Source organism: Jaculus jaculus, chromosome 1 (genome assembly GCF_020740685.1).
Source record: "Jaculus jaculus isolate mJacJac1 chromosome 1, mJacJac1.mat.Y.cur, whole genome shotgun sequence".
Classification (NCBI taxonomy): Eukaryota; Metazoa; Chordata; class Mammalia; order Rodentia; family Dipodidae; genus Jaculus; species Jaculus jaculus.
In genome coordinates, this window is record NC_059102.1 from 224,237,583 (window position 1) to 224,495,426 (window position 257,844).

The 257,844-nt window shown below is 49.6% G+C and overlaps 6 protein-coding genes and 1 non-coding gene across 16 annotated transcripts; 3 read left to right on the forward strand and 4 right to left on the reverse strand.

The window, feature by feature from the left end:
- Window positions 1-12,112: 12,112 nt before the first annotated feature.
- Window positions 12,113-78,449, forward strand: Unc13a (unc-13 homolog A). Of its 7 annotated transcripts, none has more exons than XM_045139763.1 (45): window positions 12,113-12,235; window positions 18,970-18,999; window positions 19,556-19,655; window positions 21,304-21,421; window positions 23,112-23,235; window positions 23,497-23,570; window positions 24,066-24,120; window positions 25,915-25,947; window positions 28,683-28,890; window positions 34,862-35,333; window positions 35,364-35,395; window positions 35,542-35,641; window positions 40,817-40,863; window positions 42,726-42,804; window positions 42,940-42,945; window positions 43,333-43,404; window positions 43,542-43,761; window positions 44,118-44,345; window positions 44,697-44,838; window positions 44,961-45,130; window positions 45,280-45,395; window positions 46,600-46,763; window positions 47,415-47,565; window positions 48,528-48,596; window positions 48,798-48,887; window positions 49,647-49,781; window positions 54,449-54,582; window positions 55,819-55,904; window positions 56,020-56,146; window positions 57,148-57,244; window positions 57,888-58,031; window positions 59,381-59,464; window positions 61,443-61,520; window positions 61,672-61,760; window positions 62,003-62,155; window positions 64,560-64,683; window positions 65,055-65,060; window positions 66,336-66,374; window positions 67,904-67,933; window positions 69,264-69,320; window positions 69,627-69,707; window positions 69,913-70,060; window positions 73,598-73,690; window positions 76,327-76,486; window positions 78,149-78,449. In XM_045139763.1, the coding sequence occupies exons 1-45, from the start codon at window positions 12,214-12,216 to the stop codon at window positions 78,447-78,449; spliced, it is 5,088 nt and encodes a 1,695-aa protein (XP_044995698.1). In that variant the 5' UTR covers window positions 12,113-12,213. The 7 variants fall into 7 exon arrangements, with proteins under 7 accessions (XP_044995698.1, XP_044995683.1, XP_044995691.1 ...); XM_045139783.1 differs by lacking the exon at window positions 12,113-12,235 and adding exons at window positions 17,180-17,294; window positions 20,812-20,985 and having other exon boundaries at window positions 34,862-35,395; XM_045139748.1 differs by having other exon boundaries at window positions 34,862-35,395.
- Window positions 78,450-83,981: 5,532 nt separating this feature from the next.
- On the reverse strand, window positions 83,982-106,258 carry Colgalt1 (collagen beta(1-O)galactosyltransferase 1). Its single transcript, XM_004666034.3, has 12 exons — window positions 105,915-106,258; window positions 104,894-105,004; window positions 103,952-104,069; window positions 97,391-97,525; window positions 96,183-96,387; window positions 93,052-93,171; window positions 90,217-90,293; window positions 90,024-90,130; window positions 89,672-89,804; window positions 88,816-88,943; window positions 85,650-85,856; window positions 83,982-85,478 (listed from the first exon to the last, which is right to left on the reverse strand). Exons 1-12 carry the CDS (start codon window positions 106,241-106,243, stop codon window positions 85,211-85,213), a joined length of 1,938 nt encoding a protein of 645 aa, XP_004666091.1. The 5' UTR covers window positions 106,244-106,258; the 3' UTR covers window positions 83,982-85,210.
- A 5,107-nt stretch (window positions 106,259-111,365) lies between these two features.
- On the reverse strand, window positions 111,366-124,876 carry Niban3 (niban apoptosis regulator 3). The gene is made up of 15 exons (XM_045160637.1): window positions 124,822-124,876; window positions 123,371-123,501; window positions 122,912-123,037; window positions 121,344-121,458; window positions 120,033-120,200; window positions 119,612-119,727; window positions 119,391-119,516; window positions 119,174-119,336; window positions 118,329-118,519; window positions 118,070-118,228; window positions 116,755-116,871; window positions 116,563-116,670; window positions 114,935-115,046; window positions 113,257-113,335; window positions 111,366-111,524 (listed from the first exon to the last, which is right to left on the reverse strand). Exons 1-15 carry the CDS (start codon window positions 124,874-124,876, stop codon window positions 111,497-111,499), a joined length of 1,794 nt encoding a protein of 597 aa, XP_045016572.1. The 3' UTR covers window positions 111,366-111,496.
- A 1,388-nt stretch (window positions 124,877-126,264) lies between these two features.
- Pgls (6-phosphogluconolactonase) lies at window positions 126,265-131,646 on the reverse strand. 2 transcript variants are annotated; one of them, XM_004666035.2, is made up of 5 exons: window positions 131,333-131,646; window positions 129,206-129,313; window positions 128,425-128,526; window positions 127,243-127,383; window positions 126,265-126,794 (listed from the first exon to the last, which is right to left on the reverse strand). In XM_004666035.2, exons 1-5 carry the CDS (start codon window positions 131,618-131,620, stop codon window positions 126,657-126,659), a joined length of 777 nt encoding a protein of 258 aa, XP_004666092.1. In that variant the 5' UTR covers window positions 131,621-131,646; the 3' UTR covers window positions 126,265-126,656. The 2 variants fall into 2 exon arrangements, with proteins under 2 accessions (XP_004666092.1, XP_045016939.1); XM_045161004.1 differs by lacking the exon at window positions 131,333-131,646 and adding an exon at window positions 130,579-130,733.
- A 20,190-nt stretch (window positions 131,647-151,836) lies between these two features.
- Slc27a1 (solute carrier family 27 member 1) lies at window positions 151,837-181,105 on the reverse strand. Of its 3 annotated transcripts, none has more exons than XM_045141509.1 (13): window positions 180,937-181,105; window positions 179,370-179,537; window positions 165,038-165,432; window positions 164,770-164,931; window positions 164,617-164,686; window positions 163,845-163,936; window positions 163,667-163,776; window positions 157,819-158,028; window positions 157,278-157,404; window positions 157,053-157,190; window positions 156,812-156,976; window positions 156,175-156,321; window positions 151,837-152,436 (listed from the first exon to the last, which is right to left on the reverse strand). In XM_045141509.1, the coding sequence occupies exons 2-13, from the start codon at window positions 179,534-179,536 to the stop codon at window positions 152,279-152,281; spliced, it is 1,941 nt and encodes a 646-aa protein (XP_044997444.1). In that variant the 5' UTR covers window position 179,537; window positions 180,937-181,105; the 3' UTR covers window positions 151,837-152,278. The 3 variants fall into 3 exon arrangements, with proteins under 3 accessions (XP_044997444.1, XP_044997443.1, XP_004666093.1); XM_045141508.1 differs by lacking the exon at window positions 180,937-181,105 and adding an exon at window positions 179,760-180,075; XM_004666036.3 differs by lacking the exon at window positions 180,937-181,105 and adding an exon at window positions 179,933-180,071.
- Window positions 168,451-168,552, forward strand: LOC123458308. The gene has a single exon (XR_006635595.1). It is a non-coding gene; the product is annotated as a U6 spliceosomal RNA (small nuclear RNA).
- A 3,940-nt stretch (window positions 181,106-185,045) lies between the features above and the next one.
- On the forward strand, window positions 185,046-192,606 carry Nxnl1 (nucleoredoxin like 1). Its single transcript, XM_045142496.1, has 2 exons — window positions 185,046-185,371; window positions 192,285-192,606. The coding sequence occupies exons 1-2, from the start codon at window positions 185,046-185,048 to the stop codon at window positions 192,604-192,606; spliced, it is 648 nt and encodes a 215-aa protein (XP_044998431.1).
- The last annotated feature ends 65,238 nt before the right edge of the window (window positions 192,607-257,844 follow it).

Below are 257,844 nucleotides of genomic sequence, written 5' to 3' on the forward strand. Positions count from 1 at the left end.
AAGGAGAGAGCTCACTGAGCATTCTTCTCTCTGCTTCCTGACCACACAGATTGTGAATGTTCCTGCCTGCTTCAAGCTCCTGCTGCCACCATGCCTTCCCCCCTAGGATGGTCAGTAACTTTGAACTAAAAACCACAATCAACCCCTTCTTTCAGGGAGCTGCATGTGCTCAGATGTGTGGCCACAGCAACCAGGAGAGCACCTCCGAGGAAAATGGCTGAGACAAGCTGTCTTTTCCGTCAATGGATTTAAAAAATGAGCTGAGCTGGACATGGTGGTTCACACCTTTAATCCCAGCGCTTGGGAGGCAGAGGTAGGAGGATCGCCATGAGTTTGAGGCCACCCTGAGACTACATAGTGAATTCCAGGTCATCCTGGGCTAGAGCGAGTCCCTACCTTGAAAAAGCAAAACGAACAACAACAAAAAAAGATGGAGAAACTCAATTCTGGAAGATGCCATTTTGTGGAAAGCCCCCTGCCTGAGTGGGATTAAAGCCATGAACCACTATGCCCAGCTTTTATTTATGTATTGATTTTTGTTTGTATGTGTGCACATGTTCATATGTGTGTGAGTGTGTGAGCATGTGTGCAGGTCAGAGGACAGCTTTCAGGCTGGCCCTCGCCTGTCCACCTCATATGAGTCAGGGTTTCTTGCTTTGCTGTTCTTGGCGGCACTTGGCTCTGGCTTAAGGAAGTTCTCCCGCCTCCATCTAACTATCTTGCTGTCAGCAGCAGTGTGTTGGGATGATAGAGGCTGCCATGGCTTCCAGGTGTTTTCTTTTCTTTTTTCTTTTTTCAAGGTAGGGTGTCACTCTATCCCAGGCTGACCTGGAATTCACTATGTAGTCTCAGGGTGGCCTTGAAGTCAGGGTGATCTTCCTACCTCTGCCTCCAGGGTGCTGGGATTAAAGGCATGCACCACTATGCTCAACTCCAGGTGTTTTCTTTAAAACCTGAACCTGGGGGTGAAGCTTGGATTTCTCAGGCCTGAGCTGCAAGGGATTTACCTCTGAGCCCTCTCCCCAGCCCTGTGATAGGTTTTCTTTTATCTTCCTTTGGTTTTTCGAGGTAGGGTCTTGCTGTAGCCCAGACTGACATGGAATTCACTATGTAGTCTCAGGGTGGCCTCAAACTCACAGTGATCCTCCTACTTCTGCCTCCTGAGCGCTGGGATTAAAGGCGTGCGCCACCACATCCAGCTGTGATGGGTTTTCTTATTCACATTCATTTCTAATAAAACTTAAGTTCAAATGTTGCTATAGTAACAGTCCAACAACAGTAACTAATGAAATAGAAATCCAGTGCAGTAAGTAGCATGTGCCTGGGATCCCAGCACTCCAGAAGATGAGGCAGGAGCATTACAGTGAGTGGCAGGACAACCTGTGCTACAAAATGAGACCTTGACTCAAAAATTACAAATACAAGCTGGGTGTGGTGGTGCACATTTTTAATCCCAGCACTCAGGAGGCAGAAGTAGCTGGATTGCCATGAGTTTGAGGCCATTCAGGTCAGCCTGAGCTAGAGTGAGAAACTGCCTCGAAAAAACAAACAAACAAAAGACTCATGTTCGACTCTCCAGGTCCCACGTAAGATAGATGCAAAAGGTGACACATGTGTCTGTAGTTCATTTGCAGTTGGCTGGAGGTCCTGGGGCACCTATTCTCTCTCTCTCTGCCTCTTTCTCTGTCTCTCAAATAAATAAATGAATGAATAAATAAATATTACAAATACAACTGCAATCTGAAATTTTCAATATTTTTTCTTTCTTTTTAAATTATTTTGTTTATTTTATTTATTTGAGAGCAACAGAGAGAGAGAGAGAAAGGGAGAGAGAGAGAGAGAGAGAGAGAATGGGCACGCCAGGGCTTCCAGCCACTGCAAATGAACTCCATATGCATGTGCCCCCTTGTGCGTCTGGCTAACATGGGTCCTGGGGAATTGAGCCTCGAACTGGGGTCCTTAGGCTTCACAGGCAAATGCTTAACCACTAAGCAATCTCTCCAGTCCTTAATTTTTTTTTTTTTTAATTTGAGGCAGACAGAGAGAGAGAGAGAGGGAGGGAGAGGGAGGGAGGGAGACAGTGGGTATGCCAGGGCCTCTAACCACTGCAAATAATTCCAGACACATGTGCCACCTTGTGCATCTGGCTTACATGGGACCTGGAGAAGTGAACCTAGGTCCTTAGGCTTCACAGGCAAGTGCCTTAACTGCTAAGCCATCTCTCCAGCCCATGGAATTTTTAATTTTTTTTTAAAATTTTATTTATTTATTTATTTAGTTATTTGAGAGCATCAGACACAGAGAGAAAGACAGAGAGAGAGAGAGAGAATGGGCGCGCCAGGGCCTCCAGCCTCTGCAAACGAACTCCAGACGCGTGCGCCCCCTTGTGCATCTGGCTAATGTGGGACCTGGGGAACCAAGCCTGGAACCGGGGTCCTTAGGCTTCACAGGCAAGCGCTTAACCGCTAAGTCATCTCTCCAGACCAGAATTTTTAATATTTTTAGATCATGGTTGACCCTTAGGTAACCAAGTTTATAGATAAGGAGAACTTGTATTTCCACTTGGAATCTGTTTATTTATTTATTCATTCAATGAATAATGATGTACTGGGTATGGAACATAGGGTCTTATGGATCTCTAAGGTACCCTACCCTTGAGCCTCATCCCTAGCCATGTGGGTGTCTTGGATGCATCACACATTCCCAGGGCCTTTTCGCCTTTTATCTTGCTAGTGGTTCTGCTTCCCACCACTGTCAGGTGTCCCTTCCTGGTTCACTCTTTCCAGCGTCTTTCCTCCTCAGCGGTGCTTCCCAGCAGCAGACCTGGGCCTTCCGGCTGCCTTCCTACAAGCCCTCAGTCTTCCCCGTGCACACAGCCCTGGTCCTTCCAGCCACCCACCCAAGGACGCTACCTCTGCAGCCCTGGGGAGGGGGGCGGTCATTCTTCCTTTAGTGACAGTGTCACCATGTAGCCCAGGCTGGCCTGCAAATCTCAGTTCTCCTGCCTCAGCTTCCTGAATCCTGGCATGTTCCAACATGCCCCCATGGTTCCACTCTCACACACAGTGTGAGCGTGTGAGTGTGTGTCTGGTGGCCACCTCCTGTTGTGCAAGAGAGGATATGGAGGTGGAGAGACATGTTCTGGGTGTCCCCTTGGGGTTGGGCTAGAGCCCATCTTCTGCCAGACAGACTAATGATGCCTCCTTGTAGTGCCACCCTCTGTTTGGATCTATCTCTAGTTGGTTAACTTCACACCCTTCCCTGTACTCCCCCACCCATCCTTCCTAGCTCTTCCCATTTCCTCCTTTTTTGTCTGTCATCTTTTAAATTTTTTTTTCTTCAGTTTTTTTGAGGTAGGGTCTCACTCTAGCTCAGGCTGACCTGGAATTCACTATGTAGTCTCAGAGTGGCCTCGAACTCTCGGCATTCCTCCTACCTGTGCCTCCCAACTGCTGGGATTAAAGGCGTGCGCCTCCACGCCAGGCTTACTCTCACCTTTTTGTCTTATTCTCACCTTTCACCACTCATTGCCCCAGTCACCAGCATCCTCAGTTCTCTCATTATCTAGGTGTGTCCCACCACAGGGCTTCCCAAGTCTCCTCTCCAGCTCTCCTACAGGGTTTTCCAGGGTCTGTCCTGTCTCAACTACTATGGTGGCTCCCCCCCCCCCATCTCTCCTCTGTTTCCTCCTCGTTTCCTGTGTGTGCTTATCTGCTTCCAATTCCTGTGCCAGGGACCTAATCATGTGGCAGAGTTTGGTGACATACTTTGTTCTATATCCAGATGGTGCCAACAAATGTTTGCTGAGCAACTTGATTGACATCTTACTTCTATCTTTCCCCAGGGAGGAGCTTCCAGCTGAGCCAGGACCATGGTGCCCTGTCAGGCCTGGAAAGGTATGAAAGGACAAAGCACTGGTTCAGGATGGCTAGAGAAAAGTCTGCTCCTCCCACTGGAAACTCCATGACTGTGCCCTGGGAAGGCTGAGGCAGGAGGACTGTAAATTGCAGGTCAGCCTGGGCTACAGAGTGAGACCTGTGGGAACAAAAACAAAACAACCAAAGGAATACACCAGTTGTGGAGGCACACACCTGTCATCCTAGCACTTGGCAGGTAGAGGCTGGAGGATCTGGAATCCAAGGCTACATAGTGAGTTCAAGGCCAGCTTGGGCTATGGCCCTGTTTTTCAAAAAAACAAGCCTGGAGAGATGGCTTAGTAGTTTAGCAGGCTTCGCTTGTCTGCGGAGCCTAAGGGCCCAGATTTGATTCCCACTTAAGCCAGATGCACAAACTGGCCTATGTGTCTGGAGTAAGTTTGCAGTGGCTAGAGGCCCTGGCACTCCCATTCTCTCTCTCTCTGCCCTCTTTCTCTCTAAAAAAAAAAAAAAAAAAAAAAAAAAGCCAGGCATTGGGCTGGAGAGATGGCTTAGCAGTTGAGCGCTTGCCCGTGAAGCTTAAGGACCCTGGTTCAAGGCTCGATTCCCCAGGACCCACGTTAGCCAGATGCACAAGGGGGCACACGCGTCTGGAGTTCGTTTTCAGTGGCTGGAAGCCCTGGCGTGCCCATTCTCTCTCTCTCTCTCTCTCACTCTCTCTCTCTCTCTCTCTCTCTCCTCCTCCTCTTCCTCTTTGTCTGTCACTCTCAAATAAATAAAAGTAAACAAAAAATTTTTAAAAATCCAGGCATGATAACTCATGTCTTCACGTCCCAACATTAGGGAGGCAGAGGTAGGAGGAGTGCCATGAGTTCAAGGTTAACCTGAGACTATATAGTGAATTCCAGGTCAACCTGGGCTAGAGCGAGACCCTACCTTGGAAAACCAAATAATAATAGTAATACTAATAAAGTCACAAAGTGGGGACATAGCTCCATGGTCAAGTACTTGTCTTGCAAACATGGGAACTAGAGTTCATCCCTAGCATCCATGTAAAATGTCCAGCATGGTGGCTTACCTGTGATCCCAGCATGGGGGAGGCACAGACAAGAGAGTCTCTGAGGCTTGCAGGCCAGCCAGTCTAGCCTAATTGGAGAGTAAGCGCAGCATTCACTGAAAGACCCTGTCTCAAAAAGAGATGGGTGGTCCTAGAGGAAGGACAACTGAGGCTGTCTCCTAACTTCACAGGACACACATGTGCACCTACATAAACACACATGGGCACACCCGACCCAACAAAGTGGGAAACAATCACAACAAGAAAACAAAAGCGAGAAGAAAAATTAAAACCAGGGCCAGGCGTGGTGGTGCACACCTGTAATCCCAGCACTCAAGGGAGGCAGAGGTAGGAGGACCACCATGAGTTCAAGGCCACCCTGAGACTACAGTGAATTCCAGGTCAGCCTTGGCTAAAGTGAGACCCTACCTTGAAAAACAAAGTGGGGGGGATTTCACTAGGGCAAAAACATTGGGTTACAGGCCCATGTGTTTCCTCAGATGTGCGTGTAAATGACTTCCCCTCAAATTTTTCTGTTTCCATCATCTCTTTTTCTTGCATTTTTTTTTGGGGGGGGTGGATTTTTTTCTTAAGGCAGGGTCTCACTCTAGTCCAGGCTGACCTGGAACTCACTCTGTAGCTCCAGGCTGGCCTCAAACTCATGTCAATTCCCCTATCTCAGCCTCCTTAATGTGAGGATTAAAGACATATGCAACCATGCCTAACTCTAATTTTTTTTTTTTTTTTTCTTGGTTTTACGAGGTAGGGTTTTGCTGTAACCCAGGCTGATCTGGAATTCACTATGTAGTCTCAGGGTAGCCTTGAACTCACACCGATCCTCCTACCTCTGCCTCCTCTCCCCTGAGTGCTGGGATTAAAGGCGTGCGCCACCATGCCTGGCCTAGATTTCTTTTTTTTTTAATTTATAAGCAGAGAGAGAAAGGGAGAAAGAGAGAGAGGGTGATTGGGTGTGCCGGAATCTCTTGCCATTGGAAACAAACTCTAGACACAAGGACTACTTTATGCATCTGGTTTTAAGTGGTTATTGGGGAATTAAACCTGGTCTGTCAGGCTTTGTAAGCAATACCTTTAACCACTGAGCCATCTCCCAGTCACCCCCACCTTTTTTTTTTTTTTTTTTTTTTGAGGCAGGGTTTCACTCTAGCTCAGGCTGACCTGGAATTCACTATGTAGTCTCAGGGTGGCCTAGAACTCACGGCGATCCTCCTACCTCTGCCTCCCGAGTTCTGGGATTAAAGTCGTGCTCCACCACACCCGGCCTAGTCCCCCCCTTTTAAAAAATATTTATTTATTTGAGTGAGAAAGCAGAGAGAGGGAGAGAAAGGGCACACTAGGGCCTCCAGCCACTGCCAACAAACTCTAGACACATGTACTACCTTGGGCATCTGGCTTACGTGGGTCCTTAGACTTAGCAGGCCAGTACCTTAACCGTTAAGCCATCTCTCCAGCCCAACCCCCCCTCTTCTTTTGAGTCGGGGTCTCATGTTTCCCAGACTGGTCTCCAACTCCTTATAGCCAAAGATGACCTTAAGCACCCAATTCTCCTGCCTCAGCTTCTCAAGCGTGGGCATGAATGTCATGTATCTCCACTCCTGACCCATCGAATCTGTTCAAGGGTTCCCCCCACCTTTTTTTTTTTTGAGGTAGGGTCTCACTCTAGCCCAGGCTTACCTGGAATTCACTATGGAGTCTCTGGGTGGCATTGAACTCACAGCAATCCTCCTACCTCTGCCTCCTGAGTGCTGGGATTAAAGGCGTGCACCACCACACCTGGTTTCCCCCACCCCTTTTGAGACAGCATCACACTACCAACTCACCTAGACTGACCTGGGAATCATTATGTAGCTCAGGATGGCCTTGAACTCATGGTGATCCTTCTACCACAGCCTCCCCAGTACTGGAATTACACCCAGCTTATGTGAAAAATATTTCTGCTTGTGTGTTTCCCAAGGTGGCAGCGGGACAGCCAGACATCAGAAATTGAGAGACAAGAGCTGGAGAGGGAGCGTCTGGAAGCTGCAGAATTCGCAAATGCATGGGAGCAGCCTTCCGAGGGGGAAGAGCGGGAGCCTGGAGGAGAAGGGAGCAGACTGATCCAATCAATAGCTGTGGAAGCAGCTGGGCTGCTGGTGGTGCTGAAACGAGGCACCAGGGCTTAAAAATTAATTGGATTCAAGTGCTCAGTGGTGGATGTAGAAATGTTCTTTGTATGCATGGGAACAAGAGCAGCATGGTGTGACCAAACAGCCTGGGCATGTGCTGAAGGAAAAAGAAAAAGTTCCAGGGGCTGCCAAGGGAGGCCTGCAGTGTTTGTGTTTTCTCAAGACACCCTGGAAAACAGCGGCTGCTACCCAAGAGTGTTCAAGTGATGACTGGACTTACGGAAGGATGACAAAGCTTGCTAGAAGCCAAGGGAGGGGGCAGCACAGTGGCAGAGCTCTGACCAAAAATTACACATGAACAGGTGGGGGGCGTGGCTAGGAGGTAGAGCCCAGCCTAGAATCTTGGTGAGGGAGGGGCTGGGTGCTCTGGGGTACAGTTCCTGTCTATAATGTGTAAGGCCCTAGATTACATCAACTAGCACTATATAAAGATAGATAAATGAAAATAATAAATAGGAGTTGGAGACATGACTTAGTGGTTAAGGTGCTTGCTTGAGAAGCCTAAGGATCTAGGTTGGATTCCCCAGTACCCACATAAGCCAAATGCACAAGATGGCACAGGTGTCTGGAGTTCATTTGCAATGGCTAGAGACCCTGGCATGCCCATTCTTGCTCTCTCTCCTTCTCTCTATTTCTATGGCTAGAGGCCCTGGCATGCTCATTCACTCTCCCCACACCCCTGCCTCTTTCTCTCTCTCTCTCAAATAAGATATATATAATTTTTTAAGGCTGGAGAGATGGCTTAGCAGTTAAGGCACTTGCCTGTGCAGCCTAAGGACCCAGGTTCATTTTTCTCTCTGTCTGTAATAAATAAATAAGAAAAAAATTTAAAAATTTAAATAAATCAATGGGGTTGGAGAAATGGCTTAGCAGTTAAGGTGCTTGCTAGCAAAGACAAATGACCCAGGTTCAATTCCCCAGTATCCACGTAAAGCCAGATGCACAAGGTGGTGCATATGTCTGGCGTTCATTTGCAGAAAGGCTACAGGCCCTGGTGTGACCATTTTCTCTCCCTATCTATCTCTTTCTCTCTCTCTCAAATAAATAAATAATCAGTCACTAAACTAAAATAAAATGACGTTTGTGATAACTTGAGCTCTGTATGTTTAATTGCAATTTTTTTTTTTTTCTGAGGTAGGGTTTCACTGTAGCCCAGACTGACCTGGAATTCACTATGTAAACTCAGGGTGACCTCAAACTTGGGGCAATCTTCCTAATTCTGCCTCCCAAGTGCTGGATTAAAGGCATGTGACACCACACATGGTTTTAATTGCAATTTTTATTTTTATTTTTTATTTTAGAGAGAGTGAGAGAAACAGAGGGAGAGGGGGTTGGCGTGCCAGTGCCTCAGCCACTGTAGTTGAACTCCAGATGCTCTACTACGTAGTGAGCATGTGTGACCTTGCGCTTGCCTCACCTTTGTGCATCTGGCTAATGTGGGATCTGGAGAGTCAAACATGGGTCCTTGGGCTTTGCAGGCAAGTGCCTTAACTGGTAAGCCATCTCTCCAGCCCTAATTGCAAGTTTTTGTTTTTGTTTTTTGAGGCAGGGTCTCACTCTAGCTCAGGCTGACCTGGAATTCACTATGTAGTCTCACAGTAGCCTTGAACTTGCTGCAATCCTCATAACTCTGCCTCCCAAGAGCTGGGATTAAAGACATGTGCCACCAATCCGGCTGATATATATATTGGTTTTCTAGGTTTTCTTGCTCAGTCTAGCCCAGGCTGACCTGGAATTCATTATGTAGTCACAGGCAAGCACCTTAACCACTAAGCCATCTCTCCAGCCCTCTTTTTCAAAAACAATTAATTTTTTTAAACATATATGTATATGTATATATGTCTTTTAATCCCAGGATTTGGGAGGTAGAAGAATCAGTGTGAGTTCAAGCCACCCTGAGACTACATAGTGAATTCCAGGCCAGCCTGGACTAGAGTGAGACCCTAACTCAGAGAAAAGAAACAAACAAAACAAAATACTTTTTTTTAAAGGTGAGGTCTGGGGCTTGAGCAGTTAAGGCATTTGCCTGCAAGGCCAAAGGACCCAGGTTTGATTCCCTAGGACCCATGTTAGCTAGGTGCACAAGGGGGTGCACATGTCTGGGGTTCCTTTGCAGTGGCTGAAGGACATGGCACACCCATCCTCTCACACTCTCTCCTTCTTTTTCTGTCAAATAAATTAATTAATTAAAATAAAATATGGGGGGAAAAAGGTGAGGCCAGTTGGGCATGGTGGCACATGCCTTTAATCCGAGCATTGGAAAGCTGAGGTAGGAAGATCTCTGTGACTTCCAGGTTAGCCTGGAGCTACAGAGTGAGTTCCAGGTCAGACTGGGCTAGTGAGACCCTAGCTGGAAAAACAAACAAAAATCAATTTGCCCTCCAGTCCCCATTATAACCTATGTAAGTCACATGAGCCTCGTATTCCTTAGTTTCCTTGAGAGATAAGAAGCTTCAAGTTCATGGTTGCAAACATAGTATGAGTCAAAACTTGGGAATGCTGGATTCCTTTCCTTACAATGTTTGGGCTTTCATTAACGATCAGTTAGTTGTAAGTAAAGATAAACCTGGGTTAAAGTGGAAGTTCCAGGCTGGAGGATGGCTTAGCAGTTAAGGAGTTTGTCTGCAAAGCCAAAGCACCCAGATTTGATTCCCCAGAACCCATGTTAGCCAAGAGGGCGCACATGTCTAGAGTTCGTTTGCAGTGGCTGGAGGCCCTGGCATATGCCCATTCTCTCTCTCTCCCCCTCTTTCTCTGTCAAATAAATAAAAATAAATTTAAAAAGTAGAAGTTCCACAGTGGAACACTCAGGTCATTCTGTATCTCTCCATGGCTCCTCTCAGAACAGCCCAAATTTCTAATTTCTCTGCTTTTCCTTCTACATGCTTGTCGGCAGCTGTTGCCAAGTTGGGTCTGTTTCTGAACTTTAATTGGAATCAAATGTGCAAAATCTAGTCTTTTCTGTTTCCCCTTCTGATTGGAATCAAATTACTGGGTCCAGCTGGAGTGAGGATCTGCAAATTCTTCATGGAAATTCTTTTTAAAATGTGCAATCAGTGGAGGAGATGGCTCAGCATTAAGGGCACTCCCTTGCAAAGCCCAAGGGTGTGGGTTAAGTTCCCCAGTACCCAAGGAAAGCTAGACAGTGTGGCACATGCATACAGATTTTGGTTGTGGTGTTTCAGAAAGTGTCTTTTGGGAAGAAGATCCTAAACAGAGGTGACTGGGCCTTACTGTAGAAACATCTAGAGGGCCAGGTATAGTGGCACAAGCTTTTGATCCCAGGATTCAGGAGGCAGAGGTAGGAGGATCACTGTGAGTTCAAGGCCATCCTGAAACTACATAGTGAATTCCATGTCAACCTGGGCTAGTGGGAGATCCTACCTCAAAAAACAAAACAAACATGCAGAAGTAAATTTATCACAAATGTCGTTTTATTTTATTGATTGATTTTATTTATCTTTATATAGTGCTAGTTGATGTAACCTAGGGCCTTACACATTCTAGATAGGCACTGTATCCCAGAGCCCCCAGACCCTCACTAGGATTCTAGGCAAATGATTTTTACCACCCTTTCAAAGCCCTAGGCCAGGCACACTCTGCATTGATGACCTTCCTTGGGTTGCTGGTGACAGGGCACTCTGTGCTCATCCTGGTGACACATACACAGATTTGCAGAGCCAGGGCCCAGTTGATTTGCCAGGCTAAATTGTATGAACGGACAGTGATCATAGCTGGGTTGGGATCAGGGTTGAGCCAGAAGGAAAGGGCTTGGGGAATCAGAAAGCTGGAGCCAAGACAGTTGTAAAGTGAGGTGTGGTGGGGCAAGTTTGTGATCCTCGTCACTCAGGAGGCTGAGACAGGAAGAGCACATGTTCAAGGCTCGCCTGTGCAATTTAGGAGATCCTTAAATGAAAACAAAGTCAACAACAAAAAAGAAAATCAGAGCCACATATGGTGGCACATGCCTTTAATCCCAGCACCCGGGAGGCAAAGATAGGAGGGCTGCTATGAGTTCAAGACCAGCCTGAGACTAACATAGTGAATTCCAGGTCTGCCTGGGCTAGAGTGAGACCCTACCTTGAAAAAAAGAAGAAGAAGAAGAAGGAAGAAGGAAGGAGGAGGAGGAGAAGAAAAGCCGGGTGTGGTGGCGCATGGTCAGGGAAGATGGGAGCCTTTCACCATGCAGATAGGGAGTCTAGACCTGAAGGTCAGTGAACCACACACTACTGTGGAGCTTTCTCCGCATGCAGTGTCCATAATCAGCATCCACATGCCAAAGGGTAGTCACTGGCCAGTTCCAAGGCTGGGGTTTTGTTCAGCTCTTTAGTAAGGAACACGCCAAGCCACTAAAATTCCGTGCACCGTCAAGTTCTGTGGGAAGCTGGATTCACCTGGGTGAACAAGGCTCACCACAAAGACCTGCGTGTCGGGGCTAACATTTTAAAAGACCTTTAGGATCATCTTGCAAACCACCAAGACCATGCGGAACCCGGACAGTCATGGCTCAGCCGCTGGACGACTTTTGGCAGCCCAGAACCCCTCTCCCAAGCTGACTGTCCCCAGAATCTGCTCTCAATCCGCTGGCCTATGTACACATATGAGCATTTATGCCCATGCCCTCAGTGCTGGGAAATCTGGGTAGACTTCCTGAAGCTGGGGACGTGAGAACTGGGTAAGGATCCAGTTGCACAGAAAATAAAGGATTCGAGACCCACAGGCTGCGTGTGTAAGAAACAGAAGAGAGACACGCACATGTCACCGCGGTAACAGACTCGCGCGCGCGTGTGGTGACTACTGAGCCCGGCAGCGGGAGAGTACCTGCGCGGGGCGGCCTCCGGTAGCCGTGGATCCCCGCCCGCCCCGGGGCCCTTTAACGCCCCCCCAGCCCGCAGCGCCCCCGCCCCATCAGGCGTCCGCGGCCCCGCCCGCCGGCGCGCAGCATCAGCACCGCGTCAGGAGCTGTCCGCGGCCGCGGTGCTGAACCAAGATGGCAGGTGGCGGCGGACCGGCCCGGCAGTGAGCCCAGCGCCAGCGCCTCGCGGCGGGGATGCTCGGAGCCGGCGGCCACTGAGCCCACCGCACCGCAGCCGGCGACATGTCTCTGCTCTGCGTGGGAGGTAGGAGGCTGCGGACACGTAGGGGGCGGTTGAGCTGCAGGGAGCCCCGCGCAGCTGGTCGCAGTCGCGGGGTCCGAGTCGGTCTAGACTGGGGCGTCGTAGACAGGTCACTGGGGGGTCGTCGGGGCTGTGCCGCGCCGGGAGGGTCCACCGCCGCCTGTACCCAGCGTGGGCAGCAGGCCTGGCTGTCAAGACCACGGCGACTTGTAGAAAGCCTGCCCCTCTGACCGCGGGGAGGGAGTGCGAGGGGACAGGGCCCGGAGACCCTCGGACTGTCCCCAAAGGACCGGGTCCGGTGCTTGGGGCGCCTCGGTCCTTCCTAGGGGAGCCTGGACCCCCAACTCGACGCCGCAGGCTCGCAGCCCCTCCCCACCCCACCTTGGGCTGGAGGGAGGGAAGGAGCGAGGGGGGGGGCAGCTATTTTGGGGCCAGAACGCCATCTGCACCAGGGCCCACGCCCAGGCCCCCGCTCCAAGTGGGGTGTGGGGAGGAACGGAAACCCGAGAGGTGTGACCCCGTCCTCCACCTCTGGAAGCCTGGGGCTTCGGCGCAGCCCATCCCACCAGGGCTCCGGTGTGCAGGCATTCTCGGCTAGAATCCAGGCTGCGGGGAAATCCTCGGGCAGACCGGGTGGGACGCGTGGAATCTAAGGCCTGGGGTCCATCCCCACTTGCCCCTCTCCATTTCTAGTCGGTCCACATGGGGAGAAAGAGTGAGCTCTAACAGGCCCAATATCAGGCTAAGGAAGACCTTAGGCGGCGGGAAAACTTAGGCTGCGGGAGACCTTGGACGACGGGCGTGTTGGAGCGTGTGTGTCGAACTCCTGGACCCGCCCCCGCCGCCCTTCCCCCGCCCCGCCGCCCCTCCCCAGCCTCCCGCTTCATTCACAAACGCGGCCCCTCCCGCCCGCTCCCCGCCGCGCGCCAACGGGCCAGGCCGGGCCAGCCTGGACGCGGGTGTTCTTAAAGGGCCAGGTGCCCCTTTTTGGTGACTCCTCAGCAGTTCACTTTCTTAGCCCTGCCTGGCCTCTAGGTCCGTGGAGTCAGTAGAGCTCTCTGTACCCCACGCCCACCAGTAATTCCAATTCCTCCAAGCTGGGTTGTTCTGGAAGGCTTCCGGAGTGTGTGTGTGTGTGTGTGTGTGTGTGTGTGTGTGTGTGTGTGCGCGCGTGCGTGTGTGTGTGTGTGTATGCGTTGGGGGGGCACACACACCACCCTGAACTCTGACGCAAATGGAAGGCTCGGCTGCGGAGGTGGTGTGAGTGTGGGGGGGATAAGGTGAGGAAGGAGGTTTCCAGAAACCCTAGGCGAGGACTCTGGGGTGGGCGGATGGAAATGGGAGGGGACTGGGCAGTAGCTGAGCTGAGCTGGGAGGGGTCTCCTGGGGTCTGAACTTGGCCTTGCCATTCAGAGAACACATTTCCACCTAGCAGGAGCCCACCCAAGACTGCCCACTGGTGCCGGCTCATGTGGGTAGGTCTGGGACTACACACAAGTGAGGGCTCATGCACATGTGTGTATATGGGTCCCCGTCTGCCCAGACACCTGAGGCATGCATGTTTCAGATGTGCATCTAGAGGGTGTGTGTCTACACTGCACACCTCCAGAGGCTGAGGATGTCACCCAGTGGTTAGAGCACCTGCCTAGCATACAAAAAGCTGTGGATTTGATCCCAGCTTCACAAGCAGCAGGCATGGTGGTCCATACCTGTCATTCTAGTACTTGGGAGGTGGAGGCAGGAGGATCAAAAGTTTAAGATTGTGCTGGAGAGATGGTTTAGTGGTTAAGGCACATGCCTGTGAAGAGTAAGGACTCAGGTTCAATTTCTCAGTACCCAAGTAAGCCAGATACACAAGGGGCACATACATCTGGAGATCGTTTGCAGTGTCTGGAGGCTCTGGTGCACCCATTCTCTCTCTGTCTTTCTCTCAAAGAAAATTTTTAAAAATTGTTGGGTGTGGTGGTACACACCTTTAATCCCGGCACTCAGACTGCTATGAATTTGAGGCTACCCTGAGACTACATAGTGAATTCCAGGTCAGCCTGGGCTAAAGTGAGATCCTACCTTGAAAAACAAACAAAAATTTTATTTGGGCCAGGTGTGGTGGCGCATGCCTTTAATCCCAGCACTAGGAGACAGAGGTAGGAGGATCATCATGAGTTCAAGGCCAACCTCAGACCACATAGTGAATTCCAGGTCACCCTGGACTAGAGTGAGACTGTACCTCAAAAAACCAAACAAAAAAAAGGGGGGGAGGTGGCTGGAGAGATGGCTTAGCCGTTAAGGCGTTTGTCTGCAAAGCCAAAGGATCCTAGCTCAACTCTCCAGGACCCATGTAAGCCAGATGCACAAGGGGGTGCATGCATCTGGAGTTTGTTTGCAGTGGCTGGAGGCCCTGGCACAGCCAATCTCTCCCTCCCGTTTTTTCTCTCCCTCCCTTTCTCTCTCTCCCTCTTTCTCTCTCTCAAATAAATAAATAAAATATTTTTAAAATTTTTATTTGGTTTTTTAAGGTCTCACCCTAGTCCATGCTGACTGGAATTCACTATGTAGTCTCAGGCTGAGTTTGAACTCACAGTAGTCCTACCTCTGCCTTCCAAATGCTGGGACTGAAGGCATGTGCCACCACATCCAGCTAAAAAAAATTAATAATAAAAAAAACTTGGGGGCTGGAGGGATAGCTTAGCAGTTAAGGCATTTTCTTGAAAAACCAAAGGACCCAGGTTCGATTCCTCAGGACCCACATTAGCCAGATGCACAAGGGGGCGCATGTAATTGGAGTTGGTTTGCAGTGGCTGGAGGCCCTGGCATGCCCATTCTCTCTCGCTCCCTCTCTTTCTCTGTCAAGTAAATAAAAATAAATATTTAAAAAAGTTTAAGACTATCCTTGGCTATATAGAGAATTTGAGTCCAGCCTGGGCTACATGAGACCCTGTCTTAAAAGTAAGTTAGGAAGGAGGGAAAAGAAAGAAATGAAAAAAATATACACACTTCATGGAAATCCCTTACCATACTGACAGATGCATACTTGAATATGCCTAATACACTCATAATCTTCTGCCATGCCCTGCAGATATAGACACACTCAGCAAGACCATACATATGAGAACCCATGGCCATCCTTGCACAACACCCCACACACTTTGGTTTATAGGTGCTGGGTATGCAAACACACCACTGCATATAACTGCACTGCATGCACCAGTGTGACTGACACTGTCTGCCCAGGCCCTCCCTCCCTCCCTCTTTCTGTAGGGTCTCATGTAGCCTAGGCTGGCCTTGAACTTCCTATATAGTTGAAGCCTCCCCTTTGGCATGTGGAGTGACAGGTACCACCACACCTTCCCCTGTGTCTCAGGCTACACTGCACAAGGCACTGGGTGTTTGGAAATGAATGTGATGGCTCGATCAGGGCTGTCCAGGGTGAATCTGCCCTATAACTCAGCATAACATCAGCCTCACAGAACAGCATGTGGCAGGTGCTGTGTGCAGGGCTTTTATACCCATTACCTCCTTCTTCATCATAGCATCCCCATTTTACTGGTGAGGAAAACTGAGGCCCAGAGAGGTTCAGGCACTTGGCTGGGGTCACAGAGGGGTTGTGAGGGTGTTTGGTTCTCAGCTGACCTCCCCGGAGATGGCCAGAGTTCCTTTGCTGAGGTGAGAATGTGACCTTTTCCCCTCCCTTTCCCAAAAGACTTCTTTCTTTCTTTCTTTTTTTCTTTCTTTTTGTGTGTGTTTTGTTTTTTTTCGAGGAAGGGTCTTTTTCTAGCCCAGGCTGACCTGAAATTCACTTTGTAGTTCCAGGCTGACCTGAAACTCACAGTGATCCTCCTACCTCTGTCTCCCGATTAAAGGCTTGAGCCACCATGCCTGGCTGGCTGGTCCCATTTCTGCCATCACCTGGCTGGCATCTAGATTTTTGGTAGCTTCCCGAGTTGCCCCCTGCCACATGAAAAGCCACAGTCCACATCCTACCATCATCCATCCTCCCCTGCGGCAGGATCTGCCAGCCACACCCCACACACGCTTGCTCGCTCAATCACAGATCCAAGAATCTATTCGTGGAGCTCCACGGGGCACCCTCCCCTGCAGCCAAGCCGGCTAGAGTTGAAGTCAAGTGTGCTAGGACACCTGGTTGGCTTCCAGACGCCTCCTTGATGGCTGCTTCTCCCCCACAATCTTCCCAGGGGGTTGTGGATCACTCTGGCCCTGGTCAGAAAGTCCCAGAATGCAACCCAGTGTCACAGCTAAAACCCATTCGAGGACTAAAAATAGTGCAAGTGACACTGTAATGACGAGGATGGGGGAGGGGAGCAGAGCCGGATAGGGAAGCTGAGGCCAGAGCTGCAGTACGGGTGCCAGGCAGGAACCACTGGGCTGTGCCCTAATGTGTGCGCTGGAACTACACAGCTGGGTCAGCGCCCACATCTGAGCCACACTATGTTATAAATAGCTCTTCCGCCCTGATGACCCCGTGGGCTTGGAGATGAAGGGCTGGGAATGTGAGCTGTGACTTGGAAGACCGGTTAGCCTGGGGAAGATCAAGGACAGACCAGCTGCTGCTGGCAGCCCAACTCCCCAAACCCATCCATGCCTACACCCCAAGGCCTCCCAGAACCCCAGACCCCTTCCCCTGCTATATCCCCAACCTCTCTCCCCTCCCCAAATCCTCAGGTCCTCGATCCCTCTCCTCTCCCAAAACCCTGAGTTCTACTCCATGTTCCAGGAACCCAAGACCACCACCCATCCCAGAACCAGAGACTACCCTCCTGTTTCATACACTCTAGACCTGCTCCACTCCCAGACACCCCAAGCCCTCGTATTACAGATTGTTTTCCTGGCCCTTTCTCCCCAGGACCCTTTCCCATCCCAGTTCCTCCCCCTCCCCACTGTGAGACACCGCTCCCCACACCCCCCCCCAGTCTTTGCTTTCTCCCAAAGGTGCTGATGGTGGATGCCTGAAGGCAGACAGGCAGGTCTGCTGATGGGGGATGAGGCTGAGGGAGAAGGGGAAGATACTGGAGAGCTGGTGGAAAGGGAAAAGAAACCAGTAGAGGTGAGGGGCTGGGAGATGGCTCAACGGTTAAAGGCAATTGCTTGCAAAGCCTGCTAGCCAGGGTTCAGTTCCCCAGTACCCATGTAAAGCCAAATGCACAAATGGTACATGCCTCTGGAGTTCATTTGCAGAGGCAAGAGGCCATGGTTCATTCATCCTCATATTCTCTCTCTCTCTCAAATAAATAAAGATATTTTTTAAAAGGCAGGAATCTGGGCATGGTTGACACACACCTTTAATCCCAGCAATTGGAAGGCAGAGCTAGGAGGAACACTGTAAGTTCAAGGCCAACCTGAGACTACAGAGTGAGTTCCAGGTTAGATTGGGCTAGAGCTAGAACCTACCTTGGAGGGGGAAAAAAAAAAAGGAGTAAGAAGGAAATGACCCATTTGGAGAAAAGAGGAGGGAAACTAGGCAGGAGGGGAGACCTCCTGAGAATAGAAGAAAGGGGAGGAGAGAGGGAAGGAGAAGGGAGGGGAGGAAAGAAGGGAGGGGAATCAGAAGATCTAGAAAAACAAAGAAAGAATGAGACCAAGGTGGAGGCTGAGGGATGCTCACCAGCCAGAGCCACAGCACTGGGGTCTGACCTAGCTAGTTCTTTCTGACTCCATGCTGAACCTGAGTCACCCCAGGGTCCCATTAAGGGCTCAGTCCATGTTCATTCCCCAGCCCCAAGTGCGGGCAGGATGTCTGATTCATGTGCACATAGTCTGGGCTTTCTCAATACGGAGGTTGGCACTAGTGCGGGGCTCACTTGGGAAACCTGAAGAGTCAGCACTGAGGAACTGGGCTTGCATAGGACTGTCACCTGGGCTGTCCCTAGAGTCACTAGGATGTGGTTGTGTTAGTTGCATCCCAGAGCAAGTGTGTGTGTGTGGGGGGGGAGGGGCTGCTGGGGAAGAGAAGAGAGAATCTCAAGGCCACCGACTTCAGTTGGTGTGGTCCGGGACAGGTTTGGGGTGGAGACAGAAAGCAGAATGAAGAGAAACAAGAGGAGATGGTGACCCAGGTGGGATAACCTGAGGCCCACTGGGCCTGGGGCACTGACACATGTTGGGTGGGACAACTCATAATGAGTGCTGGCAAACAGCAGTGCAGCCTGTTCTGACCTGTGTCACTAGTCTGCCCTGCTTTGGAGTCTTGGGCCTCACTATTAGGTACATTTGGTCTGAGCCAGCCTAGGCAGAGATCTCCCTACCTGGCAGGGCCACTGGGGACTGTCTTTCTCATTACTTACACTCCTCCTCCCTCATGGCAATCCCAACGGCTTCTGGGGACCCCATCCTGTGCTCATGCCCTCTATTTGGGTCTTGTTCATTTGGGGTGAAGGTACTGTGTGTGTGGGGGTCTTAGGGGTGATGGGGGACTGCGCCCATGGTTGAGACTGCTCTCTACTCCAGGTCTGTCTGATTGCCTCTCCTCTCTCCTCCCTGCCTCTCTTCCTCCTCCTGTCTGCCTGCTTTTCCTGATACACCTCCTCCCTGTTTGTGTTCTTTTCTCTCTTGTCTTCCTGTGCATTTCCTGTCTTTATCTCTGTGCTGTCTCTGATTCTTCCTTTTCTACCTGTCTTTTCCCGGTCTCTACCTGTCTCTTGCCCGCCCCCCGCCCATGTCTTTCCCTGTCTCTGTCTCTGCTCCCCATATCTCTCCCTCTCCCTCCCTCTCTTTCTCCGCAGTCAAAAAAGCCAAGTTTGACGGTGCTCAAGGTAAGCGGGCTCTCCTCCCGCGCTGTCTGTCTGTCGTCTGTCCTTTCAGCCTGGACCTCGGCTGCGCATGCGGGAAGGGGGGGGGAGGCCAGGCAGTGCGTGCGGGCCCGCCCTGCAAGTGGCCCTGGGAGGGGGGCAGAGGCCGAGGCTGAGACCCAAGGGGTGACTATGGTCCGGAACAGAGCGGGGGGGGGGGTGTCTTGGTTTGGTGGTTTTGTTGTACTGGCCCAACCCCAGCGCTCCAGTGACTTTGCATTTTGAGGCATCTGGCCTGGGACTCACCATCCCCCTGCCTCAGCCTTCCGAGGGCTGGGGTGACTGGCATGCCACCGCGCCCCACGCAGAGACGTTCTCGGTCTCCGTTCGGTCCTCTTTGGGACTCAGTCTTCCCCGCTCCCCCTCCGCCCCGCACCCGTCCCGTCCGGTCCACTCAGGACCGTCATCCAGATGCTGGACAGGCCTGGCGCCGACTCCGCCCGGGGGACCCGCAGGGCCCAGAGCCGGGGACGGGGCATAGACAGCCACGGCCTGGGCTGAACCCGCTCTTCCACCGCAGAGAAATTCAACACGTACGTGACGCTGAAGGTGCAGAACGTGAAGAGCACCACCATAGCGGTGCGCGGCAGCCAGCCCAGCTGGGAGCAGGACTTCATGTTGTGAGTCTGCGCGGCCCCGCCCCCAGCCGAGCGCCCCCATCCCACCTCCTCAAATATACCCCCACCAGGCCCTCAGCCCTTTTCCTTCCCCACTACTCTCACAGCCCACCATTGCTCTGGCCCTGCCCCGGGTCCTCGCTCTGCTCCCACCAGGCCCCACACACACCACGCCAAGCCCCTGCTCCAGCCCCGGCCCCATCGCGGCTGCCAAGCCCCTCCCCTCCACACCAGGCCCCGCCCCCTCGCCTCCTAATGGCCCCTCCCCCGCCAGGTCCCGCCTCCCTCCGATTCCTTGCAGATCTCCTCGCTCCGCCTGCGGCCTGGCCACACCTTCCCTTCCTTTGGTACCCCCAGGCGCAACCTGAGTCCAATAGCTGGCTTCCCTCAAGCTCTGCAGCCGCCCGCCTAGACCTTCTGTCGCCTCAGCCTCCCAGTCTGTTCTCCTCCAGGCAGCCCCAGGGATATTTTTAAAATTGCAAATCACATCCCTTCACTCACATCCCCTATTAGCCTGGGCTTCTCTCCCCACACACCCGCACCTCCCTCCATCTCTTCTCCCACCCTTCTCAGCCTTCTCCCTCCAGCAAGCCCAGGGCCTTTGCCCCTGCCTTCCCCTCCCAGTCCTCCTGCCCCAGCAGGGAGCTTCCCTGACTTCTGTGCCAGCTGCAATACGGAATCACCCTGTGTTTCCTGGCTTCTCTACCAGAGTATTAAAGTCATTCTGTGTTTTTTCACGTTTCTGGCCTCTGCTGTGTGACTTGGGGCCGGCTGGTTTCTGTCCCCATTGGCGCTCCCTGACCACTTGTGCCTCTGACAGATGTTCAGCTACACTGCCTGATGAGTGAATGACCTGGAGTTCCCTAGGGCCACACATATCCCCATTTATAAAACCATGTCTAGCCTTTATTCGTTTTTGCTTTATTTTAATTTAATTTATTAATTTCTTTTGGAGACAGGATCTTATGTAGTCCAGTTTGGCTTTGAACTCAAATGTAGATGAGGATGACTTTGAACTTGTGGTCCTTCTGCCTCAGCCTCCCGGGGCCTGGGATGACAGGTGTGTGCCACCATCCAGGCCTTGCTGTGTCTATCCTTTGATTAAACCAACTGTGTCTACAATCCTGAGAGGGGTGGTGTTATATGCCCCATTTTACAGATGAAGAAATGGAGGCCACACAGCATGGCCACAGCTGGAAAGTGGATGTGCAGGCATTTGCCAACCTCTAAGTTATCCCCCCAAAGGAGTCAGGCTGGAGACGTCAATAGACGTCTTCTCATGGATTCGACACTGCCAGGACACATCCTGGCAGGCAGAGCCCAGCAAGTGGAGGTACAGCTCCCACTGCTCCCCCACACTGGACTCTGGTTCTCCTGTGTGACTAAGCTAGTTGCCTACCTTCTTGGTCTCCGTTTCTTCTCTTTAAAATGAAAACCAGTGTGTTACTGCATTCCCTTAGGCCTGGGTTTTTTTTTTTGTTTTGTTTTTGTTTCTTCAAGGTAGTATCTTGCTCAAGCCCAGGCTGACCTGGAATTTGGGCCTGCTTTTGAATTGCAGTATGCTGTGTGTCCTTAGGCCAGTAGCCCAACTTCTCTGAGCCTCTCTTTTATCCTTCCTGTTGCCCTGTCATCTCATGTCCTCTTTCTACAGTGAGATTAACCGCCTGGATTTGGGACTGACTGTGGAAGTATGGAACAAGGGTCTCATTTGGGACACGATGGTGGGCACCGTGTGGATCCCTCTGCGGACTATCCGCCAATCCAACGAGGTGAGTGGTGGGTGGACTGAGGGTGAAAAAGGAGGGGGGCCTGGGAGAGGCCCATGGATCTGAGGCCTAAACAAAGTAAACATTTTCCCTTCACCCCTGACAACATCCAGGGAGACATCCGGGGTTGCAGAACAGTTCCAAAGTCACTAAGGTTTAAGCTACTTCCTCTTTGTTGTACTCCCTCTCCTCATGGACCAATGTGGCTGCAGGAGGCTCTCTGTTGCAGCTGAATCCCAGCCAAGGAAAAATGTAAAAGAAAAAAAAAAAAAAGATTCAACCCTCTAAGTTAAGAGCCTGACCTGATTGTGCTCACCATACTTGTCCCCAATCCTTGTGGCCTGTCCCTGACTTCATGGAGGTGGGAGGACTGCTGTCTGGTCAGTCTCCCTGGACTATGGGCTGACTGTGGGGCCAGATGAATGACTTGGGCACCTTCACACCATCCATCATGATGCAGACTATGACACAGCAAGGGGCTTGTTTGTTTTTGAATCAATGAGTGAAGTAAACAGGGAGGGAGGAAATGAATGCAGTACCCCAGGGAAGCAAGTCTCAAAAGAAACTTAGAAGGTGATTCTCAACTTCCTCCATGGCTCCCCACAAAAACAGGGGCTGAGGCTGCCAGTGGTGGGTAGAGTGCTTGCCTAGCATGAATCAAGTCCCAGTTGGGTTCCAGCACCACATGTCAGGTGTAGTGGCCCACACCTTTAATCCCAGCACTCAGGAGGCAGAAGTAGGAGAAATAGTAGAAGAATTTATGATCATAACGTGAACTCAAGGCCAACCTGGGCTACGTGAGACCCTGTCTAAAAGAAAAGAAAAAGAGGGTTAAGGAGATAGCTAAGCTGCTAAAGACCTGTAAAGCCTGCCGGCCTGGGTTCAACTCCCCAGTACTCACATAAAGCCTGATGCACAAAGTGGCACATGCATCTGGAGTGTGTTTGCAGTGGCAGGAGGCTTTGGCGTGAGAGACACACACCTCTCTCTGTCTCAAGTAAATAATAAAATATTTTTATTTATTTATTTATTTATTTTTATGAACATAAAGTTTATTAATCATTTTGGTCGAACTGTAGGTGATGAGCCAGCTCTCAGATGTTCAGGCTGATCTTGACATATGACGCTCTGGCTCACAGCCCAATGTAGACAGCAATGTTTATCTGCCACCACAGTTAATAGGCCCAGCACAACTTCAGATGAACCCTTGTACCTGCAGACTCCTGAAATGTAATGCAAGGAACACATACCAGAACTCAGACAGCAAGGATGGGAAGGTGGGCAGGCAGGTGAGATGCTACACAGGATAGAGTGGATCAGGCGGTTTCAAAGATCCTCAGAGAAGAGCTCAGAGACTCTAGTCCAACCGGAGTCATCATTACCTAAAATATTTTTTAAAAAAGAAAAGAGGAAGCAGAGGTAGGATGATTGCTGGGAGTTCAAGGCTAGCCTGAGACTACATAGTGATTCCAGGTCTGCCTGGGCTAGAAGGAGACCATAGCTCTGGGGGAAAAAATACAGAAAAAGAAAAAAGAAACAGATGTGTTTTGGGCACTTCGCCCTGCATGGTGGAGTATGGGACTTCTGTCAGGGCCTGAGCCCCAAGACCTCTGGTCTGTAAAGTGGAGACCTGAGCTTCACTGTCTGGGGAGCCCTGGCCTATGGCTGACCACATCTGCTCCCCTGCACCCAGGAGGGCCCCGGAGAGTGGCTCACACTGGATTCACAGGTGATCATGGCCGATAGTGAGATCTGCGGCACCAAGGACCCCACGTTCCACCGCATCCTCTTAGACACGCGCTTCGAGCTGCCACTGGGTGAGTCCCCAGTCAAGGACCGAGGCCCCATGTCAGACTTGAGCAGTTACTACACACCCAGTGTCCCTGGCTTCCTGTCCCCTGTCCTTCATTCCTGGGGTGTGAGGATTCCCCCAGAATAAACCCACCACCCAGGCTTTTCCCAAGAGCCCAGCAACCAGGGCCTGAGGTAGGTGTGGGGCCTGAGGGGCCTGGGAGGTCAAAGTCTGAGCCAGTCATGGGTCCTGGGAGACTCGGGGGTCACAGTGGATCTGCTTGCAGACATCCCAGAGGAGGAGGCACGCTACTGGGCCAGGAAACTGGAGCAGCTGAACGCCATGCGCGACCAGGATGAGGTGCATGTCACCAGCCAGCTTGTCTTTCCCTGCATCACACTGGGTTTCTTGAAGCCCTGATGGACAGTGTCAAAGCAGCTAAGCGAGCTGGCCTGCCCAGGCCCTCTCAGCCCAGAATCTTCTGGAAAGTACTCTCCCACGAGGCTGGTTCCTGGGCCTCTCTCTCTCTGCCACTTCTGCTTGGCTTGCCTCACTTAGGGCCAGACCCCATGTGGTCCCCAGCCAGTGTTGGGACATCTGAGGGATGGGGCCGCCAAAAGGATGGCATGCAGACCCCAGCCCATACCCCAGACCCCTCACTCTCACTCTTGCTGGCCCTGTCTCTCCCTGCCCACTTCTCTGTGCATCTCTTTCTCCATGTCTTTGTGTCTGTTTCTCATCATGACTCTCCATGCCCTGTGTCTCCACCCTGCCCCATGGCCCCCAGGGGCTGATAGGGTGAGCATAGGGCTCCTTCCCTCTCCGCTGGTGCTGAGCATCTCTCTGCCTCCACAGTTCCCTTTCCAGGATGAGCCTGACAAGCCATTGCCAGTGCCGGGAAGCCAGTGCTGTGAGTACCCTCCTGCCCCACCACTCTGTGACAACGTCCTTCCCCAGAACCAACCTGAGGGTGCACCCACAGGTGGACCCACATGCAGAAATAAAGCTGCAGTCTTACTATACAGTGGGCCACCTGACAGCCCCTAAATCTTTTTTTTTTTTCATTTTTAAAAATATTTTATTTATTTATTTGAGAGAAAAAGGCAAGTGATAGATAGAGAGAATGGGTGTGCCAGGGTCTGTAGCCACTGCAAATGAACTCAAGATGCATGTGCCATCTTGTACATCTGGTTTACATGGGTACTGGGGAATAAACCTGGGTCCTTAGGCTTCACAGGCAAGTACCTTAACTGCTAAGCCATCTCTCTAGCCCAAAACCCCCAATTGTTAGAGGCTGTGGGGGAGACAGGGTTGCAGAGGCAGGAAAACCACTTTGTGGACTCTGGATAAGAACCTGGAACTCGTTTGGCAAGCTGTTCATGGGCCACACATGCCTCAGGCAGCCTGTGTCCAGATGGCACAGTTGTCAACCCCAGCACCTGTCTGCCCAGGGACTGTCCATCTAATCAATTGTTTTCTTAGATAAAAGAAAATTTGTACTCTAGGAAGAGAAGTGACATGCCCAGGGCCACGCATGTGTCATGTGGCAGAGCCAGGCATTGAATCCACAACTGTGGACCTCACTACAACCACAGGGTCTCCTAGTATGTCCCAGGCTGACCTTGAACTCCTGAGCTCAGGTGATCCTCCTGCCTCAGCCTCCCCAGTAGCTGGGACCACAGGACACTGTTTCTGCCAATTATGGAGGTGATTTTTCCCTCAGGGCTGGAGTTTTCAATGTAGCTCAAATCCCTCCCTCCCTCTAGTTACCCAGGTGTGTGCCCCCAAACAAATCCTTGTACCCCTCTTTGTGCCCTCTGGGTCCTGTGGAGCAAGGACAAAGTGATAAACCTAGGACCCTAGGACAGAACTCCCCCACCCCCTGCGTGGCCCTCACTTCACTCTTAGCCCCCTCCATCTGCTCCCCCTCCCGTCCTCAGTGTGCCCTATACCCGTGTCTTCCCCCCACGTGCCCAGGAGGGTGGGGACAAGCATGGGAGTGAGTGAGTGCAGGGCCTGTAGCTGGAGGATGGGCCTGTTCCCATACTAACTTGAGGTGTGACATTTTTCTGTCATCTCTAGCCAGTGCAAGGCCACCACTTCCCAGAAAGGGATGACAGTCATGGAGCCATTAAGCCATTGATGGCTGTATTGGGGTCGGACTGGGCAGGAGTGGGGAACAGAGGACACCTTGGTGGGTCAATGGAAGGGAGATGTGCGTTCAGAATGACACATGGACCTCTTGAGTGACCCTGGGGGTGTTGTGTGACCCTGCTTTATGGAGGAGCAGCCAAGGATGCCGGAAGAATGTGACTGTCTGTCCTGATGCTCAGAGGCTGTGTGACTTTGGGCTGCTAACTTACCTTTTCTGATTCTTGTTTTTTAAATGAGCAGAATGATAAAAACCACCCCACAGAGATGTTTCAAATCATAGTGTTTCCAGGTGCATGTGATTTTTTATTTTTAATCCATGGCCTAGGTGGGGGGAAGGGAGGGGGGCAGTGGCCACAGACTTTTTAAGTCCAAACACCCTGGGCCTGGAGTAACCCCTTTGTGGCTTCCTTGCTAGGCTAATAGGGCAGCCAGAAGTGGAGACACTTTGTCTTTCTCCCAAGGTGGCAAGGGGTCCTGGGGTTCTGGGGCTGGGGAGTGCGAGGGGATGGGGAGCCCCGCCCCTGCGTCACCTCTGCCCTTCTCTTTGTAGGCAACTGGAATTATTTTGGCTGGGGTGAACAAAGTAAGTAGCTCACCTTTGGGAGGCCACTGGGGAGACTGGGCATCTTGGGGACCCCCCAGCTCTCCACCTTGCCTCACAGGGAACAAGGGAGCCTGTGGCAGGCATTTTGGGATCAGAGGGCTGACAACCACTGTGTCCATTTACATTAGTCTTGGAGATCCTGCTGTCTGGTGGGGAGCAGGCAGGGTCATGGAGGGGGGCATTGACAAGGGGACATGTCTGTCTCCTACTGGGCACTGGGACCCCTCACCTGCCCCCATGTATAATTTCATCTCATCCCCTTTGTCTCTCTGTCTCCCTCCTCGTCCTTCAAGTGGCCTGATGTCAGCCAGGTATAGTGGAGGGCAGGAACTAGTCACTGACAGCCACCAGGCAGGGATCCTCTGGGATGGGTCAGTGGGGGACTTCAGCACCCCACATTATTATCCACTTGTCCTCTGGGACAGGAAAGCTACTACCCGCCCCCTCCAACCTGAGGCCTCTTTTTTTCTCCATATGCAATGTTTCTGTTCGGCGAGTCCTTGGGTTCCCGGAAGAATCCGTCCTCAGGCTGGGCAATGTGGCTCAATTGTTCTGTGCATGTGCAAGGCCAGAGTTCCATCCTCAGTGGTGCAGAGCAGAGACATTTTTTTGTTAACATCAGTATGGCTAAAGCTAAGCATTGGGTCAAGGGAGGTAACTAAGCCCAAAGCAAATGGCTTTGTCTAAATCAGTGTGTCTAGATGTGACATGGCTGGATGTGCTCAACATGGTCCAAAGCTGTTTGGTAAAAAGCAAGACCATGCAAAAGCAAATAATCCATTGACAATGATTTGTCCCTCAAAAACAGATAATTGATCAGAAAATAAATAATTTGGAAAGCACACACAGCCTGTACTAGACACCTGTCAACCCGGTCAAGGACAATTTGGTAAAAAGAGGGTCAATTTCTGCAGTCTAATATTCCAGATGAATGGATGAAAAAATAATAAAAGGGTATCCAGGACAAATTAGGTGTCCTTCAGGACAAATGTGAGGGCAGACATTGCCACAAAAACCCTCTCTGGTAAACAAGATGGACCTCTCATGCATGATCCAAAGAGATGAGTCCAAGTCCGAATTTTCATTACATGGTAGGACTTCACCCTACAGCCTGGGACTCTAGGTCCAATTTGACCCACATGAGGCTATGTAGAGTTCTAAAGCCTTGTATCAGTTCCCTTCTCCTTGCTGGGACAAAAGATGTGACCAGAAGCAGTTTCAGGAAGAAAAGAGTTTAATTCACCTGACAGTTCCAGATGGTGGAGTCCAGATGGTGGGGGAGGCATGGCAGGAGCAAGAAGCTGGTGTCATATCTTCATGTCAGCATGGAGGAAGTAGAGAGCAGTGGGTGCTGGTACTGAGCTAGCTTTATGGTTTAAAAAAATACATTTGAGCCAGGCATGGTGACACACATCTTTAATCCCAGAACAGAGGTAGGAGGATCGCCATGGGCTCATAGCCACCCTAAGACTCCACAGTTAATTTCAAGTCAGCCTGGGGTAGAGCTAGATCCTACCTCAAGAAGAAAAATAAATAAATAAAAATCCAGGCATGATGGCACAAATTTAATCCCAGCACTTGGTAGGCTGAGGTAGGAGGCCTGGAGGATGCCTTTCTGAGTCACAGGGGGGGTTGTTTGGGACAAAAGGTTTCTAGATTTGGCTGTGGTAACCAGAGATTAGGGACTGAATTAGTATGAGGATCCAAGGTCTTCAATGTCATTGGTGAGTTTTCCTGGGCATGGTGTTACACGCCTTTAATCCCAGCACTTGAGAAGCAGAGGTAAGAGGATCAACGTGAGTGAGACCCTACTTTGAAAAAAAAAAAAAAAGCAAAAAATATTGTATTTATTTATTTGAGAGAGAGAAGACAATGAGATAGAGATAGACAGGATACATATGTATGGGCACACCAGGGCCTCCAGCCACTGCAGATGAACTCCAGATGCATGCCCCACTTTGTACAACTGGCTTTATATGGGTACTGGGAAATTGAACCTGGGTTCTTAGGCTTTTGCAAGCAAGTTCCTTAAACCACCGATCCATCTCTCCAGCCTAGCTTTATGACTTTTATACAGTTCAGGAACCATGGAATGGCACAACCCACAGTTAGAACGGGTCCTCCCACCACAGTTAACCTAATTCCAAGAGATTTGTTTTCATAGTGATTCTGAATTCTGTCATGTTGACACCAGAGATTAATCACCACAAGCCTAGACTTTTGCTAATATGACTATGGTGGTTTGGATCAGATGTCCCCCATAAACTCATGTGTTTTGAATGCTTGGTCCCCAGCTAGTGACAATTTGGAAGAGGTGTGTTACTGGGGGCTGTGTTAGGGATATTATAGTCAGCTCTCCCTTGCCATAGATCAAATCACTCTCCTGCTACTGTTTTCCACCTGCTGTGGCAGAGGTGATGTCCAGCCTCTGCTCTTGCCATGCTTTCCCCTCCCATCACAAAGCTTCCCCTTGAGACTGTAAGCCAAGATAAACCCCTTCCTCCCATCAGCTGCTTTTGATTGGGTGTTTTGTCCCAGCAACAAGAAGTTAACTGAAAACAGTGACCCACGATTCTTTATCCATGCTGATAAAAATTCCTCTTTCTGGGTGAGCAAACAGTAAAGATTCCCTTCCCTCAAAGTCAGGGAGGCTATTTGGCCCCATGGTGTGCTCTCCCCTTCTCCCCTTCACTCCCTCCCCACCCCTGTCTCAGACGATGACCCTGACAGCGCTGTGGATGACCGGGACAGTGACTACCGCAGTGAGACCAGCAACAGCATCCCGCCACCCTACTACACGACATCGCAGCCTAACGCCTCCGTCCACCAGTACTCTGTGCGCCCACCCCCTCTGGGGTCCCGGGAATCCTACAGCGACTCCATGCACAGCTATGAGGAGTTCTCTGAGCCGCGGGCCCTCAGGTATCTGCTTGGAGTGGAAATGTGTGGTGGAGACAAGGGTGTGGGGCTGAGCAGATCTCATAGAACAGAACTGAACTGATGACTTCTTGTAGGAATAGAGTCCTTTTTTAAGACACCCAAACACTGGTAAGAACACTTCTAGAAGCTTCATAAAAGGGGACTTGCTCTGGCTAAAATGACAGTGACACATGGGCCCTTGGGAGGTCCCCTGGATGTGAGACCTTCACAGCATTCCCCTTTGATATCCCTGGACAGAGGCAAGATGGGCAAGGGAAAAATGAGATTTAGTGGCAGGAAATGGACCCAATGCTATGGTCTCACAGTGGGATGGCTTCATGAGTTTCCTAGTAATCAAGTCTAGCCATTCACCCCCAGAAAAAGGAAAAGTGAAGCCAGGCATGGTGGCGTATGCCTGTCATCCCAGCACTTGGGAGGTGGAGGTAGAAGGATTGGGAGTTAAAGGTCATTTCTCAGCTACATTTGGGAGTTTGAGGCCAGCCTGGGCTACATGAGACCCTGTCTTAAAACCAAGATATGGAGAAACAGAGGGCTTCTGGAAGTTGGGAACCAGCCCCTTGAAGGTCTGGGCAGGGGACAGTGCTGCTGAGGGCTGAAGGGCAGTGGGTAGACCATGCAGGAAGACCCTCCGGTGGCTGGTTCAAGGTCAAGGACTAGGGGTGGCACCCCAGTGTACTTGATAAAGAATGTCAGATCCCGAGTATGGGGGGTGGGCTTGGTGCCACCGAGTCCCAACCCTGAGCATGAGCAGAAGACGCAAGGCTGCAACAGTTCCTCAGGTGCCCAAGGATGGGTGTGACCCAAGTCCTAAGCTGTTCCTAGAAAAGAGGGTCCCCAGCAGTGTCTAAGACAGGGAATGATAATGTTTGTTTAATGACTGAATGATTAGTTACAGAATTTTTTTTTTTTTTTTTTTGGCTTGTTGAGGTAGGGTCTCACTCTAGCACAGACTGACCTGAAATTCACTATGTAGTCTCAGGGTGGCCTTGAACTTACAGTGATCCTCCTACCTCTGCCTCCCAAGTGCTTGGATTAAAGGCACGTGCCATCATGCCCAGCTAATTTTATTTTTTCTTTATTGACAACTTCCATAATTATAGACAATAAACCATGGTAATTCCCTTCCCCCACCCCAATTCCCTTTGCAACTCCACTCTCCATCGTATCCCCTCCCTCTCCCAAATCAGTCTCTTATTTATTTATATTTTGGTTTTCTGAGGTAGGGTCTTGCTGTAGCTCAGGCTGACCTGGAATTCACTATGTAGTCTCAGGGTGGCCTTGAACTCATGGCGATCCTCCTACCTCTGCCTCCAGAGTGCTGGGGTTAAAGGAGTGCGCCACCACACCTGGATTATTTTCTTTTTTATGTCATCATCTTTTCCTCCTATTATGATGGTCTTGTGTAGGTTGTCAGGCACTGCAAGGTCATGGATATTCAGGCCATTTTGTGTCCAGAAGAGTGCATTGTAAGGAGTCCTACCTTTTTTTTTTTTTTGGCTCTTGCATTCTTTCTGCCACCTCTTCTGTAATGGACCCTGAGCCTTGGAAGGTGTGATAGAGATATTTCATTGCTGAGCACACCTCTGTCACTTCGTCTCAACACCATGGTGCCTTCTGAGTCATTCCAAGGTCACTTCCATCTGTAAAGAGAAGCTTCTCTAACCAAAAGTGAAAGTAGCATTGATATATGGGTATGAGCATTATGAGGAGAGCTTACTGGACAGTTTGGTGAGCATAATATATATATTTAGGTAGACACCAGCAGATGTTACACCCCTAGGACTCATGACTTCCACCACCATAGGTTTTTAGTATCAGGCATGTATTCCCTTCCATGGAGCAGGCCTCTAGTCCAATTAGAGAGCAGTTGGTTTCCCCCATAACAAACATGCCACTATTGTACCCACTGGCTCATTTGGCCTGGATGGCCAAATTAAAGGCTTGCAGTGTCCACTGTTGTTTATTTCCATTGGTGAATTCTCTTTCTCTCAAGGAGCTGCATGCACTGTAGTTTTTTTTCCAGCTTTCTGTCAACTGGTCTACAGGGAGGAGCTTTTCAGCTGAGCTCCAGCAGGAATTCTCAGTGACCTTGCAGCCCAAGCATGTGGAGTCTTCAGCAATAGGGTCTTACCATCTATTTCTGGTGGGAAACCAAGAGCTTTGGCAATGGCCTGTAATGTTTGGGGGGCATCAGTGATCTCCCTGGCCAACAACTTACTGAAAGATATTCCATCCCTGACACTGAAAATTTTCTAGCAACAATCTATGGCTTCTGGATGTACCATTGTACAAGTAAGTAGATTTTCATATGAGTTATTCATACCCTCTTAGATTTTTGTCTAACCCACCCCCTGCACTTTTCCAGATTTAAAAATTTTATTTATTTATTTATTGGAGAGAGAGAGAGAGAGAGAGAGAGAGAGAGAGAGAGAGGAAGAGGCAGATAGAGAGAGAGAATGGGTGTGTCAGGGCCTGTAGCCACTGCGAACAAACTTCAGATGCATGTGCCACCTTGTGCATCTGGCTTATGTGGGTGCTGGGATTCTAACCTGGGCCTTTAATTCCAGCACTCGGGAAGCAAAGATAAGAGGATTACAGTGAGTTCAAGGCTCCTCTGAGACTAGATAATGAATTCCAGGTCAGCCTGAGCTAGAGTGAGACCCTACCTCGAAAAATCAACCAACCAACCAAACAAACAAACCAAAAAAACAAACAAACAAACAAACAAACCACTTTTATTTATTTAATTTATTTGAGAGAAAGAGAATGAGTATGGGATGGGTGAGTCAGGGCTTCTGACCACTGCAATGAAACTCCAGACACATGTGCCACTTTGTGCATCTGGCTTTATATGAATACTGGGAAATAGAACCCCAGGTGGCAGGGTTTAGACACAAGTGCCTTTAAGTGATATCCCCAGCCTTTTCTTTTTTTAAATTTAATTACTTTTTTTATTAGCAACTTCTATGATTATAAACAATATCCCATGGTAATTCCCTTCCTCCTCCCATTTTCCCCTTTGAAACTCCATTCTCCATCATATCCCCTCCTCCTGTCAATCAGTCTCTCTTTTATTTTGATGTCATGATCTTTTCCCCCTATTTTGATGGTCCTGTGTAGGTAGTGTCAAACACTGAGGTCATGGATGTCTAGGCCATTTTGTGTCTGGAGGAGCATGTTGTAAGGAGGCCTACCCTTCCTGTTACATTCTTTCTGCCACCTCTTCCACAATGGACCCTGAGCCTTGGAAGGTGTGATAGAGATATTGCAGTGCTGAGCATTTGTCACTTCTTCCCAGCACCATGATGCCTTCTGAGTCATCCCAAGGTCACTGCCATCTGAAAAGAGAAGGTTCTCTACCAAAAGTGAGAGTAGCATCAATATATAGGTATGAACATTATGAGAAGTGCTTACTGGGCAATTTGATGAGCATAGTATATACATTTATCCAGGCAACTACGCCCCTAGGGCTCATGACTACCCCTGTTGTAGGTTTTCAGTATCAGGGATGCATTCCTACTCATGGAGTGGGCCTCTAGTCCAACTAGAGGGCAGTTGGTTTCTACCATGACAGATGTACCACTATTGCACCCGTTGGCTCATTTGGCTTGGCTGGCAAAATATAAGGCTTGCAGTGTCCACTGTTGAGTCCACTGGTGATTTCTCTCTCTCCCATTGAACTGCATGCAGAATGGCTTCTTCCAGTTTTCTGTCAGCTAGTCTACATGGAGGAGCTTCTCAGCTCAGTTCCAGCAGGATTTTTCAGTGGCCTTGCAGCCCAAGTATGTGGAGTCTTCAGCAATATTCCCCAACACTTTCAAAAAATATTTTATTTGGGTCTGGAGAGATGGCTTAGCAGTTAAGCCACTTGCCTGTGAAGCCTAAGGACCCAGGTTTGATTCCCCAGTACTTACATAAGCCAGGTCTGGAGTTTGTTTGCCATGGCTGGAGGTCTTGGCATGCCCATTCTCTCTCACCCCCTCCTCTCTCTGTCCCCCTCTCTCTAATAAATAAAAACAAAAATTTTAAAATATATTTTATTTATTCATTTGAGAGAGCTGGGATTAAAGGTGTGTGCCACCACACCCAACTAATAAAAGTATTTAAAAAATTATTTGGTGGGTATGGTGACACATGCCTTTAATCCCAGCTCTCAGAGGCAGAGATAGGAGGATCTCTGTGAGTTAGAGGCCAGCCTGGGTCTACAGTGTAAGATTCAGGTTGGCCTGGCCTAGAGGAGGACCCTTGAAAATCAAAAAAACAAAACAAAACAAAACAAACAAACAAACAAAAACAGCTATTTGGGATAGAGAGGTGGCTTAGTGGTTAAGGCACTTGCCTGTGAAGCCTCAGGACCCAGGTTCAATTCCTCAGTACCCACATAAGTCACATGCACAAGGTGGCACATTTCTGGAGTTTGTTTGCTGTGGCTCGAGGCCCTGGTGCACCCATTTTCTCTATCTCTCCCTCTCTCTGTCACATACAAATAAGTAAATAAATAACTAATTTTTTTCTAAATTTATTTATTTGCAAGCAGAAAGATAAGAGAGAATGGGGATGCCAGGGACTCTAGCCACTACAAATGAATTCCAGACACAGGTGTTAATTTGTGCATCTGACTTTATGTGAGTACTAAGAAATCAAACCCATGTCATTAGGCTTTGCAGACAAGTGCCTTAGCCACTAAGCTATCCTGCTCCCAAAGTATTTTTTATTTTTATTTTATTTTTAATCATTTATTTGAGAGAAGGAGTGAGTGAGAGAGAGAGAGAGAATGAGCATGCCAGGGCCTCCAGCTACTGCAAACGAACTCCAGATGTATGTGCCACCTTGTGCATCTGGCCTATGTAGGTCCTGGGGACTTGAGCCTAGGACCTTTGGCTTTGCAGGCAAGCACCTTAACTGCTAAGCCATCTCCCCAGCCCCAAAGCATTTTCTCCCTGCAAGTAAGTGCCATAACCACTGTGCCATCTCTCCACTGGACCCCCTCCACCCAAAGTTTCTTTTTTATTTGAGAGTGACAGAGAAAGAGGCAGAAGGATAGAGAGAGAATGGGCGCGCCAGGGCCTCCAGCCACTGCAAAGAAACTTCAGACACAAATGCCACCTTGTGCATCTGGCTTACGTGGGTTCTGGGGAATCGAGCCTTGAACTGAGGTCCTTAGGATTCACAGGCAAGTGCTTAACCACTAAGCCATCTCTCCAGCCCCAAAGTATTTTTTTTTTAAAGAAATGAATAGGAATTTGCTAGGTAAAGCAGGCAGGCAAGGGTGCTTCTGGCAGAAGCTACAAGTGCAAAGGTTCAGAAATGGGCACAATTTTAGGGTGTGGCAGGAACATGAAGGAAGGCAGTGTGGCTGAAGTTAGGTGGTGATGGGTAGAAAGGTAGGCAGGTGAAGGTACAGGGCACAGAGGCAGTTGCATAAGCTTTATTCCAGGGTGCTAAGGAGGCCTGGGGGAATTTGGGGCAAGAGAGGAGTGCTTGGCTGCTTTACAGTTTTGGAGCCCCCCTCTCTCGCTCCCAAGTATAGCAGGGAACAGAGCCTGGACCAGGGAGGATCTGTGTGTCTCAGGCAAGGCTGTGCTTCCTGGTACCTGGAATAAGAGTAAGCACACAGTGGGTGCTCAATCCACGCTGAATTTTGGGTGATGGGGCCCATGTTCCTTATGTTAAGAGCAAGCACACAAGTACTTAATCCAGGCTGTGCACATACCTGGGTAGTGAGGTGTGTGTTACTGACATCCAGAATAGAAGTGAGCACACAGTAGGTGCTCATTCCACGTTGAGTGAGTGTATGCTGGGGTGATGGGTTAATGTTCCCTATGTCTAGAGCTGGAACGGGCACACAGTAGGTGCTCAGTCAATGCTGAGGGACGGTATCTATGACTGGAGTGGTGACAGATTGGTGGCCGGCTGCACTCCCAGCCTGACCCCTCCTGTTGCTGTCACCCAGTCCCACAGGCAGCAGCCGTTATGCATCCTCAGGTGAGCTGAGCCAGGGCAGCTCCCAGCTAAGCGAGGACTTCGACCCCGATGAGCAGAGTCTGCAGGGTTCTGAGGATGAGCGTGACCGGGACTCCTACCACTCGTGCCATAGCTCGGTGAGCTACCACAAAGACTCGCCACGCTGGGACCAGGATGATGAGGAGCTGGATGAGGACCTGGAGGAGGACCTGGAGGAGGACCTGGAGGAGGAGCTGGAGGAGGAGCTGGAGGAGGAGGAGTTGCCTGAGGAGGAGGAAGAGGAAGAAGAGGAGGTGCCAGATGACTTGGGCAGCTACACCCAGCATGAAGATACCACTGTGGAGGAATCCAAAGAGTTCAAGCGCATCAGCCTTCCACCTCCTGCACCCGAGGAGGACAAGGCCCTAGCCATGCCCCCTGACACCCCGGACATGGCCAAGAGTGTCCCCAAGCCAGCTACACCTGAACAAGTGATGGGGGCTGAGCAGTCCCCTGAAGCTGAACCCCCAAAGGCTGAGGAGAGGTAAGCAGAGGAACTGAGGGTCTGAGGGGGTGGTCACCAGGGCTGGCGGGTCACAATGGCCCGAGGCTACTGAGGGGAGAAGAGCACCGGTGGAAGGTTGGGATCCTGTAGAGCAGGCCTAGTGGTTCACTGCTTTCCCTGGTCAGTTTCAGGCTAGGAGAGGATCAGGAGGGCCAGGACTCCATGTCCAGGGCCAAGGCCAACTGGCTGCGAGCATTCAACAAGGTGCGGATGCAGCTTCAGGAGGTGAGTGCGGGGTCCAGCTTCATGGGCCACACCTGGCACCCTGGCCACGCCCACTTCATGGACCACAGGCAAAGCCCTGGCCACACTCATTTACTAACACCCAGAACCACATCCACACCCACTTGGTCATATTCAACATCTTGTTCACAGTTTGGCCATGCCCAAAGCCCCACCCACATCAGCTTGGCCATGCCCAATACCACAGCCACCCACACGTGCCCTTGATCTCTTGCCTGGCCATGACATGTAACTACAGACAGGGGATGTAAGGATGGGATGGAGAGCAGACAAACACAGTGTCCAGAAACTCCAACCCTTTACTGACCCTGCCCCTGGTGCCATGTATCCTGGCCCACCCAGCCCCATCCCAGCCTCTCCCATGACAAGTCTGGGTTTTCCAAGTGTGAGGAGACTTGGAGCCTGAGCATGAAGTTAGTTGAAGTCACAGCCACAGCCACATCAGGAATCAAATTCAGGGACAAGGAGAGAGGTCAGAATCAGGGCTAGAATTGGTTTGGGACCAAAAGGGCAGTGCTTGGAGTCACACTGAATGTCAGTAAGTTCTGAGGTTGAGCCAGTTCGGAGAAAAAAATTCAGTGAGAGAAAGAACTTTGTTTTCACAATGACTGTATTTGGGCAGCATGATCAAGGACAGTGATTCCCCCCCCAAACTGGGACAGACTGGTAGGGGTCCTAAGCAGGCATTCTTACTTAGATCATCAAATATCAGAGCTTCAGAAATGCCAAACCAAATTTCTTACCTATTTTAAAATAGTTTGTTTTCTTTTATTTTTATCTATGTATTTATTTGAGGTGGGGAGAGAGAGAGGTAATGGGCATGTTAGGGCCTCCAGCCCTGTAAACAAATGCCAGATACATGTGCCACCTTGTGCGTCTGGCTTATGTGGGTCCTGGGGAACTAAACCTGGGTCCTTTGACTTTGCAGGTAAGTGCCTTAACTGCTAAGCCATCTCTCCAGCCCTAAAATAGACCATATATATATGTAATTTTTATGTTTTTTATTTTTTTATTTATTTGAGAGTGACAGAGAGAGAAGGAGGCAGATAGAAAGAGAGAGAATGGGTGTGCCAGGACCTGTAGCCACTGCAAATGAACTCCAGACACGTGTGCCCTTTTGTGCTTCTGGCTAACAAGGGTCCTTAGGCTTCACAGGCAAGTGCTTAACCGCTAAGCCATCTCTCCAGCCCTAAAAATATATATATTTTATTTATTTGTTTATTTTGTTTTCTCAAAGTAGGCTGTCCTGGAATTTACTATGTAGTCTCAGGGTGGCCTCCCATGTGCTGGAATTAAAGGTGTAAGCCACCATTCCCAGCAATGTTTTTTTCCAAAATTATGTATTTATTTATTTGCAAGCACACACACAGAGAGAGAGGGGCAGATATATAGAGAGAATGGACACAGTAGGGCCTCTAGCCACTGCAAATGAACTACAGATGCTTGCGCCACATTGTGCATATGGCTTTACATGGGTACTAGAGAACCAAGCTCAGGTCATTAGGCTTTGCAGGCAAGTGCCTTAACCACTGAGCCATATCTCCGGCTCCAAATAATAAATATATACATATACATACATACAAATATATTTATTTATTATTTAAGACAGGGTCTCATGCTGTAGCTGCCCAGGCTATCCTGAACTCACTATGTAGCCTGGGCTGGTCTTGAGTAAAAGTAGGATTTTTCTGGCTGGAGTGACAGCTCAATGATTAAGAGCTCTTGTTGCTTAATAATGAGGGCCACTTAGGTTGGAGACCACCAAGTTCCACTTCCTAGAACTCATGATAAAAGCTGGGTATGCAGAGCACTCAACACTAAATCAGATTGTCAATGGGCCTGCCATGGCTCAGCGAAGATTGCAGAAGAGGGGGTGGAAAGATTGTAAGAGCCACAGAGTGGGTAGGAGTATCCTAAGGTGCAGGGACTGACTGAGGCCTTCATGACCCCACAGTGAATACCATAACCCCACTGAGGAGAGCCCCAGGTAACGGCAGCAGGGGCAAGGGGATAAAAGAGTATAACCTGTTATAGCATTTATATACATATATAAATCTGGGCGTAGTGACACACACCTTTAATCCCAGCACTTGGGAAGCTGTGGTAAGAGGATTTCTGTGAGTTTGAAGCAACCTTAAGATTACATAGTTAGCCGGGCGTGGTGGCACTCGCCTTTAATCCCAGCACTCGGGAGGCAGAGGTAGGAGGATCGCCATGAGTTCGAGGCCACCCTGAGACTCCATAATGAATTCCAGGTCAGCCTGGGCTAGAGTGAGACCCTACCTCGAAAAACCAAAAAAAAAAAAAAAAAAGATTACATAGTGAATTCCAGGTCAGCCTGGGCTATAGTGAGACCCTACCTCAAGAAAAACAATAAAAAAGGGGGTGCTGGAGAGATGGCTTAGCAGTTAAAATGTTTGCCTGCAAAAAAACAAACAAACAAACAAAAAAACCTTAAAACAACCCCAAAACCTAAGTTTGATTCTTCAGGACCCACGTAAGCCAGATTCACAAGGTGACACAAGCATTTGGAGTTTGTTTACAGCAGCTGAAGACCCTGGTACGCCCATTCTCTCTCTTTCTCTCCATCTGCCTCTTTCTCTCTCAAATAAAATAAAATAAAAAGTTTAAAAAAATTTAAAAATTTTCACCAGTGCATTTACATAATCCTAAATTTTAAAAGTAGGAAGGAGGGCTGGAGAGATGGCTTAGAGGTTAAGGTGCTTGCCTGCAAAGTCTGAGAGCTCATGTTTGAATCTCTTGGTCCCACATGAGCCAGATGCAGTGACGCAAGCACACAATGTCACATATGCTCACAAGGGGATAGATACATCTGGAGCCTGTTTGCCGAAGCTAAAGATGTGCCCATTCTCTCACCCTCTCTCTGCCTTTCTTAAAATAAATAAATAAGAAAGAAAAAAAAAAAGAGGAAGGAGCCTGGCATGGTGGTGCACATCTTTAATCTCAGCACTCAGGAGGCAGAGGTAGGAGTATTGCCATGAATTCATGGCCACCCTGAGACTACATAGTGAATTCTAGGTTAGTCTGGGTTTGTGTGAGACCCTACCTTGAAAAACCAAAATAAATAAATAAATAAGTAGGAAGGAGTACACAGTAAAACTTTCTCTTCAGGTCTAGCCAAGGCTGACCTGGAATTTACTATGTAGTCTCAAGGTGGCATCCAATTCATAGTGATGGGATTAAAGGTGTGTGCCATGCTGGCCATAGTGGCACATGCCTTTAATCCCAGCACTTGGAAGGCAGAGGTAGGAGGATTGCCATGAATTCAAGGCCACCCTGAGACTACATAGTGAATTCCAGGTCAGCCTGAGCTAGAGTGAGACCCTACCTCAAAAAGCCAAAAAAAAAAGTGTGTGCCACTATGTCCAGCATAAAACTTTTCTAAAATATTTCCTTATTTGCAAGCAGAGAGAGATAGAGACAGAGAGAATGGACATGTCAGAGCCTCTAGCTATTGCAAATGAACTCCAGATGCATGTGCCACTTTGTGCATCTGGCTTTATGTGGGTACTGGGGAATCAACCTTGTGTCATTAGGTTCTGCAGGCAAGTGCCTTAACTGCTGAGTAATCTCTCCAGCCCCAGTAAAAAAAATTTTTAATGTTATTTTTTAATGCTTTTTATTGACAACTTCTATAATTACAGACAACAAACCATGATAATTTCTGCTCCTCCCCTACTTTCTCCTTCACAGATCCACTCTCTATCATATCACCTCCCTCTCTTCATTAATCTTTCTTTTATTTTGTTATTTTCTTTGTTCTGTTTTGTTTTTTTGAGGTAGGGTCTTGCTCTAGCCCAGGCTGACTTGGAATTCACTATTTGTCTCAGGGTGGCCTTAAACTCATGGCAATCCTCCTACCTATGCCTCCCAAGTGCTGGGATTAAAGGTGTGTACCACCACACCCAGCTATTTTTAAAAATATATTATTTCATTTATTTGAAAGAGAGAGAGAGAAGGAGAGAATGGGCATACCATGGCCTCTAGCCACCACAAACAAACTCCAGATGTGTGTGCCTACTTGTACATCTGGCTTATGTGGGTCCTGCAGAATTGAACCTGAGTCCTTTGGCTTTGCAGGGCCATCTCTCCAGCCCTCTCTCTTTTATTTTGATGTTACTATCTCTTCCTCCTATGATGAGAGTCTTGTCAGTAAAATGTTTTTAAAAAAAATATTTTCACAAAATCAAGAAGCTAAACAAAAACTCAGCCGGGACTATTGCCAATGGAACAAGTGATATGATATGACAAGAAAAATAAACGAAGTGGACTCTGGGTTTCACAGGATGTGAATCAATCAGGACAATTCCCTGCATTTAAGACTAGTGATGACAGGTACATGTGCATCCCTCCTCTCTCTCCCCTTTCTTTCTCTCTCTCTCCCTGGTCCCATCTCCCCACTTCTTTCTGTTCTTACAGTAAAGTCTTAGACTAAAAAGAAAAGCAAGCTGGGCATGGTGGCACACGCCTTTAATCCCAGCAATTGGGAGGCAGAGGTAGAAGGATTGCCATGAGTTTGAGGCCACCCTGAGACTACATAGTGAGTTCCAGGTCAGCCTGGGCTAGAGTAAGACCCTACCTCAAAAAACAACCTCCCCCCAAAAAAAAGAAAGAAAGAAAAGAAAAACAAGATTAGTGATATATTTCCCTGGGCATGGTAGCACATGCTAGAAATCTTAGAAATTGAGAGGCCAAACCAGGATGGTGAGCTCCAGGCCAATCCAGACTGCATAATAAGACCCTGTCTTTGAAAAGAAAAGAAAAGAAGAGAAGTGAAGAGAAGAGAAGAGAAGAGAAGAGAAGAGAAGAGAAGAGAAGAGAAGAGGAGGAAGGAAGGTTTTCAACCCCTGTGAGCCTCAGAGTGGTAGAGGACAAGCTCCTGTTGGAAGTGATGTTAACACCTCCCAGGAGTGAGAGGAGGTCTGAGAGAAGTGGGAGATTGAGAGGATACATGGACTTCCACTTTACTGTGGGGCAAACTAAGGCCCAGAGAAGTCTAGGGACTCCCAAAGGATGCACAGCCTGGCATAGGAGCCAGGATTCTTGACTCTTAGCACACAGAGGAGATACATGGGTATACATCTTGCCTGGGAGAGGAAGAGGTAACTACCCTGACCATGTCTGTCTGTTCTGCAGGCACGGGGAGAAGGAGAGATGTCCAAATCCCTGTGGTTCAAAGGCGGGTGAGTACCAGCACCGTGGGGGAAGGAGAGCTGCAAGCTCAGAGCTTTTGGTTCATTTTCACTCATACTAGTGAAGGTCAGGAAGGTTCCCCATAGCAAGGAGACAAATTTATTTTTTCAGGCAGGGTCTTGTCCAGGCTGGCCTTGAACTCCTGAGCTCCAGCAATCCTCCTGCCTCAGCCTTTTGAATAGCTGGGCCTCCAGTTATGGGTCTCCACCACACCTTGTAGAAGTCAACTTGAGCTAATGTAGATAGAAATGTATTCTGGGACTCCACCATAGTCCTGGGGCCTTTTCACTGCCTCAGTTTCCTCCATGGTTGCTGGCCCTTTATTCCAAGCAGGTCATCCTAGTGTCTCTGAAGTTTTCTAGTCTGCAGGACTGTGGGATGCTGTTGACACTCCTGTCTGGAAATAGAACAGGGTCCTGGCCTTCCCTCAAACATCCTTTTCTAGCAGAAGCTTCAAGATAACAGTTGTGATTCCAAAAATAGACCACAGAGGCTGGCCAGAGTCACCCCTTGCTGAGCCTGAGGGGGAGGTGGGGAAAACTCCTCACCATGGGGATTATGGAGAAAGTGCTCTCAGAAATTCCCAGAAGATTTTCAGGCAGGGGAAGTGGCCTTGCAAAGATGAGGTCCAATCTGGGTGTGGTGGTACATACCTGCCATCTGAGCATGTGGGAGGTTGCAATAGGAGAATCACGAGTTCCAGGCCAGTCTGGGCTACAGAGTGAGAGACCCTGTTGATAGCGCCACACTGCCTTAGAAGCTTCCTGTGTTCATCCCAAATCCTTGGCCATCTGCTGACTTGTGACTACGTCATGCAGGTCTCTGCCTTATTCTCTGTGTGGGACACCAGTCATGTTCTTTCATGGGTATTTGTGTGTGATGTGTGTGTACATGCGTATGTGTTGGTATGTACATGGACACGTGTGTGATGTGTGTGGAGGCCAGAGGTCAATGCTGTCACCTTCCACCTAATTCAAACAGGTCCTCTCACCTGAGCTCACTGATTCAGCTGGAGTAGCTGGATCCTCCTGTCTGCCTCTCCAGCACTGGGACTACAGGTGCACCCCACCATTCTTGGTGTTTTATGAGGATTCTGGGATTGAGCTCAGGTCCTCATGCTTGCAAGGCAAACACTTTGTCTCCCCAGGCATTTTGGATTCATCCATGTTAAAAAACTATGTAGGGCTGGAGAAATTGCTTAGTGGTTAAGGCACTTGCCTTTGAAACCTAAGGACCCAAGTTCAATTCTCCAGGTCCCACATAAGCCAGATGCACATGGTGGCACATGCGGCTAGAGGCCCTGGCACGCCCATTCTCACTCCCTCTCTCCCTCCCACCCCTCTTTGCCTTAATAAATAAAAAAAAAAAAATCTTAAAAAAAAAAGAATTATGAAGCTGGGCATGGTGGTGCATGCCTTTAATCCCAGCACTTGGGAGGCAGAGGTAGGAGAATCACCCTGAGTTTAAGGCCACCCTGAGACTACATAGTGAATTCCAGATCACCCTGGACTACAGTGAAACCCTACCTCAAAAAACTTAAAAAAAATAGTTAAAAAGAATTATGTGTATGAGTACCCCATTTCCAGGTAAGATGTAATCCTGAAGAACTGGAAATTAGAGCATCCATATATGTAGTTAGATATATATTTGTTTTCCAAGTAAAATAAAATTCTGAAGAATTGGAGATTAGATCTTCCACATATGTAGACATATGTTTATTTTCTGGGACAACCTTCAGCACCTAGGAGGCTCACAGATCTTGGCTAGACGGCAGGTTTTAGGGTTTTAGTTGTGTAAGGAGGCCAGGGCTCTCAGTGTGTCGCCTCCCCCCCCTCCCCCGTCTGTCTTGCAGCCCTGGGGGTGGTCTCATCATCATAGACAGCATGCCAGACATCCGGAAGAGGAAACCTATCCCGCTTGTGAGCGACCTGGTAAGCCTGTGTTTGTCCTCCCATGTGCCACCGGTACAACTACCCATGGTGGTCCTACGGCTGGGGGTGGCCCGGTACCTTCCTTGGGACTAACGTGGTCTGATTTCTACCCCCTGTGCTTCATGGACACTTCAGGCCATGGTGAGTGTTGGTGAGCTGTGTCCATTAGGGTCTCCTCTCTAACGTCTCCCCGGGGGTAACTTCCAGCTGTCCTGGGGGGACCCTCCCTTGTCCCATGGCTCATGGGTGGGAGACAGTAGGCTACTCCTCACCTCTAAGTTCCTTTGGCCCAAGGCACAGGTGGTGGCTTTGCCAGGTGCTTGGTGATCACTGTCAAGACTGACTCCCAAGTCTTCTCTTTGGGGTTGGGGACTGCTCCCCTCCCACAGTTGCTTCTAACCCAGAGCTTCTTTTCCCTTCCCAATTCATTACTGGGTCAATTATCACTGCTGGTTGTGACCTGTTTCCAACCGGCTATCATGGCTCGGAACTGTGGCTGGGATCATCTTGGTGACCTTCGCGCCCCAGTCCTTGGTGCAGTGCCGGAAAGCTGGCATCACCTCAGCCTTGGCCTCCAGCACGCTGAACAACGAGGAGCTGGTGCGTGGTCGGCCCAGTGGGGTGGGGGGGACCTGGAAGAGGAGGGGGACATCCTGCTGCACCAGGCAGGAGAAGAGGCTGGGGCTTCCGTGGCTCAGGACAGTGATGGCGCCCCCACGCCGCGCCCCCTTCCGCAGAAAAACCACGTTTACAAGAAAACCCTGCAAGCCTTAATTTACCCCATCTCCTGCACGACGCCGCACAACTTTGAGGTGTGGACGGCCACCACGCCCACCTACTGCTATGAGTGCGAGGGGCTGCTGTGGGGCATCGCCAGGCAGGGCATGCGCTGCACCGAGTGCGGGGTCAAGTGCCACGAGAAGTGCCAGGACCTACTCAACGCCGACTGCCTGCAGCGTAAGCCTAGGGAGCCCGCGGGGGCTGCGGGGTTGTGGGCGTGGTTTATGCTAGGGGCGGGGCCTCAGGAGGTGGGGCGGGCTGAGAAGGAATCTGGATGGGGCCTACTTGAGGGGGTGGGGTGCTGTGGGCGTGGCTCACTCTGTAGGCGTGGTTACATGAGGTGCGGGTCTGAGGAGGGGCGCCTCTGAATCTGCACAAGGGAAGGGCCACGTCAGAGGGGTGTGGTCTAGGGGCGGGGTTCCCCAGGAGGGATTTGGAGTCCGCAGCTGGCTTCTCGGGCTGGCACCTGAGCTCCTGGGCTGAGGACTCTGGAGCGGGGCTCTTTGGAGACCATGGCCGGCGTCTGTCCACAGGCGCCGCGGAGAAGAGCTCGAAGCACGGTGCAGAGGACCGCACACAGAACATCATCATGGTGCTGAAGGACCGCATGAAGATCCGTGAGCGAAACAAGCCCGAGATCTTCGAGCTCATCCAGGAGATCTTCGCAGTCACCAAGACGGCACACACGCAACAGATGAAGGCCGTCAAGCAAAGCGTACTGGACGGCACGTCCAAGTGGTCGGCCAAGATCAGCATCACTGGTGAGGCCGGGTGTCCCCTGAGGTGCGCATGCTCAGTGAGACCTTGGAAGAACCCTGACTTGCACACGGAGCTGCCTCCAGGGGGTGCTGCAGGGGCAGGGAGAGCGAGATACCCAGGGAAGGCTCCCTGTAAGGGCACCAATGAACAGGTGATGTCCGATCTGCTGGGGACCTAAGGGACACCACTTAGATAAACCATACATGCACGTGGTGGTGGTGGGAGCTTCTCATGCTACTGCCCGGGCTTCCTCCTTGTTAACTCCTTGGAGTAAGGCAGCGTGGGGCATGCGCAGTACCTGGCAGCTCCGGCTCCCCCCTTGAGTGCTGTCACACCTGTGCTGTGTCTTCTAGTGGTCTGTGCCCAGGGCTTGCAGGCAAAGGACAAGACAGGATCCAGCGATCCTTACGTCACTGTGCAGGTCGGGAAGACCAAGAAAAGGACAAAAACCATCTATGGGAACCTCAACCCCGTGTGGGAAGAGAATTTCCACTTGTGAGTGCCCTGCTGGTCCCTGGCTTGGCAATGGGCTCCCTGCCAGGGAGGTCAAAGAACGCTCCAAAGTCGAGCGAGAGCAGCTGCCTGACTACCGCCCTGGCCTCTTACTCCTTGCACAGCGAGTGTCACAACTCCTCTGACCGTATCAAGGTCCGCGTCTGGGATGAGGACGACGACATTAAGTCCCGAGTGAAGCAGAGGTTTAAGAGGGAGTCTGATGACTTCCTGGGGCAGACGATCATTGAGGTGCGGACGCTCAGCGGCGAGATGGACGTGTGGTACAACCTGGGTGAGCCAGGGCAGGGCTTGCAAAGGGGGAGGGAGGACCGAACTGAAGAGAGGAACACACTCAAGTTTGGAGGAGACTGGGAGGCTGCAGAGTTGCATAGACATCAAAGTCAACCCCCTTTGACATGCTGTTGTTCCTCTACCCTGCAGACAAGAGAACAGACAAATCGGCAGTATCTGGTGCCATCCGCCTTCACATCAGTGTGGAGATTAAAGGCGAAGAGAAGGTGGCCCCATACCACGTCCAGTACACCTGCCTGCATGAGGTGAGCGTCATGGTGACCAGAAGCTCAGGTGACATCTCTTTTTCAGCCACCTTGCTACACACTCTTGGGCTCACAGCTTGTTCCTTATGCATTTCCCTCTTCTCTGGAGACTTCTATGCATTCATCCAGGCCTGGCTCTACAAACCCCTCTTCTGGGAAGCCCTTCAGTCCTCCATGTCCTGCCCAGCACTGAGCACTCAGGGGTGGGCCATTTATGTATCAGTTTGTCTCTGCCCCCGCCAGGCTCCTGGAGGGAACTCTGTCCCCAGGATGGAGTTTTGTTGACTGAATGCTGGCCAGTGATTGAATGATTGAGTGGATGGGTACATAATGAACAGATTGTGGGATGAGTGAGAGAGAGGGGAACATGGGTGACTGCTGAGTTGGTAGGTAGATGATGGGTGGATGGAGAAAGTGAATATGTGGCTGAATGATTATGAGAAATATAGGTGAGTGGATGGGTTGATTCGGGGTAGTTGCATAGATGGTTGGAAGTAGAAAGATGAGTAGATGGATGGATGGGTGGATGGATGAGTAGATGAGTAGATGGGTGAATGGGAGGATGGATGGGTGGGTGGATGGATGGAAGAACAGATGGATGGGTAGGTAAGTGGGTGGATGGATAGATGGACACATGGACAGGTAGATGAATGAATGGATGAGTGGGTGAGTGGATGGACAGATGGATGGGTGAACAGATGGGCAGGTGGGCAGGTGGGTGGACAGATAGATAGGTAGATGGATGGGTTTATGGGCGGGTGGCTGGATGGGTGGGTGAGTAGATGGATGGGGGTGGTGGACAGACAGGTGCATGGGTGGATAGATGGATGGATGGGTAGGTGGATTGGTGGATGGATAGATAGATGAACGGGTGGACAGGTGGGTGGATGGATGGTTGGGTGGGTGGGTGGGTGAGTGGATGGATGGGTTGGTGGGTGGATGGATGGATGGGTAGGTAGGTAGATGGATGGGTTTATGGGTGGATGGAGGGGTTTGTAGTTGAATGGATGGATGTGTAGGTAGGTGGGTGAGTGGATGGCAGTCATGAATGCTCAGATGGATGCACACTTGTGTGGTTGAGGACAGGTGAGTCAGATGAGTCACCCATTGGATGTATGGGTGAGTGGAAGGAGGTAGATCAGTATGGTGGAGAGAGTTGCTCTGGCCCAGCCCTCACCTTTGCTCACTTCCCTGTGGCTTGCAGAACCTGTTCCACTTCGTGACAGATGTGCAGAACAATGGCGTGGTCAAGATCCCAGATGCCAAGGGTGATGATGCCTGGAAGGTGTACTACGATGAGACGGCCCAGGAAATTGTGGACGAGTTTGCCATGCGTTATGGCGTTGAATCCATCTACCAAGCCATGACGTGAGGCCACAGGCCCTTGGGTGGGCAGGTCCCCAGAAATAGTGGCAGTGGGTGGGCCAGATGGATGGGTCCCCAAGGACATTAGCAGGTCTAGAGTAGGCAGGGTCCTAGAAATAGCGCCACAATCTTGATAGATTAATGGGCTGCAGGTGGGGACCATGACAGAAAGCAGAACGAGAGGTAGAGAAAGGGCATCTGAGGTGAACAGAAGATGGAGCTGGGTCAGGTCATGTGGTACATACCTGTGACCCCAGCACTCAGGAGGCCAAGGCAAGAGTATCAAGACTTTCAGGCCAGTCACAACTCTGTCTTGAAAAGAAGAAAATTTCAAGTCAGGTGTGGTGCAGTGGCATAGGTCTGTCATTCCAGAGCTCCCGAGGTGGTAGCAGGAATGTCAGGAGTTCAAGATCATCCTTACATAGGAAGTTCGAGACTAGATTGGGCTACATGATACCCTGTCTCAAAAAAAAAAAAAAAAAATCAAAGCAAGGGAAGCAGGGAGACAGAAGTCACAGAAACTCAAAGGCAGTACTGAGCAAAGGAAAGAAGTGATTTGGGAATAGGGCTCGGTTCACCAATGCTTGTGTTGGAGTTCTGGGGGACATCAGTGGTATGAAACCCAGACCTAGTGCCTTCAACTTCTCCTGCCAGCCACTTTGCCTGCCTCTCCTCTAAATACATGTGCCCTGGGGTGCCCGCTGTCATGAGCACCCTGCTTGCCAACATCAATGCCTACTATGCACACACCACCGCCTCCACCAATGTGTCTGCCTCTGACCGCTTCGCTGCCTCCAACTTCGGGGTGAGTCACTCTTAAGGGCCAGGGTTAAATGATGAGAGAGTCCCAGTGTGACTCATGGGGCCTTAATCCAGACCTGACTTGCTGCCTGACTTTGCCCCAGTCACTGCCAGTCTTGGAGCTTGTTTGTGCCAAAAGAGAGCAGTGTGAGGATGTGATGGCACATGCCTGTCACCCTAGCCCTTGGGAGGCTTAGGCAGGAGGATAGTGAGTTACAGGCCACCCTGGGATGCACAATGAGACCCTGTCTTAGAAAGACAAAATGGGGGCTTAGTGGCTAAAGTGCTTGGCGTGGAAGCATGAGGACCTGAATTTGGAGACAGCACCCACATAAAAGCTTGGTGTCAAGGTGTATATCTGTAATGCCCACACCAAGGAGGCAGAGATAAGAGGATTTCTGGGGCTGGCTAGCTTATGTAGTAGAATCAGTGAGAGACTCTATCTCAAAAAATAAGGTGGAGGGCTGGAGAGATCTGGCTTAACAGTTAAGGTGCTTGCCTGTGAAGCCTAAGGACCCAGGTTCAATTCCCCAGTACCCACGTAAGCCAGACACAGTGATGCAAGTGCACAATGTCACACATGTGCACAAGGCGGCACATGCATTGAGTTCATTTGCAGTGGCTGAAGGCCCTGGCATGCCCATTCTCTCTGTCTTTGTCTTTGCCTCTTTTTCTCTTAAATAAATAAATAAGGTGGAGAACAATTGAGGAAGAGCTCTGACATTGACCTCCACCCTCCACACACGTGTACACGTGTGCAGGTGCACCCCCCCCACAGGAGTATACACAGATGTATGCACAGTACACATGCCAAAGAGAAAGTAAAGATACGGGAAACTCAGATTCCATGGAGAATGGCATGGGTTTTGTGGGTAGGAAGTGCTCAGCCAGTATGGCAGCCACTGTTTGATGGTCCCATGACCCCCAAACTCTGCCTCCATTCTGTCCCCCTCTCCCTGCCCTCAGAAAGAACGCTTTGTGAAACTCCTGGACCAGCTGCATAATTCTCTGCGCATTGACCTCTCCATGTACCGGGTGAGAAACGCATGTGCGAGTGCCTGTGTGGGACAGCCACTAAAAGGCACATGCAAGGGCAAGGAGACCCGTTTCAGCTGGCTTGTGGGCTTCTCTGAACCTACCCACATGCACTCGTCAGACACCCCCAGCTGAAGCTTGGGGACTATCATATCTCCACCTTCAAAACACTCCTGCTATCCCTCACCTCATTCCCAACAGAATAACTTCCCAGCCAGCAGCCCGGAGCGACTCCAGGACCTCAAGTCCACTGTGGATCTGCTCACCAGTATCACCTTCTTCCGGATGAAGGTAGAGACCCCTGGCTAGCTTGAGGTTAAAGCAGGCCCCTGTCCTCCTCTGTAGTGAGACCCTGTTTGTTGACCTGCTTTTAAGACTCTCCCTTCCTTCCTTCCTTCCTTCCTTCCTTCCTTCCTTCCTTCCTTCCTTTCTTTCTTTCTTTCTCTCTCTCTCTCTTTCTTCCTCCTTCCTTCCTTCCTTCCTTCCTTCCTTCCTTCCTTCCTTCCTTTCTTTCTTTCTTTCTTTCTTTCTTTCTTTCTCTCTTTCTTTCTTTATTAGAGAGAGAGAGGGAGAGAGAGAGAGAGAGAGAGAGAGAGAGAGACTGGGCACACCAGGGCCTCCAGCTACCACAGATGAACTCCAGATACATGCACCCCCTTGTGCATCTGGCTTATGTGGATCCTGAAGAGTCGAACCTGGATCCTTTGGCTTTGCATGCAAACACCTTAACTGCTAAGCCATCTCTCTAGCCCAAGACTTTTTATTTTAAATTGTTATTTATTTATTTTTATTTGCGAGAGAGAGAGAAAGCGATTGAGTATGGGCATGCCAGGTCCTCCTGCCACTGCAAATGAACTCCACTTTGTGCATTTGACTTTATGTGGGTACTGGGGAATTGAACCCAAGACATTAGGCTTTTCAAGCAAGTGCTTTTAATCACTAAGCCATTTCTCCAGCTCTTAAGACATTTATTATTTTGTTATTATTATTTTATACTGGGGATCAAGCCCAGCCCTGCCCACCCCAACCTCCCTCTGTCCCTGTCTTCAGGTCCAGGAACTCCAGAGCCCACCCAGGGCCAGCCAGGTGGTGAAGGACTGCGTGAAGGCCTGCCTCAACTCCACCTATGAGTACATCTTCAATAACTGTCATGAACTTTATAGCCGGGAGTACCAAACAGACCCGGTGAGGACCCTGGCTCAGGGGGATGGGAGGGTGGGCCCCTGTTCTGAGTTTCAGAATTTTAAAAAGTGTATTTATTTGCAAGGAGAGAGAGAATATGAGAAAAAGAGGAAAGAGGGAATGGGCATACAAAGGCCTCTGCCTCTGCAAAAGAACTCGAGAAACATGTGCTATCTTGGCTTGACGTGGGTACTGGGGAATTAAACCTGGGCATCAGGCTTTGCAAGCAAGGGCCTTTAACCACTGAGCCACCTCTCCATCCCTGAGCTTCTGCATTTTGTAATGGGAAATGACATCAAGAAGCACATGTCTGTGGACATGGTGGCGCATGCCTTTAATCCCAGCACTTGGGAGGCAGAGGTAGGAGAGGATCACTATGAGTTCGAGGCCACCCTGAGAGTACATAGTGAATTCCAGGTTAGCTTGGGCTAGAGTGAGACCCTATCTCAAAAAAAGAAAAAGAAGCACATGTCAGGGTTGGGTAAAGTTTTTGTGTGTGTTTGTGTGTGTGCAGGTGTTCATGTGTGTGGGGCACATTTGTGTGCATGTGGAGGCTAGAAGCTGACATTGATGTCTTCCTCAGTCACTCTCTATCCTTTGAGACAGGGTCACTGAACCTGGAGCGCACTGACCAGACTGGCCAATAAGTCCCAGGGATCTTCCTGTTTCCACCTCCCCAGTACTGGGATGACAGGCGGGCACAACAGTGCCTGTGGGTTCTGTGAATCTGAACTCAGGTTCTCATACTTGTATGACAGGCACTTTCACTACTGAGCCATCTCTCCAAACTCAGGGCCAGGGAAGTGTGTGTGTGTGTGTGTGTGTGTGTGTGTGTGTTTGAGTGTCCATGTGTGTGAGTGCACAAGCATGCCATGGTCAAGGATAATTTTGGTGTTGGTCCCTGACTTCCACCTTGTTCAAGGCAGGGTCTCCCTTTTATTCATCACGGTGTTCTGCAGGCTAGCACACCGGAGAGCTTCCAATTTTGTCTCCACCTCTCTTCCACTGGGATTACAGATACTAGTGCTACAGTGTCTGTCTTACAGGGGGAGGAAATTTTAATGAAATACAAATCAAACATTTAATAACATATACTGTAGCGTTTAGCACTGGATATACAGTAACAGTCAATGAACTTGGTTATTGTTGAGTTTGCCACCATTTAAGAAAGTTGGGTATGGTTGCACGTACTTGTCAGCCCAGCATCCTGGAGGATGGAGAGCTCAAAGCTGGCCTGTGAATTATACTGAATTTCTTTTGCTCTTTTTATTTTTTTAATATATTTTTATTTATATTATTTGCAAGCAGAGAGAGAGAGGAGAGACAGAGAGAGGGCTGGAGAGATGGCTTAGCGGTTAAGTGCTTGCCTGTGAAGCCTAAGGATCCCGGTTTGAGGCTTGATTCCCCAGGACCCACTTTAGCCAGATGCACAAGGGGCGCACGCATCTGGAGTTTGTTTGCAGTGGCTGGAGGCCCTGGAGGGCCCATCCCCCCTGCCTCTTTCTCTCTCTGTCTGTCACTGTCAAATAAATGAATAAAAATTTTAAAAAAAATACTGCACCATCCTGTATAACAGACTTGAACATCCACACATTAAAAAAAAGAGAGATAGGGCTGGAGAGATGGCTTAGCGGTTAAGCGCTTGCCTGTGAAGCCTAAAGGACCCTGGTTCAAGGCTCGCTTCCCCAGGACCCACGTTAGCCAGATGCACAAAAGGGTGACAGCGTCTGGAGTTCAGTTGCAGTGGCTGGAGGCCCTGGTGCGCCCATTCTCTCTCTCTCTCTCTGCCCCTTTCTCTGTCTGTCTCTGTAGCTCTCAAATAAGTAAATAAATAATTTAAAAAAAAAGAGAGAGAGAGAGAATAGGTGCACCAGGGCCTGTAGCCACTGCAAATGAACTTCAGATGCATGCGCCCCTTGTGCATCTGGCTTCTGTGGGTCCTGGGGAATGGAACCTGGGTCCTTTGTCTTCACAGGCAAATGTCTTAACCGCTAAGCCATCTCTCCAGCCCTTGTTTACCCTTTTAAAAAAATGTTTATTATTGTTATTAGTATTAACAACATGTTTCATATGGATACATCATGTGGTGGTACCCTCCTTTTCCTTATTCCTGTCCCCATTCCATTGGGGACACTCCTCAGTGGGGTTGCAGGTGTTCCCCCATGAAGTTGTGGTTTATGTGTTGTGGGAACAGCAGTAATTATTTTAGAGGGGAGGGAATGCCTCTGGGCATGTGTCTCAACCCGTGGCTCTTATAATCTTTCTACCACCCCTTCTGCAAAAGTCTCTGAGCTGTGGTGGGTGAGTGTTGCAGTCCGGTTCGCATTGCTGTTAGAAATCACCCAACCAAGAGCAGCTTCTGGGAAGAAGAGATTTATTTTGGCTTAGAGGCTCGAGGGGAAGCTCCACAATGGCAGGGAAAAACGATGGCATGAGCAGAGGGTGGACATCACCCCCTGGCCAACAGAAGATGGACCACAGCAACAGGAGGGTGTGCCAAACACTGGCATGGGGAAACTGGCTATAAAGCCCATAAGCCCACCCCCAACAATACACCCCTTCCAGGAGGCATTAATTCCCAAATCTCCATCAGCTGGGAACCTAGCGTTCAGAACACCTAAGTTTATGGGGGACACCTGAATCAAATCACCACAGTGAGCTTTAAGACTACTTCAGTGATGAGCTCTTAGGAGCCTCTGAATCTCTGCTTTGGTAGGTGTTGAGTATCTTCAGGGCCTGTCTCCTACACCCTAGTCCTGATTATCAGGTTCATCATGGAAACAGCTTTCTTAGTTATTTCCCCAGTTCCTCTGTGGATTCAGCTGCAGCTTGGCTGAAGTGCGAGGGGTGGTTTATCTCCTCTGGTCTTGTTACCTTTCTGTGTGGCACACACACTCTGGCGCAGGGTCTGCTCTTTTTTTTTTTTTTTTTTTTTTTTTGAGGTATGGTCTCTCTCTAGCCCAGGCTGACCTGGAGCTCACTCTGTAGTCCCAGACTGGTCTTGAACTCACAGCTATCCTCCTACCTCTGCCTCCTGAGTGCTGGGATTAAAGGTAGGTGCCACACACCTGGCTCATTCTATTTCTTTCTGTTTGGTTGATTGAAGTTAAAAAATGTTCTTGAAAAAAGCCGGGCATGGTGGCGCATGCCTTTAATCCAATTAATCTAACTCAGGAGGCAGAGGCAGGAGGACTGCTGTGAGTTTGAGGCCACCCTGAGACTACATAGTGAATTTCAGGTCAGTCTGAGTTGGAGTGAGACCCTACCACAAAAAAAAAAAAAAAAAATCTTAGGTGTGGAGAGATGGCTCAATGGGTAACGTGTTTGCCATGTAAGCATAACCACCTGAGTATGGGTTCCTACTGCTCATGTAAAAACTGGGTTTGGCAGTGTGGGCATGGAATCCAGTGCTGGAGAGGCAGAGGCAGAGGCAGAGGCAGAGGCAGAGGCAGGAGGATTCTTGGGGCTGGCTAGCTAATCTAGTCAAGTCAGTGAACTCTAGCTTTAGTAAGAGATCCAGGTCTCAAAGCATAAGAGAGACGTGGAGAGACACCAAGGAAGATTCTGCCTCTGGCCTCCATACACATCACAGGTGTATACCCGTGCCAAAAGGAAATGGTCTTAACTTCTTAGTGGGTAGACTGAGCTAAGTCCAGTCAGTGTCAGGACTTCTCCACTCCATTCATATACACTGGCCTTCCAGAGGTTGGACGAGACAGTCAGTTTCCCTTGCACAGAGCTGTCTGTGTCTGGCTCTTTGGATCTGTCCCACTCATCTCCACTGAGGAAGCCCTGATCACCAAAGGTCTTCGGATGGGTGGGGCCAGTGTGTGGAGCACTGAGGGCTGAGTTGGTGCTGTGGGGTTGGGTGTGGGTCAGTGCAGTTCCATACTTCTCTCCTGACTCTGCATCTTCAAAAGTGTGGAGTTGTATTCCTTCCATTCAGTGACATCTAACTCCATTCAGGGCCACTGGCTTCTGTCTGGAGACCAGTATCTGCCTCTTAGCTCAGTAAGTTTTATGTTGCCCTCTTTCCAGATAGAGCCCAGTGTGATGGCACAAGCCTTTAATCCCAGCACTTGGGAGGCAGAGGTGGTAGGATCGCTGTGAGTTCAAGACCAGCCTAAGATTAGTGGATTCCAGGTCAGCCTGGGTTAGAGTGAGACATACCTGGAAAACACAACAAAACAAACAATACGGAGCTGCAGTGGCATGGACGTAGTCTGGGCCAGTGTACATGGTGTGTTTCTTTTCTGCACCTTCTTGCCTGCCCACGTGTGCTGGCAGGAGCAGCCTCCACCAACCCCCTCAGTGCTGAGCTGACCAGCCACCCATCCCTAGTCTGCCCTTTTTGGGGGGAAATTTGAGACAGGGTCTGGCTTGTTTTCTTGGTTTTATTTTGTGTTTAAGGCAGGGTGCCACTCTGTATGTCACAGGAACTCATTTTATAGCTCAGGCTGCCTTCAAGCTAATGACAATCCTCCTGCCTCAGCTCCCTGAAGGCTGGGATGACAGGTGTATACTACCACACCTGTTTTGTGTGTGTGTGTGTGTGTGTGTGTGTGTGTGTGTGGCTGGGGATGGAACCCAGGGCCTTACCCATGCTATGCTAAGCAGTACCTCCGGTCTCCCTGGACCCTGTATGACCAATACCTCTACTACTCTTCCAGGCCAAAAAGGGGGAGGTGCCCCCAGAAGAGCAGGGCCCCAGCATCAAGAACCTCGACTTCTGGTCCAAGCTGATCACCCTCATTGTATCCATCATAGAGGAAGACAAGAACTCTTACACACCCTGCCTCAATCAGTGAGTGTGTACAGGTGGCAGCACGGGGGAACAGCATGTGTGCACACAGCTCTGTGACTTGTATACAAAGCCATCACATTCAGTTGAGCAAATGTGTGCACATCTGATTGTGCGAACTCTTTATATGGGGACAGATTCTCACTCTGTAGCCCATGCTGGCCAGGGACTCACTCTGTAGCCCAGGCTGACTTTCAACTTGTCATCCACCTGCCTTGGCCTTCCAAGTAGCTGGGATGACAGGCCTGCCCCATGGAATATTGAGTATCATTAGTTATATCAGTTTCTGTATTATGTATATAACTGTGGAATGAACCTTAATGTAGAATAGTATAGACAGACTCAGGGGTGTACATTTATGATCCCAGCTACTCAGGAATCGGAGGCAGGATTGCTTGAGTCCAGGAGTTCAAAGCCAGCCTAGGCAACATAAAGAGGTGCTATCTCAAAAATAGTGCCTTTAGGGCTGGAGAGATGGCTTAGCGGTTAAGTGCTTGCCTGTGAAGTCTAAGGACCCCGGTTCGAGGATCGGTTCCCCAGGTCCCACGTTAGCCAGATGCACAAGGGGGCGCATGCGTCTGGAGTTCGTTTGCAGAGGCTGGAAGCCCTGGCGCACCCATTCTCTCTCTCTCTCCCTCTATCTGTCTTTCTCTCTGTGTCTGTCACTCTCAAATAAAAAAAATAATAATAGCGCCTTTAATCCCAGCACTCGGGAGGTTGAGGCAGGAGAATTGCTATAAGTTTGATTCCAGCCTGGGGCTACCAAGTGAGTTCCAAGTCAGCCTGGTCTAGACTGAGACCTTACCTTGAACAAGCAAACCCAACCAACCAAACAAACAAAAACACCATTCAACAACATACGACAGTGTGAACATGTGGCGTTTCTCTTTGTGGGTCCATGTGTGTGAGGTATCAGAGGTATTTCTTTCTTTCCAAGGTCAGCAATAGGGAGACCCCTAAGCTTGTGGTTCTGGCCTCTCCTAGTTATTTAGATGTGGGGTCAAGGCCAGAGAGTCACATAGAGAGAAGAGGTGGATCTGATGGATGGGTGCATGGGGGAATGAGTGAGTGCTTGTATATGATGGGTGCAGGCTACAAGAGAAGCCAAGTGTTTGTGTTTTGCTCTGCAAGCCCTTGGCTTTAAGTGAAGTGCATGTAGGTCCACTTCCCTGGCTCCCAGCACTCTGGACATGCCCCCTGCACCTCTCTCATGGCTCCATGCTTCATGGCCTTTCCCAGGTTTCCCCAAGAGCTCAACGTGGGAAAAATCAGCGCAGAAGTCATGTGGAACCTCTTTGCCCAAGACATGAAGTACGCCATGGAGGGTGAGTCCCCCTCATGCCCAAAGCCACAGCTGCAGGGACCCCCTACCTGAGGGGTACTGACGATGGTCTGAGGGGTAGCCCGTGCCATGACAGTGAGCCACTGTTTCTTCCTCAGAGCATGACAAACACCGGCTGTGCAAGAGCGCCGACTACATGAACCTTCACTTCAAGGTCAAGTGGCTCTACAATGAATATGTGACTGAGCTGCCTGCCTTCAAGGAGCGCGTGCCTGAGTACCCCGCGTAAGTCCTCAGCTCTGCCCAAGCCCCAGCCAGGAGTGTAGGAAAAACAGCTACCTGAAGACTGGAGAGGAGGGGATCTCTGATGCGGACACGATCATGTCTTGTACACAGCCGGTCTGTGGGTGGCATCTGTTGTGTGGTCAGCCCTTGGTGTCCATGTTGTGTGGGTTTCGGAATCTACATGCACGTTGTGGCCGTCCAGTCCCTTTTCTACCATGCCACAGCATTGCAGAGAGTCTGCATACTGCCTCCTGTAGACTTCAGTTATCACTACTGACTCACAGCACTTCCTACAGTGTCAGTAAAGGGAACAGTTGATGTGCTCTGTTGTTACAGTAATAATAAAAAAAAAAAACTACAAGCTGGGCATGATGGCTCACCCCTTTAACCCCAGCTCTCAGGAGGCAGAGGTAGGAGGTGGACACTGGAGTGTGCCTGGGGTCCTCTGTCCAGCCTGTCAGTCTGGCCTCATTGGTGAGCTCCAGGTTCAGGAAGAGAGACAGGCTCAAACAAATGTGGTCATTTTCCTGAGGGTGGCATTTGAGACTGTCCTTTGGCTGCGACACACACACACACACACACACACACACACACATACACACACACACACACACACGGGGGGGAGAGAAAGAGAGAGGGGTCTACATTTTCAAATAGATGCAGTGTTTTGGAATATTGATTCGTGGATGGCTCAATCTGTACATGGGCAAACCACAGATATGGAGGGCTGGCTGCATAGGGAATATGGTCTTGGGAGTCAGCCTGCTCACCCTGCTTCCCACAGCAGCTGGTGGAGCCAGGAGATCTGAAGGCCTGGGCTGGGCTCTGGCCATGACCATAGGGTCATCACCAAGGCCCAGTGGGAGAGGGAAGAGGGCGTGAGAGGGGAGGACCCCCTGGCTCACAGGGTGAGTTTAGTGCCACCGTGCTGGAGGAGACTTGGGTGACCAGAGGGTGGGTGGGCAGGCACTGTGGCACCCCAGCCCCGCTGTTCCTTGCAGGTGGTTCGAGCCCTTTGTCATCCAGTGGTTGGATGAGAATGAGGAGGTGTCACGGGACTTCCTGCATGGTGCCCTGGAGCGGGACAAGAAGGATGGGGTGAGGAGCCTGCCCATGACCAAACTCCCTGCTGGCACATAGTGACCTTATCCCATTAGGGGTCCATGGAGATTCAATCACGAGACAAGCATGGCTCTCTGGTGGTGGCGCCATCCTCCGAGCACATCCACTGTCTTCTCTTGTTCATGGGCCTTAGGCCTGTGTGTGTGTGTGTGTGTGTGCACGCGCGCAGATGTGCACATGCCGCAGTGTGCATGTGGTGGGCAGAGGACACCTTGGGTGTTGGTTTTTGCTGTCTCCTTGTTTGAGTCAGGGTCATGGTGACCACCAAGCTAGCTGGCCCACAGTGTCCGGGGATTCTCATCTCCAACCCACATCTCACTGGCGAGCACTGCCATTCCAGCCACACCTTATTGTGTCAGCATTCCATGGGTGCTGGGGACCTGAAACCAGGTCCCCCTGCTTGTGCAAGTACTTTACCTGCTGAGCTGTGTCCCCATTCCACGTTTTAGTCTTCTGTTCATTGAGTAATGGGCATGTGAGATTGTCCCTTCCAACCCTTCCATGCCCCCCATGGCCTCTGCATCCGCCCCTCGTGGGTTCTTGTGGTCACCAAAGCTGTGTCCATGTCATCCGGGCTGCCGCTTCATGTGACCTCCATTTTTGACTGTTTGCCCTGCAGTTCCAGCAGACGTCGGAGCACGCTCTGTTCTCATGCTCCGTGGTGGACGTCTTCTCCCAGCTCAACCAGAGCTTTGAGATCATCAAAAAGCTAGAGTGTCCTGACCCCCAGATTGTGGGGCACTACATGCGGCGCTTCGCCAAGGTGGGGGCCTGGGTGGGGGAGCATGGGGGGACAGTATTGGGTACAGTGAAGATGGAATGGAGGCTGGTCGTGGCTGGAGATGGGGTCACAGTTGGTGCTGTGGCTGGGTGAGGGTTGGCTAGGGCATTGAGGGTGGGCAGTGCTCCTGAAGGGTGAAGTTGAGTTGCTTTCAGGGTTGAGGGTGAGGCTGGTGTGTGGGAGTTGGGGGCTGAGTTATAGTTTAGGGATAGCAAAGCTGACTACCATTCATGAAACCCTGCACCACAGAAAGAAAAAAAAAAAAAACAAAGAAAGAAAAAGAAAAGACTAGGTAAATGAAAAAAAGTTTCTCCAGGGGGGAGAAAAGTCTAAGGAGATATGAGTTTGGGAGACCAGGTTGTAGCTTACAGGTTCCATCCAGAACTACAAAAAGAAAAAAGGAAAGGAACAGGGGAGAAGAAAGGAAAAACAAGGAAAATGAAAAGGCGCAGGCCACCATTAACTCCAGAGAAAACAGAAAGCTGAAGAGGTGGAGCCAAGGACCAGGAGTGGAGCTCAGAGGTACAGCACTGGACACACAGGCAGGAGGCCCAGGATCCACCACCCACCCCTAGGAAAAGAAAAAAGCAAAGGAAAGACAGTGAATAGCTCCAGGGCGAACACACTCTGGGACATGATGGGGCACTCAGGCTACTTGGGCTGGAATTGGAGTTTAGAGTGTGGTTAAAATTGAGGTTCACAAGCCAGGCGTGGTAGCTCACACTTTTAATCCCAGCATGCTGGAGGCAGAGGTAGGTGGATCGCCATGAGTTTGAGGTCACCCTGAGACTACATAGTGACTTCCAGGTTAGCCTGGGCTACAGCGAGACCCTACCTCAAAAAAAATTTTTTTTGAGGTTCACAGTGGGCTGAACTAAGAAACCTCCCCAGTGGCGTCCCTCCTCTAGTGAGGCTCCACCAGCTGGGGACTAAGTAGAAAGCTTCATCACAAACACTTGAGGCCATTAGGGATATCTTACATTCAAACCACCATAGTCACCTCAAAGCAGAGCAGGTTACACTGGGCACAGTGGCACATGCATAGAACTCTAGCACTAGGGAGGCTGAGGCAGGAGAATTTGAGAGTTCAACACCAGCCTGGGATACACAGCAAGACCCTTACAAAAAAAAAAGAAAAAAGAAAAACAAGAGGAGCTAGGTGTATAGCAAGCAATTGTTTCATCTGGCAGGGTCTCCCCTGTGGTAATGGTCATCCCAGATGGAGACTCCATGAAGCCCAAAGGTCCACCTCACATGCTATACAGCTTGAGTCCCCAGGGTCCCCTCAGGCCCCTTTCCTGCCTCTCACCTACCCTCTGTGTCCTCCTCAGACTATCAGCAATGTGCTCCTCCAGTATGCTGACATCATCTCCAAGGACTTCGCCTCCTACTGCTCCAAGGAGAAAGAGAAAGTGGTGACCTGTCCCCACCTGTCCTGTCCCTACTGGGTCCCCACTCTGTCCTTGCCCTGCCCCTGTCAGCATCCCAGGGCTTCGTCCTTCCCCGGGCTGACATGGGTCATTGTCTGTCCAGCTGTGTGGGGTTTCTTGCTGCTGACAGGATGTGGAGAAGTGTGTGTGTGTGTGTGTGTGTGTGTGTGTGTGCGCGCTTGCGCGCTTGGTTGTGTTTCCAAGTGGGTATATGGGTCTTCAGGCATGTGTGTGCATGTCTGCTGTGTGTGGTGTGGCTGTTACATCACTGTATTCACACATATGTGATGTGTGTCTGTTTGTGTGGTTTTCTTTTTAATATTTCGTTTATTTATTTATTGAAGAGAGAAAGAGGCAGATAGAGAGAATGGTATGCCAGGTGCCTTCACTCAGTTTCAAATCAATTCTAAATACATGAGCCACTTTGTGCATCTGGCTTATGTGTGTACTGGGGAATTGAACCTGGTCCTTAGGCTTCACTTTGTTTTGTTTTGTCTTTCTATTTTTTATATTTATTTATTTATTTATTGCTCACTCATTTTTATTGCTGAGCAGTATTCCATGATCTATATACTCTGCTGGTTTTTCATCCACCTCAGTTATTCCTAGATTTTAAAAAAATTTTTAGTAGCATTTTCCATGATTATAAAAAAAAATCCCATGGTAATTCCCTCCCTCCCCTACCCCTCACACTTTCCCCTTTGAAATTCCATTCTCCATCATATTACCTCCCCATCTCAATCATTGTACTTACATATAAACAATACCAACCTATGCCGGGCGTGGTGGTGCACGCCTTTAATCCCAGCACTCGGGAGGCAGAGGTAGGAGGATCGCCATGAGTTCAAGGCCACCCTGAGACTTCATAGTTAATTCCAGGTCAGCCTGGGCTAGAGTGAGACCCTACCTCGAAAAACCAAAAAAAAAAAAAAAACCAATACCAACCTATTAAGTACCCTTCTCCCTTCCTTTCTCTTCTCTTTATGTCTCCTTTTTAACTTACTGGCCTCTGCTACTAAATATTTTCATTCTCACGCAGAAGCTCAATCATCTGTAGCTAGGATCCACATACTATTTTTTATTTTTATTTTTATTTTTATTTTTGAGGTAGGGTTTCACTCTAGCCAAGGCTGACCTGGAATTCATTACGTAGTCTCAGGCTGGCCTCAAACTCACAGTGATTTACCTACCTCTGCTTCCTGAGTGCTGGGATTAAAGGCATGCGCCACCACACCTGGTTTTTTAAAAAATTTTATTGACACCTTCCATACATATAGACAATATACCATGATCATAGTCCCCTCCCACCATCCTCCCTTCCCCCTTCTGAACCCCCTCCACTGAATCCCTTCTTCTTTCCAACTAGTCTCTCTTCTGTTTTGATGTCATCAGTTTTTCTTCCTATTCTGCAGATCTTGTGTAGGTAGTGTCAGCCACTGTGAGGCCATGAATTGCTTGGGGTTTTGAGGCAGGTTCTCAAGGAGCCCAGGCTGGCCTTGAAATCCTAGTCCTCTTCTCTCAGCCTCCCTAGTGCTGTGAGTACAGGCGCGTGCTATCACACCTGACCCTCTGGTTTATCTGGCTGTGTCAAGGAGTGTGAGTGTGTGTGGATTTGGTGTGTGAGAGTGCCTGGGGGTGTCTGGCAAGTTGTGTGGACAGGAGGGAATGAGGGCCCACACCTCCAGTTGTAATGAGTGGAGCCTTCAGGGTGTGTATGAGTGAGTAAAGCCAACATGAGCCGGTGACAAGGGTCCCTCTCTGCTCCTCCCAAATTTCCCACCAGGCCCCAGGGGACATTCCCAAAGCCCTCCTTCCCACCCCCCACTTCTATCCCAAGAGCACCCCTCTAGCACCCTGTGTCCTAAGTCCACGGGGCTATGACCCTGAGGAACCCCAGGCTCCCAAGGCCCCTGGTAGCTAGTGGGCCCCTGGCAAGGGCTGAGCTGTGCCTTCCTGTCCCCAGCCTTGCATCCTTATGAACAACACGCAGCAGCTCCGTGTGCAGTTGGAGAAGATGTTCGAGGCCATGGGAGGCAAGGAGGTGAGGCAGCCTGGGAAGGCTGGGCACCCAGGAGGCAACTGTCCAGAACAGCCTCACTGTGCCTCAGTTTCCTCTCCAGCCCCTTGGGTTCTTACCAGGGATGCAAGAGAAATAACAGGCGCTCTATTAACGTGGTATCCCTCTCCCTCAGCTGGATACGGAGGCCAGTGATATCCTGAAGGGACTTCAAGTGAAACTTAACAGTGTCTTGGATGAGCTCAGCCGGGTGTTTGCTACCAGGTGTGTGTGTGTGGGGGGGGATTTGCAGGGTGGGAGGCTGCTGGGTGGGATTTGTCTGTAAAGTACAAGTAGGATATTGAGACTGATGAAGCACCCACATAATGTAACAGTTCTGCTGTGACTGTCCCCTTCCCCCCATCTTGGTTCACACTGGCACCATTGCCCCTGGGTGTATTATTGTCTTGTGGCCTCACCCTTGGGAAGGCAGGGTTTGGGCTGAATGCTTACCCCTGTGTCCACAGCTTCCAGCCACACATTGAAGAGTGTGTCAAACAGATGGGTGACATTCTGAGTCAGGTGAAGGGTACAGGCAATGTGCCGGCCAGCGCATGCAGCAGTGTGGCCCAGGATGCGGACACCGTGCTGCAGCCCATAATGGACCTGCTGGACAGCAAGTGAGTGGGCAAGCGGGGGGCAGGAAGCCATGATGAAATGGTGTGGGGTGACTGAAGGGTGGCTGGTCCACTCCTGTAAATGCAGGAGCATGGATATACCAGTGAGGTAAGGGGTGGATGAAGGAATGGCTGAACAGAAAAACATTTAAAGAGAGATAAAGCTAAGTATGGTGGTACACATCTTTAATCCAAGTACTCGGCAGGTAGAGGTAGGAGGATCACTGTGAGTTCAAGGCCAGCCTCAAGCTACAGAATGAGTTCTAAGTCAGCATGGGCTGGTGTTGCAGTCCGGTCCGCATTGCTGGTAGAAATCACCCAACCAAGAGTAGCTTCTGGGAAAAAGAGGTTTATTTTGGCTTACAGGCTTGAGGGGAAGCTTCACGATGGCAGGGGGAAACGATGGCATGAGCAGAGGGTGGACATCACCCCCTGGCCAACATAAGATGGATCACAGTAACAGGAGGGTGTGCCAAACACTGGCATGGGGAAACTGGCTATAAAGCCCATAAGCCCACCCCCAACAATACACTCCCTGCAGGAGGCATTAATTCCCAAATATCCATCAGCTGGGAACCTAGCATTCAGAACACCTAAGTTTATGGGGGACACCTGAATCAAACCACCACACTGGAGTGAGACCCTGCCTTGAGAAAAAAAAAAAAAAAAAAGAGGATGGGGGCTGGAGAGATGGCTTAGCAGTTAAGGCACTTGCTTGCTAAGCCTAAGAACCCAGGTTGATTCCCCAGTGCCCACATAAGCCAGATGCACATGGTAGTGCATGTGTCTGGAGTTTGTTTGCAGTTGCTAGAGGCTCTGGCACACCCATTCTATCTGCTTCTGTCTGTCTCTCAAATTAAAAAAAAAAAAAACACATAAAAAATATCAAAAGGCTGGAGAGATGGCTTAGTAGTTAAGTGCTTGCTGCAAAGCCTAAGACCCAGGTTCGACTCCCCAGAACCTATGTAAGCCAGATGCACAAGGTGATGCATGTGTCTGGAGTTCATTTGCAGTGGCTAGAGGCCCTGGAGTGCCCATTCTGTCTCTCCCATGTTTCTCTCTCTCTAGTAAGTAAATAAAAATAACAAAAATATTTCAAAAAGAGGGCTGGAGAGATGGCTTAGCAGTTAAGTGCTTGCTCATAAAGCCTAAGGATCCCGGTTCGAGGCTCGATTTCCCAGTACCCATGTAAGCCAGATGCACAAAGTGGTGCATACATCTGGAGTTCATTTGCAGTGGCTAGATGCCCATTCTCTCTGTCTTTCTGCTTCTTTGTCTGTCTGTCACTCTCAAATAAATAAATAAAAATAAACAAAAATTTAAAAATATTTTAAAAAGAAGATATAGATATAGACATAGACATAGACATAGATATAGATATATATGAGGGATATAGGAAGATGCTGAGAAAAATACTGGACAGGAAATAGGACAATGGGTGGGTGATAGATGGTTGGGTAGATCAGTGGAAGGACAGATGGTTGAATGGATTTTGGTATATTTTCCTTTTTCCTTCAACATCCGTATTTTTTTGTTTCAAGGTAGAATCTCACGCTAGTCCAGGCTGACCTGGAACTCACTATGTAGTCTCGAGGTTATTTATTTATTTATTTATTTGGCAGAGAAAGAGGGAGAGGGAGTGAGAGAATGGGCACATGCCAGGGCCTCCAGCCACTGCAAAAAAACTCCAGATGCGTGTGCCCCCTTGTGCATCTGGCTAACGTGGGTCCTAGGGAGTCAAACCTGGGTCCTTTGGCTTTGCAGCAAAAGAGGGAGGGAGGGACAGAGAATGGGCACATGCCAGGACCTCCAGCCACTGCAAACCGCTAAGCCATCTTTAGCCCTAGTCTCGAGATTTTAAAAAATATTTTATTTATTTATCAGAGAGACAGGGAGGAAGAGAGGGAGAGAGAGAGACTTGGGGCGCAAAGGAACTCCAGATGCATGCACCACCTTGTACATATGGCTTACATGGGTACTGAGGAATCAAACCTAGGTCCCCAGACTTTGGAGGCAAGTGCTTTAACAGCTAAGCTATTTCTCCAGAGCCCCTCTTTTGTTTGTTTGTTTTGAACTAGGGTCTTGCTTTAGCCCAGGCTGACCTGGGCTAGAATTCACTATGTAGTCTCAGGCTGGCCTTGAACTCACAGTGACCTTCCTACTTCTGCTTCCCAAGTGCTGGGATTGAAGGTGTGCATGACTATGCCTGCTAACGCCCCTTTTGTCTGACATGTCCAAGCGCCATTCCCTTCTCCAACTGTGCTGCGCGATCACCCTGTCAGGCCAACCAGGGGCCCTGAGCAGGCCTTTGGTCATCTTCCCCATCCATGGCAACTGTGTGTGGAGGGAGAGGGGCTTGTAGGCTGCCCCACTAAGGCCCTCTCTCTGACACCCACCTCGCCCCCAGCCTCACCCTCTTCGCCAAGATCTGTGAGAAGACAGTCCTGAAACGCGTGCTGAAGGAGCTATGGAAGCTCGTCATGAACACCATGGAGAAGACCATCGTGCTGCCACCGCTCACTGACCAGACGGTGAGGCCCCGGGGAGCTCAGAGCGCAGGGCCAGGGAGGCCAAGCGAGGTCAGAGCTGTGCCTCCCTCTGGACCTTTCAGCACGTTCTGTACAGTGCAGCCTCAGCCACCATGCTCCTGGCCGGCAGAGCTGGGGGACCTGGGAGATCCTCAGGGATGTGGCTGGGGTGTGTTCCCCCAGAGGTCTCAGATGCCTGCAGAGGCAGAGGGGCCAGCTCAGGCCGCAGGCCACCCTGGGTGGTGGCAGAGGTCAGGGGGGGTGTAGGGTGGTGGGTCCACCCCTGGGTGTCCTCCCTGCTCATCCTTGACCCTTCAGGGACACTCACAGTAACTTATTCCCCCCTCCCTGCCCTGCCCCATCCCGGCTGACAGATGATCGTAAGTAGAGGCCCGTCTGTCCGTCTGTCTGTCCGTGTCCGCTGTGTGTCTGGACCCGGGCTACCCATGGCTGCCCCTCCCCCCAGTGCCCCTCCTTCCTCGCCGGCCCAACCTACTGTCCTGCCTCCGCCTAGATGTCTCTTGTGTGTCAGGGGCGGGGTGGGCTCAGGGAGGGGTGGGGCTGGGTGGGAGGCCACGCCCATAGCCTCACCCTCACAAACCCTGCACCCTGTGCGGAATATTCAAGTCTGTTCAGGCCCCTTGGGTGAAGCCACCAGGGCATCCCTTCTCACTCCCTAAAGCTAGAAAGAGATGCAGAGTTGTAGAAGGAACCTCTGCCCTCCCCTTGTGACTGGGAGATGGGGTGACCATGGTGTCACGTAGCCTTGAGGTCAAATTCTAGCCCAGGCACTCTGACCAGGGGAGAGCACTTCACCTCCTGACCTGCTTCCTTCCTTGGAAAGTGGGGTTCGTGGCAGTAGCAAAGGGGACAATGTCTTCTGCTGCTTACCCCAGAGACCTGCTGGCAGGCAGTGGTTGGACTTGCAGGCACAGATGAGGAAGGGGCATCACAGGAGAGCCACTTCAGATCCTGCTTTGGGGCAGGGCTAGGCTGTCAGGACACTTTACCCCAGAGGTCCTTGTAACCCTCTGGTGGCAGCACACCCAGTCCTGGGCAGTGTACTTGCAGGCACACAAGGGAAGGAATTCGCACTGCTGACAGGCCAGCGCATTGCTTGCAGGGGCTGTCTCACCTTCACCACAGCTTTCGAGTGAGGGGCTGTGGTCACTCTGGTCCATAGCGAAGGTTTAGAGCTGAGCTACTTGCTCTAGGCCATAACCATAAATGTGTGCCAGAGACCTGGGTCCCCTAGGTCGGCCTCCACGAGAGCCCAAGTGCTGTGCCACCCACTGGCACCCTGCGGCCTCCTGGGTACAGTAAGTGTAGATGGGTTATATGGACTTCTTTCTCTCAGGCTTTCTCTGTTTCTGTTTTTTCTCTTCCTTCTCCCCTCTTGATCTTCCTCCTCCACCTTCTGTTCCCCCCTTCCTTGTCCTCATCCTCCTCCTCTTCCTCCTTTCCTTCCTCTTTCTCTCCTCTCCCTTCCTCCTCCTCCAAGAGTAAGCCATTAAAGCCTGCCACACAGTCCCCATGCAGAGTACTTACTGTCCCCTTAGGCAGTAGAGACCCCCTCATCCCAAGAATGAAACTCCCGGGCCCCACTCTGCTTGGCCCAGTGGCTGGTTGATCACCCTGTGACATTGTCTCTGCAGGGCACCCTCTTGAGAAAACATGGCAAGGGACTAGAAAAGGTAATGAGGACCTTGGCTTGCGGAGGTCCCGAGTGTGTCTGGTGCACGCGTGTGTCTGTGGGTCCGTGTCGAGGACAGGAAGGCCAGTGGGGGTCCCAAGTAGGAGGCAGGGACAGGACAAGCAGGGCCGTGTGAGCAACAGTGTGTGCAGAGCTCCAGCACTCCCACAGCAGTGTCCAGCCCTGGGCTCCACTGACCTGTGTGACTTCTCAGGACAAGGTGCTGGATCCCTGCTGAGGCAGACTGAGTTGTTTTTTTTTTTTTTTTAAATGAGTGAGAGAGAGGGAGAGAATTGGTGTGCCAGGGCCTCCAGCCACTGAAATTGAAATCCAGACATGTGTCCCACCTTGTGTGCATGTGTGATCTTACATGCTTGTGTCACCTTGTGTGTATGGGTAATGTGGGATCTGGAGAGTCGAACGTGGGTTCTTAAGCTTTGCAGGCAAGCACCTTAGTGCTAAGCCATCTCTCCAACCCTAGACTGAGTTTTTATGCAGGTTTTTTTTTTGTTTTGAGGGGTTTGTTGTGAGATGAGAGCCGTGGGACCTGTGTGCTTGCTTTGCCTAGGGCCTGGCTTGTGTGTGAGAATGTGGGCAGAGGGCCCCCCACCCCACAGCCAGCCATGTAGAGCACACACTCCATGTGCAATGTGTGCATCTGTGTGTGGTTGAGGGTGTGTGTGGGGGAGGGGCATGTATGTGTGCATCTGTGTGGTCGAGGGTGTATATGTGAGGGCATGTGTCTGTGTGCATCTTTGTGGTTAAGTGTAAGTGTGTGTATTGTCATGCATGTGTGTATATCTGTGTGGTCAAGGATGTATGTGTGTGTGTAAGAGCATGCATCTGTATGCATCTGTGTGGTCGAGGGTGTATGTGTATGCATGTGTGTGCATCTGTGTGAGTCAAGAGTGTGAGTTGTATGTTTGTGTGTGTGTGGGTATGCATGTGTGTGCCACTGTGTGGTGAAGGGTGTGTGTGTGAGGGCATGTGTGTGTGTCTGTTCATGTGTGTGTGTGTGTGTGTGTGTGTGTGTGTGTGTGTGTGTGTATGTGAAGGCATGCATGCAACCATGTTGAGTCATGCATATGGAGTGTTGTGCTGTGTTGGGCTGCATGTATGTGTGTATGAGCTGTGTGCACAATGCTAGCATCCAGCCTGGCTGTGTCTGCGTGTGGACTTGTCAGTATGCATTCTGTAGAGTCAGGCCTGCCCATGAAGTGTTGGAAGTTGGGGAGAGACCTGGAGCCCTCTCTCCTCCCCTCTGCCCAGGTACCCAAGGCCGACTGTGGGATCAGGCACCTTCCTTCACAGTTATGGGCACCCCCAAATACTCTGCATTTAAGTCTGGGTGCAACTCCCCCCTGGGGAGGAAGGAAAGTGCCTTAGCTGGGAAGAGACCAGGATTAGCTACAAGAACTGGGAGGGGCTCATGGTGGGAGTGGGAGTGGAATTTGCCAGGGTAGGGAAGTCCCACCGAGTATCTTCCCAGCAGCCACCAGAACTCTGACCTCCGCCTGATTTTCTCCACAGGGCAGGGTGAAACTGCCAAGCCACTCAGACGTAAGATGGGCCTCGCTGTCTGTCTGGCTCCCACCCCTCACCCAATCCCACCCTTCCCACTCTGTGGTCTGTCCCGTCTGTCCGTCCTGGGGCGTCCTGTGGCCCTGTCTGTTATTTCTTCTTCCTTTGTCTGTCTGGCTTGCTCGTGGTGGGTGGGGATGGGTGGGGGATGCCCAGGAGGGCCCTTGCTCCCTGCAGAAACATGACTGGATACAGCAGGGGAAACTGAGGCCCAGACTGCTGGGCTCTGCATCAGCCTGACAGCCTCATAGGATCTGACAGCTTCCTAGGAGTTGAGGGTGTGGCACAGTGGCACAGCACTGGCTAAGTGTGCCCCACTGAGCACTCAAGACCTTGGGCTCCAAACCAGCCTCACAAAATGCGAGGGTACACACCACAGCACACACACCAAATTGATGTGAATAATGGTGACAGCCAATAAGGTAATAGGGTAATAGTGGTCAAATCTCCCAGATTGGCCTCCAAGGCAACTCCAGGTGTCCTTGGTCAGTACCTGCTCTCCTCGAGGCTGCTGTGATACTCCTGTTGGCCAAGGGGAGAGCATGGCTAGTGGGTAAGACCCCTGCCCTAGGTCCCCCAGCACAGGGATGGGAGCAGCCTGGACATGTGCTGTCAGGCTCTTGTGCTGTCGACATTGAGACCCAGTAAAGGTGACAGTGAACACAGCAAAATACATCATACCCCTTCAAAGCCACAGGGTGGGTATATACCCCTTTCCCATGTCTATGGGAAAACCAAGGCTCAGAGAGGTGTAGTCACTTGCCCAAGGACACACAGCAGACCCACCTGGCTTGTCAGAGCCACACTGGCCTTGGGTGGATATGCATTTGGGGGAGAAGAGGGTGCTTGTGGAGGTGTTTGGGAAGAAGCCTTTTTGAAGGTCAAAGAGAACTCTCCACAGAAGGTGATTGTGAGGGAGGGAGATGTTTCCCCATGTCCCGTCCTAAAACCCACCCCCACCATGCTCTTCCAACTCTCCCAAACTCCATTCCTACTAACATGTCCATCTGGGGTCCCACACCCTCTATGCCCCACTTCCTATCCAAGTCTATTCTCTTCTGTCCCCAAGTCATGGGGCCACTGTGGGAGTGAGAGGGTGGGCAGTGCCCTTTCAGAACTGGGAGATCAGGGACAACACACCCCCTCTCCGGGCTTCCTGGGGTCTCCAGACCTCAGGTCCCCGAGACAAGGCAAACTCTTGGAAGGAACCAAGATGGCATCCAAGGCGGGGGGGGGGGGGTGTCTCATGGCGGGGTTAGGGTTAGAGATGCATGCCCTCACGCCAGCTGTGCCTCCTTGTCATCCACAGGGAACACAGATGATATTCAACGCTGCCAAGGAGCTGGGTCAGCTGTCCAAGCTCAAGGTGAGGAGGCAGAAAGTGATGGGCAGAAGGTTTCCAGGGGCCCAGGGGGATGATGTGGTGACAATCCCATTTAGAGATTCGTGTTGGAAAGATGTGTTTGGACCAGCTGGCAGTTGAGGCCGAGGATCAGTGCATCAGCAAGTCTGTCAGGCAGTGCCTGTAGTGGCCCACGCTGGGCACTGGAATCAAAAGGCAGATGCATGTGTCCATCGACAGACCCTCAGGATTTAACAGGAGGGAGACACACACATAGAGTTGGAAAACGGGGTCTGTTTGGCTCACCGAGTCCTTCCCTTCACCCGGCAGGACCACATGGTACGAGAGGAAGCCAAGAGCTTAACCCCAAAGCAGTGCGCAGTGGTTGAACTCGCCCTGGACACTATCAAGGTGAGAAAGGAGTCCCAGAGCACTGTCAGGAAGTCAGCACTGAGGAATGCATGAGTTCACCCTCTCCATCAGTGGGTACCCTGAGTACAAAGGTCCTGAAGCAGACATGACCCCCAGGAAAACAAAAGGCTGGGAGGGGCATGAAGTTGGGTGCTGTGTAGAGAGCTGGGAGCCAACAGCACTCTGCCTTTCCCTCTGCCCACAGCAATACTTCCACGCGGGGGGCGTGGGCCTCAAAAAGACCTTCCTAGAGAAGAGCCCAGACCTGCAGTCCTTGCGCTATGCCTTGTCCTTGTACACCCAGGCCACCGACCTGCTGATCAAAACCTTCGTTCAGACGCAGTCAGCCCAGGGTAAGAAGGGCTGGGCAGCCATTGGCTCTGCCCTGGCTTTGCAGGGCAGTGAGCTATGGGCAGCACTGGGCATCAGAAGGTCCCAGAGGTCCTATTTAGAATAACCTGTGAGGCCCAGAGGCCAGGAGGTGATTGACCACTCCGGGGTGGGACCTCCTGGACACTAGGGAGCAGGAATTGGTGGTGTCCAGGGGCTGGCTCTCTAACAGATGGGTTATTGGCAATGCCTGGTCCATCAGGGAGTGCTTAGTGGCTCTGGGGTGGGGGAACCTCTGTGAAGTAGGGGTAGTAAGGATTGACAGCTAAAGATGGGTGGGACTTGGGATGTCCATATCCTTGGTATTGTTGACAGCTATCACGTCATGGACCCAGAGAGTGGCTCTACCCCAAGGGGAGGGGCCTCTCTTCTGCCAAGTCTAGAGGCTGAAGGATGATTGACAGCTTCAAGAGTCTGGGGCGGTGTGGGGATGGGACGGTGTCCCTGTCTTGGATTCTCTCTTTCTTTCTCTCTGTCTTGCTTCTGTCTGTGTCCTTCTCTGAGCTCACACAGCAGCTAGGATGGAGGGCTGGGTTCCAGGGTCCTCATGTGTCTCCCTGGAGTCCCCTTCCCCTTTCTCAGGCCAAGCCAGGCCAAAGACCCTTTCCTTTAAGTTAACTTTAGGCTGTGTCTGCTTGGTGGGCTGCGACAGGGGAGCTGGTCAGGGCCTCGGTTCGCTTCCAGTCCTTGCTGGTGTTCCCGGAGTGGGAGGCTGGCTGTCTGCCTGTCTGTCTGCAGCTGACGTTTCTCCCTCTCTTTCTCTCTTTTTCCTCCCGGTCACTTGCTGTCCTCTTTCTGGCCTCCCCCGCCCTGCCATACTCTTCCCCATCTTCCCTCACTCCTCCTCACGCCCCCTCTGCCCTGGTCAGTCCATGGTGGAAAGGGAACTAGGTTTACCCTTAGTGAAGACATTTATCCTGAAAAGGGTACGTGCCTGCGCCGCCCGCCACCCGCACGCGGTGCCCGGTGCCTGCGCCTCTCCCGGCTGCCCGGCCCGGCTAGTAAGACCCCGTCCTTCTGCCTCCCGGACCTGGGGCACCCCACCGGGCCGGGCGAGCATCCCTGGGTGAGGGGAAAGGACGGCTTGCTGGTTCCACATGGGGAAGGAGAAGGAATTTGAATCCCTTTCTCCCAAGATACAAGGCCCATCTGCCAGGGGCACCTGCAAGGTTGGTAGCTGGGCATGGCCTGGGCATGGCTTGCAGTGACACTGGCATTGCTCAGTGAAGCTCTGGGTCCCACCTGGCAAAACCAGCAGAGCTCAGCACTTCCTTGACAACAGGTCACCTCCCTTAACCTCTGTGTTCTCATCTGTAAAATGGGTATAGTCCAGCACCCTGCTTTCACCTAGACCTGGTGATACAGGCCTATTACCTCCATACTCCAGAGGATTGCAACTTCAAGCTCCTATGTATATATTTTTAATGTGTTCTCTCCAGCTACCACACAAAGGTGTCCTGCCTTCAGCACCTGAGTGTCAGGGAGGTTAATCCACTTGTCCAGAAAACCTTCTTCGCCTGTGGGGAGCCTGGGTCTTGGGGTGGGTGTGGTGTGGGACATGTGAAAGTCCCTTCCCTGTGGAGCCAGCAAAGGTGGAGTGGGGGCACCCCACACTGCCCCTCTCCCTTTCTTACTAGCTTCAGCCTTGGTCTGACCTCTCACCTGTCTAACTTCCCTGGCACCCTAAGTCTGGCCCGGATTGAGCTTGCTATGAAACATCACCCTGGGAGGATGAGCATGTGAGGTGGGGGGGGGGGTTGCTGAGATGACAAGGGCAGCGGCCTGGGGTGGGCATGTGTCCCTCTGCAGGGACATGAGGGGTCTCAGGCCCCTCTGCTCCCTAAGCCTCACTTTCCATCCAGTACAGGTAACCAGACCCACCCCTCACCTCCCACACTTCCCTTGTTCCTATCTCCATGCATGGGGTGCCCAGGATTGGGGGGCTGCCTGGGGGCTCAAGGAGGGGATTTTTGAGGTGCTGGCGGTCACAGGTCCCAAGCCCGGAAGATGCACTACTGAGTCACAGGGGGGTGTTTGGGACAGAATGTTTCTAGATTTGGCTGTGGTAATGAGCAATTAGGGACTGAGTTACTATCAGGATCAGCGGGATCCAGGGTCTCCAATGCCACTGGTCAGTTGTACTGGGCATGGTGTTACACGCCTTTAATTCCAGCATTTGGGAGGCAAAGGTAGGAGGATCGATCTGAGTTCAAGGCCACCCTGAGACTACATAGTGAATCCCAGGTCAGCCTGGGCTACAGTGAGACGCTACCTCGAAAAACAACAAAAAAGCAAAAAGAAAAAAAAAATTGGTCAGTTACTCTGTGGAGACCTCAACAGTCAGACTCTGTTCTTACTGGACTGAACAGTTTAGCTCCAAAAAGGGACTCTTGTCTTAAGAATTAGTCTAAACCCCAGGTCTGGCTCCAATTGGGCAGAAAATGTCACGTGACCATCCCGGAGCCAATCACAGTAGCCAGAGGCAGGGCGGGCTGAGACCTGATGGACAGGGGGTTGCGGTGAGAGGAAAGCATTCTGAGTGGGAATTTGAGGCAGGGTAGAGGAGGTGAAAGGAGGCCAAGCGCGAGGGTACTGGACTGAGGTAAAAGTACAGCAAGAGGGGGACTTGAGAAGGACCGGGCTAGGTGAGAACACCTTGGGAGAGGTGCTGTAGGTGACAAAGAAGATGAAGTATTTCAGAGCGCAGTGGGGAGCTGGCTGTGGTGGCTCATGCCTTTAATCCCAGACCTTTAATCCCGGGAGACTGATGTAGGAGGATTGCCATGAGTTCGAGGCCATCCTGAGACTACAGATTGAATTCCAGGTCAGCCTGGACTAGAGCAAGACCCTACCTCAAAAAACAAAACAGAGTGCAGTGGCAGCTATGGGAAGCTTCTGAGCAGAGGAAGACTAGATCTGATCCACCGGGTCTCTTCTGGCTCTTGCCTGGAGAGTAGCTGGGAAGGGAAATACAGTTAATGAATGAGGGGGATGGGCATGGGACCGGGCTGGGCTGGGTGAGAATCTGGATGCTTTGAAGGCTGAGCCAACATCACTATCCAATGCACCAATCCAGAGGAGGGGCTCAGGTGTGTAGTCAGCTCAAGGACTCGGAGGAGGAGAGGGAGACCAGTGAGGAGTAGCTAGCACACTTTACTCACATATGAAGAGCTAAGAAGCCAAGAGGAGAAGCAGGTGGAGGGAACCAGATGCTGTCCAGAGCATGAAGGTTTTGACAAAGCCACCTGGGAGAGGAGGAAACCGAAGGTAGATGCATTAGGCTCAGAGAAGTTAAGAGATCTGCCGCAGGTTACACAGCAAAGCAGTGCTCGGCCAGGACCCAGGATGTTTGGCTTCCCAAGAGCATTTGCTTAACTCAGTGCCTCCATGTCAGGGCCAGTGACCTGCTTCCGCCAGTACGGGTTGGGTGGGAGGTGGCTGAGGTCCATCCTGGGGGGTGGGAGAGAACTGAGCTCATATCAGGTATCTGGCCCACCCAGGCTCGGGGGTAGATGACCCTGTGGGTGAAGTGTCCGTCCATGTGGAGTTGTTCACGCATCCTGGAACTGGAGAGCAAAAAGTCACAGTGAAAGGTGAGTTGCGCGTGTCAGAAACCAAACAGAGTGGTGAACCCGAGAGGGGAATTGTGGCTTGTGTGATGCCTGTCTTGCTTCAGGCTGGGCTGCATCCAGGAATTCCACGACTGTCTCCATCCCTCAGCTGCGCTTCCCGCTGGTTAGCTTTAATTTTGTGTGCTAGAACACAATTTGGTTTGGTCTGCCCAAGGCCTGACCAAAGCATCACTCATGTCTGTGTCCTCTTGTCACCCTTGTGCTGTAACTCCTCCAGGGAACAGTTCCACGGAGCATTGAACCTTAAGCTAGGGTGGGGGTCAGAGCTTGCTTCCTGAAAATCACTTGAGCATGTTGCTTTCCCTCATAACTCATTGGTCAAAACTTAGTCACTGGCTGGAGAGATGGTCCAGTGGTTAAGGTGCTTGCCTGCAAAGCCTAATGACCCGAGTTTGATTCCAGCTTTAGACAGCTTCAGATTGCTGGGATGAACTTCTAGATCACACACAATTTTTTTAAGCAATTTTTTTTGGGGGGGGTTGAGGTAGGGTCTCACTGTAGCCCAGGCTGACCTTGAACTCACTATGTAGTCTCAGGGTGGCCTCGAACTCAAGGTGATCCACCTACCTCTGCCTCCCAAGTGCTGGGATTAAAGGCATGGGCAACCATGCCTGGCTTAGATCAGACACAATTTATAGAAGGAATAAAATTTATTTAAAGTTTATAGATTTAGAGGACATTGCATAATAGCAGAAGAAGCTGGCCCCCTTTCACAGGTCCTTGAAGAGAGAAATACTACCACTATCACCATAAGCAAGCACACTCCAGGGACCCCAGGCAGAACTGAGGCACTCTTTTGTCTGCAAACAGATCCACCCCAAAACACAAACTTGGCCCTAGATCCTAGGTTCCACCCAGTGACACCTCCTCCACCAGGCGGCTGGAGATCTAAGTTACAAGCTTGGATAAAACTCCTGTATCGGCTGAAGAGATGGCTTAGCAGTTCAGGTGCTTGCCTGTGAAGCCTAAGGACCCATGTTCCATTTCTCTTCAGATCCCACATAAGTCAGACACACAAAAGATGAGGCAAATGCAGGGTTGCACATGCCCACTAGGTCTGGAGTTTGATGTCAGTGGCTGAAGCCCTGGCACTCCAGTTCTCTCTCTCCCTGTCTCTCACATTCTTAAAAAAAAAAAAAACTCCTGCCAGGCCTGGTGGCACAAGCCTTTAATCCCAGCACTTGAAGAGCAGGGGTAGGATCACCATGAGACTATTACATAGTGAATTCCAGGTCAGCATGGGCTAGAGTGAAACCCTACCTCAAAAAATCAAACAACATTCTCTCTCTTTCTCTCTCTCCCTCCCTCTTTCTCTGTCAAATAAATAAACAAATAATAAAATATTTTTAAAAGTTAGAAAGGGCTGGAGGTATGGTTTAGCAGTTAAGGCGTTTGCCTGCAAAGCCAAAGAACCCCTATTTGATTTCCCAGGACCCACGTTAGCCAGATGCACAAGGGGGCACACACATCTGGAGTTCGTTTGCAGTGGTTGGAGGCCCTCGCACGCCCATTTTTTTCTCTCTCTCTCCCCCTCCTTTCTCTGTCAAATAAATAAACAAATAATAAAATATTAAAAAATAAAAGAAGCCAGGCATGGTGGTGCACGCCTTTAATCCCAGCACTCAGGAGGTGGAGGCAGGAGAATTGCTGGGAGTTCAAGGCCACCCCGACACTACGTTGTGAATTCCAGGTCAGCCTGAACTAGAGAGTAAGACTCTACCTTGCAAAAACAAAATAAATAAATAAAATAAAACTGTAATTATTGTGGGACATCCATTCAAATTACCACACTACATAAGGTCACGCATTTGGAGTTTGTTTTCAGTGGCTGGAAGCCCTGGCATGCCCATTCTCTCTGCCTTTTTCCCCCATCTTCTCTCTGTCAAATAAGTTAAAAAATATATATATTGTTAAAAAGCCTAGTGGGGGGGGGGCGCTGGAGAGATAGCTTAGCGGTTAAGGCATTTGCCTGAAAAGCCAAAGGACCCTGGTTTGATTCCCCAGTACCCACATAAGCCAGATGCACAAGGGGGCACATGTGTCTGGAGTTCATTTGCAGTGTCTACAGACCCTGGCTGTCTTCTCTCTATCTCTCTGGCTGTCTGCTTGCAAATAAACAAATAAAAATACAAAATTAAAAAAAAAGACTAGTTGGGGATTTACCATTAAGGCACTTGCCTGTGAAGTCTAAGGATTCAGATTTGATTCTCCAGAACCCATGTAAGCCAGATACACATGGTGGCACATGCATCTGGAGCTTGCAGTAGCTAGAGGCCCTGGCGTGCCCATTCTCTCTCCCCCTCTCCCTCTCCCTCTCCCTCTCCCTCTCCCTCTCCCTCTCCCTCTCCCTCTCCCTCTCCCGTGTGTGTGTGTGTGTGTGTGTGTGTGTGTGTGTGTGTGTGCGCGCGCACACACACACACACACACACACACACGAATGAATAAATAAATGAAGCCGCTGGGCTCTTCCCCTCCCTGTTAGAGGAGCATGCTGGGAAATGTAGTCTTGATTTCTGACGGGCTTGGAAACCCAGAGGCCTCTATTTCTGTCATACTTGGCAACACTGACTAGTCGTCCCCAATCTTTTCCCTAACAGTGGTGGCTGCCAATGACCTCAAGTGGCAGACTTCTGGCATCTTCCGGCCATTCATCGAGGTCAACATCATTGGGCCCCAACTGAGTGACAAGAAACGCAAGTTTGCCACCAAATCCAAGAACAACAGCTGGGCGCCCAAGTACAACGAGAGCTTCCAGTTGTGAGTAGTAGGGGTGCTGTGGGAGTGAGGTGGGGAGTGTCTGAGACCCTGAGGGCCAGCTGGACAGGGTACAGGCCTGGTACGCTAGTGGTACCCAGACATGGAGGTGTGGATGCTGGAAGGATGAATGGATATCAGAGTGAAGGTCGCCTCTGGCCTATGCAGATGCCAGGGGAGGCACTGTGCCAGGGAAGGGGCATAGGGATGAAGATGTACTCAAGAGGAGTAATGGACAGGGCCGTTTGGGGGGTGAGGACCGTTGGGGTTGAAACATGATGGTAGCAATGAGATGGAGGGGTCTGGGGACAGGACTGAGGTCACACAAGGATGGACCTACAGGACTCAAGAGTGAACCTTGTCAAGCCTCTAGAGTTGGTGGTCATTTGAAGTTGGTTCTAGGGATACAAGCAGAGTGTGGTCCAGGATGTGGCGGTGGCTGTCACACATGGCAAAGATAGGGTCCCATCTGAAAGTGTCAAAGGGTAGTCAGGAGCTAGGGGGTTTGGGACTGATGGGCCCAGAGCAGGGCTAACTGCAGCCGGGCTGCATGGGTGTTGTGGAACTTTTCTGAAAAGATCACTCCAGTGCCAGTATGCGTGAAAGAAGTTTATTTCTGGAAAACCGAAGTTGGAATCGCTCCCCAAAGTAACTTAGACATTAAGCTGAGATTTTACACCTATTTTATAGTGTTCATAGCAGAGGGGAGGGGTGCACGAGGAAGTGGGCAGCTGGCTTAACAGAAGCAGAAATGTGACAGTTAGCTTGTGCAGTCTGTATGAATCAAAACAATCTTTCAAAACATACATAAGAATCAACATGCATATGAATCATGTAGTCGGGTCGCCCTAACGAGCTCCAGCTTACTCTATTTTAGTCTAAACTGTCCTTCCCTCTTATCGTCCCTCTGGGGACCCCCCCCCCAGACAGTTGTTTTTGGGATTCCTTCAGCCGTTAACTCTTATAGTGACTTAGTGCATTAGTCTAGCTTTCAAATTTTTTCCACTACATGGGGACACCTGGGGCAGAGTTGGGGTCATGGAAGCAGGGTGGCTCACGGGTGATACTCCTGAGGTGGCATTGAGCCTGCTCTGGAGGGACAGTGCTGCAGGACTTGGCAGGACAGAACAGGTGAGGGCAGTCACTTGGGGTGTGCTGGAGTACTTCCAGATTAAGAGTGACAGTTGGGTGGGGCTGTGTGGGCGTGGCCATGGAGGAGGAGGGGAGGGGACGTGTGTGTGGCCATTGAAGAGGGAAAGGAGAAGTGTGGGTGTGACCATAGAAGAGGGGAGGTGTAGGCAGGGCCACAGAAGAGAGTTGGGGAGGTGTGGGCGTTGCCACCTGAGGGAAGGATGGGGTGGGAGTGGCCATAGAGGAGATGAGATGGTTTAGGCGGGACCAGAGGAGAGAAGAACGTGTGGGCAAGGCCATAGAGGAGAGGAGAAAGTTGGACAGCCATTAAGGTGGTGTGTGGGGGGGGGGGGGTAGTGGGGTGTGGGCGGGGCCGTAGCGGTGGTGTGAGCGGGGGGGGGGGGCAATGAAGAGGTGTGGCGGGCGCAGAGAGGAGGGAGGACCTGTGGGCGAGACCACAGAGGAGTTAAGGTGTGGGCGGGGATGCAGGGGAAGGTCAGGGCGACCGGGGACCTGACGCCGCCCTCCCCGCAGCACGCTGAGCGCCGACGCGGGGCCCGAGTGCTACGAGCTGCAGGTGTGCGTGAAGGACTACTGCTTCGCGCGCGAGGACCGCACGGTGGGGCTGGCCGTGTTGCAGCTGCGCGAGCTGGTCCAGCGCGGGAGCGCCGCGTGCTGGCTGCCGCTCGGCCGCCGCATCCACATGGACGACACGGGCCTCACGGTGCTGCGCATCCTGTCGCAGCGCAGCAACGACGAGGTGGCCAAGGAGTTCGTCAAGCTCAAGTCGGACACGCGCTCGGCCGAGGAGGGCGGAGCGGCGCCTGCGCCTTAGCGCGGGGAGGGCGGGACCTGCGCGGGAGGGCGGGGCCTGCGCGGAGGGTGCACTGCGCCTGCGTCGGGCGCGGGCAGTCCAGCTGGGAAACCAGAGAGCTGCCCGTCGTCTCTGGAAGAGTCGCCCCGCGGCTGAGGAAGAAGGAAGCAACGCCCCTTCTCGAGCCCCTTCCACCGAGGAGTTCGTGGAGCTGGGATGGGAGGTGGCCCCGCCCCTTGCCCCCTGAAAAGCCATAAGTCGACCCGATGCCCTGGGACCCAGAACCAGTTGTAAAGTGCGGACTGGGCTCCAGTGAGCTGGGGGCCGACGGTCGGTGGTAGAGTCACTTTTGATGTTTGTGCAAAAAAAAAAAAAGGTGGGGGTTGGGCTTATAAAAGCACATGCGCCCTTGGGCGCCCCAACGTCCGGCGGAGGGACGATCTCGAAGGCGCCAGCTCCCCCTGTAGATTCAGTCCCCAGAATTCAACAGAACCATTTGACAGAGTGGAAACAGACCCCCTGGGAGCTATGGGAGGTTTGGTGTGTGTGTGTGTGTGTGTGTGTGTGTGTGTGTGTGTGTGTGTGTGTGTGTGTGTGTGTGTTAGGGTGGGCTAGGATGGAGGGCCAACCCAGCTCCTCATTGCTGCTAACTCCCCCAATTCTTTAACACGAGGGGTGCTGGGCCAAAGACTCCACTGTGTCTGTCCTCCCTGTGGCTGCCAACCGTTTCCGGCCCTTCCACCTGGGACTCTGGGGGGGAGCACCCTGAGAACTGAAAGGCCCACCAAGGAGTCCAAGGACTTGGGGCCCCCTGGCAACCACAGTTCCCAAGCCTTTCTGTCCCTAAATTCTCCAGGCAGTAAAGAACAGAGACTAGGGCTGTGTGTGTGTGTGTGAGAGAGAGAGAGAGAGAGAGAGAGAGACAGAGACAGAGACAGAGACAGAGACAGAGACAGAGAGAGGGAGAGAAGTGATAGACATGCTGGGAACTTGCTTCCCAGAACCTGATTCATAGAGACACCGGTGTCAAGATGATACTAGCCCTCAGCGGGCACCCCAAAGGGATGACTACTGCAAAGGTGACTGAGCAAATCTGTAGCAAACCAGGTAGACTGTAGCACCCTGCCCTGAGAAGTTTTATTTTTATTTGACAGAGAGAGAGAAAGGGAGAGAGAATGGCGCACCAGGGCCTCCAGCAAACTAACTCTAGATGCATGCACCCCGTTGTACATCTGGATAATGTGGGTCCTGGGAAATCAAATCTGGGTCCTTTGGCTTTTCAGGCAAATGTCTTAACCACTAAACCATCCCTCCAGCCCTATTTTTATTTTTTAATATTTTTTTTTATTTGCAAGCATAGAATGAGTGAGATGAGTATAGGAGTGCCAGAGCTTCCAACTGCTGCAAAAGAATTCCAGATGCATGTGCCACCTTGTGCATCTGGTTTTATATGGGTACCTTTTTTTTTTTTTTTCCAGGCAAGCGCCTTAACCGCTGAGCCATCTCTCCAGCCCAAAAATTTTTATTTCAAAACTGTTGGAGAGCCCCTGGATGTCAATTTCAGGTTTCAGACAAGAGTTCTGGGGCTAGGTAAAGTGCTTGCCATGTAAGCATGAGGACCCGAGTTCGGCTCCCTAGTACCCACATAAAAGGCTAGGCATGGTGGTTCTGGGGAGGCCGAGATGGGGCCTCACTGTTGTGCTAGCCTAATTGAATTGGTGAGCCTAGTCTAGGTTCAGTGAGAGACCCTGTATCAATAAAATGGAGACTAAGGGAGTAAGAATCCTGACCTCAGATTCTGAGCCCACACATGCACAGAACAATCTGTAAATTTTGTCCTTAAAGGAGACCCAGGGAGCCTGGGTACAATTGTCACAGTTGGGAACTGCTCAGGATGTGGCATCTTTAAAGAGGCCACGTGCAAATCCTAGACCCTGATTGTTCTGTTTATCATGAAAGAAGGGGCCATTGTCTAACGGGATTGAAACTGTGTCCCTTGAAGTGAGGGATAGACTTTTCCATCCATAGCGTGGATTCACGCTGTCACAGGCTCCAGCCAGGCACGGGGAGCTTGGATACTTTACATCAAATTCTAGACCATGCTGGGATGGAGGGGTGCAGCGGAAGGGTGACTTGTGGCTGAGGGCACTAGATGTGGCCCAAGGGAGGGTGGCCTGGAAGATGTTTAATGTAACAACCAAGGAACAACCCAGAAAATTTCTTAGGAGTTTGGGGGTGGTGTGTGCGTGCGTGCGTGCGTGCGTGGTCTGTTCACCCAGCCCTGGCCCCAGACTGTAGTAGGAGCCACATGAGGGTGTTTATTGAGTGATATGTTGACTCTCAGTTTAGGACTGCTTAAGACATCCTCTTACTTTTACCCAGAGAACTACTCAGCCTTCAGGACCCATCACGAAACCCCTCCCGATACAAAGCCGTCCCTCAGGGCTTCCTGACCTCTTCCTTTCTGGGACTCCGCTTTCTTGTCCTGATGTTGAGGTTCCTGCCTTCGGCTATCCTCCACGGGGAGCCCTAGCCTCACCCAGCAGCTAGTTGCTCTGGCTTCCCCGGAGGAAGTGCAGAGCCGGGTGATGAAGGCCCCTTTGCATTTGAGTCCATCCCCAGGGGACGTAGGCCTGGCTCACAAGGACATTAAACCACAGGTTTCTGTTGTCAGGGGATGAAGGTGGATGAGGGTGGGAGGAGCCGGAGTTCGTCCCCCAGGCGTGGCCGGAACTCGACTCAACGTGAGATCGATGCTGGGGGCTGGGCTCGGGGTTACGAGGCGAGGCGGGGCGCGGCCTCGCACCTGCCCTGGGTTGCAGGCGTCCAGACTGAAAGGATTTCCATAAATGAGAAGGTGCCCTGCGCATCCCAGTGTCTGTCCATTTGTGTGCCCCTCCCCCATCAGAGATGCAAAAAACAAACCATCAGAAATCCTGGGGCTCTCCCCTACCCTCCACGTCGGGGCCGGGCCGGGGCCCGTACCCTTCCTAAGAATCGTTCAGGACCAAAGCCGTCTTCGCAGACGCCGCCTCGCTTTCTTTCCTCTGCCTTTGTTGTTGAAGACAGAAGTCAGACCCAGCCCCGCCCAGCCAAGCTGGCTCTGCACACGCAGGTGACAAGGGGTTCCCTTGCATCCCACCCCTGGCCACACGGGCGGGGGATTCGCCCCACCCTCGCCCGGTCCCGGACACCCCGAACTTGGCCATGCGGTCTAGGGAACCCCTCCACTCGCCTTTCTTAGCATGTGATTGCCAATGTGAAATCAAAACGTCGTTTTGTTTCGTTCTTTCAACTCCGCCCCGTCGGTCCTCGCGTGTGTGTGAACGTGTGACTTCGGGTCACGTGTTCAGAACGCCGAGAAGCGGTCATGAGTGCATGGTGTGGAGATGTTTTGCACTATTCTGACTTTTTGGGTCTCTGTAAAACTATTTTATTAACAGCAGACATTAAACAAAGAAAAAGCACAACCTGGGGTGCTGGCGCGGCTTGTGTGGATGGGTGGTGCCCCTGTCGGGCTGAGGCAGGAGGATGGCGGGCTCCGGGCCAGCCCGCGGGCTTCCTGGAAGTCCTGTCCAGTGTGCTCTGAGCCTAAAGTGCTCGCTTCAGATGCAAACCTGCAGGTCTTACAGGAGGGTGAACGCTTGGTGAGTGGGCCAAGACCTGTGATGCCAGCACTTGGCATACATAGCGAGTTCCGGGCCATCCAGGAACGTTGATCAGACCCTGTCTGAAAATAAAAATAAAGGGGCTGGGGGAATGGCTCAGTGGATACAGCACTCACCACTCAGGCTGGAGTCCCAGTCTTTAATCCCCAGACTCCCTGTAAACAGCTGGGAGCCACAATGGGCTTCTGTAATCGTCATATCCTGACAGGCCAGCAAAGAACAGCTGTATTCAGAGCCAGAAACTGCCTCAAGTGAGGTGGACAGACAAAAACTGACCAAAGGTGTCCTCTGCACTCTACAAGCACGTGGTAGCACACCCGTGTCTACACTCAGTTGAACACACACACAAATAACATTTAAGATTATTTATTACTCTTGAAGTATTTTTTTTAATTATTTATTTATTTGAGAGCGACAGTTAGAGGGAGAGAGAGAGAATGGGCGCGCCAGGGCTTCCAGCCTCTGCAAACGAACTCCAGACGCGTGCGCCCCCTTGTGCATCTGGCTAACGTGGGACCTGGGGAACCGAGCCTGGAACCGGGATCCTTAGGCTTCACAGGCAAGCGCTTAACCGCTAAGCCATCTCTCCAGCCCACTCTTGAAGTATTTTAAGAGCGAGGTGTGGTGGAGCACATCTTTAATCCCAGTACTCGGGAGGCAGAGATCGCTGTGAGTTCGAGGCCGCACTAAGAAAACAGTGAATTCCAGGTCAACTTGGGCTAGAGTGAGACCCTACCTTGAAAAGCAAAACAAACAACAACAACAAAAAAAAAAAAAAAATTGAGAGATAAAAAGGCAGAGAGAATGGGCACATCAAGGCCCCTAGCCACTGCCAATGAACTTCAGACCCATGTGCCACCTTGTGCATCTGCCTTATTCAACCTGGGTTCTTAGGCTTCACAGGCAAGTGCCTTAACCACTATCTTGTCAGCCCCCCAAAAGTTTTTAATATTATTAGCTGGGCGTGGGTTGTGCATGTCTTTAATCCCAGCACTCAGGAAGCAGAAGTAGGAGGATTGCTGTGAGTTTGAGGCCACCCTGAGACTACATACGGAATTCCAGGTCAGCCTGAGCTAGAGTGAGACCCTACCTCAAAAACCAAAAATAAATAAATAAAAACTTTTTTAAAGTCTCATGTAGTCCAGGTGGTGCCATCCCCAGTGTGTAGCTGTGGCCTTGCCATCCTGAGCAACAAAATGAGACCCTGTCTCAAGAAATAAAACATCCTGGGCTACAGACGTTTCTGGGAGGGCACCTGCAGGTCTGCAGATGCTGGGCCATAGAAGAGACCTGAGCATCTAGGCTGTTGTCAGGAGGGTCCAGGAACCCATCCCACCCACTCACCTGGGTGGCATCATGCAAATGGGGCTGTGTTGAGAACATATGGTCTAACTTTGCTTTGATGGCATGTCTTGTTGCACATTCTAATTTTGTTCTCAGTGAACTGCTGTCAGCTTATAAAAGCTGGGCACACTCATCCCTGAATATGGAGGGGGCCTTAGCTCTGAAACTGGTGTGCATGTGACCCAGAAAACCCAAACATGCTTGGGCACAGAACATACCAGTCTCCTTGTCCCCAGGATGTCTACTCACTGTCCCCCCTCCGCCCCGGAGGGGTTCCTGGGGTCACCTAAATCCTCATGGCATTTTCCATGGACCTAGACCATGATAGATTCTCATTTGAGCTTGTTTGGTCCTGTGGAGGGAGGGTCCTATGTGCTACATGCTTTGTGGGGTGGGTTGGGACACAGACCCCACAACATACTCCACACTCACTCCAACACCAGATGTCTCTACAACATGTGTCCTGCATACCCCACTTGCCCTCCAAATCACTGGCAGGGGTTAGGGATGAAGGAGGCATTTGGCAAGCAAGATCACAGACTTCGGTGAAAACCAAAAGGAACATTTAATTAAAAAAATAGAGCAAGCTATCCAAGACCTGACACAGAGAGCAGTCACCTCCAAGAAGGTGGTACCCCGTTTGCTGGCTGTGACGTTTGGTTTGACTTGAAGGCACAGTGATCCCTCTGGCCCCTACTGGAAATTTCATGTCCCACCCTGGCTAAGAGCAGCACCCCATAAATAGCTGCCCCTCCAAAACATGATCCCGCCCCAGGTTTGGCCAGAGAATCCTTGACCAGAGAAGCAGGCAGGGACTACCCCTGAGATGCAAAGGGGGTGTTCAAGCACATGGAATAGGTTTGGGCAAGGGAGGCCCAGCTCCCACCTGTGCCCCCTCTGGGGGGGTACCAATGTCCTTGAGGATGCTGGGACTTGGCATTTATCCCAGGTAAGAGAGCGCTGCCCTCCCTTCAGAGCTGTGGGAGGATGTTTTATGCACACAGATCAAATTGGGGGATGTCAGCCATTTTTCAACCCAACATGGGAACCCATGAGGCCTGGCACACAGACTGTGCTCAATGAATGCTTGTTCTATGAAGTTCATTTCAACCGAACACAGATGTAAATTATAATACTGACTGAACTGTCATATTGTTTGTACCCAGTGCTTTGAGCATAGGAGGTGTGCAATGCAAGAAACCCATTAGAGAAGCACCATGTTACTTTTCCCCAAGCACTTAGCTCAGCTCCTGACACAGTAGGCACTCATCAGTGTGCCACAAGTACCTGGCACACAGTAGGTGCTTGCTATGTTTGAATGAATCTAAATGTCTTATCTTGGTACTCCCTTGAATAGTGCCCACCACACATTAGACACTCAATAAATACTTAAATGGCCTTAAAAATGAGTATTTCCCTAATACCTGCTACTTAGTTTGATCAATAAATGATGATCAAATCAATCACTGATATAGGGAATCAGTGCCTTTCACTGCTGAAAGACAGAATCTTGCATACTGCAGGTCCTCAGTACATGTGGACATATGAACAGATAAAGACTTCTTTCTGCCCAATCCCCCAGTGCCACACCCTATTCCTGGCACACCATTAATGCTGCCTGCAATGTGAGTGGATGCTAAGCAAGAAGAGCTGGATAGACACCACCCTGCATGCAAAGCACTCTGCGGTCACCCCAGGTGTCTGCTGTCCCAGCCAGCGTGTGAAGGCTGGGCCTGCAATGCGTGTTTTGGCTTTTTGCCATCTCTCCCATCAGAGTTCATCACGGGCAGCACTGTCCAGCGGGGACTGGAGCACATCTGAGTTTTTAGCCTCCCGGCTCAGAGCTTGCTGCTCTCGCATCTTCTGAGACTTGGCACGATCCCAATCAGTCTTGACTTTATCATTATTCCACACAACTGAGGTCTCTGTGTCACTCACATAGCCATCGTCTCCTGTGTAGTGTGTGGGGTAGATAAGCAGGGGCTCCACAGAGAAGGCACGCAAGTTGCGGGGGGAGAAGTGGGCCTTGTACTCTGACCTGGGGGTCGGGAGAGGAAAAAGTGAGTGAGGACAGCAGTGGATCCAGTGGGAGGACATAGCTAGAGGGATAAGTGGGGGAAGGAGTACAGGCAGGAGAAGTGACTCTTCCCTGCAGTCAGCCAGTTCCATGCCCCCACCTTCCCAGGCCACCCGAGGAAGCAACTCTTACACTGGGTGCTTGTCGAACATGATAGGCAGGAACTCATCAACGGGCAGCATTTTGGTCAGTGGCCTAGCATCCAGCAGCTTGCGAGCACCTTGCAGGGAGATCACGTAGGCTAGTGTCCAGTAAGAGTAATCAGCCTCCACCAGGTTCCTCACGCGGGGCACAGCTTTCTCAGGATGCTCCACCTGCATGCGCTTCCGGCCCACATAGCTGAGGTGCAGAAGCAGCCCTCGTCACTCCCACCAGAAAGCACTGAACCAAGTCTCCACGGCAGGACCACAGGCGCAGTGTGTGGGAAGCAATGAGGCCAATGGGACTGAGCATGGTGAAGCTAGGACTTCAAGGTTGGGAGGAAGGCTGCAGGGAGGAGACCCAGCTGAGTTTTGTTTTGGTTTCAGTCTGTCTGTCTGTCTGCTTATATGTTTGTAGGGTGCTATATTCACCCTTGTGGGCACTCTACACACTTGTCCACAGCATGGATCTCTCACCTGTAGGGACTGAAGTGGAAACACTGGGTGTTCCACTCCATTGCTCTTCTACCTGGACTTGTTTTGAACCTAAGTATCTCTTTCTCTCTCACACTCTATCTATCATCTATCTATCTATCTATCTATCTATCTATCTATCTATCTATCTATCAATCAATCAATCATCTTAATTATTTGAGAAAGAAAAAAGAAAATGGGCAGGTCAGGGTCTCTAGTCACTGCAAATAAATTCCAGATGCATGAGCCCCTTGTGCATCTGGCTTATGTGGGTCCTGGGGAATTGAACCAGGATCCTTTGGTTTTGCAGGCAAACCATAAGCCATCTCTCCAGACTTTTTTTTTTTTTTTTTTTTTTTTTGGTTTTTCGAGGTAGGGTCTCACTCTGGCTCAGGCTGACCTGGAATTCACTATGTAGTCTCAGGGTGGCCTCGAACTCTCGGCGATCCTCCTACCTCCCAAGTGCTGGGATTAAAGGCGTGTGCCACCACACCCGGCTTTTTTTTTTTTTTTTTTTTTTTGAGGCAGGTTCTCATTCTAGTTAGTCCATGCTGGCTGGAATTCACTATGTAGTCTCAGGTGGTCTTGAACTCATGGCTGCCCCCCTACCTCTGCCTCCCAAGTGTTGGGATTAAAGGTTGGGCACCACCATGCTTAGCCTTGATCTCTGTCCCCCCTCCTTCACTAATTCTGGAGCTTGGAGCTCTGCTCACACACAGTTGTTTACATGGTATCAGGAGATTTGAGCACAGTGGCTTCAGGTTCCTCAGGCCCTCAGTACTCATGCAGGAAGCATCTTTTACCACTGAGGTGTTTCTCTAGCCTGTGTTTTATTTTATTTTATTTTATTTTTAAATATTTTTTTGTTCATTTTTTATTTATTTATTTGAGAGCAACAGATACAGGGAGAAAGACAGATAGAGGGAGAGAGAGAGAATGGGCACACCAGGGCTTCCAGCCACTGCAAACAAACTCCAGACGCGTGCACCCCCTATGCATCTGGCTAACGTGGGACCTGGGGAACCGAGGCTCAAACCGGGGTTCTTAGGCTTCACAGGCAAGCGCTTAACCGCTAAGCCATCTCTCCAGTCCTTATTTTATTTTTTTAAGAAAATAGTTGTGTTTTAATCTTGAGACAGAGAGGAGGATAGAGAGAATGGGTATGCCAGGGCCTCTAGCCACTGCAAATGAACTCCAGAGGCTTGCACCACCATGTGCATCTGGCTTTATGTGGGTTCTGAGGAACTGAATCTGAGTCCTAGGCTTTACAGGCACATGCCTTAACCACTAAGCAATCTCTCCAGCCCCAGCCCATGTCTTCATTTTAACATGTGTAGTATATGATTTATGCACATATAGTATGTGTACATGTATGTAGACATGCATGCCCTATGTGTATACATGTGGAGGCCAGAGGTAAGTCAGCAAACACCTGCACTGCTCTTCCAGAAGCATGTTTCCTGTTGACAGAATCTGAGAACCTGGACAGGTCACTGTTTTGGACATACCAGCTCAACTGTGAGCCCCAGCAAGTCCCCCATCTGTCCCCTACGGGACCTGGGTTATGTAAAGTGTAGCCATGCCCAGCTTATTACCTGAGTGCTGGGGATGGAACTCAGGCCTCACACTTGTGTGGCAAGTCCTCTCTCTTACCCGCTGCGCCATCTCCATGGCTCCTTATTTTGTTTTGTTTTTGACAGGGTCTCAATATGTATCCCAGGTTGGCTTTATACTTGCAGTGCCTCTCGTGCCTCTGTCTGAAGGATAGGGTTATAGGTGTGTACCATGACATTTAACTGTTTTTTTGTTTAAGACAGCGTCTGGCTATGTAGCCCTAGCAGACCTGGCACTATGTACATCAAACTGACCCCAAACTCACAGCAATTTTCCTGCCTCAACCTTCTGAGTGCCAGGATTATAGGCATGTACAACCACACCCGGCAAGACTTAAGTTTTCTTCCAAGGACACTAGGGAGCTATAGGATATACTAAGCAGGTTCACTCTAATATTCTCTGAAGCAAAAGTTGCTCTGAGTTCACAGATTTGTGAGCTATTGAGCTGAGAAAGGGGCCTCACAGGGTCAGGAATAAAGGGGAGCAGTTAGTTACAAGTAATAATCAAGATTAGGGCTGCTCTATGGGAGGAAAAGAGAAGAAGAGGGGAAGAGGAGCTGGGATGAAGGTCAAACCATCCCAACTGCATAAGATTCAAAAAGATGTGCAGTAAATATGCTGGTTATACATCCACCCCAGAGCTGGTTTGAGGTACAGGGCCATGCATTCGTTCATGCTCTATAATTCTCTAGAAGTACTTACAAGCCCTGACCACAACCCCAACTCACAGGTCAAATCTTAACTGCTCCTGACCCCCACAGGTCCCAAACATGTCTATAAACCCCACTGTGTCTATAGTCTTCTGCACAAACCCAAGGCTCTGGCCACACTGCTGTGAACAGTACAAGCCTGGGGAACCAATGAACCCTTTGGCTATACTTTGAACTTTGTCAACCCAGGCCACACCTATTGCCTGCCACATAACCTCAGACCTATAGGATCTGAGCTTTTGAACAGGTAGGCTGTGCCTCCAAGCTTCAGCCCCACCCAAGGCTGTGGCAACCCACAAGCTACAGATGCACTGTCCCTAAGTCCCAGGACCCAGCTCTAAGGCCCAGCTGGTCACTCACATGAGGTCCCAGCCCAGGCCTTCCTGCTCCACATCCCGCATGAGGTTCATCAGACGTCTCTTGAAGAAGATCTCAAAACGCAGGTCATCCTCGAACACCAGTGACTTCTGCAGCCCGCGGTCTACTACCTGAGGAAAGAAGCCCACCAGGTCACAAGAGACCTATCCAGATCCACTGTCCCCCTCCCCCAGCCTGTGGCTCCCCATGGCAGGGTCTTTGCTTGCACTGTGCCTCTGACACCCAGCATCCTCCCTCCTGGCAACCACAGCCCCTCACCATAACCATCAACCTTGCCTCACTGGCCTAGCCCTAGGCCACCCATGATCACTTTCAGAGAGGGAAGGTGATTCATGGAAGCACCTGTCATCTTGGACTCCCCAACATCTTTGTCCACAGCCCACACCCTGCGTCTAGACACCCCATCTGGCCTCGAGCCTGCAGGTCCCAAATCTGGTTCCTGGTCTGATATTGTGGTGCATCCCATTCTCCCGTCCCGACACAGGGTGGTCCATAGGGGTAACTGCTTCTAGTAAGGAACATTGTGTAGAGCCCAGACTAGGGGTGAGGAGTCTATGTCTATATTTGGGGATCCCAAGCCCTGGACCCCACCTGCTGTAGCCCCTTCCTCAACAGCCTGTTTCCATGTCTACACAATGGAAGGGCCCACTCAGACATATTGGGGCTAAAGTGATGCATTTCAAACACAACAATCAAAAAGCAGTGGCCACATGTCCTATTGCTGTTGGTAGTGGGGCCTGGGGGGCTATAATTCCCTGGCCAGGCCTTTGACCCTTCCTCAAATCTGTGAGAAGACCAAGGGTTGCAGTCCTGGCCTCTCCCACCCCAAGGCACAAACCTCCTTCCAGACGTTGTAGTGGCTGAGGAAGCAGCCCAGCTCGCCCTTGGTGAGGGGCCGCCCATGGTAAGGGTCTCGGTAGCCAGGCAGCATCTGTATGCCCAAAGCTTCCACCTGGCTGGTGTTCATGGCTCTGAAGAGGAGGGAGGAGGAAGAATCAGGAAGCCACACTCCCTCAGCTTGGTACCACCCTGAGTGTACTTGCCCTCGTTCCTGCCTAAGCATGGCAGGTTGGCCATCACACACCTACAGTGGTAGAAAGACCACCCTCCTGCTCGCCTGAGTTTGGACTCAATTCCCTGCCAGGTCTACTCTGGAATCCTCCTCCCGGGAGCCAGGAGGCCACACTCACTTGCCATCCACGGCGTCCACCAGGTGGCAGGCGATCTCTTGCTCCTGCAGGGCCCGCAGCATGCGCTCCCGCCGGTCCTGCCGCCGCCTCAGGTTGATCATAAAGACCTGTGGCCACAGCACCACTGGAACCCCAGGCTAGGCCAAGCCAGCTACCCACCCACCTTCCCTCCCTCCCACAAATCCCAGCCTACCTCGTCAAAACCCATCTTGTCCGAGGTCTTGGTGGGTGCCGAGACAAAGCGGGAGAGCTCCACGGGGGGATGCTTCACTGGGGGCACAAAAACCCTGGGGTCACAGGCCACCAATTCCTTCCTGCACACCTCCCCAACCCCTTCCAGGGTACAGACTGACCACGCGGCCCCAGCTCAGCACTGGTCTCGCCTGCCCCCAGACCCCACTGTTGCACATGCTGAGCTCTGGCCTGGCACAGTTTCTTCCCTCTTCACCCAACATCTCACCAGTGATGCCTCCAGGACATGCCGGGTGCCTCCAGGCTTCTCTAGCCCAAGTCAGGCACCTTTTAAAAATATTTCATTTATTTGTGAACAGTGAGAAAGAAAGAATGGGATGTGACAGGACCTCTTGCCACTGCAAACAAACTCCAGACACATGACACGTTGTGCATCTGGCTTTGTATGGGCACTGGGGAATTCAACCTAGGTTGTCAAGCTTTGCAAGTGCCCTAATGGCTGAGCCATTTTTCCAGACCCAGGGTAAGTTTTATTTATGTATTTATTTATTATTTTTGTCTGAGTTAGGGTGTTGCTCTCTAGCCCAAGCTGATCTGGAATTTACTATGTAGTCTCAGGGTGGCCTCGAACTCACAGCAATCCACCTATCTGTACCTCCTGAGTACTGAGATTAAAGGTGTGCGCCACCATGACCGGCTCCCAGGGTAAGTTTTTGAGTGAGATTATCACTATGTAGTCAGGCTGGCCAGGAGCTCCTAATCCTCATGCCTCAGTATCTGGTTTTGGTTTTTCAAGGTAGGGTCTCACTCTAGCTCAGGCTGACCTAGAATTCACTATATAGTCTCAGGGTGGCCGGGAATTCTTGGTGATCCTCCTACCTCTACCTCCCAAGTGCTAGAATTAAAGGCGTGTGCCACCATGCCCAGCTCCCAGGGTAAGTTTTTGAGTGAGAGTATCACTATGTATCCAGGCTTGCCAGGAGCTCTTAATCCTCCTGCCTTAGTGTCTAGAGTGCTAGGATCACAGGCCTGTGCCACCATGCATGACTCATGTCTGTTTTATCAGCATAGAGACACAGGCTAAGGTGGCAATGATAATGACAAGCAGAGCCCCACCGCCTGTGGATGCAGCTAGGGTGAGACCTTGGGCATCTGTATGTGACAGACCCTAGTGACTGGATGTAGGTAACAGGCTTGATGACTGCAGACTCTGAAATCTCAGAGGGAGGAGTGCCATTCCACATATTGCCAACAGGGGGCACCACAATAAAACACTCCAGCAACAGGAAAGATGGGGCAAACTGAGCTCCAGGGCCATGACCCCTTCAGGTTGGTCCTCATCTGTGTAGCTGGTCATCTGGTGGGTTTCCATGGGAGATATGACTGATGCAGAGTGAGGCTGGGAAAGGGCACCTCCTGGGAGAACCTCAAAGACTTGGCCTGGCAGCATCACATCCTTGGGCGTTGCTAGATTGATGGCTGCTCCCACCACATATAGAAATGACTGAAAGGACTGACCAACTAGCTGGGCGTGGTGGCGCATGCCTTTAATCCCAGCACTCAGGAGGCAGAGGTAGGAGGATCACCACGAGTTCGAGGCCACCCTGAGACTCCATAGTGAATTCCAGGTCAGCCTGGGCTAGAGTGAGACCCTACCTCGAAAAACCAAAAAAAAAGGACTGACCAACTGATTTAGCAGGGTGAGGACTGTCCCTGTACCCCTTGGTCTGTGGCATCCCCTGCTGACTGAAAATAGTCTGAGAAAAAATTGTGTCTGAGCCTGGCACGGTGGCACACACCTTTAATCCCAATACTTAGGAGGCAGAGGATAGCTATGAGTTCGAGGCCACCCTGAGCTACAGTGAAACCCTACCTCAAAAAGCAAAACAACAAAATGTGTCAGGAAGCTGGAGAGATGGTTTAGCGGTTAAATCCTTTGCCTGCAAAGCCCAAGGACCCCGGTTCAATTCTCCAAGGCCTACATTAGCCAGATGCACAAGAGGGCACATGTATCTGGAGTTTGTCTGCAGTGGCTGGAGAACCTGGTATGTCCATTCTCTCTCTTTCGCTCGCTCACTCACTCTCTAAACCCCTTTCCCTTTCAAATAAATAAAATAAAAATTGTGTCATATTTAACACACAGAGCTTTTCTTGTCAGTGTGACAGCATGGCTACTGCACTAGCACCGTGTCAGGTGTCCCGCTGCTGCCAGACCAGTTTGCGGAGGTCGTGCGCAGGAACCAGGCCACCAGTACTATAAGGCACAAGAGGGACCTGGACCTAGTCCCTTGGGGACAACAAAGGACAGCAGCACAAACTTGCAATGTTGGTTTACTTGTGCCTTACTCATCAGGTGTCTGTGTGAGAAAAATATTAAATAAGAGGGGTAAGCTTAGCTGGAGAGAGGTGGGAGAAATGGCCCAGCTGGACTCAGGCTGTGTCTCCCACCCAGTGAGGCCACCAGTGAGGGGCTCTTGGCTCCCATACCCTGTGCAACTCTCCACTGCCTCTGGGGAAGGCCTCTGTTCAGTTGGTGGTGTTTGCGCTCCCAGCCTATGTCTCTTGACCTTGGCAAATACTGCTATACTAGACACATTCCTCCTTGCTGCAAACTTCTATTCACCGGGCACCACACCACTTCCTCCAGAAAGCCTGTTCTAAAGGGTTCAAGGTCACTATATACAGCTAATATATATGCAAACTGGCGCTTGTGAGAGCAGGGATGCTGTCTATCAGAGTTTCTAACACAGACCCTTTCCCAGTGACACAGGGATTATCACCTGGTTCACAGGATGGAAACAAGATGGCTCAGGAAGGCACAAGGGTGTGTACTCACCCATGACCTCCAACTGCACATGCATGAAGCTCTCAGCCTCGTCTTGCAGGGTGCTGTGGGCGCGCAGTGGCACGGGCAGGAAGCCGTACACCTCCTTGTTGCACACGTACATCTGCACCTCTGGGAGGGTGGGCCAACAGAAAGTCAGGCAGGCCTGGGGATGCATACCTGACATATTTAGTTATGGGGAACCAAACACACAGCCTAGATGAATTCAGACCTGGGCTCCATAGCTCAGCCCCAGCCCCAATGTGTCTTTTATGTGTTTTTTTTCCCCCCAAGGTAGGGTCTTACTCTAGCCTACGCTGACCTGGAATGCACTATGTAGTCTCAGGATAGCCTTGAACCCATAGTGATCCTCTTCCAGAGTGCTGGGATTAAAGGTGGATTAAAGTTGTGTATCACCATGCCTGTCAAGTTTTATTTTATTTTATTTATTTGAGAGAGGGAAAGAGGGAGAGAGAGAAAGGGCATGCCAGGACTTCCAGCCACGCAAACAAACTCCAGATGTGTGTGCCACTTTGTGCACCTGGTTTACATGGGTCCTGAGGAATCAAACCAAGATCCTTTGGCTTTGCAGGCAAGTGCCTTAACCGCTAAGCCATCTCTCCAGCCCAAGTTTTCTTTTTGAGGCAGGGTCTCATTCTAGTGCAGGCTGGCCTCAACCTCATATGATGATCTTCCTACCTAAGTCTCCTAGCCAAGATTAAAGGCATATGCACTGCCATACTCAGCATATAATAAATATGAGTCTATTTTTTAAAGATATTTTGAGAGCTGGAGAGATGGCTTAGCGGTTAAGCGCTTGCCTGTGAAGCCAAAGGACCCTGGTTCGAGGCTTGATTCCCCAGGACCCACATTAGCCAGACGCACAAGGGGGCGCACGCGTCTGGAGTTCGTTTGCAGTGGCTGGAGGCCCTGGCGCGCCCATTCTCTCTCTATCTATCTGCCTCTTTCTCTCTCTCTGTTGCTCTCAAAGAAAAAAAGATATTTTGACTTTAAAAACAAATTAGTTTATTTATTTATTTGAAAGTGACAGAGAGAGCCTTGAACCAGGGTCCTTTGGCTTCACAGGCAAGCGCTTAACCACTAAGCCATCTCTCCAGCCCTAAGCCATCTCTCCAGCCCAAATATGAGTCTTTTTAAGTGAAAAAACTCAAGGATGGCCAGGCATGGTGACAAATACCTTTAATCCCAGCACTTGGGAGGCTGAAGTAGGAAGATTAGTGTGAGTTTGAGGCTAGCCTGGGACTACATAGTGAGTTCCAGGTCTGCCTGGACTAGATAGAGACCCTATCTTGAAAAAACAAAATAAAACTACAATAAATAAACAACAAAAAATGGAAGTGGAGCTTGAAAGATGCCTCAGTGGTTAAGGCACTTGCCTGAAAAGCCTAATGAACTGGGTTTGATTTCCCAGTACCCAAGTAAAGCTAGATGTACAAAGCTGTACATGCATCTAGAGTTCATTTGATGTGCAGGAGGCCCTGACATGACCATTCTCTGTCTCTTTCTCTCTCTCAGATAAATAAAATTAAAATACTTTAAAAAACTTTTAGGGCTGGAGAGATAGCTTAGCAGTTAAGGCGCTTGCTTACAAAGCCAAAGGACCCAAGTTTGATACCCCAGTACCCACATAAAGCAAGATGCACAAGGTGGCGCATGTATCTGGAGTTCATTTGCAGTGACTGAAGGCCCTAATGCACCCATTCTTTCGCTAGCTGCTGCTTTTTTTTCTTTCTCTCTCAAATAAATGAATAAAATATTTAAAAAAGAAAATAGTACATGAAACATTCCAGAAGGAAATAGTAAGTTTTTTCAGGGGGTGGAGGGTGGGAATTAAAGGTTGGGTCTCTCTCTAGCCTAGGCTGACCTAGAATTCACTATGTAGTCAGAATGGCCTCAAAATTACAGCAGTCCTACCTCTACCACCTGAGTGCTGGGATTAAAAGTGTCGGCACCACCACGCCTGTCAATTGATTTTTTTTTTCGAGGTAGGGTTTCACTCTAGTCTAGGCTGATCTGGAATTCACTATGTAATCTTAGGGTGGCCTCAAACTCACAGCGATCCTCCTATCCCTGCCTCCTGAGTGCTGGTATTAAAGGTGTACGCCAGCATGCCTAGCTTGTTTCTGGTTTGTTTTTTGTTGTTGGTCAGTTGTCTTATCATGCCTAAGTTTCAGCACAGGTACCATGAGGGGAGACTGCAGGGAGACAGTGTGCTCCCTCTGCACAGGGGTTGGGTTGACATGGGTCCTGGCTGCTGGTACCCACAACAATGACAATGGAAGGAGACAGGAAGCATTGGGATGGAGATAGACCCAATCAGCATGCCTCTTGTGGTGGTCTGTTTTGAAACAGGGTGTCACCATGTAGCCCAGGTTGGCCTCAAACTCATGATCATCCTGCCTCAACTTCCAATCCTGGGATTACAGTCATGAACTACCATACCTGTCAATCAAAAATTAAAGAAGTAGCCGGGTGTGGTGGCACACGCCTTTAATCCCAGCACTCGGGAGGCAGAGGTAGGAGGATCACCATGAGTTCCAGGGGACCCTGAGACTCCACAGTGAATCCCATGTCAGACTGAGCTAAAGTAAGACCCTGTCTTGAAAAACCAAAAAAACAAACAAACAAAAAAAAAAAAATTAAAGAAGTGGGAAGTGCTGGGCATGGTGGCACACAACTTTAATCCCAGAAATCAGGAGGCAGAAGTAGGAGGATCTCTGTGAGTTCGAGTCCAGACTGAGAATACATAGTGAATTACAGGTCAGCCTGGGCTAGAGCAAGACCCTACCTCGAAAAACAAAAAACAAAACAATAACAACAACAACAACAAATCCACACCCTTCCCCCATAAAAGAAAAGAAGTCGGAAGTGAATGATGAGATGTTATGTCCCAAGGATGGCACTTGAACACCTGGATACAGCCATGCCTGAAGCCTGTCTATACCACACCTGATACCATCATGTCTCAACCCTGTCTATACCACACCTGATACAGCAATGCCCATAGCCTATCCACACCACACCATGAGCTCTTGGTTCTTAGAGCATTCTAGTGCTGTTTGGACCTGCTCAAAGAGCCAACCTGGCAACCCCAGCAGATGCCGCCCCTGGTCCTCACTCACCTGCCTGCTTGCAGGAGAAGGCGAAGACAATGATGTCATCAAAGGACCAGGTGTAGTCGGGGTGGGGTGGGTAGAAGGCCAGGTTCCTGGATGCTGCCTTGCGCAGGTCTATCAGGAAGGTGGAGTGCACCATGGGCACAGCAAAGCAGCCCTTGCGGTCCCGCTTGCGGATGGGGATGTAGGCAGGTGTGCGCTTGTAGTAGCCCTGGAGGGTAGGGGACATGCTGTGTAGGCCAAGTGTGGCTGTGTCACAGCGAGGAGCACTAAGACCTTAGAACGCGAGCTCAGACACAGGATACCAAGCTGTAGTGACAGGGACATCCCTGAGAGCCATGCGGTGAACAGTGGCAGATGACCAGTGCAAAGGCCTCTCATTGACGAGGTTTTACATCTGGCTCAGAAAGCCAGCATCTGAAGGAAAATCTTGGGGCTTTGGTTTTTCATTGAGACAGTCTTCCTATGTAGCCCAGGCTGGCCTCAAACTCATGACAATTCTCCTGCCTCAGCTTCCCCCAGGTTTTGTCTGAGTACCTGCTGAGCATATGTGAGCCTGTGTGTTCTGTCCCAGGCCCTCCCCAGGGCACAGCCCAGGCCCCCACTCCTCCCATGTGCCCTCCCACAGCTTTGTGTGTAACCCCACACACATGCTTTGGGGATAAGACTTAGGTCCAGATCTGGCCAAACTGCTGTTATTTTCTTGCCTTCAGATATTGGTTGGAGCAGGAGGGGCCTAGCGATGGCCCTAGTTGGATGGACATGGTTAGATGCTGCTGAGACCACTGGCAGCAGGTTGAGAGAGTCAATGCCTGATCAAGCCATGCCTGAAAGCCTGTCCTAACACTTCCTAGTTGCTTGAGTTTGAGTGGCCACTTCCTTTTTCTTTTCTTTATTTTCTTTTTCTTTCTTTCTTTATTTTGGTTTTTTGAGGTAGGGTCTTACTGTAGCCCAGGCTGACCTGAAATTCACCACTATGTAGTCTCAGAGTGGCCTTAAACTCACAGTGATACCTCCTACACAGTGATCTGCCTCCTGAGTGCTGAGATTAAAGGCATGCGTCACCACGCCCAGCTTGCCACTTCCTTTTTCTGCTTCTGCCTTAGAAAAGAGTGGGGCTGGAGACCTATAGACCACCCTCCTGTTACTTGTCTGTGGAGTATGGTGATGGCGTCTATCAGGCTCATCAGCCCTCACCCACATGCATACTGTACCTGGGACGTCATTCCACACCAGAAGTTGGAGTAGGCGGCGCGGGAGTCCAGCATCGGTGCCACCACTGTCTTGTTCTCTGCAATGAGCAGGCTCAGCGTGTCAGGGTTAACGATCAGATTGTCAGCATCCACAAACTGCAAATGTTACACATATCATCAGCCTGGGCTGTGAAGTGACCAGGGTCCGACCACCTCCCAGAACCACACAGGCTTAGACCAGAGGCTAGGGGTGCAATAAGGACCCCCTCATACCCCACTTCCCTCCTAACACCTGGGCCCTTAAGAATAAGCTGTGACTGGGCATGGTGGTGCACACCTTTAATTAGGAAGCAGAGGTAGGAGGATCACTATGAGTTTGAGGGCAGTCTGAGACCACAGAGAGAATTCCAGGTCAGCCTGGGCTAAAGGAAGCCCCTAAAATGCACTTTTTTTTTTTTTTTTTTTTTTCTCAGGATAAGGTTTCACTCTACTCCAGGCTATCCTGGAATTCACTCTGTAGTCTCAGTCTGGCCCCAAACTCAATACAATCCTCCTACCTCTGCCTCCCAAGTGCTGAGATTAAAGGCACGTGTCACCACACCTGGCCTAAAGTCTATTCTTTCTTTCTCAATTTTTATTTATTTTTTATTTGAAGGATAAAGAGACAGAGAGGGAGAAAGAGGAAAGAGAGAATGGGTATGCCAGGGCATACAGCCACTGCAAATGAACTCCAGATGCATGTGCCACCTTGTGTAGCTGGCTTATGTGGGTCCTGGGGAATCATACCTGGGTTCTTTGGCTTTGCAGGCATGTGCCTTAACTGCTAAGCCATGTCTCCAGTCCTAAAATGTATTCTTAACAAACTACTACCTTTAAAAGCTAAGAATGTCACCATACAGCATCTGCAGCCTTTGAAAGATTTCCTCGTCTGCTGTAACCAACTGCCTGCCTAATACTTTCACCAGTGCTTTTGAAAATGTCTTGACTCTGTTTCTTCAAAAATTACCCCGGGGGATGAAGAGACGGCTTAGCAGTTAAAGGTGCTTGATTGCAAAGTTTGCTTGCCCAGGTTTGATTCCCCAGCCACCTACATAAAGCCAAATGCAAAAAATGTAGAGAGGACTGGAAAGATGGCTTAGTTGTTAAGGTACTTGTCTACAAAGCCAAAGGACCCAGGCTCGATTCCCCAGACTTATGTAAGCCAGCTACACAAGGTGTATGCATGCATCTGGGGTTCGTTTGCAGCTCGAGGCCATGGAGCATGCACATATGCGCTCTCTCTCTCTCTCTCTCTCTCAAATACACAAATAACTAAAAACTTTGGAAAGTGTCTGGCATTTGTCTGTAGTAACAAGACACCTTGAGACACACATATGTCCATGCATACACACGCAAATAAAATTAAAAACTTGGCCGGGTGTGGTAGTGCATGCTTTTAATCCCAGCACTCGAGAGGTAGAGGTAGGAGGATCACCGTGAGTTCGAGGCCACACTGAAAGTACATACTGAATTCCAGCTGGGCGTGGTAGTGCACACCTTTAATCCCAGAACTCGGGAGGCAGAGGTAGGAAGATCACTGAGAGTTCGAGCCCACCCTGAGACTACGTAGTGAATTCCAGGTCAGCCTGGGCTAGAGCAAGACCCTATCTCAAAAAACCAAAACACACACACACACACACAAACAAACAACACTATAATGGTGACCTCTTTGGAACATGGAATTTGAGATAACCTGAATCTGTATTCCCAAGCCATGGTCACTCATTCCCAGGGCTCTCTGAGGTAGGGGCCTTGTTTTGGAGGTGGTTAGCATGTCTACTGTAGACTGCAGACCTATAAGCAAGGTGTTGGGGGTGTTGGAGACAGTTTCATGTGGCTGGAATGAACATCCAAACCAGGCACAGTTTATGGGAGGAAGGAATTTATCTCATGCTTACAGATCCAGGGGGAGTTCCAGCAGCGGTGGAAGAAGCTGTTTCCACACACCCAAGCAGAAAGAAACCACCATGGGCACCCACTCCAAAAAGCAACAAGCACAAAACTGGCAACAAATGGCAGTGACCCCGCCAGAGCCCAAACTTTTGTGCATGCCTTTTGGCTGGAATTTAGAACTACCCAAACATACCTTAGGACCTCACCCCAGGATGTGACCCCCACTTACAAGCTTTAATAGAACACCTGAATCTATGGGGGTACACATTCAATCTACCACAGAAGGTGGTTAGCTCAGTAGGGCAGAGCCCTTAGTTTCCTCATGGCAAACACCACAAAGATGGCAAAACTGGCCAGGAGTGCTGAGGTGCTCTAGGAGCTCTTGACAAACACCAGACCTTGCTGGGTTCCACCCCCAGCATCAAAAAATTATATCAAGTTACTTCCAGATATGTGCATAGGAAACACAAAGTCTGCACAGATGTAGTTCCAAGATCCTGCACTGGAGATACCCAAGTGCCCCAAATCCCAACATTCAGACCAGTAAAACCCAGAACCTGTGCTAGGAGGACCAGGGACACCCAGAACATGAGCTAGAAAGACAGGGACAGCCTGTACTAGGAAGACCAGGGAGGTTCAGCATATACAAGCTTCTGGGCTGGCCTCTGTCCCACGCTATTTTTAGTGCTTAGAATCAACTCCATAACCACCAAAGCCTAGGACTGCCACCCTCCCTAAGATGGCCACCCTCCCTGAAATGAGAGCAGGATCTGACCAGCAGCCCTGGATGGTGTCTCTACCCCAACACAGGCAATGGGTCATGTTACAGCCCCACCCATCTCTGTGGACACCTGATTTGTGACCTTTGAATATATATGTAGCAGGGGCTGGGGAGCCTGGCAGCCCCCAGAAAGTTAAACACCGAGAGACAGAAACACATGACCTAGCATTTTCACTTCTGGGTGTAATCTTGGGAGAACAGAAAGCAGAGGGTCCAATATTTGCATACCCATGTCCACAACAGCAGTGTTCTCAAGAGCCAAAAGGTGGAAACCCGAGCTGGAGGAGATGGCTTAGTGGTTAAGCGCTTGCCTGTGAAGCATAAGGACCTGGTTCGAGGCTCAACTCCCCAGGACCCACGTTAGCCAGATGCACAAGGGGGTGCACGTATCTGGAGTTCATTTGCAGTGGCTGGAGGCCCTGGCGTGCCCATTCTCTCTGTCTTTCTCTCTCTCGCTCTGTTGCTCTCAAATAAAATAAATAAACAAAAGTTTAAAAAACACCAAAAGGTGGAAACCCTCAAAATGTTCACACCAGAGGTAGACACAATGGGGTTTGGACACTAGGGAACATCAGCTATGAAAAGCAACAGGAGTTTGGAATGGGGAGATGGCTCAGTGGTTAAAGGCACTTGCTTGCAAAGTGTGTCTCCCCAGGTTCAAGTCCCCAGCCACCCATGTGAGATGCAAAAAGTGGTACAAGCAGCAGCAAGAGACCTTAGTGTGCCTGATGTACACACTGGGTAAATAAGTAAATGTGATTTGGGCTGGAGAGATGGCTTAGTGGACGTGTGCCTGTGAAGCCTAAGGACCCATGTTCTACTCTCCAGATCCCTCCTTAGCCAGATAAACAAAGGTGAGGCAAGCACACACATGCCCACTAGGTGGCGCAAGTGTCTGAAGTTCGATTGCAGTGACTTGAGTCCCTGGCGTGCCAATTCTCTATTTCTCCTCTCTCTAAAATAAAAATGATTAATAAATAAATGCAGAAATGTGACTTCATGAAAAAATACAAGGAAAGACTGAAGAGCTGGCTTAGCAGTTAAGACATACACACACAAAGAGAGAGAGAGAAAAAATGGAACAATGATCTACACTAGGAAACATGATGCTGAGTGAATGAAGCTAGACACAGAGCCAGCAGAAGAGGCATTTCCACAGACAGGAAGCATCTGGGGGCTGCCAGGGACTTGGGGGAGGGAATGTTCTGGAATCAGAGGTGCTGGTTTACGCATAATGAACGAAGGGCCTTGTGCTGCACTGAGGTGGCTAAATTCTGGCAATCCAAAAGCCACCAAGTGGAGCTAATGAAGTGAGTTCTGCTGTCTTATTTTTTCCCAAATATCTTTTTTTTTAAACTGTATTATATTTTTTTTAATTTGTGTGTGAGAGAGTGAGAATGGGAAAAAGAAACAGACAAAGAGAGTGTGGGGGAGAGTGAGAGACAATGGGCATGCCAGAGCCTCCTGCCAACTGGAAACGAACTCCAGACACATGCACCCACCATTTGTGCATCTGGCTTTATGTGGGTACTGGGGAATCAAACTCATGCTGGCAGGCTTTGCAAGCAAGCACATTTAACGTGTCAGCCCTAACCCCCAAATTTGCTTTTTCTCTGCAATTTTCCCTGCAAACAACATCTGTGGCTTCTGCAGAAGGAAAAGCAAGGTGGTCCTTCTCATACTTCTGGCACCATCAGAAAAGAGGTGGCACACGAAGTCCCAGTTACCAAAAATACCACCGAGTGTCCAAAGCTCCTTTGAGCTTTTGGCTACCTGAGTCCCACCCAAGTTTGTGGAGGGCAAGTCAGGGGATGGTGTAAACAGCCCAGCCTCAAACTTCAAAAGCAAAACCAGGGAAGGAGGACAAGACAGCTATATCCAGAAGGCTCACAAAGTGCCAGCCCCACCCCTCTGCCAGAGGCATGTTCTGAGACCTCCTGAATTCATCTGCCCTTCTCCATCTACACCTTCCCAACCCATCTACAGTCGAAGTGCTGCCCTGGCCTTCAACCTTGGTCTCCGTGGCCACAGCAGCCCCTGGAACTCAGAACACAGCCCTCCACAGCTTCACATCATCTTCCAAGCTAAAACCAAGGCTTTTGCGGTCTGGCCTGGTTGCCCCCCTCCCTCACCTGCATCTGGTCTCACTCACTCCCTTCCTCCAGTGACTGCAATTTGTTCCCTTCTCTCCTGTCATCAGCCCAGGCATCAGCCTGTGGTCTGGCTGTACTCCAGCCGAGCATCCTGCTAAGGATATGGCTCAGTGGCAGAGTGCTTGCCTAACATGCACAGGTCCTGGGTTCAATCCCCAGCACCAAAAGCAGAAAGTGAAGTACAGAGGTGGGGAGATGGCCCAGTACCCATGAAAAAAGCCAGGCATGGCTGCTCATGCTGGAACCTAGTACTAAGGGAAGAGGAGACAGGAGGTCCAGCAAGACTCTCAGGGAAGTAAGGTGAATAGCAATGGAGGATCCTCATATTCTCCTCTGGCCTCGGCACATGCGTGCACACACTGCATGCACACACAAGACCCTGGAGTGAGAGGCCCCCCCTGCAGCCATTGTCAGGGTGACAGTATTGCAAACAACTCCACTATGAACCTGGCTCAGCCAGGGCACCCTCCTGTCTGTACCCACAGAGTGGATGACCCTGGGCTGCCCCCAGGACAAGGCCAAGTAGATAAGCTCCCAGATAGCATGGGACCTCTGGACATTTCTGCTGACATCATTAGTGTATTTAAATTTTTTTATTTAATTGATTTATTTATTTGACAGAGGGGGAGATAGAGAGAGAGAGAGAGGGAGGGAGGGAAGGAGAGAATGGGCACACCAGGGCCTCCAGCCACTGCAGATGAACTCCAGATGCATTCGCCACCTTGTGCATCTAGCTTATGTGGGTCCTGGGGAGTCAAACCAAGGTCCTTTGGCTTTGCGGTAAACGCCTTAACCACTAAGCCATCTCTCCAGCCCACTAGTGTATTTTTAAAACAATATTTATTTATCTGAGAGAGAGAGAGAGAGAATGGGCACACCAGGGCACACATTATTCACTGCAAATAAATTCCGGATGCATACCCCACCTAATGCATCTGGCTTTATGTAGGTACTAGGGAATCAAACCTGAGTCCTTTGGCTTTGCAAGCAAGCACCTTAGCCACTAAGCCATCTCTTCAGCCCTCTGGTGTATTTTTTGAGACAGCGTCCTGCTCTGTAGCAGAGGTTGGCTTGGAATGCCATCTTCCTGCCTCATCTTTTCTAGTGCTGGCTTATCTTGGTCTTAATACATTCAAGCTACAGCCATGCCCTCCCTCAGAGGCCACTTCAGGTCACTGAGGAGGAAGTGGAATCTAGCCTCAGTTGCTCAATGTCACCCATGTCACCCACCACATGACATTCTCCTTTTGCTTCTCAGCAAAATGTCATTGTAGGGTGTGCATGGGGTTCAGAACATAACCTAGTGTCCAACCATGAGGGACAGAAAGGCACATTTGTTCATTTGGGAGAAAGGGGGAAGGGATGGAAACCAGAGCTGGCTTCAAGTACACTCAGAGAACACTTACCCCTGGTCACACCTCAGCCCTTAGTTTTTCTGACACAAGGTCTCTCACTACATATCCCAGGCTGATCTTGAACTCCTGTTGCTCCAGCCTCTATATGACAAGCATGTGCCACCATGCTCAGCCTATACAATGAATGCCAGGGTTTGAACCCAAGGCCTCATGCATGCCAGACAAGCACACTACCCACTGAGCCACAACTCTAGGTCCCTCCCCTCTCCTTTCTGATCCTTGGTTTTCCCTTCATGTCCCACCCTCCATCAGGCTGGCCTGGCCTCCGTGAGGTCTGCAGCCCAGACTCAACCTCTCTCACCAGGATGTAATCGGCCCACATGTCCCGAGCTGACTTCAGGGCTGCCTGACGTAACTTCATGATGTGCTCATAGCGGGAATCAGACCAGTGTTTGGGACCCTCCTCATCCGGATAGGAGCTGCAAGGAGATGGCAGCTGTCATGTACGGAGCATAGGGTACTGTGGGAACACAGAGGGTCTGAGTTGCCTAGGAGGGGCCAGAAAAAGGCTTCCTGGAGGAGGAGGCTTATAATCAGACCTGAAGATTGCCAAAGGGGAAAGAAACAGGGCAAAGTGAGCCTCCTCCACACAGGGACACAGGAGGTAAAGGGTCCAGAAGTAGAAAGGGAGAAGAGCCCAACATGTCTGGAGAGGACTCAGTGACATCAGAGACACCCCTGAAAATGAAAGGGCTCACTAGACAAGAAGTAGAAGATGCTGACAGATCACTGGAACGCTGTCCTGCAGGATCCCAATCTGGTCAGAATAGCATGGTGGAGACATAAAGCACACCCAGGGACAGTGGTGCATGCCTGTGAAGCCAGTACTCAGGAGGCTGAGGCAGGAGGACTGCGAGCTCCAGGCCAGCTTAGACTACATAAGTGAGACAGGCTCATGAGAAAGCTAAGCTAAGAGTCGGTGTAGGCCCCAGCCAGGCCACAAAGCAGTAGGTGGTCACCAGAGGCTGCAGGAATTGCAAGGGGAGGTGTAGCTGGAATTTGTGTCCAAGATTGAACAATGGAGTCAGAGATAATGGGGACAAAGGTCTGTCAGGAGGATTGGGGCTTGTGTTGTGAAGCTAGGGGTCAGCCCAGAGGTTCAGAGCGTCCTGCTGCATGGTTAGGCTGGGGTGACTGGCCATGGCCTATGTGGTTTGTGTGAGGGAACAGGAAGCCATGGAAGGTGTTTGAGAAGAGGAGCTTATTGAGTCTAGGGTGCTCTGGGCAGGACCTGTGAGCTCACCTGGGTTCCTCTGCCGGCCTCCACTCCACAGAATGGTATAAGCCCTTCACAGCCACCAGCCACTCCCGCAGCACGGCAGAGGTATTGTCCGCATTGTGGTCTGTTGCCACCCTGTGGGCACAGGGGGCAGTTAGAACAACTGGGGAAACCAAGGCAAGACCAAGCAACAGTCAGACTACACTACACAGGCTTCACAAACTGGCTGAGACCCCTGGAACAAGACATATCCCTTTTCTGGGTGTCAATTTCCACACGCAGAAAGGGTGGGAAACAAGCGAATTTGGAAAACCAGATTAGTGTGAATTCTAGGCCAACCTGGGCTGCATAGCAAGACCCTGTCTCAAATAAAAAAATGAGGCAGGAGAGACCCCAGCCCCAGGTTTCCCACTTCCCCTCGGCTCCATGGGGTCCAGCGCACAGCAGGGGTATGACCACGCCCTGGAACTGAGTTGAGTTCCAAGACTACTGAGGGTCCAGTGGGGACCTGGGAGCTGCTGGTCCTGCAGAGGGAGTGGGGATGCGGGTTCAGGCACTGGTCAGGTATGGGTAAGGAAGTGTATTATGGTGACAAAGGCAGGGAAGAACTGACCAATGCCCAGCACAGGCTGAGAACTCAGGCCAGTCCTGAAGGGATCTGCAGTGGCGTGGAGTGGCAGCAAGTTCGGGTCGCGTGTGTTCCAATGTGTGACTACGGGCTGGAGTAATACATGCCCAAATGGGGAATCGCAGGCTGGAGCGACATGTGCCCAGTAAGGTACAGCCATGGTGACATATACTCCAGTGAGGAACCATGGAGAGTATACACACGGATCAGAAGAGAGTATGTGTGAACCCTCCCGGGTACTGAAGAGGATGTACATGGTCATCTGGTGGGATTGGGAATGGAACGTCATGGTCACTCCTGGGGATAACATAGGGCAGACGCATGGCCATCTCGTGGATTCGGGGAAAGGGAAGCGCAGTGGTCGCCCCGTGAATATAAGGAAAAGGGACGCGCGTGATCGTCCCGCGGCAGACTCACCACAGCGCCGTGCGCTCCCGCGGGTGACGAAGCCGCTCCAAGGCGCCTAGCGTGGCCGGCAGCGCGTGGGCCGCGTTTCGCGCTACGAGCGCGATGAGCACGCGCGGCGCCTGCAGAGGCGACTCGGGGTTCCAGCGCTCCTCGGGGAAGTAGGCGGCGGCGCCCCGCGGGCCGCCCAGCGGCAGGAGCAGCAGCAGCAGCAGCAGCTGCAGCGCGGGGCCCGGCAGTCCACACACGCGCGGGGGCGCCGCCATCGCGCCACGCGTCGCCTTTAAGCCGCTTTTCCGCCGGCAGACGCGGGCCGCGCCTAAAAGGGGGTCATCGGTCATCCGGGTTCCGCCCCTGACGCGCGCTTTAAAGGGGAGGAGCGCGCTTGGCGTGAGGAGAGCCCCGGGGGCCCACCAGCTCGGCCCCGCCCCCAAACTGCCCGAAAGAACTAGCTTACTTTTACCTCCGCTGGTGCGCGCCTGCCTCTCATGACGTCAGCCTTCAGGCGCGCTCCTGAAGCCCCGCCCCCAGTTCCTGTCATAAAGGCGCAGAGACGACTTTGCCTTGAATCGGCTATGCCCAGGTTCCTTTTCTGCCCTGTAGCATGTTTTCTATGCGGTTCAAATTCCATATGCATCACCAGGCAGATATGGCTAGACCCGAGAAGAGCTCAACATCATAGTTACTATGTTTTGTTTTTGTTACTTTTTTCTGAAATTTTTGACAGGGTCTTGCTAGATAGAGCTATGTAGCTCAAACTGGCCTGGAACTTACTGGGCATCTCAGTCCCCTTGCCTCAGCCTCTGGGTGCTGGGATGGCAGATATGTAGGACCAAGCAGGGTCTCAGTCTGGGTTTAGTGGTTCCTGACTGACCCCCAAGGTGTTGTTGAGCATTAAGGCTCCAGGGCATCCACAAACCTGCCTTCAAATCCAGACACCCTGCGTGGCTGGGGTTTCAGTTAGACACTGAGAGGCCCCAAGATGTGGCGTAAGTTCTCTGGATGCAAGGACAACGTTTCCATGGATACCCAGAAGAGTTTCAAATGCCCTTTTTGAGCGTGTGTGTGTGTGTGTGTGTGTGTGTGTGTGTGTGTGTTTCGAGGTAAGGTCTCACTCTAGCCGAGGCTGACCTGGAATTCACTATGTAGTCTCAAGGTGTCCTTGATCTCATGGAGATCCTCCTACCTCTGCCTCCCAAGTACTGGGATTAAAAGCATGCGCCAATACGCCTGGCATCTAAAGTTACATTTTCTAATTGCTCATGTTTGCGTCATTCCTAATAATGAACTTCTGGCTATGGAACATGCCTACAATCCTAGCAGGCTGGAGAAGGCCAGATGACCATGACTTCAAGATCAGCTTCAGCTACAAACCCAGTTTGACACCAGCCTCAATGAGATCCTGTCTAAAAATAAAAATTAAAAAAAATAGGGCTGAAGAGCTGGCATGGCAGTTCATTTCAATTCCCCAGTACTGGATGCAAAGTGGCACATCTCTGATCCCAACTGCTTCCATGACAATGGGAGGCAAAGCCAGGAGAATGCCAAGCTCGTGAGCCTGTTAGTCTGACAGCTAGTTTGCAGTCTGATGACTCCTTTGCAGCAACAAGAGACCCTGTCTCAATGAAGATATCTTGCAGTTCCCGCTGTTGTCCACGTGGTGAAATAGTATGCACACCACTCCCCCCGACAAATAAATAAAAACAAATTAGGGACTGGAGAGACTGCTCAGTGGTTAAGGTGCTTGCCATCAATGCCTAACAACCTGGGGTTCAATTCCCCAGTACCCACATAAACTCAGATACACAAAGTGGCACATACATCTAGGCTTCATTTGCAGTGTCTAGAGGCCCTGATGCATGCACACTCTCCCTCTCTCTTACTCCTTGGAAATAAATATTTTTAAAATTAAATAGGTAAATGACTTTTTAGTCTGGTGTGGCGGTACGCTCCATAATCGCAGCCCTAGGGATGGCTCAGGTAGAAGAATCTCCCAGTTTCAGGCCAGCCTGGACTATGTAACAAGACCCTGTCTGAAGCAAGAAGCAAACACGTGATAATGTTCTGCACAGGGCATAAGTTTGTCTGCTTGTCCACATAGTTCTGGGAAAGTCATGCCTGGTTGCTTGATTGGGTATAGTCTTGAGAGCAGAGAAGAAAGGAGAAAACTAGGTTGACCATTACTAAAATGTAGGAACTCACTTGGGATCTACATTTGGGGGTATGTTTGAAGCTTTCTATAATAAAAAGGTAAAAACAAGGTGGGCATGGTGATGCCTTTAATCCCAGCCCTTGGGAGGCAGAGGTAGGACTGTCATGAGTTCAAGGCCAGCCCAGGACTACATAGTGAATTCCAGGTCAGCCTGGGCTAGAACGAGACCCTACCCTGAAAACAAAAACAAAAACAAAAACAAAACAGAGAGAAAGAGAAGCAAGTTTACATTTGGAGATTTCACAATCCTTCATATTAAGTAGAAGGTGACAAGATATATCCAGTTCCATATGGAAAGATTTGGCTCTGAGAGCAAACACTGGCCTTGTGAAAAGGGGCTGGGTAACAAATTCTCTTGCTGGGGTTTCCCAAACTAAAGTCTGCCTTCTACCCTGGGCCACCACCAGAAGATAGCTGGGTGGCAGGGAGGCAAAATAATAAAAATAATAATAGCCGGGTGTGGTGGCGCACACCTTTAATCCAAGCACTTGGGAGGCAGAGGTAGGAGGATCGCCATGAGTTTCAGGCCACTCTGAGACTACATAGTTAATTCCAGGTCAGCCTGGACCAGAGTGAGACCCTACATCGAAAAATAAAAAAATAAAAAATAATAATTAAGTGAAAAAAAAAAAGGCTTTTTCTGGTGCTAGGGATGGAAGCCTGAGCTTGCAAATGCTGAGCAAACTCTCTGCCACCAGCTGCCTCCGAAATGTCACTTTGCCTCTGAAGTGGGGCTGGAGGAAACCTAGCATCCGGTCATCCTGGCAAAGGCCCAAAACTCCGGAACAGCATGAGTGTCAGGTCCCGCTGAGACCTGACTGGCAGGAGCCAGGGAAATCCCTCAGGAATCCAAGCAGGAAGCAGCTGGAGAGGCGGAGACAGGGGGACTGCCAAGCTCCCAGGACTTCCCTGTCAAGGCTGTGAGATCTCAGTGGAGAATTTGAGACCCAGTTAGGACTGCGGGCTGGGGATGTGACTCAGAGGTAGAACACAGCCCCAAATCCCCAGTGAGGAGAGGGTCTATCTGGGAGGTGGAGCCTCACCTAGAATCCCCAGTAATAAATGAAGAAAATAGGGGTGCTTGGTTTCCTACTAGGAGCAAATGGTAAGACTCTATTGCTGAAGACTCCACATCCTTGCACTTCAAAGTTACTGAGAAATCTTGCTGGAGCTAAGCTGAAAACCTCAGTGAACATCTCAAGCCTTAAGTTTGGCCAGTCAGGCCAAATGAGCCAGTGGGTGCCATAGTGGCATGTCTGTTATGGGGGAAACCAACTGCACTCTAATTGGACTGGAGGCCTGCTACATGGGAGGGAATACATGCCTGATACTAAAAACCTATGAAGTCATGAGTTCCAGGGGTGTAACACCTACTGGTGTGTGGCTAAATGTATATATTATGCTCCCCAAAGTGCTAGATAAGCACTTTTCTTAATGATCATACCCATATATTCATGCTACAATCACCTCTGGTTAGGAAAGCTTCTCTTTTCAGATGGTGGTGACCTCTGGGATGACTCAAAAGGCACCATAGTGCTTAGAAGAAATGACAGAGGAGTGCCCAGCACTGAAACATCTCTATCACACCTTCCAAGGCTCAGGGTCCATTACAGAAGAGGTGGTAGGAAGAATGTAAGAGCCAAAGGAAGGACAGGACCCCTTTTACAATGTAGTCTTCCAGACACAAAATGACCTGGATATCCATGACCTTGCAGTGCCTGGCACTACCTACACAAGACCAGTATAATAGGAGGAAAAGATGATGACATCAAAATAAAAGACTGATTGAGAGGGGGAGGGGATATGAGGGAGAGTGAAGATGTGAACGGGAAAGTGGGAGGAGGAAATTATGGTTTATTGTCTATGATTATAAAAGTTGTCAATAATAAAAAAATAAATTAAAATAGGGCTGGAGAGATGGTTCAGTGGTTAAGATGCTTGCATGCAAAGCCTAAAGACTTGAATTTAACTCCTCAGTACCCACATAAAGCCAGATGCACAAAGAGGCACATGTGTCTGGATTTTGTTTGCAGTGGCTAGAGGCCCTGGCATACTCATATTCTCTCTCACTCTATCTGCCTGTTTCTCTCTTTCACACTCTCTCAAATAAATAAATAAAATATCTTTAAGCAGAGTGTGATAATGCACACCTTTAATCCCAGTACTCGGGAGGCAGAGGTAGGATTGCTGTGAGTTCAAGGTCACCCTGAGAGACTACGTAGTGAATTTCACATTAGCCTGGGCTAGAATGAGACCCTACCTTGAAAAAAAAACAACAAAAAATTCTCAATCAGAATGTCTTTACAAGGACTGGAGAGATGGCTTAGTGGTTAAGGCACTTGCCTGTGAAGCCTAAAAACTCATGTTCAAATCTCTAGCTCCCACATAAGCCAAATGCACAGTGATGCAAGCGCACATTGCACATGCACACAAGGGGGCGCACACATCTGGAGTTCCTTCACATCAGCTGAAGGCACTGTCATGCCCCTTCACTCTCTCTCTCTCAAAATAAATTTTTAAAATATTTTTTAAAAGTCGGGCATTGTGAAGCACACCTTTAACCCCAGCACTTGGGAGGCAGCGGTTGGAGGATTACCGGGAGTTCGAGGCCACCCTGAGACTACAGAGTGAATTCCAGGTCAGCCTGGGCTGGAATGAGATCCTACCTTGAAAACCCAGACAAAGTTAAGAGCTGGAGAAATGGCTTAGTGGTTTAAGGCATTTGCCTGTGAAGCCAAAGGACCCAGGTTCAATTCCCCAGGACTCACATAAACCAGATGCACAAGGGGCACATGCACCTGGAGTTCATCTGCAGTGGCTATAAACCCTAATGTGCCCAATTCTCTGTCTGTCTTCTATCTCTATCTCTGCTTGCAAATAAATAAATAAAAATTTTTTAAAGTTAAAAAAATAAGTCAACACACATCTTTAATTAATTAATTTATTTATTTAGTTTTGGTTTCCTTTGTTGTGGTTTGAGATGGTTTGTAGAAAATGCCACTATGAGCGGGAGGCAGAGGGGGATAAAGGTCTAGGAAGAGCGCACACACTGGCCCAGAACCGCCACTCTTAGCCCTGGATGCAATTCACACCAGGATGGATGGGTGAAGCTTCTTGGCTCTGGATGTTCCTGGACATGGTTGGGGCGGGGGGGATGTTGGCAGCAGGGACAGAATCTGGTGGTCAGAGCCTGGCTGCTAGGGCAAGTCTTTCCTTCTGTCAGACCTGAGCATCAGTTTCCTCATCTGTAAAATGGCACCACACAGTTGTCCAAGAATCAGGCACAGAATATTCGCCGACATAGAGAGCATGGAGAAGGTATGTGGCAGAGGCCAAGCTCACAGGCTGCTCGCAGGACCTGGAAGGACCTCTCAACTGCCCATCACAGGACTCTGGGCTGGGTGGGGTGGCTGTGGTGGAGGATGCTTTAGTGACCCCTGTGGAAATGACAAACACCCTTTCTTGCCCTGTGGTTTTCCATAAGTGACTTACCCACAAGATGTGCACTTGCATGAAATATTTGTACCACAGTAGGTCCCTAGCTATCTGTGGGAGATGAAGGACAGCCAAGTCCCTTCTGTAAAAATGTGAAGTATGGCTGGGTGTGGTGGCGCACACCTTTAATCCCAGCACTTGGGAGGTAGGAGGATTGACATGAGTTCAAGGCCACCCTGAGATTACATAGTGAATTCCAGGTCAGCCTGGGCTAGAGTGAAACCCTACCTCAGGAAAAAAAAAAAAAAAGAAAGAAAGAAAGAAAGAAAGAAAGAAAGAAAGAAAGAAAAGGAAAGCCCTCAAACGCCCATGGGTGTGTGTGTATTTTAGACAAGGTCATTCAAGCACTCACAAGGTAGAGGCAGGAGGATCATAAGTTCAAGACCAGCCTGAGACCCTGTCTCAAATATCAAAAAGGAAAAAAGCCAGGCATGGTGGCACACACCTTTAATCCTAGCACCTGGGAGGCATTGGTAAGAGGACTACCATGAGTTCAAGGCCACCTGAGACTACATACTGAATTACTGGTCAGCTTGAGCTAGAGTGAAACTCTACCTCAGCAAACAAACAAACAAACAAAAAAGCCAAAGGAAGGGTAGAACTCCTTACAACGTGTTCCTCCAGACACAAGATGGCCTGGATATCCATGACCTCACAGCGCCTGACACTGCCAACATAAGACCACCATAATAGGAGGAAAAGATAATGATATCAAAACAAAAGAGAGACTGATGGAGAGGGGAAAGGGATATGATGGAGAGTGAAATTTCAAAGGGGAAAGTGCGGGGAGGGAGGGAATTACCATGGGCTATTTTTTATAATCATGGAAGTTGTTAATAAAAATTTGGAAAAAAAGAAAGAAAGAAAGAAAATCAAAAAGAAGCCAGGCATAGTGGTGCAAGCCTTTAATCCCAGCACCCAGGAGCCAAAAGTAGGAGGATCACTGTGAGTTTGAGGCCAGTGTGAAGCTACAGAGGGAGTTCGAGGTCAGCCAGGACTACAGTGAAAACCCTACCTTGGGGGAAAAAATCAGAAAGGAAAGAAAAATTTAAAAACCCATCACTTTGGTTGTGGTTAAATAGATTCTGGGGCCTTCCTACAGTTCCTCATACCCAATGCATGGACATTCAGAGTCTCTCTGTGAGGGCATGCAAGTGTGTGTATCTTTGTGAGTGTGTGTATCTTTCTTAGTGTGCGTGCTTGTGTTTATCAGTGGAAGCTGCCCCTGCTCTGTGGCTCTTGCTCAGCTTGGGAGTGTACAGGATAGTTGGTGCGGGGTCACAAGCTGCAGCCATGCCCCTCCACACAGCACCTTTGCTAACTATAAACCAGGGGTTCCTCACCACCCCCCCCCAGCCAATATTGAAGTATAAATTGATACTTGAGATATGCCCCATCATATCGCAGATAGATGAGCAGGAACGTAAATTAGTCACCACCTCAACTCCCAAGGGTACATCAGAGCCTGGCCTTGGAAAATCTTTCTCAGGCTCAGATGCCCCTGCAGATTCTCCTCAGCCTACTCACCATAAGCTTAGTCAGCCTGGCCAGATCAGCAGACAAAGCCCCTTTCACCCTTGCCCCCTACACAGCCCCAACCCACTCCAGCATTTGCCACCACGGTACAGAAATCATTGAAGTTCTAACCTGCTGCCTCCTGGTCCCACAGCCAGAGAACAAGTTATGTCACAGTCACTGTTACCAGTGCCCAAGGTCTTTTTCAACTCTGGAATAAGAGAGAAAATCTTGGATACTGCTGGGGAAGCCCAGGCATTGGCTGGATCACAAGAAGTTGTCTTCCAAGCTATGCCAGTGGCAGACATTGCTAATCCATCCCTGCACAAGTCACTGAGACAGAAGAATGTAGGCTCCACCTTCCAACTCTGGGCAGACATTACAAATTCACTGAAGTGGGAATCCCTTCAGAATGTGCCAAACCTCTAGGATCAGAAACTCAACAAAGTTGTCTGTTTCTGGAATTAATTTTACATTTTGAAGTTTTTTTTTTTTTTTTAAATTAGCTGTTTTGGTTGGTTGGTTGGTTGGTTGGTTTTCGAGGTAGGGTCCCACTGTAGCCCAGGTTGACCTGGAATTCACTATGTAGTCTCAGCATGACCTCAAACTCACAGTGATCCTCCTACCTGTGCCTCTTGAGTGCTGGGAATAAAGGCATGTGCCACCATACCTGGCTTTAAAAATCGTTTTATTTTTTGAAAGGAGAGAGATAGGGGGATGAATATGAGATTGGGTATATGCCAGGGCTTCCAGCCACTGCAAACAAACTCCAGATGCAGGTGCCACTTTGTGTATCTGAAGAGTGCTGGGGAACTAAACTCAGGTCATTAAACTTTGCAGGCAAGCGCCTTAATTATTGAGTCATCTCTCTGACCTCTACAAGATTTATTTTTCATGTAGCCCTGTGCTTTTTTTCTTTTCCCATGCCAGGTCTCATGTTGCCCAGGTTGGCATTGAACTCACTATGGTGACAAAGATGACCTTGACATCCTGACCTCCTGGCTCAGCCTCCCTAATGCTGGGATGACAGGTATGCACCACTACACCCACCTACTTTGTTCCACTGAAAACCTCTGCTTTTCTATATAGTGGCTCATGCTTGTAATCCCAGCGCTCAAAGAGAGGCTCAGGCAGGAGGATGGCCAGAAAGACAGGGTTGTGCCGCCATCTCTCATTTGGCCCACAGAGCAAGGATATAGCCTTACTCTTGCCCTGTGGCTCTCAGCACTCACCAGTGGGCTCTCTGCAGTGACATCCTCTACTTCCTCAGAGGTGGGCTCTGTGACATCCCTCTCTGTGCTTGCCTTTGCTCCTTGTTTGCCTCTCCCATCCAAGGTCTGTCCTTTGTCCGGATCCCTAGCTCCCACCTTCCACTCACACCCCCCTATGGCTCCTGTCACATGCACAGTAAAGTCTAAACTGCACATCTGGCCCAGGGGCCTCCAGCCTCCCTTTCAGACCTTGTGCACAACCACATGGGCACCGTGACATCCCTGTGTCACCGCTGCCTGACATTCTTCCTATCAACATAATGTGTCAGCCATCAGTTGCAGAAGGGAGCAAGATGTTACTAGAACCATTGCCCCGCCAAGGAGCATGTGTTTGTTGACCCCTGCCTTCCTTTCCTTCCTCCTCCAGAGAACTCCTGCACAGCATCCTTCCAAGTACCTCCCCTTCAGGGAGCTCCATCCCTGTTTGTTGAGAACCTTCTATTCCAGTCTGACCTTATCTCAAAGGTCAAGGTCTGTGGGAGTGATAGGTGAGGGGTCCTGAGTGGGACTAGGATCCCCTGAGCCACATGACTACTCACCTCTGTCAATCCTCTGCAGCAACACTCCACGGAGAACATCTTCATAGACACCCTCAGTGGTGAGAGCCTGGCAGCCTGCAGCCTGGATCACGCCCTCGACCTCAGGCAGCTCCTGGAACACGCAGTTAAGGGCCAGGCTGTAGGCTGGACCTCTCCATGATCATGGTATGAGTTTGAGCTGTAGCTCTGGCCTGATTAGCTGGAGGGGCACTTGGCCCTCAGTTTCCCTTTCTATAAAGTAGCCTCACTCATAATCCTGAGTATTGTCATGGAGTTAGCACCTAAACCACAGTGTCTTGTGAATGTCCCCAGAGTTCACATGCCTGAAATTTTAATTCCCCCAGCACACAAGGAGAGCTGGGAACTCTGTCACAGAGTGACACTTTCACAAATGAATTAAAGCCACTTTCTCTGAGCTGGGGGAGATGGTTCAGTGGGTAAAGCGCTTGCCTTGCCAGCATGAGTACCTGAGTTTTACGCCTAGGGCACACATAAAAGTTGAATATTAGCCAGTGGTGCATGTCTTTAATCCCAGCACTTGGAAGGCAAAGGTAGAAGGATCACTGTGCAGTAGAGGCCAGCCTGAGACTACTTGGTGAATCCCAGGTCAGCCTGGGGTAGAGTGAGACCCTACCTCAAAATAAATAAAAATAATAAAATAAAATAATATAACATAATTAAAATAAAATAATAAAATAAAATAAAATAAAACAAACAAAAACAGTAGATGTGGCGACACACACTTGGAAACCCAGGGTGGGGTAGGCTCTCTGGGGCTCCTTGTCTAGCCTAACTGGTGAGCTCTAAGCTTATGGAGTGACTCTGTCTAAAAGAAAAGGTAGATGGCATTTGCAGAACAGCACCCAAGGCTGTCATCTGTAAGCATGCACACACATGCACACACACACACACACACTCCACTTTCTCAGGAGTGGATGAGATCATACCTTCGGACCTTTGCACAGGCTGTTCTCCCCTGTGCTCCCACCACATAGAACCCTAGGCCTTATTCATGTGCAGCAAGGCTGAATGGAACCTAGGGCCTCCCATATGCTCTGCATGTGCTCAACCCCTGAGATCTGGGCTGGAGAGATGGCTTGTGGTTAAGACATCTGCCTGCAAAGCCTAATGACCCATGTTCAATTCCCTAGTATCCACGTAAGCCAGATGCCCAAGGTGGCACATACGTCTGGAATTCATTTGCAATGGCTGGAGGCCCTGGTGTGCCATTCTCTCTTTCTCAAATAAATAAGTAAAATAAAATATTTTAAAAAGAAGAGTTAGCCTGGAAAGAAGCTCAGCTGTTAAGGTGCTTGCCTAAAAACCCTAAGGACCCAAGTTTGATTCCCCACAACCCACATAAAGCTTGATGCCCAAGGTGGCACATATGTCTGGAGTTCATTTGCATTGACTGGAGGTCCCTAGTGTGCCCATTCTCTCTATCTGCCTCTCCCCCTCAAATTAATAATTTAATTAAATATTTTTTTAAAACAGAGTCCTAGGGAAAACAGTGGGTATCACAGGAGCCACCTAACTGAGCCTCAGGGAACAGTTTCTGGTCCTCTCAGTGGCTCTCTGTCCCCTCTACAGAGAGGCATGACCTATGTGTCCCCTGCCCCATAGCTCACCACTTTGCAGCATGGCCTGAGCTGGCTCTGCAGGAAGGGTGAGAAGATTCTAAGCAGCCAGTCCCGCATGTACCTCTGCCGGGCAGACTCACTGTCAGAGGCCAGCTTCTGCAGGGAGCACATGGAGAATCCGTATGGTGACCCTCAGAGCCTCCAGGCCGCCACCACCACCCTCCCGACCATCAGCCTCACCTTTAGCACCAGCCCCTGGACTTTCTCCAGCTGCTGAACTGCTTGGTTACAGTCCAGAGCTGAGGTCAGACACTCATCCGCTAGTTGCAGGAAAGTGGCTACAGCGTCCGCCATGAGCTGCAGAAGGAGGTGCTGCAGTGACTCCCCCAACACACACACTCTCTCTCTCTCTCTCTCTCTCTCTCTCCAGGAATGTATGCTCTGGCCTCTGAGCCTTACACCTGCCCAGCTGGTGCCTTGGACCAGCCACCTCCCTGTCCCTCTGCCTATTCCTCTGTGCTTTTCACTGAGGAAACTTGCTCAGGAAGATAGTGCCACGGTGCCCAGACTGTGGAGCAGAGAGCCAGCCTGCCCTAGTGACCACTCTTGCACAGTGCACAAACTGAACTAAGGTGTCAAGCCACACTGGATCATTTCAACATACGTCCTCTTTAAGTACCATATCCAAAACAGCTCCCAGTCCTCACCCACCACTTTTTAAAAATTTACTTTGTTTATTTGAGAGAGATTAGAGGGAGAGAGGGAGAGAGGGAGGGAGGGAGGGAGGGACAGAGACAGAGAGTGAGAGAATGGCTGTGCCAGGGCCTTCAGCCATTGCAGATGAACTCTAGATGCATGTGCCACCTTGTGCAAGTGGCTCACGTGGGTATTGGGGAATTGAACCAGGGCCCTTTGGATTTGCAGGCAAGTGCCTTAACCACTAAGTCATCTCCCCACCCCCCCTTTTTCAAGTTAGGGTCTCACTCTAGCACAGGCTGACCTGGAATTCACTATGTAGTCTCAGAGTGGCCTTGAACTCATGGCGATACTCCTACCTCTGCCTCCCAAGTGCTGGGATTAAAGGCGTGCGCCACCACTCCCGGCTCCCTTTTATTTTTTTTTTTAAAGACAGTATTTCATGAAGACAAAAGCTGACCTCAGACTCTATATATGGCTGAATTTCTGATTCTTCTGCCTCCATTTCCCCAGTGCTGGGATGGCAAGCATGTGTCACCACACTAGGCTTCTCAAAAGGCTTGCTATGTCCCCTCTGACAGCCCTCACCTTAGTGCCAACCTTCCTTCCCTACTCCTATTCCTGACAGCTGGCACTCCCTGTAGAAGACAGGGCCTCCCAAACCTTGACTTGTCTTGCTTACACACCTGCTGCCCTCCAGTCACAGCCCAGCCCCTTAAGCCTGCATCCCTCTAGAATCCGCCCAGGCCGCTTGCCTACCCACCTGGCTCATTTCCCACCTCTCTGCCTTTCCATAAATTCAGACAACTTCTCCCAATGTGGTTCCCTCAACCAGGGCTATCCTTGGCATTGTCCTCACCTGCTGGGCGAGATCCTGGGCCCCAAACACCAGGCTCTGTATTCCCAAAAAACCAAACTGCGCGACCAGCGGCTGGAGACGACACAGACTCCTCTGGGGCTCCCGGTAGCAAGCCTGCATCAGCCCTGGGTCCCATGGTATCTCCCCAAATGTATAAACCTGCTCTTGCACAGTGAGGGGATGGGGAGAAAAACACTATCAGCTGATGGAAGCCCACAGGCCACCAGCCACCAGGCCAGGAGCTCCTCCTGGAACTCACCTCCCTGCGCAGCCGCCTGCCCGAGGGGTTCCTGCGCAAGTGGCAGGACAGCTGGTCCATACCTCGGGCCAGGAGGGTCCGCACCGCCCCTAGCGACGCTTCCAGGGGGCTCAGCAGCGCCTGTGTGAGTGGGGCCAGCTTCGCGTCCACCTCCTGGCGCAGGCACACCTCCAGAGGGCCTTGGACCTGGACTGCAGTGAGAGAAGCCGACCCTGGCTCAGTGGTGAGGTGGGTAGTCACTCACTGTGCAGATGAGGAAACTGAGACTGGGAGCAGGGAGCACTGCCCCAAAGGCGCAGGCCCAGGAGGCAGAGGTACTCAAACCCACATCTTGCTTACTGAGCATCAGAGGAGGCACAGTGGCTCTCCCCTGGTGTCTACTCTAACCTCAGCCAAGTCTTTCCCTGGCCCCGCATTTTCTCCAGTGGGGCCTCTGGCCACGCCCCTCCAGCCTCAAGCCCCACCCTTATGTGCATACACCCATTTCCCCTGTCACGCCCTGGCCACGCCCCTTGCATGGAAAACTCGATGGCCGACCACCTGTGGAGTTCTTGTCTCTTCTCATTTTCTGGCCCCGCCCCTGCTCCCCCTGGCCCCGAGTCTGGGCCTCACAGGCACTGCCCAGCTCCCGGGCTACGCCCCACACTGTCCAGTCCCTCCCCGATCAAGCCCCGCCCCTCTCCACAGACTCGCCCCTGGGCCCTGACTCCGCCCACACGTCATACCTATCCTCGGTGGCCCTGCCCCTGGGCCTCACCTTGACTGCCCAGTACCTGGCTAGCCTGGCAGCACCGCGTCCTGTCTCTTCCCAAGCAGGCCCCGCCCCAGCCCCGTCCCGGCCTCACCTAGCAGCCCTGCGGCGGCGAGCGCGCGCTGGCGCTGCACCGGCTCCAAGTCGCGGCGGATCGCCCTCTCCAGGGTTGCGAGCAGCTCGTCCTTCTCCGGCTGGAAGGCGCGGAGTCCCGCGGAGGTGCGGGCCAGCACGACGGCGTACGCGACCTCCAGGCGCTGCCCGGGACGGGAGGAGGGGCTTAGATGACAGCGGAAGCCACCACCGCCCACCCGCTGCCACCCGGGCGCCCCGCGCACCTCGGCAGGGGCCCCGGAGCCGCCCGCTCCCTGCAGACCCGCCGGGGTCTCAGCTTGCCAGGCCCGCAGCAGCTCCCGCATGAGCACGGCCGTCAGTACCTGCACGACATGACAAGACTGGAGTCGTCCGTGGGCGCCCGGCAGGCTGGGAGGCGCGGGGCTCCCGGGGGTCGCCTTGTGGGAGACACACTGACCTCCGCGTCCGAGCCCAGGGTCACGTCGTCGTCGCCATAGTGGCCCAGGCGCTGCCGGTACAGCCGGACGGCGTCCAGGAAGGCGTGGGCCGCGGGAACCTGGCTGCGCTGCAGGACTGAGAGGCGGCCTCCGCTCTCTCACCTCCCTGCCCAGGGACGCCTCCTGGCTTTGGCACGAGTCACCCTGCTGACCCCTCATCTCTTTTCAGATCTCAGCTTTGACATCAGTGGCCTCCACCGGGAAGCCTTCCCTCACCACCACCCCCAGCTGTGTTCCCCATATATGTCCCTGTCACAACACTACTGTGAAAGTCCCCTGTCTTCCCACAGCAAATCATTACATGGCTTAGAAAACAGGCTTAGCTCCCAAAGGAACACAGTGACACTTGCACCCAAACGTCTAACCCTTCCGGGGACCCACCTGTGCCCCGAAGCCGGATACCACCCTGCAGGGCATGCTTCCAGCCGCGCTGGGCCTCCCGGGTGTCCGCTGAGAAACAGAGGAGAGTGCGGAAGGGGTGCTGGAGGAAAAGGGGGAAGCTCACCGCCTCCCCCAAGATGGGGGCAGGCTCTGTGTGTGTGGGGTCACCTGAAAGCACACAGAAAGGGTCAGGCCTTGCTCACTCGTTCCTTGGTGGGTTCCTTCATTCATTCCTACATGACCATACAGGAGCCAGGCAGAGAGGTGGGCAACTGTGGGCCCAGCCCTGGAGAGACAGGCTGCAGGATGCTCCAGCCTCTGCTACATCTCAAGACTGTCTCAGAAACAAAACAGGTGGCACAGGGCGACACATAGAACACCTTTTATTTCTCAAAAAAAATTTTTTTTGGCTTTTCGTGGTAGGTAGCCCAGGCTGACTTGGAATTAACTATGTAATCTCATGGTGGCCTTGAAATTTCAGCAATCCTCCAATTTCTGCTGCACAAGTGCTGGGATTAAAGGTGTGCACCACCACGTATGGCTTGTTTTTATTTTTATTTATCATTATTATTTTATTTTCCGGGTAGGGTCTCACTCTAGGTCAGGCTGACCTGGAATTCACTATGTAGACTCAGGGTTGCCTTGAACTCATGGCGATCCTTCTACCTCTGCCTCCTGAGTGCTGGGATTAAAGGTGTGCAGCACCACGCTCGGATTATTATTATTTTTTTTTTTTAGAAGGGGAAGAGAAAGAGACAGAATGGGCGCCAGGGCCTCTAGCCTCTGCAAATGAACTTCAGACGCATGCGCCACCTTGTGCATCTGGCTTACGTGGGTACTAGGGAATTGAACGTAGATCCTTCGGCTTTGCAAGCCTTAATGGTTAAGCCATCTGTCCAGCTCCTAGAACCCCTTTTCTGCATAGTGTTGGAACAGGAGGGGAAGAAAGTAACCCAGACTTACCGTACCACCCATGCCGGAGACTGAGCAATTTCCTTTCCACCTCTGTCCTCAGGTCCCGCGGACACTGAATTTGATTGGTCTCTGCCCCTTCCTTCCCTGCTATCGCCCAGGGTCAGTGGTATGGTTTTTTTTGTTGTTGTTGTTTTGGTTTTTTTGTTTGTTTGTTTGTTTTCCCCCTCCTTTCCAGAATAAAAGTACTCTCCCAGGGCCAAGGTCGCTTGACAGGGGACACTTCGTAACAAACGGAGATACGGTTAGATAACACCAGGGCACTGGCCACAGCGGGGTGGAGGCTGAGATACAGAGTGGACCCAAATGCCACAGCAAGGCATAGACACAGAGCCTCACCTGGGGCGTGTGGGTGTAGCTGGTCCAAACGGTGGAGATGCTCATGCCCGGAGGAGAGCAAAGTGTACCCGGTCAGCGCCGCCGAGCCCAGGGGCTGGCCGCCAGCTTCGAACACCTGAGAACCAGGAACAGACGTGAGGGAGGCCAGACAGGGGCTGCTTGTTCACAGCTACGAAAGGAAGGGAGTGAGGGGGGAGAAGGCAGGCTGCTATTTTCCCTGCGGGCCATCTTCCTCAGCACTTGCTACCCCAAGACTCACCGCCAGCCACGCCCCTCCTCCCTGGGATTCTAGATGGGGCTCCACCTCCCGGCCACGCCCCTCCTCACTGGGATTCTAGGCGGGGCTCCACCTCCCGGCCACGCCCCTTCTCACTGGGATTCTAGGCGGGGCTCCACCTCCCGGCCACGCCCCTCCTCACTGGGATTCTAGGCGGGGCTCCACCTCCCAGCCACGCCCCTCCTCACTGGGATTCTAGGCGGGGCTCCACCTCCAGCCACGCCCCCTCCTCACTGGGATTCTAGGCGGGGCTCCACCTCCAGCCACGCCCCTCCTCACTGGGATTCTAGGCGGGGCTCCACCTCCCGGCCACGCACCTCCTCACTGGGATTCTAGGCGGGGCTCCACCTCCCAGCCACGCCCCTCCTCACTGGGATTCTAGGCGGGGCTCCACCTCCCAGCCACGCCCCTCCTCACTGGGATTCTAGGCGGGGCTCCACCTCCAGCCACGCCCCTCCTCACTGGGATTCTGGGTGGGGCTCCACCTCCAGCCACGCCCCCTCCTCACTGGGATTCTAGGCGGGGCTCCACCTCCCAGCCACGCCCCTCCTCACTGGGATTCTAGGCGGGGCTCCACCTCCCGGCCACACCCCTCCTCACTGGGATTCTAGGCGGGGCTCCACCTCCCAGCCACGCCCCTCCTCACTGGGATTCTAGGCGGGGCTCCACCTCCAGCCACGCCCCTCCTCACTGGGATTCTAGACGGGGCTCCACCTCCAGCCACGCCCCCTCCTCACTGGGATTCTAGGCGGGGCTCCACCTCCAGCCACGCCCCTCCTCACTGGGATTCTAGGCGGGGCTCCACCTCCAGCCACGCCCTTCCTCACTGGGATTCTAGACGGGGCTCCACCTCCAGCCACGCCCCCTCCTCACTGGGATTCTAGGCGGGGCTCCACCTCCCGGCCACGCCCCTCCTCACTGGGATTCTAGGCGGGGCTCCACCTCCCGGCCACGCCCCTCCTCACTGGGATTCTAGGCGGGGCTCCACCTCCCAGCCACGCCCCTCCTCACTGGGATTCTAGGCGGGGCTCCACCTCCCAGCCACGCCCCCTCCTCACTGGAGTTCTGGGCGGGGCTCCACCTCCCGGCCACGCCCCTCCTCACTGGGATTCTGGACGGGGCTCCACCTCTCAGCCACGCCCCTCCTCACTGGGATTCTAGGCGGGGCTCCACCTCTCAGCCACGCCCCTACTTACTGGGATTCTAGGCGGGGCTCCACCTCTCAGCCACGCCCCTCCTCACAGGCAGGATGAGGTTTCCTGTAGCGGAGTTGCCAAGTCCCCCACTTTACCTCTTTGTGTTGGAACCACTCCAGACGACCGTCCCCACGAAGGACACAGAAGACGGGCTGCCACTGAGGGGGGTGGCCCCTCAGCTGCATCAGGGGTCCTCGGTGCTCCCGGACTCGAGGCAGCTTCTGCAGAGGAAGGCCTGAGAGTGACATGTCATCCTTTGATGACGCCACCTGAGTCCCCAGTGCCATTAAATTTATGTTGCTCAGCCCTTTCCTCTCTCCCCTTCTCCCTCTTGGAGAAAGGGTTTCGTGTAGCCCACACTGGCCTCAAGCTCCTTCGTAGCTAAGGATGACCTTGAACCTCTGCTTCTTGTGCCTCCTGAGTGCTGAGGTGACAGACAGAGCCCCCAGAGCCCCACGTGCCCTCCGTGCCAGAGGCCAACAGGGAAGCAGACAGCAGTGACAGTTGCCGCTGAGGCCTGGGAAGGACGGCTGGGCTGCAGGACGGGCATGCACCTTGCTGCGGGTCAGCTGGCATCCGGCCGGCTCCCGGGGACCCAGCTCCCCCGAGACCTGCCTCAGCACCGCAACGGCGAGCTGCCGGCGGTAACAGGGCAGGAAATTCCTCAGCAGCGCGTCCACCTGACCTGCAGGGACAAAGGGACAGTGATGGGGCCCTGCAAGGCAGAGCCTAGGAGACTCAGCTTCTGAGCACCCTGAAGGCTCCAACCAGGAGGTGGCCCCATCCCTTCACCTTGAGTCACCCAGGTGGTTATATGCCACTTTTTTTTTTTTTTTAATGCAAGAGAGCAAGGGTGAGAGAGAATTGGCATGCCAGGGCCTTTAGCCACTGTAATTTCCAAGCCAGCCTGCAACTACATAGTGAATTCCAGGTCAACCCCGGCTAGAACCTACTTCAAAAACAAAACAGAACAACAGAAACCTTTCATCCTCCTGCCTAGCATGTGGTCTGATAGTTGCAGCAGCAGCAGCCACCATTCTACTATAAGGTGACCTGGGGCACAGACCAGCCTACCCACTTCCTTCATTTCTCCATAAGAGAGAAAGTAAATCTTATTTTAAAAAACAACCTTAAATCTAAGTAACTTGGTGAATTCCTACAAGGGCTCTGTAAAAGTAGGCTTATCTGTTTTCCAGATAAGAGAATGAGCCCCAAGGAGGGCAAGTCACTCTCCCAAAGGCACACAGCAAGTGAGGACAGCAGCTGATTTTGGGACTAGATGCCACAAGCCTTTGCACACAGTTCACACTACTCTACACACATCCTCCAGCCTGGTCTGGCTGCTCTACTCAAAGCAGTCACCCACACCTTCCTTGCTCTTCTTCCTACTCATGGAAACTCACCATTTCCACCTCACCTGCCATTTAGGAGACAATGACTTGCTCTCTTTTCTGGTCTATACAGTGTCCAGGGCAGCCCCACTTCTCCATGTCACCACCCCATCGGGACCCTCCAGCCCTGGCTTCCCTGAGTCCCCAATGTCCATGCAGAAGGGCCTGCTGGTCCCAGCCACATAGAAGGACCTTCTGGAGACCCGGCTGAGGCTTTTCCTGTCACTTGTCCCATGACCCCACCATTCTGAAACCTTCCCTGAGCAGGCACCTGGGGTCACCAATTCTAGATGCAGAAATATTACATTTGACTTTGTTTTTTGGGGGGGGTGGGGTTCATGGAGCCCAGGCTGGCCTTGAACACACTATGTTGTCCAGGGGTGATCTTGAACTCCTGGTCCTCCAGTGCTGGAGTGACAGATGTGTGTGTGCCACCATGCCCTGCTGTTTTAATTTCATTTAAGTCTTGAATCATTCCTAACATTATTGCCCATCAGAACTTGAGACACACACAAATAAAATTATCCAAGAAGCTCCCAGATGCCATGTGAGTGTGGCATTGTGGGCACTGGATGGTGTGACCCAGAACCCCTCTCCCTGTTCCCTCTCCTCACCCCTCAGCTGTTGCTGCTGCCTTTTGTCCAGGGGGCTGGAGGGCCTTGCCCCCATCCTGCTGCAGGACCCGTCCTCTCCTCACAGCCACCACAAGGTGCCGGGTGGCCACTGAGAAGTTTAAATGCCACCTGTGTTCAAAAGCCTGGACGGGTTGTGGGCGTGATGCCACCCCTGCCCCACCCTGCCCTGCCTCCTCCTGTCCCTTGGGGCCAGGCTGGACAGAGGCCGCTGGTTTCTGAGGAGAGAATGGGGGATTTCTAGGGGGTGTGGGGAAGAAATGTCTTGACTGAGAAGTGCCTGGTGGTGCATATCTGTTAACCCAGCACTCAGGAGGTAGATGAAAGAGGATCAGGAGTTCAAGGTCACCCTCTGCTATATAGGGAGTTCCAGGTCAGCCTGGGCTATATAAATGAAGAAATCACCTGGGGACAGGTCATTAGAGAAGAGGTGCCCCTCCACTTCCATGGCAGTTGACACTCCAATACATAATCAGATCATGACTGTGGCAGGGCCTGTGGTGACTGAAACTCAATCTCCCAGCACTCCTTGCTGACACAAGGTTCTATGATGTAGTCTGGCCATGAAGATGAAGTGTCTGATGTGAAGGCTGGTTTATTTCCTTGTCAACCTCTTTTCCTTTCCTTTTCCAGAGGCTGGAATGTGGACATGATAGCTGGACCCGAGCAGCCACTTTGCCTCATGAGGTAGTCCTATGTAGTAACAGTATTCCAGTATCTTGAGAGGGTCATAGAAACTATGATATATCCTAGGCAGGGCCTCTGGTGGGACCCCGGCCCTCGCCCTCTTACCCTCCCTTGCCTTGCCAGCCATGTCAGCCTCTGCCCATGATTCTAGTCATCACCTGCTTTTGCCTGTATCTCCAGCTGGGCAGCTTCCTTCCCCCTTTTAGCTGTTTATTAACCAACCGGCTTCTGTTCAGGCTCTGTCCCACTTCCTCATCTTTGTAGCTGAGGTGCCCCTAGGGACAAGATGCTGAAGGAAAGTTCACTTTCTGTGGTTTGGGGAACGCCCCTTTGGGCCTTGTCAGGCAGTACTGAATGCCCCCTGCATCCAGCAGCCTCTCCTCCTTGGTCCTGGCAGCTGAGGTGGGCTGTGAGCACGGAGATACTTATCCTGCTCAAGACTCCTGCAGGTAAACAGTAAAGTGGGCATGGCCGGCATTTGTCTCCACAGGGCTGTGTGGGTCCTGGAGATGCCGGCTGATGTGTCTCAGGGTGAATCCTGGTGTTTCATTATAGCAGATCTCCTTTTCCCCTTGTGGACCTTGCTGGACCTCCACAGTCACTTTGGACTGATGTGGGTGCCCATGATAACCACAGAAAGTGCTGGGCCTGGATACTCAGAGCTCAGCCTGAGGGCCTGGAATAGAGCTCAGCTGACAGGCCCACTCTCTAACCTTTAATCCTCACACCTTTTTTGGAATACAGACCATTTTTTTTGGTAATTTTTTATTGGACATTCTGGGGATCAAAGCCTTGGTCTCAAGCATGCAAAGCAGGTGTTCTGCACTGAGCTCGAGGCCCATGGAGAACAACATCACCTTCTTCAGAGAAAGGGCTGTAGGCCAGAACCCACCCTGGGCATCAAAACCAGGGACCACAGACTTCCATAATTACTCCTGTAGTATCCCAGTGGCCAGGGCTGGGCCTGCAGGCTGTGCTGGGACAGGCAGGGCTGGCAACCACTATTAGCTTCCTGCAGCCCCACACAGCCTTTCAGGAATGAGAAAGCCCAGGGTGCGGTATCCAGGAGAGGCCCAGCCCCAGAAGGCCCCAGGTCCCCCAGGTCCCATCTGTGGAGTCCTTCTGGCTGGCTACAATGTGGAATGCTTCTCGAAGGGCAGTGTGAGGAGCCGGGCGGCTGACTCATCCAGGAACCAGCAGAGCTTCCCGGTGTGTGGCTGGACTAGGGCAGCAGGCAGCGGGCTGTCCTCTTTGTCCTCCAGGAGGCGCTGTGGGGAGAAGGGCAGGAGTGTGAGGCCACAGCCTCAGCAGCCCTCAGAAATCTCAGACCCCACAGAGAACAGTGCGTTTGGTTTTTGTTTCAAGGCACGGTCTCACTCTAGCCCAGGCTGACCTGGAATTCACTATGTAGTCTCAGGGTGATCACAGTGATCTTCCTACCTCTGCCTCCCAAGTGCTGGGATTAAAGGCCACCATGTCCTGCTAAAAAATGCAGCTTTTGATGCTATGAATTTGCCTCTGAGTGCTGCTTTGACCTCATCTCATCAATTGTGGGTCACACCTATTAGTTCCTAACTACCCTGTAATCTTACTTTGATTTCCTTTAGCCTGAGAGCTACTGAACCACCTTTATAAACTATTTCTGTCACAAGTATAAGAGGGCATTCTTTCCCAGGGGCCTGTCACAGTTCTGCGACTGGAACCTTTGGATGTTACCTTTAGAACAGCTGCCTTCCCTTCTCCTGTGGCCACAAAGATGACCGTTCGAGCTGCGTTCAGCACAGGGAGTGTCAGGGTCACTCGCTCAGGTGGTGGCTTCGGGGAGTCACTGATGGGAGCCACAATCTTCTCTCGCTCCTGGGAATAGAAAGACAAGGTCATTCCAATTTCTTTGTGTGTGGATGTGGATGCATGTGTGTGGCTGTATGTGTGGAGGCCAAAGGTTGATGTTGATGTCTTCCTTATTCACTCTTCACTTTACTTACTTAGGCAAGGTCTCTCACTTGCGCCCAGAACTCTCAATTCAGTCTAACTAGTAAGCTTGCCCAGGGCATCCTGTCCTCACTGTCCAAATGCTGGTATTATAAGCTGCCACCACACCTACCTGGCACTTACATGGGTTCTGGGCTCTAAATTCAGATCCTCATGTTGGCACAGAAAGCACTTTATCCACTGAACAATCTTGCTGAGCTAACCCATTTACAAGTTTTCTTTTTTCAGAGTGTGAGCATGGACATGTGTGTGCCAGTGTCCTCTGAAGTCAGAGGACAACTTTTGGATGTTGGTCCTTGTCTTCCACCTGGTTTGAGGCAGGGTCTCTTGTTTACTACTCCATTTGCCAAGCTAGCTGGTCCATGAGATGCTGGGAAGCCCTCCTGTCTCTGCCTCCTCTCACGCATACTAGGAATACCGAGGCCAGCCACACCTTGTGGCTAGTATGTGGGGTCTGTGGATCTAAACTCAGGCCCTCATGCTTCTATGGTAAGCATTTGACTCATTGAGCTGTCCCTCTAACCCACATTTTGACTTTTGTGTTCTGTTTGCAGAACTCAGGTCCTGGTACACACCAGGCATGTGCTCACCATCAGACCCATTCAAGCTTAATCATTTGGTTGTCATAGGTTTTTGTTTGCAGGATTTTAGGCAGTTTTTGAGACAGGGCCTCATTCTGTAGCCCAGGCTGGCTTTAAATCCAATGGTTCTCCTGCTTCCACCTCAAGTAGTGGGATACCAGGCACATGCCACCACATGTGGCTCAAGGTCTTTTTTTAGATGGGCCACCTGAAGGCCACAGTGTATGTTCCCTGCAGGCAGCTACCCTGTGGGAGCTGCAGACACCTGAAGCTTGGGGTGTAGGGTGCTTCGGAGTGTGAGGTCAGGGTCTGTGCCCACACTCACCTGCAGGAGTGGGTGACCGGGGAACAGTGAGCAGGTGTGGCCATCTGGGCCCACCCCCAGGATCAGCAGGTCGAACACAGGAATAGCGTCTCCTTGGAAGGCCTGGATGGAGGAGGAGGATCAGGGAGGTTGTGCAGGGCTTAAAGATCACACAGGGAGTGGTCAGAGAGAGAGAGAGAAGCCAGAAGATCTAGCCTTCTGTTTCTATGGGTCTTGTACCCCCAACATTAAACAATGTTACACTGAGCTGATGTGGTACTACATGGCAGACCTTTTTTGTCACAATACCCCAAATGCACAGTGTGATACACACTGCAGCATGACTTCCACTGGGGATTCTGAGCTGGCTAGAGATGATGGTTTGGGGGATTTTGAAAAAGAGTCTCACTATACAGCCTAGGCTAGCCTGGAACTTATGGCAATCCTCCTGCCTCAGCCCCCTAAGTGCTAGAATTGCTGGGATATACCACCACACCACACCTGGCTTGATTAAAGGGACTCTCTTCTGTGAGGTCACACTTTTCACCTATCCAGTGGCCAAGAATCATAGGACTGGGGATACTAGTGTCCCTAAGATGTGAAGGTGGTGACTCCCTGTTCTAACCTCAGAAAGGGCTTTCTCACAGGGGTGCAGAGTATGCCCAAATCTGTTGCTGTGTGATTGGCCATGACTGCTAAGGACATACTTCTCTCTGGCACCTCCCTGTACTCACCTCAGCTTCTCCCCAGGAACCCCCTGCCTCAGGTTTTCCTTTGGCTTCAGTTTCTCCCTGGGACCCACCTGCCTCAGCTTCTTGGCGTAGTCCTCAGCTGCGTCAGATACAGGCAGTGTGGGGTTGATGGTGATCACCTGGCTGTCGGGGACTGGCAGCTTCGAGAATAGGTGAGTCTGTGGTAGAAGGAAGGGCAATGTCAGCGAGGGATGTGACCTACAAACTTTACTGTCCTCACACCCACAGAGAGAGACACTGAGGCACAGTCCATGCATGGCATGAATGCTATGAATGAGATCTGCCACATCCACCATGAGACCCCTCCTACTGCTTTCCTCTTCCAGGACATGGACTTGAGACAGAGTCACATATAGCAGAGGCTGGCCTAGCACTTCTGAGTCTCCTGCCCTAGCCACCCAGTACTGGGATGACAGGCATGCCACCATACTAGGCCACAACTCTGGGGCTCTTGAAATGGCATGAATCACACCGGGCATGGTGGCACACACCTTTAATCCCAGCACTCAGGAGGCAGAAGTAGGAGAACAGCGGTGAATTAAGAGGCCAGCCTGACACTACAGAGTGAATTCCAGGTCAGTGTGGGCTAGAGTGGAACCCTATCTTTAAAAAAAAGAAAGAAAGGAAGCAAGGAAGAAAAAGAAAAGGCATGAATCCCACTCCTGAGGGCTCCGCCTTCCAAGACCATCATCCTGGGGCCTAGGGTTTGAGCAAGACTTTCCAAAAGCATAATATTCGGACTCTAAGCGTCTATACACACTGATAGGGATCTGGATAAACAAAGCCAGAAGGAATATGGGTGCTACATTCAGTTCTGTCACACAAGCCCCTCAAACTGTGCATGATGATGCGTGCCTGTCATCGACGCACGTAGGAGGTAGAGGCAGGAAGATCTGGAGTTCAAGGTCAGCGTTGGTTACAGAGTGAGTTACATAGTGGGCTGCCTAAGACCCTAGCCAAAAATACACAACAGGGACTGGAGAAATGGGTCGGAGGATCAAGCCCTTGCATCTCAAGCTAGAGTACCTGAGTTTGATCTTCAGACCCCACATAAAAAGCCAGAAGCCATGGTAGGTTTTTGCAATGCCAACATGCTGACATTGATGGTGAGGCGGGATGCAGACAAGAAAATTCCCAGGAAGCTCAAGGCGAGCCCAGCAAAAAACAGAATCCAAAGACAGAAACCCTCACCCAAAATGAGGTGGACGGGAGAACAACCCCAAAGTTGTCCTCTGCCTTCTACACTCATACACGAACAGATGCACACACATATATCTGATACCCAATGTGCAGGGTCCCTTTTTGTAGCGCTGGGGATGGAACCCAGGACCTTGCTTGATGACTTGCAATGGACTCCCACATCCCTTCTGGCCCCTACATGTCAGACGCAGGCAGGGTGGGGCTCTGGCCTCAGTTTCCTCACCTCTGAAGTGGGTGTAGTGAAAGACCCCCCTACGCCTCCCAGGGCCAGGCTTCCTCCCGCGGGCGGAGTGCAGAGAGACAAGCGAAGGTCTTGGGGGCCAACGCAGGTCCTCCATGCCTCAGTTTCCATGTGTGAACCAAGCGCATTCCCCAATTCTACAGGGACCTGAAGTCTCCACCAACTTTCACCAGCCAGGGGGTCGACAGACCGTCAGGCGCCTGGGGTCCATGGCCACTCACTATTCCGGGCTAGAGGGGAGACAAGTGAGGCCCGGGACCCTGCCGGTACTTCCTGGGATGAAGCAAGAGGAGGGCGTAGCAGGCAGCCATCGCACCTCTCACGCAGACAGCGAAAGTGGCGGAACCCAGTTGGGGTCTCAAGACCAGCTAGCCAGGAGCGGCTCTATACTACCCAGCAATAGGAGGCTGACTTGGTATGATACCCAGCGGCTACCGTAGCTGGCGATGGGCAGAACACGCGCCAGCCACCGCAGCTAGGATTCAAACCCCGAGCAGTTTTCCGAAAATGACCCCGCTACTAGCAGCCACTTTAAAGGTTCAGGTAATGGGCGTGGCGGTCATCCGCGACCCGTGGAGAGCGCAGCTCGGGCCGTGGGCGTTCACTTCCGGTATGACCCTAGCAGCTCCCATAGCCCGGATACAGTAGGTGTGGTCCTCCCGGTCTGACCCCAGGCGGCGCTGTAGCCCGGGTTTAGTCGGGAGGTGTGGCCCCCGGCGGCCCCCGTAGCGCTCACCCGGTAAAGGCCGTACGTGCTCTCTGCGTGTTCGAAGGGCACGAGGCGTTCGTCGCAGAAGCCCACGGTCCAGCGTGCGAGGCTGGCGGGCCCGGCGGCGGCGGCGGCGGGGGGCAGGTCACGAGCCAGCATGGAGACCAGGCTACCGCCTGACAGGCCAATTGAGAAGCGGCCGCGGGCTCCTTCCAGGCAGCACGCTGCCCGCTGCGCCACCAGCTGCGCCAGTGACGCGCCCAGCTCCTGCGGGTTGGAGAAGACCGAGATGAGGCCCGGGGCTGGGGCGGCCATGGCGGCGGAGGCGGAGAGGCGGAAGCGCTCCCGGCGGCCGCCTGTGCGCCTGCGTCAAAGCTGACCAGTTTTAGCAGCTCGCCGTGCACTTGCGCAGTTGTGCGTATGAAGTCGCTGCAGGGTCCCGCAGGCCGAGCCCGTGTCCTTCTCAACCTCGGAGTCTGAGGGAGCTGCCTCAAAGAATGGGGGTTCTGAGGTTAGGGGAGGAGGGTACGATTTGAAAGTTTGTTTTTTTTTTTTTAATATTTTTATTTATTTGTTTGAGACACAGAAAAATAGAAAGTGGCAGATAAGAGAGTGAGAGACAGTACGGGCGCACCAGTCCTTTTTCACTGCAAATGAGCTCCAGATGCATACAACACTTTGTGCATCTGGCTTTATGTGGGTACTGGGGAATTGAACCCAGGCTTCAAGCTTTGTAACCAGTGCCTTTAACTACTGAGCCATCTTTACAGGCCTTGATTTTTTTTTTTTTAAGATTTTTATTTATTTATTTGAGAGTGACAGAGAGAGAAAGAGGCAGATAGAGAGTGAGAGAGAGAATGGGCGCGCCAGGGCTTCCAGCCACTGCAAACGAAGTCCATACGTGTGCGCCCCCTTGTGCATCTGGCTAACGTGGGTCTTGGGGAATTGAGCCTGGAACCGGGGTCCTTAGGCTTCACAGGCAAGCGCTTAACCACTACGCCATCTCTCCAGCCCAGGCCTTGATTTTTAAAGAGAGAATTGGCACGCCAGGGCCTCAGCCAGTGATATCGAACTCCAGACGCTTGTGCCACCTAGTGGGCACGTGTGACCTTGTGCTTGCCTCACCTTTCTGCATGTGGCTTACATGGGATCTGGAGAGAGGCCGAACATGGGTCCTTAGGCTTTGCAGGCAAGTGCCTTAACTATTAAGCCATCTCTCCAGCCCTGATAGGTTCTTTTTCTTTTGTTGTTGTTGTTTGGTTTTGGAGACAAGGTCTCATGTAGTCCAGGCTGCTCTCAAACCCCTAATCCTCATCCTCTACTCACAAAGAACTTCAGTTAATGATATGCAGTCCCAAAGCCCTCTTCTTGCACTTTTTGGTAGTGCTTGTTTGTTGTCTATAGGATATAAACTCTGAGGCTGTGGAGGTGACATCAATGAAAGATGCTTGCTTGCAAAGCCAAATGGCCAGGCTCCATTTTCCAATGCCCTTATATAGTTAGATGCACTAAGTGGTACATGCATCTGGAGTTCATTTGTAGTGGCAGGAGGCTGTAGCGCACCCATTCTCTCTTAAATAAATAATAAAATTACAAAATAAAATACAAGCTCTGTAAGACAAAGCATATCTAAGTTTTCTTCATGGGTGACCCTAAGCCTCCTAAATTATGCCTATTACAAAATACCATGAAACGTGTTTGTTGAATTATTTCAACCAAACCCCTTTGGGGTCTGTTGTGTTCATCTGAGCAGTGAAAGAGTCTTCCAGCCTGGCCATGAAGGAGCTCCCCAAGGACTTTAGTTGACGAGGTGGAATATTTCAGGGAATAATATGGGCTGGAGACTGCTGGATCCAGAGCTGGACATCAGAGGCTAGACTAGGTCTCTAGGGTGTAGTGAGTGCTGGCAAACTCATGCTCTGGCCTCTTCAAGTCAGCAGATTGGCACTTGGGAGGAAGAGGCAGGGGGAAAGGGGGGATTGCTACAAAAGCTCAAGGCCAGCCTGGGCTACAGAGTGAGAGCCTGTCTCAAGAAAAATAAAAAATAAAAAAAGAGAAAGAAAGAAAAAGCAAAACCAGACATTTTGAGCTGGAGAGATGGTTTAGTGGTTAAGGAATTAGCCTGTGAATCCTAAGGACCACCTCAGAACCCACATAAGCCAGAGGCATAAAGTGACGCTGGAGTTCATTTGTAGTGGCTAAGGCCCTGGCACACCAATTTTTTGCTCTTGCACATGTGCGCGCTTTCTCTCTCTCATAAATTAAAAAAAAAAAAGACATGTTCAGCTATTGGAAACTATATTCAGGAATGGTAAGATGGCTTAGTGGGTAAAGGCACTTGCTTGCAAAGCATGCTGTCCTGGGTTTGATTCCCCAGTACCCACTTAAAGCCAGATACACAGTGTTGCATGAATCTGGAGTTCATTTACACTGGTAAGAGAATCTGGCACACATAGACACATTCAAATAATGTATTTTTTTTAAATACTTTATTCATTTGACAAAAAGAGAGAGAGAATGGGCATGCCAAGACCTCCAGCCACTGCAAACGAACTCCAGATGTGTGCACCCCCTTGTGCATCTGGATAACTGGGTCCTGGGGAATTGAACCTGGGTCCATTGGCTTCGTAGGCAAACACCTTAACCGCTAAGCCATCCCTCCAGCCCCAAATGATTTTTTTTTTAATTTTCATTTATTTATTTGAGAGCAACAGACAGGAAGAAAGAGGCAGAGAGAGAGAGAGAATGGGCACACCAGGGCCTCCAGCCACTGCAAACGAACTCCAGATGCTATGCTCCCTCATGCATCTGGCTAACGTGAATCCTGGGGAATCGAGCCTCGAACCGGGGTCATTAGGCTTCACAGGCAAGTGCTTAACCGCTAAGCCCTCTCTCCAGCCCTTTTAAAATATTTTTATAAATTAAAATTGACTTCAGCTGGGCGTGGTGGTGCACACCTTCAATCCCAGCACTTGGGAGGCAGAGGTAGGAGGGATTGCCATGAGTTCAAGGCCACCGTGAGACTACATAGTGAATTCCAGGCCAGCCTTGGCTAAAGCAAGAGCCTACCTCAAAAAACAAAACAAACAAAAAAACTGATTTCCAAAGCTGATTTATACATTATGTAGTTTTGAAAAAATGCAACCAACATCTCAACATTATTTTTTTATTTTTAATTTTTTTTGTTTGTTTTTTTGAGGTAGAATCTCTAGCTCAGGCTGACCTGAAATTCACTATGTAGTCTCAGAGTGACCTCGAATTTTCATCAATCCTCCTATCTCTGCCTCTGGGATTAAAGGCATGCACCCACCCGGCATCCCAGCATCTTCTAAAGAGTACAATGGTCACAACTTTAAGAACACATACAAATAATATCATAAATTAGCTCTTGTAATATATCCAATGGGAATTGTTGAATCAACATTCTTCCTTTCCATTGTTTTTTGTTGGTTGGTTGGCTTGTTATTGTTTTTCGAGGTAGAGTCTCACTCTTTAGTCCAGTCTGACCTGGAATTCACTATGTAGTCTCAAGATGGCCTCAGACTCAGTGATCATCTTACCTCTGCCTCTCGAGTGCTGGGATTAAAGGTGTGCATCACCACGCCTAGCTTCCATTGGGTTTTATTTTTGGTTTCATCTTTATCTTTTCTGCTGTCATCCTTCTCTGATTGATAAATAGGGTTCATTCTCAGGTCCATCTTGCTCAGATTCTGATTTAAGATTTAAGCTCACTTGTCACTTGTTTGCCTGTAAGAACACACAATTCCTAGTGGCTTGCAGTATCTTTCTGAAAATGAAATGTGCATGGATGAGCACACACATACACACCCATGCAGTTACTCACCTCCCTCTGTAAATACATTTATCCCCAAAGAAATGGCTCATCTTTCCTGAGACATTCCTAACAGATTGGTAAGCCTTTTAAAGGCACAAAGGTGAGGCAAGTGCAAGGTTGCCCATGTACACTAGGTGGCACAAGCATCTGGATTTGGATTGCAGCGGCTGAGGCCCTGGTGCACCAGTTCTCTTGCTTGTTCAAAAAAAAAAAAAAAAAACAAGTTTCAAGAAATTTAAACTGTGCAGCTGCTTGCTTATGCCACATACTCTTCTGTAACTTTTGCTTGCTTTCACCTACTATAGATGAAAAGTATAAAAAGTCCCACATGTCTAAGCCCAGGGCTGTTGCCATTACACAGATAGCTTGGTGTCAGCTAGCTAGCAGTTAGTACAGTAAGGAGCCAAGGCAGATTGATCCCCGCAGAAGTTCCAAACCTTGGGGTTCTAAGGTGACGGCCCACCTCCCACCAGGATTGAAGTTGTTCCCGTCTTGACTAGCTAGATCAGGATTATTAGTGGGATTCAATAGGGAAAATTGGGGCTGGAGAGATGGCTTAGTGGTTAAGGTGCTTGCCTGTGAAGCCTAAGGACCCATGTTCTACTTTCCAGATCTCACATAAACCAGACACGAAGGTGAGGCAAGTGCAAGGTTGCACATGCTCACTAGGTGGCACAAGCATCTGGAGTTCAATTTTAGTGGCTGAGGTCCTGTCATGCCAATTCTCTCCCTCCCCTCCATGCTCTTGCTCTCTTTCATTCATTCATTCATTCATACATGCATACATACATACATACATACATTTATTTATTTATTTATTTAAATTCTGCATGACTGAATGAATGTGAGGGTGCAAGTGATAGCTCCACAGCTGTGATGCTATGAAGTCCAAATGGGTCCTAGCCTGGGGTAATTTCAATTAAACAGGCACTCATCTCCCCATAAAAGGCACCTCTGACCAGGCGTGGGGTTTATATGTGTGGCCATAATGTTAAGACCCCTTAAGCTGCTGCGAGGTGACTGGCCAGGCAGGCATCTGACTGAGGGATTCTCCGAACTCTCTACCCTTCCCTGTACACACCCGAGGCACATATAAATTAAGATGGGTTCCTCCCAGTCAAAGCACCTGAGATTGTCCCAGATAATGTTAGAAAAATTTAAGGCAGGATATTCTGGAAATTATGGTATCAAATGAAACCATCAAAACTGAAGACCTGTGAAATCAATTTGATGTAGAATGACTACTTGAGGGCACCCTAGATGTGGCTGCTGTCTGTAGAATGAGAGTTTTCACTAGAAACCCCACCATCCTGATCAGTTTCTGTACATTGATTCATGGTATGTGCTGGCTTTGTGTCTACCTGACTGTCTCTGCTTCCATGCACCAAGGCCGCCATACTGGCCATACAAAACAACCAAACCAAAAGAGAAACCCTTGATTCATCAGACCCCTGAACAGGATGCCAAGCTCCTTCCATATATCCTGCCAGTAAACCCACTGGCCCCTGCAAAAATCAGAGGCGCCACTGCCTGCTATTTATCTGGCTCTGCCACAGGAAGAGAACTAAGATCTTCCACTGCTGTTAGCATCCCCTCCAGCTGAGAAATGGGGAAGATCCTTATTCTCAGGCTACCTGACAACTAAGGAGAAACTGGTACCCCTCTATCCATTGCAACAAATCCCAGGCCCATTTCTCCTCAGGAAAGACAGATTTATGGGATGGCCCAATGCAGTATACCTACCAGCCTTTCACCACTACAGACATCCTGAACTGATGTCACCATACTCTGCTGTATTCAGAGAAACCACAAACCATGATAGACCTCCTAACTACTATCATGCATAGCCACCAGCCCACTTGGGATGATTGCTGACAGCTGCTGTCCACCCTCTTCACCTCTGACAAGAGGTGGCACATTTACTAAGCTGCCCAAGTCTGGTTGATTACCCAGGCTCCCCAAAATGTCACAAATCCTGAATGATATGCAGATACTGCCCTTCCAAATGAACACCCTCACTGGGACCCCAATACCCAAGAAGTGATGGAATCCCCATCCAGATGAGAGAGGCAATCTTTTGTTTTTCGAGGTAGGGTCTCACGCTAGTCCAGGCTGACCTGGAATTCACTATGTAGTCTCAGGGTGGCCTGAAACTCAAGGCACTCCTCCTACCTCTGCCTCCCAAGTGCTGGGATTAAAGTCCTATGCCACCATGACCGGCTTGAGAGAGGCAATCTTAAAATGAACAGGTGCACAGGGAGCCACCAATATGACCAAAGTGAGTGAGGTGACTCAAAAGCCAGACAAGTCGCCAAGTCAATTCTATGAGAGACTTTGACACATCACTCCATTTGACTGTGAAGCACAGCAGCACAAATCCATGTTGAACACAGCCTTTATTAAGCAGTCAGCTTCAGATGTGCATCAGAAATTACAAAAGGAAGCCAGGCATGGGATGGCGCATGCCTTTAGTCCTAGCACTCAGGAAACAGAGGCAGGAGGAAGGATCTCCATGAGTTTGAGGCCACCCTGAGACTACAGAGGCAGGTCAGCCTGGGCTAAAGTAAGACCCTACCTTGAATGAAACAACAACAAAAAATTTATGAAAGCTAGAAGGCTTCACTGGGATGAATATCAATCAACTCATCAGTATTGCAGCCAAGGTGGTACCTAACTGAGGAAACAGCTTGTAGAGAAAAGGAAAAATACCTGGAGAAAAAGGCCAAAATCATGGCCGTGGCCCTCAGAGACTAAAGAGCCACTGGGAGACCAAGGCTACTACCTGCCATTAGAAAAAGAACACAGTTGATTGTAAGGAAAGAGGTCATTGGAAGAGTGAATGCCCTAAAAGAGAAAATGGGGCTGGAGAGATGGCTTAGTGGTTAAGACACTTGCCTGTAAAGTCTAAGGGCCCATGTTCAATAACAGTACCCACGTAAAGCCAGATGCACAAAGTGGCACATGTATCTGGAGTTTGTTTGCAGTGGCTACAGGCCCTGGAGACCTATTCTCCCCCCCCCCATAAATAAATAAATAATATTTTTTTAAGGAAGACGGAAAATAAAAGAACACAAGGTTGCAAAGGGACAAGACCTGCCACTATTGCAGCTTCCAAGAAGGCCTGCCCACCAAAGCTTGAAGACCCAGGATGGGAGACTGAATCTGACGGAGGATGACTGGGCTCAATCACAGTCGACCCACAAAAGCCCATGGTCAAAATAAACCTGGGGGGTGGCAAGCTCAGGACTTTATTTTAGGTACTGGCATGGCCATTAACACAATGATATCCGCCACTAGCCGACTCACCAAGGACTCTACCACAAGTTATCTGGGCCACAGGGACCACCAAAAAATACCAATTTTGTGAACCAAAAAATTGCTCAGTGGGAGGCCACTGAGTCCACCACCAGTTCCTATATGTGCCTGAAGGTTCAGGGCCCCTTTTAGGAAGATACTTGTTATCTAATTTAGGCACCACAATAACAATGGATCCAAGCCCCACCACCAACTCTGGTGCCCTGCCAGTGCTGCATTTAGAAGTCTGCCCTGAAGAAGAGCGGCAACTGTACTCTGAGGTCCTAGTGGGAAACATTCAAAACTCATGCCAACTTAGCTGGTATGTGGAGGCCACCCACCTGTAGTGGTGACCAGAGAGCAGGTGGCTCAGTATCAGGTTATGCTGAGAGAAAATTCCTGGTTTCAGATCGAGGCAGTTCAAACCCTGAATCCTACCACTTACCTTAAGTAAAGGGGAAGTCCTACCATTTTTGTAAGGAAGTGTTTTCTTCCCAACTTGATTTGAAGGATAAATCACTCCCTAATTCGGACTTAGAACTCTTCACTGGTGAGAGCCGGAGTTTACATCAGAGAGGGTACTGCATGGGGTATGTGGTAACTACTGCCAATGAGGTCCTCGAGGAGGGAGACTTCCCAATAATTGGTCTGCCCAAAAGGGCAGATTACATGCACTCACCAGAGCCCACCTTGCAGAAGGGAAGTGAACTATGATTTGTACTGATTCCAAGCATGCTTTTGCCACATTACACACCCATGGGATCATTTATAAGGAGAGAGGACTGTTAACCTCAGAAGGAAAAGAGATTAAAAACAGCAGCCACATCCTCCAGCTTCTGGAAGCAATCTGGGCCCCCAAGGCCATAGCAGTAGTTCATTGCCAAGCTCACAGCCAAAACTGAGATAAAGTGAGCCAAGGAAAACAGCTAGCAGACCAGACAGCCAGACAGGCAGCCCTTCTCGAGGAAGTGAGCCAAAGCACCCATCCTTTGAGACCCCAGAAGGTATGCTTTGCCCTCTCAGTCCTCCCTGGCTACCCCAAATACTGTCCAGAAGAGAAAGAGGAAGCATTAAAGGGAGGAGCAACTGAAAACTCAGAGGGATCACTGGTCACCCAAGATGGCAGAATAATAATCTCAGAACTGGCGACACCTGGCTTGGTCAAGCAGGTTACCCACCTGGAGAAAACAGCACTGCAGGCCCTGCTGCAGAGGTAACTGAAGGTCCCAAGGCTGACAACACTAGCTAAACAAGCTTGCAGAGCATGTCTGCAATGCACAGAGCATAATCCCAAACAAAAGTCTGAGTCCCGCTGCTGCCTCAGAAGCGGTGATCCTATTCTATTAAACATTTGGAAGAAGATTTCATGGACATTCAGCCTAGCAAGACGTACAGATACTTGCTGGTCATATGGTCTGTACTTTCTCAGGCTGGGTAGAACCTTCCCCACTCATACAGAGAGCCCAGGAGGTGTCCTGCACTCTGGCCAGAGAAATCATTCTATACTTCGGGGTACCAATGAGCCCCACTTTTGTCAGAAAAATTGTCCAGCAGATGTCTAAAGTGGTAGGACTAACTTGGGATCTACACACATGACACCACCCAAAGTCCTCAGGCAGAGTTGAAAGAAGGAACAGCACTCTGAAAACTGCCATGGACAAACACTGCCAAGAGACAGGCCTGGCATAGCCAGAGATCTTGCCGCTTGTGTTGTTCAGAGTGTGCTGCACACCGTGCAAATAAGGGTCCTCCCTGCTATTTTTTCTTTTTTAATTAATTAATTAATTTTATTAACAACTTCCATGATTATAAAAAATATCCCATGGTAATACCCTCCCTCCCCCCTACTTTCCCCTTTGAAACTTCATTCTCTCCATCTTAATCAGTCTCTCTTTTATTTTGATGTCATGATCTTTTCCTCCTCTTATGATGGTCTTGTGTAGGTAGTGTCAGGCACTGTGAGGTCATGGATATCTAGGCCATTTTGTGTCTGGGAGGAGCACATTGTAAGGAGACCTAATTTTCCACTGGCTCTTACATTCTTTCCACCACCTCTTCCACAATAGAGCAGGGCCAACACTCTGGATCCTTGCCTCCCCCCAACCAGCCAAACCCAGGAATCCGTGAGGGCAACACTAGTCCTCCAGGGTTCAACCCAGAGCGCCCCCCCCCCCCGGTAAAAATGCTTCAACTGGCAAACACCAGCCATGAGTTAATGAGGCAAGCAGACCCAGAGCTTGGGAAATATTGTTGGATCTGGTTGAGAGCTAGCTAGATGACCTACATTAGGGTAGGAATTACCAACTTAACACCGTTCAACATGACCCAAGACAATGTAGCCACCCAAGATGGTACCTGTGTGGCAGGACCCTCAGTACAGATTATGGTAGAAACAAACTGTCTAGGAGAAAAGGACAACTTCACCAGACTGCCTCCTAAGACTAGGGCCCCAGGCAGTATCTATTTTGCCTGTCAAGATGGTAACTACACCTGCTACGCATGGGGTGACTATACCCTAGTCTTCTTGACCCCTGATTTAGATATACTCCTAGGAGATGAGGTCTCCCAATACCTCTCTAGCCACTTCAGACAGAAGAAGAGCCCAGTCCTGTTCCCCATCCTCCTGGACATCGCCTTAACTGGGACAGTGGCCACTGGGGAGACTGACATAGCTCCATCAAGTACAACAGTCAACTATTTGATTAGATTAAAGAGGATCTCAGCCTCATCCAGCAAAGTATAGTTACCCTGCAAAACCAGGTAACTTTCCAGGCCTCAGTTGTGCTGCAGAACCACAGGAGTTAGATTGGATGAAGGCAGAAAAAAGGGGCATCTGTATTTTCATGGGAAAAGAATATTGTATTAATGCAAATAAGTCAGGAGTAATAAGAGAAGATGGAAACTCTTAGAAAGAATTAAGATGTGGGAGAGAGCTGGAATGTCTTATCGGCAGAGCACCTGGAGCTCCTGGGGTCCTTGGCTGCACCCCTAGCCAGGCCCTTGGTTGTGGTCCTTTTGGCTCTACTGTTTGGTCCCTGCTTGGTTAATATCTGACTCAGTTCATCAGGAATCAGATCGAAGCAGTAAGATTACAGGTCATCCACCAATATCAGAGGACCCCATTAGAAGAGTCATAAGGGATTATGAAAATGAAGAGGAGGGAATCTACTAGAAAATAGCTATATCAAAGAAATCTTGTACTGGGTTGTAAAGTCCCCAACAGGCCAGGAGTTCCCAACAGGGAATACAGATAAACTCGCACTAGCTTGCAAGCTTCCCACAGAAGAGACCAGGGAACTGAGAGATAAACCCCACTTACAGGCATATTATCTACAGGGAGAAACCAGGGAACAGAGATAAGCCCCCTCACCAGCCTGCAAGCTACTGATAGACTTGAGCTAACTGGAACAAAAGTTACAAGAAATTTATCAGGGTGTGGTGGTGCATACCTTTAATCCAAGCACTTGGGAGGCACAAGTAGGAGGATCGCCATGAGTTTGAGGCCACCCTGAGACTACATAGTGAATTCCAGGTCAGCCTGGGCTAGAGTGAAACCCTACCTCAAGAAACCAAAACAACAAAAAAAGAAAAAGGGGGCTGGAGAGATTTCTTAGAGGTTAAGGCGCTTGCCTGCGAAGCCTAAGAACTCATGTTCAAATCTCAGGTCCCCACATAAACCAGATGCACAGTGATGCCAGTGTGCAATGTCGCCCAAGCACACAAGGTGGCACATGTATCTGGAGTTCGTTTGCAGTGGCTGAAGGGCTTAGTGTGCCAATTCTCTCCCTCCCTCTCTCTCTCCCTCTCTCTCTTAAAAAAAGGGGGGGCTGGTTTGGTTTCCCACCAGGAATCGATGGTAAGACCCTATTGCTGAAGACTCCACATACTTGGGCTGCAAGGCCACTGAGAAATCCTGCTGTCACTGAGCTGATAACCTCCTCCATGTAGACCAGCTGACAGAAAGCTGGAAGAAGCCACTCTGCATGCAGTTCAATGGGAGAAAGAGAAATCACCAGTGAAGATATTCAACAGTGGACACTGCAATCCTTATATTTGGAGGAAATTTTCTTCTATGATTTTGTTGAAGATGCCTACTATGCCTTTGAAGTGAAATTCTTCCCCTTCTACTATGCCCTGAATTCTTATGTTTGATCTTTTCATAGTGTCCCGAATATCTTGAAATTCCCATTCATACTTTTCTATTAGTTTGTCTTTCTCTTTGTTGGACTGTATTAGATCTGCCACCTGGTCTTCTAGCTTAGATATTATGTCCTCTCCTTCATCCATTCTACTGGTGAGATTTTCTACAGAGTTTTTTTTTTTTATTTCATTAACTGTCTTCTTCATTGCTAGTAATTCTGACTGGTTTTTCTTTATTATTTCTATTTCCTTATTTATGTCTTGTATTGATCTCCTTGTTTCATTAAATTGGTTTCCTGTATCTTCTTTGATTCCTTTGAGTTGCTCTTTGACTTCATTGAGCATATTTACAATCATTCTTTTGAAATCTTTCTCAGGCATTTCCTCTAACTCATTCTCACTGGAGGTCATTTCTAATGCAATAATACTTTTTGGTGGATTTATATTGTCTTGATTTTTAGTGTTTCTTGTGTTATAATGTATATATTTTTGCATCTTGGATTAAGTTAATGCTTGGATTTTCTAGCTAGCTGGGTATTCTTAGCTGTATCAATTGATTGGATGTTGTTATATATCTTCAGGGTAGGAGCTTAAGGTGTTAGGTGTGGCTCTTAAGACCCTCAGAGTATCTACAAAGGTGTTCCTAAGGGCTGGGTTTGCCTACTATGGGAGTATTCAAGTAGGCTGAGTGGAACAAAATACAGACAGATTCTAAAACATAAGGGCTGGAGAGATGGCTTAGCGGTTAAGCGCTTGCCTGTGAAGCCTAAGGACCCCGGTTCGAGGCTCGGTTCCCCAGGTCCCACGTTAGCCAGATGCACAAGGGGGCAAACGCGTCTGGAGTTCATTTGCAGAGGCTAGAAGCCCTGGCGCGCCCATTCTCTCTCTCTCCCTCTATCTGTCTTTCTGTGTCTGTTGCTCTCAAATAAATAATTAAAAAATTTAAAATATAACTAAACAATGTACACATTCAATGAAAGACAGCACCGAGTATTTATGCAAGAGTAGGTATTATAACAACCAGATCCTCTATCACCAAAGAGGCTAAGATTTCTGGTCTGCTGAGGGATCCAAGTGAGCTTGTGTCCAAGTGGGACCCTTCCCTGGTGCAATCCCAGTTACCTTTTTGGATGAATTTGGTCTCAGTTATGCATCCCTCTTTGGTGTCCTGTGGGTTCAAGTAGGCTGGCTGGATCGCTGGACTGCTATTCTGTTTTCTGGAAGTGGGCACTGGCTTTTCCTGTGGGGCAAGCCAAGCCTCGCACCGCTGCTGCTGGAGCTGCCGCTGCTGAAGCTGCCATTGCTGGATCCGCTGTTGCTGGAGCTGCCGCTGCTGCTGCTGGAGTCACTGCTGCTGTGGCCACCACTGCTGGTGCTAGAGATGCCGCTGCTGCCGCTGCTGGATCTGTCACTGCTGGAGGTGCTGCTGCTGCTGCCAGAGCTGGTGCTACCAATGCCGGAGCTGGAGCCAGAGTCGCCACTCCTGGGCTCTTAGGCCTGCCTGTGTGGGCTCTGGATGCCCTGGATCTCTCCTACTTCTTTGCTGCCATTTTAATTTCTTATACACTTCACTTTTTAGTAAGTGTGTATTTTGCTGGGTATTCTTTGGCTTTTTCTCCACTAGGCTGCTTTGGCATGGTTCCTAAGCCATGGCCGCAAGCCTTATATTTGGACAGCCAGGCCAAATGAGCCAATGGGTGCAATAGTGGCATGTCTATAATAGGGGAAACCAACTGCCCTCTAATTGGATTGGAGGCCTGCTTCTTGAGAGGGAATACATCCCTGATACTAAAAAGTTAAAACAGGGGTAGTCATGAGCCCTAGGAGTGTAATGTCTGCTGCTGTCTGGCTAAATGTATATACTATGCTCAGCAAACTGCCCAGTAAGCACTTCTCTTAATGTTCATACCTATATATTAATAGTACTCTCATTTTTGGTAGAGAATCTTCTCTTTTTAGATGGCAGTGACCTTCGGATGACTCAAAAGGCAATGGTGCTGGAAAGAAGTGATCAGAGTGCTCAGCACTGCAATATCTCTCTCACACCTTCCGAGGCTCAGGGTTGTCAGGAACTGTAACTATTCCTTGACCTCTTGTATTGAGACTTTAGACAGAGAGGCATTGTCGTACAGCCTTGGGGAAGTTGACTTTTGACACAGAGGCATTTTCGAGGAAGTATTTTCTGTATATAAGCTTGTGTCTGCCTGAATAAACTTAAGCCTTGATCAGAACTTGTCTTGGCTCCATTCCTTGTGTTTTTGTCTTAGATCCATTTCCACTCCCTCCTTCAGGGTCTGTTCGACTGTCATACTGCAGGTCGGCACACTGGGTCCATTGCAGAAGAAGTGTTGGAAAGAATGTAAGAGCCAAAGGAAGGGTAGGACTCCTTACAACGTGCTCCCCCCAGACACAAAATGGCCTGCATATCCATGACCTCACAGTGCCTGACACTACCTACACAAGACCATCAAAATAGGAGGAAAAGATCATGACACCAAAATAAAAGAGAGACTGATTGAGATGGGGAGGGGATATGATGGAGAATGGAGTTTCAAAGGGGAAAGTGGGGGAGGGAGGGCATTACCATGGGGTATTGTTTATAATCATGGAAGTTGTTAATAATAATAATAATAATAATAGTAATTATTATTATTATTATTATTATAAAGGGCTGGAGAGATTGCTTAGTGGTTAAGGTGCTTGCCTGTGAAGACTAAGGACTCATGTTTGATCTCTCTCCAGATCCTGGGCAAGCCACATAGATACACAACGGTGATGCAAGTGCAAGGTCTCACATGCACGCTAGGTGGTGCAAGCTTCTGGAGTTGGATTGCAGAGGCTGCCAATTCTCTTTCTCTCACTCTTCTCTAAAAAAAGAAAGAAAAAGAAAGACAGACAGACAGAAAGAAAGAAAGATAGATAGATAGATGAATAGTTACAAGAAATTTAAATTGTGCAGCTGCTTGCTCACCACATGCGATTCTGTAACTTTTGCTTGTTTTCACTCACTGTAAATGAAAGATAAAAAAGTCCCTCATGCCTAAGCCCTGGGCTGGCACCATTACAGCGATATCTGGATGTCAGCCCACTGGTGTGAATAAATCTTCTGCTCCTCTGTCCGAATGGGATTCCTGCAACAGTTAAAGTTTGCAAAGCCTGATGATTCAGGTTCAATTCCCTGGTACCCATGTAAAGCCAGTTACACAAAGTGGCTCATGTGTTTCATCAGAAGCATCAAGAGGACTCTGGTAGATGCACCCATATTCTAGCTTTCTCTCCTCACAAATAATTTTGTTGTTGTTTTTTGAGGTAGGGTCTCCCTCTAACCCAGGCTGACCTGGAATTCTCTATGTAGTCTCAGGGTGGCTTTGAATTCATGGTGATCTTCCTGCCTCTGCCTCCAAATGCTAGGATTAAAGGTGTGTGCCACCACGTCCAGCTACAAATTATTTTTTGTTGTTGTTTTTCAAGATAGGGTCTCCCGCTAGCCCAGGCTGACCTGGAATTCACTGTGTAGTCTCAGGGTGGCCTCGAGTTGCATATATGTAGCCAAGGATGATCTTGACTCTCTACTTCTTCAACAGCCTAAAGGCAGAGAGGACAGGTGTGTGCTATCATATCCAGTGGTCAGTTGTCTTTAACAGAAACCTCTTGAATAGATCCATGTAAAGAAAAGAGCCATTTAGTGTAAATGGACGGGGCAAGCACAGTAAAACTGACAGCATGAGAGATAATAAACAGATAGCTTTCAAGATGGATGGAGGGACTTTATGAAAAAGAAAGGGTATCACTATAAGTTGGAAAAGGAAATGGATTCTTCACTACACCTGACAGCCCATCTAGAAACCCAGTGAGAAGGGAGTGTGACTAGGAGGTGGAGCTCCACCTAGAACCCCAAGAAAGCGAGGGGAATGGCAGGGAGGTAGAGAGCCCTGCCTAGAATCCAAAAAGGGAGTGGCGGGGAGATGGAGCCCCAGTCAGAATCCCAATGAGGAGGGGCGTGGCTGGGAGGTGGAGCCCCGCCTAGAATCCCAGTGAGGAGGGGCGTGGCCAGGAGGTGGAGCCCCGCCCAGAATCCCAGTGAGGAGGGGCGTGGCTGGGTGGTGGAGCCCCGCCTAGAATCCCAGTGAGGAGGGGCGTGGCTGGGAGGTGGAGCCCCGCCTAGAATCCCAGTGAGGAGGGGCGTGGCTGGGAGGTGGAGCCCCGCCTAGAATCCCAGTGAGGAGGGGCGTGGCTGGAGGTGGAGCCCCGCCTAGAATCCCAGTGAGGAGGGGTGTGGCTGGAGGTGGAGCCCCGCCTAGAATCCCAGTGAGGAGGGGTGTGGCTGGAGGTGGAGCCCCGCCTAGAATCCCAGTGAGGAGGGGCGTGGCTGGGAGGTGGAGCCCCGCCCAGAATCCCAGTGAGGAGGGGCGTGGCTGGGTGGTGGAGCCCCGCCTAGAATCCCAGTGAGGAGGGGCGTGACTGGATGTGGAGCCCCGCCTAGAATCCCAGTGAGGAGGGGTGTGGCTGGAGGTGGAGCCCCGCCTAGAATCCCAGTGAGGAGGGGTGTGGCTGGAGGTGGAGCCCCGCCTAGAATCCCAGTGAGGAGGGGTGTGGCTGGAGGTGGAGCCCCGCCTAGAATCCCAGTGAGGAGGGGCGTGGCTGGGAGGTGGAGCCCCGCCTAGAATCCCAGTGAGGAGGGGTGTGGCTGGAGGTGGAGCCCCGCCTAGAATCCCAGTGAGGAGGGGCGTGGCTGGGAGGTGGAGCCCCGCCTAGAATCCCAGTGAGGAGGGGTGTGTCTGGGAGGTGGAGCCCCGCCTAGAATCCCAGTGAGGAGGGGTGTGGCTGGAGGTGGAGCCCCGCCTAGAATCCCAGTGAGGAGGGGCGTGGCTGGGAGGTGGAGCCCCGCCTAGAATCCCAGTGAGGAGGGGCGTGGCTGGAGGTGGAGCCCCGCCTAGAATCCCAGTGAGGAGGGGTGTGGCTGGGAGGTGGAGCCCCGCCTAGGATCCCAGTGAGGAGGACCTGGCTGGTGGAGAGTCCTGAGGTTTCTAGCTCTGAGGAAGATGATGGGCAGGCAAGGAAGTAGTCTGGCTTCTCTCTCTCCTGTCCCTTTCTTCTGTAGCTGTAGAATCCCGCCTAGAATCCAGTGACGAGGGGGCATGACCGTTTAGCAACCACCTAGCATGTGAAGTCATTAAGTTGCCATATCTGAGAGGACAAAAAAAAGCCTCAAGATTTTAATTGTGTCAAATTCATGTCCAAGGCAGAGGTAAGCGCCTTACGTTAGAGTGCGCAGATGTGGTGTGAAAGGAATGGGGTTGCTTTTTCCATAAACCTCAAACTGCCTTCTTTTAGTTGTGTAGGTCTGGGTGTCACTTTGCTGGCAGTGCTGGCCGTCTGCTCTCCCCACTCTCTTTCATCCTCACTAGACTTGCGATGTTGGCATTATGTCTACACACTGGGCCAGATGGACTTTCAACAGTGGCATAGCTGATCGGACATTGGCAAGATGCCTCAGGCCCTTTTGCCCCCGGAGTTGGTGATGGTGACTCCATCCTTTTCTGCTTGATGTATGGGGCTGTGGGATCTATTGGGGGTGTGCTTTCTTGGCTGCATTCACCAGGACAAGTGGTTCACCCCAACCCTGGGGCCTCAGGGACCTACCAGGGCTTGGGAATCCCCAGATGCTGCAGGTTTTGATATGACTCCTTCATCTTAAAAGATGGATCTGAGCGGGGCATGGTGCTGCAGGCCTTTACTCCCAGCACTTGGGAAGCAGAGGTAGGAGGATTGCTGTGAGTTCAAGGCCACCCGGGACTACACAGTAAATTTCAGGTCTGCCAGGGCAAGAGGGAGTACCCTACCACGAAAAACAAACAAAAGATGGGCATGGAGGGTGGGGTGCTTTTGTAGCCTGTCTGTTCTGTCTCACTCCTTCAAATTCTCCATACCAATCCATTAGATTAAGGAGAGATTAAGTTTGGTGGCTCATGTCAGAGATCCCAGCAGAGGCACAGACTGGAGTGTTGCTATGTGTTTATGGTACCCAGGACTATTAAAGCCAGACTCTAGTTTTAAAAAATTATATATATAAATTTAGTGCTGGGAGGGTGGCTCAGCAGTGAAAGGCACTTGCTTGCAAAGCCTGACGACCCAGGTTTGGTTCCCCAGGATCCACATGAAGCCAGATCCAGGCCAGCCTGAAAGTACATAGTGAATCCCAGGTGAGCTTGGGCTAGAGTGACACACTACCTTGAAAACCAACCAACCAAAAAGGCCAGTTCGATGAAGCAGCACAATGTGTCTCAAGTTGTGTGTGTGTGTGTGTGTGTGTGTGTGTGTGTGTGTGTGTGTTTTAAAGGTAGGGTCTCATTCTAGCTCAGGCTGACCTGGAATTCATTATCATTATGTAGTCTCAAGGAGACCTCGAACTCACAGCGATCCTCCTACCTCTGCTTCCCGAGTGCTGGGATTAAAGGCATGTGCCAGGCTGGAGAGATGGCTTAGCGGTTAAGCGCTTGCCTGTGAAGCCTAAGGACCCCGGTTCGAGGCTCGGTTCCCCAGGACCCACGTTAGCCAGATGCACAAGGGGGTATACGCGTCTGGAGTTCGTTTGCAGAGGCTGAAAGCCCTGGCGCACCCATTCTCTCTCTCTCCCTCTATCTGTCTTTCTCTCTATGTCGCTCTCAAATAAATAAAAAAAAAATGAACAAAAAAAAATTAAAAAAAAAAGGCATGTGCCACCACTCCCAGGTACCCTTTTTCTTTTTTTAAAAAAAGCTTATTTTTACTTATTAGAGAGAAAGAGAATGAGAGCACTAGGGCCTCCAGCCACTTAAAAAGAACTCCAATGCATGTCTGGCTTATGTGGGTACTGGGGGATTGAACCTGGGTCCTTAGGCTTCGCAGACAAGTGCCTTAACCGCCAAGCCATCTCTCCAGCCTCCCTTTTCTTTTTCAAGTATAACCTGGAGCTGGAGAGGGCTTCTGAAGCCTAAGGATCCAGGTTCGGTTCCCTACTACCCGTGTAAGCCAGGCACGTGCATCTGGAGTTTATTTGCAGTGGCTGGCATGCCCATTCTCCCTCTTTCTGAGTCTCTCTCTCAAGTCAATAAATAATTACTTTTTTTTTTTTTAAAGTCTAACCTGTTGTTTCATTAAAGCTGACTCCTTGGAAGATTCACTTAATTCAACCACAGACAACTTCATCTTTTCTAGGTTTTGTTGGAGGCAGCATCTCATTCCATAGTCTAGGCTGGCCTCAAACTTGGAGACACAGGCTGGGGTTGTACTCGCCTATCAAGCACAAGGCCCCACATTCTGGTTTTCAGCACTGCATAAAGAAGGCATGGTGGCACACACCTGCCATCCCTGGACTACATGAGACCCTATCTCAACAAAACTACTTTGTAGCCATCCTACTGCCTCAGCCTCCTCAGTGCTAAGATCCCAGGTATCATCTACCACACCCAGATCAGATGTAGCTGGAGTTGTAACTGCCAGGAGCACTCTTCAATCACTCTGACATGTATTCCCCACATCCTAGAAAGAGAAGTGTCCAATGGAGGGCTAGAAAGATGGCTTAGCAGTTAAGACATTTGCCTGCAAAGCCTGAGAATCCAAATTCGAATCCCCAGGACCCACATAAACCAAACGCACAAGGAACATGCATCTGGAGTTCATTTGCAGTGGCTGGAGGTCCTGGCACACCCATTCTCTATCTGCCTCTTTGTCTCTTTCTCTCAAATAAAAATGTCCCACAGAGCTTCTGACCCTAGCCTGTCTAGCTTCAGGACTATTCGTGACATCCTTGGCTTCCGCTTGAGATAAACTAGATACAGTCCACCTGGATGAAGTCACTGTTCTTTTTTGCTTGTGGGTGCATGTGTGTGTAGAAGCCAGAGATTGGTGTCAGGTGTCTTCCTCATTCACTCTCCACCTTGTCTTTGAGACTGGGTCCCACTGAACATGGAGCTCACAGATTCAGCTAGACTAGACAAGCCCCAGGGTTCTGTCTCCATGTCTCCAGCACTGGGATTACAGGCACATGCCAATACACCCAGCTTTTGCCTGGATTCTAGGGATTGAACTCAGTCCTCATGCTTGGGAGGTGCATACTTTACCCACGGAGCCATCCATCTCCCAGCCCCAGATACTGTCTTGGCCTCACTACTGCAGGATCCAGTGGCTGTGGTACCCATCTTAGTTTGGTCCTACCCAGGACCTGGCTTATGCCACTATGCCCCAATAAATTTATGCTGTGTTAGTCCTAGCCAGTTTTCTCTTCCTTGGTCATGTGGCCCCCTGGGGCTAGATCTGCAAGGTCATCACTGGGTTTTTCTGGAACATTCACATTAGCAGGGAGGATAAGTGGGAGGCTGCATGGGGACAAAGACTGCCTGGCTCCTGGAGGTGTCAGAGGCTCTGCACATTTATTTCTTAAATCCAACCAGGATATACCATCTCTATGCGCAGTGACTGTGAGGTCCCTTGGGGACACTTACTGCTGTCCCCACTCTTCATGGGGCTGAGTCCTTGAGGACAAGGGATGGTGGAGGTGGTGTCTAAGTGTCACCCTCGCTGGCTTAGGTGACCAAAATGATCAACTGGGGGGACTGCTGGAGATGATGGGGCCATCATGATAATACTGTCCCAATGTCCCCAGCAAAGCAAGGTCTCAGCTGTCATTAGCAAATGCAGTGGAGACACATCTAGAAGTAGTCACCAGAATGTACCCAAGGGGTGAAGCCACCCTGAGAAAACAGGGTCACTACCAGAAGCTGAGCCCTAGGGGACACTTAAAGGTCTTACCAGGGACAAGTGGCTGGCCAGCAAGCCACTAAGTGCAGTCAGAGGCCTGACCAGACACTTCTGGGTGGGGCAGACAGTGGTGACATCCAAGTGGTCACTCAGTTCTGGAAGCTTCCTGGCCATGAGAGGGAGAAGGTAAGGCCAGGTAGATTCCTGGGGATGAGACCCAGCAGAGTGATGGTCCAGGCTCCAGTGGACTCTCGCTAGGTGTGGTGGCATCCCAGCATGCACAGGCAAGAAGGCTGCATGCTTGAGGCCAGTCTGGGTCCACAGTGAGACACTGTCTCAAAAATTAGAAAAAAAATGCCGGGCATGGTGGTGCACACCTTTAATCTCAGCACTCGGGAGGCAGAGGTAGGAGGATTGCTGTGAGTTCAAGGCCACCCTGAGACTACAGAGTGAGTTCCAGGTCAGCCTGGGCTACAGTGAGACCCTACCTTGAAAAAAAAAAAAAAGAAAAGAAAAAGAAAGAAATGCAAAGGTTATTTCCAGTTGACCTGGGAGATCTGTAAGGTGTTCCTGCCAATCTCCCTCCAGTCACAAGGTGCGCCACCCAGCCCACGGACTCCAGCAGGAGGATGGCTGCCAGCTGCTTGGGCAGGTTCTTAAGGCACAGTGGGGGGGGGGTGGTGAGGGAAGGAATCAGAAGCTACAGTCTGGGTCACAACTGGATAGCAGTGACCCCAGGACACTGGTCTCTGCACAGGATGCAGCTGCCAGGAAGTGTTTGCTGGGCTCCTGGCAGGGGGAAGAGAGGGAGGAGGAGGAACAGGGATGGGTGTGGAGGGTGGAGACATGGCAGGCAGAGGGACATGACAACAAGATGGGCATAGGTGCCTTCCAGGTTCCAGTTTTGCAGTTCATGTACAGCCCAGCAGGTGGCTGGTGAGAACAGCCTGAGGTGACCCAGTCCATCAGAGTGAGAAGGCACCTGTGCAGATACGGCTGTAGACGCCCTCGTCCAGGGGTAGGTAGTGACCCTGCTTCACATCCAGGAAGAAGAGCCTGTCGGAGGTCTGGCGGGGGTCAAAGCCCTCACGCTGCAGTCGTGTTTTCTGGATCTTAAAGGTGCCTGTAGAGGAGGGAAGAGGACTGCTGTGCCTCGGAAACCCCACTCCCCATCTTCCACCAGTGCCCTGGGTCCCTGCACAGGCTTCCCTGGCTGGGATCACTCTCCTCGTTGTTTCCCGTTTCCCACTTTCCTGTCATTTCGATCCTGGCTTATGCTCAAAATCCCATCACTGGGAGAAACTTTCTTCTGCTATACCAGCCCTGTATGCCACATGCTGGATCAAAGTCCGGTAACCTCTGTTCCACTGAACAAGTCTGGCCCCCACTTGCATTTGTTAATAAAGTTTTACTGGAACACATCCATGTCCATTCCTTTACACACTGTCAGAGGTGGTGTCAATGGTGGAGCATAGTAGCTGTAGACACCATATGGCCACAAATCTGAAACTGTCTTTTTTTTCCCCCCAAGGATAGAGGCAAAGGAGGGGGGAAGTAGAGAGAGAGAGAGAGAGAGAGGGAGAGAGAGAGAGAGACAGAGACAGAGAGAGAGAGAGAGAGAGAGGGAGGGAGGGAGGGAGGGAGGGAGGGAGGGAGGGAGGGAGGGAGAATGGGCGCACCAAGGCCTCTAGTCACTGCAAGCATACTCCAGATGCATGCGCCACTTAGTGCACCTGGCTTATGTGGGAATGGAACCTCAGTCCTTAGGCTTTGCAGGCAAGTGCCTTAATTGCCAAGCCATCTATATCTCCAGCCCACCACTGTCCTTTTTTTTTTTTTTTTTTTGAGTCAGGATCTAAATTTCTAGCCCCTGCTGCCCTAGCCCTCATTAGTGCTGGGAGTACAGGTGTGCACTGCCACATCCAGCTGAAACAATATGTTGTCCATGAACAGCAAGTACACCTCAGGGCAGGGCTGCTGCTCAGGGGGTAGAGCGCTTGCTTGCTCAGCATGCATGAAGCCCTGGGCTCTGTCCCCAGCACCACATAAACCGGGTGTGGTGATGCATGCCTGTCATTACAGCACTGGGAAGGTAGAAGCAGGAGGATTAGGAGTTCAGTCATTCTCGGCTACACAGTGAGTTCAAGGGGCAGCTTGGACTATGTGAGGACCTGTCAAAAACTGAACAAAACAGTCAATTTTAAAAGCACAAACCATGTCTAAATAAAAAATGATGGATGATGGGGCTAGAGAAATTTCTCAGTTGCTGGGCATGGTGGCGCATGCCTTTAATCCCAGCACTTGGGAGGCAGAGGTAGGAGGATCACTGTGAGTTCAAGGCCACCCTGGGACTCCATAGTGAATTCCAGGTCAGCCTGGGCTGGAGTGAGACCCTACCTCGAAAAAAAAAAAAAAAGAAGAGAAATTTCTCAGTGGTCAGAGGCATTTGCTTGCAAAGCCTGACAACCTGGTTCAAGTCCCAAGTACCCATGTAAAGTCAGATGCACAGTGGTACATGCATATGAAGTTTGTTTGCAGAGACAAAAGGCCTTGGGGTACCTATTCATTCCCTCTCAAATAAACAAATAAACACTTAAAAAAATATGTTGCTGTCAAAATTACAGCTTCAGCCAAGTATACTGCATGCAATCCCAGCCATGGAAAGTTCAAGGACAGCTACAAAGGGAGACCCTGTCTCAAGTGGCAGAATGCTTGAAAGCCAAGTTCCCAGATTCCACCCGAGCAGCACTGAAGATGCGATGACAACACAAGCATGGGTGAGAGAGTCCACAGTTTACGAAGGAAGAGACGGGGGGGGGGGGGGCTCCAGAGTAGGCAGGTACTTCCTTGGACTAGGTAGAAAAGAACAGCTCTTAAGTGAGGGGTCTTGGGATGATCCTCACCACACTCAACCCAGCTCACTCCACCGGCATCAGTCACGGGATTCAGCGTGTCTCACCCAGTCAGATCTCTCCTAAGCAGGCACCCTACCCAGGTGTGGGTAGATTCCTCCTGAGTCCAGGCCAGCAGGCTGGAACACCTGGCACAGGTATATCCAGGTGTGCTGAGTGCAAACTCTAAAAACTAAAACCCACTAAAAACATATGGGCTCTCTCCTTCTCCTAAATTGTTATAGCAACACACTACTAAGATCCTTTTATTACTGTCTTTACTTTTTAAAAAATATAATTTTATTTACTTATTTTAAAGTTTTTTTTTAAATTGTTTTAATTCTTATTTATTTGAGAGTGACACAGAGAGAGGGAGAAAGAGACAGATAGAGAGAATGGGTACACCAGGGCCTCCAGCCACTGAAAATGAACTCCAGATGCGTGCAGCCCCTTGTGCATCTGGCTAACGTGGGTCCTGGGGAATTGAGCCTTGAACCGGGGTCCTCAGGCTTCACAGGCAAGCGTTTAGCCACTAAGCCATCTCTCCAGCCCAATTTTTATTTATTTAAGAGAGAGAGGCAGATAGAGAATGGACACGCCAGGGTCTTTAGCCACTGCAAACAAATTCCAGATGCTTGTGTCACCTTGTGCAACTGGCTTATGTGGGTACTGGAAAATCGAACCTGGCAAGTGCCTTAACTGCTAAGCCATCTCTCTAGCCTCGGTGTTTACTTTTAATCTTTTTCTTATGATTTATTTTTATTTATTAGAGACAAAGAAAGAATGAGAATGGCATGCCTCTAGTCACTGCAATCGAACTCCAGACACATGCACCACCATGAGCATCTGGTTTACATGGGACCTGGAGAATCAAACCTGGGTCCTTAGGCTTTTCAGGTGAGTGCCTTAACCACTAAGCCATCTCTCCAGCTCTTGGGTCTTTTTTTAAAAAATATTTTATTTTTATTTATTCATCTGAGAGAAAGAGGCAGAGAGAAAGATAAAGAGAAAATGAATTAATGCATGGGCACACCAGGGTCTCTAGCTCCAGCTACTGAAAAAGAACTCCAGATACATGTGCCATCTTGTGCATCTACCTTACAATGGTCCTGGGGAATCGAACCTTGGTCCTTTGGCTTTGCAGGCTAGCACCTTAACCACTAAGCCATCTCTCCATACCTTTACTTTTAATCTTTTTGGAAGTGCACACTTAAAAAAATTTTTTTTTGGTTCATTTTTATTTATTTGGTTTATATTTATTTATTTATTATTTGAGAGTGACAGAAAGAGAGAGAGACTGAGAGAGAATGGGCATGCCAGAGCTTTCAGCCACTGCAGACGAACTCCAGACTTAGGCGCCCCCTTGTGCAACTGGCTAACATGGGTCCTGGGGAACCGAGCCTCGAACCAGGGTCCTTAGGCTTCACAGGCAAGTGCTTAACCCCTAAGCCATCTCTCCAGCCCCAAGAAAAGTGAACACTTTTTAAAATCCCTTTTCATGTTTTTTTAAGAAATGGTTTACAAGGTCTCCTGGACCATGTAGTGTACCTCTCTTTTCCCCACTTCCCCTTCCACACATCCCTGTGATATCTAAATAAAATGTGGTGGTTTAAAATCATTTTCTCTAGTCTGGAATTTCCAGTTCTTTGGTTAATTTGAAGATATGAACTCAGAGCTTAGGGTTCCAATAAGCACCCCGGAGCCCCAAATTTATCTGTTACAAGACCAGGCTATGTGTGACACCCCTTCACCTTCTCAGGAGGCAGAAGAGTGCAAAGTGGAGTCCAGTGCCTGACAGCTCAGGATGCTGGTGTATGGGGGTGAGTCCATCATACAAGAGACCCTGCAAAGCCCACAGTGCTGGCTGGGAACCCTCAGGTCACAGTCAGCTACAGGGTCCCAAATGAGGACAAGGAAATACATGGTTCCCGAAGCAGCAGACAGATGGCTGGACAGAGGCAAGGCCATACCTGTGGTGTCCACATGGGGCAGGAGACGCAGAAAGATGGGCCGAGCATAGGGTGCCAGCACCTTCTGCAGCTCCTGGTACATGGAGTTGGGGTCCAGCTTGCTGTGGGGGTCCACAATGGCTGCCATGCCTGCTTTCCCCTCCACCCCTGGAAACAGAAACTCGGTTGAGAACCCCCACAGCAGCAGGTAACCCTGGCCTTTAACCTGTGGTCTTCCCCAGCTGGGACATGTGCCCTAGCAGATTTTTTTTTTTTTTCTTTTCGAGTCTCACTCTAGCCCAGGCTGACCTGATGTCACTCTGTCGTCCCAGGCTGAACTCAAACTCATGGCAATTTTCCTATCTGCCTCCCAAGTGGTGGGATAAAAGGTGTGTGTCGCCAAGCACAGCTCCAAGCAGAGATTTTATAAGAGTCTGGCTTCAGTGCTCCCACTCCCGAAAGGGCTACCACTGAGATCCCATTTTGTGGATGACAAAATCGAGGCCCAATGTCAGCTAAGTTGACTCCCAATCCAGAGCTTCCACCTAAGTCTGCCATGTACAACTGTCTTGGTTGTGCATTTCCCAAGGGCACCCATCTCCAGCTCCCTACTAGATTGCCTCCATTGGAATTTCTGCACCTCAGAGCCCCAGCTTGCCTGGCACAGCCACTCCATACACAGCCACGTCCGTCTGGCCGAGAAGGCGGCTCAGCACACCCTCCACCTCGGTGGTGGAGACATTCTCCCCTCGCCAGCGGAAGGTGTCCCCGCTACGGTCGCGGAAGTACATGTAGCCCAGCTCGTCCATCACCAACACATCACCTAGGAGATAACAACGGGTGGAACATGGCCCCCCACTGACAAGCGAACCCCCCCCCCAGCCTGGGTGGGTATGCACCTGAGAGGTAGGCACTGTCGCCCTTGCGGAAGACGCTGTGTGCAATCTTCTTGTCGGTGGCAGTGTCGCTGACATAGCCGTCAAAGCGCCTCAGTGGATCCTGCTGGTTGATCTGGCCCACGAGGAGGCCGGGCTCCCCTGCAGGAGGTGACGCTCAGGCTGAGCTGGGTTGGGCAGAGGTGGGGACCCCAGCCCCAGGGACCGGCGGGCGGGCGCCCTGCTCACCCGGCTGGCACGGGATGCAGAGGCCTTGCGCGTCCCGCAGCGGCTCCATCGTGTCCTCGTTGACCTTCACCAGGCGGATGGGGTACACGTGCGTGAGGATGCGGCTGTTGAAGCCGCAGGAGCCCACCTGGGTGGAGCGCGGGAGGCGGTGAGGGCGCCGCCGTGACCTGCAACCTTCCCGCTGGTCACAGCAGCATTTCCCCAGCGGGCCGGGCAGCCCGGACACCTGCAGCAGTCAGTTACTCCCCTTTCAGGGGTGGGAGGGCTTTTGGAAGGGGGCGGACGTGATACCCTAGTTGTCACTCATAGCCCGTTTGCCCAGAGTAGCAGGGGAGCTTCCAGGCGGTCCGTGACTGGGGCGCGATCCACTTCCAAACACGGGGACACCAAAGCTCAAGGGCTTCAGGGGTGTGAGTGTCCTTCAGGAGCGCCGCCCCTCATCCCAGCCGCAGGACCTGAGACAGGGAGCTGCGGCGGGGGAGGGGAACGAACCCACCCTGCCGGGCGCCCAGGGAGAGCTGCGTGCTGGCCGTGAGCCCACCTTGCCGTCCATGTTGGCGATGCTGCAGTTGCACTCGGTGGCTCCGTAGAACTCGCCGATCTGGCGCACGCCGAAGCGCTGCGTGAACTCCTCCCAGATGGCCGGCCGCAGCCCGTTACCCACGGCCAGGCGCACGCGGTGTCGCCGCTCGGCGTCGCGCACAGGCTGCTTCAGCAGGTAGCGGCAGATCTCGCCGATGTACTGCACCACCTGCGGGAGGACCCCGACCGGCTCCGAGCAGAGCGGGGGAGGGGCCACGCAAGGTGGGCGTGGCCTCGGGGAGGCCGAACTCAGGGGGAGGAGCTTCCCGTGAGGACCACTGAGGCGGGACTTTGACGGGATGGGTGGGCCTGACGGGTGAGGGCGGGGCTCTGATTAAAGATGGGCAGGGACCGGATGAGCGAGCTGCTTCACACCCAGAGACCCTCCCACAAAGCTCCGTGGGCGCGGGGATCTTCACGTCGGATGGCTGACAGCGCTGAGCTTAGCCCGTAAGATCCACCGTTACCATACAGGGGGGCGCTGCGCCCAGACTGTCCTATGTGGCACCCCTACGTGGAATTTCGCGGGACATCCGTGGCCCTCGGGCCCCAGGACGGAGCCCAGGTCTCCAAGGGGCTTGCTTGTCTCCAGCGCTCCCTGCAGGGAGTCTCCTTCCCTTCCCCGACTTCCGAGGTCACCTCACTGGTGCTCTGGAATTCATGCTGTCTTATCTCCTTCCCAGTTTCTTTCTTTCCTTTGGTTTTTAGGGATAATTCTCATCTTGGGGCTGGCTTCAGAATGACTACACTCCCCATTTTACAGATGGAGCAACTGAGAGTTAGGGATAGTAACGATCAAGGTCAAGGCCACATTTTGCCCCTCTCCATCTTGCCTTCTGTGACTTTGCACGGCTGAGCTTTTCCCCAGCACTGTTGGCCCCAGGTGCACCCGTCTGCCCTCTCAGGTCTCCTGAAATGTTACAGCCGCCCCAGGAGCTCTCAGGTGGCCCTGGCTGAGTTCCCAAGCAGGTGTTCACTAAGTATCCCAGGAATAGAACATCGTGTTCCAGAAAGAGGACACAGTGCCACCCAGGACCACCAGCAGTGGCCCAGTCTGTGGCCTTCTCCTGAAGACCACCAGCGACTCAGTGTGTACAGCGGGCCACTGTGATGGCTGATGTGATGGATTCAGAAAGGGCACATATCCAGGGTGCTGAGCAATGACAACCAGCACCGTGAGTGGTCTCAAGCAGCTAAATCTGACCTTGAACTCCTCATCCTCCTGCCTCCACCTCCAGACTGTTGGGATTACAATCAAGCACCACCATGCTCCTTTTTGATTTTGAAATATTTTGATTGGGCTGGCCTCCAGCCTGTAATACTCCTGCCCCAACCCTCCAAGTAGCTACACTCAGGGGCCCACCACCAACCAACCCAACCATCCCTCCATCCATATATATAGAGACACAGAATTGGTGCACCAGGGCCTCAGCTACTGCAATCCAACACCAGATGCTTGTGCTACCTAGTGTTCATGTGCAACTTTACACTTGCATCACCCGTGTGCATCTGGCTTACATGGGATCTGGAGAGAAATTGAACATGAGTCCTTAGGCTTCAAGTGCCTTAACTGTTAAGTCATCTCTCCAGCCCAAATTTTGGTCTTTTTGAGACAGAATCTCACTGAAACCCAAGTTGGAACTCATAATATAGCTCAGTCAATCTGCCTTGGCCTCCTAAGTGCTGGGGTTACAGGCATGTGCCTTCACACCAACAAACCAGAAGGCTGGAAAGAGAGCAGCTCTTTCCCTCCTGGGGAGGCTGGGGACACTCCAGGAAGAAAAGGTGAGGAAGCTGCTCACTGAAAGAAGCCAAGAGGAAGGTTGAAAAAAATCAGTATGGAAGACCTTCCTGGACCGAATGGTGTCTGAGCTGTCATGACATAGCCTCTGCATTTCTGAAAACTAAAATAAATAAATAAATAAATAAATAATCCCTTGTTCAGGCTGAAGAGGTTGCTCAGTGGTTAAAGATGCTTGATTGCAAAGTCTAATGGCTCAGGTTTGATTCCCAGTGTTCACATAAAGCCAGATGCACAAAGTAGTGCATGCTTCTGGAGTTGGTTTGCAGTGGCAGAAGGCCCTAGTGCACCCATTTTCTCCCTCTCTCAAATATTTTTTAAAATCATTTTTTCAGGACTGGAGAGATGACTTAATGGTTAAGGCACTTGTCTATGAAACCTAAGGACTCCTGTTCAATCTCTCTCCAGATCCCACATAAGCCAGATATACAAGGTGGTGCATGTGTCTAGAGTTTGCAGTGGCTAAAGGCCCTGGCACACCCATACTCTATCTGCCTCTTCTGTCTCTTCCTCTCTCTTTCAAACAAATAAATAAAATATTAAAATAAATTTCTTTTTGGTTTTTCAAAATAGGGTCTTGTCCTAGCCCAGGCTGACCTGGAATTCACTATGTAGTCTCAGGGTGGTCTCAAACACATGGCAATCCTCCTATCTCTGCTGCCTGACTGCTGGGATTAAAGGCGTGTGCCACCACCCCTGGCAAAATAAAATCATTTTATATTTTATTTTCTTCATTTATTTGTGTGTGTGAGAGAAGCAGATAGAGAATGGGCACACCAGGCCTCCAGCAAACAAACTCCAAATACATGTACCACTTTGTGCATCTATCTGGCTTATGTGGGTCTTGGAAATCAAACTTAGGTCCTTTGGCTTTGCAGGCAAGTGAATTAACTGCTAAGCCATCTCTCCAGCCCAAAATCTTTTTTTTTTTTTTTTTTTTTTTTTTTTTTGAGGTAGAGTCTTATTCTAGCCCAGGCTGACCTGGAGTTCACTGTGTAGTCGCAGGGGGGCCTTGAACTCATGGTGATCCTCCTACCTCTGCTCCTGAGTGCTGGGATTAAAGGTGTGTGCCACCTTGCCCGGTACAAAATCATTTTTTTCTTTTTAAATTATTTTTGTACTTGATAAAGCTTAGATTTGGGGTCAGGGTTTCGGTTCATTTCCCTTCACCCAACAAAGTTGCATCTAGAGGCAGAGTAGCCCTCCAAACACAGACTAGCTGGTGTGGGAAGCACTCAGCTCCTATCTCTTTTCAGTTGCTTCCCTATTTCTACTCCACTGAGAAAACAGCTGTAGATTATAGCTTGCACCCCAGCCTGGCTCAGGAATCCCCCACATCTCAGATCCCAGCACATGAAGAGTGAAGCTGGTGAATTAAGGGTCCAGGCCAGCCTAGGGTATGGAGACCCACCCTAGGAACAAAACAAAAAATCAGCAGCCAGGCCTTTTGTCCCCTAAAGCCATGAGCTGAGAGTCTGGCTGCTTGACCATACTTGTTAACTGTGGCCTCCAAGACCCTGCCCTCTTCCTTCAGAGCCCCTGTGATTTCACAGGCTTTCCCCTCCATACAAATTCTACTTCTTGGAAACTGACAGGAATGGCTTTGAAAGATCTGAAGACAGTGAGCAGGTCCCCAAACACCACGGCCAGTTAGGACAAGGGACTCCTCAAGTACCATGGACCTCTCCGAAACAGCGCATGGTTCACACACAAGTAATCTGCCAAGAAGGCTGAATTTGGTGTGGTGTGGTGGCAAACGCCTGTGATCCCAGCATGTGGGAGACTGAGGCAGGAGGAACACTGCAAGTTACAGGTTAGCCTGGATCACACTGTTAAACCTTATGTCCAAAACACCAACCAAACATGCTTGGCTGTGGCTCCAGGAGGGTGTGGGAAGGACAGAAAACAAAAACAAGAACCAAGCAGGGCATGGTGGTGCACACCTTTAATCCCAGCACTCAGGAGGCAGAAGTAGGAGAATTGCCGTAAGTTCGAGGCTGCCCTGAGACTACAGAGTGAATTCCAGGTCAGTCTGGGCTAGAGTGAAACCCTACCTCAAAAATAAATAAATATTTAAAAAGCCAGGTGTGGTAGCGTACACCTTTGATCCCAGCTCTCGGGAGGCAGAGGTAGGAGGATCGGCATGAGTTCGAGGGCACCCTGAGAATACAGAGTGAATTCCAGGTCAGCCTGGATTAGAGTGAGACCTTATCTCAAACAAACAAACAAACAAACAAACAAAACAAAAAACCAAGAACCAGCACTCCTCAGCTAAGCCAATCACCCACTGGTGTGTGAGCCGTGGACGAAATGTTCAGGACCAGCAAATTCACAGATTAGCAGTAGATGAGAGGCTGCCAGGGCCTGGAGGAGGAGATAGGTGTGGCTGTACATCGAGATATAGGGTTTATTTGGGGATGGAATGTTCTGGAACTAGACAGAGGAGGGGGAGTTGCACGATGTGCTGAATGTCACTGAATCTGTGGTAAATACCACTGAATTGTTCATTTATTTCTTCTTTTGCCACTGGGGGTAAAACCAGCCAAGTCCTAATGGAGGATGTTCACCAGGTGGGAAGTGCGTACACTTCCTTGTCTCTCAGAGGCACTGTGGGTGGGGGGTTGGATCTGAGAAGGAGACTGATGCCTGGGCACAGGTGTCCTGGGAACCCTGAACTTCTCTGTTCCCATCTATGCACATCTGCAAGTCCCAGTCCTATAAGTATGTGAGGCCAGCTCTCTGACCCTGAGCTAAATCTGCAGTCCTTGAACTTAAAGTGACTTTTGTATTTCAAAAATCATATTCCAACTTTCCACAAGATACTCCTCCATCACCAAGCAGGGAACAAACTGTTCAAAAGTTCAGCAAAGTACAGTCTTCTACCCAGAGCCCAGGAAGCAGGCCATTGCCCTTCCCTGCTGTGTGACCTAAGCAAGTGACTGCATCTCTCTGGACACACCTAGCTCTCTCCCTTCTTTGCCCAGCTGCCCTTGCACCTCAGCCAGGTCTCTTCTTAAAAATTTTATTTATTTATTTATTTATATATTTACTTGAAAACGACAGACACAGAGAGAAAGACAGAGAGAGAGGGAGAGAGAGAGAATGGGCGCGCCAGGGCTTCCAGCCTCTGCAAACGAACTCCAGACGTGTGCACCCCCTTGTGCATCTGGCTAACGTGGGACCTGGGGAACCGAGCCTCGAACCAGGGTCCTTAGGCTTCACAGGCAAGCGCTTAACCGCTAAGCCATCTCTCCAGCCCCAGGTCTCTTCTTATACCCACTCCCCACCCCTGGGAATGAACCCCCAGGCCTTGCACATGCTAGGCAAGCATCCACATGAAGCCTTTACTGCTCTCCTCTCTCAAGAACATGTGCTCTACCCGGGCCTCCAGCTGATCCCAACTGTAGGCTTCCCTCCTAGGGAGCTGAACCCCATCCCCACAGTCACGCCTAGCATGACCCTCCACAGGAGTGACCCCGATCACGAGGAGCTAGTAAGGAGCTCTGGTACCCTTGGTCACATCCCAGCTTCACTTCAAGCCTCCCTCCGTTTCCCTGCCTGTAAACTGGGCATGATGTCCTTGACCCAGTAAGTTAGGAGGCTCCAAAAAGGAAGCCATTAGCCTCGGACTGGACACAGTAACCCTAAAGGAACACTGGCTGGCTTCTCTTCTCTCGTCCTGGACAACCCTTCCTAAGACCACAAAAGGGAAGCAGGTGCATTCTACCCTTGACGGGGACCGGTGGACAGAGGGCAGGAAGCCACCAGGACAGATAGAGCGGGACCTAAGCAGGTGAACTGTGTCAGGTGGGGTGGGCCCGAGTGACAGGCACAGGGCTTGAGCTAGTGGGGAGTACAGGGCTAGGCCAGGAAGGGTGGAACCTGAGCCCAGGGGCAAGCTCTGGCTCTGAAGTTCAAGCCCTGGCTGGGTGGGTGGGGGACCTGAACAGGAACGGCAAATCCTGGCAGGGAGGGGCGGGGCTTGAGCCAGAGGGGCGGGGCCTACCGTGCAGTTGTACTTGATGCAGTCGTCCCAGAAGCGGCTGGCTGAAAACTTCTTACGGAGGACCACGGTCAACCCATAGATGATACACTGCCCAACACCCATGATGTTCCCTGTAAAGGGCCGGTTGATGAGGGGTGCCTGGCCCCATGCTCTTGCCCCCCAGGCAGCCCCGCGGTACCTGCCGAGTGGTACAGGGGCAGGCAGTCATAGAGCACGTCGGCCTGCCGCATGCTGTAGGAGTGGTGGCCGAAGGCTGCGATGCGGTAGTACCTGCAGGGGCAGGAGGGCAGGGTAGGGCAGGGTGGGTCCTAGGTCCCTGGGCAAGGCAAGTGTGCTGGTTGTGGCTGAGGCAGAGGGCAGCCAGCTCATTAAGGACTCATGGGAGAGGGATGCGTTCCAGCCAGTTCCAGGAGGGGTACTGGGGAGGGGAACACCAGACTGCAGGCTGGGTAGTAAAGTGCTTGGGGATGGGTGATATGGAAGGGTGCACCAGCGACGGGACAGTGCCTGCTAGGGTCCTGAGGCCGTACTGGGGCCAACGAGGACAGAGATGAAGGGACGGCAAAGACAGCAAAGAAGTGACAGAAACAGCGAGCTAGTGTGGCTCTTACTCTGAGGACTACAGTAAGGTGGTCAAAGGAAAGAGACTCAATTAAAATTTAAAACCTTAGAAGGTGCAGCAAAGGAGGATGGGCATGCGCTGGTGGGAGCAAGCCCAGGCAGAGGGAGGGGCTAGGGAAAAAGAAGGACAGGGACACATTGAGGGATGGGTCCACAGACCCGCTGGTGCGGGGAAGAAGGGTGGTGGTCCCAAGACACTGAATGTGGGGCAGCAGGGTCTTGGACAGGTCCCAGGTTGGGGTCAGGACATCCACGGATCCCACACAGGCTGGGAGCAATAGGGCAGCGCAGTCCCTGGAACTGGGGAGGCCTCAGGGGTTCCTCCTCACCTGCTATGCACCACAATGGCAGCCTTAGGTAGCCCTGTGGTCCCGGAGGTATAGATGTAGAAGAGACGATCTGCAGAGGATGTGGGCATTGAGGACAAGATCAGGTGGACCAGGAATAAGGGAGATAACGGTGGGAAGAGTCCCCTGACTCACCGTCCATGCCCTTGCCTGGGGCCTGTGTCAGGGGCGCCGTGGGAGCCTCCTTCAGCATGGGGTCTAGCAGCTGTGTGTCGGGCAAGACGCTCTCGGGCCCCAAGTCTCCGGAACAGAACTTGAGGAGGCTCTTCCCCAACTGCCCGCTCACCTCCGCCACCGCTGTGATGACACATGGTCATGGCCAAGAAGCCTGCAGACCTAGCATCTCCCTGTCCCTGGCAGCCCCAGGTCCCCACTGGTCTGGTAGACAGGACCCTGGCCTCACCTGCAGCCAACTCCCCGCCGTAAATGAGGGCCTTGGCCCCCGATGTGCCCAGGCAGAAGGCCAGGGGCTCCCGCCGCAGGTTAACATTGAGCAAGGCAGCCACCACGCCGGCCTTGGCTAGGCCCAGCCACAACCCCACGAACTCAGGCCGGCCCTCCAAGAAGACTGCCACCACATCACCAGGCACAAAGCCCAGCTGGTGAAACTGGTTGGCCACAGAGTTGGAGTAGGCATCGAGCTGTGCGAAGGTCCAGCAAACACCACTGCCCGCGTCGACCAGGGCCAGGCGTTCAGGTTGTCGCTGGGCCACTGCCTGGAAGATGCGTGGGATGGTGTCCCTAGCGCGCTGGTGCCGACGAAGCTCCAGGCGCACACGAATCAGGACGGACAGGCCACTGCAGGACAGGGACAGTGTCACCACTGGGATGCCGCCCCAGATTCAACATCCCCACTAGGGAACCATAGGCAATGGTGGTACAAGGAGATAACCTGTACTTAGCCCTTTAGTGTGTGATAGCCAAGAGGAGGAGACAGAACTTTTACCAAGCAGCAAGGAGCAGGAGGACTCCCAAAACTAGCCTAGCCATATGGGGCTCAATCACTGCTCACTTCCTCCCTGTCTTAGAGCAGGACAGATCCATGCTCTGCAAAATCTCCACCTCCCAGCCACGACCCCTCACTGGGATTCTAGGCGGGGCTCTACCTCCCATCCTGGGGATGGACCTTATGCATCTGGCTTATGCTGGTACTTGAGACTGAACCCAGGTCCTTAAGCTCTACAGACAAGAGCCTTAACCATCTTAAGCCAACTCTCCAGCCCTTTTTACTTCTTGGGAAAGGGTTTTCCTAAATTGCTCAGACTGGTATGTAACTTGCTGTGTAGCCCCATGGTGCTCCCCACACAGCCTCCAAGTCTGGCTTTGTTACAGTCTCCCTGATTTGGGGTCCACTCCCAAGCCAGACAGCTGGTTCCAATGCCACCACCACTGCAAGGGTCCAGGCACAGAGGCTAAGGCATCCAACATATAGGAGGGGTGTGGCTGCTACTGACCACACAGGTCCCTGGACATTCCAGCAGGAGGGTAATGAGTGAATAAATGATTGGATGCTATAAGCAGGTGGCAGGTTCAAAACAGATGTGTGTGTAACCTACAGATTCTACCAACAGCAGAGTCACCAAGGGTGCAGCTGGGTTCCTTAATGACCTTATGGAGCCAGTAGCCATATCCAGGCCAGGTTGGTAAATGGAGGAGAAATCACTTAAAATTTTTATTTAAGGCTGGGGAGATGGCTTAGTAATTAAGATTCTTGCTTGCGAAGCCTAAGGACCCAGGTTCCATTCCCCAGTACCCATGTAAGTCAGGTGCACAGGGTGGCACATGCATCTTGAGTTCGTTTGTAGCAGCTAGAGGACCTGACATGCTCATTTTCTTTTTCTCTCTCTAATACATAAAATAAAAACAAAAATTAAAAATGGATAAATAGAGCTTGGTGTGGTGGTGCACACTTTTAATTCTAGCACTTTAGAGGCAGAGGTAGGAGAATTGTCATGAGTTCAAGGCCATCCTGAGACAACAAAAGGAATTTTAGGTTAGTCTGGGCTAGAGTGAAACCCTACATCAAAAAACCAAAAAAAAAAAAAAATAATTAATTAAAAAATATATAAAAATAAATTTCTTATTTATTTGAGAGGTAGCGAGAGAGGGAGAATGAATGAAAAAGAATGGGTGCACCAAGGCCTATACTACTGCAAAGGAACTCCAGACATATGCATGCACCACTGTGCATCTGGCTTTTTGTCTTATTATATCTACATATTATTTTTTCTTTTCTTTTTCTTTTTTCCTTTTTTTTGAAGTAGGGTCTCACTCTAGCCCAGGCTGACCTGGAATTCACTATGTAGTCTCAGGGTGGCCTCGAACTCATGGTGATCCTCCTACCTCTGCCTCCTGAGTACAGGGATTAAAGGCATGTACCACCACGCCCAGCTTCCTTTTTCCTTTTTTAAAAATGTTTTAATTTTAATTTTCTTTTCACAATTTTTATTAACACTTTCCATGATTATAAAAAATATCCCATGGTAATACCCTCCCTCCCCCCACACACACTTTTCCCTTTGAAATTCCATTCTCCATCACATTACCTCCCCCTTTTTCCTTTTTTGGAGAGAGAGAGAGAGAGGGTGGGAGGAGAGGGAGGGAGGGAGAGAGAATATGGGTGTGCCAGGGCCTTTCAGCTGCTATGAACAAACTCCAGATGTATGCGCTCCCTTGTGGCCATATGTGGCATTGCACGCTTGTGTCACTGTTGTGTCTGGCTATATATGGGATTTGGAGGATTTCAACAGTTCTTAGGCTTCACAGGCAAGCGCCTTAACCACTAAACCATCTCTCCAGCCCTATTGTTACTTTTATTTTTTTAGGGGGAGGGGGAATTGGCATGCCAGAGCGTCAGCCACTGCAACTGAACTCCAGATGCTTGCACCACCTAGTGGGCATATGCGACTTTGTGCTCCCCTCGCCTTTGAGCAACTGGCTTACATATTGAACATAGGTCCTTAGGCTTCTCAGGCAAGCGCCTTAAGTACTAAGCCATCTCTCCAGCCCCCTGGCTTTTTGTGGGTATGGGGAACTTTGCAAGCAAGCTCTTTTAAATGCTGAGTCAACTCCCCAGCCCCGTTTTCTTTTCTTGTATGTATGTATGTATGCATGCATGCATGCATGCATGTGTGTAGTATATGCACGTGTGTGTAAATCTACATGGCCATGCACATATATGTACAGGCCAGAAAATGCTGGGTCCTCCTCTAATGCTCTTCACCTTATTTCCTTGAGACAGAGTCCCTCACTGATCCTGGAGCTCCCCATTTTCTGCAGACTGACTGGCCAATGAATTCCAGTGATCATTTTGTGTGTACCCCCATTAGTGCCAGGGTTATATGCATGTGGGGGCCTAGCTTTTATGTGGGTGCTTGAGATGGAGCTCAGGTCCTTGTGCTTTTATACTAAGTGCTCTTACTTGCTGAGCCATCTCCCAAGCCCCTCTTTTTCTTTCTTTTTTAGGGGCTAGGGATGTGGCTTCGTGGAAAAGGGCTTGGTGAGCATACCTTTGGGCTCATCTTCCATAAACACATTCATATGTTAATAAGTAGTGTTAAATTCCAAAACAAAGAAGTCGAAATTCCCAGGTTTAGAAGCCTGAGTAGTGCCCTAGGTCCCTGGTCCCCCCTTCCTCTACAGCACCTAGTTCCCCTAAGCAGCTGTACAACGAGGAGACACTGGCATTGGAAAGTGTCTGCTCCTCTCAACTCCATGCTTTGGTGGCTGCCCCCCCCCCCCAACCTGGCACTCTCATAATCATTCTCTCTCAAACAAACAAGCAAACAATTTAAAAAAAAATATCTTATTTTGGGCTTGCTTTGGCAGCACACATACTGAAATTGGAATGACGCAGAGAAGATTAGCATGACTCTGTGCAAGGACGACATGCAAATTCGTGCAGTGGTCCATATTTAAAAATAATTATTTTTATTTATTTACTTAAGGGGTTAGAGGGAGAGAATGGCCATGTCAGGGCCTCTATCCACTGCAAATGAATTCCAGATGCATGCACCACTTTGTGCATCTGGCTTATGTGGGTTCTGGGGAATAGAACCTGGGTCCTTAGGCTTCGTAGGCAAGTATCTTAATTACTAAGCCATCTCTCCAGCCCCAAATACATACATACATACATACATACATACATACATACATACATACATAATATTTTATTTATTTGAGAGAGGGAGAGGCAGTTAGAGAGAGAGAGAGAGCACTAATGGGCACACCAGGGCCTCTAGCCACTGCAAATGTACTCCAGACCCATGTGCCACCTTGTGCATAAGGCTTACATGGGTACTGGGGAATGGAACCCGGGTCCTTAGGCTTCACAGGCAAGCACCTTAAATGTGGGAGCCATCTCTCCAGCCTCAGATTCTTTTTGTATTGTATTTTATTTTTTAAATAATTTATTTGGGGGCTGGAGAGATGGCTTCATGGTTAAGGCGCTTGCCTACAAAGCCTAAGGACCCAGGTTCAACTCCCTTAACTCACAGAAGACAGATGCACAAGGTGGCACACACATCTGGAGTTTGTTTGCAATGGGTAAGGCTCTGTCTGGCACACCAATTCTCTCTCTCTCATAAAAAAAAAAAAAAAAAAAAAAAAAAAAGAATCTGAGCCAGGTACACGCCTTTAATCCCAACACTTGGGAGGCAGAGGTAGGAGGATCGCCATGAGTTCAAGGTCATCCTGAGACTACACAGTGAATTCCACCTGGGCTAGAGTGAGACCCTACCTAGAAAAACCAAAAAACAGAAGCAACATAAACATACAAACCCTAACCACAAGGATTCCTAAGGAATATTCTGGAAAGCACATTAGTTTTATCACCCTAGCAGTTGCTTTTTACACTAGCCATTTAAACATCATTCATGGCTAACTTGGCATGTGGATCACCTTCCTCAGGGCCACCTCTGGTACCCTTGGGCCCCAAGTCACCCTTCCACCCCACTCCTCCCTGCACCCCAGCATGTGTGGAATGGGTGCCAGAATAGTGGCGCACAGCTGTCACTGAGCTAGCTGGGAGGCTGAGGAACAAGGGTTCCAATTTCAAAGCTAGCCAAGGCTATATATAGTTAGTTACAGGCTGGCCTAGACAATTTAGTAAGACCCTGTCTTAAAATAGAAAAATAAAAATAAAAGAAAAAGCTCTAGGCTGGGCTTGCTGGTGCATGTCTTTACTCCCAGCACTTGGGAGGAAGACGTAGGAGGATCACTGAGTTTGAGGCTACCCTGAAACTACATATTGAATTCCAGGTCAGCTGGGGTTAGAGCAAGACCCTACCTCGAAATAAATAAATAAATAACAGCAGCAGGAATGGTGGTGGTACATGGCCAACACCCGAGAAGCCTAAGGAGGCTGATTTTGGAGGACTATCACAAGGTCAAAGCTAGCCTGGCCTACACAATGACTCCTTCCCTTCCTCCCCCTTTTATTTTTATTATTTTGGTTTTCCAAAGTAGGGTCTCACTCTAGCTCAGGCTGACCTAGAATTCACTACGTAGTCTCAGGGTGGCCTCAAACTCATGGCAATCCTCCTACCTCTGCCTTCTGAGTGCTGGATTAAAGGTGTGTGCCACCATGCCCAGCTCCTCTTTTCTTTATTTTTTGGGCTAAGATTATTTTTTTTAGTTTATTTTTATTTATTTATTTGAGAGTGACAGACAGAGAAAGAGGCAGAGAGAGAGAATGGGCGCGCCAGGGCCTCCAGCCACTGCAGACGAATTCCAGATGCGTGCGCCCCCTTGTGCATCTGGCTAACGTGGGTCCTGGGGAATCGAGCCTCAAACTGGGGTCCTTAGGCTTCACAGGGAAGCGCTTAACCGCTAAACCATCTCTCCAGCCCTGGGCCAAGATTTTATTTTGTAGCCAAGGCTGGCCTAGAACTCATGTTCTTCCTGCCTCAGCCTCCAAGTATTAGATGGCAGGGATGGTTTATATGGTGCTGGAGATGGGACCCAGGGCTTGTGCATGTTAAGTTAGAACACTACCAACTCAGCCTCAGCCCATCCCTGTAACAGGCTGTATAACAGACCATGAGATTGTCTGACTTCTGTGAGCCACTGAATTAGTTAATGTAGCCCATAGTGGGGCTTCTGGGAACCCTGGGTTACAGCTGATCCCTCAGATGTAGAGGAGAAGCCAGATGGGAACCAGGTATAGGTGCACATGCCTATTGTCCCAGCAATTGGGAGGCAGAGGTAGGAGACTCCTAAGGGCAGTGTTTGAGATGCTATCTCAAAAAAAATCAAAATAGAGAATGATGAGAAAATCAGAACCTATCCAGGAGGTCTCACATCTGAATTTCTTCAGCAGAGAGCTCCCAAGCCAGGCATTCAAGAACAGAGGTCTAAGACAAAGGGAAGAAATTATAGTGATGTCATGCAGGAAAACTTGCTACTGGGCCTAGTGGCCCAAGCATATAACAACAGACAGTTGGGAGGCTGAGGCAGGAGGATTTGTAAATTCAAGACCAACCTGTGCAATTTATCAAGACCCTGACTCAAAATTAAAAAGTCAAAAAGTGCCAGGCGTGGTGGCACACACCTTTAATCCCAGCACTCGGGAGGCAGAGGTAGGAGGATCACTGTGAGTTCAAGGCCACCCTGAGACTACATAATGAATTCCAGATCAGCCTGGGCTACAGCAAGACCCTACTTTGAAAAACAAAAAAACCCAAAAAAGTCAAAAAGGGGGGACTGTGGGGTATGGTGCACAAACCTTTAATCCCAGCACTTGGGAGGCAGAGGTAGGAGGACTGCCTTTGAGTTTAAGGCTATCCTGAGACTACATAGTAAATTCTAGGTCAGCCTGGGCTAGAGCAAGACAATACCTCAAAAAACAAACAAAAGAAAGAAAGAAAGAAAGAAAGAAAGAAAGAAAGAAAGAAAGAAAGAAAAGGGAACAGTGCTAGCCCATCTGACAGCTCTGCACTTTGTGAGGAAAGAGACAACTGTTGTGGATTTGGGCTTCCCGTGAATACCTACACAGAAAACGAGCAAATCCAGTGGCAGTCAAGAACTCTGGGGAGGACATACGGCGACTGAGTTCCCTGGGTGGCCTGATCTGGAACACTGCTGCAGTCAGCACTGCAAGCACTATCACGGACCTGACTCAAGTTACCATGGCCATCATCACGACTCAGGAGATCTGTCTACCACTGACGTGGACAGCGAGCCCTAACCACCCCTTGTTCCACTCTCCTATCACTTATGGATGAATGCAAGGTACATGTTCCCACTAAAGGTGAACTCTGACACCTGCTGTCTTGTTCTCAAGGGCCACAAACAGGTGATTCAGGGCCAGATCTGTTGCATTGGGCTTCCTGTTAGTGATTAGGATGTTGCAAATGACCCCAGAGAAATTGCTCTCCATAGATCTCAAGCACAAAAAGACTGATGTGGGCCTCACAGAGAAAACAAACACTAGACCAACTTCACTCAGATGTGAGTCACAGCACTGTTGGCTGTGAGTTCAAAGTGAACTGAACAGTAATATGTATTACATAATGACAGAGGAGGGGAGGGGAAGGGCTTGTGACATTCTAGAACATGAGAGCATGCTAGAACTCATACTGCAGAAAGGAGGCTGCACGTACATTGTAAATAGCATAGGTTGTCCCTACAGCTTGTCATCGAAAGAGGAATGTGGGAAAAAAATTAAAAAAAAAAAAAAAAAAAAGAAACAGGAATGTGGGCCTTGGTGTACCGGAGACCCTCACTACACAGAGGAGATAACAAAGACAAAAGCACTAGCAGCGTAACTCTCAGGGACAAGGCTGGTCACCACTCCAGGGTTGACTGGCTGCCTGTGTCCCTCGCTATACAACCTGCTACAAAGGATGGGGGGAGAGCCCGAGGATAACCCACTATCCCCTCAGACTGCTGCATTCTGAATGGAGCACAGCTGTTCCCTTGTGTGCACACACATGTGTAGGCCAAAGGCTAATGTCAGCTTTCTTCTTTAATCCTTCTCCACCTAATTATTATGCATGATTTTGTTTTGAAGCAGGGTCTAACTCTAGCCCAGGATGACCTGGAACTCAGGCCCAGGCTACCCTCAAACTCATGGTGACCCTCCTACCTCAACCTCCCAAGTACTGGAATTATGAGCTACTATGCTCAGGTCCCCAACTTGTTTTTCAGGCAGGTGTCTCACTCAGCCCGGAGCTCACAGATTCAGCTACAGTAGTTGGCCAACAAGCCCCAGGGATTCCCCTGTCTCAGCCTCTCCAGAGCTGAAATTACAGGTGTGGATCACCATGTCCTGCTTGTTTTGTTGTTTCTGAGGCAAGGTCTCAGTCTAATCCAGACTGACCTGGAACTCACTCTGTAGCCCAGGCTGGCCTTGAATTCATGGTGATGCTCCCACCTCAGCATCCCAAGTGCTGAGATTGAAGATGTGTACCACAAACTGGGTGTGGTGGCGCCCACCTTTAATCCCAGCACTTGGGAGGCAGAGGTAGGAGGATCGTCATGAATTCAAGGCCACCGTGAGACTACACATTGAATTCCAGGTCAGCAGTTGGGGGGAGGGATTTGCACCACCATACCCAGCTCATATCCTACTTTTCTATCAAGGTCTATGATGGTACTCCTGCCGTCAACACTGCCCTGAGGCTTCATCCCTTTCCCCAGATGTTGTCTAGGAATCTCAAAGACTGCTGACAGAAAAGGTACCCTATGCTTCTGCATCCCAGTGAGTCTATCATTGTAGTCCAGTCAGGTGCCCTTCAGGACCACCTTGTGACCTCATTTAGACTCCTTAGCAACCCTTGAAGATAACTTCAAAACCCAAAGTCCTGTAAATGACTATTGTAAAAATAATAAAGTGTGATTCTCTTCAGTGAAGTCTACACCCACACTCTGAGGTGTCTCTTTCTTTCTTTTAAATTTTTATTAGCATTTTCCACGATTATAAAAAATATCCCATGGTAATACCCTTCCTCCCCCCTCCACTTTCCCCTTTGAAATTCCATTCTCCATCATATTACCTCCACATCTCAATCATTATACTTACATATATACAATATCAACCTATTAAGTACCCTCCTTCCCTTCCTTTCTTTTCCTGAGGTGTCTCTTTCTATTAACCCTGTGCTTAAGATCTGTATTAATAATGGCTGGGTGTGGTGGTGCACACCTTTAATCCAGGCAGTCTGGAGGCTGAGGTAGGAGGATCACTGTGAATTCCAGGTCAGTCTGGGCTAGAGCGAGACCCTACCTTGAAAAACCAAAAAATAAAAAATGTCTTTACTTAGGTTTGGTGACACATGCCTTTAACCCAGCACCATGGGTTCCAGTTCAGCCTAGGCTACAAAAGTGAGACCTCTTTCTGTCTCTCCCTCTCTCAAACAAGTAAAATATTGAATACACTTATTTATTTAGTCATTTATTTGGGGCTGAAGAAATGGCTTAGTAGTTAATGCACTTGCTTGAGAAGCCAAAGTCCAAGTTTCTGAGGTTCAATTCCTCAGAACCCACATAAACCAGATGTACATGGTGGTTGCAGGAGTCATGACTTCATTTGCAGTGGCTAGAGGTCTTTGCATGCCATTCTTTCTCAAATAAGTAACACACACACACACCTTTAATCTCAGCCCTTTGGAGGCAGAGGGAGAGGCAGAGGCAGAGGCAGGAGGACTGCTGTGAATTGAAGGTCACACTGAGATTACACAGTGAATTCCAGGTCAACCTGGGGCTAGAATGAGACCCTACCTCAAAAAAACAAAACAAAAAAAAAAAAAAAAGGGAAAAAAGGTGTTTAATAATAAATTCAGGCTGGAGAGACAGCTCAGCAGTTAAGGTGCTTTGCCTGCAAAGCCTAATGACATAGGTTCAATTCCCCGGTACCCACATAAGTCAGATGCATAAAGTGGTACATGCATCTGGAGTCCATTTGCAGTGGCTGGGGGCCCTGGTGCGCCCAATCTCTGTCTCTCTTCTCTCTCTGCTTGCAAATAAATAATAATTTTTTAAAGCTGGGTATGGTGACCCATGCCTTTAATCCCAGCACTTCGGAGGCAGAGGTAGGAGGATCACCATGAGTTTCAGGCCACCTTGAGACTACATAGTGAATTCCAGGTCAGCCTGGACTAGAATGAGAATATAATTGGAAAATTACGTGTGTGTGTGTGTGTGTGTGTGTGTGTGTGTGTATAAAATATAGGAGGATCGCTGTGAGTTTGAGGCCACCCTGAGACTACATAGTGAATTACAGGTCAGGCTGGGCTAGAGTGAAACTCTACCTCAAAAAAACAAAAATAAATAAATAAAAATAAAAAGTAATAAACTCCAACTCAGGCTGGGAGTGGTGGCACATACCTTTAATCCCAGCCCTTGGGTGGTTGAGATAGGATGATGCTGTGAGTTCTAGGCCAGCCTCGACTACATAGTGAGTTCCAGGTCAGACTGGGCTAGAGTATGGCCCTGCTGAAAAAATAAATAAATAAAAAATAAAACATAACTCTAATTCTGTTTCACACCTGTTTGTCATGGACTTCTTTTCTTTGGTGAAGCCACAAATCCAGTTTCACCATAATGAACCAAACTGGAAAGGGAACTCTCAGGCTGCTGGGGGATGGGGGTGAAAGTGGAGTGCTGTCCCTGCCATTGATGACAGAACATACTTAGCATGTGCAATGGTTTGAGTTAGGTGTCTTCCATAAACATATGTGTTTTGAATGCTTGGTCGCCAGCTGGTGGCAATTTGGAAGGTGGAGCCCTTCTGGAGGAGGTGTGTTGATGAGGGTGGGCTTAGGGACGCTACAGGCGGCTCTCCTGCTGCTTCCTGCCTGCTGCAGTGGCTGGATTATGACCCACAGCCTCTGTTCTACCATCTGTTCTCTGCCATCATGAAGTTTCCAGGTGAAACACTAAACCACAATGTTCCCTTTCCTCCACTGGCTGCTTCTGGCCTGGTGTTCTGTCCCAGCAATATGAAGGAACTACAACAGCAAGTTTGAGAGCTTGGACTCCATCTGTAGCAGTCCCAAGTCACAAAAAGAGTTTTTAAAGACCAGTATTTATTAAATCTGCTATATACTACTCACTGTGAGAACTTTATAACCTCCCTCCAGGGTAAGGTCCTAACATCCCCATTTATGAGATGATGGATGAGCTGTGGGCTCAGAGATGTGAGTTGACATGCCCAAGGCCACACAGCAAGTGAAGGACAGCAACCAAGAATCAAAGCTCCCTCACAGGGTCCTCCTGCTTCCCTGTGGCTTGCCCCATTACAGTACCTATGATGCACTCAGAAGGTGCTCAATGTATGCATCTCCAAAGAGTCACACTGCCCCAGAATCTACGTCAGATGAAGGAAATTGGCCGCTAAAGGACAGCTGAAATTGTAGGCCAGAGCCAGGGCCCCTACTGCCAACCTGCTGCTCATAAGCTACAGCAATCGGCACCAGCACATCTGAACACCTATTGTATGCCTCACTCTGCTCTGACGGTCACCTCCCAAGGGGGAACAAGTGTCACAGCATGGAGACAGGGTTACAGTCACAGGAATAGCTAACCCCTGCAAGCTGGAGGTGGGAACCCAGGTCACAGCTGGTCAGGCTCCAGAGGCAGGCGCAGTTCCAAGCGCCTGTTCAGCCTCGCCAAACTCTCCAACCCCCTAGCCCCAAGGCCTCTTCTCTTTCAAGGACACCCACTCGGGTAGGCGGTGGATCCGGTGTTTTGTCCCCACCACATGCCCAGGCGCCCTGGCTGGCAGTAGCCCAAGCCCCCCACGCCATGCACAAAGAGACCCCTGTCTAGCCTGGCTCTTCCCAGGGCCTCTCCAGGCTGCTTCTTTCATCCTGGGTCTTGGAAGGAATTAATAAGAAGGCAGCATGTGATCAGATTCCAGGCAACAAACAGGGGACTACTGGGAGAGAGGCAGAGTGTGGACATATGCTCAGAATGCAGAGAGTAAATTCAGCACGGCCAGGCATGGTGACACATTGCCTCAAAACAGCAAAACAAGGGCTGGGGACAGTGGCTAAGTGAATAGAGTGCTTGCCCAGCATAGGCAAAGCCAAGTTCCTTTCCCAGCACCACATAAAGCAGACATGGTAGCACACACCTTTTGCCCCAGCACACAGGAGGTGGAGGTCGGAGAATCAGGAGCTCAAGGTCTTTGACTATGCCTGGAGTTTGAGGCCATTTAGGCTCAATGAGAGCTGTCTCAAAACAAAAACAGGAGGGGAGACATGTGCCTTTAATTCTAGCTCTGGGGAGGTGGAGACAGGGGATCTGTGAGGCTTGCTGGCTAGCTAGCTCAGCTAAATTAGTGAGCTCCAGGTTCAGTGGGAGACCCTGTCCCAAAGAATTCAGTGGAAAGCTTGGGAGACAGCTCAATGGTTAAAGGTGCTCACTATGCAAGCCTGCCAGGCAGAGCTCAGATCCCCACACCCACGTGAAGCTGATGACATTGGGAAGCAGGGTCAGGACACTCCTGAAGCTTAAGGGCCAGATAGCCTGGCCTTCAAAGCATCAAAACTGATGAGGTCATTTTGTCCAACAGCTATGGGTGTGGGAGACTAGAGACAAGGTGTCTGGAGAAGGTGAGCTGCTCTGTGGAAGAGGCTCTTACACGCTATGGCAGCGGTAGTAATGCAAAGCATAGGGAGAGGGAGGCAGGGAACAGCAGGTGCAAAGGGCTTGGGGCTAGAACAACGGCTGTGTGGTTAGCAACAGCACAGCAGCAAGCATAGCTCAAGGAGTGACAAGGACAGAGTGGAAGCTGGTTACATGGTAAGGTACTTCATAGGCTGTGCTCCAAAGTGGCTAAAATTCTAAAGACATGGAGGCCAGTCATACTGAGCAGGACTGAGAGAATATCAGGGCATAATAGGCAAAAGGAGGCCTTGTATGTGCCAGGCAGGGGGAGCAGTCTGGAACGGATGCAGCAGCTTATCTGGGACCAGGTGAACACAGGCAGGACAGATGGGGACAGAGGCAGATAGGAGGGACAAGTGTCCAGTTGAAAGGACAGTCTTTCTCCTACAGAGGATGAGGGCTGTGTAGGACGTGTGACCATCTGCACATAAGAAAACCCACCTCCAGCTGGGCGTGGTGGTGCACATCATTAATCTCAGCACTAGGGAGGCAGAAGTACGAGGACTGCCATGAGTTTGAGGCCACCCTGACTACGTAGTGAATTCTAGGTCAGCCTGGGTTAGAGTGAAAGCCTACCTTGAAAAACCAAAATCCAAACAAAAACACCACCACCAACAACAAAAGGCTCCATCTATCATCCCACAACTTGGAAAGGTTAAGGCAGGACGATCACTATGAATTCAAGGCTAGGCAGAACTGCAAAGTGAAATCCCAATCCCAGCACACAAGTAAAAAGCTGAGCAGGGCTGGAGAGATGGCTTAGCAGTTAAGGCGCTTGCCTGAAAAGCCAAAGGACCCAGGTTCAAAAGGACCCATGTAGGTGCTGCATGTGTCTGGAGTTCATTTGCGGCAGCAGCATGTATACACATACATACATAGCTGAGCATAGGCACTCAGGCCTGGAACCTTTAGTGCTGAGGGAAGGAAACAGAATAGCTCAGGTTCCCTGGTAGGGGAGCTCCAGTTCTGTCTCAGGGAAATAAGGTGGAAGAGTAATAGAGGACACCTGACATTTTCCTCTGCCTCCCCAGGATACATACATCTGCACACACACATTCATGCACTGCACACAATCATATACTACACACACCAAAAGAATGAAGAAAAGGCCAAGGGAAGTTGGATGAGGTGGCTCACACCTGTCATCTCAGCATTTGGGAGTCTGAAGCAGGAGGATCACTGAGTTCTGAGTCAGCCTGGGTTGCAGAGTGAGCCCTGCCTTTGGAAATGGGAGGGAAAGGGGAATGGGGAGGAGAAGGGGGAGGAAAGGAAAAAGAAAGTCCAGGAGGGAGGGGAGATGGCAAGGTGTAGAGGGTGGACTTCGGAAAATTCAGAGCCAGTTTTTTCTTGGGGGAGGGGGACTCCCTGGCTCCACATTCCCCTGCACATCCCCTTACAAGCCCGCTTTTTCGCCCTTAAAATAGGCTTAGTGTGCCTCCCTGCAGGCGGTAAAGGTATTTAGCAACACCCCAGGGTGCTTTTCTTGAGCCTGAGAGGCCCCAGTGACTCCTGTCACCTGTCACTAAAGAAATCAACCCCAACAGTTCCTTCCGACAGCGGGTGAGACATGCCAGAAGCCTTCCAGGATCCCTGCACATCCAGGACACCAGAATCCTCCTAAGAACCTAGACCAGAGACCTCCAAACAAGTCCTCAGACCCCAAAGTTCCACCCAGACCCCAAACTCTCAAAATGCTCCCCAGCACGTTGTCCGTAGAAGGCAGACAAGACACCCTTAAGAGACTCTAGCAGTCCCTTCACTCTCACCCATAGGTCCACCCAAGACGCTGGGCAGCCCGCAGAGATCTCTCAGTGCCCAGCCCCCAGCCTCTCGTGGATTGCAAAGTCAGCCCCAGTCCCAAAACGTCCACCAGCTGCCAAGGCACGGGCAAGTCACCACCCGCGCGTGTCCCCAGACATCACTTAATGGCCCCTAAATCCCAAACGTCTGGGAACCTACTCAAGTCTGTCCCCTGCAGGTCCCCACAGGGCTCCTAACCTGTCCCCGTCCCATCCATAAAATCTCCCCTAAGCCCTAAGAAACCATCTAATTTTCCCAGTAACGTCCTCGGTGACTCCGGGACGCGCACCCCCGAACCCTGACCACCGGCCCGGGCTACTCACAACAGGTCCCGCCTCGCGGTCTTGCAGACGATGCGCAGGAAGCGCCACCCGCCGCCGCCCACGTACACGCCGAACGCCGCCGCCGCGCTCCAAGTCCACGGCAGCCCCAGCAGCCACAGAAGCGCCAGCGAGGCCACCGAGGCCGTGCCCGCACTCGGAGCGCGCATCCTGCGGAGGAACCGCGCTGAGGACACGCGCACGGCGGCCGAGACCTGGGCCCAGACCCCGGCTCCGCCCCCGCCGGCTCTCCGCCAGGCCCCGCCGCTCCTGGCTGCCGCTTCAAGCCAGTTACTACAACGTAGGCCCCGCCCTCCGGCTCTGACTCCGCCCGCTGGCCCCGCCCTCTCAGACCGCCTGTCCGTTTACTGCGAACCAGGCCCCGCCCCGGACCTGGGATTGGCTAAACTAGGGTAGGCCACGCCCACGGAGCTGCCGCAAGTCTCTTCTCTCATCAAGGCCTTTTCATCACCAACTGCCCCTTCCCGTTCTCTGAGCCGGGGCAAGACCCTGGCCCTAGCTGCACCCTACGCTTTAGCACGCGTTAGCGCTCAAAGCCAACGCACCCCCTAGGCCTGTCGAAGCTCTGTCCCTACTCCATGACGGAACCTCTCCTGTGTCCCAGCGCCCACCTCCATGACATCCCCAAGCCTGAAAGCCTCAGCTCCTGGGTTTCCCCACAGGAGCCACTGCCATACCCCTATCTTTCTCCCAGCTTACTCCCCCTTTCTCCCAGCTCACTGGACCCCGCCCACTGCTTAGGCCTCCGGTTCCGCCCACAAGACAGAGCCACGCCCTTCCTGAGCCAGGCCACGCCCCGGCTCCTGGTCCAGTAAGACCCACGCAGTACCTGCGTCGCCTCATGCCTGGACTCAGTCACCACCTCAAAAGAGACCCCCCCTCACTCTCGACCACCTGACATCTAAACACTGTTCCAAGCCCCTCTTCCGTCTTGACTCAGTCCCTCACTCCTCACAACCCCTTAACCGGAGGGAATGACCATAGAGAAGAGCCGGGACCAGAGAGTCCACGGCCAACGAGATCCGGGAGCTAGAACAGCCGGCGGAGACGGGCGCTGTCTCCACGGCAACCAACAGCGGCCCAGCTCATAGAGGCCGCGTGCTTTAGAAAGCACGTGGGTCTGGAGGGCGGGGGGCGTGGCTCTCCTTGGGCACCAGGTCCCTAGATGGCAAACAAAATCTCCATCACCAACGGCCATAAAATCCGAGCTCACATCTAGTATCCGCCTACGCTGGATGCTAGATCCAGCCTGTCCCAAATCCAGCCCCTAAAGCTCGTTCTGTCTTAAAACACTTTTTCCAAGCTTCGGGAGAACCAGAAGGTACTAAATGCAAACCCGGCCTCAGGGTCGTAGATCGAAGACCTATCCACCCCTGAGTCCTCCAGTTTACACCCCAGAAGCCCTAAGAGGTCCGGTCCCAGTTCTTCACACAGCCACAGTGAGTTCGTGTTTGCAGCCCACCGTCCTCGGTGTCCACCCAGAGGCCTCCCCGAGCCCTCTCGCTGACTTTCTGGCCTGGGTGCACAACACCCAAGTTTTCTGGCTGACCTGAAGTCGTTTGCAGACCTGGGCCCTCGCTGCTCCCTCGCGGGCTCTGGAAAGCTCAGCGAGGCAGGCAGGAACTATATGAGAATGGGGCTGAGACCTGGGGTTCGGCCCCCGCTGGTGGGTCCCTTCAAGGGCTTCTCTGTTGCTTGCAGACTCCTAGCTGCTGGTCACTGCGCAGAGCTACAGTGTGCTCGGCCTTGGGTCCCTCCCTCCAAGCCACCCCTCCCACGCCCCCCTGCCCACTGAGCGGCCGGCTTGTTTGCTGCCCAATTTGGCCGACCTTCTCAGTACTCTCCTTGGGAGGAGGCCAGGGCCGCCTCCCAGCGCCACTTAGAGAACAGGGCTGGGCAGGCGCGCGGCCCCACCCCCAACCCTAGCAGCCATTGGTCTCAGCGGGTGGTCCAAGGGTGGGTGTAGATCCGGAACACAGGCCGGGAGCCAGCCTTCTCAGGCCAGGAATTAACTCTGCCCTGGGGAGTAGTTCTGTGAGCATCCCATTTTACAGGTAAAGAGCAGAAAAAGACTGCAGCCAGCTGTCAGCTGGGAGTGGCCTGGAGCAGCTCCCCGCCCTCCTTTTGTTGTCTTCCTACTTCTGTCTTTCTGGAACTTCTCTGTCTCTCTCTGACCTTTGCCCCACTTCCTCTCTCCACCTCCCCATACCTCCTCTTTCCCCTTTCTCATTCTCCTCCTCGCCTTCCCTCCATTTTACCAAGTCCACAGACCTCGGAAGATCATACGCTTGACCTCATCAGATCCTCTCCACAGCTTTCCAGCCCTCAATCCTGAAATCTACGACTTTGATGTGGTGGCAAGCTTGTCATCCCAGCATTCCACAAATAGAGGAAGGAGCATCACGAGATGGAGAACAAAGAAAGAAGGAAGGGAGGAAGGGGGAAAAGCAATGTGTGGGGGCGAAGGTCATCTTAGCCCTTGGGAACTGGCAGCGGGAAGATGAGAGGTTCAAACTCAACAACATATTAAGTTTGAGGCCAGCCTGGGCTGCCTGAACTCTCTCAAAACAACAAAAGGAAAACGTTTGGGGCTAGAGAGATGGCTTAGTGATGAAAGCACTTACCTGCAAAGCCTATAAGGACCAGGGTTCTATTCTCTATAGTACCCACATAAAGTCAGATGCACAAGGTGGCACATGCATCTGGAGGCTGTTTGCAGTGGCTATAGGCACTGGCGCGCCTATTCCCTCTATCTGCCTCTTTCTCTCCAATAACTAAAGTATATATATTTTTAGAAAGGAAAACGTGCTGGGCATGGTGGCACACACCTTTAATCCCAGCACTGAGGTAGAAGTGTTGCTGTGAGTTCAAGGCCACCCTGAGACTGTATAGTGAATTTCAGGTCAGCCTGGACCATAGTGAGACCTTACCTTGGGAAAAAAAAGAAAAAAAAAAAAAAGGAAAAAAAATGTTTATTGGAGCCAATATGAGTATCCAAGGCCCAGAACAAAGATTTAAGTTCCTTTTTTTTCCCTTCCGTTTTCCAAGGTAGGGTGTCACTCAGGCCCAAGCTGACCTGGAATTCATTATGTACTCTCAGGGTGGCCTTGAACTCATGGCAATCCTCCTACCTCTGCCTCATGAAGGCTGGAGTTAAAGGCACATGACAACATGCCCAGCTCTGAAGTTCCATTTAATAACATGTTCCACCATGGAAAGGGGTGCATGAACACTGATGATTATAAAAAAGTGAGGGCTGGAGAGATGACTTACTGGTTAAGGTCCTTGCCTGAAAAGCCTAAAGATCCAGATTCACTTCCCCAGTACCTACATAAGCCAGGTGCACAAGGTGGCACATATGTCTGGAGTTCATTTGCAGTGGCTGGAGGCCCTGGCATGCTTCCTCTCTCTGCCCCCTCCTCTCTCTTTCTCGAAATAAATATAATTTTTAAAAAAGTCAAGCTGGGTGTGGTGGCATACCCCTGAGGCAGAGATAAAAGGACTGCCATGAGTTTAAGGCTACCCTGAGACTACATAGTAAATTCCAGGTCAGCGTGGGCTAGAGCAAAACCCTACCTCGGGTGTGGGGGGGGGGTGGCGGGGGGAAGTCAGCCAATGTGTTCAGAGAATAGTTAGGGGTTTTCTTTTTTCTTTCTTTCTTTTTCTTCTCCCCCCACCCCGGAGGTAGGGTTTTGCTCTAGCCCAGGCTGACCTGGCATTTACTATGTAGTCTCAGGATAGCCTCAAACTCATGGCAGTCCTCCTACCTCTGCATCCCGAGTGCTGGGATTAAAGGTGTGTGCCACCACGCTGAGCTTGTTTTCTTTTTTCGAGCCAGGGTCTCGCTGTTACCTAGGCTGACATGGAAGTCACTATGTAGTCTCAGGCTGGCCTTGAACTCGTGTTGATCCTCCTCCTACCTCTGCATCCCAAATGCTTATTGTGTCATTTTTTATTTATTAGAGAGAGAGAAAATGGGTGTGCCAGGGCCTCTAGCTACTGCAAATGACCTCCAGAAGCGAGCACCACCATGTGCATTTGTCTGGTTTTATGTGGTGTGGTGGTTTGATTCAGGTGTCCCCCATAAACATAGGTGTTCTGATTGCTAGGTCCCCAGCTGATGATTAAAACCTCTCCTGTTGCTGTTGCCCAAGAGGTGATGTCCACTCTCTGCTCATGCCATCATTTTCCCTTGCCATCACTGAGCTTCCTCTCAAGTCTGTAAATCAAACTTTTTTTTTCCCCCTACAAACTGTTCTTGGTTGAGTGTTTTCTGCCAGCAGTGTGAACCTGACTGCAACACATGGGTTCTGGAGAATCGAACCTCTATCCTTAGGCTTAGCAGGCAAGCGATTAATCGCAAAGACATTTGTCCTGAACCTTTTTTTTTGCTTTTCTGAGGTAGGGTCTCATTCTAGCTCAGGCTGACCTGAAATTCACTATGCAGTCTCAGGGTGGCTTCGAACTCTCCGCGATTCTCCTACCTCTGCCTCCCAAGTGCTGAGATTAAAGGAGTGCGTGCGTGTGCGTGTGCGTATGCATGCGTGCGTGCGTGCGTGCGTGTGTGTGTGTGTGTGGTTTCCAGGACCTCTGGAATTCGAAGGAGACACCTTATGTTGATTCTATGCAGGGCTCCATCTCCCAGCCATGCTCTTCATTACTAGGAATCTAGGCGGGGCTCCACCTCCCAGCCATGTCCCTCCTCACTGGGATTCTAGGCGGGGCTCCACCCCCAGCCACGCCCCTCCTCACTGGGATTCTACACGGGGCTCCACCCCCAGCCACGCCCCTCCTCACTGGGATTCTACACGGGGCTCCACCTCCGGCCACGCCCCTCCTCACTGGGATTCTAGGGGGGGCTCCACCTCCCAGCCACGCCCCTCCTCACTGGGATTCTAGGCGGGGCTCCACCTCCAGCCACTCCCCTCCTCACAGGGATTCTAGGCGGGGCTCCACCTCCCAGCCACGCCCCTCCTCACAGGGATTCTAGGCGGGGCTCCACCTCCCAGCCACGCCCTCTCACTGGGATTCTAGGCGGGGCTCCACCTCCAGCCACGCCCCCTCACTGGGATTCTAGGCGGGGCTCCACCTCCAGCCACGCCCCTCCTCACTGGGATTCTAGGAGGGGCTCCACCTCCCAGCCACACTCCCAGCCCCTTTTTAGAAAAATAATGTTATTTAATAATTTATTATTTTGAGAGCGAGAGAGTGAATGAGTGCCTCAGGGGCCTCCAGCCACTACAAATGAACTCCAGATGCGTGCACCACTTGTGCATTTGGCTAACGTAGGTCCTGGGGAATCGAACCTTGGTCCTTAGGCTTCGCAGGCAAGAGCCTTAACCACTAAGCCATCTTTCCAGCCATCCAGCCCCTTTTATCATAAATCTCAGATTAGTCTAGAATCACTGTAGCCCAGATTGAGCTGGAATTCGCAGTGAGCCCCCTGCCGCAGCCTCCTCAGTGCACCTATGCCAGGCTCAGTGTGCTCCCCTCCCCTGCTCCGGGACTGCAGGTCCCGGTCACTTAGGCGGATTAGGAGCTCCTAAACTGGTTTATGAGCTTTGTTCTACAGGGAGAAGAGCCAGCCCCGCATCCCGGGTCACAGCACGCTCCCATCCCGGTGCCCTGTGCCCTGACTCCAGCCCCCGGCGAGCTGTCATGGTGTCCCTCTTCTCCGGCCGCGTCCTGATCCGCAACAACAGCGACCAGGACGAGCTGGAGACGGACGCCGAGTTGAGCCTCCGGCTGGAGAACCGGCTGGTGTTGCTGTTCTTCGGCGCGGGCACTTGTCCCAAGTGTCAGGCCTTCGCGCCCGTGCTCAAGGACTTCTTCGTGCGCCTCACCGACGAGTTCTACGTGCTGCGGGCCGCTCAGCTGGCCCTGGTATACGTGTCCCAGGACCGCACGGAGGAGCAGCAGGACCTGTTCCTCAGGGACATGCCTGAAAAGTGGCTCTACCTGCCTTTCGAGGACGACCTGAGGAGGTGAGGCCTGGGGAGGTCAGCGGGGACTTCCTGGAGGAGGGGCATCCGAGGCCGGGAATGCCTCCTCCAAGTAGAGGGATGAGCAGTCTGTGCGGACTGGGATGGTGGTGTTTCCGCCAACCCCAGAAGCAAACAGCCTAGTTGGGCAAAAAGAGTCCAAGCAAAAGTTAAGATAGATAGTTAAGATAGATACTTGATGGCAGCCAAAAATGGCATGATTTTGACATACCGGCACGTGGGGAGGCTGAGGCAGTAATATTGGGATTCAAAGCCTGCTTGGGTTATGTAGGGAGACTGTCAAAAATAAAGAACTGGAGGTGGTGGTGCATGCCTTTAATCCTAGCACTCCAGGAGGCCGAGGTAGGAGATTATCTGTGAGTTCCAGGCAAGCCTGAGACTACATAGTGAATTCCAGGTCAGCCTGGGCTAGAGGGAGACCCCACCTCAAAAAAAAAAAAAAAAAAATAGGGCTACAGAGATGGCATAGTGGTTAAGGCGCTTGCCTGTGAAGCCTAAGGACTGAGGTTCGATTACCCAGATGCATGTAATCCAGATGCACAAGGTGGTTTATGATTCTGGGGTTCATTTCCAGTGGCTGGAGGCCCAGGCACACCCATTCCCTCCTCTCTCTCTCAGATAAATAAATACATATAAACCCAAAAAATTAAAAGAAAACAGGGACTGCGTAGATGATTCAGCAGATACAATGCTTGTCACAGAAGCTTGAGGATCTGAGTTCAGATTTCCAGCACCCCCACAAAAATTTGGGCATGCTGGAGTGCACTTATAATCCCAATGCTGGAGGTCTAGCAGAATCAGTGACCTTCAGGTTTGGGAAGACATCTGATGTCCACCTCTGGCCTCCACATCCATTTGTACACCATGCCCACACACATGTAACCATGCATATATACATGCATGCACAACCACACACACATACACATGTGAAAATATAAATAATCAAAACTCATCTGGGGTGGTTTGAATATGAATGTATGTCTCCCATAGCCACAGGGATTTTTTAATGAGTTTGCCACTGGCCATGGTGGCACACACCTTTTTAATCCTTCCTACCTCTGTCTCCCAAGTGCTGGGATTAAAGGCATGCGCTACCATGCCCAGCTTAAAATTTTTTAATATTTTTTTGTGCTGGGCATGGTAGCGCATGCCTTTAATCCCAGCACATGGGAGGCAGAGGTAGGATTGCTGTGAGTTCAAGGCCAGCCTGAGACTACATAGTGAATTCCAGGTCAGCCTGGGCTAGAGTGAGACCCTACCTTGAAAAACAAAATAAACAAACAAAAAATATATATATAGTATTTTTTTAAACTGGGCATGGTGGTGCATGCCTTTTAATCCCAGGACTCAGGAAGCAGAGGTAGGAGGATTGCTGAAAGTTCGGTGCCACCCTGAGACTACATAGTGAATCCCAGGTCAGCCTGGGCTACAGCAAAAACTTACCTCAAAAGCCAAAATAATAATAATAATAATAAATAAAATAAAATTTTAGCCAGGTGTGGTGGCACACACCTTTAATCCTGGCACTCGGGAGGCAGAGGATAGCTGTGAGTTCCGAGGCCACCCTAAGACTACATAGTGAATTCCAGGTCCGCCCGAGCTACAGTGAGAGCCTACCTCAAAAAACTAACAAATAAACAAATATAAAATAAAATTTTAAAAAGAAAAAAAAAATAAAATGAGCTTGTAACTTGAGTCTCCGGTGAGTGCAGCCCTGCTGGGGGGAGGGGTCACTGGGGGTGGACCTTGTAGTACAACCATGCTGGGAATGTAGAGAGCCAAGTTTGAGCTGAGGCTGTTTGGTGGTGTCTCTGTACTGTAATCTATGGAAGTAAGCTAGCTTCTTCCACCATTGATGGAGTTTCCCCTGGATTGTGTAAGCCAGAAATAAACCCCTTTCCTCACATAAGCTGCTTCTGTTTGGGTGTTTGTTCCAGCAATAGGAGTGTAACTACAACATGTAAAATATAAAAGAACTAGAGGCCTCCAAGGAGATGTCACATAAGAGGGGAGTGTGGAATGGAAGAAGGCTTCCAGGCAGAGTCCAGTATGAAAGCTTGGACTCTAGAGAGCTGCCAGGTCAGGAGCTGAGGAGATTTCTTGGTGGATGACACTTGCTCTGCAAGCCTGGGTACGTTAGTTCCCATCCCCAGGGCCTATGTACACACTGGAAGTTGAGGTGGGCTCCTGAAAGCCTAGTGTGCCTACAGCAAGAGAGGAGGTAGAGAAAGGAGAGTTTTCCTGGAAGCTTGTGGACCAGCTAGCTTGGCCAGCGCATCACAGTGGACAAAGAGACCCTGCCTTAGCATGAACTCAGAATGTTGTAGTCTGACTGCCACACACATACCAAGGGATACATGTGCCTGTTCTCATGCTCACGCACCCCCTCCCACCAAAAAAGAACAGCCAGTTCAGGACAACTAAGTAACTATGAATGCTGAATTGCATGGGGCAGAGAGCCACGGAAGGCACTTAGGGGCAGGGGAGAGTAGGTGGGAGCCACGGTGAGTATTAAAGCCAGGAAGAGGAAGGTTCAGTCATTGTGCAAAGGTGCTTGACTAACATAACATCACAATTTGTGGTTCTGGAAATCTCAGAACTTTCCACTTTCCTGCTTATTAAGATCTACCTTTTGTCCTTTTCTTTTAAGACAGGATCTCCTGTATTCCAGACTGGCCTTGAACTCCTGATCTCCCATGTGCTGGGATGACAGTCTTATAGCATCATGCTTAGTCCTTTGTTTGTTTTGGAGAGAGTCTGACAGTGCAGGCTGGCTTGGAACTCAAGGCAATCCTCCTGCCTCAGCCTCCTAAGTGGTGACAAACATGTCCCATCACACATGAGTTTTCATTTCTTTTGAATTTTTTGTTTATTTTTACTTATTTGAGAGTGACAGAGAGATAAAGAGCGAGCAAGAGACAGAATGGGCACGCCAGGGCCTCCAGCCACTGCAAACAAACTCCAGATGCATGCACCCCCTTGTGCATCTGGCTAACATGGGTCCTGGGGAATCAAGCCTCAGACTGGGATCCTTTGGCTTCATAGGCAAGCACTTTAACCGCTAAGCCATCTTTCTTTTTCTTTTTAATTTTAATTTTTAACTTTTTAAATTTTTCAAGGTAGGGTCTCAGCTCAGGCTGATCTGGAATTCACTGTGTAGTCTCAGGGTGGCCTCAAACTCATGGTGATCCTCCTATCTCTGTCTCCTGAATGCTGGAATTAAAGGCGTGTGCCACCATGCCCGGCTTCTTTTTAATTTTTTAAAAATATTTTTATTCATTTTGCCAGATGTGGTGGTACAGACCTTTAATCCCAGCACTTGGAAGGCAGAGGTAGAGTTTGAGGCCACCCTGAGACTACACAGTGAATTCCAGGTCAACCTGGACTGGAGTGAAACCCTACCTCGAAAAACCAAAAGTAAATAAATAAAATTAAAATATTTTTATTCATTTGTAATTAGAGAGAGATAGATGGGGGGAGAGAAGGGAGAGAGAGAGAGAGAGGGAGGGAGGGAGAGCAAGCATGCCAGGGCCTCTAGCCACTCACTGCAATCAGACTCCAGAAGCATGCACTACCTTGTGCATCTGGCTTATGTGGGTACTGGGTAATTGAACTCAGGTTATTAGGTTTTGCAGGCAAGAGCCTTTAACCACTGAGCCATCTCTCCGCCCCCTCATTTCTTTTTTTTAAAAATATTTTTATTTATTTACTTATTTATTTGACAGAGAAAGAGGAAGGAGAATGGGCTCACCAGGGCCTCCAGCCACTGTAAACGAACTCCAGATGCATGCGCTCCCTTGTGCACCTGGTTAACATGGGTCCTGGGGAATCGAACTTGGATCCTTTAGCTTTGCAGGCAAATGTCTTAACTGCTAAACTATCTTTCCAGCCCCCTTCATTTCTTTTTAACTCCAACTTTATATCACTGGGAGAGTTCAGTGGCAGAACATTTTCATAGCATGCTAAGGGCTCTGGGTTCCAAGTCTGGCATTGAAAACAAGATCTAAATGTAGCAGAAAAGTGAAAGGACTGTTTTTGGACATGAACCCTTACATTTTACCCAGACCCTCTGGGCATGTGACTTGTGTTGGAAGGTAAGTTACAGACTTCCCGATGAGTTGCAAACTTCATGACATTTTGCCAGTTTCATTTGTTTTCTTACACAACTTCAAGTCTGGTCATGGGATGTTCATTTCGAATCATCTTGGTCAGAGTTGGCAGGCTTACTCACTGTCCTCTACAGCTGAGTAGGTGTGCCCCTGCCCCCAGGCAAAAAAAATAAAAAAAAGAGTAGCATTTCTGTCCCAGGGGTAGAAACACCCACTGCAAGGATTAGGGAGGAACTTTCTATTGAGACAAACACTCAGTGGATGGCACAGCCCCTCACCCAAGCACTCCAGAGACAGAGGCAAGAGCATCAGTCAGTATGGGCTGCATAGTGAGGTCTTGTTTCAAAAAACAACAGCCATGGGCTGGAGAGATGGCTTAGCAGTTAAGCACGTGCCTGTGAAGCCTAAGGGTCCCGGTTCGAGGCTCCAGGACCCATGTTAGCCAGATGCACAAGAGGGTGCACACGTCTGGTGTTCGTTTGCAGTGGCTGGAGGCTCTGGCATGCCCATTCTCTCTCTCTATCTGCCTCTTTCTCTCTCTGTCACTCTCAAATAAATAAATAAAACGAACAACAACAAAAAAGATTGATTAAAAAAAAACAACAGCCAACAACAGCGTGGTGGCGCACGCCTTTAATCCCAGCACTCGGGAGGCAGAGGTAGGAGGATCGCCATGAGTTCAAGGCCACCCTGAGACTACATAGTGAATTCCAGGTCAGCCTGGGCTACAGTGAGACCCTACTTTGAAAAAACCAAAACCCAAACAAAACAAAACAAACAAACAAACAAAAACCCCAGAAGAATCACAGGTTGAGAATACAGGCTGGCAGGCCTGTCTCCTGAGGACCCAGACTTTTCCATGACTTTCCCCAACACTCCAAACACAAATGAAAAACTCCTCCTTAGCATGTCTCCCACCCAGGGCCTGGGGTGATCCAGGCTTACCTCAATCATCATTCAACTAAGGGCCTTTGCATCTGTGGGGCTGATTGGGTATGATGAATATTGTAGCCAGGTTCTCTGGTGGAAATCACCCGACCAAGAGCAGCTTGTGGGGAACTAAAAAAGAGTTTATTTTGACTTATAAACTTGTGGGGAAGCTCCATGATGGCAGGGAAAAACAATGACATGAGCAGAAGGTGGACATCACCTCCTGGCCAACATCTGATGGACAACAGTAGCAGAAGAGTGTGCCAAACACTGGCAAGAGGAAGCTGGCTATAACACCCATAAACTCGCCCCCTAGCAATACACTGCCTCCAGGAGGCATTAATTCCCAAATCTCCATCAGCGGGGAACCTAGCATTCAGAACACCTAAGTTTATGAGGGACACCTGAATCAAACCACCACAATGAGTGTGGGCTCATGTGGAGGTCAGAGGATAACTTCAGGAGTTGGTCTTCATCTTCAGCCTAGCTGGAGGAAAGGTCTCATTTTTTGTTGTTGGTTTTCAAGGTATAGTCTTGCTCTAGCGCAGGCTGACTTGGAATTTACTATGTAGTCTCAGGGTAGCCTTGAATTCACGGTGATCTTCCTACCTGTACCTCTTCAGTGCTGGAATTAAAGGCGTCCACCTCCACACCTGGCTCATATTTTTTTTTTTTTTAACATTTCATTTATTAGAGAGAGAATGGGCACACCAGGGCCTGTTGCCACTACAAACAAATTCCAGATGCATGTGCCACTTTGTGCATCTGACTATACCTGGGTACTGGGGAATCAAACCTGGGCCATCAGGCTTTGCAAGCAAGCACGTTTAACTGCTAAGGCATGCCTCCAGCCCCTTATTTTGCTGTTCATCACCCATCTTGCCTCCCTCTGCCCTAGGCAAGCGGAGATTACAGGCACTAGCACCACAGCCCTGAGCTTTCCATGAACCTTGGGGATCTGAATGCACATCCTCTAGCTTACATGACACCTGTTTTATTATGAGCCACCCACCCAGTTTGGATTTACTGCTCACTATTTATTGTATTTGCTGTGGGAAGTAGGAGAGACACACATGCAGTACGTTACATGCTGAAAGGGACTAGGAGCCTGGGGAGATTGCTCCGAGGGTAAAAGCACTTGATTTCCAAGTGTGACAACCTGAGCACAAATCCCCAGGCCCCAGATAGAGCTGGAGTCAGTGGCACGCATCTATAACCGGAGACAGGAGGACCCCCAGAAGCAAACAAGAGACCCTGCCCCAAACAAGGTGGAAGGTGAGGATCAACACTCTAGGTTGTCCTCTGGCCCCCACAGGTGCGAGGTGGCACGCACATGCATTAACACACATACAGACACGTCATTTACACACATGAAGATATAAAAAGAAGGAATTAATTGTCTAGAGGGATGGAGGGATAGCTCAGTGATTAAGACGCTCGCCTGCAAAGCACAAGCGCCTGAGTTCAATTCCCCAGTACACATATAAAGCCTGACGCACAGGGTGGCGCATGCATGCATCTGGAGTCCATCTGTAGGCCCTGGCATGCCTATTCTCTGTCTCTCTTCTATGGCGTGCTCTCTCTCTCTCTCTCTCTGCTTGCAAATAAATAAATAAACTTACAAATTAAAAAAAAAAAAAAAGGACTGGGAAGTAAATCCTGCATAGCAGGGCAGAGAGAGGGGTGGATGCCGGATCACAAAGGCACTGCAGGGACCTGAGCACAGGGCACAGGCTCCTGACACAGCCAGGGCAAAGGCCTAGGTCCCGGTCCTCCAGGCCCCTAGCGGGCAGCCTGGGTTGTGGGCAGCTGGGATGCGGGGTCAGCATCGCGGACTGACCGCGCGCTTCCCGCAGGGACCTCGGCCGCCAGTTCTCCGTGGAGCGCCTGCCGGCGGTCGTGGTGCTCAAGCCGGGTGGGGACCTGCTCACGCGGGACGCGACCGAGGAGATCCAGAGCCTGGGACCCGCATGCTTCGCCAACTGGCAGGAGGCGGCCGAGGTGCTGGACCGGAGCTTCCTGCAGCCCGAGGATCTGGACGAGCCCCCGCCGCGCAGCCTCACCGAGCCGCTGCGCCGCCGCAAGTACCGCGTGGACAAGGCGGCGCGGGGCGGGCGGGGCGCCCGGGACGGCGACGAGGCCCGGGCGGGGGGCGGGGAGGGGGCGGGGCTGTTCTGACGCCCCTGGCATCCCCTGAGCTGCCCCAGCCCCCAGTGCCATGCTGGACTGTCTGGGTAGACCCTGCACCTTGTGGTGTCCTTGGCCCGCCACACTTGAGACCCGATCCATAGCTAGACCTAAGGTGGCCCCAGCCCAGGCCCCACCCCACCCAGACCCTGATCCGGAACACCCCACCTGAACCAGGCCCCGCCCCGCTCCCCCCCCCCCCCCCCCCCCGCAGCTCGTAGTGCTGAGAAGAGACAGTGAAGTGGTCAGCACTAAGAGACGTCCCTATCACACCCTCCAAGGCTCAGGGTCCATTGCGGAAGAGGTGGTGGAAAGAATGTAAGGAGAGGAGTGCTTACAATGCTTACCTGACGCAAAATGGCTTGGTTATTCATGACCTCGCAGTGGCTGATGCTACGCAAGTCCTGCACAGCAGGAGGAAATATGCTGGCATCAAAATAGAAGAGAGACTAATTGAAAAGCGGAAGGGATTTACTGGAGGCGGGATTTGGGAGAAGGAAAATAGAGGGTGGGAGGAGACTATGATCATAGAGTATTGTTTATATTTATGAAAGTTGTCAATAAAAAAGAAAAAAAGAACCTTTCCTTCTGGTCCCACCACCCAACTAGACCAGGCCTTTTCTAGGCGCAGTCCTTCAACACCTGTCCCTGTGAGCTGCTCCAAGCCCGCCCCTTTGGCTCTGTTAGCCACCCTGCGAGGCTCAGGCCTACCCTGCCATCTCCTGCCTCAGAGCTGGGAGCAGGCACCTTGTCAAAGTACAGACAGAAAATCTGTAGTGCATGGAGCAGGCTGCACTGCAGACCATCCATGAACATCAGGAACGACTGCCATCAAATCCAAATGCTTATGCACAGCGAAAGACGCGACAAAGTGAAGGCTACACAGTTAGGGAAAAATCCTTGCCAGCTATTTATCCCGTGAAATATTAATGTTCACAGGTTTTTGTTTTGAGGGAGGGTATCACTCTAGCCCAGTCTGATCTGGAACTCACTCTGAAGCCCAGGCTGGCCTTGAACTCATGGTGATCCTCCTACCTCAGCCTTGTAAGTACTGGAACTAAAAGTATGAGCCACAACATTCGGCTTTCCACAAATTATTATTATTTTTATATTTATTTATTTGTAAGCAGAGAGACAGACAGAATGAGAATTAGCGTGCCAGGGTCTCCAGTTATTGGAAACAAACTCCAGACACATGTGCTACCTTGTGCATCTGGCTTACATGGGTACTGAGGACTCAAACCTGGGTCCTTAGGCTTCATAGGCAAGCACCTCAACTGCTAAGCCGTCTCTCCAGCCCTTCAAATTATCATTATCATTATTATTATTATTTGTGGTAGAGGATTGAGGTTTCTTTTTCTGTTTTTTTGAGGTAAGGTCTCTAGTCCAGGCTGACCTGGAGATTCACTATGTAGTCTCAGGGTGGCCTTGAACTCATGGTGATCCTCTTTCCTCTGCTGGCTGGTTTTTGTTGCTGTTGTTTGTTTTTGTTTAAAATATTTTATTTTAGTTATTTGAGAGAGAGGGACAAGGGGAGGGGGGGGAAGAGGGAGGAGAATGGCCATGCCAGAGCCTCCAGCCACTGCAAACGAATTCCAGATGCATGTGATATGCCTCTTTGTGCATCTGGTTGTGGAGAATCAAACTGGGATTCTTTGGCTTTGCAGGCAAACGACTTAACTGCTAAGCCATCTCTCCAGCCCTTGTTTGTTTTTTTCCAAGGTAGAGTCTCACTCTAGCCCAGGCTGGCCTTAAACCCATAGCAATCCTCCTACCTCTGCCTCCCAAGTGCTAGGATGAAAGGTGTGCATCACCACACATAGATTTAAAAAAATCGATTTTAGGGCTGGAGAGATGGCTTAGCGGTTATGCGCTTGCCTGTGAAGCCTAAGGACCCCGGTTCGAGGCTTGATTCCCCAGGAGCCATGTTAGCCAGATACACAAGGGGCATACGTGTCTGGAGTTTGTTTGCAGTGGCTGGAAGCCCTGGCATGCCCATTCTCTCTATTTCTATTTGCCTCTTCCTCTCTCTGTCGCTCTCAAATAAATAAAAATAAACACAAAAAAATTAAAAAATATATATATTTTATTGCTGGGCATGGTGGTTCGCGCCTTTAATCTCAGCACTCAGGGGGCAGAAGTAGAAGGATCGCTGTGAGTTCAAGGCCACCCTGAGACTCCATAGTGAGTTCCAGGTCATCCTGGGCTAGGGGGAAACTCTACCTTGAACAACCAAAAAATACACACCCACACACACATCCCCCCCCCCCGCGCACATTTGCAAGCAGAGAGAGAGAGAGAAAAGAGACAGATAAAAAGAATGGGCATACCCGGGTCTCCAGCCACTGCAAACAAACTCCAGATGCCTGTGCCACTTTGTGCAGCTTGCTTTACATGGGAACCAGGGAATAGAACTCACTTTAGACATTAGCCTTTGCAAGAAAGCTCCTTAACCACTGAGTCATCTCTCCAGCCCCAGACCTCTTTTGTGTGTGTGTGTGTGGTTTGTGTGTGTGGTTTGTTTATTCATTTATTTTTTCTTTTCTTTTTGAGTTAGGTTCTTGCTGCAGCCCAGGCTGACCTGGAATTCACTCTGTAGTCTCAAGGTGGCCTCAAGCTCATGGCAATCCTCCTACCCCTACCATCCTGAGTGCTGGGATTAAAGGCGTGTGCCACCATGCCTGGCTCTTTTTTTTAATTAAAAGTTTATTTTCAGACTGGAGGATGGCTTAGTGGTTAAGGCACACACCTGCAAAGCCTAAGGATCCCGGTTTGATTTTTCAGGTCCCATGTAAGCCATATGCACATGATGGCGCATGCGTCTGGAGGTTGTTTGCAGTGGCTAGAGGTCCTGGCACACCCATTCTTTCTCTCTTCCTCTCTCTTTCTCTAATAAATAAAGAAAGAAAATAAAAATATTTTTAAACAGTTTTCATTTCCTCACATGGGTATTTCTCAATGTTTTTCAATTTCTAGCTACTTTCTTTAAAATATGTATTTCTTTGGCCATGTGTGGTGGTGTTTGTCTTTAATCCATCATTTGGGAGTCTGAGGTAGTAGACTTGCTGAGTTTCAGGCCATTTTGGAGCTATAGAGTGAGTTCCATGTCAGCCTGGGCCAGAGTGAGACCGTCTCAAAAAAAAAAAAAAAAAAAAAAAAAAAAAAAAAAAAAAAAAGCCAGGTGTGGTGGTGCACGCCTTTAATTCCAGCACTCAGAGGCAGAGGAAGGAGGATTGCTGTGAGTTTGAGGCCACTCTTGAGACTACAGAGTGAATTCCAGGTAAGCCTGGGCTAGAGTGAAACCCTACTTTGAAAAACCAAAAAATGCTGGGCATGGTGGTGCACATCTTTAATCTCAGCACTCAGGCGGCGGAGGTAGGAGGATCACTGTGAGTTCTAGGCCACCCTGAGCATACAGAGTGAATTCCAGGTCAGCCTGGGCTACAGTGAGACCCTGCCTTGAAAAACAAAGCAAACAAAAAAACCACACACAGAGAGGGAAGGTTTTGATTCATGACTTCAGTGTTCAGCCTGTCATGACGGGAAAACCATGGTGGTGTGCCTCAGCATGATGGTGGGAGCACGTGGCAAACTCCTCACAAGGACTCACACACACCTGACACCTCCCGTACTCTTGGGTCTCCATTAAGCTCACACTTCCCTGTCACAGAGTGACAGACAACTCACTCCATACAGGAAATCAGACCCTACTACGCATTGAATGGCCTCACATGCATGTTTTTCTGGAACCTTGGTGAATGCCCCTGTGGTGGTTTGACTATGAAATGTCCCTCATAGCCTCATACTTAATCCCTAGCTAGTGGCAATTTGGGAGGTGGAGCCTTGCTGGAGGAGGTGTGTCACTTGAGTTGGGCCTTGGGGTGTAATAGCCCAAGCCCCCTTTGTCAAACCTAGCTCATGCTCTTGCTGTTTCCTGCCAGCTGATGGGACAAGATGTGATGCCCAGCCTCTGCTCTGCCATGATGAAATTTCCCCTGGAGACTGTATGCCAATATAAACCCTTTCTACCAGATGCTGCTTGTGGTTGGGTGTTTTGTCCCAGCAACAAGAAGTTATGACTCCATAACTCTTCCATTCTGCATGCCAGAAAAAGCAGCACCCATGTGTATCACCTTGAGTTACAGCCATTTCCGTGTGGTATGACCACAGCAAAAGACCCACTTCTCAGTGCCAACTTTGGGTTTTTTGTTTGTTTTGGTTTTTCATGGTAGGTTCTCGCTGTAGCTCAGGTTGACGTAGAATTCACTATGTAGTCTCAGGCTGGCCTCAAGCTCACAGCAATCCTCCTATGTCTGCCTCCTGAGTGCTGAGACTAAAGGCGTGCACCACCACACCCGGCTCAGTGCCAACTTTCTCTGTTGGTTACTTTCCTCCTTGCTGTGACAAAAACCCTGACAGAAAAATAGGAATAAATGTTTGTTTGGGTTCACAGTTCCAGAGGGTGCAGTCACTCCAGCGGGAAAGGCATGGCGGGACAGCCCCAGGGTGATAGGAGCACCTGATGCAGCTTTTTTTTTGGAGGGGGCTGTTTGATTTTTCGAGGTAGGGTCTCACTGTAGCCCAGGCTGACCTGGAATTCACTATGGAGTCTCAGGGTAGCCTCAAACTCATGGCAATCCTCCTACCTCTGCCTCCCGAGTGCTGGGATTAAAGGCGTGCGCCACCACGCCCAGCTTAAAATTTTTTTTGTTTATTTTTATTTATTTATTTGAGAGCGAGAGAGAGAGAGAGAGAAAGAGAGAGAGAGAGAGAATGGGCGCACCAGGGCTTCCAGCCTCTGCAAACGAACTCCAGACGCATGCGCCCCCTTGTGCATCTGGCTAACGTGGGACCTGGGGAACCGAGCCTCGAACCGGGGTCCTTAGGCTTCACAGGCAAGCGCTTAACCACTAAGCCATCTCTCCAGCCCTCCGATGCAGCTCTTTACATGGCAGCTGGGACAGGAAATAGACCGGAACTGGAGGTGGGTAGCACTCCAAAGGCCCTCTTCTAGTGACCTATCCCCATCAGCAAGTCCCCACATCCAAAAGGTTCCAGAATGTTCCCAAACAGCTCCACCATCAGGAGACCAAGGCACAACATGTGAGCCAGTGGATGTTCCAGACTTAAACCACAGCACTGTACCATACTCCTGCCCTTTCAGATACTGAGTTTTTTTCTCCTCAATTTAGTTTGATTTTTTAAAAAATATTTCTTATTTATTTATTTGAGAGAAAAGGAGGCAGAGAGAGGAAGAGAGGGAGAAAATGAGCGCGCCAGAGCCTCTAGCCACTGTAAAAGAGCTCCAGATGCATGCACCCACTTGTGCAGCTGGCTTACATGGGTCCTGGAGAATCAAATAGGGATCCTTTGGCTTTGCAGTCAAATGCTTTAACCCCTAAGCCATCTCTCCAGCCCTATTTTGATATTTTTTTTTAAATGTTTGTTGCCGGGCATGGTGGCACATGCCTTTAGCCCAGCACTCTGGGAGGCAGAGACAGGAAGATTGCTGTGAGTTCAAGGCCAGCATGAGACTACATAGTGAGTTATATGTCAGCTTAGGCTACAGTGAGACCTTACTTCAAAGCCCCAAACCCCCCAAAAAAAGTTCTGGAGAGATGGCTTAATGGTTAAAGTGCTTGCCTGCAAAGCCAAAGGCTCTAGGTTTGATTGCCCAGGACCCACATAACCCAGATGCACAAGGTGGCACATGCGTCTAAAGTTCATTTGCAACAGCTGAAGGCATGGGTGAGCCCATTCTCTCCCTCTACCTGCCTCCCTCTCTCTCTCAAATAAATAAATAAATAAATAAATAAATAAGATTTTAAAAAAAATTTAAAAAGCCAGGCATGGTGGCACATGCCTTTAATCCCAGCATTTGGGAAGATAGAGGTAGGAGGATCACTGTGAGGTCAAGGCCACCCTGAGACTACATAGTGAATTCCAGGTCAGCTTAGACTAGAGTGAGACCTTACTTTGAAAAATAAAAAAGAAGAAAAAAGTTTGTCATGAACAAAAGAAAGAAAACAGCTTTATTTGCTATTGTAGTCAGCTCCACGCTGCTGGGATGAACTTCCAAACCAGATAGTTTATGGGAGGAAGGGATTTATTTGAAGTTTCCAGATCCAGGGGAAGTTCCATTGATGGTGAAAGAAGCTGGCTTCCTTTCACAGATTCAAGCAGAGAGACACAATTGCAAGCCAGCACACAGGAACCTGCAGCAGCAGCAGGACCCCCAGAGCTCACTATGCATGCATTAGGTTGGAATCAGATCCACCCCCAGTAACATTTTAGGGCTGCACTCCAGAATCTGCCCCCAGTGACACCTCCTCCAGTCAGGCAGCTGGAGATAAACTTTTTAATAAAAACGCCTGAGCTGAATGTAGTTCACATAAACTGTCCTCAGCACAGTAGTGTCAGGTGCAGGGTTCACAATGGAGGATTGAAACAGTTTCTTGGGTTCAAAGTTTTATTTAATGCCTAGAGAGACCTGTAGAATCGGAAGCGAAGGGCAAGGACGTTTCAGATCTCCAGGAGAGACTGGTGGGAATCAAAGCCAAAGAGCAGGAAGCCACAGAGTTCTGAGTCGGGGGAGGGAAGAGACTGCGAGGGAAGGGGCTTGAGCACCTGTGATTCAACCTGATAGGGGACATTCCCTTTGTGGGTCTGGATTTTTTTATTTTTTATTTTTTGGTTTTTTGAGGTAGGGTCTCACTCTAGCTCAGGCTCTCCTGGAATTCACTATGGAGTCTCAGGGTGGCCGCGAACTCACGGCGATTCTCCTACCTCTGCCTCCCGAGTGCTCACATCCGGCTTTTAGTTTTTATTTTTAATGTTATTTTAGAGAGAGCAAGACAGAAACACAGGGAGAGGGAGAGAACTGGTGTGCCAGGGCCTCAGCCATTGTAATCTAACTCCAGGCACTTGCGCCACCTAGTGAGCATGTTTGACCTTGCATTTGCCTCACCTTTGTGTACCTGGCTTAAGAGGGATCTGGAGAGTAGAACATGGGTCCTTAAACTTCTCAGGCAAGTGCCTTAACTGCTAAGCCATCTCTCCAGCCCCCTGGGTCTGGATTTTATGACCATTGATTAGGGTTCTCTGGGGTGCCTGCGGCTGCTTCCTCAGGGAAGGGAGGCTTAGCTTGCCATGTCCTCACTCAGCTACTGGTAGAGGCTGGGAGAAAATCTCATTCATCACCCAGGCCCATTTGGTCCTGGCACACTTGTTGAAAGGGGACAGACTTAGGAGAGAGCTTTCTTTCTTCTTTTGAGGTAGCTTCATACTCTAGCCTAGGATGATTCACTCTGTAGTCCCAGGCTGGCCACAAGTTCACAGTGATCCTCCTACCTCTGCCTCCTAAGTGCTGGGATTACAGGCATGCACCACTACGCCTAGACGAAACTTGCTTGAAATCTAACATTGCCAGTCTCTTTATTTACATAAAAAAGAATAGAGAGCTGGGCATGGTGGCGCACGCCTGTAATCCCAGCACTCAGGAGTCAGAGGTAGGAGGATCACTGTGAGTTCAAGGCCACCCTGAGACTACATAGTGAATTCCAGGTCAGTCAGGACTAGAATGAAACCCTAGCTCAAAAAACAAACAAACAAAAAAAGCAAAAAGAAAAAAACAAAAACAGAGAGATTGAAGTGGAAGAGTTAAAGGCAAGGCATCGAGATCACAAGAGAATAGCTTTATTAGCCAGCTAAGACTCAGGCAGAGTAATTCTCCCAAAAAACCTAAACCTCATCCAAGGTTTTCCGCACGTCACACTTTTTATAGTAAAGAACAGCATACAGGAATGTTGATCATATCTGGCAGTATTTGATTGGTTATTTCTTCTTCTTCTTCTTTTCTTTTTCACTCTGGATTCTCAGGGTGTCCTCGAACTCACAGTGATTCTCCTACTTCTGCCTCCCGAGTGTTGGGATTAAAGGCATGCATGCCTGATTTTGTTACTTCTTTAATATTTTCAAGCAGAGAAACAGAGAGAGAGAGAGAGAGAGAGAGAGGCAGACAGACAGGCAGACAAACAGACAAAGAGAATGAGTGCAGCAGGACATCCAGATGCTGCAAATGAACTCCAGATGCATGTGCCACTTTGTGCATCTGGCTTAATGTGGGTACTGGGGAATTGAACCTGGGTCATCAGGCTTTGCAGGCAAGTACCTTAACTGCTGAGCCATGTCTCCCACCCATGATTGGTTATTTGTATCTCTAGGTAGAATAGGGTTATAGAGAAGGAGGGAGTTAGGTTCAAGGACACTGACCAGTCCCCCTTATTATTTGGCCTATCCTCCCCTGCCATAGTACAGTAACACATTATCCTAAGCTCCTGGGTTCCAAGGTTACTTGCATGCATATGGACACATAGCTGTCGTCTCTGTTCTGTGAAGGCCCTTGACTCATTCCCACCCCTTACCACAGGGTAGCTGTGTAGAAAAAGGCCATGGGAAGCGAGTGGAGCTGTAGAGGCATGTGATCATCTCTTTAAGCAAGCACCTTAATCACTGAGCCATCTCTCCAGCCAGTAGGCCTACCCATCGTGGGGTATCTGATCTGTACTCCAGCATCATGAGGACATTATCCTCATGAGTTTATGTGACATGCTGGACTGTGGTGTGGACAAATTAGGTTAGCAAGCAGATTAGAGGCCTATAGATAAGAATCGAAATGGTCATTGAGGAAGTAACAAGTAGTTTTAAAATCTTTGGGAATTAGATCTGCTGAGATAAATTGTATATGTAGGCACATAAAAGATTGACTCATGGACTGGAGAGAGCTCAGCAGTTAAAGGCAGTTGCTTACAAAACCTGATGATGGCTCAGGTTTGAGTCCCCAGTACCCATGTAAAGCCATAGACACAAAGTGTTACATGCATCTGAAATTCGTTTGCAGTGGCAAAAGGCCTTGGATCACCCATTTACCTCCCCCCCTCTTTTCGAGGTAGGGTCTCACTCTAGCCCAGGCTGACCTGGAATTCACTGTGTAGTCTCAGGGTGGCCTTGAACTCACAGTGATCCTCTTACCTCTGCCTCCTGGGTGCTACCACGCCCGACCCATTCTCTTTGTTAAGTAAAAAAAAAAAAAAAATGGGGTGGGGTGGGGGTGGAGAGATGGCTCAGTGGTTAAGGCACTTGTCTGCAAAGCCAAAGGACTGGAGTTCAATTTCCCAGTACCCACATAAAGCCAGAAGCACAAAGTGGAATTCTTTTGCAGTGGCTAGAGGCCCTGGTGTAGCCATTCTCTTTCTCTCTCTGCTTGCAAATAAATAAAAATAAAAATGTATAAATATATTAATGATTTTTATTTATTTATTTATTATTTATTTGAGAGCAACAGACAGAGTGAGAAAGAGAGAAAGAGCAAGAGAGAGAGAGAGAATGGGTACACCAGGGCCTCCAGCCACTACAAACGAACTCCAGATGCATGTGCCACCTTGTGCATCTGGCTTACGTGGGTACTGGGGAATCGTGCCTCAAACCAGGGTCTTTAAGCTTCATAGGCAAGCCCTTAGCCACTAAGCCATCTCTCCAGCCCTATTTTTATTTTTTTATTTGAGAAGTAGAGAGAGAAAGAGAAAGAGAGAATTGGTGTGCTAGGGTGTCAGCCACTGAAATCGAACTCCAGATGCTTGCACCACCTAGTGAGCATGTATGACCTTGTACTTGCCTCACTTTTGTGTATCTGGCTTATGTGGGATCTGGAGAGTCAAACATGGGTCCTTAGGCTTTGCAAGCAAGCACCTTAACCACTAAGCCATCTCTCCATCCCTAAAAGATATATTACTCCTATTATGTGTTATATGCAAATGTCATGTCAGACATTGAAAAATTATATACACATATATACATTTTAAAATCTTTATTTGTTTTAAAATATTCATTTTTATTTATTTATTAGAGACAAAGAGAGAATGAAAGAGAGAGAGAGAGAGAGAGAATGGGTGTACCAGAGCCTCTAGCCACTGCAAGTGAACTCTGAATGCATCACCACCATATGCATCTGGCTTACGTGGGATCTGGAGAATTGATCCTGGATCCTAAAGCTTTGCAGTCAAGTGTCTTAACTGCTAAGTCATCTATCCAGTCCATTTATTTTATTTTATTTTTGGTTTTTCTTTAATTAATTAATTAGTTAATTTTTTTTTTTGGTTTTTCAAGGTAGGGTTTCACTCTAGCTCGGGCTGACCTGGAATTAACTATGGAGTCTCAGGCTGGTCTCGAACTCACAACAATCCTCTTACCTCTGCCTCCCAAGTGCTGGGATTAAAGACATGCACCACCACACCTGGCTGGTCCATTTGTTTTTTTATTGACAACTTCTATACTTATAGTAAACTCACAATATACAGTAAACTTACAGTATACTTACAATAAACCATGATATTTCTGTCCCCCACTTTCCCTTTTACAACTCTGCTCTCCACCATATCCCCTCCCTCTCTCCATTAGACTCTCTTTCATTTTTTTAAAGGATTTATTTTTATTTATTTATTTATTTATTAGAGACAGAGAGAGGAGAGAGAGACAGAGTGAGAACGGGCACACCAGAGACTGTTGTCACTGCAAACTCCAGGTGCATGTGCCATCATGTGCATCTGGTTTGCATGGGACCTGGAGAATCAAACCTGTGTCCTTAGGCTTCATAGGCAAGCACCTTAACTACTAAGCCATCTGTCTATCCCTGGTCACTTTTAATTTGATGTCGTCATCTTTTTCTCCTATTATGACGGTCTTATGTAGGTATTGCTAGGCACTGAGAGGTCACGTATATACATTTATATCAAGACCAGATTACAATGGTTAATATATTAATGTGATCTAAGAAATTCTTTTTCTTTTTTTTTGTGGTTTTTCAAGGTAGTGTCTTGCTGTAGCCCAGGCTGACCTGGAATTCACTATGTAGAAGATCCTTTTTTTTAATAGTTTATTTTTTTTTATTTATTTTTTCGAGGTAGGGTCTCACTAGCCCAGGCTGACCTGGGATTCACTATGGAGTCTCAGGGTGGCCTCAAACTCACGGCAATCCTCCTACTTCTGACTCCCGAGTTCTGGGATTAAAGGCGTGTGCCACCACGCCTGGCACTATTTTTAATTTTTTTTTTTTAAGACAGAGAGAGAGAGAGAGAGAGAGAGAGAGAGAGAATTAGCATGCTAGAGCCTCAGCCTCTGCAATCAAATTCCAGACGCTTGCACCACCTAGTGGGCATATGTGGCCTTGCATTTGACTTACCTTTTGCGAGTCAGGCTTACGTGAGATCTGGAGAATCAAACATGGGTCCTTAGGTTTTGCAGGCAAATTCCTCTACCACTAACCCATCTCTCCAGCCCTGTAGGAGATTCTTTACAGATGGCTTCTGAAGTGCCACTTCCTGGGCTAGAGAGATGGCTCAGTGGTTAAGGAGTTTGCCTAAAGTGCTACCTCCCTATCAGCCTCATCTACCATAGACTATAGGTGTAAGCCTCCTAACCGTGACGGATAACAGACGCATGTGCCACCGTGTGCATCTGGCTTATGTGGGTTCTGGGGGATTTAACCAGGGTCCTTTGGCTTTGCAGGCAATGCCTTAACTGCTAAGCCGTCTTTCCAGCCCAAGAGTCAAAATTTTTGTTGTTGTTGTTTTGTGAGGTAGGGTCTCACTCTGTATTCTCAGGCTGACCTCAAACTCACAGCAATCCTCCTACCTCTGCCTCGTAACTGCTGGGATTAAAAGTGTGCACCACTATGCTTAGCTGAGAAGAAGATATATATATATATATATATATATATATATATATATATATATATATATATATATTTTTTTTTTTTTTTTTTTTTGAGAGGAGAAAATGCTTTTATTAATCACAACATGAAACTGACATGAAATCCTGTTAGAATGGAAGCAGGATAAATAGTGCTGTTATAAAATTTGTATTTTAGAGGAAAAATATTACATATTAGAGTTTTTCTTAGTGTATAGATTGATGTCAATAAAATCTTTTTATTAGGTAGAAAATATTAATTAGCATATATTCTCAAACTATATGCTAAGACCCAGTTAGAAGGGCAACTATAAAGTCTGCCTTGTTAACAATTGGCAGGGCTAGGACTATTTTCATCTCAGCTGCTGCAAGGAAGCTACATTTTTTAAGGTATTTGTTTTTTTATTTGAAAGCAAAGACAGAGAGAGAGAATGAGAGAGAGAGAGAGAATGGGTGCACCACGGCCTCCAGCTGCTGCAAATGAACTCCAGATGCACGTGCCACTTTATACATCTGGCCTTGCGTGGGTGTTGGGAAATCAAACCTCTGTCATTAGTCGTTATAGGTAAACGCCTTAACTGCTGAGCCATGTCTCCAGCCCCTGAAGAAAGTTTTTGTTTTAAATATTTTATTTACTTATTTGAGAGAGGGGATGAGAGAGAGGAAGAGGCAGATAAAGAGAGAGAGAGAGAGGGAGAGAGAGAGAGAAAGAGAATAGGTGCACCAGGGCCTCCAGCCACTGCAAAAGAACTCAAGTTGCATGTGCCACCATGTGCATCTGGCTTATGTGGGAATCAAACCTGGGTTCTTAGGTTTTGCAAGTAAGTGCCTTAACCAGTAAGCCATCTCTCCAGCTCCAGAAAGTTTTTTTTTTTTTTAATTAATTAATTTGAGAGAAAGAGGCAGAGAGAGAGCGGGTGCACAAGGGCCTCCATCCACTGCAAATGAACTGCAGATGCATGTGCCCTTTTGTGAATCTGGCTTACGTGGGTCCTAGAGAATCAAACTGAGATCCTTTGGCCTTGCAGGCAAATGCCTCAATGGCTAAGCCATCTCTCCGGCGCCCCCAAAAGTATTTTTAATTTGAGTATGAATGAACCGGAATTTCTGTAACTATGAAGACTTGGTTTAGGTAAGTTAGGAAGTATGAAAAACTTAATTTTCCAGCACTCAGGAGGCAGAGGTAGGAGGATCGTCATGAGTTCAAGGCCACACTGAGACTACATAGTTCTCCAGGTCAACCTGGGCTAAAGTGAGACCCTACCTCAAAAAAACTAAAAAACAAAACAAAATAAAACAAACAAACAACAACAAAAAAACTTGCTTTCATTAGTATTTTACTTAAAATTGAGATTAACCCACCTACTTTTTTTTTTTTTTTTGGCTTTTCAAGGTAGTTATCTTGCTGTACCCCAGGCTGACCTGGAATTTATTATGTAGTCTCAAACTGGCCTCTAACTCATAATGATTCTCCTACCTCTGCCTCCCAAGTGCTGGGACTAAAGGTGTACACCAGCTTGCCTGGCTTTTTTTGTGTGTTTTTGAGGTAGATTCTCACTGTAGTCCCAGGCTGGCCTAAAACTCACAGTGATCCTCCTAACTCTGCCTCCCAAGTGCTGGGATTAAAGGCATGCACCACCACACCTGGCTAACCTCCCTTTTTATGTCAGGCATAGTGGCACATGCCTTTAATCCCAGCATTCAGACCTCAAGGATTGCTATAAATTCAAGGCTAGCCTGGGACTTCAGATTGACCTCCACGTCAGCCTGGGCTAAAGTGAGACTCTACCTAGAAAAAATTATTATTTATTTGCAAGCACGCACACACACACACACACACACAGAGAGAGAGAGAGAGAGAGAGAGAGAGAGAGAGAGAGAGAGAGAGAGAGAGGAGGGGGGAAGAGAGAATGTCAAGCCAGGGCTTCCTGCTATAGTGACTGCAACTAAACTCCAGATTTATGTACCACTTTGTGCATCTGGCTTTATTTGACCAGTGAGGAATTGAACCCAGGCAGTCAGGCTTTCTAAGCAAGAGCCTTTAACCACTGAGCCATTTTATTTATTTATTTATTTATTTATTTATTTTGTTTTTTTGAGGTAGGGTCTCACTCTAGCCCCGGCTGACCTGGAATTCACTATGGAGTCTCAGGGTGGCCTCAAACTCATGGCAGTCCTCCTACCTCTGCCTCCTGAGTGCTGGGATTAAAGGCGTGTGCTACCACGCCCGGCTTGTTTGTTTATTTTTTAATAATTTTTATTCATTTATTTGACAGAGAGGGAGAGTGGAGGTGGGGGGGGGGCAGAGAGAATGGGCACGCCAGGGCTTCCAGCCAATGCAAACAAACTCCAGATGCATGTGCCACTTTGTACAGCTGGCTTACGTGGGTCCTGGGAAATGGAACCTGAGTCCTTTGGCTTTGCAGGCAAGCACCTTAACCACTAAGCTAGCTCTCCAGCCCCCCTGTTTTGTTTTTGTTTTTTGAGGTAGGGTCTTGATCTAGCCCAGGCTGACCTGGAATTCAATATATAGTCTCAGGGTGGCCTCAAACTCAAGGTGATCCTCCTACCTCTGCCTCCCAGGTGCTGGGATTAAAGGTGTGTGCCACCATGCCCAGTTCTTTTTTGAAGCAGAATCTTACTCTAGCCCAGGCTGGCCCCGAACTCGCAGTGATTCTCTACGTCAGCCTCCTGAGTGCAAGGATTAAAGGTGTGTGTCATTGATGTAAAATTGTGGGGCTCAGGGGTTCCCCAGGTCTATGAACCCCAATTTTTGGGTCCTTATCTGATTTAGCTAAGAATTGATAAAATGGACTTCAAGCAGGGGGCTTAATGGTTAAGGCACTTGTCTGCAAAGCCAAAGGACTCAGGCTCAATTCCCCAGGACCCATGTAAAGCCAGGTGCACAAGGTGACACATGGGTTGAAAATTCGTTTGTAGGGGCTGGAAGCCCTGGAGGGCCCATTCTCTCTCTCTCTCTCATTTGTCTGCCTCTTTCTCTCACTCTCAAATAAATAAATGAAATAAAAACAAGACAAAATAACTTTAAGAGCTAGGTGTGGTGGGACATACTTTTCATCCCAGCACTCAGGAGGCAGAGGTAGGAGGATTGCTGTGAGTTTGAGGCCAGCTGAGACTATTTTGAATTCCAGGTCAACCTGGGCAAGAGCAAGACCCTACCTTGGGGAAAAAGAAAAAAGACCAGAGAAGATTAAGAAAGAATAAAGGGGGCTGGAGAGATGGCTTAGCAGTTAAGGCGCTTACCTGCAAAGCCAAAGGACACAGGTTTGATTCTCCAGGACCTATGTAAGTCAGATGCACAAGATGGTGCATGCATTTGGAATTTGTTTGCAATAGCTAAAGGCCTTGGTGTGCCCATTCTCTCTCTGCCTCTCTGTGAAAGAAAGAAAGGAAGGAAAGAGAGATAGATAGAGAGAAAGAAAGGGAGAGAAGAAAAGAAAGGGTGAAGGACTCAGAGGCCAAAGAAAAATTATGCATGTAATCAAAGTGAGAAAATACCCCAAAACAAGACACACGTAGGAGGCAAGCAGGAAAATACCTAGGCCCGGAGACGTGCTCCCCTGCTGGAAGTGGGGGTGGGGGGCAGACTTACTCACCTGCTGGCAGGTGAAATCACAGGAAGAACAAAAGGGAACTGGCCCACGTGATTAGGATCCTTTATACAGATCAGGCTTCCAGTTAGGGTGAGCTTTGTTACCAGATTCAGGTGTTCTAGGAGAGATCTGATGGTTCCTGGACTCAGGGGCTGTCCTACTACTGGGAGCGCTGAGCTGAGGAAGAAGTAGGGGTTCCTGCTGGGGAGTGTTGCCTACAGTCATCTTGGATGGAACTGGATCAGACGGGAGTTTTAGTTCTAGGTGTGAGTTTTTGTTCTGCCAGGGCAGATGTGTGTATGTGCATGTGTGTGCGTGTGCTCTCCTTATTCTCTTAGGGCCTCTGAACCTGTCTGCCTATAAAAAACTATCTTTCTCCTGTTTCTCCTTCACCACTATACCTGAATCTCCCCCTTTTTTTTTTTGAGGTAGGGTTTCACTGTAGCTCAGGCTGACCTGGAATTCACTATGTACTCTCAGAGTGGCCTTGAACTCAGAGCAATCTTCCTACCTCCGCCTCTGGAATTCTGGGATTAAAAATGTGTGCCGCCATGCCCAGCTTAAAAAAAATCCTATTTTTATTTTTTTATTTATTTATTGACTATTTTATTTACTTATTTACAAGCAGAGATATACAAACAGAGAGAGAGAAAGGGGGGAGGGAGAGAGGAAAGAAGGGAGAGGAGAGAGAGATATATATAGAGAGAATAGGTGTGCCAGGACCTCTAGCTACTGCAAAAGAACTCCGGATTCATGTGCCACTTTGTGAATCTGAAATCCCATTTTTTTTTTTTTTTTTTTTGGTTTTTCGAGGTAGGGTCTCACTCTGATCCAGGCTGACCTGGAATTAACTCTGTAGTCTCAGGGTGGCCTTGAACTCACGGTGATCCTCCTACCTCTGCCTCCCGAGTGCTGGGATTAAAGGCGTGCGCCACCACGCCCGGCTTTAAAATCCCATTTTCATATATCGAACAACATTGAAATGCCTTAGATAACATAACTTAAACATGAAATAATTCATGAAATTGAGGACTGTAGAGATAGCAAAATGGTTAAGGTGATTGCTTGCAAGGCCTAAGGGCTCAGGTTCAATTTCCCAGTACCTATATAAAGCCAGATGCACAAAATAGTGCATGTTTCTGGAGTTTGTTTGTAGTGGCTGAGGCCCTGGCATGCCTGTTGTCTGGCTTTCTACTTCTTTCTCTCTCTACCTCTCTCTTTCAAATAAATAAATAAATAAATGAAAACTTAAGGGCTGGAGAGATGGCTTAGTGATTAAGGTGCTTGCCTGTGAAGCCTAAGGACCCATGTTCAACTCTCCAGGTCCCACGTAAGCCAGACTCACCAGGTGAAGCAAGCATGCAAGGTTGCACATGTGCACAAGGTGGCACATGCGTCTGGAGTTCAGTGACAGTGACTGGAGGCCCTGGCACACCCATTTCTCTCTCTCTCTGTCTCTCTATTCTTACTTATTTTAAAATATTTTTTTAGCCGGGCGTGGTGGTGCACGCCTTTAATCCCAGCACTCGGGAGGCAGAGGTAGGAGGATCGCCGTGAGTTCGAGGCCACCCTGAGACTACATAGTGAATTCCAGGTCAGCCTGAGCCAGAGTGAGACCCTGCCTCGAAAAACCAAAAAAAAAAAAAAAAAAAAATTTTATTTATTCGAGAGAGAAAGAGGAAGAGAGATAGAGAGAGAGAGAGACAGAGAATGGGCATGCCAGGGCCTCCACCCACTGCAAACGAACTCCAGATGCATGTGCCACCTTGTGCATCTGGTTTATGTGGGACCTGGAGAATCGAACTGGGATCCTTTGACTTTGCAGGCAAATGCCTTAACTGCTAAGCCATCTCTCCAGCCCAATTCTTACATTATTTAAAAAAATTTTTTTAGGCAAGCCCAACAGACTGGCTTTTTTTTTTTTTTTTAGTGCAAGAGACAGAATGAGAGACAGTGTGTGTGGGAGAAAGAACTGGCACACCAGGACTTCCAGCCACTGCAATCAAACTCCAGATGCATGCACCCCCTTGTGTGCATGTGGGACCTGGTGTGCTTGTGTCATTGTGTGTCTGGCTTATGTGGGACCTGAAGAGTTGAACATAAGTCCTTAAGCTTTGCAGGCAAGTGCCTTAACCACTAAGCCATCTCTCCAGCCCAATTTTGGAGATTTTATTTATTTATTTTTAAATTTTTTTTGTTTATTTTATTTATTTGAGAGTGACAGGGAGAGAGAGGGAGAGAGAGAGAGAGGGAGAAAGAGAGAATGGGCGCACCAGGGCCTCCAGCCACTGCAAATGAACTCCAGACGCGTGTGCCCCCTTGTGCATTTGGCTGACGTGGGTCCTGGGGAATTGAGCCTTGAACCAGGGCCTTAGGCTTCACAGGCAAGCGCTTATCTGCTAAGCCATCTCTCCAGCTTGAATTTTGGAGATTTTAGTCAGTAGATTTGCAAGTTTCTTATAATATAGTTTCTTTAATCTGGGTAAATAGAGATGCTTCTTAGTTTTACTTACTTGGTACAGAGACCAAAATAGTTCTTAGGGTTAGAAGAACTACTGAAGTGTGTCAGGCTAAAAAGGTAAAAACTTTGGTTAATCTAACAATTTATTTGTGTCAGTTGTTTATTTAACCAGCAGTGCAAAGGATTAAAGATCACAAACATTTTAACCATCAGGGAAATGCAAATTAGAACTACCTTGACATTCCATTCTCACTACTGTTGGAATGGCTACCATAATGAAAACAAATGACCATAAATGCTGGTGAGGATGCAGTAAAAGAGGAACCCTTCTACACTGTTGGTGGGAATGAAATCTGGTCCAGCCATTGTGGAAATCAGTGTGGAGGTTCCTGTGGCAGCTAAAAATAGATCTATCATCTGATCCAGCTATAGCACTCCTAGGCATATATCCTAAGGACTTATCTTACTACTTTAGAGATATTTGCTCAATGACGTTTATTGCTGCTCTATTCACAATAGCTGGGAAATGGAATCAGCCTAGCTGTCCCTCAACTGATGAGTGGATAACAAAGATGTGGCACATTTATACTCAGCGGTAAAGAAAAATGAAATTATGAAATTTGGAGGAAAATGGATGGATCTTGAAAGGATTATACTTATGGAGGTAACCCAGGCTCAGGAAGCCAAATGTCACATGTTCTCTCCCATATGTGGATCCTAGCTACAAATGATTGGACTTCAATGTGACTCAGAGTAAAACTCAGTAGCAGAGCTGGGCATGGTGGGCATGCCTTTAATCCCAACACTAGGGAGGCAGAGGTTGGAGGATTGCTGTGAGTTTGAGGCCACCCTGAGACTATAGTGAATTCCAGGTCAGCCTGGGCTGGAGTGAGCCCCTACCTCAAGAAACCAAAAACAACAACAAAAAACTCAGAAGCAGAGGCCAGTAAGCTACAAAGGGGATATAAAGGAAATAGAAAGAAAGGGAGGAGGGGACTTAATAGGATGGCATTTTACATATATAAGTAAAAGAACAAGCCGGGCGTGGTGGTGCATGCCTATAATCCCAGCACTTGGGAGGCAGAGGTAGGAGGATCACCGTGAGTTCAAGGCCATCCTGAGACTCCATAGTGAATTCCAGGTGAGCCTGGGCTAGAGTGAAACCCTACCTCGAAAACAAAACAACAACAACAACAAAAAGAACAGATTAATGGGGGTGAAAAGGCCTAAGTGAGGTCAGGGGAAGAGATTGAGTAAAGAAAAGGTAGAGGGAGGGCTAATCAAAATCCAAGAGGATAATCATATGGAAACCTACATTTTTGGACAATGGAACACCCAGAAGCCATAGATTGTTACTAGAAAATTTTCACAGGCTGGAGAGATGGCTTAGCGGTTAAGGCATTTGCCTGCAAAGCCAAAAGACCCAGGTTCGATTCCCCAGGACCCACGTTAGCCAGATACACAAGGGAGCTCACGTATGTGGAGTTCATTTGCAGTGGTTAAAGGCCCTGACATGCTCATTCTCACTCTCTCTTTCTCTGTCAAATAAATAAATAAAAAAAAATTTTTTTAAAGAAAAATTTCAGTCCCAGGGATGGGATACCTTCCAGTGACTTGTTGGCCAGAGAGGTCACTGATGCCCCCAAAACATTATAGGCCATTGCTAAGGCTCTTGGTTTCCCACCAGAAATAGATGGTAAGACTCTATTGCTGAAGACTCCACATGCTTGGGCTGCAAGGCCACTGAGAAATTCTGCTAGAGCTGAGCTGAAAACCTCCTCCATGTAGACCAGCTGACAGAAAACTGGAAAAAGCTACACTGCATGCAGTTCAATAGGAGAGAGAGAGAAATCTCCAGTGAAGATACCCAACAGTGGACACTGCAAGCCTTAAATTTGGCCAGCCAGGCCAAATGAGCCAACGAGTGCAATAGTGGCATGTCTTATGGGGGAAACCAACAACTCTCTAATTGGACAGGAGGCCTGCTCCATGGTAGGGAATACATCCCTGATACTGAAAACCTACAACAGTGGTAGTCATGAGCCCCAGGGGTATAACATCTGCTGGTGTCTGGCTAAATGTTTATACTATGCTCACCAAACTGCACTGTAAGCACTCCTCTTAATGTTCATACCCACATATTCATGCTACTCTCACTTTTGGTAGAGAAGTTTCTCTTTTCAGATGGCTGTGATCTCTGGGATAACTCAAAAGGCACCATAGTGCTGAGAAGCGACAGAGGAGTGCTCAGCACTGAAATATCTCTATCACACCTTCCAAGGCTCAGGGTCCATTGCGGAAGAGGTGGCGGAAAGAATGTAAGAGCCCAAGGAAGGGTAGGACTCCTTACAACGTGCTCCTCTAGACACAAAATGTCCTGGATATCCATGACCTCACAGTGTCTGACACTACCTACACAAGACCATCATAATAGGAAGAAAATATCATGACATCAAAATAAAAGAGAGACTGATTGAGAGGGTTAAGGGGTATGATGGAGAGTGGAATTTCAAAGGGGAAAGTGGGGGGAAGAAGGGAATTACCATACGTTATTGTCTACAATTAATGGAAGTTGTCAATTAAAAAAACTTTTTTTAAAAGGTCACAGACATTTATCTGTTAGAAGTAGTTTTTTTCTTCTTAGAAAGAAAGATGTTTTATTACAATTTTAAACAACCTTTAAGTGATGAAATCATTGTAACAGCAAACGTGTTTACTACTTACAACTAAAACCAATTTCAGTTCTGATACTGAATGTCAGGACTAAATGCCCATCAAAAAGCTCCATCCAACAGTAAAATTCATAGTCCAAAAGTAGTGGGAGGAAATTTGACAGCCAGAGGACTTTGAGTTATATGTGTTGCACATTAAAATACCACTTGGTACTTGTGGTGGTTTGATTCAGGTGTCCCCCATAAACTTAGGTGTTCTGAATGCTAGGTTCCCAGCTGATGGATATTTGGGAATTAATGCCTCCTGGAGGGAGTATATTGTTGGGGGCGGGCTTAAGGGCTTTATAGCAGTTTGCCCATGCCAGTGTTTGGCACACCCTTCTGTTGCTGTGGTCCATCTTATGTTTGCCAGGGGGTGATGTCCACCCTCTGCTCATGCCATCGTTTTCCCCTGCCTTCGTGAAGCTTCCCCTCAAGCCTGTGAGCCAAAATAAATCTCTTTTTCCCAGAGGCTACTCTTGGTTGGGTGATTTCTACAGCAATGCGAACCGGACTGCAACAGTACTACTTTCTTAAAAGGTCTAGCTGACATTAGCATTAAGTTGAAACAAACAGGCACAAGATTTAATCACGCAGCATAGTAAGTCATACAAAACCCTTTATGTCTTCCTTACGTCTTTTGCCTCTCTTTTCTCATCCTAAAGTGAGATTCACTTGAGATAATTATTTAGGTGCTTCCTTTTAGAAAGATGGTTCTCAATGGTGAAACGGTTTTTTGATTGTGGTATTTGGGTGTCAGCCCAGAGTGGCTTCCGACTCACTGTGATCCTCCTCTGTCTCTGGAGTGTTGGGATTAAAGGCATGTACCACCATGCCTGGCATTTTTTATTTTTATTTTTTAAATTTTTGTTGTTGTTGTTTATTTATTTGAGAATGACAGACACAGAGAGAAAGAGGCAGATATATATATATAGAGAGAGATTGGGTGCGCCAGGGCCTCCAGCCACTGCAAAAGAACTCCAGACGTGTGCGCCCCCTTGTGCATCTGGCTAACATGGGACCTGGGGAACCGAGCCTCGAACCGGGGTCCTTAGGCTTCACAGGCAAGCGCTTAACCGCTAAGCCATCTCTCCAGCCCCACCTGGCATTTTTTAAAACACGTTTTTATTTATTTGCAAGAAAAGTGAGTGAATGAGAGAGAGAATGAGAGGGAATGGGTATGCCAGGGCCTCTTGCCACTACAAATGAACTCCAGACAAATGCACCACTTTGTGCATGTGGCTTTATGTGGGTGTTGGGGAATTGAATTCAGTACATCAGGCATTACAAAAAGTGCCTTTAACATCTGAGGCGACGTCTTATTCTAGCCCAACCTGACCTGTAATTCACTGGGTAGTCTTAGAGAGGTCTTGAATTTACAGTGATCCTCCTGCCTCTGGCTCCTGAGTGCTGGGATTAGAGGTGGGTGACTCCACAACCAGCTGGGATTCACTTTTTAATTGAATCCATAAAGCAATTTCAAAGCAGGATTGAAGTTTGCTGTTTATTTTTGTGTATGGCGTGTGGTGTGTGTATATGGATTGTGTGCAGTCAGTTTTGCATTGCTGGTAGAAATCACTCAACTAAGAGCAGCTTGTGGCAAAAAGAGGTTTATCTTGGCTTACAGGCTTGAGGGGAAGCTCCATGATGGCAGGGAAAATGATGGCATGAACAGAGGGTGGACATTCCCCCCGGCCAACATAAGATGGACAACAGCAACCGGACAGTGTGCCAAACATTGGCTGGGATTAAAGGTGTACACCACCATGCCTTGCTGCCTGGTCTGGTTCTTCTTCTTCTTTTTTTTGTATTTTTCAAGGTAGGGTTTCACTCTAGTCCAGGCTGACCTGGAATTCACTATGTAGTCTCAGGGTGGTCTCGAAGTTGCAGCGATCCTCCTACCTCTGCCTCTCTAGTGCTGGGATTAAAGGCATGCGCCACCATTCCTGGCCTGGTCTGGTTTTGAGGGAGTCTTTTTACTGATTCTGGTGTAGTTTGTGGGGTTCTGTAGATTCTGGGGTTTCTGTTCCTCTGTGGGTTGGAGTTCCAGGCACATGTGGCCGTACCCAGCTGGGTACTTGGGTTGTGGAGATTCATGCTCTGCAGGGCTCAGGCTGTCATGTTTGCACAAGAAGTGTAGTTAGCAGCCGCGCCATCTCTCCAGCCCAAGTTTGGCTTTTTTTTTTTTTTTTACCCTTAAAACATCTGTTTATCATTGTAATAAGCATAAACAAGCCCTTTGCTTTAAAAGCCAAAAGCACAGAGATGAATTATGTTCTACACATTGTAAACACATGTCCAGTAATTTTTTTTTTTATTTGCAAACAGAGAGACAGGGAATGCTCTAGTAAGTTCACATCACCTCAAAAGACTTCCCTGCACATACATGTGCACAGTCTACAAGCAGAGCATTTGGTGGCACAGACTTAGTTATGTATATTCTGGACATTAAACACATCAAGACAGACTATGCGAAGAGAACATAAGCATGTGACAATGGCTGGCAGGCTTTGGACACATGACACAGAACATGTAATACTATTTAAATAGAAGACAGGTGTTTATCTTTCCCTTAAAAAAATTTAGTTATTGGAGCCAGGCATAGTGACGCATGCCTTTAATCCCAGCATTTGAGAGGCTGAGGTAGGAGAATCACTGTGAGTTTGAGGCCAGGTTGCCTAGGCCAGAGTGAGACACTACCTCAAAAAAAAAAACAAACAAAAAAATTTAGGGGCTGGAGAGATGGCTTAGTGATCAAAGCGCTTGCCTGCAAAGCCTAAGGACTCATGTTTGACTCTCCAAGTCCCATGTAAGCCAGACGTACAAGGTGAGGTGATGCAAGTGTGCAAAGTCGCACATGCATACAAGATGGTGCATGCATCTGGTCTTCGATTGCAGTGGCGAGAGGCCCTGGTGTGCCAATTCTCTCTCTCTGATAAAATTAATAAAAGGATTTTTAAAAATTTAGTTATAAACTGTGAGGGACTTGAGCTAATTTGATTTGTTAACTTTTTACTTATTTTTTTATTTGTGTGTGTGTGAGAGAGAATGCACGCACCAGGACGTTTAGCCACTGCAAATGAACTCCAGACATATGTGCCACCACATGCATCTGGTTTCCTTGGGTTCTGGGGAATCAAACCTTGGTTCTTAGGCTTTACAGGCAAGCACTTTAACTGGTAAACCATCTCTCCAGCCCTAATTTGATGTTTTTTTTCATTGTTTGAGGTAGGGGCTCACTCTAGTCCAGGCTGACCTGTAATTCACCATGTAGTCTCAGGGTATCCTCGAACTCATTGTGATCCTCCTACCACTGCCTCCCAAGTGCTGGTTTTAAAGGTGTGCACTACCATGCCAGGCTCTAATTTGAAAATTTTAATTTATATGAGTACTCACTTATGAGATGTTGTTACTATATCAACATTATAGACAATATATACAATTCACTAGAAAGAATCAATGATTTTGTAGCTTTTAGAATGATCACTTGTCAGTTTTTTAAAATTTATTTTAACTTATTTGTTTGTAAGCAGAGAGAGAGAGAGAGAGAGAGAGAGAGAGAGAGAGAGAACACGAAAGAGAGAGAATAGATATGGTTGTGTCAGGGCCTCTACCACTGTAAAGGAACTCCAGATGTATGCTTTGCTGTGCATCTGCTGGGCAGTGGGGAATTGAACCTGGGTCCTTAGACTTTGTAGACACACACTTTAACTGTTGAGCCATCTCTCCAGCCCCAATTTGTCAGGTTTTTTTTTTATTTTTATTAACATTTTCCATGATTATAAAATATATCCCATGGTAATTCCCTCCCTCCCCACTGTCAGGTTTTTTTTTTTAAAAAAATTTATTTTATTTATTTGACACAGAGAGAGATTGAGAGAGAGAGAGAGAGAGAGAGAGAGAGAGAGAGAGAGAGAGAGAGATTGAGAATGGGCACACCAGGGCCTCCAGCCACTGTAGATGAACTCCAGATGTATGCGCCACCTTATGCATCTGGCTTACATGGGAACTGGGGAACTGAACCTGGGTCCTTAAGCTTTGCAGGCAATTGCCTTAACCACTAAGCCATCTCTCCAGCCCCCAACTTGTCAGTTTTCAAAAAATATTTATTTCTTTGAGAGAGAAGAAGAGAAAACTAAAAGTGACTCACTTCTCTCTATCTGCCTCTTTCTCTCTCTCTCTTAAATAAATAAAGATTTAAAAAATAAAAAAAAAATTAAAAGGTACAAAAAGACTGGAGAGATGGTTTAGTGGTTAAGGCACTTGCCTGTGAAGCCTAAGGACTCAGGTTCAATTCCCCAGTATCCATGTAAGCCAGATGCACAAGGTTGGTGCATGCGTCTATAGTTCGTTTGCAGTGGCTGGAGGCCCTGCAGTGGGGCTAGAAGCCTGGTGTGCCCATTTTCAATCTCTATCTGCCTCTTTCTCTCTCTCGCTCTCAAAATAAATAAATAAATAACAAAACATGAAAAAGTAAATGTGACCCACTATTTTCTGTGCCTCTGGACAACCTCACCAGGACTACAGTGTGGGAGGGACGTGTATGGGGGTAGGGCATGCACTGTGGAATTGATAGGCAGGTCACATTAACGTCACCTGGTGCTGAGGCGGAGGCAGTTTGAGGGTGACAGCACCCCAAAGTGAATAGCTTTCTCTTAGCCTAAATGTGGGAAAAATCTAGGTCATTACACTTCACCACAGGTCAGAAATGTCCTTATCTCTGTCTCCTTAGGGAGTCCTTCCACTTCCTTCTGAGGTGGTCCTTCCTAGTGAATTAACATTTTTGGAAAGATTACCCTTTTCTAGAAATCCTGACCCAAAACACCTGATGTCAGAACTAGACTGGCTAAACCCTCCATGAGGCTCATAAAAATCCCCAACCTGAGTCTCAATGTGGGGTTTCCAAACCCTATCTTGCCTCCCTGCGCAACAGCTATGTGTTCCTTCCTTCTCTTAAGCTCCCCTTCTCTTAAAGGCCCCCCTCCTTAAAGCTCTAAGCTATAACAAAATCTTTCTGAACCTTATTCTCTGGTCTGTGAATTTCATTCCGTTAATGCATAAGACAAGAATCCGGAGAGATTACAAAATTACTGGTGCATTGGTCTTGAACCCCAAGACTCCTCTATCAGTGTCATAGAGCAATCCATGTGGCTGCTGCTAGGGTGGCCAGTAAATTTGAGTTCTGTCCAGCAGCCACAGATGTGCACATCTGCCTCAGCGCCCAGGGAGAGAGAGCTCCCATGTGACCACATAGCTAGGGGTCACAGGCACATGGGAAAACAACCCAGGAAAAATAGCACCGTGGGCTCTGTGTCCTGCCCTGGTCCCCATGCAGAAGCCTCTGAGAGGAGATGAGGAGAGCCATGTTGGGAACCCTGTGGTGGTGGTGGGGCTCGGTTGGCACCAAAGAGAAAACCAGTGGGGGGCAGTCTTGGATGTGGCAGTTTGGAGCTGCACAGACATTTTAGGCTAAGCAGGTTTCCTTACCCCACACCTCACATCTCAGCATCACCTCCAGATGATGAAGAGTTTGAGTTCTGGAGAAACTTCAGCTGTCATTGTGTTTAATTCAGGGGGCTGAGATGCCAGCGAAACTAAGGGCCACAGCTGGGCATGGTGGCGCACGCCTTTAATCCCAGCACTAGCGAGGCAGAGGTAGGAGGATCGACTGAGTTCGTGGCCACCGAGACTACATAGTGAATTCCAGGTCAGCCTGGATTTAACGAGACCCTACCTTGAAAAACCAAAACCAAACCAAAACACACACACACACAAACAAACAAACAATAGAAAAACCAAGGGCCACTAAAGTCAGAGGCTCTGGAGGAATTAGAATGTGGACAAGGGAGTGAGCAAGTGAAAGTAGATGACAGAGAGAGAGAGAGAGAGAGAGAGAGAGAGAGAGAGAGAGGAAGAGATTGCCACTTTGCCCTAGCACTGTGTTGGGATTGTGCTGTGATCAGAGACTCACAGGGATGGGTCCTCACTCTGGAACTGCTTGGCTCTTAGAAGGGTCTGGGGTGGGTTTGGGGGACAAGGAAGTTCTGGATCTCTGACCAGTAGGGAAGACCAGGGCCATGAAGGGACAGTCTGGAGGGATGTGGTAAGCTGTAAACTCTGGAAATGAACCTGGCAGGGTGAAGTAAGGGTCCAATCATCCTTGTTCCTCTTTTGAATGTCTCAACAGTGTGAGTCAAAGTTGTGTGGAAATCAAAGACAAAACATCTTTAATCTCTATTGGGTCCAGAGCAAGAGGTCCTGCAGCCTGGAAGAAGTCAACTCAGCTGCGAGATTCCCAACCACGGGCATGCCTCCACCTGACTCACCAGAAAATGGGGCTGGGGTTGGATATAGAAAGAACCCAGCAAAGGTAGAAAGAGAAAAGGGGAAGTGGATCCCAAGAAGGCAGCTGTCCTGGTGATATCTCCAATTTGAGTCATGGCACCAGATGTTAAGTTTAGGGTTCATGATAGAGGACCAAGACAGTTTCTTGGGTCCAGGGTCTGATTTAGCGTCAGGATAGACTGGCATGACCCCAAAGGGGGAGGGAAGCTATGGATCAGAGGACTCACAGACAGACTATTGGATTCAAGACTTTATTGTAATGGGGGAGAGGGAAGGGTTCATGCACCTGGAGCAGGAGAGCCAAAAATTGAGCAAATGAGTCACAGGAAGAGGGTTTTATGTAAGGGAGGGGCCTGGGGTAATGTCCAGAGGCTGGTGGGGCAAGGTGGCCTTCTCTCCTCTTAGCCCAGAGGGTCCTCAGTTGCCATAGCAGCAGGCACTCTGGCCCAGTATAGGAGAGAGTAGGGGAGAGGGGGATGGGCAGGGTACAGGGACTCACATGAAAGGGGATTTCTGGGCTGGGGGTCAGAGGCTAGCTGAGTATGTTCCTTTCTGTGTCAAGACCTGGCTGCTTTCCCAATAGGAATCTGGTGGTGTACTCAACAGTTCAAAGAGGTTAGGTGACTTTCCAAGGACACATGGCTGGGCCACAGGAACTCCTGACTCCAGGCCTAGGATTTCCTCTTTGAGTCCTGGCTTGATGGCTTCGAAGTAATTTCTGCAGAGGAGGAGGTGGGGCAGATACTCTGTGGATTGGGTTTTAGTTTGTGTTGTTTTGAGATGGGGTCTATCCACGTAGCACAGGCTGACCTCCAACTTTCAAACCTCCCACCCTTGCCTCCAGAGTGCTGGGATTACAGGTGTGCAGTGTCACGCTCAGCCTGAGAGCAGGCTGGGAAGCCTGGGTTTTGAGGTGCCATGGGGTCTTGCAGCAAGAAGCAGGAGCCTTGGGAAGAGCTCATCTTGGAGGTGGTCTTGGGCTGGTTCTGCCCAGGATGAGAACCCACCCTAAGGCAGGTGTCTCGGCACACACTGTCCTCCCTCAGGGCCAAGCTCAGCCCTAGGAGAAGGACTCCCAAAGAAAACCATGAGTCCCGACTCCCTAAGACAAGGACTGCAGCTGAGGGTGTCAGACAGGATGACAGCGAAGAGAGGTCTCCCCCTCCTCCCCAACAGCCTGCACCCTCATCCCTGTCTGCAGCCATCTCACGTCTCAGTCTTCCACACTGCCTGGAGCTCGCTGTGGCCTCCTGCTGCTCCTGCTCAGCTGCCAGAGCCACCCCAGAACCCCTCGAGGCCTTCTTGCTCTGATTTACAAGACCTCATTTCTTCTTCTTCTTTCCCTCTTCCTTCCCCTTATTTCCCCCTCCTCCTCTCTTCTACTTCTTCTTGTTTTGTTTATTTGAGGTATGGTTTCACTGTATCCCAGGCTGACCTGGAATTCACTATGTAGTCTCAGGGTGGCCTTGAACTCATGGTGATCCTCCTACCTCTGCCTCCCAAGTGCTGGGATTAAAGGCATGTACTGGGCGGGAGAGATGGCTTAATGGTTAAGATGCTTGACTGCGAAGATAAAGGACCCAGGGTCAATTCCCCAGGACTCACGTAAGCCAGATGCACAAGGTGGCGCACGTGTCTGGAGTTTGTTTTACAGTGGCTGAAGGCCCCTGGTACTCCCATTCTCTCCCTCTTTCTCTCTGTTTCTTTCTCTCCCAAATAAATAAAATAAATAAATATTTTTAAAAAGGTATGTGTCACCATGTCCAGATACAATGCTTCACTTCTTTAAAAAAAATATTTTAGCCAGGTGTGGTGGTGCACACCTTTAATCCCAGCACTCCAGAGGCAGAGGTAGGGGCATTGCCTAGAGATAAAGACCACCCTGAGACTACATAGTGAATTCCAGGTCAGACTGAGCTACAGCAAGACCCAAACAAACAAACCCCATTAGACTAAAAAATATTTACTTGAGAGAGAGGGGGGGGGGACAGAGAGGGAGAAAATGGGCACACCAGGGCCTCTAGGCACTGCAACAAACTCCAGATGCATGTGCCATCATGTGCATCTGGCCTATGTGGGTACTGGGGAATCAAACCTGGGTCCTTAGGCTTCTCAGGCAAGCGCCTTAACTGCTAAGCCATCTTGCCAGGCCCAAGACCTCATTTCTAATACACCTGACCCCAAACTTCTGATCTCATCTGGGGCCACTCTTCTCCTTCCTCCATGACCTCCAGCCCCTGGTGACTGCCTGCCCCCAGAGCCACCCCGGCCCTTCCTTGCCTGGTCCTATCTGAGCCCTGCGGCCCCACATGGCCTGGCTCAGACCTTCACAGTTGCGGGGCGGGGCTCTCCTGTGGCCTGGAGCTGCCTTCTTGGTCCCTGCTGTCCTCCCCCATGTCATCTGGTCCCTGACTTATGTGAAAACTGCCTCCTGGTAAAGACATCTGCTGACCTTGCCACTGTCCCCTCAGCCCAGACCAAATTCCCGGGACCTGGGTGCATAAGTACCTGGCGCAAGGATGAAAGAATGGAGTGACCATGGACAAAGAACAAGGACAAGACAGACCATCTGAGGTTGGGAAAGGAGAAATGCAGAACCCTCATCTGTGACTGAGGCACGACAATGGCCCGAATCCCTGTCATTCAGAGTATGCGTTGTCCTCCAGAGTCCTGCAGAATCCGAGGGTGGGTGTGACCAGGGAGCCTGGGCTTAGGTGACTTTTACTCCAGGGGCACAATTCTCAGTGATCCTGGGCTTCTCTGAGAGACCTTTGTAATCAGGATGGCCACCCTCGCCAGTGATGGACAGAGAAGCCTGGTGGTCCAGCCTGTCTCTCCTCCCTGACTTGGGGGTGCAGGATGGGAGCATTTGTCTTTGCCACCCAGTGCACCCTCCCTTGGGGAGCTCCTTGGCGTCCACATGCACGCTGCTACCTGCCCATCGGGTGCTTCCTGGCCATTTAGGTCTGAACAGAAATGGAACCTTTCCTGTGGAGGGTGGCAGGCCTGGCTGGTGACAACTCACAGCGTACCAGGAGAAGGAATTTCCTAAGAGTGGCATCTCCCCACGCCTGGTCAACGCCACCCTTCCATCCACTGAAGACACAAGTGTACAGCCCAGCTGTCACCTCAGGGGGCTCAGGTTAGGTGTTCATCACCTGCAGCCAGGGCTCCTGAGGCCAAAGAACCTGGACTCTTCCTAACATCTCTCTCAAGAACCTCTGCAGCATTTCCCCAGGCAGTCGCACTTCTTGGAGGCAGGACACACTAATGGCAGGTGTGGCAGGGGCTTTTCAGACGGACTTTCAGGGTAAAATACGAGTAACTGTGGAGGTGCTGACCTAGCTGTGGGGTGTGCCGTCCCCTTGTGGCCACAGCAGGAATAGCTTACCCTCCTGTCTGCTCACCAGCTTGGAAGGTATTCTCAATTGAACTGGAGATTTATAGTACTTGAAATTGTGTGTATGAAGTGAGGCTGTCTTTTAATGTATTTTTTACTTTTTGGTTTTTCAAGGTAGGGTCTCACTCTAGTCCAGGCTGACCTGGAATTCACTATGTAGTCTCAGGGTGGCCTTGAACTCATTGCGATCCTTCTACCTCTGCCTCCCGAGTGCTGGGACTAAAGGTGTGCACCACCACGCCTGGCCCCTTACTTTTATTTATTTATTTGTTTTATTTTTTCTGGGAAAAAGAGGTTTATTTTGTCTTACAGGCTCTAGGGGAAGCTCCACAATGTCAGGGAAACGATGGCATGAGCAGAAGGGGACATCACCCCCCTGGCCAACATAAAGTGGACAATAGCAACAGGAGAGTGTGCCAAACACGGGCATGGGGGAACTGGCTTTAACACCCATAAGCCTGCCCCCCAAAATACACTGCCTCCAGGAAGCATTAATTTCCAATTGCCATCAGCTGGGGAGCTAGCATCCAGGACAAAACCTAAGTTTATGGGGGACATGTGAATCAAACCACCACATTCTGCCCCTGGTCTCCATAAGCTGATAACCATCCATGATGTAAAATGCAATGCATTTATCCAACTTTAAAAGTCCCCATTTTTTATCAATTCCAATGATGTTTCAAACATCCCCATGGTCCGAGATCTTTTTTTTTTTTTTTTAAATTTTTTTATTTATTTATTTGAGAGAGTCAGACACAGAGAGAAAGACAGGTAGAGGGAGAGAGAGAATGGGCGCGCCAGGGCTTCCAGCCTCTGCAAACGAACTCCAGACGCGTGCGCCCCCTTGTGCATCTGGCTAACGTGGGACCTGGGGAACCGAGCCTCGAACCGGGGTCCTTAGGCTTCACAGGCAAGCGCTTAACCGCTAAGCCATCTCTCCAGCCCTGGTCCGAGATCTTTTAACTGAGCCATAATACCAAAAAATATCCCCCCCCCCAAACCCATACTGGCACAGAATAAACATTTACAACTGCAAAAGATGGCATTGGGCATAGTAAAGCAATACTCAACCAATACAAGATTTAAAACAACTAGAGCAAGCATCAAACTCTGTAGCTTCAAGTCCAACAACTCTAGCCAGTGACAAGTCTCCAAATCCAATAATTCTAACCAGCAATAAGTCTCTGGCATTCTAATTCCACCCCTCCAGCTAGGCTACTCACAGTCCTGGAAAACTTCATCAGGGCAGGCAGCTTTCCTTAGTAGCCATCTTGTTGTCCTGGCATCTCCACTGGGTCTCCACTGCAATCCACGGTCCTTCCTCATGGTCCCATGGGATCTCCATGTAGCAGCAAACCTGCTTCACATTGCCCATGGCCATTTCTAAAACACAAGACCGTGTTGCAAACTCGATGACCCTCTCTTTCCTGCATTTCTTATACTTCACAATACCAAGTAGGGTGCCAATTTGTTAATCCTGGGGGGAATAAAGTAGACTTTGAAGAACAGGACACTCATTGAGCACTCAGGCCCCTTCAAAAGAGTCTACATTCTTCCTGTTATTCCAACACAGGTCAGCTGGCCCAGTCTCAAAGGTTGTAATCTCTCAATTGCAGGTGAATGGGCAGGAGTTTACCCAAAGATTTTATTCTTAATTTTTTTTGTTACTTTTTATTTATTTATTTGAGAGTGACACAGAAAGAGGCAGAGAGAGAGAGAGAGAGAGAGAGAGAATGGGAGCACCAGGGCCTCCAGCCACTGCAAACGAACTCCAGACGCATGTGCCCCCTTGTGCATCTGGCTAACGTGGGGAATCAAGCCTCGAACCAGGGTCCTTAGGCTTCACAGGCAAGCGCTTAACCGCTAAGCCATCTCTCCAGCCCTATCCAAAGATTTTTCTTTTTGTGCCATATCCTTCTGCTCACACCAGTTCATTTCTATTCAAAACAACCCTGCATAACTTCTCAGGACCCAGGCATAAGAGCAAGCTTCCCACACAAACTGCTAGCCCAGTCCAGGGAAAGCTCTTTTTCACCCCCACAAGCCAAACCTCACAGTCCATAGTTCTTACTGCATTCAGGTCTTGCAGCTCAGACCAGAATAGTCCATCAAGCTGTACTTCCAGCACTGCAAGGCGTCTCTTAAGCCAAGGTTTCAAATCCTTCCACATTCCTCTTGAAAATCAGCTCCAAAAGGCCAAAGCCACACAGTCAGGTGTCTAGCAGCAACCCCACTTCTCGGTACCACTTTACTGTTGCAGTCAGGTTCACATTGCTGGTAGAAATCACCCAAGCAAGAGCAGCTTCTGGGAAAAAGAGTTTTATTTTGGCTTACTGGCTTGAGGGGCCCCATGATGACAGGGAAAACGATGGCATGAGCAGAGGGTGGACATCACCCCCTGGCCAACATAAGGTGAACAATAGCAATAGGAGAGTGTGCCCTATTTTTTAAAATATATTTTATTTCTTTATTTATTTGAGAGAAAGAGAGAGAGAGAGAATGGGCACATCTCTTGCCACTGCAAATGAACTCCAGACACATGCACCACTTTGTGCATCTGGCTTTACATGGGTACTGGGAAATTGAAACCAGGCCAACAGGCTTTGGAAGCAAGTGCCTTTACCTGCTAAGCCATCTCTTCAACCCCAAAGCTGTTTTTTGTCCTCTTCCTTTTTGATTTTTTGAGGTAGGGTCTCACTCTAGCTCAGGCTGACCTAGAATTCACTCGGCAGTCTCAGGGTGGCCTTGAACTCATGGCGATCCTCCTACTTCTGCCTCCTGAGTGCTGGGATTAAAGGCATGCACCACCAAGCCTGGCTAAGCTGTCTTTTTTTAAATGTCCATTATATGGTGGTAATTAGTAGGGGAGACTCAAAACTCACCATAGGGCTGAGAAGTGACAATGCAGTGTTCAGCACTAAGTGAGACATCTCTATCACACCCTCCAAGGCTCAGAGACCATTGTGGAAGAGGTGATGGAAAGAATGTAAGAATTAAAGGGTGGAGAGTGAGAGGTAGCAGACAGGGTGACTGGACCCCTAAAAGTAAAAATGGCAGGATGGGGCTGGAGAGATGGCTTAGCGGTTAAGCGCTTGCCTGTGAAGCCTAAGGACCCCGGTTCGAGGCTCGGTTCCCCAGGTCCCACGTTAGCCAGATGCACAAGGGGGCGCATGCGTCTGGAGTTCGTTTGCAGAGGCTGGAAGCCCTGGCGCGCCCATTCTCTCTCTCTCCCTCTATCTGTCTTTCTCTCTGTGTCTGTCGCTCTCAAATAAATAAATAAATAAATAAGGAATTCCAGACAATAGAAAAATATTTAAAAAAAATGGCAGGGTGGTCTGCACTTGCTAGAATTCTTATCTCTTACCTAGACCTGCTTTTCATAAGCAACCTGGGCCCCTCCTTGGAGGAGGGGGGCTTTGATTTAAACATGTGGTTGGTCAAGTTCAGCCCCTAGAACTTGGCTAGCCTCAGCCCCTTGCCTTAACCAATCAGCTGTACCTAAGCAGGAGGACAAGACCCACCACCATAAGGTTAGAAATTACCTTTGTGAGGGAGGGCTTGCTCAGAAATGCCTGACTGTTGAGATATGGAACTTCCAGCTGTGGGTGAGTTTCCCCTCCGCTGGGCCTGGCCTCAATTGGGGGAGAGCCTCCTAGCCCTTACTCTCCACATGGGCTCTTTGGCTCATTATCCTCTCCCCACATGGCAGGAGCTCTTTGAACTTTCTTTTTTCTTTTCTTTTCTTTCTATGGTTTTCCCAGTCCCTCTATGTGGGCTCTCTAGCCATGAGGGTGTCTTTCCTTGGCTCTGAACTTCCCTCAATAAATATAATTTAATAATTACCCTTCTCAGTCTTTTTATTCAGTTTTTTGATTAAAATTAGAAACAAACCTAGGGGGCTGGAGAGATGGCTTAGAGGTTAAGGCACTTGCCTGCGAAGCCTAAGGACCCCAGTTCGATTCTCCAGGTCCCACGTAAGCCAGATGCACATGGTGGTGCATGCATTTGGAGTTTGTTTGCAGTGGCTAGAGGCCCTAGTGTGCCCATTCTCACTCTCTCTCTCTCCTCTGTCTCTAGTAAATAAATAAAAATAAAAGGAATCCATTGAAAAAAAAGAAACAAACCTAGGGGTTGGGTTTCAAGGTCTTTCCTGGACCCCAAATTCCCTGTTACGGGAGGAGTGCTTACGATACTGTATTCCAGCTGGCCATGGTATTCGTGATCTCACAGTGGCTAACACTACCTACATAAGGCCTGTATAACACGAAGACATAAAAGAATAGAAAAGGAGGCTGGAGAGGTGGCTCAGTGGTTAAGGTGCTCACCTGCAAAGCCTAATGACCTGGGTTTGATTTCCTAGTACGTGAAGATGTACAAAGTGGTACATGTGTCTGGAATTCATTTGCAGTGGCTGGAGGCCCTGGCATGCTCATTCTCTCTGTCTCTCTGCTTGCAACAAGTAAAAATACATATAAAAAATAGAAAAGGGGCTGGAGAGATGGCTTAACGGTTAAGCTGCTTGCTTGTGAAGCCAAAGGACTCAGGTTCGATTTTCCAGTTCCCACATAAGCCAGATACATATGGTGGTGCATGTGTTTGGAGCTCATTTGCAGTGGCTAGAGGCCCTGGTGCGCCCATTCTCTCTTTCCCTCCCTCTCTCTATCTGCCTCTTTCTCTCTCAAATAAATAAATAAAATATTTTTTAAAATAGAAAAGGGGGCTGGAGAGATGGCTTAGCGGTTAAGCACTTGCCTGTGAAGCCTAAGGACCCCAGTTCAAGGCTCAGTTCCCCAGGTCCCACATTAGCCAGATGCACAAGGGGGCACACGCATCTGGAGTTCGTTTGCAGAGGCTGGAAGCCCTGGCGCACCCATTCTCTTTCTCTCTCTCTCTCTCTCTCTCTCTGTGTCTGTCGCTCTCAAATAAATAAATTAATTAATTAAAAAAAATAAAATAGAAAAGGGATTATTTGGAAAGAAGGATTTCATTGAAGGGGGCATAAGGGAGGGGGGACAAAGAAGGGTGCTAGGAGAGGATTATGGTCGGGTGCATTGTGTATATATGTGTGGAGGTTTCCAATAAAAAGCTCAAAAAATTCAATTTTGATTTAAATATTGATACTTTAGTCAGTTTCATACTGGAAAAATTTAAAAATAGACTCACTGAGACAGAATCCATATCTCAATGATTTAGGTATAAGAATAGATTCTAAAGAGTCCACCACAAAATCAAATAATAAAATGCCCATTCTACTATTTTGTTTTTCTTTTTGTTTGCTTATTTTTTTAATTTTTTAATTTTTTAAAAAATTTTTATTAACATTTTCCATAATTATAAAATATATCCCATGGTAATTCCCTCCCTCCCCACCCCCACACTTTCCCATTTGAAATTCCATTCTCCATCATATTACCTCCCCATTACAATCATTGTAATTACATATATACAATATCAACCTATTAAGTATCCTCCTCCCTTCCTTTCTCCACCCTTTATGTCTCCTTTTCAACTTACTGGCCTCTGCTACTAAGTATTTTCATTCTCACGCAGAAGCCCAGTCATCTGTAGCTAGGATCCACATATGAGAGAGAACATGTGGTGCTTGGCTTTCTGGGCCTGGGTTACCTGACTTAGTATAATACTTTCCAGGTCCATCCATTTTTCTGCAAATTTCATAACTTCATTTTTCTTTACCGCTGAGTAGAACTCTATTGTATAAATGTACCACATCTTCATTATCCACTCATCTGTTGAGGGACATCTAGGCTGGTTCCATTTCCCAGCTATTATAAATTGAGCAGCAATAAACATGGTTGAGCATGTACTTCTAAGGAAATGAGATGAGTCCTTTGGATATATGCCTAGGAGTGCTATAGCTGGGTCATATGGTAGATCAATCTAGCTGTTTTAGGAACCTCCACACTGTTTTCCACAATGGCTGGACCAGATTGCATTCCCACCAGCAGTGCAGAAGGGTTCCTTTTTTTCCACATCCCTGCCAACATTTATGATCATTTGTCTTCATGATGGTGGCCAATCTGACAGGAGTGAGATGGAATCTCAATGTAGTTTTAATCTGCATTTCCCTGATGACTAGTGACTTGGAACATTTCTTTAGATGCTTATATGCCATTCGTATTTCTTCCTTTGAGAACTCTCTATTTAGCTCCATAGCCCATTTTTTGATTGGCTTGTTTGATTCCTTATTATTTAACTTTTTGAGTTCTTTGTATATCCTAGATATTAATCCTCTATCAGATATATAGCTGGCGAAGATTTTTTCCCATTCTGTAGGTTGCCTCTTTGCTTTTTTCACTGTGTCCTTTGCGGTGCAAAATCTTTGTAATTTCATTAGGTCCCAGTGGTTAATCTGTGGTTTTATTGCCTGAGCAATTGGGGTTGTATTCAGAAAGTCTTTGCCAAGACCAATATGTTGAAGGGTTTCCCCTACTTTTTCCTCTAGCAGTTTCAAAGTTTCCGGTCTGATGTTAAGGTCTTTAATCCATTTGGACTTAATTCTTGTGCATGGCGAGAGAGAAGAATCTATTTTCATCCTTCTGCAGATATTTATCCAGTTTTCAAAACACCATTTGCTGAAGAGGCTGTCTCTTCTCCAATGAGTATTTTTGGCATTTTTATCGAATATCAGGTGGCTATAGCTACTTGGGCTTACATCTGGGTCCTCTATTCTGTTCCACTGATCTACATGTCTGTTTTTGTGCCAGTACCATGCTGGTTTTTTTTTTTGTTTGCTTATTTTTATTTATTTATTTGAGATCAAGAGAGAGAGAAAATGGGACTCCAGCCACTGCAAACGTGCATGTGCATTTGTCTTACATGGGTACTAGGGAATCAAGCCTCGAACTGGGATCCTTAGGCTTCACAGGCAAGCACTTAACTGCTAAGCCCCCATTCTATTATTTTGATGGCTTCCTGAGGAGTGCTGGCACCACAGCCACCTCCTGAGACCCGCTTCCCATGTCATGCTGATTTTTGGTGTTGGTGGCTTCGTAGCCACTGGGGTCCTGTCCCAGCTGATCCTGCATGGTGGGATCTTTGCTGGAAGAATGTGGCACATGCCACCAAGCCCAACTTTGGCACTTCCTCAGGACTGAGCCACTCACCAGGCACTCTCTGTGGCTGGGCAGTCACTGTCTCTTCCACCCCCACCTGCTTCAGGCCTCTCCATGGTCTCTGCAACCACCCACGGTCTATGTGGCCAGCCCTCAGGGGATGCCACTGAGGCACTAAAGTGACAGGGAGTCAGGTAGCTTTGTTAGGCAGTTAGGTGGCCCTAAAAGTAAAAAGGCAGGAAGGTCTGTCCTTGCCATCTGCACTTGCTAGAGACTCAAAGGATGATCTGACTTCTTATCTCTTGCCTAGTTCCCTAGACCTGAATCCCTTGGAAGGGAAGTCTTTTTCTAGAATTCAAAGCTAATCCTGACATTGTGGTTGGTCAAGTTTAGACCCCAGAACTTGGTGGTATGGCAGCCTCTTCCTGAGCCCATCTCTAGCTCAGACCAATCAGCTATCTCTCCGGCTCACCTGAGCCAGAAGGTGAAACCCACCACAATAAGGTTATAAATAGATGTGTGCAAGGGGACAAGTCTCTCTCTGGGCTGCCTGACCACTCCTGAACCTCCAGGTTCTGGTATCTTATATTATGTTTTCTAGGCAGAGCCTCCTAGGCCAGGCTGACCTGGAACTCACTCTGTAGTCTCTGGGTGGCCTCTAACTCACAGTGATCCTGATCCTCCTACCTCTGCCTCCTGGGTGTTAGGATTAGGCATGCGCCACCACACCCAGCTATTTTTTATTTTTATATTTTGGTTTATGAGGTAGGGTCTCACTCTAGCCCAGGCTGACCTGGAATTCACTATGTAGTCTCAGGGTGGCCTTGAATTCATGGTGATCCTCCTGCCTCTGCCTCCGAGTGCTGGGATTAAAGGTGTGTACCATCATGCCTGGCTATTTTTTTTTTAATTTATTTGTTTATGAGAGAGAGAGAGAGAGAGGGAGGGAGGGAGGGAAGGATGGAGGGAGGAAGAATGTGTGTGGCAGGGCTTCTAGTAAAGGGACAAAACTGATGCTATGACAGGTTCAGTGAAGTGCTGCCCTAACTAGACCTAAGCTTCAGTTTCCGGGAGAGGTAGGCAAGACTTCGGGGGAAAACCACAAAGGACGGTGTCGCGAGCACTCTCTAGATTATCACTATACAGAGAGGATTCCGCAGATGAAGGCACAAGAGACTCTGGTAAGTTTGCAAGAGAGTTTACTGAAGTTGTAACATAAGCTGTCATAACACACAAACAAGACCATATCATGCAAAAGGCAATTAAGGCCAAAAACACATAAATCCAAATATTCATCCTAACATAATTAGGTCTAACATAATAATATCTTAATTATGTCTAACATCATACGACCTGATTCCAAGCGAGGTTCGAGCTGCGACATTCACTTTCGGTTTCACTGCGGCGGTGCCTTCGGTGACCGGATCAGCTGCGGTCTTGGTCCGCCAGCGTAAGTCTTTGGGTTGACTTGCGGACGATCTGGCATCTGCGATGGTGAACGTTTCAGGTTGGTTCACTGATGTAGGTTTGTGTCTCCGGCTGGAGCTGGTCTCAGTCTCAGACTAATGAGCAGCGTGTCTCAGTTAGTCATCGTGGCAAGAGAGTGAGAGGCTTTCGGTTCTTCAGGTCTCTTTTTATACACTCTAAGACTTATCAATCTTAAGGCACACATGTCTGTTTATCTATCATTACGTCACTGCAAACTGTCACACTTAGTTTCTAACTTATTTACTTAAATTCTTACTTATCTATTCTGGACAGCTGCTTGTCTGTCCTTACATGCTCATGACAGTTAATCAACAGTGACCCAGTGACATGTCGCTGGGGAAGACAGCCCCCATTTTGTGCCCTAGGAGCTCCTGGAGACATGTCCAAACATGTCTCTTTCCTGCGCTTTTGCCCCAACCAATCAGAGACGTACATCTGTAACTTCTGCTTGCCTAGCCAATCACATTAGAAGATTTCCTAACCCGCCGGGAATTCCCTTAGTTGTGCTTAAAAGGAGCCTGCGTGCTCCTCTGGTAGTCGCTGTTTTGTATGAATGGTTGACCCCCACATGCTGGTTGATTCTGCAGAATAAATGCTCTTTATTTTTACATACTATTTGAGTCCGGGGTCTTCAGTGATTCTCAGACCCTTATACTAGCCACTGCAAATAAACTGCAAATGTGTGCACCACACCACCATGTGCATCTGGCTTACATGGGTCCTGGGGAAATAAACTTGGGTCCTTAGATGTTGCAGGCAAACACCTTAACTGCTGAGCTATCTCTCCAGTCCACATTTCAAAATTTATGTGTTTGTGTGTGTTTGTGTACACATGCTATAGTAGTCAGCTTTATGTTGCTGAGATGAACTTCCAAACCAGGCACAAATTATGGAGGAAGGAATTTATTGAAGCTTACAGATCTAACAGAAGTTCCATAATGGCAGAAGAAGCTGGCCCCCTTTACAGGCCCATACACCACCACTATCACCATAAGCAAGTAAGCACACTCCAGGAACCCCAGGCAGAGCTGGAACACTCTGCATTCCTTAGGCTGGAAATCCAGATCTACCCAAAGACACCTTAGGGCCAGACCCTAAGATTCACACTGCGACACCTCTTCCAGCCAGGCAGCTGGAATAATAAGCTTGAATAAAACTCCTAAATTGGGCTGGAGAGATGGCCTAGCAGTTAGGTGCTTGCCTGTGAAGCCTAAGGACCCTGGTTCAAGGCTCAATTCCCCAGGACCAAAGTAAGCCAGATGCACAAAATGGCACAATCATCTGGAGTTTGTTTGCAGTGGCTGGAGGCCCTGGCGTGCCCATTCTCTCTCTCTCTATCTGCTTCCTTCTCTCTCTGGGTGTCACTCTCAAATAAATAAAAAATATTAAAATTAAAAAACCTCCTAAATCTACTGGGGGGACATCCATTCAAATTACCATATGAACCATGACATGCAAGTGTGGAGGTTAGAAGAGGTGTCTGAGCTCCACCTTCTCTTGAGACAGGGAATCCAGCTGCTGCATGTAAGTCTGGCCCTCAAGGGGCTTTACACAGAAATTGAACTCAGGCAGCAGGCTTTGCAAGCAAGCACCTTTAACCACTGAACCATCTCCTCAAACCTGCCACACCCAAGTTTTTTACTCTTCCTCCCCTCCCTCTCTTCTTCCTCCTCTCTTTCCTCTTCCTCCTTCCTCCTTCCCCTCTTCCTCCTCCCCTTCTTCTTCCTCCCCGTCTTCCTCCCTTTTTTTTAAAAAAAAAATATTTATTTTATTTGAGACAGAAAGGGAGACAGGGAGAGAGAAAGGGAGAGAGAGACAGGATGGGTACACCAGGGCCTCTAGCCACTGCAATAGAACTCCAGATACATGCACCACCTTGTGCATCTGGCTTATGTGGGACCTGGAGACTCGAACCTGGGTTCTTAGGCTTCACAGACAAGTGTCTTAACTGTTAAGCCATCTCTTCTCTAGCCCCACCTTCTTTTTTTGAGAGATAGCCAAAGAGAGAGAGAGAGAGGGAGAGAGAGAATTGGCACTCCAGGGCCTCAGCCACTGCAATCAAACTCCAGATGCTTGCGCCACCTAGTGGGCATGTGTGACCTTGTGCTTGTCTCACCTTTGTGCCTCTGGCTAACATGGGATCTGGAGAGTCAAATGTTGGGTCCTTAAGCTTAGCAGGAAAGTGACTTAACTACTAAGTCATGTCTCCAGCCCCTTCTTTGCTTTATGTGTTTTTTTTTCATGATAGGGTCTTACTCTAGTCAAGGCTGCCCTAGAATTCACTATGTAGTCTCACTCAGGGTGGCCTCAAACTCACTGTGATCCTCCTATCTTTGCCTCTCAAGTGCTGGGATTAAAGGTGAGTGCCACCATAACCAGCTTTATTTTAAAAGTTTTGTTAGTTGGGGGCTGGAGAGATGGCTTAGTGGTTAAGGTGCTTGCCTGCAAAGCCAAAGGACCTTGGTTCAATTCCTCAGGACCTATGTAAGCTACATGCGCAAAGTGGCACATACATCTGGAGTTTGTTTGCAGTGGCTGGAGGCCCTGGCAAGCCCAAACTCTTTCTTTCTCTCTCTCTCTCTGCATCTATTTCTATCTCAAATAAATAAATAAAATATATATTTAAAAAAATTGTTAGTTGGAGCCGGGCATGGTAGCACACGCCTTTAATCCCAGCACTCGGGAGGCAGAGGTAGGAGGATTACCATGAGTTCGAGGCCACCCTGAGACTCCATAGTGAATTCCAGGTCAGCCTGGGCTAGAGTGAGACCCTACCTCGAAAAATCAAAAAAAAAAAAAAATTGTTAGTTGGGAGCTGGGCATAGTGGTGCATGCCTTTAATTTCAGCATTTGGGAGACAAAAGTAGGAGGATCACTGTGAGTTTGAGGCCACCCTGAGACTAATGAGCAAATTCCAGGTCAGTCTGGGCTAGAGTAAGACCCTACCTCAAAAAACTGAAAAATATAAAATAAAATAAAAATTTGTTAGGGGATGGAGTAATGGCTTAGTGGTTAAGGCACTTGCCTGAAAAGCCAAAGGGACAGGTTTGGTTCCCCAGTACCCACGTAAGCCAGATGCACAAGGTGGCACATGTGTCTAGAGTTCCTTTACAGGTGCTAGAGGCCCTGGTGCACCCATTCTCTATCTGCCTGTTTTTCTCTCTCAATTAAATAAAAAAATATAAAAAATATATATATTAACTGTACAAAATAAGGAACTTTATTATGAAACTTGCTTACATGCATGTAATGAACCCTGGTAATATTCAGCTGCACTTTGCTGCCCTCCTTTCTCCTTCCATGTCCAAAATAGTCCCCTCTTTCCTTGGAAGCCTCCATTGACCAGTAGAATTTCCTTCTATTCCTTTCTCATCTCTGTCTGGCCCAACTGCCATCATGGAGAGCATGTTCCTGCTTCTCACCTCACCCTCCCCTGGGCCCAGGTCCTGGTGGGCTGTGCTGAAGGAATCCACATGACACTCACTGTGCTGAATTACATAGGCAGTGTGCCATATTACACAGGCAGAGTGTGCCATGTTACATGGGTAGAGTGTGCCACATTACATGGGCAGAGAGACCTGCATTACACAGGCAGAGTGAGCCATATTACATGGGTAGAGTGTGCCATATTATATGGATAGAGTGTGGCATATCACACATGTAGAGTGTGCTGTATTACACAGGCAGAGTGAGCCATATTACATGGGTAAAGTGGCTGTGTGACAGTGGCAGAGTGAGTCATATTGCATGGGTAGAGAATGCCATATTACACGGGCAAAGTGTGCTGTATTACATGGGTAAAATGTACCATATTACAGTGGCATAGTATGCCATATTACATGGGCAGAATGTGCCATATTACACTGGTAGAGTGTGCTGTATTACATGGACAGAGTATGCCATGTTATGCTGGCATAGTGAGCCATATTATATGGGTAGAATGTGCTGTATTACATGGGCAGAGTGTGCCATATTACATGGGCAGATTGTGCTGCATTACACAGGCACAGTGTGCCATGTTATATGGCTAATGTGTGCCACATTACATGGGTAGAATGTGCCATATTACATGGGCAGAGTGAACTGTATTACATAGGTGGTGAATGCTGTATTACACAGGCAGTGTGCCACATTATGCAGGTAGAGTGTGCCATATTACATGGGCAGAGGGAGCTGTATTGCAAAGAGTATGCCAAATTACAGGGGCAGTGTGCTGCATCACACAAACAGTGTGTGCCATATTACACAGGCTGGGTTCATCACACAGTAACATGGAGCACTGTCAAGGTGACAGTGAGCAATGGCCAAAGGCAGTGTGACCGAGGACACTCCTCAGGTAAGGTTGGCCAGTGGTCAGGGAGATGATTGTGTTGGTTGCCTGCATGGAAAGTTTGTTCTGGTCTCTTTCCCTGGTGGTTGACCTGCTCAAGGAGTGACGGGCCATTCTGGGATGACAGATTTTTCTTGTTCATTCTGAACATACCAACCCCCTATGTTTTGGGGTTCTAGATTTACAATGAGCAATCTATGAGAGTCCCATGGAGAAGGTACGGGGAAGCTCTTTCTTGTGCCCTAAGGGGTTCTGGGAAACAGCATTTTGTTACACATCACAATGTCCCTGAAGGGCCACCATCCACTGGACACCAACTCATCTGATTCCAGGAAAAGGAGCTGAGTATTTTTAGTGTAGATTTGATGAGACTTGTAAAAGCAAAAGTGACTACAGAGCTTTTTAGGGGCCAAGCAAAAGGCTATTGACACATCCTGAACCCTCCCTTTTGTTCGTTTGTTCTTTCTTTCTTTTTTCTTTTCTTTTCTTTTTTTATCTGGGCAGGGTTTCAAGGTATGGTCTCACCCTAGCCCAGGCTGATCTGGAATTTACTATGTAGTCTCAGGCTGACCTCAAACTCATGGTGATCATCCTACCTCTGCCTCCCAAGTGCTGGGACTAAAGGCATCTACCACCATGCCTGGCCTTGCATTTTCCCTTTCTAATTGGTGTACATCAGTGTCCACAGTCAGCAAAACATGAAGCTTCCAGAATCCAGAAGAATGATCATTGTTACTGTGGCTTTGATTCTTTTAAAGTGGAAAAGGACCTTGTCATGGTTAGGATGGGACATGGCCCCCACAGGTTCATGTGTTTGAACACTTGTTCCCAGCAGGTGGCACTGTTTGGGAATGTGTGTGGTGGTTTGATTCAGGTGTCCCCCATAAACTTAGGTGTTCTGAGTGCTGGGTTTCCAGCTGATGGAGATTTGGGAATTAGCACCTCTTGGAGGCAGTGTATTGTTGGGGGCAGGCTTATGGGTGTCCCCTCGCCAGAGTTTGGCACACTCTTCTGTTGCTATTGTCCACCTTATGTTGGCCAGGGGGTGATAGCCACCCTCTGCTCATACCATACTTTCCCCCTGCCATCATGGAGCTTCCTATTGACTCTGTAAGCCAAAATAAACTCTTTTTTCCCCCAAAACTGCTCTTGTTCAGGTGATTTCTGCCAGCAATGTGAGCTTGACTGCAACAATAAGCTGGTATGGAGGAGTAGGATTTCTGCTACACACTTGGCTGTGTGGCTTTGGCCTTTTGGAGCTGATTTTCAAGAAAAATGTGGAAGGATTTGAAACCTTGGCCTAAGAGATGCCTTGCAGTGCTGGAAGTACAGCTTGATGGACTATTCTGGTCAGAGTTGAAAGACCTGAATGTGGTAAGAACTATGGACTATGTGGTTTGGCTTATGAGGGTGAGAAAGAGCTGTGCCTGGACTGGGCCAGAAGGAGTTTGTGTGGGAAGCTTGCTGGTATGGCCATATCCTGAGAACTTGCACAGGGTTGCATTGCATAGAAATGGACTGGTATAAGCAGAGAGATATGGAACAGAAGAAATGAAATCTTTGGGCTGAAACTGCCGCCTGTTCAGCTGCAATTGAGAGATTACAACCTTTGAGATTGGGCCAGCTGACCTGCACTGGGGCAACAGGAAGAGTGGACTCTTTTGAGGGGGCCTGAGTGCTCAAGGAGTGTCCTGTTCTTCAAAATCTGCTTTATTCCCTCCTGGATTAACAAATTGGCACCCTACCTGGTATTATGGAGTCTAAGAATGCAGGAAAGAGAGGGTCATTGAGTTTGCAACATGGTCTTGTGTTTTGGAAATGGCCATGGGCAGGGTGAAGCAGGTTTGCTAGTTGCCTGCATGGAGACCCAATGGAGCGGTGAGGACAAACCATGGGTTGCAGTGGAGATCCAGTGGAGATGCTGGGACCACAAGATGGCTGCCAAGGAGAGCTGCCAGTCTGGGATGACATTTTCCAAGACTGTGAGTAGCTTAGCTTGAGGGGTGGAGTTGGAATTCCCGAGACTTGTTGCTAGTTAAAATTATTGGACTTGGAGATTTGTCACTGGCTAGAGTTGTTGGACTTGGAGCTACAAAGTTTGATATTTTCCCTATTTAAATCTTGTTTTGGTTGAATATTTCTTTGCTATGCCCAATGTCATCTTTTGCAGTGTATTTATTATGTGTCATTATAGATTTATGGGGGATTTTTTTGTATTATCGCTCAGTTAAAGACCTTGGATTATGGGGATGTTTGAACAGCATTAGAATTAATAAAAGCTATGAGGACTTTTAAAGTTGGACTGAATACATTGTATTTTATATCATGTATGGGTATCAGTTTATGGGAGCCAGGATTGGAATGTGGTGGTTTGATTCAGATGGCCTCCATAAACTTAGGTGTTCTGAGTGCTGGGTTCCCAGCTGATGGAGACTTAGAAATTAGTGCCAACTGGAAGCAGTGTATTGTTGGGGGCGGGCTTATGGGTGTCATAGCCAGTTTCCCCTTACCAGTGTTTGGCACACTCTCCTGTTGCTATTGTCCACCTGATGTTGGCCAGTGGGTGATGTCCACCCTCTGCTAATGCCATCATTTTCCCTGCCATCGTGAAGCTTCCTCTTGAGGCTATAAGCCAAAATAAACCCTTTTTTTCCCCCCAAAGCTGCTCTTGGTCAGGTGGTTTCTTCTAGCAATGCAAACCTGACTGCAACAGGAAATGAGGCTCAGCTGAGCGACTGCCAATGTAGGGTGACCCATCACCCCACGGCCCCAGCTGCCAACTGCTCCTACCAGCATACATTGCTTGACCCTTCAAAGCATGAACTGAAATAAGCCCTTTCTCTCCTAAAGTTGTTTCTTTTTTTTTTAAACTTCATTTTATTTATTTATTTATTTAAGAGCGACAGACAGAGAGAGAAAGAGGCAGATAGATAGATAGAGAATGGGCGCGCCAGGGCCTCCAGCCACTGCAAACGAACTCCAGACACGTGCGCCCCCTTGTGCATCCAGCTAACGTGGGTCCTGGGGAATTGAGCCTCGAACCAGGGTCCTTAGGCTTGACAGGCAAGCGCTTAACCACCAAGCCATCTCTCCAGCCCTAAACTTCATTTTTATTACAGAGAGAGATAGAAAGAGAGAGAGAGAGGGAGGAAGAACACGAGGACCTCCAGCTACTGCAAACGAACTCCAGATACATGTGCTCCCTTGTACATCTGGCTTATGTAGGTCCTGGGAATTGAACCGAAGTCCTTTGGATTTGCAGGCAAATGTCTTAACCGCTAAGCCATCTCTCCAGCCTTTAAAGTTGTTTCTTGTCAGGTATTTGGTCACAAAGACATGAAAAGTAACTAGGAAGTTCTTGGGGCCAAAAAGTGAGAAAAGCTTGGTGTGGTAGCACACGTCTTTAATCCTAGCACTCCAGAGGCAGAGGAACAAGGATTGCTGTGAGTTCCAGGCCACCCTGAGTCTACATAGTAAATTTCAGGTCAGCCTGGGCTAGAATAAGACCCTTACCTTGAAAATCCAAAATTAGGGGAAAAAGGTGAGAAACCCCACTGTGGGTTATGTCCAGCTGTGATTGGTCCTCATCTCCCCAGCCCATAACTCTTAATTTTTCTTTGTCACTTTTTACTTTGTTCTAATTTTTTACAAAATTTTAAAAAAGTATTTTTACAAAAAAAAAGTATTTTTTAAAATACTTTATTTGGGCTGGAGAGATGGCTTAGTGGTTAAGCGCTTGCCTGTGAAGCCTAAGGACCCCGGTTCGAGGCTCGGTTCTCCAGGTCCCACGTTAGCCAGATGCACAAGGGGGCGCACGCGTCTGGAGTTCGTTTGCAGTGGCTGGAAGCCCTGGCGTGCCCATTCTCTCTCTCTCCCTCTATCTGTCTTTCTCTCTATGTCTGTCACTCTCAAATAAATAAATAAAAAATGAACAAAAAAAATTAAAAAAAAATACTTTATTTATTTGACAGAGAAAGAGAGAGAAAGGCATGCCAGGGCCTCTAGCCACTGCAAAGGAACTCCCTATGCATGTGCCCCCTTGTGCATCTGGCTTACGTGGGTCCTGGAGAGTCGAACCAGGATCCTTTGGCTTTGCAGGCAAATGCCTTAACAAGCTTCCTACCTCTGCCTCCTGAGTACTGGGATTAAAGACTGTGCCACCATGCCTGGCTATTTTTAGTGGTTTCGTTGTTGTTTTTTCGAGTTAGGGTCTCACTCTAGCCTGGGCTGACCTGGAATTTACTATGTAGTCTCAGGGTGGTCTCAAACTCATGGCGATCCTCCTACCTCTGCCTCCCGAGTGCTGGGATTAAAGGCGTGCGCCACCATGGCTGACTTCGCTATTTTTTGCTTTTATTAGTTATTTATTTAAAAACATTTTTATTTTATTTGCAAGGAAAGCAAGAAAGAGAGAATGAGTGTGCCAGGGCCTCTAGCCACTGGAAATGAATTCTAGACACATGCGCCACTGTGGTAGTTTGAATGGGTGTCCCCCTAATACATTTATGAGTTTTTTAAAGCTTGTAATTTAGATCTCTAGCCACCTGGCTGGAGGAGGTGTCACTGTGGGCAGATCCTAGGGTCCATTCCTAAGGTGGATCTGGAATACCTGTCTAAAGATACAGTGTTTGAACCTTGCCTGGAGTTCCTAAAGTGTGGAACTATAAAAGTGAGCCAGCTTCTTCTGCCATTATGGAACTTCCCCTGGGTCTATAAGTCCTTCCTCCCATAAATATGCCTAGTTTGGAGGTTCATCCTGGCAACACAAGGCTGATTTCTACAGCCCCTTTGTGCAACTGGCTTTACGTGGGTACTGGGGAATTGAACCTGGGTCCTTAGTCTTTGCAAGCAAGCACCTTAGCTGCTGAGCCATTTCTCCAGCCCTATTTATTTATTTACAAGAAAACAGAGAGAGAGTGTGTGTGTGGGGGGAGGGGGGTGCATCAGGACCTCTTGCTGCTGGAAACAAACTCCAGATGCATGTGCAGCTTTGTGTATCTAGCTTTACATGGGTACTGGGGAATTGAACTAGGCTAGCAGACTTTGCAAGCAAGCAAACAAGTGCCTTTAACTGCTGAGCCATCTCTCCTGCTTGACTTCAGTACTTTTTTTTTTATTTAATTTATTTGAGAGCGACAGACACAGAGAGAAAGACAGATAGAGGGAGAGAGAGAATGGGCGCACCAGGGCTTCCAGCCTCTGCAAACGAACTTCAGATGCGTGAACCTCCTTGTGCATCTGGCTAACGTGGGACCTGGGGAACCGAGCCTCGAACCGGGGTCCTTAGGCTTCACAGGCAAGCGCTTAACCGCTAAGCCATCTCTGACTTCAGTACTTTTAACTACACCCCTCCAAATTAATGTCATGTGAAGTAGAGGGCCCATAACTGTATTAGGGCCATTAGAGACACTGCTTTTTATCTGAGAAGGTAGAGGCTTGATTTTACGACCCTATGGAGAAAGCCAGCTCTCCAGTCAGCCATTGAGCCTGTGTTTCAAAACCTAATGGAGAGATGGCTTAGCGGTTAAGCGCTTGCCTGTGAAGCCTAAGGACCCCAGTTCGAGGCTCGGTTCCCCAGGACCCACGTTAGCCAGATGCACAAGGGGGCGCACGCGTCTGGAGTTCGTTTGCAGAGGCTGGAAGCCCTGGCGCGCCCATTCTCTCTCTCTCCCGCTATCTTTCTCTCTGTGTCTATCACTCTCAAATAAATAAATAAAAAATTAAAAAAAAAAAAAAAAAAAAAACCTAATGGTGAAGCCCTTGCTTGTGGGGAAACTCTAAAGTGCGTCACTAGCAGGTTTCCGGTAGGATGAGTGACGAGACAAGGCTGTGAGAAGCGCTAGATCGAACCCCTGGCCCCAGAGAACAACGCCTCCACCGCTGACCCCGCAGGCAGCTGCAAGGCCCAGGGGGAGCAGGGAAGGGAGCTCCACCCTCCCCCGCTGTTCTTGGCAGTGTCGGGTGGGGACAAGGGCTTGTCATTTGTATAACTGAAGGCTTTCAAGTGATTGCTTTCCATGTAAAGTGAGGCTGGAACAGGAGGTCCTAAGAGTGGACAGAAACACTCACGCCGAAGGTCCGGGTTTCTCCGGGTGGAGGTGCAAGAGGGCAGCCCCATGCCCATCGCCCGGGAGCAGGACGGAGGGCCAGCAGGAAGTGGCCAACTGCCCCTTGCAATGGGCAGCCTCAGCTCAGTGTGTAACCCAAGGTCAAGGTGCCGACAGATGCCAGCTGGGATAAGGAGTCCTGGGCTTGCTTTGTGCTATTTCCCTCCTGGATTAGGATCATCACAGGGCAGGAAACAGGCGTCCTTCACTTCCTGACCCCAGGCCACCTATTCTTCTGGAAATTGTCCAGTCAGTGCCTCCTGGAGGTGGGCAGGCGCAAGTGGCCATGTGCCCACAAGGTGGCGCTCAGACTACTGCAAAGTAAATAGCTAGGCTCTTGGTCTAAGTACAATTTTAATTTCGAGATACAGTAGTTTTATCCAGTGTGATGGCACATGCCTCACGAATAAACACTTGTAAGGCAGAAACAGGAGTTGAAGGTCAGCCACCGCTGCATAAATTCAAGGCCAGCCTAGGTCATATAGCAAGTTTGAGGCCAGCCTGAGTTACAGGAGATGAAATAAAACAATAGTATAAAATAAATGATAATAAAGTAATACACTTAAGTTTTAAAAAATATTATTGGGCTGGAGAGATGGCTTAGCGGTTAAGGCGTTTGCCTGCAAAGTCAAAGGACCCATGTCTGATTCCCCAAGACCTATGTAAGCCAGATGCACATTCATTTGCAGTGGCTGGAAGCCCTGGTATGCCTGTTCTCTTTCTCTTTCTGCCTCTTTCAAGTAAGTAATAACTAAAAGATATTTAAAAACATTATTAGTTTGGAGATAGGGAGATTGCTCAGTGGTTAAAGGTGCTGGCTTTCAAAGCCTGCCAGCCTGGATTCGATTCCCCAACACCCATGTAAAGCTAGTCTCACAAAATGACACATGGGTCTGGAGTTCATTTGCAGTAGCAAGAGAGCCTGGTGCACCCATTCTCAGTCTCTCACAATAAATAAAAATGTTAAACACATATTTACTTGTATGTGCATGTTTGTGGGTGTGAATGCCAGGGCACATGAGCCACAGCACATATCACCCTTCTACCTCCTTTGAGGCAGGATCTCTGGCTATTTTCACCACTCCATTCGTGAGCTTCTGGGAGATTTTCTTCTCTTTACCTCCCTTCTTTTTTTTACAATTAATTTTTTTTTCTTTCATTTTTTTTTAATTTATTTATTTGAGAGCGACAAACATAGAGAGAAAGACAGAGGGAGAGAGAGAGAATGGGCGCGCCAGGGCTTCCAGCCTCTGCAAACGAACTCCAGACGCGTGCGCCCCCTTGTGCATCTGGCTAACGTGGGACCTGGGGAACCGAGCCTCGAACCGGGGTCCTTAGGCTTCACAGGCAAGCGCTTAACCGCTAAGCCACCTCTCCAGCCCTAATTTTTTTTTTTATTGACAACTTCTATGATTGTAAACAATATCCCATGGTAATTCACTCCCTCCTCCTACTTTCCCCTTTGAAACTCCACTCTCCATCATATCCCCCCCCCCCCAATCAGTCTCTCTTTTATTTTAATGTCATTATCTTTTCCTCCTCTTATGACGGTCTTGTGTAGGTAGTGTCAGGCACTGTGAGACCATGAATATCCAGGCCATTTTGTGTCTGGAGGAGCACATTGTGAGGAGTCCTACCCTTCCTCTGGTTCTTACATTTTTTTCCACAACCTCTTCTGCAATGAACCCTAAACCTTGGAAGGTGTGATAAAGATATTTCAGTGCTAAGCACTCCTCTGTCACTTCTCAGCACCATTGTGCCTTCTGAGTCATCCCAAGGTCACTGCCATCTGAAAATGTTACACCCCTAGGGCTCATGACTACCCCTGTTGTAGGTTTTCAGTATCAGGCATGTATTCCCTCCCATGGAGCAGGCCTCCAGTCCAATTAGAGAGTGGTTGGTTTCCCCCATAACAGATGTGCCACTATTGCACCCATTGGCTCATTTGGCCTAGCTGGCCAAATCTAAGGCTTGCAGTGTCCACTGTTGGGCATCTTCACTGGTGATTTCTTTCTCTCCCATTGAAATGCATGCAGCATGGATTTTCCCAGCTTTCTGTCAGCTGGTCTACATGGAGATTTATCAGTTCAGTTCCAAGCAGGATTTCTCAGTGACCTTGCAGCCCAAGTATGTGGAGTCTTCAGCAATAGGGTCTTACCATCTATTCCTGGTGGGAAACCAAGGGCCTTGTCTGCCTCCCTTCTTGTCACAGGCCCACTGGGATTACAGAAGCTTCTGGCTTGTTACTTGAGGTCTGGGGAATCTGAACTCAGGCACTCAAGGTTGCATGGCAAGCACCTTAACTACAGCAATTTCTCCATCCCCCAATAACTTTTTGTTTTTGTGTTTTTTTTTTTTTTTTTTTTGAGGTAGGGTCTCACTCTAGCGCAGGCTGACTTGGAATTCACTATGTAGTGTCAGGCTGGCCTCAAACTCACAGTCATTCTCCTACCTCTGCCTCAACTGCTGGGATTAAAGGCATGTGCCACCACACCCCACCCAATAACCTTAAGAGTCCAGGAGGAGGGCTGGAGAGATGGCTTAGTGCTTAAGGTCCTTGCCTGCAAAGCCTAAGGACCAATGTTTGACTCTCCAGATCCTAGGTAAGCCAGATGTACAAAGGTGAGGCAAGCGCAATGTCACATATGCCAACTAAGTGGTGCAAGCATCTGGTGTTCAATTGCAGTGGCAATTCATTTCCCCCTCTCTTGGTCTCTCTCTCATTCTCTTGCTCTCTCTAAAAAAAAAAAAAAAAAAAAAAAATTTAAAAAATAAAGCTGGGTGTGATGGTGCATGCCTTTAATCCCAGCACTTGGGAGGCAGAGGTAGGAGGATCGCCATGAATTCGAGGCTACCCTGAGACTACATAGTGAATTCCAAGTCAGCCTGAGCTAGAGTGAGACCCTACCTCGAAAAACAAGAATAAACAAACAAACAAACAAATAAATGAGCCCAGGAGGCTTAGATTCACAAGGTAGTTATGAATATAAGGAGGTACTCCCATGTGACCCACTGCTCAGCTCATCTGCCGTCAACATCATTTTTGGGGGAGGAGGGTTGAGATAGGGTCTCACTCTAGCCCAGACTGACCTGGAATTCACTATGTAGTCTCAGGGTGGCCTTGAACTCATGGCGATCCTCCTACCTCCGCCTCCCGAGTGCTGGGATTATGGATGTGCACCACCATGCCAGGCTGCCATCAACATCTTACAGCTCTGGTACATATCACCATTCATGAGCTGGTACTCATAAATTAAAGCTGACACATCAGCCAGACTTCATGATGCAGTTAGAAGACGTGGATAAGCTGTTTGGGAGGCTGAGGCAGGGGGTGTAGGTTTAAGCCTTGACTGGGCTGCAGAAAAAGACCTTGTCTCAAAACATACACAGGGGCTGGGACTTGCCAGCAAGCATGAGGGCCCGAGAGGCCCATGTTCTCCTGAGTTCAAGCCCCAGCACCCACATAAACAGCTAGACATGGTCACACGTGTCTGCACCCCCAGCCCCTGTGTTGAGGGGAGATGGGAGCATTGCTGGGGCTCGCTGATCTGCCAGCCTGATGGAAAAAAGCAGCAGTCCTGGGTTCAGTAAGAGACTGTTTCAAGGAAACATGCAGATGAGTGATAGAGTAGGCCACCTGACATCCTCCTCTGGTCTCCATGCTTGCTGGCCATCACAGGTGGTGACCACATGGCACACACATGTGTATATACCCCACACCACACCATGCATATTATACACACACAAGAACACACATAGACAAAAATACTCAAGAAAACACACACACCGACACAAGCCACTTCTGTCCCCAAGTATGAGGTAGAAATGTGGAACCTCTTAGTGATTTAAAAGTTTAGAGCTTAGAGCTGGTCGTGGTGGTGCGTGCCTTTAATCCCAGCACTCAGGAGGCAGAGGTAGGAGGATCGCTGTGAGTTCGAGGCCAGCCTGAAACTATGTAGTAGTGAATTCCAGGTCAGCCTGGGCTAGAGCAAGACCCTACCTCTAAAAAAAAAAAAAAAAAAAAGGTTAGAACTTAGAGCTTAAAGTAATAACCTGGGGTTCACACCTGTTCCCATCTCTCAAGTCACCTCAGTATAACCAAGCAAGTCTAAAGGGATTCTGGAGGAAACCTTAACAGAGAACACTCAGGGAAAAGAAACATGAGTCAGGTGAAGGGACAGTGTCCCTCTGCCTTCTGAGACCCTGGAAACCCAAGCCCTAGCGAGCCCGGACACCGCCCAAGCCTGTGTCTGGCTGGGACAGGCACCTCCAATGCAGGTGCTTCAGAAATGGCTGTTGAAGGAACACTGGGGCCATGGCTCTCACCACTCTGCCCATAGGGGCTCAGTTCCATGAAACAGACCAAATATACCCTTCTCCTACTTGAGCGTCAACCCTAACCTCCCAGAGCCCCAGCAGACCCTAACTGTGGACCCCAAGTCTCTCCCCTACCAGCTCCCCTAGCACTGAGTTCTGCCGGGGATGAGTTTCCCCACCTTTCCCCTCTGTCACCCTTCAAGCCTTGGCTCCAATGCCTTTTGTGCCTGCTCTGCCTCCCCAAGATGAAGAACTGGGGAGAGGAGCAGAGATGGCTCATATCTTTGCAGACAGCCCAGGGCAGGCTGGGCAGCCCAACCCTGTGGGGAGCTGTGGGCTGGGGAGGGCCTGGAGTGTCCCCTGGCAGACACTATGCCCTCCATTCTGTAAGGACCCCTGGCCACCTGGGGCCCCCAGCTCAGTTGTTTCTGTCCCTCGGCAGCCACAGTGGCCCCTTGTGCTTGCAGGAAAGGCTGGTTTTGTGGTGTCACAGTGAGTTCAACCCACATGTCTCACGGGCAAGGCTCTTGCGTTTCTGCTTTTGCAGCCCGGCTCTTGTCTTCCTCTAAAGCCATAAAAGGTGACAAAGCCTCCTGACTGCGGAAGTCCTTTGTGCATAGCTCCATCAGGGGAGTGTTTGTGGCTTCCCTGAGTGAGGCCTGGTGGCAGACAGGCTGCTCACCTGTGCCACCAGTGAGAAGGGGTGGCCTTATATGGTCAAGAGCAGCCACCCATAGGGCACAGCTCAGGGTGCGAAGGAAATTCTCAGTTTCACAAGGAGCTCTGTGGACCCTTTGCAAAGATCTCTAGAACACACATCTCACTTAACCATCATGACCACTCGGTGGGGTGGGTACCCTTATCACTTCTACACGGAGACACTAGCTTGTCCCCCAGGAGGCAGCAAGTGGGGGAGGCGACAGGCAGCAAGCAGTACGGCCTGGCGCCATCCGGCCTCTGGGAGTGAGATGCAGAGAAAAGCCATGCGAAACGCCGCTGCTCCCTATGGGATGAGTGAGTGTGAGATACACACCAGGGTTCAAAGGCTTGGTGGTGCTACTAAGACAAAATGTCTTGGCTTATTTCATTTCATTTTTATTTATCTTATTTGAGAGAGAGAGAGAGAATGGTTGCACCAGGGCCTCCAGTCATTGCAAATGAACTCCAGATGGATGCGCCCCCTTGTGCATTTGGCTTATGTGGGTCCTAGTGAGTGAAACCTGGGTCCTTAGCCTTAACTTAGTCTTAACTGCTAAACCTTAACCTCCAAACCCCCCCCCCTTTTTTTGAGGTAGGGTCTCACTCTAGCCCAGGGTGACCTGGAATTTACTAGGTCATCTCAGGGTGGCCTTGAACTCACAGCAATCCTCCTACCTCTGCCTCCCAAGGGCTGGGATTAAAGGCGTGTGCCACCACTCCTGACTCCTGTCTTGGGTTTTATTTAATTAGTTTGGTTTTTCAAGGTAGGGACTCACTTTAGCCCAGGATGACCTGGAACTCACTATGTAGTCTCAGGGTGACCTCAAACTCACAGTGCTCCTCCTAACTCTGCCTCCTGAGTGCTGGCACTAAAGGCTTGTGTCACCATGTCTGACTTTTTTTGTTTGTTTTGTTTTGAGGCATGGTCTCACTGTAGCCCAAACTGAACTGGAACTCACTCTGTAGCCACAGGTCGGCCTGGAACTCACGGTGATCCTCCTACCTCTGCCTCCTAACTACTGAGATTAAAGGGCTGCACCACCACTTCTGGCTAAAAAATAATTTTAAAAGGTTTTTAAATTTTTTTATTTATTTGAGGGCTGGAGAGATGGTTTATTGGCTAAAGCACTTGCCTGCAAAGCCTAAGAACTCCTGTTCAAATCTCCAGATACCAAGTATAGCCAGACACCAAGTGATGTAAGCATGCAATCCCATTTATGCCCATAAGGGGTGCACACATCTGGAGTTTGTTCACAGCGGCTGAAAGACCCTGGCATGCTCTCTCTCTCTCTCTCTGTATGTCTCAAAAAAAAAAAAAAATTAGCCAGGCATGGTGGTGCATGCCTTTAATCCCAGCACTTGGGAGGCAGAGGTTGGAGGATCACCGTGAGTTTGAGGCCACCCTGAGAATTCCAGGGCAGCCTGGGCTAGAGCAAGACCCTACCTCAAAAAAACAAAAACAAAAACAAACAAATGAAATTCATCACTATGGTGCAAAGAAGCAAAAAGACACTCATAGGGGTCCCCTGTTCACAGTGGCCAGGTGGGCTGGGCCGTGTTCTGACCATGGCCCTCTGCATGCTTCCTCATGAAGCCTCAGCAGCTCGGGCCCTATGCTGTCTTTCCCACACTTGCCAGCACGTCTGGGAGATGTGGCACAGTGTCACATGAACGAGACACGATGGGTAGGGCTTGACACACCCTCCAGGCAGACATGCGCCTGAAGAAAGATAAAAATGACATCATCTTGCACTGTTGTGTGTGTTTGGCTGGCAGGTTTGTGTCTGGGGCCAAGCATCCCTGCGTCCACCCTGCATGCTGAGATCACTCTGTGCTGATGACTCATCAAGGGTCCAGACAGTGAGAGGGACACAGACAGTGACCTTCCAAGGAAGAGAATGACTGGTCCCTCAGCACTCCCAAGAGGAATTCCCCAAAGCAGCCAAGCACATGGTGTGTCTCTGGAAGTGCGTTCGGATGCATGGAACCCCATGTGAGACTGCACCTGGTGCAGCCTTTGGTGTCAGCTACTGGGGAGACTGACAGATCAGTCAAGTTTAAGGCCTGGGCAACTTGGCAAGATCTCATCTCAAAATAAAATATACAGGGCTGGAGAGATGGCTTAGCGGTTAAGCGCTTGCCTGTGAAGCCTAAGGACCCCGGTTCGAGGCTCGGTTCCCCAGGTCCCACGTTAGCCAGATGCACAAGGGGGCGCACGCATCTGGAGTTCGTTTGCAGAGGCTGGAAGCCCTGGCGCGCCCATTTTCTCTCTCTCCCTCTATCTGTCTTTCTCTCTATGTCTGTCGCTCTCAAATAAATAAAAAATGAACAAAAAAATAAAAAAAAATAAATAAAAAATACAAAAAGTGGGCTGGAGGGATGGCTTAGTGGTTAAGACATTTTCCTGCAAAGGTTCAATTCCCCAGGTCCCACGTTAGCAAGATGCACAAGGGAGCGCAGTCGTCTGGAGTTTGTTTGCAGTTGGCTGGAAGCCCTGGTGTGCCCATTCTCTCTCTCTCTCTGTCAAATAAATAAAAATAAAATATTGCATGAATTCAGCCAGTACAAATTATGTAATGATGTTAAGATTAAAAGGAACAGAAGCTGGGTGTGGTGGTGCACACCTTTAATCCCAGAACTCAGGAGGCAGAGGTAGGAGGATCACCATGAGTTCGAGGCCAGCCTGAGACTACATAGTGAATTCCAGGTCAGCCTGGGCTAGAGTGAAACCCTACCTGGTAATACAAAAAAAAAAAAAAAGCCACCCCCACCCCAGTGACTAGTTTCTCCACCCAGGTTCCACATCCTGACAGCCCTACATAATGTAGCCACTTAAACAGTGCTACGAGTGTAGGAAAAAACTCTTAGCCTCTAGGGAACATTTAATATTCAAACTGGGCCTGGATGGCAAAAAGTGGGATTCTTGCTAAACACCTGATTTTCATCCACGATTTGGGAGTGTGGACACTGCACACCATGACTGTGTTGTTGCTGGGTGTTTTTTTTTTTTTTTCTCAAGTCATAACTAGTTTTATTGTAAAAGGATCAAGCAGAAAGAAACCCTTTCCTCCCATAATCTGTGTTTGGCTGGGTGTTTTGTCCCAGTAATGAGACACTAACTGTAACACACAGTGAGCTCTCGTCATCATTCAGGGAACCATTCAGGCACCAAGCTCCCAGCCACCAGCTAGGCCTGCCCAGCTCAGCGTGCCTGTAGTGACAGCTGTTCTGGATTGGATGTAAACTGACCCCACAGGCTCCTGTATTGGAACACATGATCCCCATCTGGGGGTGCTGTTTTGGGAGGTTGTGTGAGGTGTGGACTAGCTGGAAGAGTGGGTCACTGGGGGCCGGCCTTCAGGTTTTATAGCCTGGCCCACTTCCTGTCCAGACCACTTCCTGGCTCACAGAGATGTGAGTAAGCCTCAGGTTCCTGTCACCACGACTGCGAACCATTTCAGTGTCATGGCTTTCCTGCTATGATGGACAGTAGTACCTTAATGCTGTCAGAAGAAATCCTTCCCCCTTAAATTGTTGTGTGTGTGTGTGGTGTATGCATGTAGGTCACTTCATGTGCATGCACAAACATGTGGGTGTGTGTTTACATGTGTGTAGATGCCAGAGGTTGACACAGGTTGTCGTCCTCAATCACTCTCCACTTTATTTTATTTTATTTTGTTTTTTCAAGGTAGGATCCCACTCTAGCTGACCTGGAATTCACTCTGTAGTCTCAGGGTAGCCTCGAACTCATGCTGATCCTCCTACTGCTGCCTTCCAAGTGCTGGGATTAAAGGCATGTGCCGTCATGCTTGGCACACTTAATTTTTTGGGGGTGGTTTCGAGGTAGGGTCTCACTCTAGTCCAGGCTGACCTGGAATTCACTATGGAGTCTCAGGATGGCCTTGAACTCACGGTGATCCTCCTACTTCTGCCTCCCGAGTGCTGGGACTAAAGGCGTGTGCCATCATGCCTGGCTTCACTTAATTTTTTAAAAAATATTTTTTAAAAAATTTTATTTTGGAGAGAGAGAGGGGAGAGAGACAGATTGAGAGAATGGGCACACCAGGGCCTCCAGCCGCTGCAATGGAACTCCAGATGCATGTGCCATCTTGTGCATCTGGCTTCCATGGGTCCTGGGGAATCGAACCTGGGTCCTTTGGCTTTGCAGGCAAATGCCTTAACCGCTAAGCCATCTCTCCAGCTCCCACACTTAATTTTTTGAGACAGGGTCTATCACCAAACCTGGAGCTCACCAATTTGGCTAGACTAGCTATGCAGTGAGTGTCAGGGATCTCTTGTCTCTACCTCCCAGTGCTGGGCCTGCAGGTGTATACCACCACTCCGGGCACTTTCCATGGGTGCTGGGGATGGGAACTCAGGTCCTCATGCTTGTGTGGACACACACGCTTTGCCCACTGAGCGCTCTCTCCAGCCTCTTAAATTGCTTCCTGTCAGGAATGCGGTCACAGTGAAGAGGGAACAGTGTCCTCGGGCTTTTCTGCTCACCTGCTGTGACCATCCTCCTGCTCAGCTCCTCCCAGCTGCTCTGGCCCTGCCGTACAGCCCTTCCTTCCCTTTTCTTTAGCCTTGCACCGTAAGTGTAATCATATGGTATGAAGGGAATTAACCAGGATTAGACAGTTTAGTATTCTGGTAGGGTCTCACTCTAGCTCAGGCTGACCTGGAATTCACTGTGTAGTCTCAGGGTGTCCTTGAGCTCATGGCAATCCTCCTACCTCTGCCTCCCAAGTGCTGGGATTGAAGGTGTGCTCCACCACATCCCGGCTTCTGTTCCTTTTAATCTTTTTTTTTTTTTTAATTTTTTATTTATTTATTTGAGAGCGACAGACAGAGAGAGAAAGACAGATAGAGGGAGAGAGAGAGAATGGGTGCGCCAGGGCTTCCAGCCTCTGCAAACGAACTCCAGACGCGTGCGCCCCCTTGTGCATCTGGCTCACGTGGGACCTGGGGAACCGAGCCTCGAACCGGGGTCCTTAGGCTTCACAGGCAAGCGCTTAACCGCTAAGCCATCTCTCCAGCCTGTTCCTTTTAATCTTAACATCATTATATAATTTGTACTGGCTGAATTTATGCAAATTCACTTGAGGAGGAATGCCCTATTTTAGAGGTATCCTGAGCTTCTGCCCAGTGCATGGGTGTCTCCTTAATGAGCATGGGTTATGCACCTATTATATGTAAGCCTGGAAAGCCAGGCTAGTTCTGACCTCAGAAACACTGAGGAAAATGCTATCATTTTGGGGTATGATTAATAAAGTAGCTTCTCACCAATGCCAGGCAAGATTCTAGAACAGATCAGTGGAGGACCTGGAAAGACTTGAGAAAAAAAGCGGGGTTCACTGGGGGGAGCAAAGGTTAATAATGGTCAGTTGCATCTCTACCTGAGGCATCTCACCTATGAACCTCCTGTAACCCTCGCTGCATCCGTGGGGATCAGGACATATTTTTCTCATTTTACTGCAAGGAAAAGAGGCTCCGAGAAGTTTGGTAACTTTCCGCAGGCCACACAGTCAGTATGTGGAGAGACGATGTGACACAAAGCCAGATGTGTCCCCAACCTCAGCATGATCCCAGTGTCTAAAAGCAGTGGCTGCCTCAGCCTCCTTCCCTTCTCCAGCAATGCACAGGAAGACAGAACCATCAGTCTAGACACCAGAGGCAGCTGGTGAGGCCTCCCAAGGTTTTCTATCATTGAACCCAATTAAGTATGTCAAGGGCTACAGAGATTGCTCAGTGGTTAAGGTACTTGCCTACAAAGCCTAAGGACCAGACTTTGATTCTCCAGTATGCACATAAGGCCAGAAGCACAAAGTGGTACATGTATCTGGAGTTAGTTTGTAGCTGCTAGAGACCTTGACATATCCATTCTCTCTGTCTGTCTCTCTTCTCTCTGCTTGCAGATAAATAAATTAAAAAAATTTTTTAAAACAAGTATGTTAGGCTGGAGGGATGGCTTAGTGGTTAAGGAGTTTGCCTGCAAAGCCAAAGGACCCAGGTTTGATTCCCCAGGACCCACGTTAGGCAGATTCACAAGGGGGCACACACATCTGGAGTTTGTTTGCAGTGGCTGGAGGCCCTAGTGCACCCATTCTCTCTCTCTCTTTCTGTGTCAAATAAATAAATAAATAAAATTAAAATAAATGTGTTAAGGTGGCCCTCAATGGGGACCTATTGAGTGGTGGACAAGCCCCATAGCAATCCAAGGGCATGGCATGTCACAAATCTGTGGTCCTGGCCAGCGGTCTCGTTAGCCACCAGGAAGAAGTTGGAGGAGGCAGGCGGCTCTCTCCATCCTGACAGCTGCCGGCTCCAAGTACTCGGGGACATTGCAGGGGCACTGCCACCTGCCTGCCCTCACCCCAGATGGGCTCTGTCCAATTCTGTTAATCCTCATCCTTCTCCCTCTGAGTACCGGGGAGCCAAGTGCTCCATTGCAGTCCTGTAGTCGAGTCTCACTAGGTTGTCCAGATGGTCTCTGAACTTGCTCTGTAGCCAGGCAGGCCTTAAGTAGCTAGGATTTCAGGCCTGAATGGCCTGGGATTCACTATGTAATTTCAGGGTGGCCTTGAACTCATAGCCATCCTCCTACTTCTGCCTCCCAAATGCTGAGATTAGAGGCGTGCACCACCACACCCCTCTTCCTCCTCCTCCTTCTTTTTTTAAGAGAGAAAGAGAGAGAATTGGCATTCCAGGGCCTCAGCCACTGAAATCAAACTCCAGACACTTGCTTGTGCCACCTAATGTGTATGTGTGACCTCGCTCTTGTGTCACCTTTGTGCATCTGGCCTATGTGGGATCTGGAGAGAGATTGAACATGGGTCCTTAGACTTCTCAGGCAAGTACCTTAACCACTAAGCCATCTCTCCAGCTCCCCTTTTATGTTTATTTATGAGAGAGAGAGAGAGAGAGAGAGAGAGAGAGAGAGAGAGGGGCAGAAAGAACAGGCATACCTGGGCCTCCAGCCACTGCAAATGAACTCCACACGCATGAGTCACCTTGTGTATCTGGCTTTATGTGGGTATAGGGGAATCATACCTTGGTCCTTATGCTTCACAGGCAAGTGCCTTAACCACTAAGCCATCTATCCAGCTCTATTTGTTCTTTTGTTAAAAAATATATATATTTGTTTGTTTGAGAGAGACAGACAGACAGAAAGAGGGAGTATGGGCACATCAGGGCCTCCTGACTGCCAATGAACTCCAGATACATGGACCACTTAGTGCATCTGGTTTTATGTGTGTAATGGAGAATCAAACCCCAGGCCCTCAGGTTTTGCAAGTTAAGGGCCTTTAACCACTGAACCATTTCTCCAGCTCTTTTTGTTCTTTATTTTGTCAAAGATCATTGGGGTTACTTGAGCCTAGCGTGGAGACAGAGATGTTCAGTTAACCCCTTATCCCAGGAGCTCAGGACACTCTTGGCCCCTGACCCTGGGTTGAATAATCCCTTGGACATGGTCCAGTTGCCCATGTTTGAGGTCACACACTGTCCGCTCAAGGCTGCCTGGGCTCTGGGGTCCTCCCTGGGCTGCAGGCAATGGCTGCAGCGTGTTAGGAATGGGAAGGCTTGCACAGCTCCCATCACTTCCCAGCTCTCTGCTGGTTACCACTCTGGACAAAGCCCAGGCAAACCCTACTTCCATCTTCCCCCTTGGGCCTGGGAAGAGCCTTTCCATCACATGACAAGGCCACCCTCCCGCCAGGTCCGGTTTGCTCACTCTGGGTGACTGTACCCGGTGTCAGCACGATGGGTGCACAGCGCACAGGTCCTGCACGGAGACCCACCACCCCGTTGCTGTTCCCATATTGAAAGCCCTGAAGCATTCTGAGGAGGGGCTCCACGGCTTCTTTGGGTGCTGAGTCCCAGATGGCATGGCTGGGCTTGCACAAGACCCCTCTGGGGACTTGATGTGTGGAGAGCTAGTAGAAGGGTGAGGGGTGACACAGAGACCTCAAAGGCGAGAATGTGACTGGGCCTAATGGGGTTGGAAGCAGGGCCTGGAAACCAAAAGAGCCAGAAGTAATTTCTCCTCTCTCTCTCTCTTTCTCCTTTCTTTCCCCCTTCTCCCCTCTCCTTCTCTTCCCCTCCCTCTCTTTCTTCCCTTTCTCTTTCTTCTTCCTCTGTTCTCTTTTGTTTTCTTCTCCTTCTCTCTCTTTTTTTTCTAGGTAAGGTCTCACTCTAGCCCAGGATGACCTAGAATTCACTCTGTAGTCTCAGGGTGGCCTTGAACTCACGGCGATCCTCCTACCTCTGCCTCCCGAGTGCTGGGATTAAAGGCGTGAGCCACCACATTCAGCTTTTCTCTCTTATACTGTTCTTTTCTCTCTCACTCTTTTCTTTTTCTTTTTCTCTCCTCCTCTTCTCCCTCTCCCCCTTTCTCTGTCATCCTCTCTCCTCTTATTTCTTCTCTCTCTCTTACTCTCTCATACTTTTTCTCCCTCTCTCTCATCTTTGATCTCCCTTTCTGTCTCAGTTCTTCTTCCTCTACCTCCCCTATTCTTCCACTTCTGCACCCCTCTCTTTCTCTCCTGGAGATAAAGCCCACCCAAGACTTCTTTGTCCCCAGCTTCTCAGACCTCAGTCCCATGACAGTGTCATGGAACCATGAATCTGACTGGTCTGGCTTGGTTCTGCAGCCCTGGCCAGTTGGTTCCGTCCACAGGCTCATAGCACCAACATGGCTTCCCCATGGCAGCCAGACACTGGCTAGAAAGTTCTCTCACAGCCACCACAGCCCTAAGGTGACTGTCCCCAACTTCATTCTTGCTCACCCCAGCTGCCTTCCAGGCTGAGCCCTCCACATGGGTTTGGTGACTAATATAGGTTGACCTCTGGCCTCAGGCCCAGGCCTGGCGCCTGCTGGAGCCATTGCCCCATGCTGTGGGCTTAGGGAAACCCTGTCCCTTCTAGTCACTTCCTTTCTAGTCCTACTAGAAACAAACCAAACTCAGGCATGCAAGCAAAGCTCCTTTACCAGGAGGCTGGGAGAGTGAGCTGCTCGGTACCTGTGTAGACAGACAGATGGTCTGGAAGCAAGCCTCTCTCTCTCTCTGTCCCCTCCCCCACATCCCCCAGACTCTGGAAGCATCTGTTCATCTTTGTACATCAGCGTCTGACCCTTTGTAGCTTACATAAGGAACACTCTCAGAACAGACGGCACCTCCCAAAGGAAGCCGCTTAGCCGGGAGATCAATCTCCCGAGCTTCCTTCCGCCTGCCCGAGGTGACAGAGGTTACAGCTCATGCAAAGAGCCCAGTCCAGTTGTCCCCCACCTCAGGGAACAAAGGCCCAGTGTTGGCTGTGCCCTGTGAACTCTCCTGCATTCCTAATGATGGCCTCCTAAGCATTCCCTCAGCTTGCGTGCTCACAGCTATAGGACACCCCTGGGCTCAGGGCTGCTGCCCTCCTTTCTCCTGTCAACCCCCAGGGAAGACAGTTCTCCAACTTTAAACACCTGCTAGGCCTTCTGCCACATCACCCAGAAGTGTGGGGCAGGATGGAGGGGACACACTCCATTGTCATATTTGTTAAACTACTAGGAATGGGAGTGTAAGGTGTCAAAGCCCAAATGCACATGGGCTCTGGCCACTGCCCACAGACCACTGTCCACACCGCCAGCCCCAGCCGCAGCTCTGATTTCAGCTCACCCTTCACCCCTCACCCCATTCCTTCAGCTGGGAAACAACTTACCATGTCACAGTATCCCCTCAGCTGGAGCAAGACACTTCCAGCATCTCCACTCCTTGGCGCACATGACAGAGACCCATGCATGTAGCTGAGAATGACCTTGAACTCCTAATCCTGTGACTCGACCTCCCAAGGGCTGGGATGACAGGCCTGTGCCACCGTGCCCGGTTATGTGGTGCTGGGAATCAAACGCAGGGATTCGTGCATGCCAGGGAAAGACTCTACTCACTGAGCCACACCCTCCATCTTTATATCACAAAGTCTAATCGACATGCAACTTGAAATTGTCCCCACATTGGCCATTGTCACAGCACCACTATTCTATACCACAGGGTAAGAGAACTTGTTTACCAAGTATCCACTGCAGTCCATACAGACCCATATTACCAAGAACTCTAGAGCCACACTGGATAGAGGAGGCTGGTGGTGAGGACATGGGTACAGAGTCCACCATGAACCAAAGCCACATGGCCAGGTTGAGGCCAGGGAGGGCTGTGTGGACATGTGTCGGCACATCCCTCCTCCCTTCCTTTCTCTTCCCTTTATATCTCCTGTTAAATTTACTGGCCTCTTCTACTGAGTTTTTACCTTCTCACACAGAAGCCCAATCATCTGTAGCTAGGATCCACATATGAGGGAGAACATGCAACGCTTGGCTTTCTGGGCCTGGGTTACCTCACTTAGTATAATCCTTTCCAAATCTATCCATTTTACTGCAAATTTCATAACTTCATTTTTCTTTGCCATTGAGTAGAACTCCATTGTATAAATGTGCCACATCTTCATTATCCACTCATCAGTTGAGGGACATCTAGGCTGGTTCCATTTCCCAGCTATTATGAATTGAGCAGCAATAAACATGTTTGAGCACGTACTTCTAAGGAAATGGGATGAGTCCTTAGGATATATGCCTAGGAGAGCTATAGCTGGGTCATATGGTGGATCAATTTTTAGCTGTCTTAGGATCCTCCACACTGTTTTCCACAATGGCTAGACCAGATTGCATTCCTACCAGCAGTGCAGAAGGTTTCCTTTTTTTCCACATCCCTGCCAACATTTATGATCATTTGTTTTCATGATGGTGGCCAATCTGACAGGAGTGAGATGGAATCTCAATGTAGTTTTAATCTGCATTTCCCTGATGACTAGTGACTTGGAACATTTCTTTAGATGCTTATATGCCATTCGTATTTCTTCCTTTGAGAACTCTCTATTTAGCTCCATAGCCCATTTT

What these genes read in the sequence shown, in the direction of transcription:
- Slc27a1 (XM_045141508.1), bottom strand. Translation starts at nt 179,821, where the DNA reads ATGAGAGAAGAGACTTGCGGCAGCTCCGTGGGCGTGGCCTACCCTAGT. An exon ending in GCCATTGTGGTGCATAGCAG is followed by an intron (nt 163,937 to 164,616) that starts GTGAGGAGGAAC and finishes CTGCCCCTGCAG; the next exon opens with GTACTACCGCATCGCAGCCT. An exon ending in GCCCCTGTACCACTCGGCAG is followed by an intron (nt 163,777 to 163,844) that starts GTACCGCGGGGC and finishes GGCCCTTTACAG; the next exon opens with GGAACATCATGGGTGTTGGG.
- Pgls (XM_004666035.2), bottom strand. Translation starts at nt 131,620, where the DNA reads ATGGCCGCCCCAGCCCCGGGCCTCATCTCGGTCTTCTCCAACCCGCAG. An exon ending in CCGGTCACCCACTCCTGCAG is followed by an intron (nt 127,384 to 128,424) that starts GTGAGTGTGGGC and finishes TTCTATTCCCAG; the next exon opens with GAGCGAGAGAAGATTGTGGC. An exon ending in GGAAGGCAGCTGTTCTAAAG is followed by an intron (nt 126,795 to 127,242) that starts GTAACATCCAAA and finishes TTCTCCCCACAG; the next exon opens with CGCCTCCTGGAGGACAAAGA.
- Unc13a (XM_045139748.1), top strand. Translation starts at nt 12,214, where the DNA reads ATGTCTCTGCTCTGCGTGGGAG. An exon ending in AGGCCATGGGAGGCAAGGAG is followed by an intron (nt 61,521 to 61,671) that starts GTGAGGCAGCCT and finishes CCTCTCCCTCAG; the next exon opens with CTGGATACGGAGGCCAGTGA. An exon ending in GTCAGCTGTCCAAGCTCAAG is followed by an intron (nt 69,321 to 69,626) that starts GTGAGGAGGCAG and finishes TTCACCCGGCAG; the next exon opens with GACCACATGGTACGAGAGGA.
- Colgalt1 (XM_004666034.3), bottom strand. Translation starts at nt 106,243, where the DNA reads ATGACCGATGACCCCCTTTTAGGCGCGGCCCGCGTCTGCCGGCGGAAA. An exon ending in CTTCTCCTGCAAGCAGGCAG is followed by an intron (nt 93,172 to 96,182) that starts GTGAGTGAGGAC and finishes CCACCCTCCCAG; the next exon opens with AGGTGCAGATGTACGTGTGC. An exon ending in TGTGCAGTTGGAGGTCATGG is followed by an intron (nt 90,294 to 93,051) that starts GTGAGTACACAC and finishes TTGTGCCCCCAG; the next exon opens with TGAAGCATCCCCCCGTGGAG.
- Niban3 (XM_045160637.1), bottom strand. Translation starts at nt 124,876, where the DNA reads ATGGGGGCAAGGCCCTCCAGCCCCCTGGACAAAAGGCAGCAGCAACAG. An exon ending in CCCAGGATCTCGCCCAGCAG is followed by an intron (nt 116,872 to 118,069) that starts GTGAGGACAATG and finishes CTCCTTCTGCAG; the next exon opens with CTCATGGCGGACGCTGTAGC. An exon ending in TCCAGGGGCTGGTGCTAAAG is followed by an intron (nt 116,671 to 116,754) that starts GTGAGGCTGATG and finishes TGCTCCCTGCAG; the next exon opens with AAGCTGGCCTCTGACAGTGA.
- Nxnl1 (XM_045142496.1), top strand. Translation starts at nt 185,046, where the DNA reads ATGGTGTCCCTCTTCTCCGGCCGCGTCCTGATCCGCAACAACAGCGAC. An exon ending in TTCGAGGACGACCTGAGGAG is followed by an intron (nt 185,372 to 192,284) that starts GTGAGGCCTGGG and finishes CGCTTCCCGCAG; the next exon opens with GGACCTCGGCCGCCAGTTCT.